General features: G+C 37.8%; 10 protein-coding genes, 2 long non-coding RNA genes and 1 pseudogene across 28 annotated transcripts; 6 read left to right on the top strand and 7 right to left on the bottom strand.

Moving 5' to 3' along the window:
• Positions 1-59,260: 59,260 nt before the first annotated feature.
• LOC147549405 (transcriptional adapter ADA2-like) lies at positions 59,261-66,146 on the top strand. 7 transcript variants are annotated; one of them, XM_086666311.1, is made up of 13 exons: positions 59,261-59,519; positions 60,108-60,163; positions 60,343-60,521; positions 60,655-60,720; positions 60,813-60,938; positions 61,018-61,093; positions 61,661-61,724; positions 61,811-61,845; positions 61,961-62,074; positions 62,703-62,925; positions 63,359-63,569; positions 64,869-65,180; positions 65,744-66,146. In XM_086666311.1, exons 1-13 carry the CDS (start codon positions 59,467-59,469, stop codon positions 65,936-65,938), a joined length of 1,710 nt encoding a protein of 569 aa, XP_086522437.1. In that variant the 5' UTR covers positions 59,261-59,466; the 3' UTR covers positions 65,939-66,146. The 7 variants fall into 7 exon arrangements, with proteins under 7 accessions (XP_086522437.1, XP_086522438.1, XP_086522441.1 ...); XM_086666312.1 differs by having other exon boundaries at positions 59,320-59,519; positions 60,349-60,521; XM_086666313.1 differs by having other exon boundaries at positions 59,331-59,519; positions 60,108-60,243.
• Positions 66,147-67,450: 1,304 nt separating this feature from the next.
• Positions 67,451-120,726, bottom strand: LOC147549401 (uncharacterized). Its single transcript, XM_086672177.1, has 5 exons — positions 119,791-120,726; positions 69,186-69,385; positions 68,976-69,103; positions 68,822-68,897; positions 67,451-68,735 (listed from the first exon to the last, which is right to left on the bottom strand). The coding sequence occupies exons 2-5, from the start codon at positions 69,343-69,345 to the stop codon at positions 67,660-67,662; spliced, it is 1,440 nt and encodes a 479-aa protein (XP_086528303.1). The 5' UTR covers positions 69,346-69,385; positions 119,791-120,726; the 3' UTR covers positions 67,451-67,659.
• Positions 83,032-88,491, bottom strand: LOC147549404 (uncharacterized). The gene is made up of 6 exons (XM_086666195.1): positions 87,543-88,491; positions 85,982-86,076; positions 85,750-85,872; positions 84,904-85,656; positions 83,902-84,121; positions 83,032-83,733 (listed from the first exon to the last, which is right to left on the bottom strand). The coding sequence occupies exons 1-6, from the start codon at positions 87,835-87,837 to the stop codon at positions 83,240-83,242; spliced, it is 1,980 nt and encodes a 659-aa protein (XP_086522321.1). The 5' UTR covers positions 87,838-88,491; the 3' UTR covers positions 83,032-83,239.
• On the bottom strand, positions 91,864-97,731 carry LOC147549403 (WEB family protein At5g55860-like). Of its 2 annotated transcripts, none has more exons than XM_086669118.1 (3): positions 97,122-97,731; positions 95,531-95,759; positions 91,864-93,889 (listed from the first exon to the last, which is right to left on the bottom strand). In XM_086669118.1, the coding sequence occupies exons 2-3, from the start codon at positions 95,732-95,734 to the stop codon at positions 92,066-92,068; spliced, it is 2,028 nt and encodes a 675-aa protein (XP_086525244.1). In that variant the 5' UTR covers positions 95,735-95,759; positions 97,122-97,731; the 3' UTR covers positions 91,864-92,065. The 2 variants fall into 2 exon arrangements, with proteins under 2 accessions (XP_086525244.1, XP_086525245.1); XM_086669119.1 differs by having other exon boundaries at positions 95,531-95,738; positions 97,122-97,658.
• Positions 111,220-113,323, top strand: LOC147549402 (uncharacterized). Its single transcript, XM_086668292.1, has 4 exons — positions 111,220-111,724; positions 111,788-111,937; positions 112,054-112,295; positions 112,418-113,323. Exons 1-4 carry the CDS (start codon positions 111,220-111,222, stop codon positions 113,321-113,323), a joined length of 1,803 nt encoding a protein of 600 aa, XP_086524418.1.
• LOC147549400 (uncharacterized) lies at positions 118,821-124,453 on the top strand. Its single transcript, XM_086672178.1, has 2 exons — positions 118,821-119,793; positions 121,724-124,453. The coding sequence occupies exons 1-2, from the start codon at positions 118,858-118,860 to the stop codon at positions 121,946-121,948; spliced, it is 1,161 nt and encodes a 386-aa protein (XP_086528304.1). The 5' UTR covers positions 118,821-118,857; the 3' UTR covers positions 121,949-124,453.
• Positions 124,454-125,776: 1,323 nt separating this feature from the next.
• Positions 125,777-131,856, bottom strand: LOC147549399 (long chain acyl-CoA synthetase 8-like). 2 transcript variants are annotated; one of them, XM_086671905.1, is made up of 12 exons: positions 131,598-131,856; positions 130,446-131,044; positions 130,271-130,351; positions 129,788-130,048; positions 129,346-129,477; positions 129,085-129,258; positions 128,748-128,977; positions 127,948-128,065; positions 127,600-127,731; positions 127,383-127,517; positions 126,474-126,680; positions 125,777-126,191 (listed from the first exon to the last, which is right to left on the bottom strand). In XM_086671905.1, exons 2-12 carry the CDS (start codon positions 130,983-130,985, stop codon positions 126,027-126,029), a joined length of 2,175 nt encoding a protein of 724 aa, XP_086528031.1. In that variant the 5' UTR covers positions 130,986-131,044; positions 131,598-131,856; the 3' UTR covers positions 125,777-126,026. The 2 variants fall into 2 exon arrangements, with proteins under 2 accessions (XP_086528031.1, XP_086528032.1); XM_086671906.1 differs by having other exon boundaries at positions 130,446-131,087; positions 131,598-131,726.
• A 15,463-nt stretch (positions 131,857-147,319) lies between these two features.
• On the bottom strand, positions 147,320-152,675 carry LOC147549398 (indigoidine synthase A family protein). Of its 4 annotated transcripts, XR_015237262.1 has the most exons (14): positions 152,438-152,666; positions 152,155-152,266; positions 150,816-150,926; positions 150,513-150,595; positions 150,106-150,165; positions 149,905-149,965; positions 149,548-149,654; positions 149,390-149,467; positions 149,043-149,088; positions 148,828-148,948; positions 148,652-148,737; positions 148,005-148,086; positions 147,590-147,692; positions 147,320-147,463 (listed from the first exon to the last, which is right to left on the bottom strand). XR_015237262.1 is itself a non-coding variant. In XM_086667726.1 (13 exons), the coding sequence occupies exons 1-12, from the start codon at positions 152,495-152,497 to the stop codon at positions 148,007-148,009; spliced, it is 1,005 nt and encodes a 334-aa protein (XP_086523852.1). In that variant the 5' UTR covers positions 152,498-152,675; the 3' UTR covers positions 147,320-147,692; positions 148,005-148,006. The 4 variants fall into 4 exon arrangements, 3 of the variants coding, with proteins under 3 accessions (XP_086523852.1, XP_086523853.1, XP_086523854.1); XM_086667726.1 differs by having other exon boundaries at positions 147,320-147,692; positions 152,438-152,675; XM_086667727.1 differs by having other exon boundaries at positions 147,320-147,677.
• A 3,520-nt stretch (positions 152,676-156,195) lies between these two features.
• On the bottom strand, positions 156,196-159,757 carry LOC147549397 (uncharacterized). Of its 3 annotated transcripts, none has more exons than XR_015237261.1 (2): positions 158,149-159,742; positions 156,196-156,375 (listed from the first exon to the last, which is right to left on the bottom strand). XR_015237261.1 is itself a non-coding variant. In XM_086667725.1 (1 exon), the coding sequence occupies exon 1, from the start codon at positions 159,643-159,645 to the stop codon at positions 158,287-158,289; it is 1,359 nt and encodes a 452-aa protein (XP_086523851.1). In that variant the 5' UTR covers positions 159,646-159,757; the 3' UTR covers positions 158,020-158,286. The 3 variants fall into 3 exon arrangements, 1 of the variants encoding a protein (XP_086523851.1); XR_015237260.1 differs by having other exon boundaries at positions 156,196-156,340; XM_086667725.1 differs by lacking the exon at positions 156,196-156,375 and having other exon boundaries at positions 158,020-159,757.
• A 3,014-nt stretch (positions 159,758-162,771) lies between these two features.
• On the top strand, positions 162,772-163,490 carry LOC147549396 (uncharacterized). The gene is made up of 3 exons (XR_015238988.1): positions 162,772-162,860; positions 162,949-162,998; positions 163,170-163,490. It is a non-coding gene; the product is annotated as an uncharacterized LOC147549396 (long non-coding RNA).
• Positions 163,491-165,444: 1,954 nt separating this feature from the next.
• Positions 165,445-168,081, top strand: LOC147549395 (uncharacterized). Of its 3 annotated transcripts, none has more exons than XR_015237826.1 (5): positions 165,445-165,728; positions 166,033-166,285; positions 167,366-167,456; positions 167,584-167,651; positions 167,757-168,081. It is a non-coding gene; the product is annotated as an uncharacterized LOC147549395 (long non-coding RNA). The 3 variants fall into 3 exon arrangements; XR_015237825.1 differs by having other exon boundaries at positions 166,033-166,807; XR_015237827.1 differs by lacking the exon at positions 167,584-167,651 and having other exon boundaries at positions 166,033-166,807.
• A 15,054-nt stretch (positions 168,082-183,135) lies between these two features.
• Positions 183,136-188,526, bottom strand: LOC147549394 (ethylene-responsive transcription factor-like protein At4g13040). Of its 2 annotated transcripts, none has more exons than XM_086671730.1 (7): positions 188,304-188,526; positions 186,690-186,748; positions 186,336-186,466; positions 185,543-185,624; positions 184,576-184,756; positions 183,743-183,864; positions 183,136-183,452 (listed from the first exon to the last, which is right to left on the bottom strand). In XM_086671730.1, exons 2-7 carry the CDS (start codon positions 186,730-186,732, stop codon positions 183,319-183,321), a joined length of 693 nt encoding a protein of 230 aa, XP_086527856.1. In that variant the 5' UTR covers positions 186,733-186,748; positions 188,304-188,526; the 3' UTR covers positions 183,136-183,318. The 2 variants fall into 2 exon arrangements, with proteins under 2 accessions (XP_086527856.1, XP_086527855.1); XM_086671729.1 differs by having other exon boundaries at positions 187,216-188,463.
• An 8,513-nt stretch (positions 188,527-197,039) lies between these two features.
• LOC147549393 (cysteine proteinase inhibitor 1 pseudogene) lies at positions 197,040-197,387 on the top strand (annotated as a pseudogene).
• Positions 197,388-287,574: the final 90,187 nt, after the last annotated feature.

Here is a 287,574-nt window from a genome sequence, read left to right as displayed (position 1 = left end):
TGTTAGAAATATTTATTTTTATCTACCTGTTTGGTTGGTTGACTCATATTTTGTTTAGTTATTTTGAATGATGGGTTTCGCTCATTTTTATTTAATTTGATTTCCTGAATATTGGGTTTATTTTTCAGTTCAAAGATTAACAGTTAATATTATGAATTTAGATGTGTTTCCTACATTTGTCATAGTTTTGGTTATATGATTAATTTGTTGTGTGTTTTTCTTACGTCAAACCTGAAAAATGGCTCACTGCGAGTTAAGTAGTATTGGTGCTTTTGTTTTTCCCAAGTCATATCTGAAATATGACACAATGATATTATCAATATGCTTTATTACTAAGGTCGTTTGGGTTATCCACTTAGTCAATAACTGAAGTGTGATATTCAGTGTCGTATCCAGAATTCACTTCTAGAGGGGTTTAAAATATTATCGTACCATTCCAAAAATTACAACCTTACAAACTTAAGCAAATAACAAATATTTTAATGGTACAATTAATAGCCACGAAGTGATACGTGAGTTTATAGACAATTATAGCAAAGTAACAAGGTAATATTTAAGAAAAGATGAGATGAGGGTCCAAATAATGGATGGTAAATGAGAGTCCAGTCCGATTTTGCCAAAAAATTCGTTTCAGATCCAAATGTCATGTCAAGGATAACTTTTTCTGATGTTTGCTTTTTTTCTCCCCCTCTTGCCCTTGGACGGGACTTTCTGACGTATTCTAACAATCTGACGCGGGAAAGTAATTTTTTTTGAAAATCCGAAATTGCCACTATATCTGGGATATTTTCCTTCTCCTTCACTCTCTAAAACTTTCAGATCTTATCTTCTTCATCTCTTTCTCTCTCCAATTTTGATCTGTCGCCATTTTTTTTGGAATTTTGGCCGAGATTTTAGGATCTCGCTCATTATTTTGTTTCAACTCCTTCTTCCTTCTTATTTATATATCCAAATGTCTTAATCGTCTAAAACTTTTATGTTCTTCTTTTTCCAGTTGAATGGTTTCCTTCAATGTTTATTTTTCAGGATCAATATTTTGGGTTTCTTTCTCTCTCTAAAATAAGATCAAAAGATCGACTTCATATGGTATAGAAGATCAAGGATAGTTGATGATTTATGATCGGTTTCATACAGTAAGGTTCTTATGAAATCTTTGGTTTTTCTGGATTCATGGATCTTAAAATCCTAAAATCAAGATCAAAGATTTTTTTTTAATTTTGTTTGAAATCAGATCTATTTCACTATGTTTTATGAAATTTTTTGAATTTGCTTTATCATATTTAGTTTCTCTGAATTTGTGAACGAATTTTCTTTTGAAGTGAAATGTACCGTACTGGACATTGGATTATGTATTGTACATACAAAAATTTCCTATACTTTATATAAAAAATTGTCCAATACATAACAAAATGTCAGCTACATACAAAAATATCTAGTACATAATAAAATGTCCTATGAATATTCAGTGAAATAGTTTACACTTTGAAAGAAATGTGTAGGAAATTTTATTATCTACTATACATAACAAAATTTCCTATATATTTTTTTTCCAAATCTATATATCACTTTCTCTCACTTAATTTTCAGATTTGGAATGAATATATTTTCTGAGACCAATTAGCGTGATTTGGGGGTTAATATTCAAAACATATATATCAACTTTCTCTCACTTAACTTTCGTTTTTTACTCATACATAAACACGCATCGAATACAAATCATGAAACAAGTTCGTAAATTGTGTGTTATTTATGACGAGGAAACCATCATTTGTCATGTATACAACGTTATTTATCATATGTGTGTGTGTCATCCATTATGTACCATTGAATACTTAGATTATTTTCTGACATAAATTACTTGTTTTTTACGCGTACATGTCCATTATGTACCATAAATTATAGTAACTTGTTAGGAAATGTAAATCTGAAATAATGTTTTTTGTTATAAAGTATGTGATTTATCATAAATTATGTATACTATATAGTAAATAACACAACCTTTGTACGACTGAAACGAAATTTTATTGAACAATAATCTGTGTTTTATTGTAAATGAAAAGAACATAGTAGACTAGGTAACTTAAAAACAAACTCCGTCAGAATGTTGCCCGAGCTCTCGATCCTTACTGTCTTTGGTCTTCCAGGTTTACGGCGAATCAAACATGGTAGTGTTTTTGACTCTTCATTAAACGTACATGGTTCATCGAAGTTAGGGGCAGGGTTTATATGTTCCTTGTAAGTCTTCACGTAAGACTCCGTTGTCCAAACAGGATCATAGAAACAATCTTCTTCATCGTAATTTATACTTCTATAGTTTATGTGATGATTCTGTAAGAAATTCCGTCAGTGCTGGTTTACTACAAGAAAAAAGAAAACATATATATTAGTTAAAAAAATTTATAGTCAAATTTACATACATTAATAATGAAACATTTAATAAATAACAAATGAGATGGATCATAAATAACAGGTACAGATCAATAAATTATGTATAATGTATGGAAAAGTACAATTGTTTATTAGGTTAAGAGAAGTTTTATATGCTTGTCATTAAAACTGTTCTGGTAAAAAAAGGACGTGTAATGTTGGATAAATTTTTCATACTTTACGCACCTTTGTTCATTAATACTATCATCTTATATGAAATGTATGCAAATTATATCAGAAAGTATGGTAATTTATCGTAAAGTAATTTTTATTCTGTTACAAGAATCAGAAAGGATAAACATCAATATATTATTAGCAAATTGTATCAGAAAACATGAAAAGTTATCGTAAAGTACCTGTACTTGATATTCTGTTAAAGGAATAAGTGTGGATAATCACAAAGATCAAGAACTGTACGGACAGATGATTCTGATCTGCAAAAAAAACAAAAAAAGAAGAGGATTTAACGTAGATCTGAAGAAATATACAATGAACATTGGAAGGAGAAATAACATACTAACATTGAACACATCATTAAATAAGAAATAAACATCAAAGATCTTAAAGAGTTATGAAAGTTTTAGAGAGAGAAAATATAAATCTTCCATTCGAAGGTAGTTAAGATGGAAACAGATCTTATGTAGTTGGATCACAAATGTAATATGTTCAATAATAGAGCATCGTAATCTGATAATGAAAAAAAAGAATCATCATTAGATCTTAACAATGGTGTTAATACAAAACTGAAAATTTTAAACCTTATAAAAGATGAATGGTTTTCGAGCAATCTAATGAAGATGAAAGAAAAGTTCTGAGTTTAATGGAGGTTTAACAACTAGCTTCGAGTTTAAAAGAGAGGAAATAAAAAATTTCCGTTACAGAATATAATAAAGGTAAGATTACTTTGAATAGAAATGTGATTGGAGAGAGAATGAGGGAGATAAAAAAGGAAAAGAGATATGCTAAGATTTTTATGGTTAATCGGTTACATTAGATAAGGAAGGTTATATTTGGTATTAAGAAAGATTAAGTATTATAGAGATTTGTGTTTTCTCTCTAGATGGACCCAAATGGACTAGATATCCATTTAGATTATTATTTTGGTTTTCAATCTCTTTATTGGATTAGAGAGGATTAAAAGTCCTATTAGGGGCCGTTTTTTGGGCTATAAGCTCAAAAATTCAAAACTAAATGAAAAGACCCTAAAGGTCATAAAATGAAAAGATCATCAAGATCGCGAATGAAAAGACCCTAAAGATCATAAAATTTATTGTACTAAAACATAATTAGAAATTATAAACCAAGTAGAGAAATGGAGATCGTGCGAGTCTGTCAGACTGAATTTTGTAAAAACAATCACGAGCGCTTCTTTCTTGCACTTGCAATTGGTTGGATTGTGGACTATGGATTGATAGTTACATGCCTAATCGTTATATTTTCCGTAGTTTTGAAACAAGGAATCGTCGATCTTTATCAATGGACGAATTGTGGTGCATATTAATCAAGAAGAACTACCAAATCGTCGATTTTCATCAATGGACGCAACATCAGTCTTCATCAATGAACGGATCACCTTAAGAAACCACCAACTTTACCCACTTCCTCCTCCCTCAATGAAAATTGAAAATGGTTAGTCGGATGATAATTTATCGATTTTGGTGAATCTAATCTTCTTCCCATACCAATATTTTCGTCTTATTTCTACAATTATACCACTCTCCTATACTCTAAAACTCTACTAGGATGGTAATAGATGTTAAATTAGGGCAAGAAACGAAAAAAACAACTCGTAAAAGGAAAGGAATAGAGATTCCGACGAAGGGACAACCCTTCGCCGAAGAAAACGATGAACTTTACGGTTTTCTCTCTCTAGAAAAACGGTTATTTAGAGAGAAGAAAGAACCCTGATTTTTTAGATGAAAACTTGGAATGTCCTATAATTTTCCATCATATAAGGAGAGAATGTTTGAGTGAAGGACATAATTATATTTACAGTACAAGATCTGTGGAAAAAATCTGCTATTATATAAGGAGAGAAAGTTCGAGAGAAGGAAAGTAGTTAAGATTGGAGAGAAAAAATATGTTTAAAAAGAAAAAATATGGAGAGAGAAATTCAAAATTGGTTAAACGTTGGAGAGAAAAATCGAAATTGATTCAAAATTGGAGAGAAAAATTCGAAATTGGTTAAAAATTGGAGAAAAAATAAGAATTGGAGAGAAAAAAAAAACAGAAAAGTAATTTGAAAGAGAAAAATATCTGTTGAGATTGGAGAGAGAAATATGTGTGGGAGAAATAATAAGGAAAAATAAACAAATCTGGAAAGAGTAGAGAGAGAAGGTTGTAAATGGCAAGTTGGTAAATTTTGTAATGGCAATTAAGTGAATTCGTGAAAAGTACAAGATTTGATGGGAGGGGCATCAGATTTGTTTTCAGAAATTTTCAAATTTCCTAGACCTTTTTCAATGGCACGAATCGTAATTTTTGAAATCCCGAAGGCTGTTTCCGAAATTTTCATTCCCTCTCTGACATCGTGGACATGCCGCTAATATTCTGACATCCGCGGATTGGGTTCTCGTTTCACGACCCATTTTGTCTTGTTAGGCCAATCCCCCAATATGTAAATGTATATTGAATCAAATTCAGAATCAAATAAAGTACATACAAAAGTTTTTTTGTTGAGTACAAGAAAAGAAAAAATTACATTCCACTCAGAAAATTCGGGTAGACCGACCAATCTTTATTAAGCTTATTCCATCGACCCTAGTTCGCAATCTTGTCTGCTTTGGAGTTGCCCTCTCGGGAAATGTGAGAGTAACAGACGTCTTTGAAGGTTGGTTCTAGAAGACGAATTTGTGTTGTGATCGCCAGCGATTGCCATTGAGTGTTTATTTGATGGTTTTGCAGGTAGTCGATGATGTTTTTGTTGTCGCTTTCGATGTAGGGGTAATCAATCTTGTTTTTTGCTGCCCATTTAATGTTGTGGAGTATTGCCTTTGCTGCACATTCCTCTGCGTGTCTTTCTCTAGTTGTGGTTGCCATAGCTAAAATGAATCTGTTTTGCGAGTCATGAACCATTATTCCTATGCCTGCAATTTCCTGTATGTTGGTGAAAGATGCATTCGTGTTGATTTTGATGTAAGGGCTTTGGGGGGGGGGGGGGTCAAGAAGTTTTGTTATCGATTTGTCTGCTGCTTTTGGCTTTCTTGGTGATAGCTGGCATATTTTGAATATTTCGAATCGTAGAACTAAGATTTCATGTCAAAGTAGGCTAACATTGAAATGTTGTGAATATTATTTTAGTATAAAACTGAAAACCATATAAATACTTCAGTACAAAAATTATAAAAATAGGAGAGAGATTCAAGCTCACGAAGTCTAATTTGTACTAGTTTATAAAACAAGGTTGAATTTTTTCCAAAATCATAAACTCCTAAAATATTTGAAAACTCGTTAAATACAATAAAAATTTAAAGAATACTTAAGGGGTGCCAACTATATAAGTAGGGGCGCCTATAGAACCACCCTAAGAAGATCGAAAAAAAGTGCAGTGCATGAGAGTTGAACCTGTGACTATTGTTGCACGAGACACTCATATTTACGGTGAGCTATATATGTTACAGGTAATAGTCTTACTGTTATTAATACTTTATAGAGTTATTTCCTTTTTGGCCCCTTAATTTTTGACCAACTTCCTTTTTGGCCCCTTGTTTCTTATAAATTAAAAATTGACCCTATTTTTTTTAATTTCGTCTAATTTTTGTTAGATTTAATATTTCTATTCCAAAACTATCCTTGCTTGAATCAACGTGCATTACACTTTTTTGAGGTTGTAAAAAATCCACCACTTTTTGAAACCCCCTTCAACAAAAAAGATAGAAATGCTACATTTACAACAAAAAATCTGGCAAAACCATCCAGATTTATGTGGCGATTTTGGAAATTAGATTACATTTATGGATTAATTTTTTTTTGTCAAAAGTGTCCTCTTATTTTTTTTTCTTTTACTTATGTCTAAACGTTTCTCTTTCTTCATTATACATGGGATTAGACAAAAAATTTCCATCGTGATTCTTCTTCTTCATCTTCTTTTGAAGCTCAAACATGGTGATTCTTCATTTTCTTCTACTTATGGATAACCTAGTTTTTCTTCTTCCTCTCATAGAAAAACTAATTTCTTTAAATCATTAATTTCCTGCCAGATATGTAAATTAGGGTTTCATGTTCTTTGAAACTAATACTGGTTTTTTATCTTATCTGAATTCATTGAAAGATTTTTCAATCTTCATCAATAGTTTTAAATGTTGGATTCAGAGGTTGATTGTCCTCATGGGTAATGAAATCGGTTTGTTTCTCCAATTATTATTTGTTTGTTGAGATTTGCTATGGATTATGTAAAACTTACAAATTCATTAAATCCAATATTGACCCATTGGTATGAACCAAATTAAGTGTTTTTGGCATTGCAAAAGTTCTTCTTTTATTAGGTCTAAAATTACCTCTTTATTTTCATTAATGGAACACAAAATATTCATAGTCAGGTCGAATCAATCCATAATCAAAGGCGAGTCCCAAAAAATGTAGATCAGAATCCCTAAATTGGTGAAGTTCATATTACAATATGATTTCAAAAAGAATTTAGATTTTCATTTTGAATTTTTAGAGAGAGAGAAAAAGCTTAGTGGATGAAGAAAGAACATAATGAAATCCTGGAAATGTATTATAGTTTTGTAAATATATTTTCTTAATAAAAAGATCAGAAGAAGAACTAAAAGAGAAAGAAGAATATGTTTAATGAAGAAAGAGATGCATATTCTTTTGGAATGAGAAAGAAGTATCTAAATGGAGAATGAAGTCACTAATTCCATGTATGATGAAGAAAGATAAAGGTTTACACAGAAATAAAAGAAAAAAAATAAGAGGGCACTAATTCCATGTATAATTTCCAATATTACCACATAGATCTGGATGCTTTTTCCAGATTTTTTTGGTTGTAAATGTAGCATTTCTTAAAAACAAAAAAAGAATTGAAACCCATTCCTTAAATGGGGCACCCATATTCAATCACTAGTTTTCTTCTTCTCCATCTCCTCTTTCTCTCTTCACATTTTTCATATCCTGGTAGCTTTCCTCTTTTAGCTGAAAAAGAACTTACTTTCCAAATGAGCACCCACCATCAACATCAAATACTTCGACACACTCATACATTCAACTCTCTCTAGATTTATGTATCTTCGTATGGCTGTTTAATTACTCTGTAGTGGAGCTATAAAGGATTTGCTTGATCCGAAGCTCAAATTTCATCCACACCATTCAAAGCAAATGACCTGAATGATCAAAACTACATCTGCTTCTATAAATAGTGAAGTAGACAAAGTACCGATGAAGTCGTTGCTATATTGAATGGAGAAAAGAAAATTATAGCTCATTCTGAACTTTCTACATGTGTTTCTAACTATTATTCTCGGACCAAGTATCCAGAAGTCATTTTTCTCTAGCCATGTTAGGTGTTTTAGACCTTGAAGTTGACGTCACTTGTATCAACGATGAACACGTATGACTCTTAAACATAGTTTAGTTTTCCATTTTCTTGTTATATTTCCTACCAATTTTTAACTATTTCTGTTGTGTTCTTGCTTGAAGAAAGAGAAAGAGAGTGAGTGAGTTTTAGATTGAGAGATAGGTAAATATTGTACATACTTTTCAGTTCTTAAAAAATGGTTGATTGTGTACAATAAACATCAATGAGTTCTTAAAAAATGGTTGATTATGTACAACACTAAACTGTTGAAAATGTGCTTTTAAACCAAATTTGAGTGTGGGCCTAATATGACATGTGGGCTTGAGTAAAAGTTCTATCAAACTAGAAGGGGTAAAGAAGGAAAAAGACTTTTTTAAATTAATTAAAGAGAGGTAGTAGAATCCCTTTATGTCAATTACTTGAGAAAAATTTAGAGAGAGAAAGAACTAGGGCTTTCTATGGAGAAGATCCTTTGTTAACAAATTTGAAGTAATTAATTGGTATGTACTATGACTATTATCTAATGTTTTTGAAAGTCTTTTCTTTTGTTAATGAAAGGAACAACAACAATGTTAGTGTTTATGTTGAATGAAGATTTGTGATTGAAGGATAGTTGGTTTGAGTATGGTGTTAGATCCTTTATGTTATAGTTGTTAATTTTTTTAAATCTCCAACAAATGGTATCAGAGCTATGTTATCCTATCATTTCAACATTTTGAGAATCTAGGGTTTGTGAAAAAAAATTGGGGATCTTGTAAGAAAAATGGCAAATATGGTGCAATATCAAATACCTATGTTAACAAAAGAAAACTATGGACACTGGTCTATTCAAATGAGTGTATTGTTGGGATCTCAAGATTTGTGGGATATTGTTCAAAATGGTTATGTAGAGCCAACTTTAGAAGAAGAAGATATTATGAATGACTTGCAAAAAGGTGTTCTTAAAGATTCAAGAAAGAATGACAAAAAAGCTTTTATTCTTATATACAAGGTATTGATAGTTCTACATTTGAAAAAGTGTCCGATGCAAAATCATCGCAAGAGGCTTGGAATATTCTCAAGAATTCTTTTAGAGGAGTTGATAAAGTGGTGAAGGCTCGTCTTCAAATTTTGCGTGGTGAATTTGAAAGGTTGAGTATGAATGAAGGAGAACTTGCCTCCGATTATGTTTTAAGAGTATTTGTCTAATGTTAACGAAATGAAAAGGTGTGGTCAAAATGTGATGATGTTCAGGTGATGGAGAAAATTCTTCGGTCTTTAACACCTATATTTGATAATGTGATTATTGTTGTCGAAGAATCAAAAGACTTGGAATCCATGACGGTAGATGAATTGATGGGAACTTTGCAAATCCATGAGCAAAGGGTGAATAGAAATGTTGCAACCTCTTCAAATTATTCGGTTGATCAAGTACTTCAAGCAAAAATTACTTTAAAAGAAAAATAATATACACCCCAAAAAGAAAGAGACTATGAGAGTTATGGTAGAGGTTATGATAATCGTAGAAGAGGTTTTGGAAGCCAAAGAGGAAGAAATTTTTTTAATAGAGGAAGAACAAATGAACCAAGAGGAAGAGGTAGAGGAAATTTTACTAGACCTTATAATAGCCAAGGTAGAGACAAAAGAGATATTGAATGCTATAATTGTCACAAGCTTGGGCATTATAGTTAATGAATGTTGGTATAAAAATGAAGTTAAGGAAGAATCAAACCTTGTTGAAGATGAAGTAGAAATTAATGTTGATCATACATTGTTATTTTCTTGTGATGGTCTTGACGAATCACAAACAAATACTTGGTATTTTGATACCCGTGCAAGTACTCATATTTGTGGGAAAAGAGAATTATTTGTTGAAGTAAATGAAAACGTAAAGGGGAATATGAAGTTTAGTGACTCCTCAAAGATCCCGGTGTTAGGAAAAGGTAATATTCTCATTCAATTAAAAAACGACAAACATAACTACATTTCCGATGTTTATTATGTTCCCGATATGAAGAATAATATTTTGAGTTTGGGGCAACTTTTAGAGAAGGTATATGATATAAGATTGAAGGATTTTCATTTCACTTTAAGAGATAGAAGTGGAACTCTTATTGCGAAGGTAACAATGGCAAAAAATATATTATTTCCTTTGAACATTCCACATGGTGATGTAAAACTCTTAAACTCTATTGTGAAAGATGAATCTTGGTGTGGCACTTGAGACTTGGGCATCTAAACTTCGACAGGATGAAGACCTTGACAAGCAAGAATATGGTAAGGGGTTTACCATGTATTGATCACCCAAACAAAGTGTGTGAAGGATGTATCTTTGGAAAACATCATCGAATAAGTTATTCTAAAGAAAGGAAGGTGGACATCATCTAATATATTGGAACTTGTGTACCGATGTTTGTGGTCCATTGAAGCCAATGACAAATGGAGGTAATAATTACTTTCTTACTTTTATTGATGATTTTAGTAGAAAAACATGGGTTTATTTCTTAGAAAATAAATCCGAAGTATTCGAAGTATTTAAGGAGATCAAGAACATGGTTGAGAAACAAAGTGGTTTTATGATAAAGAAACTAAGGTCTAATAGAGGTGGAGAATATACCTCAAGAGCATTTGATATGTTTTGTAGAGAACATGGGATTGTTCATGAACTTACTCTGGCATACACACCACAACTAAACGGAGTTACCGAAAGGAAAATTCGCACCATATTAAACATGACAAGAAGCATGTTAAAAGAAAAAAGTTTGCCTAGAGAATTTTGGGGCGAAGCCGTTGCATGTGCCGTGTACTTGTTAAATAGATGTCCCACTAAAAGTGTCTATATGAAGACACCGCAAGAGGCATGAGGTTATTACAAACCTAGTGTAGCTCATTTAAAGGTATTTGGATGTATTGCTTATGCAAAGATACTGGAAGCAAGAAGAACAAAACTTGATGACAAAGGTGAGAAATGTATTTTTCTTGGGTATAATGAGCAAACAAAATGTTACAAGTTGTTTAATCCAATTGTCAAAAAAGTTCTTTTTAGTAGATATGTGGTATTTGAAGAAGATTTGGCATGGGAATGAAAAGGAAAAGAAATTACTCAAGTTGAACTTAGACTTGAAGGAGAAGAAAAAGAAGAAGATGCACCACCAAGAGAATTTCAAAGAGACCCACAAACACCATCATCCTCGTCTTCATCATCTCATCTCCATCATCCTCATCATCGGGGGAAGTCCTAATGAAGGGCCAATGAAAACTAGAAGTTTGAGAGAGATATATGAAGTTGTGGATAATGAAGAAGAATTAAACTTGTGTTATTTTCTCATGGATTGTGATCCTATTAGTTATGAAGTGGCCATCCAAGAAGAAAAATGAAAAAATGCAATGAATGAAGAAATTAATGCAATTGAAAATAATGATCCTTGGGAATTGACAAGTAAAAAGATACAAACCTATTGGTGTAAAGTGGGTGTAAAGTGGGTGTATGAGACAAAAAAGAATGCAAATGGAGAAGTCCAAAGATATAAAACAAGACTTGTAGCTAAAGGTTACAAGCAAAGACCGACATTGATTATAGTGAGGTATTTGCTCCCGTTGCTCGTATGGAAACAATAAGATTGTTAATCACTATAGTGACTCAATATTCATGAAAGATTAATCAACTTGATGTCAAGTCGGCATTTTTGAATGGTATTCTAGAGGAAGAGATATATGTTGAACAACCTTTGGGGTATGTTAGAAAGGGGAAAGAGTATGAAGTTTATAAGTTGAAGAATACCCTTTATGGGTTAAAGCAAGTTCCACGTGCATGGTATGCAAAAATTGATAAGTATTTTCAAGAAAATGGGTTTAAAAAATGTCCTCATGAGCACACTTTAGATAAGAAAGTGAAAGAAGATGGAGGTATGTTATTTGTTTGTCTCTATGTTGATGATTTGATATTCATCGATAATGATTCAAGATTATTTGATGAGTTCAGGAAGAGCATGGTTAAGGAGTTTGATATGACCTATATTGGGTTGATGGGTCATTTCCTTGGTACTGAAGTGAATCAAATAGAAAATGACATATTTATTTCTCAAAGTGGATACGCAAAGGAAGTCCTTAAAAGGTTTAAAATGGAGTTCTGTAATCCGGTAAACACCCTTCTTGAAAGTGGAGTGGAATTGAGAAAATGCACAAGAAGAAGTGATGTCGATCTTACATATTTTAAAAGTTTGGTTGGAAGTTTATGTTATCTTACATGTACACGACCGGATATTGTCTATGGAGTTGGGCTAGTGAGTAGGTACATGGAGACTCCGGATGAATCTCATCTTAATGTTGCAAAGAGGCTCCTTCGATATGTTAAAGGTACGCTCAATGATGGTTTATTTTTCTCTTGTGAATAAAGTTTTAAGCTTATCGGTTATTCTGATAGTGATTAGGGTAGAGATCTAGACAAAGAAAGAGTACATCGGGGTTTGTATTTTTTATGGGTTACACGGCATTTACTTGGTCCTCCAAGAAACAACCCATTGTGACTTTATCTACCTGTGAAGCGGAATATGTAGCCGCTAGCTTTATGGTTTGTCATGCAATTTGGTTAAGAAATATGTTGAAGCATCTTCAATGGCCTCAAGTTGGTCCAACCGAAGTGTTCCTTGATAACAAATCGGCTATTACTTTAACCAAGAATCTCTTTTGTCATGAAAGAAGCAAGCTTATTGGTACACGCTAACATTTTATTCGTGAACATGTTAAAGAAGGTGATATTAAAGTGATGCATTGCAAGTCTCAAGATCAAATAGCTGATATATTTACAAAGCCCTCGAAGCATGATGTCTTTGAAAGATTGAAGTGGATGTTAGGTATGAGAAGCTATGGAAATTTGGTTTAAGGGGGAATGTTGAAAATGTGCTTTTAAACCAAATTTGAGTTTGGGCCTAATATGACATATGGGCTTGAGTAAAAGTTCTATCAAACTAGAAGGGGGAGTAAAGAAGGAAAAAGACTCCTTAAATTAATTAAAAGAGAGGTAGTAGAATCCCTTTATGTCAATCACTTGAGAAAAAATTAGAGAGAGAAAGAACTAGGGTTTTCTTTGGAGAAGATCCTTTGTTAAGAAATTTGAAGTAATCAATTGGTATTATCTATGACTATTATCTAATGTTTTTTAATGTCTTTTTCTTTGTTAATGAAAGGAACAACAACAATGTTAGTGTTTATGTTGAATGAACATTTGTGATTGAAGGATAGTTGGTTTTGAGTATATGGTGTTAGATCTTTTATGTTATAGTTGTTATTTTTCTTAAATCTCCAACATAAACATCAATTCTCAAGAAGTAATAATAAGATTAGCATTTTCAAGTCCTATCATGTTCATATTCTCTCTTCTCTATGTGTGTGTATGTGAAAGGAACCATCACCATCTTTCATAAACCCACCATTAGCACGATAAAATGCTGCGAATTCCAATAAGGAGATGAACCCATCACCATCTATATCAATCTCATCACACATTTGTTGAATTTCGTCAGGCGAAGTTGATCCAAGTTTATTAGAGCTTCACAAAGCTCTGACGGAGATATTTGACTGTCCCCGTTAATGTCAAAATGCTTGAAGATTCTCTCAATCTTAGCCCCATCTGCCATCTCTTTAATGTGACTTCAATTAAAGTTTGACTAATATTCTGATGAACCAGTTTCTTTTTTCTTGTTTTGGTTCTTGTGGTTGTTTAAATGTGAATGTGTTTTTTAATGTTGATGAAAGGGAAAAAGTTTAAGGTCAAATTAGGAAGTGGTTAAATGCGTATGTGTCTATGATTGTATCAATGTGGTTGATGTTGATGATGGGTGCTCATTTGGAAAATGTTTTTTTTTTCATATAGAAGGAAAGCTACCAGATTTGGAAATATGAAGAGTTTAGAGAGAGAAAGAGGAAATGAAGAAGAAGAAGAAGATTGGTGGTTGAAGATGGGTGCTCCAATTGGGAAATTGTTTTTATTCTTGAAAATGACAAAAGGAATATGATGGATTTGACAATCGCAAAAAGTGTAATGCACGTTAATTCAAGCAAGGTTAGTTTTAGAAGAGAAATATTGAATCTTACAGAAATTAGACGGATTTAGAAAGAAGGGGTTAATTTTGAATTTATAAGAAATAGGGGGTCAAAACAAAGTTGGTCACAAACAAGAGGGTCAAAAAAGAAATAATTTTCTTTTACAATTGGAATTAGGATTTCACTCCTGTTTGGTGGGGTCCTAGGGTGGACGCCCTGTCCGCCCCTTCAAACACGGGGCTGGTCTGATCTTCTAACTATCTTTTTCTTAAAATCTTTTTTCATGTCCGCCCCCCTCAAACACGGGGCTGCTTTGATCTTCTGACTCTTTTTTTTTTAAATCTTTCTTCATCGCGTCATCTTCCTTTTCCTTTCGTTTTAAAAAAATTATCATCGCAAGAAACTAATATATATTTTTCTTTAGTCCATGTTATATACTTGTATTCTTTCTCCACATTTTACAAAATTCAAAATTACTTTTCTCAGATATTTGATCTTCACTTATACCATGTTAGACCAATTTTTTTGTATTAAAAGATAAACCATGTCATTAGAGATGTATGCAGAGTCTTGCTTGCAATTATTCATGAAGAAAAAGCATTTTAGGAGATAAAATGTGAGTGGTTCTCGCAACAGTGCCATGCCACTGTAAGACTTTTTTGTTCTTTGATTTGATAGAGTAAACCACTTTAGATGTATACAAGACAAACAAGTAATAGTGATAAAGACTAAGGGGGGGTAGTGGTTCAGGACATTGGAGGACACTCAGAGACAAAATGTTCCAGAGACATTTCAAGACATTTCGGGACATTTGTCCGTAGACAAAATGTCTTTATGGACATTTCAGGACATTTGATTCATAGACAAAATGTCTCAGAGACATTTCAAGACATTTGGTTCATGGACAAAATGTCCTGGGGACATTTCAACATATTGAATCCATGGACAAAATGTGTAGTGGATATAATTATTATTATTATTATTATTATTTATTATTATTATTATTATTATTATTATTATTATTATTATTATTATTATTATCTCATCATTGAAGGATAATTGATAGACATTTATTATTTTAATATTATCATTATTGTCAAACCATATGAAATAATATATTTGTACTCATGTTTCAATAATATATTTTTCGACTTTTGTAGACATCTGTGGATATCTGAGGACATTGATGGCAGTTGGTGGACATTTATTATTTTAATGTAATCATTATTGTCTAATCATACGAAATAAATTTGCCCTACTACTTTGAAAATATATTTTTCGACTTTCGTAGACATCCGTGAATATCTGTGGACATTGATAGATATTTAGTTGATATTTATTATTTTTAATATTATTACTGTCTTACCATATGAAATAAAAAAAATTAATTAATATTTCCAAATATATATTTTTCGACTTTCGTAGACATCTGTAGATATCTGTGGACATTGATGGACAATTGGTAAATATTTATTATTTAATATAGTTAAATATTAATATAATAATAATAATATAATATAATATAATATAATATAATAATAATAATATAATATAATATAATATAATATAATATAATATAATATAATATAATATAATATAATATAATGTAATGTAATATAATATAACATAATATAATATAATATAATGTAATAATAATACAATAATATAGTAATATAATAATAAGATAATATTATAATAATATGATTTGATAATAATAATTATTTTTATTACCTTCCTTACTCAAATATATAATAATAATAATAATAATAATAATAATAATAATAATAATAATAATAGTAATAATAATAATAATACAATAATGTAGTAATATAATAATAAGATAATATTATTATAATATGATTTGGTAATAATAATTATTTTTATTATCTTCCTTACTCAAATGTCCCCAAGTGTCTTCCATATTTTGAGAGACATTTTCTCTCCAAAAGCTCTCCAAATTTACACTAAAATGTCTCCAAATGTCCCCAAAAACAATTTGTCTTGAAATGTCCCCAATTTCGTGTCCCGAACGAATAACACAGATATTTGGAGACATTTGAAATGTCTCCAACCAATAACACGGACATTTGGGGACATTTGGAGACATTTGAAATGTCCCCAACCAATAACACGGACATTTGGGGACATTTCAAATGTCCCCAACCAATAACACGGACATTGGGGGACATGAAAATGTCCCCCAATGTCCCCAACCACTACCCCCCCTAAAGACTAAAATGATCACATGCCACTTGACCCGATATTCCACCACCAGTGTACATATTGAATTTATTTATTCTTTTCCATAAAATTATTTTTTCAATCTTCTCTTTTTTTGACTCTTGATAGGTCATTCAAGGTTTATTCTATGCATCTCACATAGAAAAATAGATATTTAACATTATGATCCACCCACTTATAAAATAAGGGCAAATTCCTTCCATAACTTGGACCAAAGTTTTGTGTATTTAGTTTAGTAAAAAGCACTTGCAACACAAAAAAAAATAAAAATAAAAAGCTGATGCATAAAATAATACTATGATAAGTCGGAGTCTATTGCGGAAGAGTTTAGAGTTCAAAAACCTTACATCTTGTAAGAGGATCTTCTAATGCAACACTCAATCTTAAAAATTTTGAGTGTCACTTAAGATCTTTGGATTTTTTTTTTTGTTAAAAAACCGTCTCCAATGTAGAACTCTGAATGCAATACTATGATGTAAAAAATTTAATTAGTCATATATTTTAATTATCAATGTGATGTAGAACGCAGCGGAATTTAAGAATAAACTAAACTAATAAGAAGAACGATCAAAATAACTGTAAACAACTGTAAATAACTGAATAAACTGTAAACTTTGATTAACTTCAATGGGGTTTTTCTCTTCAATATGAATGATAAAGACAGACTGGACATCCTTTTATAGGATATTGGACTTTCCTAGATAGACTCAATACTAGACTTTCCTAAATAATAGAAATACTGAAATAATGCAACTTCCTTCATTATGAATCTTACTAAACTAGGACTCTTTCTAAACTAATCAATATGGCTGGTTGGTCTACGTGACTGTTAGGTCCACGGTAAAAATGTCCACGCCGGGTGCCCCTGCATCACAATGTGTGAGTTTAATTAGAGTTAAAAAAATTAAAACTAATCACATTTTTTTAAAATAAAACAATTTGTCCGTTGGAACAAATCCAACGGCTCCTAAATTTGATCAACACATAGACTGTTGCTTGAGTCAACTGAAGGGTCTTCTCAGGACTGAGCCTAAGCTCAACTCCAACTCCCCAAGAGGTCCCCACTGGACCAGTCATCTGAGCCCCAAAATTGATGTTCTACGATTGCATTTATATTTGGAGAGGTAACAAAAATAGATAAAAAGATATGACTTTGCTATAGGGGCGGCTTCTTCACTAGAAAAATAGGAGGGGACAAGCACCACGTGAATTATAGAGAGGAAAATTATAAGGCCCAAAATTCGGGTCAAAATAGCAAATGAAGCCCAACCCGGAATAATAATCCAAAAAAAACCCAAAATTTGAAATTACAAAACATTTATGAAAATTTCTGAACAAAACACAATTTGCTCTCAACAATTTTGTATTTGCTCTCAACAATTTTGTAAATGTATGAACAAATTTGTTTTTGTTCGCACATAATTATATATGTTGTCACAGTTTCAAAAGTGTTGTAATAGTTTCAAAAGTGTTGCCAACAGTTTAAAAATTGGGTTTTTTTTACATTATTATTCTCGAGTGGGTTTTTTTTCGTATTTGGGCCCAAATCTTGGGCTTTTCTTACATAGTTTCTGAATTATATGAGAGCATTCAAACTTAATGTATAAGAGTGATTCACTTTTTTTTTTTGATGAGAAACATTGCATTAAAAACGAACAAGAGAACTACAAGCACACAAACGGCTAAAGAAATGCCGACACAAACAAGAGTACTACAACTAGAGTAAAGCTGACACAAAAGAAGGTACGGCATTCCATTCTTTCCTTTCTCCATTTCTTCTTCCCCATTTCGCAATCGCATCAGCTGGAGCATTGCAATCCCTAGGCACATAGGTGAACATGATTCCTTCGAAATTGTTTATAAGGGATTGAATTTGTTGTATCATCTTTAACGATTGCCAGTGTAGACCAATATTATGACCGTTGATGAATTTGATCAGTGCTTGGTTATCACTTTCTATATGAGCATGAGTAATCTTTAATTGTAATGCCCATTGCATACTAGATAGGATAGCTAATCCTTCACATTCTTCCGCGTTTTGGCTTCGCACCGAATTCGCTGCTGCTATAATGAATTTCGACTCTTCATCTCTGATAATACATCCTATTCCGGCCGGTTCTGTAGCTTTTGTAAACGAGGCGTCAACATTCAACTTTAAATATGGTGTCGATGGAGGTCTCCATTTTTGTTCCTTAGTAGATTTCCTGCATTTGTTAGTGATAACCGTCTCAATCTTGAGAGGAGTGATAGACACATTATTAATTCGGTCTATGATTTGTCGAGAATTCTGTTTGTTCGTGTTAAAACTATTTTCACATCTAGCTTTCCAAATGAACCATAGTATTTTGGCATATTGGTTGGTAGTATCCTCATTTAGAGTTTTCCATTGTGATATCCATTGATTAGTCGAGCTAATCTGATCAGTTCTCACATCATAATTGAACCAAATTGCTTTAGCAAACGTACAATGCAGCATCACATGGTCTAATGTTTCGTTTTCATCGCAATTAATACAAGAGAATTGGTCTCCAATGAATTTGCCAATCTTCGCTTTGACAGGTAAGCTATTAGTACAGCATTTCCATAGGAAAATCTTCACACGTGGTATAGTATTCAAGTTCCAGATAAATCCCCATTCGAGATGGTCCTGCGTCACATTCATGCTTTCCGTTCTTAAATAATAATACATTGATTTTATCGAGAAATTACCTGATTTGGTTAATGTCCATATCGGTTTATCTTCCTGATTATTTTGGAGGTTGATGCTGAGAATAGCACTGCATATAGAATAAGAGTGATTCACTTTGAGAATATTCTATAAGTTGGACCAGAGTTTTGTGTATTTAGTTAAGTAAAAGCATACGTATAAAATAATACATAATAAATTGAGTCTATGGAGGAGGAGTATAGAGTTCAAAAATCATCTCTAATGCAAAACTCAATTAGAATTTCAATGAAAAATTCAATTAGAGTGTCCTCTTGAGATATCTCTAATTGTCCAACTCATTAATATTTGAAGTTCAACCAATAGAAATCAAGTCTTCTAAATTTTTAAAATAACTAGTTAGTTACTACTTTACAAAAATAGCTGCCACATAAGTAAATAAAGCAAGTTTAGAGTTACGTATTGGGGGCATAAAAGAATTGAGAATCTCAATTTTCGTCACATGGGAGTGAGAATCTCAATTAGAACTTGACACATATAACAAATAGAGATTTTCTTGAGTTTTGCATTGGAGATGGTCTAACTTTGTAGAGGAAAGTGGTAGTATGAAAAATAAGAATATGATTTTTTTTTCAAAAAAATGTAAGAGCAACTCCGATGACAGCTTGTCTTAGGCATAAAAAACTACTTTTTCAACCCAAAATTATAAGTCTCAGCTCAGCCTCAATAATCAACTCCAATGCATTCGGGGCTTAATTAGACCTAAAATTTGTGCATGTGAGAAACGCGTGTGTGAGTTTTTTTGTAGGTGTAAGAAAAACGTGTGTGATCTTGTTTATGGGCGAAACAGGTGTTTGAACTATTTTCAAATTATTAATATTATTACTTTCAGATTTTCATAATTTCGAATTTCTCACTTTTTCTACCGAACCAATTTTCAGATATTTACATCTACCATCTACCCAACTAGAGCATAAATACATGTACCATCAAATTTTTATTATATTTACCTAACTAAAACATAAATACATGTACCATCACATTTTAATTATATCTACCCATCCGACAACCATATTAATTGATAGATGGTAAGAGACAAGTCAGTCATGAAACCACTATGAGAGACTATTTTAAGGAAACTCGAACCTATGATAACAAACTATTTCGCTCACGCTATAGGATGAATCGTGGTTTATTTTTGCGTATTCTCAATTTAATTGGCAAATACAACCCCAAATTCAAGGAAAGAACTAATGCATTGGGCTAAAAAGAGATTGCCACCAGTGGTAGACCCAGAAATTTTCTTTTGTGGGGGTACTTTTAATTATACATAGAGTTATTAAATTGTTCAAAAATTTCGATATGAACGTTCAAGCGAGTGGTTTGTGTATCTTATTCCCACACTCTCAACCAACTCGATTATTGCTAATTGTGAGTTGCATTGATGATGAGACATGAAAATGTCCCATCTGAATCTCTTAACTCGGGTTAGTTAGTCCATTTCGAGTTGTTACTCTGATGATTTGCTTGTTTTTCTTTCTCAGGTGCCTTCTGAAGAATTGTGCACGATAAACAGATAAAAACGGGAAAAATGCATGCTAAGGGTATTCTGGTCATTTGGAGATCAAAGTTGGCTGGATATTTTGGTCAATTGTGGTACTTGTATGAAAGTAGAGTCCAAGACGAACCCAACGGCGAAAGTGAAAGTCAAATCGGAGTTCGGACGAGAAAGATAGAGTAAGTCGAAGTTGGGAGAAAAATTAGTTGACTAAATTAACTCCAGTGACACGTGGCGCACAACCGAGCGTTAGCAAGAAATTTCGGTACGCGGTTGCGCATAGTTGGCACGGGTATCGGACGGATCAGGTCACGCGTGGGACGGTATTGGGCCAATCTGGATGGCGCTGGTGATTCTCGCGGAGACGTGATCCAATACACGCGAACATCAAAACATCGGTGTTTCAGAATAGATCCAGTGGCTGGTATGCTTTCAACGACACGTCATCTGGAGTTGCATTGTAATAGACGTAACTCCATTGAGGTGCGCCGGATCATCTTCTCATTAACAACTCACCCACGAATAGCTCATAGTGATGGGTAATTTCCTTTTCATCTCCTCCTTCTTTTGAAATAAGAAGATAATATGTTTTTAAAACTAGGGAAAGAAAAGAAACGGTAAACCGAGAGAGAAGAAAGGAAAGAGAGACAGAAATGGAAAGAAGAAAGAAGAGAAGGAAAGAAAGAGAGTTGCGGGATTAGAACCGAGAAGGAAATAGAGGAATGAATGAAAGATTTTTAGAGAGAGAGAGAGATTTTGGATTTGAGGATCCTTCTCTCCTTCTCTATATAGTAAACACTCGGTTTTAGAAGAGAGATATCTCCTCCACGGCTAAAGAATAAGGAAAAAGGTTTAGAGAGAGAGAAGGAGACACACGGTTTTAGAGTTCATCATCATCATCTATAGCTTGGTTTGATCATTCGTTTTGTTTTCGATTTTTCTTGTATTCTTTTTATTTCTGTTTCTTAGTGAGAGAGAAAGAGATTACAAAAGAACAGAGAGAGATTGATGTTACAAAGTTAAAGAGTAAGAGATTACAAAGAGTTATAGAAGAAAGAGAGAGAGAATCAGGAAGTTAGACAGAAAAAAGATAGTGGAAACCACAGGGAATACATTTCGGGAAGACGAGAAAATCGTTTTCCCTGAGGGTGCGTTTGGCAGAATTCTGAGAAAAACAGAAGGAAATCATTTCCCTAAGGCCCTGTTTGGTTTGGAAATAGCGAAAAAGTTAGGTTTCTTACTCTTTTACTTATATAGATTTAAATGTTTATCTCTTCCAGCATGATTAGCTAAATCTTGTCTATCTAGGGTTTAGATGAAGTCCAAAATTAGTTTTACTAATATGATTTATATGTAAGTTAATCAATTTTTAGAATAAATTTCTTATATTTTAAATTCTTAATTGCTTTTAAACGATGATATATTCCGGATTTTATACCATTAATGTTATAAAACCCGAGTTAAATAGAAAATTGATTAACTAATGCAAATTCCTCATACTTAGAATTGATTATATGGATGGATTCGAAAACCCTATGTTCCCCTTTTCTGAATATCAACTTAAGTGTTATTTAAAGTTTAATTGTTATTTTTTTTATTATTTGAATCATATTACCAATCAAACCACTTTTTGAAGACATAATAGTTTTAAGGTTAGAATTTGAGTTTGACTTAGTCTCTGAGGAACGAACCGGTCTTACCGGAATTTACAACTTGACACCCGTGCACTTGCGGGTGTAGACCTATTTAGGAAACTTTCTAGGCCCATCAAGTTTTTGGCGCCGCTGCCGGGGACTAAGTTTGAATTTGTCTTATCTTATTTCTATATTTGGAAAGTTTTATTTTTGGTAAGTTTTTATTTTTGGACACTTTGACTTGCTTTTCCATTTTTGGTGTGTAGAACGCTAAGGAGCAAAGGAAAAAGCGCAACAAAGAGAGGAGCTCAAGAAGAAGAATTTACAGTTTTAGTTTTTAGTATTTTTTATTTTTGGTGAGAGAGAGACTTTTAGACTTTCTAGTTTTTATTTTGGTTTCAAAATTTTGACCCTAAATTGGAGGGCTTTATAAATTGTAACCGAAAACCAAAACGAAGCCTCGGGTTGGAACACTCACGAGAGAGTGGCCCGGGTCATCTGCAAGGGTCATCGCCCGTCTTGAACGGGAGGTAATTTCTCTAATCACCCACGAAGCCCTTGTCAGTGGGTAATTGTGTGTTTTGTGTGCCTATTTGCTTTGATCGAATTGTTTAGTATAAGCATTCTAATAAGGGCAATAACCTAATTAAAATATAGGAGACGGATTTCATCACCGTTCTCTTGCCCAAATAGGTAACAACATTCACGATCCTAAACCTCACCTAAAAAAAACTAAAATCTGATTTAGACATTAGCCCTAAGGTTTCGAGCTCATATGATCTTTGAAACAATTCAGGGACTTGATTTTTATTTGGGCATTCCTCAAAGGAAAGTGTCACTCAATTCTTTAAAAGGTCACCTTGAGAAGAGGAAATGTTACCGAAGGTTGGACGGCTATCACAATGTTCATCGTTGGTTGTCACAAAGAATTGTTTGACCGTATTACTTTGACGGAGTAACCCTCATAACAATAATAGTTCAAGCTTTGTAATGAAGTAGGAGCTGTCTAGATTTTTTTAGGGTGAATCTGACCAACTTGTCTATCGTCTAGATTTTGTTTAGGTTGGTTGGTGGAGTCAGATTGATTATGTTTGTTTTCCTCTAGGGTCTTCGTAATGATTCCTTGGTTTTTGATTTAAAAAAAAAAAAAGAGAGAAGTTTTGTTGAGAATATCCTTGCTCATTGGGCTCTAGTTAATGCCCGATAGATATCTTGATAAGAGAGGTCGTTTCATTAGTAGAGAAACTCATCTAAGTAATCTTCTAGCCAATCTCTCTTTGAGTGACACTATGGGTGAAAATCTAAACCATGCCAGGAATGGAAATCCACCTATGACACTCAGGGATTACATGAACCCTACTAGAACATGTCAACCATCATGCATACAGTTACCCCACTCCACGACTCACTTCGAGTTGAAGCCGAGCATTATTCAAATGCTCCCACTCTTTCGTGGGGTTGAGAACAAGAATCCCTACCACCATGTTAGGGATTTTGAAGAAATCTATGGGACTATAAGATTTCCCAATATGTCTGATGAAATAGTGAGGCTTAGGTTGTTCCCTTTCTCTTTGAGAGAGAAAGCAAAATCTTGGTTGTATGCCTTACAACCTCATTCCATTACCACATGGGAAGAATTAACCAGTTTATTCCTTCTGAAATTCTTTCCCAAGCACAAAACCACCTCTTTAAGGCAAAGTCTTAATAATTTTGTGCAACAAGAAGGAGAGTCTCTCTACAAATATCTTGAGAGATTTAAAGAACTGGAACTACAGTGTCCACACCATGGTTATGAAAAGAGTTGACTAGTCCAGATTCTCTATGACGGACTAGACTATCCCACTACATCCATGGTAGAGTCATTCTGTGGTGGCGGATTTACTTATAAATCCGTTGATGATTGCATGGCTTTTCTAGAAGATCTAGCTGAGAAATCCCACCAATGGGAAACTTCTAGAGGACCTCCTACTAGGACAAATCCTACTCCAAATAAAGGTGGCATGTATAGAGTTGACGAGTCGGAACTTAAACTCGCCGCCATGACGAGAAGGATAGAAGCCCTAGAGCTTGGTCAACCTAAATCAGTTAGGGAGGATCCCACTCAGGTCATGAGTGTTGGAAATGAACACTATTCAGTTAGGGAGGATCCCATTCATTAACCTAAATCCGTCTGTGGAGACCCATCTCATACAGGGAATAAGTGTACTCTATTCTTTGTTTCTGACGAAAAAGAGCAAGCTAATGCTCTTTATCTATACTCTAGGCAAGATAACCGTCAGAAATATGATCCTTATTCGAACACTTATAATCCGGGTTGGAGAAATCACCCCAATTTTTCGTGGTCCAAGGGTCAAAATTAGAGTCAGGTTAGTAGTTCCATGAACCCTCCTGGGTTTAACGCTCCTAGGAATCCTTATGCTCAAAACCAAGGTCAATCTAGTACCCAATATCCTTCTCAAAACAATGAGTCTTTAGAGGAAACCATGAAGCAACTAGCTAAAACCCATATAGAGGTTGCACAACAGACCAACCAGGCTATACAACAGACCAACCAGGCTGTACAACAGACCAACCAGGTTGTAACTAGTTTAAGAACCGAGGTAGGTCACCTTAGAGAAGCCCTTAGGCAGAGAGATAAGGGTATGTTTCCTAATCAACCAGAACCAAACCCGAAGGGTAAACAGTCGATGGACCAGGCAAATGCTGTAACCACCCTTAGAAGTGGTAGGGTAATTGACAATAAGGTAGGAGTTCCCGAAGATAGTGAACTAAACTCTGAACAACCCACCTTACCAACTAGTATCCCTAGTTTAGAGCCTGAGAAAGCTTCTGAGTCTGAAGACCCACCCATTGTGTCTGAGTCGTATGTTCCTAGAGCCCCATATCCTCATTGGTAGAACCAAAGAAGAAAACTCAGTTTGAGGAGATAATGGAAATGTTCAAACAGGTTAGTATTAACATTCCATTATTAGATGCTATTAAACAAATCCCAACTTACGCTAAGTTCCTTAAAGACTTATGTACTAGGAAGCGTAAGATGAATGTGCATAAGAAAGTCTTCTTGACTAATCAAGTCAGCTCTATTCTCCAGCAAACCCTTCCAGCTAAGTATAAAGACCCAGGAAGCCCTACCTTACCATGCACCATAGGGGAACATGAGATCGAACGAGCATTGTTAGATCTAGGGGCCAGTGTTAACCTACTTCCTTACTCGGTTTACTTACAGTTAGGTTTAGGAGAAATAAAACCCACTTCTATAGTTCTCCAGTTAGCATATCGGTCTGTTAGGCGACCACGTGGCATAGTGGAAGATGTTTTGATAAAAGTTGGTGAATTCATCTTTCCTGTAGATTTCATCATCTTAGATACTGAACCAGTTCGTGATACCCTAAACCAAATTCCCGTCATTTTAGGATGACCATTCTTAGCTACATCTGATGCTGTCATATACTGTAGGAGTGGACTTTTAAGATTGTCTTTTGGAAACATGACTGTAGAGATGAACATCTTTAAGGCTGGACTTTTCCCTGATGATGTTAATGATTTTAGCGAGATGAACCTAATAGATATGTTCGTTCAGGGTTCTTTACCTGAGACTTTATTCGAGGATCCTTTAGAAACACTGTTGGCTCATTTTGGCTTAGACTTTGATGAGGAGGGAAGTATCAATGAGGTGAATGCTTTGTTGGATTCTACCCCTTTACTGGATACTGATAAGTGGAAAGCAAAAGCTGAACCCCTCATTTTTGTCCGAGCCAATTGACTCGTCAACTGTAGAGACAAATCAACTATCATCCACCAGTTAGTTCAGTGGTCCTTCTATCCCAGAGTTGCTTCCATCCACAGAGAAACCACCTTCCTTAGAATTGAAACCCTTGCTTGACAACTTAAAGTATTCGTTTCTAGGCCCATCTGAAACTCTACCTGTCATCATTGCTTCTGAGTTAGAAAAAGAACAGGAAAGTAGATTGCTAGATGTCTTTAGAAACCACAAAGAGGCTTTAGGGTGGTCAATAGCTGATTTAAAGGGTATAAGTCCTTCTGTTTGCATGCACCATATCTACCTAGAGGAAGATGCTAAACCGTCAAAGGAAATGAAACGTAGACTTAACCCTCACATGAAGGAAGTTGTTAGAGCTGAAGTCCTGAAACTGTTAGGTACGGGTATCATATACCCTATTTCAGATAGTACTTGGGTCAGCCCTGTTCAAATTGTACCCAAGAAATCAGGCATTACTGTAGTCAAGAACGAGTCAAATGAGTTAACACCCACCAGGATGACCACTGGGTGGCGTGTTTGTGTTGACTACAGGAAATTGAACTCGGTCACGAGGAAAGACCATTTTCCTCTTCCTTTTATTGATCAGATGCTAGAAAGACTAGCTGGACATAGCTACTATTGTTTCTTAGATGACTATTCAGGTTATAATCAGATTCCGATAGCCCTTGAGGACCAAGAGAAAACCACTTTTACTTGTCCATTTGGAACTTATGCTTATCGTCGGATGCCTTTTGGGTTGTGTAATGCACCCGCTACATTTCAACGATGTGTGATGAGCATATTTTCAGATATGGTAGAGAGGTTTGATGAGACATGAAAATGTCCCATCTGAATCTCTTAACTTGGGTTAGGTAAGTCTATTTCGGGCAGTTACTCTGATAAATTGTGTGTTTCTCTTTCCAGGTGTCTTTTACGGAGTTCAATGTGAAAAACGGATAAAAACGGGAGAAAAACACGCCTAGGCGTATTTTGGAGATTATTGTAGCCTGGTGATTAGGCCAATTTTGATGCTCGGATGAAAGTAGAGTCCAATACGAATCTATCGGCGAAAGCCAAAGTGGAATCGGAGTCCGGATCAGGGAGATAGTCCAAGTCAAAGTTGGAGTCAAAATCATTTGACCAAGTCAGCTACTTGACACGTGGCGACCAACCAGACGGCGAAGGATATGTTTTCGGTACACAGGTGGGTCTGAGTGGGACATTTTTGGGATCTTCTATAAGCTTTAATCACGTGCACTTCATAGCACGTTACTACGATACATCCTTCGGAAGGTACGATATCTAACGGTTGGTTTTTCTGCGTGCACATGGCATGATATGTGAAGTGAGTCACACGAAATTAACCTGCTACCTACCACACCGTATCACTTCTAATGTGCCAGATTGCAACAGCCCGTTAGTCACTAGATTGTTGGGAATCCTTTTCCTTTTATCATCAACATTCCTTTTCCAAACAAAAGGTAAAACCTAATTTAATATACAGTAGAGTGAGATATATGGAAGGAGGTTTTAGGAGGGATTTTCAACTCTTTTAAAAAGGAAAGAAGACAAACAAAGATGAAAGAGAGATAACTGGATATTTAATTTCAGAGATAGTTTAATGGAAAGATAATTTTTCTCTTATCTTATTAGAGATGAGATTTGGTTGAATATGGGGAGATTTTGAAAGGGAAATAGAGTGACTTAGAAATTGGTACTTAGATGGTGACATATTTCCTCATTTAGAAATAAAAGCGGTCCCCACCGTAGTCAAACTTTGAAAAAACCTTGTCTTTTAGTGATTCCACATCAGCTGGGCATTAAAATGCCCAAAAAATTTGGGCTCTCTAGCATCTCCCATTTTGAAATAGTTTGAAAGAAAGCAATGGAGGGATTTAGAGACAACTGGAGATTTAAAATGGCTGAATATATTTTCTTAGAGAGAGAGCTTTCTCTGTTATGGGAGATGAAGATTATCAGATATAACAGAGAAGGAAAGAAGGTTGCTGGATTCTAAAGTTAGAGAGAAATTTCTTATCTCTATTACTGTTTTTACAGAGAGTGATTGAAGATAATTTAAATCTTCTCTTTCTTTCTTCTCAATCTTTAAAATGAGAAAGAAAGCTAAGTTGTGAGCTGGAGATTTTTAGAGAAGAGAAATATTGGAGGTGATCCTTTTAAGATTGAAGAAATCAGAGAGATAAGGGTTAACATGAAAGAGGGAGAAAGTTCATCATTTTTTATCATCTCCATTCGGCTGGGAAAGAAGAACTGAAACCACCATTGTTCTGATTTATTTTCTCTTCTTCCTTTGATTTATTTTATTTCTTTGTGAGAGATAAATTAATAGCTTAGAGAGAGAGAGAGAGAGAGAGAGAGAGAGAGAGAGATTTACAGAGAGAGTGAGAGTGGAAATCAGTAAAGAGATAGAGTGATTGTAGAGAAAAATCAAATTAAACATAGAGGATTATTGAGTTCACCATCATCATTTCTAATCAATCGTCTATTCAATCCTTCTTCTTCTGTTATTATCTTCATTGATCTGTTTTGGTATTGAAAGAGAAATAGAGAGAAGTCAGAGAGAGATGTTTTGTTTTTTTGGAATTTGTTTGATTCGATTAAAATTAAGTGAAGGTTATTGTTTGATTTGGTTCTTGTGAGAGGAATCACCGTCATTTCATCGTTCATCTTAATCATATAATTCTCCATCTATTATCATCACCAACATCATCTCAAAGTTTCTGAATTAGGTGATATCTCTCTAATTTTCTTGTTTTTAAATTTTTGCAATGCAACTCTCTAAAATATCTTTGATGAATATGAGTGGTTAAACCTCTTGACTAGGGCTTCGGAAGAAACCCATCTTGATCTTTTAGTACATGTTTCCTAACCAATTAAATCCTTGTATTTGCAAATCAACGACTATTTAATCATCATTCATCTATAGTTTTATACGATTAATTTTCATTGTTTAAGCTTTTAGTTTGATATATCATGCTTGGGTGAAATCTTTTTGATGATATATACTTATTCATTGATGAACAATCGTTAAGAAATCTTATTTTCTAAAGAGAAGGTGATTATGATTTTATGTTAGTATGCTTGATCGAACAATCTTCCGGAATTCAGGTAGTTTATTATCTTGAATTCTGAGTTAATGAAAGAGAGGTTTAGTTAGTTAAATACATGTGTTTAAAAAGTGATTTATGTGGTGGACTCTGAAACTCTAGACTTTTCCTCGTATTAGTTTTCTTTCGATTACTTGTATTATTCTATTTCACCATCATCACCAAATCAATTTGAAAGAAAACTGTGCTACTTTCAAGTTTTAGAATAGATTTCACTTAGTCTCTGAGGAAAGAACCGGACTTACCGGAATTATCACTTGACGCCCGTATACTTGCGGGTGGTGACCTATTTAGGAAACTTTCTAGGCCAATCAAGGTTTCTCGAGGTCTTTATGGATGATTTTTCAGTCTTTGGTTCATCATCCGATCAGTGTCTGCATCACCTCACACTCGTGTTGGTTCGATGCAAAGAGAAGAACTTAGTTCTTACTTGGGAGAAATGTCACTTTATGGTTCACTCAGGAATAGTCTTCGATGAGCCTTGTTTAGAAGCCTTTAAGAAACTCAAACTTCTGCTTACTTCCGCCCCTATTGTCCAACCTCCCAACTGGAGTACTCCATTTGAGATCATGTGCGATGCATCTGATTATGCCATTGGAGTCGTGTTAGGTCAACGTGAGAATAAACTTCTTCACGTAATATACTATGTCAGTGAGACTTTGAATGATGCACAGCTAAACTACTCTACCACCGAAAAAGAGTTGTTAGCTGTAGTGTATGCCCTGGAGAAGTTTAGATCATATCTTGTGGGTTCTAAGGTCATCATATTCTCTGATCATGCCGTATTAAAATATCTCCTTTCTAAAAAGGATGCAAAATCTAAACTGATGAGATGGATACTATTGCTACAAGAGTTTGACATAGAGATTCGGGACAAAAAGGGTTCTGAGAATTTAGTAGCAGACCACTTGTCTAGACTTTTAGTCGAGTCTGCAGAAGACAAGTTACCCATGAGAGAGAGCTTTCCTGATGAGCAACTTTTTAGTATCTCCCAATTACCTTGGTTTGCTGATATAGTGAACAATCTTGCTACTGGTCAAATACCCAAACACTGGACCAAGCAAGATCGTGATAATTTTTTATCCGAGGTAAAACGGTTCTTCTGGGACGACCCATACTTATTCAAGTATTGTCCCGACCAGATCATTAGGAGATGTGTTCCTGATGAGGAACAATCGAAAATCATCTCCTTTTGTACTTTTGAAGTCCCTACTTCCAAAAACAAGAACTTAGAGTAATATTAGTCTAGCTTATCGTATATTCTCTATGTTTTTTGAATTATCTCGACTCCCAACAATATAGAAGTTAGCTAATAATGTTAACAACAATAGATTGGATATGATTCTAATTATCTTTTCTGTGACCCGGAAAATAGAAAGACCTAATTTGAATATGATTCTAGTTAGGGTTTCTCTAGATAAGGGCATTAGAGAACAGAAAAGGTGTGGATTTTTCTCAGGAAGAAAAATTATACAACTCTCTCTCTCTCAATATACAACTAGTGGAGAGAGAGGATTGTAGAGAAAAAGTGAAGGAGTTGAAGGAGATGTCCTTCGACCAAGGTGACAATGCGAATAATTTGTCGGATAGGACAATTTATGTAGAAGATCATCAAGTCCGATTGATTTAGGGATCGTAGAGTTGTAGCTAGAGACCAACTACGATCGTCGAATTACGAAGTAATTCGCGGCTAACTTCGATCGGATCCTACAACGGGTTACACATAAGAGTGACAAATTGATCTAGGATATGACTAGTGGGAGTGAGATATAATCATGGGAGTGTCCCATAAACATATCTCATAGGCCTAAAAAGGAATTAGGCAAAGATAGTACAAAAAGGCCAACAAACAGGGTTTTTGGGCCTAGACCGGTTCGGGTACTTCTAGGACTCGGATTGGGCTGAATTTTGGAGGGTTAGTTGCTGATATAATAAAAATTATATCTGCCAATTTTCGTGGTGATTGGACACCTCCTCCTTAGGGAATTGAGAAAATATCAATAGTTGTTATTTTCGACTATTTCCTTAAATCTTATTCTAAAGGGTGTTTTGGGAAACCTAAAAGGAGGTGGATTCTTATTAGGGTTCTATATAAACACTCTTAGGGCAGAGAATAAGAGTGGAATTTCTCTCTAAGCTTTCTTACTCTACCACATCAAGTAGAGAGGAGAAAGTGAGCTAATTCCCATTATTATCTATCTAGTCAAAGATGAAGGTGTTCTTCTTTCCAACCACCATTGGTGTGCTAGCTATACAACAAGGTGGAGATCAAGTTGATTGCTCGTGTCCCAAGTAGAGGAGCTACACTTGAAGCTCTTGATCTTCTTTAATCAATTCAACTAGTTCGAGGGAAAAAACGATTAAGGTAATCTACTATCTCCATTAGTTTAATTACTAGTTTTGCATGATGATCTTGGGGATACTAGTGTTAGACATTAGATGTCGTTATCCTCCATAAACACTAGTATAAGGGTATAATTCCCTACAGTGGCGTCAGAGCCTCTTGCAATGAACTAGTTTTTGCTAAGAATCGAACTAGTTCATATTGGATATGATTGATAGTTTGATAAATTGAGTTTATAAAAGTATTTTAAAAGTGTTTTAGAATTATTTAAACTCACTATTTGATATTATTGAATGGGATTCAATGTATTTCAAATTGAGAATCAAATTGATGATTAAAAGTGTTTTAAAAGACTCAATTTGATTGAATTTCAAACTAATCCATGCTTGATTAAGTTGATAGTTATGTTTAAAAAGGTTTTAAACATAAAATTTGATTAATTTTGAATTGGATTCAAAGATTTTTCAAATTGATTTCAAAATTGTTCTTTGAAAAAGTTTCAGAAACCTAGATTTTGATCCAAAATTGGTTTGATTAAGAGTTGTTTTTAAGTTTTGGAAACTTTTGAAAAACAAAAATTTGGAATTTTAGAAGTGTTCTAAAAGGAGTTGTTTTGAGTTTAGGAAACTCCCAAAACAAATTTGGAAAATTTTAAAAGTTTCTAAAAGTTTTGAAAAATTTTAGAAGTGTTCTAAAAGGAATTTCAAAATTTTAGAAAAGTTTTAAAATTGGAAAAGAGCAACTTAGAGTTGCATAAGAAAAAAAAAAATTGGAAACTAGAATTTTTTGGAAAAACCCTAGTGTCCGGCCAGGAAGCTCCTGGATGCGTCCTCTGGACGCGTCCAGAGCAGCTGCTGAGACGCGACCAGCAGCTGCGACAGAAGCTTCTGGACGCGTCTTGGAGACGCGTCTAGAGCAGCTACTGGGGACGCGTCTTGGAGACGCGACCAGCACCTGCGGTGGGAGCTTCCTGGACGCGTCTAGGATGCGTCCAGAGCACTCGACCAGACGTGTCTGGGAGGTTCTGGGTGTCTCGGACTAGGTCCGAGACACCTAATGCTGGTCCGGTCCAGCACCAGACGTGTCTAGGACGCGTCCGGTGCATGGACTAGCGTCCTGGCTCCGGGCCAGGATGAGACCAGGCCTTGATAGGCCTCGGCCAGGACATGCCGGCCCTATGGGCCGTGCTATGTCCGGACCTTGTCCGAGCCCTTTTGTGGGCTTGGGCCAGGACTTGTCTTGGACTTGTCTAAGACTTGTCCCGGGCTTTTTCGAGGCTTTTTGGACCACGAATAGGGACCATCATTCGAGTAGGAGTTTTTGCCAAATTTTCTTCTGATTCCAACCAAATAATTCCAAAATAAATCCGGGTCATCCAGAAGGCCAAAACGGATTTATCTTTAAATTGATTTATGAAATCATTAAAAACCGAACCAATATTTTTTCCGAAATTGACCCGCGCTTTCAGAACCCGAAACGGAGTTTTTCTTAAAGATGATTTTAGAAATCATAAAAGATAAAACCGGAACGCACCATTAGTTGAATTCTTCGAATTTAGACTTAAGGTCCGTAATGTGACATGTGATGTCAACAAAAGTATCTCCCAAGATAATCATGCATATATAATTCTTAGCCTGGATATATTATATGATTGCATGTGATGTGAATGCGGGAAACTAGTATGGCCATAGATTTATTTCTTTATTCTTGTTTTAAGCACGGATGGGTGCATGCTTTGTAATTAATTTTAATTTTAAGTTTATACGATCTGCGAATTGTTAGAGTCTTGTAATTAGAGTTTAGGGTCTTTGAGTCCATTGAAGAAACTCGAGGATGAAATCCAAAGGCGAGTGGGAGAAATCAATGGAGGTTCAAAGATGGCGATCTAAGACGAACCAAAAGGCGAAACAAGAAGAAACCCAAAGGAGATTAGATCTTCTAGGTTAGGGGCCATACTAGGATCCATGTCTGCTTGATTTACTTTCTCCCGCGCATTTACTTACTTATTTACGCTTTATGTCGTGGATGTTAGTTAGGCTAAATAGTTCACTATAACAAACGCCAGACTAGCGTAAAAGTCCCCAAAACGTAATCTTGAGTAATCGCCTATCCAGTTTAAGACACTCGTTGCGCCCTTGTTCGAGGAAGGTGGGTCGGCCTTCGCAGAGTACCTCCTCTACCTCGGGACAATGCGGGTAGGTCTATAGAAGAGGCCTACACGTCTAAATGGTTCTACTCAACGAGATCAGCAAGAGAGTCTTGGATACTCGAGGCAAAAGGATAGATTAGTCATTCATTAATGAAATCTATCAACCAAGAGTCATAAGGTATGATCAGTGAAGTAGTTCACTCACCCGGAACGACGGAGTCAAAGGGTAGGGCCTTCGTCCGCTTTACTCCGAAGAACTGAGATCTTGGAATCACTTATTCAATCGGGGACGATTTTTATTGAATAATGTGGGAAAACTAAGTTTTTTCAAAACAATAACGAGTTTTAAAATTTTGTCATTTCTTTATGTAGTTTTAAGATGACACAAACGATTTCAACATTGAATCACACCTAAGGAAGGTGCTGATCAACTTCCTAGAATGGAAGAATAAATCGAGAAAGGTTCTCCGATTTAAAAGGAAAGCGTACTAGAATACCCAATTTCAATGTTGACTCATACCAAAGAAGGTCCAAAGTCATTTGCAAGCAATCGTATAACATTCTCTTTGGAAGAGTAATGAATGCTAGCACGACCATTGAGACAAACTGAGGAAATAGTTCCTACAGAAGTCATAAATGGAGAGGCACGAGACCTCCATGGCAATCTGAAAGTCATCCTAATGGAAGACAACAGAATTCATCTATCACCCAATTCAATATCGATTGAACAAAGATAGATAAGACCTTAGATGAGTCACTCAGGTTGTTATGAACAACTGAGAAAAACACACGGGAACATCGAATCTAAGAAACAGTTCTTAAGATTCAATGGAAGGAATCTAAGAAAGAATTCTTGAGATTCAAAAAGGCAAAGTATCAGTCAAGTGAGACAAATATTTGATCAAAGAAAAGCAGTTGCCGAGTACATGATCAAGAGTATTTCTCATTACTGTAAATGTTTCCAAATAATGATTACACCATTTAAAAAGGAAACTACCTTTAGCACCTGGAGGACAAAAGGAATGGAATTATGAATTCCGGTTCTGTATCCTTGTTAACAAAGTTAAAAACAAGTATCGTAAAATTTCTTCATCTGGTATTTTAAAACCGGATGTGCGGCTAGGTAAAGCTCAAGGGAATCACATACTTGACTCAAAGAAGTAAAGATCCAAGAGGGAGCAGAAGCAGTAATGCTAGGGATGCTGAAAGGGATTGAAGTCTTCTTTAGACACTGATCTAGCTTAGAACTTAATAATGATTATTTTGTTCTTCTAGGAACATCTGATGTTTTAAAACCAGTGGTAAATTAACTAAAGATTAACATTGATAAAGGCTCATATCAAGAGATTCAAACTCATTAACTTCAGCATTGTCAATTGGGTCTTAAGGACTAATTGACAAAGTCGCCCTTTTTCAAAAGGCATAGAGACTAGTAATCTATTAAGACTCATACGGTGTTATGCAGGCCTATAAGTTTACTTGCAGAAGCAAACGAGAGAAACTTCAATACGTACTCTGACAACTTCATGAAGTATGGAAACGTACAAATCATAAAGTGTAATTCGGAATTTTTGAAAGGTTCAAACAAAGTACAAACCGAAGTAAAGAATCACTTTGACAAGAGAGTTTAAGCCGTCCGATTAGATTGGAGTGGTGAAAACTTGAGTCAAACACTTGATAACCATCAAAGGAGTTGAGAAACCGTTTCCCAACTTGTAACGCCCCAAATCTAGATTTCCACGTCGGCCGCCATGAAAACCTAAACTCAAAGCATTTCTTCGCAGAATAGTAAACATAGTCGATATATCCATCAAAAGAGACAAATAATATCAAATGTGAAGCTCATAAGAATCAATAAATCATCTAAAAGAAATCCATTAAACTGTCTTAACTCAAACAATGGTTCTGAATCATCGACACGTAGGTCGGACAATAACGAATGAAACAAATAACTATCTAGAAAGTGAAACTCCAAATAACTACCTAATCTCGAAAGCGAAAACTAAGAAAGAAGCTCTGAGCTGACGAACTGGGATCAAGCTGGTGGCGCTCCTCGATCTCTATCACCTGAAAAATAGTAGGCTGGGTCAGAACCCAGCTAGTAGATTTCTAATTACCTAAGGTCTAAATAGACCAATTCAACACAAAACCAAGTATCGAACAACAGAACAATAATAACAGTCCATTATGTTACACCTTTCGTGCTAACACAATTGAAGTCAACCTGTTACACGGTTGAAGAGATTCATACAATACAACTTCCCTTTTGGAGGGGCATAACCAATTTTGAGGTCCACGAGATGGCGTCACTTACCATTCATGTTTGCATCGTCTTAAACCTCTCAATAGACAAAGGATACCACCCAAAAAGGGGATCCGTGCAACACGAGCACAGTGCAACACGAGCACTTCACATATGAGCAGGAGGCGAGCCAACCTCTAGTTGGTAATTACTTCTCAAACTAGAAGTATGTGGTCCACAAGAATGATCTTGTGTTTGCATCGACTTAGACCTCTTCATCAACTATGGATACCTACCCAAAAAGGGGATCCGTGCAACACGAGCACATATGAGCAGGAAGCGAGCCAACCACCGATTACTTATGGATTACAATCGTCAATCCATATTTGAACTCAAACCCCTGGTCCACTGGGTTGTCCAATATCACATTGACAAACCCGTGTTTGCAATCGATCCACATGTCGAGCCAACCAGTCTTAGTTCATTCCATTAACGGAACACAAGATCATGGTCCACCAAGTTATCTAATATCACATAAATAACTAGTGTTTGCAATCGACTCACATGTCGAGCCAACCAGTCTTGGTTCCGACTAGCCTATGCTTTCTAGGTTAACAACCTAAAGCAATATATCACACACAACTATTGGTAGCACTCATGCTCCAATACCACACAAATAATCTCATACAATCAATTATCAATAACAATAACATAATCACGAATAATTCTTAATATCTAGGCTGCTGTCCGGGTGTATATATACACCATATTTATATAACCTAAATAACCTAGGTTGCTGTCCGGGTATATGTATACTCCATTAATATAACTATAATGATCTAGGGTTACTATGTTGTTGTTGTAATTAGTTCCTAATCATAATATATATCTATGGTATCATTAATTAGTTCTAAGTTGATGATAACCTAGCAAACAACAATGGTTCAAAGCTATTATAGTACTACTATCCAAAACTAGGTTAAAAATTAAAGAGGGCTATATAAACCCTAGGGAAGAAGAAACCTACTTGATTTTTAGTACCAAGAAGAAGAAACAAATCCCCTAGCAAAGCCTTTTTGATCCACCTTCTCCTTCTTCTTCACTTTCTCTCTCTAAACCCTACTATCCCTCTTTTAAAATTCTCTCACAACTCACGGGTGTAAGGGAAGGAAAGAAACCAAATTGAATCTGGTGGGTGTTAGGGATTTAAGGGGTATTAATTTCGTTTTGCTAAAGGCACCCCCATAAATTAGTAGGGACACTACACAACTCACTCCATGGAACACATCTGAGGGATGGTGGAATCAGTGGGGAGTAATTGAACACTGCTATGCATGATTCGATCAATGATGTGTTTAAGCCAGTCTTCCGAATATTTTGGGATATATTCTAGAAACGATTGTTTTCACACTTACCAAAGTCCGTCTAATAGCTAAGCTTGTAAAAGCATTACAAAAATTAGCTAAAATCTGACGCAATTTCTTTAGAAGAAATTTGAGCTTTTTCCACAAGCAATCAAGAGAACAAAGTGTTTGTTGCTCTTGATAGTATTCTTATAGTAATTAGCACACCTAGTAGTCTGGGAGAAAAGTACTAATTGTTACAAGAATAAGTGGGAGAAAAGTACAAGTCGATTTAATTCGATCATGAGAAAAATCATGGGGGGTCATGAAGAACAATCACGAAACTTGTACAAAACGATTAAATTCGACCAAGAGCAACAAACTGCGGCTCCTCGAAAAAGGAAAGGTTAAAGATATGATCTTGTAAACCCACCGCACAAAAGCGAATGTCATTCACAGGAGAACTCTCAAAGCGAGTGAAAGTGTCTCTAAAGGAATATCTCAAAGTAGTTGAGAAAATTCCAAATTGTTGTTCAAAAAGCCCTGAAAGGTCAAAATAAAATCTTAAAGACTCAGAAAATAAAGGTTATTTCTGAAGAGATAAAAGACCTGCGCAGAAACGGAAACTGACTCTAGATTTTGGCTAGAAGCCAAAATCATCGTGGAATCCATATCTCGTCAAGACATGAAGCTTGATAATTTAAGTCAACAGAAGACCTAAATTGGTTTTCTAAAGTAGAAAACTGAGAAGGATGGAAACATTCATGTTTCCCGAAACTAGACAAGAAGAATAAGATTCTTCCAATCAAGTTATGTCCATAGGCATGCTTCAGAAATCTATCGACGGATTAAAAGCACGCAAGATTTAGAATCTTCGATTAAAAAAGGCAATCAAAGAAGTTTGATTCCTAAGGAATGAAGATAATCTTGAATCACGAGTTTCAAGAAGGTAAGTGGGAGAAACAAACCTTTCGGGTCCGTATGCTGAGTACATACAAAAGATTGAGTACGACATAAGATGTTGTGTAACAGTGAACTCACTGACTCAATAAAAGGACCACACACAAGGATGAAATGTCATTTTGGGCATCTGAAGATCTATCAACATAGATCAAAAGGATGATAGGATTGGAGAGACTCAATACGCTGAGATGCTTGAGATCCGAAACAGAAAATCTAAGACTCGGAAAGTCTTAAAGAATTTCGACCCAAAACTCATGACCAAGAGCGTTGCTAAATCGGAGTTTGAAAAGACACCGATGTAGCAAACAAGCATGACAAAGAGATTTATGTACAAATACTACTTCCAGACATGGAAGGAAAGTAGGCTAAAAGTATTTTAAGCCGGAAACTGTTGCAAATACTACATAAAGAATTAAAAGCCTTAACTCTAGTAAAAGTTACTAAAAATTATCAAGGCTGAAGATAACGGTCTTCAAGTTAATTGATAATTAGCAAAGTTTAAACGGATTACATCCGTAGTCAAACTAAACTGTCACCTAAGACAAAGTATGAGATTCATACACGAGTCTAAGGCATGAGGTATAATTTTAAACCTCGACAAGTAAAACTGAGTGGGTAAAAAGAGTTTTACGGAAGAGGCTCAGATTTACAACTCTCGTTATCAGAAATAATAGAGTCATTTCACAAGTCGTCTAAATTTGGTTTAGTGTTTAAACGACAGTCCATTGATGATAAAACATTCTGAATATGTTTGCAAGATACGTGATCTGATGAATGAAACCCTATTAAGTGAACTTGAAATATTTATTATCAAATCCCTGGTCCAGGTCATTGCATGGACAATAATGACTCACGAAGACTAGCACGAGAGTCGATGGGATAGCGCAGTTTCATGGGCTATAGGAATAGTATATTCTATTCGACTACGTGGGTGTGTAAAAGGTTTATACACTGGATAACCCTCAAATGAGAAGTACATCACTCGTGATGAACGTCAATACTTCTCATAAAGACAATTGGAGAGATTCCTCAAAACATGAGTGCTCCACTCATCTTATGAAAGGAATGTCCGACTTTGGTTCCGTCAAACGTCGCGCCGTAAAAGGAGGTTATAATGACGGATACTGGGAAGGACAGCATAGACATGAAGTTAAGTGGGAGCGCAAGAATGGATTGTGTCATCCTAAATCACATTAGGTACAAAGTGTCTCAAGGCCACTTGATGAGTAGCAACTGAAAATGCGTGGCCACGCTCAAACGGAATAGGAGTTAATCGTTTGTATTTTACAGTTGTACTCGGATATCAAGAAATTCAGAATGACGTGACGTATCAGATGGGATACTAAATTGACATGGGAATCGAGGCATTGCATTTGTTCTAAGTCCAAGTGGGAGTCTGAAGGAGTTGAAGGAGATGTCCTTCGACCAAGGTGACAATGCGAATAATTTTTCGGATAGGAAAATTGATGTAGAAGATCATCAAGTCCGATTGATTTAGGGATCGTAGAGTTGTAGCTAGAGACCAACTACGATCGTCGAATTACGAAGTAATTCGCGGCTAACTTCGATCGGATCCTACAACGGGTTACACATAAGAGTGACAAATTGATCTAGGATATGACTAGTGGGAGTGAGATATAATCATGGGAGTGTCCCATAAACATATCTCATAGGCCTAAAAAGGAATTAGGCAAAGATAGTACAAAAAGGCCAACAAACAGGGTTTTTGGGCCTAGACCGGTTCGGGTACTTCTAGGACTCGGATTGAGCTGAATTTTGGAGGGTTAGTTTCTGATATAATAAACATTATATCTGCCAATTTTCGTGGTGTTTGGACACATCCTCCTTAGGGAATTGAGAAAATATCAATAGTTGCTATTTTCGACTATTTCCCTAAATCTTATTCTAAAGGGTGTTTTGGGAAACCTAAAAGGAGGTGGATTCTTATTAGGGTTCTATATAAACGCTCTTAGGGCAGAGAATAAGAGTGGAATTTCTCTCTAAGCTTTCTTAGTCTACCACATCAAGTATAGAGGAGAAAGTGAGCTAATTCCCATTAGTATCTATCTAGTCAAAGAAGAAGGTGTTCTTCTTTCCAACCACCATTGGTGTGCTAGCTATACAACAAGGTGGAGATCAAGTTGATTGCTCGTGTCCTAAGTAGAGGAGCTAGACTTGAAGCTCTTGGTCTTCTTTAGTCAATTCAACTAGTTCGAGGGAAAAAACGATTAAGGTAATCTACTATCTCCATTAGTTTAATTACTAGTTTTGCATGATGATCTTGGGGATACTAGTGTTAGACATTAGATGTCGTTATCCGCTATAAACACTAGTATAAGGGTATAATTCCCTACAAAAAGCTCCTGTTCAATCAATCTAGTCAAGAAGAAGGGTTATTCTCAACCTTCGATTAAGTCTTAGCAGACTGAAAGGAAGGGAGATCAAGTCAACCTACTCGGTGTCTCAAGTAGGAGCGACACTTGGAGCTCTCAATCTATACACGCGATTGGAAAGGTTCGTGGGAAAAACGCGATAGAGGTATTTATATTCTTCTAGTTCATTGATTAGTTCGTGCTATATGATTCTGGGTAATCTAGTGTTAACATATGATGTTTGAAATTCCGCTTAGAACACTAGATAGTTGTATTAGATAAACACAAATTCTTAAAGTGGCATCATGAGCCGGTTGCATGAAACTATCTCTGACTAGACGAATTAGATTCGAACTTGATTGATTAGATAATTTTATGTTTAGATTTGGATTCAGACATGAAATTGATTAGTTTACATTAGATTTAGACATAATCGGATAGAAATTGAAAGGGTTTCAATGTATAAAACTTTAAAATTTCGATTTTTTGATAAGTGTTTTCAAAAAGAAGTTTTAAAAGTTGATGGTTTTTCAAAAGAGTTTTCAAAATCTGCTGCTTTTTTTTATGAGTTTTCATCAAAAACAGCAGCTAAAGTTGGTTAGAACATAAAAATTGGAAGGAGCAGCTGTTGTCCAAGAGCCGGACCGACCAGGACGCGTCTGCCCAGTCGCGGGCGTCTCGGACGCGTCCCAGTCCCTCTCGGACTGGGAATCCGAGATTGTCTCGGACAGAGACGCATCCGAGATTGTCTTGGACAAGGATCCCGGAAGATTCGCGTCCAGCATGTGAAGTCGCGACCAGCACAGTGTAGGGATTTACACCCTTCTACTAGTGTTTATAGCGGAAATATGACATCTAATGTCTACACTAGTATTCCCAGGATCACATGCAAAACTAGTAATTAATCTAATGGAGATAGTAGATTACCTTAATCGCTTTTCCCTCGAACTAGTTGAATTGATTGAAGAAGACCAAGAGCTTCAAGTGTAGCTCCTCTACTTGGGACATGAGCAATCAATTTGATCTCCCACCTTGTTGTATAGCTAGCACACCAATGGTGGTTGGAAAAGAAGAACACCTTCTTCTTTGACTAGATTGATAGTAATGGGAATTAGCTCACTTTCTCCTCTCTACTTGATGTGGTAGAGTAAGAAAGCTTAGAGAGAAATTCCACACCTTATTCTCTGCCCTAAGAGTGTTTATATAGAACCCTAATAAGAATCCACCTCCTTTTAGGTTTCCTAAAACACCCTTTAGAATAAGATTTAGGGAAATAGTCGAAAATAGCAACTATTGGTATTTTCTCAATTCCCTAAGGAGGAGGTGTCCAAAAACCACGAAAATTGGCAGATATAATGTTTATTATATCAGAAACTAACCCTCCAAAATTCAGCCCAATCCGAGTCCTAGAAGTACCCGAACCGGTCTAGGCCCAAAAACCATGTTTTTGGCCTTTTTGTACTATCTTTGCCTAATTCCTTTTTAGGCCTATGAGATATGTTTATGGGACACTCCCATGATTATATCTCACTCCCACTAGTCATATCCTAGATCAATTTGTCACTCTTATGTGTAACCCGTTGTAGGATCCGATCGAAGTTAGCCGCGAATTACTTCGTAATTCGACGATCGTAGTTGGTCTCTAGCTACAACTCTACGATCCCTAAATCAATCGGACTTGATGATCTTCCACATCAATTGTCCTATCCGACAAATTGTTCGCATTGTCACCTTGGTCGAAGGACATCTCCTTCAACTCCTTCAGACTCCCACTTGGACTTAGAACAAGTGCAATGCCTCGATTCCCGTGTCAATTTAGTATCCCATCTGATACGTCACATCATTCAGACTTTCTTGATATCCGAGTACAACTGTAAAAGACAAACGATTAACTTTTAATCCGTTTGAGCGCGGCCACGCATTTTCAGTTGCTACTCATCAAGTGGCCTTGAGACACTTTGTACCTAATGTGATTAGGGTGACACAATCCATTCTTGCGCTCCCACTTAACTTCATGTCTATCCTGTCCTTCCCAGTATCCGTCTTTATAACCTCCTTTTACGGCGCGGCGTTTAACGGAACCAAAGTCGGGCATTCCTTACATAAGATGAGTGGAGCACTCATGTTTTGAGGAATCTCTCCAATTGTCTTTATGAGAAGTATTGACGTTCATCACGAATGATGTACTTCTCATTTGAGGGTTATCCAGTGTATAAACCTTTTATACACCCACGTAGTCGAATAGAATATACTATTCCTATAGCCCATGAAACTGCGCTAACCCATCGACTCCCGTGCTAGTCTTCGTGAGTCATTGTTGTCCATGCAATGACCTGGACCAGGGATTTTTGATAATAAATATTCCAAGTTCACTTAATAGGGTTTCATTCATCAGATCACGTATCTGACAAACCTATTCGGAATGTTTTATTATCGATGGACTGTCGTTTAAACACTAAACCAAGTTTAGACGACTGGTGAAATAATTCTTATTATTTCTGATAACGAGAGTTGTAAATCTGAGCCTCTTCCGTAAAACTCCTTTTACCCACTCAGTTTTACTTGTCGAGGTTTAAAATTTATACCTCATGCCTTAGACTGTGTATGAATCTCATACTATGTCTTAGGTGACAGTTTAGTTTGACTACCGTGGTGGTCGGTTTTAAACTTTGCTTATTATCAATTAATTTGAAGATTACTATCTTCAACCTTGATAATATCTAGTAATCTTTACTAGAGTTAAGGCCTTTAATTCTTTATGTAGTATTTGCAACAGTCCCCGGCTTAAAACACTTTTAACCTACTTTCCTTCCATGTCTGGAAGTTTGCTACGATGACATGTTCAACTTTGTACTACTTCATCCTTTAGCCTTCTAGGATGTGTAGTGTTTCGATTTTCCAATCCGAATTCGGATGTTTAAATGCTAATCATGTCCAACATGATTGACTTTATGTTTTCGAACATAAATGTCTCTCTCATGCGTGCTAGCTCATCGGTGTCTTTTAGACTCCGAGTTTTGCAACGCCCTCTGTCATGAGTTTTTGGGTCGAAATTCTTTTAGACTTTCCGAGTCTTAGATTTTCTGTTTCGGATCTCAAGCATCTCAGCGTACTGAGTCTCTCTAATCCTATCATCCTTTTGATCTATGCTTATAGATCTTCAGATGCCCAAAATGGCATTTTATCCTTTTGTGTGTGGTCCTTTATTGAGTCAGTTCGTTACTGTTATACAACACCTTATGTCGTACTCAATCTTTTGTATGTACTCTGCATACGGACCCGGAAGGTTTGTTTACTCCCACTTACCTTCTTGAAACTCGTGATTCAAGATTTTCTTCATTCTCCAGGAATCAAATTTCTCTGATTGCCTTTTGAATCGAAGATTCTAACTCTTGCGTGCTTATAATCCGTCGATAGATTTCTGAAGCATGCTTGTGGACATAACTTGATTGGAAGAATCTTTATTCTTCTTGTCTCGTTTCGGGAAACACGAATGTTTCCATCCTTCTCAGTTTTCTATTTTGGAAAACCAATTTAGGTCTTTTGTTGACTTAAATTATCAAGCTTCATGTCTTGACGAGATATGGATTCCACGATGATTTTGGGTTCTAGCCAAAATCTAGAGTCAGTTTCCGTTTCTGCGCAGGTCTTTTATCTCTTCAGAAATAACCTTTATTTTCTGTGTCTTTGAGATTTGACCTTTTAGGGCTTTTGAACAACAATTTGGAATTTTCTCAATTACTTTAAGATATTCCTTTAGAGACACTTTCACTTGTTTTGAGAGTTCTCCGGCGAATGACATTCGCTTTTGTGCGGTGGGTCTATAAGATCATGTCTTTAACCTTTCCTTTTCCGAGGAGCCGCAGTTTGTTGCTCTTGGTCGACTTTAATCGTCTTGTACAAGTTTCATGATTGTTCTTCATGACCCTCCATGATTTTTCTCATGATCGAATTAAATCGACTTGTACTTTTCTCCCACTTATTCTTGTAATAATTAGTGTTTTTCTCCCAGACGACCAGGTGTGCTAATTATTAGAAGAATACTATCATGAGCAACAAACACTTTGTTCTCTTGATTGGTTGTGGAAGAAGCCCAAATTTCTTTCAAAAGAAATTGCGTCAGATATTAGCTAGTTTTTGTAATGCTTTTACAAGCTTAGCTGTTAGACGGAATTTTGGTAGTTTTGTGAGAAGCTATGTTTAGACTAAATGGATTTTTGGAGGATAGAGTTTGATTCGTGTTCTTCATCTTAATCCTTTTGGACACTCCAAATATGGATAGGTTAGAAGTACATTTGAAGATCAATCTCTGTTTTTTACTCAAGGCTTTCTTTCTTGTCAGTTTGATTCATGTTTTGGTTATAGTGGACTTGTTGTCCTCATCCCTTTCCGATTGGGATGAACCTATCTTATAGGTTTTTGACCAATTTTAGAATCTTTTGGTATAGTTTGTTAAATTTAGCACTTATTAACATCTCAATTTAGAACTAAAGTTCTTTATTGATTCTCCATAATACTTAGTACAGAGATGATGTTAAAAAACTAGAAAACGATTAATCTAGAATAGTGCCTAAAGTAGACTTCGATCCCTTTCAGCATCCTTAGCAGTCGAGGCTTCTGCTCCCTCTTGGATCTTGTCTTCCTTAGCCAAATACTAAGTTCCCAGCTGCGCCTGTACATTCACAATGAAAGGGCAATTTTAGGTATCATATACCAAGGTTTGGGAATTTTTCAGTATTTGATAAGTTAACTGTTTATACCTGAATTGGAAGCCACAGTTCCATTCTTTTTGTCCTCCAAGAACTTAGGGCAGTTTCTTTTCCAGTGGCCCTTGCCATCACAGTAGAAACATTTGGTGTCAGGAGGAGGACCTTTGTCTTTAGGTTTGGCAACTCGTTTGCTTTTACCTTTTGACGTGGTTTTCTTCTTCTGTTTTCCACCTTTCTTGAACCCTTTGTCCTTTTGTACCATAAGAACGTCCTTCTTAGTTTCCACTATAGCGACGTCCTTTTCGGCTGTTAGAAGCATAGAATGAAGTTCCTCCAACGTTTTATCCCATCCATTCATGTTGTAGTTCATCTTAAACTGATTAAAACCACTATGGAGGGAGTGAAGGATAGTGTCGGTAGCTGTCTGTTGGCTATAAGGGAAACCTAGTTTAGCCAGTTTGCCTATGAGCCTGATCATTTGACGAACATGAGGCCCAACTGGTTTTCCCTTTTCAAGGCGCATGTCCATAATCGCTTTAGAGGTTTCAAACCTCTCCAATCTCGACTGTTTCTGGAACATTTCCCGAAGTTGTCGCATCATGGAGTAAGCATCCATGTCTATGAACTGCTCTTGCAGAGTCGGTTCCATGGTTGCTAGCATTAAGCAAGTTACGGGCTCTGCCTTTTTCCGCACACTCCTTTCTTCATCTATCTCTTCTTTAGTCGAATTATCATCCAATACAGGAATTGGAGTTTCTAGTACATGTTGCTTTCCTTCCATCCTGAGAACTATTCCTAGGTTCCTTTCCCTGTCAAGGAAGTTGTGCTCATTCAGCTTCTCCTTGTCGAGAAGTGAGCGGAAGTTGAAAATATCTTTTGTCATCTTTGAACTACATAAAAGAAATGGCAAAGTTTTAAAACTCGTTATCGTTTTTGAAAAACATTAGTTTTCCCACATTATTCAATATAAAATCGTCCCCGATTGAATAAGTGATTCCAATACCCCAGTTCTTCGAAGTAAAGCGGACGAAGGCCCTACCCTTTGACTCCGTCGTTCCGGGTGAGCGAACTACTTCACTGATCATACCTTATGACTCTTGGTTGATAGATTTCATTAATGAATGACTAATCTATCCTTTTGCCTCGAGTATCCAAGACTCTCTTGCTGATCTCGTTGAGTAGAACCATTTAGACGTGTAGGCCTCTTCTATAGACCTACCCGCATTGTCCCAAGGTAGAGGAGGTACTCTGCGAAGGCCGACCCACCTTCCTCGAACAAGGGCGCAACGAGTGTCTTAATCTGGATAGGCGATTACTCAAGATTACTTTTGGGGACTTTTACGCTAGTCTGGCGTTTGTTATAGTGAACTATTTAGCCTAACTAACATCCACGACATAAAGCGTAAATAAGTAAGTAAATGCGCGCGAGAAAGTAAATCAAGCAGACATGGATCCTAGTATGGCCCCTAACCTAGAAGATCTAATCACCCTTGGTTTTCTTCTTGTTTCGCCTTTTGGTTCGTCTTAGATCGCCATCTTTGAACCTCCATTGATTTCTCCCACTCGCCTTTGGATTTCATCCTCGAGTTTCTTCAATGGACTCATAGACCCTAAACTCTAATTACAAGACTCTAACGATTCGCAGATCGTATAAACTTGAAATTAAAATTAATTACAAAGCATGCACCCATCCGTGCTTAAAACAAGAATAAAGAAATAAATCTATGGCCATACTAGTTTCCCGCATTCACATCGCATGCAATCATATAATATATCAAGGCTAAGAATTATATATGCATGATTATCTTGGGAGATACTTTTGTTGACATCACATGTCACATTACGGACCTTAAGTCTAAATTCGAAGAATTCTACTAGTGGTGCTTTCCGGTTTTATCTTTTATGATTTCTAAAATCATCTTTAAGAAAAACTCCGTTTTTGGGCTCGAGAAAGCCCGGGTCAATTTCGGAAAAAATATTGGTTCGATTCTTAATGATTTCATAAATCAATTTAAAGAGAAATCCGTTTTGGGCTATTGGATGGCCCGGATTGATTTTCGAATTATTTGGTTGGAATCGGAAATTTTTTTGGCAAAAACTCCCACTCGAATGATGGTCCCTTTTCGTGGTCCGAAAAGCCTCGAAAAAGCCCGGGACAAGTCCTAGACAAGTCCCGGCCCAAGCCCAAAAAGGGCTCGGACAAGGTCTGGACATAGCACGGCCCATAGGGCCGGCATGTCCTGGCCGAGGCCTATCAAGGCCTGGTCTCGTCCTGGCCGGAGCCAGGACGCTAGTCCATGTACCAGACGCGTCCTAGACGTGTCTGGTACTGGACCAGACCAGCACTAGGTGTCTCGGACTAGTCCGAGACACCCAGAACCTCACAGACGTGTCTCCAAGACGCGTCTGGTCGAGTGCTCTGGACGCGTCTTCAAGACGCGTCCTTAGTAGCTGCTCTGGACGCGTCTCAAAGACGCGTCCAGAAGCTTCTGTCGCAGCTGCTGGTCGCGTCTTCAAGACGCGTCTTAGCAGCTGCTCTGGACGCGTCCAGAGGACGCATCCAGGAGCTTCTGGTCCGGCCAGGAAGCTTCCTGGCCGGACACAAGGGTTTTTCAAAACCCTAGTTTCCAAAAAGAAATTTTTTTTTTTTTTTTCTTATGCAACTCTAAGTTGCTATTTTCCAATTTTTAAAACTTTTCTTAAATTTTTGAAATTCCTTTTAGAACACTTCTAAAAAATTTTTAAAACTTTTAGAAACTTTTAAATTTTTCCAAATTTGTTTTGAGAGCTTCCTAAAGTCAAAACTACTCTTTTTAGAACACTTCTAAAATTCCAAAATTTTGTTTTTCAAAAGTTTCCAAAACTTAAAAACAACTCTTAATCAAACCAATTTTGGATCAAAATCTAGGTTTTTGAAATTTTTCAAAGAACAATTTTGAAATCAATTTTGAAAAATCTTTGAATCCAATTCAAAATTAATCAAATTTTATGTTTTAAAATCTTTTAAACATAACTATCAATTTAATCAAGCATGGATTAGTTTGAAATTCAATCAAATTGAGACTTTTAAAACACTTTTAATCATCAATGTGATTCTCAATTTGAAAATTTATTGAATCCTATCAAATTATGAGTTAAAAATACCTTTTAATATACTTTTATAAACTCAATTTTCAAACTATCAAGCATATAAATTAGTTCGATTCTTAGCAAAAACTAGTTAATAGCAAGAGGCTCTGACGCCACTGTAGGGATTTACACCCTTCTACTAGTGTTTATAGCGGAAATATGACATCTAATGTCTACACTAGTATTCCCAGGATCACATGCAAAACTAGTAATTAATCTAATGGAGATAGTAGATTACCTTAATCGCTTTTCCCTCGAACTAGTTGAATTGATTGAAGAAGACCAAGAGCTTCAAGTGTAGCTCCTCTACTTGGGACACGAGCAATCAATTTGATCTCCCACCTTGTTGTATAGCTAGCACACCAATGGTGGTTGGAAAAGAAGAACACCTTCTTCTTTGACTAGATTGATAGTAATGGGAATTAGCTCACTTTCTCCTCTCTACTTGATGTGGTAGAGTAAGAAAGCTTAGAGAGAAATTCCACACCTTATTCTCTGCCCTAAGAGTGTTTATATAGAACCCTAATAAGAATCCACCTCCTTTTAGGTTTCCTAAAACACCCTTTAGAATAAGATTTAGGGAAATAATCGAAAATAGCAACTATTGGTATTTTCTCAATTCCCTAAGGAGGAGGTGTCCAAAAACCACGAAAATTGGCAGATATAATGTTTATTATATCAGAAACTAACCCTCCAAAATTCAGCCCAATCCGAGTCCTAGAAGTACCCGAACCGGTCTAGGCCCAAAAACCCTGTTTTTGGCCTTTTTGTACTATCTTTGCCTAATACCTTTTTAGGCCTATGAGATATGTTTATGGGACACTCCCATGATTATATCTCACTCCCACTAGTCATATCCTAGATCAATTTGTCACTCTTATGTGTAACCCGTTGTAGGATCCGATCGAAGTTAGCCGCGAATTACTTCGTAATTCGACGATCGTAGTTGGTCTCTAGCTACAACTCTACGATCCCTAAATCAATCGGACTTGATGATCTTCCACATCAATTGTCCTATCCGACAAATTGTTCGCATTGTCACCTTGGTCGAAGGACATCTCCTTCAACTCCTTCAACTCCTTCACACAGTCCGTGCGCATCTCGGATTGGGAATCCGAGACGCGACCGACTCTGCTCCCGCCAGGAAACCCAAGCCATCTCGGACTTGGAGTCCGAGATGACCTAGGATGCGTCCTAGGTCAGACGCGTCTGGCGCATCCTGACCATCTCGGACTTCCTATCCGAGATGTGCAAGCTTGGACAGACGCGTCAAGGACGCGTCTGTGGGCAAGGGACGCGTCTGGCCTAGGGCCAGGACGCATCCACCTGAGGGACTTGGCACGTTCTGGCATGTGCCGACTAGGGTCCGACCATGGCTCGAACCTTGACCGTGACCTGTCTTGGTATTCTTGAGACAAGTCAAAGGGTCCCTTGACCGAGTTTGACTTGAGTCTTTAGAGTTTGACTCGGGTCTATGGGCCTTGACTTGAGTGGGAGGTTTCGACTTTTCTTCTTCCGACTTTAACCATATTTTTTCCGAAAGTGGCCTGGGTAATCCGAAGGCCCAAAACGGAGTTTTTCCAAAACGATTTTAAAATCTTTTAGGACAAAACCAAAACGAGTCATCAGTCTGAATTTTACAAAAACTAGACTTCAGGCGCGTTTGACATAGAGATGTCGGTAGTATCTCCCGAATTGCTACTTAGAACTTAGCAAACCTAGATTCGACCTTAGGAAGTGAATCTCATACATACTTGGGTGTTTTATGAATGTCATATTATTATGTATGTATGAATGTGAATGTGGGTTCTAGTATGGCCATAGAAGTGTTTTATTCTTGTTTTTAAGCACAAATGTGTGCCCGATGTATTAATTAATTTAATTTCAAATTTATACGATATGCGAATCGTTAAGTCTTGTAATTAGTGTTAAGGGTCCAATAAAGTCCATTGAAGAGCCAAAGGATGAGATCGTGGTTCGAGTGGGAGAATTCAATAGAGGTTCGGGGATGGAGATCCGGGCGAACAAGGCGAAATAAGCAAGAACGTCCTAAGAAGATTAGATCTTTTAGGTTAGGGGCCATACTAGGATCATGTCTGCTTGATTTATTTTCTCGCTCGCATTTACTTATTTATTTACGTTTTTCTGTCGTGGATGATTATGTTAAAGTTCACAGTAATGCATGCATGATAAAAACGTAAAAGTCCTCAAAAGGAATTTTGAGTATTGCCCACCCAGATTAAGACACCTGTTGCGTCCTTGTTTCATCGATGGTGGGTCATGCCAAAGCAGGGTGCCATCTTTTACCTCGGGACAATACAGGTAGATCTATGAAGAGGTCTACGCGTCTAAATGGTTATTCTCAACGAGTTAGCAAAAGGGTTTTGGATTTCGAGGCAAAAGGATGATTTTAACACACAAGTGTTAATCATCAACCATGAGTGTAGGAGTATGATCAGTAAAGAGTTACTCACCCGGGAGGGTGGAGTTAAGGGTAGTGCCAAAGTACGCTTAACTCCATAAGAATGGGATCTTGGAATCATATTATTCAAACTGGGACGGTTTTTATTGAGTAATATGACAAAAACTGTTTTTGCTTAAAATTGGATGTAGTACTTAGCAATATCCTTTATTTTGTTTAGGTAGAGTAGAAATGGCATATATATTAGTTCACAATTAGATAGAGATCTATACGACTTTCTAGATTGGGAAGAAGATCAGAGAAGAGTTCTCGAGGCTTCGAATGAAGAAAGCGTATTAGAGATACCAGAAAGATAAGAGGAAATTGGTGCCTATGTTATAGATATAGAGGTCAATTTGGCAAATATGACTGATTTCCCTTCATGGGTATTTGATACCGGATGTGGAGCACATATAATCTCGGAATTAGATGGACTCAAGGGAATCAGGTATCTAACAAAGAACTAGATGGTTCTACGAGTCGCAAACAAAGCAAGAGTTGCTGCTGTGGTTGTAGGAACCTATAAGCTTAGTCTAGAAACTGGATTGATACTAGTGCTACATAATTGTTATTATGTACCGACTATTTCTAGGAACACCATCTCTGTGTCTGTTCTAGACAAAGAGGGATATCATGTAATAATAAAGAACAAATGATCTTCTTTATACAAAGATGAGATGTTCTACACCAGTGCTAGACTATCAATGGTCTTTATGTTATGAACATAGAAGACGAAATCCCGAACATTGACACGAAACGGCTTCGTACTCATGATTCTAACCAAGGCTATCTCTGGCATTGTCGTTTGGGCCACATTAACATGAAACGCATGCAGAAACTCCATGCAAATGGACTTCTGGGATCGTGTGATTTAGAATCATACAATACATGTGAACCATGCTTAGTGGGCAAAATGGCACGATCGCCCTTCAAGGGAAAAGGTGATCGAGTGAGTGAACCATTAGGACTGATACATACAGATGTATGCGGACCTATGAGTACACTCGCGAGAGGTAACTATGGCTACTTCATAACGTTCACCGATGACTTCACTAGATACGTATATCTTATGAAGCATAAATCGGAATCGTTTGAACTGTTCAAACAATTTCAGAACGAAGTAGAGAATCAACTTGGCAAGAAGATAAAAGTCATTCGATCGATCGAGGTGGCGAATATTTGAGTCAAGAGTTTGAGGATCATCTTAGGAGTTGCGTAATAGTATCCCAACTCACTCCACCAGGAACACCTCAGATGAACGGTGTGTCTGAAAGGAGAAATCGAACCTTGATGGACATGGTTCAATCGATGATGAACTTAGCCGATCTTCCTAACACTTTCTGGGGTTATGCTCTAGAAACGACTGCTTTCACACTAAACCGAGCTCCGTCAAAAGCTGTGAAAAAGACGCCATATGAGTTATGGACTAGAAAGGTTCCAAAGTTGTATTTTCTCAAAGCCTGGGGTTGCGACGTTTGTGTAAAACGTTTACAAGGAAATAAACTAGCACCAAGATCAGACAAGTGTCTCTTCGTTGGATATATATCCGAAAGAGACAAAGGGGTATTACGTCTACAACCCATCAGAGAACAAAGTGTTTGTTGCTCGTGATGGTGTCTTCCTTGAAAAGGAGTTTCTTTCCAAGAAGACAAGTGGGAGAAGTATAGAGATCGAAGAAATTCGATCTGAGCAACAAACTGACACCATTGTACCGATGTCAGAAGTCGCGATTCCTAACTACTCTGAGCCAATAAAAAAGGAAACAAAGGAAGAGATGGTAGATTTAGGAGATCCTCCCGCGCAAAGCGAATTGGATTCGCAAAAGAACCCTCAAGGAGTTGAGAGGATCTCACCTGTTGTTCAAGCCCTACGTAGGTCCGCAAGGCTGATTAAATTATCTCAACGACAAGATATCTTGTTGATTGAAGATAATGAACCCAGCACCTACGAAGAAGCTATGACGAGCCCATACTCCGAAAAATGGCTGGAAGCCATGAAATCCGGAATGGACTCCATGTCTGAAAATCAAGTTTGGAACTTGGTTGATTTGCCTGATGGGGTAGATACCATTAGATGGAAATGGATTTTCAAGATGAAAACAGACAAGGATGGAAACGTGAGCGTTTTTAAAGCTAGACTCGTGGCAAAAGGTTACAGACAAGTCTAAGGAATAGACTATGAAGAAACCTTTTCCCCGGTCGCAATACTTAGATCCATTAGGATTATTCTAGCAATTGCAACTCATTACGATTATGAGATATGGCAAATGGATGTCAAAACTGCCTTCTTGAACTACATGACACAACCTGGAGATTTTGAGGACTCCAAAAATGCTGGAAAAGTTTGCAAGCTTCAAAGGTCCATCTATGGTTTGAAGCAAGCAAGTAGGAGCTGGAATCTTCGGTTCGACGAGAAAATCAAAGAGTTTGACTTTCTGAAGAACGAAGAAGAATCTTGTGTATACAAGAAGGTTAGTGGGAGCAACCTAGTTTTCTTGATCATGTATGTAGATGACATACTGATCATTGGAAATAACATTCCTATGCTTAACTCTATGAAAGAGTGGCTTACGTAGTGTTTTCAATGAAGGACCTAGGAGATGCAGAATATATTTTGGGCATCAAGATCTATAGAGATAGATCAAGGAAGATGATTGGACTCAGTCAAGAAACTTATATTGATAAGATTCTTTGGAGATTCAAAATGGAAGACTCTAAGGGAGGATTTCTACCCATGACACATGGCACAACGCTAAGCAAGACTCAGTGTCCCCGAGATCCTGATGAGCTAGCACACATGAATAAGGTACCTTATGCTTCGGCAATTGGATCTATCATGTATGTCATGGTCTGCACTCGCCCAGACGTCTCATATGCTTTGAGCATGTGTAGTCGTTACCAATCAAATCCAGGTGATAAACACTAGACCGCAGCCAAGAATATCCTGAAGTACTTGAGAAGGATAAAGGATCACTTCTTGGTATATGGCGGGAACGATGAACTAATCGTGGAAGGGCATGTGGATGCAAGCTTCCAAACGGACAGAGATGATTTTCAATCGCAGTCGAGTTACGTCTTTTGTCTAAACGGAGGAGCAGTAAGCTGGAAAAGCTCAAAGCTGACTACTGTAGCAGACTCTACCACAGAAGCAGAATACCTAGCCGCTTCGGAATCAGCCAAGGAAGGAGTTTGGATCAAGAAGTTTATCTCCGAAGTTGGTGTCGTTCCCAGCATAGAATAGGGAGTAACTCTATATTGTGACAACAATGAAGTTATTTCCCAAACCAAGGAACCAAGAGCCAAAAGTTAAAACATATCAAAAGAAAGTACCACGTGATAAAGGAAATCACTGAGCGAAAAGATGTGGTCATTTACAAAGTCGATACGGACGACAACGTAGCCGATCCGTTAACTAAACCACTACCTCAGCCCAAGTACGAGAGTCATAGAAGGGGCATTGGCATAAAGCGCATCGAAGAATGGCTTTAGGTTGTAATTGGATTAATCAAAGGAGTTTTATGTAATCAATTAGCTACATTCAATAAAAGAAATAAATAAATGAATTATTTTCTGTCATTAAATAATGGTTTAGTGTTCAATTGACAGTCCAAAAATAATGAAGCATTCCAAGTAGGTTTATCAGATGCGTGATCTGGTAAATGAAACCCTACTAAGTGTACTTGGAATAGATTCATTATTAAGTCCCTAGTCCACGCCATTGCATGGACAACAATGACTCATGAAGACTAGCATGTGAGATTGACTGATAGAGTTGTTTCATGGGTTATAGGAATATAGTATTTAAGTCAATTACATAAGTGTATGATTAGGGAATATAAACTGGATAACCCAAACATGAGATTTCTTCAAATGTTGAAAAACTTCATGAACACTCATAGGCAAGATTTGAGAGATTCCTTAAACATGAGTACTCCACTCATCTTATGTAAGGAATGTCGAACTTTGGTACCGCTAAACATCGTGCCGTAAAAGGAGGTTATAAAGGCGGATTACTAGGGGAGACAGGATATACATGAAGTTAAGTGGGAGTACAAGACTGGATGATATCCTCCTATTAAGTTAGGATAAGTATCTCCAGGCCACTTGAGGAGAAGCAACTGGAAAATGTGTGGCCACACTCAAATGAATTAATGGTTAATCATTTGCTTTGACAGTTGTTCTCCAGATCAAGAAAGTCTAAAATGTATGACGTATCAGATGAGATACGAAGAAGCATGGAAGTCAAACATTGCACTTGTTCTAAGTACAAGTGGGAGACTTAAGGATATATCTGTTCGGTCTGAAGGAGATGTCCTTCCGAAGGAGTGTCCTTCGACCAAGATGACAATGCGATCGATCAATTTGTCCGCTAGGATAACAATGACCATATTGTGAAGATCATCCAGTCCGGTCCAATTAAGGGTCGTAGTGTTTTGCTAGAAGCCAACTACGATCGTCGGATCACTTCGGTTATTCGCGGGTAACATAGACCGGATCCTACGATGGGTTACACATAAGAGTGGTAACTTGATCGAAGAGATTTGACTAGACGGGAGCTAGGCTAAAGATGGATTAGATCCAAATAAATAGGCCGAAAGAGTTCGAATGGCGATTCAGAATAATATAGAAAATACCGGGCTTAAAAAGGGTGCCCAGAGCAAGGCTCTAAGGGGAAGCCATGAGATGGCCGACCAAGGTAAGTGGGTGGCCGGCTAAAGCCCATAGTGGGCTGCCCAGGCCGGCCACACTAAAGGGGAAAGCCAAAATACCCCTGAAAGGGTATTTTGGTAATTATCTTATCTGTGACCCGGAAAATAGAAAGACCTAATTTGAATATGATTCCAATTTGGGTTTCTGTATATAAGGGTCATTAGAGAACTGAAAAGGTGTGGATTTTTCTCAGGAAGAAAAATTATACAGCTCTCTCTCTCAATATACAGCTAGTGAAGAGAGAGGATTGTAGAGAAAAAGCTCTCATTCTATCATTCTAGTCAAGAAGAAGGGTTCTTCTAAACCTTCTATTAAGTCCTAGCAGACTGAAAGGAAAGGAGATCAAGTCAACCTACTCGGTGTCTCAAGTAGAGGAGCGACACTTGGAGCTCTCGATCTTCACACGCGATTGGAAAGGTTCGTGGAAAAAACGCGATAGAGGTATTTATTCCCTACTAGTTCATTGATTAGTTCATGCTATATGATTCTGGGTAATATAGTGTTAACATATGATGTTTGAGATTCCGCTTAGAACACTTGATAGTTGTATTAGATACACACAAATTCCTACATGATGCCCAAAACATTTTCATCCATTGTGGTTCATCCTTAATTTATTCCAACATCTCCATGTTCTTCTCAATTTTGTATGTACACTGCACGCCGGACCTGAAAACCATATCTCCCACTAACCTTCTTGAAATCCTTAGATTCAAGACACTCTCCGTTTCCTTTAGGAATCAAACGCCTTTGATATCCTCTTTTGAATCGAAGATTCCAACTCTAGCTTGCTTTCTCTCGGAAGTGTGGATCTTCCGAAACATGCTAATTTTCCAATCAATAAAGTCAGCTACCGTCACGGTGTTTGACTTTCTTGTGTTTAGTTTATGGACTTTAAACATAGACTGATATAAGATCTTGTTCATAGTTTCCTGGTATGAATCCATGATCTTAATCTTTTCGTCTAGTTTTGGGAAACTCTATAGTTTCCATCCTTCTCAGTGTTCTTCCTTGAAAACAAATTTACGTCCAATGGTTTCTCTCCATTGACTAATTATCAAGAATCCGATCTTGATGAGAAAGGATTCCACAGTGTATTGACTCCTAGCCAATTATCGAGTTGGTTTCCGTCTCTGCACTGGTCTATTTTGTTTATCTTTTATTAGTAAGAATTCGATCTTCTAATCTTGTAGATAAATTTCTAAAGACCTTTAGGGCCTAAGAACAACTATCCGGAATACTCTCAACTCCTTGAGATATTCCTGTTTTGAGCAACTTTCAACTACTTGAGAGTTCTCTCGCGAATCTCATTCGCTTAGTGGGGTAGTCCCATTGTTTCTTTAAGAGCTTTGGTTCCTCCCACTATTTTGTTGCTGTTGGTCGAAGAAGCGTTAAAGCGTTCGACTTTTTCTCCCACTTATCCTACTAATAATCTTCTCGGAGGTATTTATTAGGAGGATACCATTATGAGAAACAAATACTTTGTTCTCTTGATTGGTTGTGTGAAACCTAAATTTCTTCTAAAAAAAATGCGTCAGACTTGCTAATTTTGTGCTTTGTAATCCTATTACATGACTTTTAGCTTTAAACGGATTTCGGTTATGTGAGAAAACAACCATTTCTATAATATATCCCACAATTCGGAAGACTGGCTTAAATCCATTAATGATCGAATCACGCATAGCAGTGTTCGATTACTCCCACTGGATTCATCATCCCTTGGATGTGTTCCATGGAGCGAGTTGGGAAACCGTTTCTCAACTCCTTTGATGGTTATCAAGTGTTTGACTTGCTTGTCAAGGTGATTCTTTACTTCGGTTTGTACTTTATTTGAACCTTTCAAACATTCTGATTTTGTACTTTATGACCTGTACGTTTCCGTAATTCATGAAGTCGTCGGAGTACGTTTTGAAGTAGTTTTTGTTAGAATCTGCAGGTAAACTTATAAGTCTGCATAACCAAGTATGAGTCCTGAAGGATTACTAGTCTCTAAGCCTTTCTGAAAAGGGTGACTTTGTCAATTGGGCCTTAAGACTTAAGTAACAATGCTGGAGCTAACGTGTTTGAATCTTTTGACCTTAGCCATTATCAATGTTAACAATTTCGGTTCTCCGAAAACCTTTAGTTAATTTACCACTGGTTTAAAACATACGATGTTTCTAGAAGAACAAAATAATTACTATTAAGTTCTAAACTAGATCAGTGTCTAAAAGAAGACTTCGATCCCTTTCAGCATCCTTAGCATTTCCACTTCTACTCCCTCTTGGATCTTTCTCCTTTTAGTCAAGTATGTAACTCCCTCGAGCTCCCACTGAGCCTCTCGACTGGTCTTAATTACCTGGTGAAGGAATTTTGTCATACTTGCTTAACCTTGTTAACAAGGATACTGGAACCGGAATTCACAATTCCATTCTTTTTGTCCTCTAGGTGCTAAGGGTAGTTTCCTTTTAAATGGTCTAGCCATTGTTTAAGAAACTTTTTTACAGTAATGAGGAACAATCTTGATCATGGCCTCGACAACCGTTTTGTCTTCCTTGATCAATTGTTTGTCTCTCTTGACTGACCCTTTGCCCTTTTGAATCTCAAGAACTCTTTCTTAGATTTCTTTCACCAAATCTCAAGAACCTTTTCTTAGGGCATCTCCAATGCAAGACTCAATCTTATAATCTTAAGTGCCACCTAGGAGTTTAGAGTTTTTTTTTAGAAAAACCCTCTCCAATGCAAAACTCAATTGAGATCTTAAGATGATGTGGAAGCATTAAGTTTTAAGATGTCTTAACTAGAAACTCTATTTTTGAGATCTCTTTTGAGATTCTTAAATGTCCTAGTCATCAAATTTAATTTTTGGACCAATAGAAAGCCTTTCTTTCTCAACCACTTTTTCCAATTAAATGTATGTGTGACATGTGTATCTATTAGAGTTTTTTAGAGTGTTTCATTGGAGAAGGACTTGAATTAGAGACACTCAAGTTAGCCACATAGGAAAGAGAATCTCAATTGAGGCTCAACACATAAGCCAAATAGAGTTTTTTTTAAGTTTTGCATTGGAGATGCTCTTAGACTTGATATTCCCGTGTGTTCTGCTAAGTTATTCAATGATTTTGGGCCTTCGGAGGGTCCGGGTCAATTTCGGAAAAATTGGGTTGACTTTTAATAATTTCTAAAATCGATTTTAAGAAAAATTCGTTTTGGCCTTCGGGTAGCCCGAAACAAATTCGGTAAAATTTGGGTGGAACCAGAAGAAAAATCAGACTTTCGTCAGAAAAACTCCCACTCGGATCAAGGGCCGAAAAATCTCGATTCGCGGTCCTAGGCCGAACTCAGAATGGTCCGAGACAAGCCTTGGTGAAGGCCTAAGACCTTAAGGTCAGGCCCAATAGGTTTGCCCGGGACAATGGCCTCGATAGTACATAGGTCCGGTCCAAGCATGGTTCGGCTCAAGCCCAACATCTTGGGCCGCGCCTAGGCACGATCTGACCGAGACCAGACGACTCAACGAACAGACCTACCTCCACCGAAGGGAAACCCCTTCGCCGGACTGTTTAGAGAGAGAGAAATGAGAGAAATTTTAATTTTTTTTTTTTATGTTTGAAGGTCGGCGGGCGAAATTTTCTCCGGCAGGTGACCTTTATTGGAGAAAAAAGAGGTGAGGTGGAGAGAGAGAGAAAAATTATTATTATTTGTCTTTTAAGTATGAAGGTTGCCGGTCGTCGGAATTTTTGGTCGGCCAACGACCTATCGAAGAAGATGATGATGTGGCGTGATAGATGATGTGGCAGAGAGAGGTTATGAGATGGAGGAGAGAGTAGCGAACATTTAATGGTAACAAAAAAAGGGAGCCTTCTTGGTATTTTCGATAGTGTAGGGGGCTTCGCGGGAAGCTGGTCACAAAGTAGGGGTCTCTAGGAAAATAACTCATACATTTTTATGTAACAAATGGACCCTTAATCCAGAAATAAAAAAGCGTCACTGTAACGGACTATTTTGGTGTTGTTGAAGTCTCTATCCAACGAAACCAAGGTCCAAGGGGATAAGTAAACGAAAATTTAGGGTTTTCAATATTACGATTTCCCTCTCCTAATTTGACAGATTAATGGGTCGTTATCGTGCTGTTCCCAGTTCTGCAGACGAGGATCCAAGCTCCAGGTACTACAAGTCTTCCTTTTTCCTTCTCCATTTCAATTTAGTTCGATTCTTCTTTCAGGTGTTAATCATATAATTTCATACTCTTTTTAGTTGAATTGAAGCCAATTTCTCTTATAAGCTTTAAGGTTTTCCTTGTAATTGTTTCTTTATTTACTAAGCTAACCTAGCTAGAATTATTTTGTTCAGTTTGGTGGAGTTAGGAACTGGTCTTGTATAGGGTTCATCTTCTACTCTTTTTTTTTTTTCCCAAATTCCCTTTTCCTCCAATTTGTGATATCTACAAAATGCAAATTCCCATGGTTTTGCATGTATATTAGCATCTTTTTTAGGTATGAATTCAAATATATATCCCATTAGCTAAGTGCCCTTTAGTTTAAATTACAGTTTTTTTTAGCTAAAACTGACTTCGGATTTTTATAAGTTTTGTTAGTTTGAGTGGAATTGTGAGGTATCAATTCAAATACTTATACTAGGGTTTAATTGTATGGGCATGTAAACGTAATTTACATCTTTAGTGGAATTGTTTGTTTCACATCTTCACATTATCCCTTTTGAAACTGTGTTTTTTCCTTCCTACCTCTTGTCTAGATCAAAGAGAAAACGGACTACTATCAGTGGAGAGAATTCAGAATCTGCAGCTTCAGGTTTTTCTCATACTTCTGACGGTGGAGAGATCCCATGCAGTGTACAATTTCACTTTTGTATATAAGGGCATCGATATTATGTATACTAATTTTTTCATTTTGCAGTTTTTGTATTTAAAGGCATGTAGATGTATATACTTATTATTTCGGTATTTCTTTTGTTTTGTGTATGTGACAAGCTCCAGGATCAAATGAAGGGAAAAAAGCATTATACCACTGTAATTATTGCAATAAAGACATTTCTGGAAAGATCCGCATTAAGTGTGTAAGATGTCCTGATTTTGATCTATGCATAGAGTGTTTTTCCGTTGGAGCTGAAGTTACACCTCACAAAAGCAATCACCCTTACAGGGTTATGGTTAGTATCACTGCTCATAGCGTACCATTTTCATGGCAAATTGTTAGTTTCCAGGGGCTTCGGTTAACTAGCCAGGGGTTTTCACCATGTCGGTTTGTACTTTCTGAACTAGTTGTTGATTTTTTTTCACCAGGACAATTTGTCGTTCCCCCTTATTTGTCCCGATTGGAATGCAGATGAAGAGATCCTGCTCCTAGAGGTATTTTCATTACTAAGTATCTATCATCATATCTTCGTATATGAGGTGTTCTTATTTGTGTAGCTTATACCCTAAAAACTTTCGGCTTGTAGGGAATTGAAATGTATGGATTAGGTAACTGGACAGAGGTTGCAGAACATGTTGGTACAAAGAGCAAGGCTCTGTGCATTGATCACTATATGAATTCCTACATGAATTCCCCGTGTTTTCCTCTTCCTGTAAGATATTTATCTTCGTCCATTTGAGACTTCATGGCTATTGTTTTTAGTTTCGGCAATTAATTTCTATCTTTTTTAGGACATGTCTCATGTTGTTGGGAAGAACAGAAAGGAACTTCTTGCTATGGCTAAGGGTAATCTTGAGGTCAAGAAGGGTTAGTAATTGTATTGGTCACTCTTCTTTCAAAAGTTTATATTTTATCATGAAATTGATACGGTCAACTTGGCTCATATGGCTACATATTTCGTATACAACTTATGCCGAATTTTTGCGGTAACAGTAATCTGGAACAGTTTCAGGCAAATATTTCAACTGATATGTTGTAGTCGTTTAGATAACACTGGGGCTGTCTCATCTCTGAATTTAATATGTACCCTGTATTGTTGGACTAGGACAAAGTTAGTGATTGAACATGAAAATAGCTGTCTTTTTAGGCATCATATGAATCTTTGTTTCTAACTTCTGTCTCTTTCTCTAGCAATAAAAAGTGCTCGACTAGTTGGAATTTCCTGAAAATCATCACATTCCCAGCATCATATTGTCTTGAGCAGTTTTGAGCTTTTGTATCTCTTTGATAAATGATATCATCCTGCGAATCTTGTTTAGAAGATTTATATTTCTATTTAGTTTTATCCGTCTAATAAAAAAGAACATATATTTTTCAAACTTCCATAAGACTGGATCATCGTAGTCTTTACATATGTTGATGTGTCTGTCTTAGGGTTTCCAACATTTGGGGAATTTACACTCAAGGCAGATTCTCCATTCTCTCCTTCTAGGGTGAAGTAAGGCTAATCTCTTACTCTGTACAACTTTTCCATTGATTTGTCTATTAGGGTTCTCTTGCTGATTTAGAACTTTTCTGTATCAGGATTGAAGGTCAATCACCTTCTATATCAGCCGCAGGTACGTTTGTTCAGATTTTTGTCCCTGTCTATATGATTTAGAGAGTCATGTATCCAAAACAATTTCATGATGATGACAGATATTGTATGCAACAAATACTTGTTTTATTCATCAGATGTAGATTCAGTGGCTGGTTATAGCAGCACGAATAAAGCATCAGCAGGTGCAGTTAAGAAAGCATCAAACATGGCCCAAATCAAAGACAATCCTGATACAGTCAAAGTGGAAGGTTTACTTGCAAACTCATAGTTACAGATGAATAAGAAAAATTTGGACACAAGACTTATCGGTTTCAGTTCTTTGGATGCTAGTTATGTAGATTAACTGTTTCCAACTTTTGAGGATCTGATTTATCAGACCATATCATCTATCTCCTGATTCTTGGTGCACAGTTTGTATTTTTCTCTCTCGAATATCATTTTTGTTCAAAGAGAGGATATCAAGTTCTTTTATGTTATACTTCCAGTTAAGAGTTTCACGGTCGAACACATTTCTCCGGATCGGTTCTAATTTTGTTAACTGCTATCCAAGATTTATTCCAATTACCTTTTGTTTTTCTCTTTAGACGTTGTGACCTGCTGTATCTCATGAAACAGCACACATCTGAAGACAATATATAACTGTTCTGGCTTCAGTTCAGACGTTTTAGTATTTGACAGTGGCAATAATTTTTTATCCTTGTAGTTTTTATAGTTTATTCAACTATATGACAATTATGACGAGCAGTAAAATGCAGCCAAAAAAAAAAATGTTATGACAATAGATTTTGATGACTCTCAAGATCTATATCCATAGTTGTACGTATTTGTGTTGCTTTTTTTTGTAAAAGTGAAAGTTATCTTCTTTATATCTGGCAGATCCTCAGATGGACAGGTGTATTGGGGGGAAGAAACCTAAATTGTCAAGGGAAGAGGGTCCTTCTTTGGTTGAATTAAGTGGTTATAACTCCAAGAGACACGAGTTTGATCCAGAGTATGACAATGATGCTGAGCAGTCACTTGCAGAGATGGAGTTCAAGGATACAGATACTGAAGCTGAGCGCGACCTGAAGTTGAGAATTTTGCGTATCTATTTGAAAAGGTTTGTTCCTTCTACTTGTTTTTGCTAATGTTGCTTTGTACCCAATTCTTATTATATCCCTCTCCTTCAAAGAATCCCGTTGAAGAGTGAAATATGGTCTTTAACTACTTGAAGCAGTAGGGACAAAAGAGTAACACAAAAACTAAGGATTTTACTTAATATACTAACCAGAACCATGTGGGTTTTATCAAAAGAAAGTTAATGCTTCTTCACAACCATTAGTTCCATGTATTTGTTAGCCTTCTTGTATTTTATGCATATGATTTGTATAGTAACATTTCATAAGTTCATAATATGAAAATAATGTTAGTGCTTGTATTAGCTCGTTGGGGTTTAACTTGTGACGAACTTCTTAGAGCTGATACACTTTTTCCTGAGGTCTTTTCCCTGCTTTCGGCTTATTCCAACAAGTATACTGAGAGCTTCTTAACAGGCTGGATGAGAGGAAGCGCAGGAAGGACTTTATATTGGAGAGGAATCTGCTACATCCTAATCCATTGGAGAAAGACCTCTCTCCGGAAGAAAGGGAGATATATCAGTATTACAAGGTATTCATGCGATTCCAGTCCAAAGAAGAGCACGAGGAACTCGTGAAGACGGTTATTCAGGAGCACAGGATTCGGAAAAGAATACTTGAACTTCAGGTATGGTGCTTGTCTGATAGTAAAAGTAGTTCTCTGAGGTACGAACATTTATGATACTTCCAATTAAAGATTCAGGCATACATTGTATTTTTCTTTATATTGTTACATGCATTACATAGTAGGCGAAGTGGGAGTAGTCATGTCGCCCTGTAGACTAGCTTTCACTCTCAAGATGAGTAGTGACATTATTGTTTATATCCTCTTAGACAATATTGTGAGAACCCGGATGATCCAATGGTACTTATTAGACAGTAAAAGTTACATCACTCTTTCGAGTTTCGTCATTTGTACACATCATTGATTGAACCCAGCCCTCTATTTTGATTCATTGATTGGTAGTTTCATCATCAATCTAAGAGAACATCTGAAGCGTCAAAAATGCACTAAATTACCTCGTCGTAGATGCTAATTGTACTTTAAGGCCGTCACTTTGGTTAAACAAAAATAAATTCCAAGTACAAAATTTTAAAGGGAAACTGTGGGTTTTATTAAATTTTTCGGGGCAGCAATCAGATACAACTTCTTTTTCTTCCTCCTCTTATCCCACCTCCGACCACCACCACCATTTCTCTCCTCTCTCTCTCTCTCTCTCTCTCTCTCTCTTTTTCGCCAGAATCCCTGTCGTCTCAGACAAAGAGAGAAGGTTTTAGGCGAAACCTGCGAGGGTTTCGCCTGCACCCGTTGATACCATGGAGGAGGGGGGTTTCGTGGTCGGTTTTTGCAGAACCGGACACCAGGGTTTTGTGGCCTGTTTCGACGAAAACCGGGCCCGTGGAAACCGCCGATGAAACCCTGGAGGAGGGTTTCACCGGATACCCTCCTCGAGGGTTTAAGGGGTTCCTTCGCCAGAACAGTGAGTTTAGAGAGAGAGAGAGATGAAAAAAAAAGTTTAAGGGTAGCTGGCAATGGCAGTTCGCCGGCAATCCTTGCCGGCGTGGAGAAGAAATGGAAACAAGAAAATTTTTACCCAAAATTTTGAATCATGGAAAGTTTTCTTGTTTCTCCAAAGCGGCAACCTATTTATAACTCCATTTGTGACTCAAAGTTGATATGGTACAATCTATACTCTGATTTTAAATCATTCACATTTTCAAAACATAGTTGATCCAAGTCTGTGGTCACGATTGTACCACATCAACTTTAAGTCGCAGACTGAGTCCCTTGTCAAGTACAAGTAGCATTTCCTTCCTCATTAATATGAGATATCACTGTTCAACCAGGTCCAATAATCTATTTCCAAGTTGGTATAAATTTTTTCCTGTCCTTAACCCATAATTCATATTTGACATTATAATCCAGGAAGCAAGATCTGCAGGCTGTCGCACATCATCTGAGGCAGATAGGTATCTTGAACAGAAAAGGAAAAAGGAGGCAGAGGAAAATGCTCGTAAAGCAAAAGAAGGTGTTGTCGGTGCAGGTGGTAAACTTTTGCAAAAAATGAGTCGTCCCAAAAGTGAACCTGATGCCAGCAGCCCTCGGGGAGGTTTAAAGGGGTGTACAGGATTTGATTCTGGAAGCAAAAGTTCTACCACTACCGTTGTGGTTACTGCAAGTTCTTTGGATCCTTGGGATCTCACAGGACTTCCTGGTACTGATCTTCTATCGGAAACTGTAAGTGTGTACATGCTATGTCGAACCCTTCTCTGGCCCACTTTGGCTCTGCTGGATGGTGGATGGTCATATTTTCAGCTGATTTTGAAATAAATATCATCGTTCACTTCTGCTTTTGAATCTTTAGTTGGTGAATTTGCTTAGCCATTAGTTTTTAGCATCTTTGGCTACCTGATCTGATGGTGGAATTATTTTGCTGGTTGGTTTGAGGTCAAGTAATCCATTGTTGGGTCACCTCCCAGGGACTACTTATCCTGTAAGGGTGACCATGGGTTGGTTGCAGGTGGTTTCTCGTACTAACACTGAACTAGAACATATTAAAATTATGTGGTTCTGGTTCCCATATACGTTCAATTAAGGATATCTGTAATCTGTTCAGTTCTCAGTGATACTCCTATGTTTAAATGTTAGAAGATGTACTTCATTACCTAGAACTAGAACTGAATTATGTAGAATTTCATCGATTTGCAACTTGATTAAACACGAGTACATATGTATATTCATTTTCGGACTTTAAACCATTGCTCTCCTGGCTTCTAATGGTTTTTCAATATTTGTCGCAGGAACAACGATTGTGTCGTGAATCAAAGTTGCTCCCATCACAATATCTTCAAATGCTGGAAGTAATGTCAAAGGAGATTTTCAGTGGTAACATTACCAGAACATCTGATGCTCATCGATTCTTTAAAATGGATCCAAGCAAAGTCGATAGAGTATATGACATGCTTGTTAAAAAAGGGATTGCTCAACCAGTTTGATACAATACTCATCCTTACTTACAGTCTCCAAACTTCAAAACATTGTAGCTATAGTGTATTATTGCTGTATCCTTCAGGGGTAGTGTTTGTAATGTTTATTTATCTCCTTCCACGTTTTATTAGATGATTCTGTAAAATCTTGTTAATTGTTATACATGATGGTGGCTGCCCATAGACAAATTTATGGTTGCCTTGAGTGTTACACAAATCTCATCTAAAGAAGTCAAGTTTCCTTAGGTCTCTTCAATGGAGTCATTACTCCCATGCATCACCACTTGTCTCTTCATTAAGCTACTACTCCCATGCATCACCACTTGTCTCTTCATGAAGCCACTACTCCCGTCCATCACCACTTGTCTCTTCATGGAGTCATTGCTCGCACGCATTAATTACGATATATAGATAACCCACTTCTCATTCTACATATGGGATAATTTGACTTCTCATTCTACATATGGGATAATTTTGTAGAATTACTTTGATTCAATCTGTCTCTCCCTCTCCCTTCTTACTTTTATTTTGTAATTGTCATCTTTCTTATAATCCTTTAGTGAGTAATATACAGAGAGTATAATAACTATAAATGATATAATAGTTTCTATCTTTACTCTCCACCAATTTCTATTTTATTATAACACTAATCAAAAAGTTGTAAGAATTTCTTCGATTTGCTTCAGAGTTGAGTTGGAGTTGCAAATATTCTTATACACTAGGACAACAATTGTATCATGCTATCAGTGGAGTTTAGGTTTTCACTCAGATGGATAGCAATGATAAGTTTTACATAATACATACCCAACACTCTGGTTCGTAAATCATCACATCTCTTTAGTAATAAGAAAAGAGTATAAAGAGAAGAAGGGAACAGAGAGAACAAAAAAAAATTTTAGGGTACATGATATATAATTAGTAGGTGGATATGAAAATGGAAGTTAGAATTTCTCTTGCTGTAATAAATAGAAATGAGAGAGTGGTGATAAAGTTTCTTTTCTTTTTTTTTTTTTTTTTTTTGTTGACAAGTGATAAAGTTTTTTTTATTATTGAACTTTAAGTACTAAACATTTCTCCAAATTTCTTGAAGCGTATGCATCCAATGCTAGAGCGAGGAATAGCGAGGAGGGTGAAGCTATATCCATTTTACAAGGTCTGTGCTGAGCTGAAGAGAATAATTATAGATGCATAATTATCGAAAGTGCTAATATCAACCTTATCAACCATATCCAAGATAATCGACATACCATACATTAGTACTATCAAGTTCACATAAAAAAAGATCAGAGAAGTTAAAAGCAAGTTGGAAAGGGTTCATTTCAGCTACACCAATAAAAAGATGAATGACCAAGCAGACAAGCTAGCTAAATGGGCCCGGAAGAAGAATAGATCTAAGTCTTGGAAAAATGTTCCATCTTTTTTAATTCATAAGTATTGTAATAGTTTTCTTTCTTAATATATGAAAGTTTCAACAAAAAAAAAGTACTAAACATTTCTCAAGAGAGTTGTTATAATCAAGGAATGAAACTTCGGTTTCGGTGGGTCCAAAAGTGGAAACGTTTCGGTCTGTGTGGAAGTTTTACAATTTTGTCGAAATGTTAGAAATATGATGAAATTGTGGATAACAAGTCTATTTAACCATAATTAAGCATAAAAAGGTTTAATCTTCATTTGAACAATAGTTTAGTAAGATGGAATTGTAGATTACTTATATTTTGTTACATAAGACATTAAAACCAAAATGATCTCCTACCCCCTTCATCACCGTCATTGTTTGGACGCACATGAGATTCATTTCCAATGGCGTTGCAATATTCTTCCCATGACATTCGGCTGCGGAACCAATTTCGATATTGTTCAATGTATGTCATGTATTGCTCTTGACGAATACCGCGTAGTGGTCCAATTAAGGGATATTGATGGTATACAGCAAAACTTGGTTGTTGAGGTATAAATATTGATGGTCGTTCATCTTCACTAGTGTTCCAAGAAATATGACTTGGGTAGTTATATCCAAGTGATGTAGATGAACTATCATAACCATATGAGCTATTGTCGATACCCATACTACTGAAAGTGTCTGTTACATCGTCAACACTATTGGCCCAAGAAGAAGTATCTATGTCATTCATTTCAGTCAACTGGTTTTTCCTTCTACGAGAATATGATACAGGTTCAGTTGGTCTCGTCGGGACTCCGTGATCATGATCCTGCGTTGCATTATCAAAGTTGTGTTCCTCTGTGTAAGGGACATATCCTTCATTTCTCTCGTTATTATCTTCCTCAACATCGTTGCTCTCATTATTCTGTCTGCCATCTCCGTTGCCACTATCTCCTGACGAGCTAGCAGGTGAATTAGTACTTGACGATGGCGTGTCCATCAAACGATTAACATCTTCAGCATGTGAGGTGCTCATGTAGGAATCAGTATTTAACCCTAGTGTGGAAGCAACATGAGAGCTTGGCCTATTGTTTGGCTCATCCATTTCAGGTTCTCCCACTTCTCTAACCCATTCATATAATGGGTCTTCTTCACCTTCTTCGCAGAATATATCTGCTAAGTCTATAGGACCTGAATCTTGATAGTCTTCTTTTTGGTGCTTAAGTCGTAGTCGCATGTTGTAATGCACAAACACATGTTTGTGAAGTCGTTCATGGCCAAGACGATTTCTTCTTTGACTATGTATAAGCCCAAACGTGCTCCAATTTCTTTCGCATCCGGATGAAGATGCCGTCTGAGCTAAAACCTTTATAGCAACTGATCTTAAGTTTGGAGCATCATTTCCATACAAGAGCCACCACTCAGCTGCAAACACACGTACTCATTTAGGTTTGATTAATTGAATTATAATGAATTGTAAATGTTTGTTCCATTCACTACAAATATTTTACCTGGTTGAGTTATTTTCCTTCCATTTATTGCAGTTGTTTTACCGAAGGAACCCGATGCTTCTCTAAAAGTCTTTAGCTGTAATTTAATGACTCAAACAAAATGAATTCTTCTTTCCCCCATGTTAAAAACATTTCAAAATGTATAGAAACTAACTTCTAGTAGACAAGTTGCCTGTTCTTCTGGTACTACCAGTTTTTCTACCACTTCCTCAACGGCGGTTAACAAATCCCCTCGAATCGAAAGACCATGTTCGTATTGGTAGCTTGGGTTAAGGTAATAGGCTACATTTCAGTTAAAGGAAGATCATTAAACATTAAGTGAAGTAATTAAAGGAATTAAAAAATCAGAAGAATGCATAATTACCAGCTAGGTGGAGAGAGTGTGTGAGATGCTTTGTCCATCGCTCCTCAATGATCTTCAGGTACACCCTAGGAGAGCGAGCAGCTTTTTCAACTTGAGTTTTCATTAGTTCCATAGCATAGTAGATGTATCCCATTGTAGGCTTTTTGTCGCCATCTACCATTCGAAGGACCTTTGTGATTGGCTCGAGTATATTGACAACACTATGCACCGAATCCCAAAATGTGTGTTTGTTTATTAGTCCTTCTACTACTCTTGCTTCTGAACTATTAACACCCTCAAAAGCACGCCACTGTGGAGAAGCAACCATTTCTTTCAAAGAATGTTTTTTTTGTTGGAGAGACTCCAAAGCAATATAATTCGTGGCAAATCGTGTTAGCCCTGGACGAATTATATCGCCTCCACACTTTTCTCTCATCAATGCAAGGATTATCGAATGATTATATATAAATTTTGTTATTTGCCTTGCACGTTGCACAACTTTTTGTACCGTCTTCGTCTCTCCGATATCCTTTAGAATTAGATCGATGGAATGAGCTGCACATGGTGTCCAAAAAAGGTTGTAATGCTGCATTAACCTTTTGTCGGCCTTAACGTAGTTGCTTCCGTTATCAGTCACAATTTGCACGACATTCTGTTCTCCTACGGACTTTACAACTTCTTCCATAAGTTTTAAGATGTATTTCCAATCTTTTTTGTCTTTTGATGTATCGATGGATTTGTGGAACATCGATTTTCCCTCACAATAAACCATAAAATTAATGATAGACAATCGAGTTGTTCCTGTCCACCCATCACACATGATGGTAACACCGTACGTCTTCTAATTCTTCTTTAGACCATCCATATACTCATTTAATTCTTCAACCTCATCATCGAGAAAGGGTCCCCTCAACTCATATGCAGTAGGAGGCTTTACACCAGGTCCAACTCTAGCAATCGCATCAACCATATTATCGTAATAAACATTATTAGCAACATGTGGTGGAATTCCGTTAAAATGTATGAACTTCGAGATTGCTTTTCCCATCTTCTTTCTAATATTCCCGAATCCAAATGCCTCTTTTATCCTCTTTTGTCTTCCACCTTGAGGTTTCACTGAATGTGGATCAATTGGTAACTCATCTCTTGGATTGTAAGTAGATGGTTGTCTCACACTCTGTGTTCTTGCGAAAACCCGTTGTCGTGACGCTGAACCTGTGTTGGCATTAGAGCCGCCTCCTACATCGTAAGTGGATTGACTAACGAAAGAACGTCTTTGGTCACCGCTACGACTATCGTACAATGACCTTTTAACTGCTTCCCTGTACTGTTGATTCTCCATATCGTCATCGTCGCTATCAAGATCAACGGTTTCATTTTGTCTTTCTGGAAGGTCCATAACAGACTCTCGAGACTCCAAATTTATTCTGTCCCTCTTATTTTTCTCTTGAACACCGTGTTTTAGAATCCTGTTCATTTGCAGTCTAACTTCTTTTGGACACATCGGACATTGAGCGACATTACCGAAACCGCCAGCTAGATGTTGTTTCAAACGAGTGACCCCTCCAGATCTTATTATTTTACCGCAATAATTGCACTGAGACTTTTGTCGGTCGTTTTCTACTTACGACCCATGCTGCCAGCCTATGTCGTCCGATCTCCCTTTACGTGACATTCTTAAGAAAGAAATAACAAAAACATGTCAATAATAGGGCTAATTGGCAATAGATTATGTTAGTTAGATGGCTAATCTGTAATATAATCGGTTAGTTAGAGGGCTAATTTGCAATGATAGGGTTAATCTGCAATAATGTCAGTTATTTCAGGGATTAAAACCCAACAAAAGTAAAATTCAGGGGTCAAAAAGTAAACCAAACATCAACTTTTGATATACCTGTTAGTTAGAGGGCTAATCTGTAATATATTTGGTTATTTAGAGGGGTAATTTGCAATGGTAGGGTTAATCTGCAATAATTTCAGTTATTTCAGGGATTAAAACCAAACAAAAGTAAAAATTCAGGGGGTCAAAACGTAAAAAAAATATCAAATTTTGATATACCTGTTAGTTAGAGGGCTAATCTGTAATGCATTCGGTTAGTTAGAGGGCTAATGTCAGTTTTTTCGGAGATTAAAACCAAACAAAAGTAAAATCAGGAGGTCAAATAGTAAACCAATCATCAAATTTTGATGTACCTGTTCAACAACAAAAAATCAGACCCCTTAATAGTTAATATCCAAATCGATCTTCTTCTTCCCTATTTCTTCTCAAACAGCCGAATCTTCCTCTCTCTCTCTCTAGATTTTCTTCAATCCAAAACCACCTACCTCTCTCTCTCTCTCTAGATTTTAGTTAATATCACATAAAGATGAAGTATTTTGTTGAAGATTTGATGAAGAACAAATAAACAACAGAGAAGATTTGTTGAGGATTTGATGAAGTATTTCTGTTCAATAGCAATGTATGAGTTGATTTTAGATTCTAATATGTTAGGGTTTTATAATAAGATCTGAATTACAAAATCCAGACAATAATTTCGAAATCTTATCTATTTGCTGTTCCCAATCCCATCAATTTCTACTTTTTTTAAAGAGAACAGTCAGAACCCACTAGGGTTTCTGAGATTTCCATCAATTTCCATTGATTTCGAGATCTGACACGAAAAATATGCAAGCGTATTTTTACTTCGGTTAGGTCAAAAACCGAAATATTTCGGCCATGTCAGCCGAAATATTTCGATGTTTTATTCCTTGGTTATAATCTTATAAATAGTCCAAATGCATGTACGAATTAACACGTTGAATAGGAGGTGCCTCCGAAGTAATCCACCACTCCATGCAGAGCTGGTGAATGTCTTCAAGACTACCACATTAAGCAAATAATCTGGTTGGTTTTGATGTAGCCACATCATTGGATCGAAGCTTGGGACTTAATTAACATCACAATAGTTCGCTAGGCGCCCCCATGTGGACACGCCCATATATGGTCAGCCACTAATAATATAACAGTACAAAATTTTAATAGGACCGCGACAAAACATTTTTTTTCCTCATCTCCTCCCATCTCGGACAACCACCTTTGATAACCTTCGACCACTACCACCATTTCCCCCCTCTTTCTTTCTGTAGTTATGTGGTTTCAGTTGGAAATCATCACCGAAACTCCACGTTTTCAGTCCGAAAGCGAGAGGTGGTGGTGGTGACTGGTGGTGGCCGGAGTAGGAGGACAAGAGAGAAAATGATTCAAAAACAAAAATATTAAAGGTCGCAAAATGAAAGTTTGTTGGCGACCCTTTTCAGAGTAGAGAAGATATGGTGGTTAGCAATAATTATATTGTGGAATTCTAGAAATCTATTTCAATATTTCATGTAGCTTGGCAAGGAAATTATGATCAGTGGCGTGGCCGAAAATTTGGGGCTCGGTACTAAAACTTAATCGTGAGCCCTTCATACTATAATTGAGTAATGAAAAAATTTGAACAAAACAACAAGGGTCTGTTTGATACGTCTGAAAATAGGCTGAGAAAATCGATTTTCTTATGAAAATCGAATTTCTGCCGTTTGGTTGGTCTTCCTGAATAAGAAAACAACTTTCTCATAGTAAAAGAAAGTGTGAAAAGGTCAGATTTTTTTCCCCACGAAATACATGTGAAAACGGTTTTCACACGCCTATGTACGCGCTCTCTCTTCCCGTGTTTCTCTCTTCTCGTGTTTCTCTCTCAACTGAGTTCGAAATTCTCATATCTCTTTTCAGATAATATTATCTCTCTTCTCGTCTTTCTCTCTCCATCGTCTTGATAAGAAGTCTGTAAACCCCTAACTTGATGATGAAAGATTCTGAGAAATCCATCGATCTTCTTCTAACCGTATCTCGTTTTTGTTTTCTTCTCCTTCTTCAACAATTTTGCAGTAAGAGAGTGTGATATGGTCCAGAGTCTGTAAACCCCTAACTTCATTTCCATTATTAATGACACATCCTCCATTGTTGTAAACCCTAACTTCATCGCTATAAATCCCTAACTTCATCTCTAACTTCATCTCTACAACTCTGTAAAACCTGACTTCATCTACAAATACCTAATTTCATCTCTACAACTCTGTAAATCCTAACTTCAACTCAAGTATTTATGGTGGTTTGAAGAAATTGGGGTATTTTGATTTTACAGCAATGGAGGATTTTGGCAGGGTCGGCCCAAGAAATGGAGATAAAATGGATGAGAGTGACAGAAATGGAGAGAGATGGAAACGGAAGAGAGAAGAAATGAGAGAGAATTAAATTGGTTTTGAGTTCTCAGGAAACCCAAATTGGGTTGAATAGGTTTGAGTTTTAAAGGCACCTCCAAATTTTCTCATAGCCAATCAAACACTAAAATTTGACTTTTATGTAAGAAAGAAAGTCATTTTCTTTCCCATTAGAAAAAAATCGATTTTCTTACTCAGACATTCTAACGTATCAAACAGACCCCAAGAGATATTACATCTAATGAGATTAAAATCATATAAAATAACCATTTTAAGACAAAAATACTATATGCAAAAAGTAATTTTAACTACTAATAAGATAAGAAAACACACACATACATATATATAAATATATATATATATATATATATAATATTATAGTTATTCACAAAATTATATAGGTGAATTAGAGAGAGAAACAAACTACACCCACGACACATAGCACATTAACACATGACACATAACACACTACAGTCTACACATAACACATTACAATTGGGCCAATTAATGTCAAATATTAAAAATGCAAATAGGATTGACCCAGGTTAAAGAACGTTGGAGCGTAAGTGTCTTGGGAGACTAAGAGAGAAGAGGTACAACAATACCTATTGCATTAAAGAGAGAACAAAAGTAGAGAGAGAACAAAAGTTAAAGAGATAAAGCAATACTACAAAGGTACTATATATTCCCTTCTTGTTACTCAGTCAAATCTTTCAACTCTTTACCTTTCTAATAACCTTTCAACTCACTAACCTTTCAACTCTTTACCTTTTAACCCCTTACACGGGAAAATTTCGCCCGAGATTAGTAATTGTAGATCCTTGACAGATTTACGACTAAATTTTAACCAGCTTGAAGGGGAAATTCCGAACGAATAAGGCCTTTTGAGCAATTTGCAGACACTTCAACTTTTCACGATTCGCTTATCCGGGGAGATCCCATTAAGTATTTGGAAAATACAAACACTTGAGGTTCTCCTTTTTATAATGATAGCGTGTCCGGTGAATTGCCACTAGAGATGACTGAGCTTCTTCATTTGAAAAATATTTCTCTTTTCGATAACCAGTTTTCTGATGTTATACCACAAAATTTGGGGATAAAAAGTCCTTTACTGCGTGTAGACTTCACAAACAATAGTTTCTCTAGTGAAATCCCACCAAATCTTTGCTTAATTTAGAAAGCAATTAAGTGTTCTAACTTTGGGTCTGAATCAATTTAGTGGTACCATTCCTTCCGATATTGGTGAATGCATGACATTGAAAAGATTGATTCTTAAACAGAACAAACTCATTGGTTCCCTTCCTGATTTCCTAGAAAACCCGAACTTTTCGTTCATGGATTTCAGTGGAATAAATTTGAGTGGAAAGATTCATTCAAGCTTGGGGAACTATCTAAATATTTCTGCACTTCTCTTGTTTCAAAAAAAACTTTTAAGGTCTATACCCAAAGAGACAGAAAACCTTATTCAGTTGAAAACTTTAAACCTATTCAATAACCATTTGCAAGGTCCCTTGCCTCATGAAATGTCAAACTGTAACAAATTAGATTCGATCTAGGATTCAACTCATTAAATGGTTCAATCCCGTCAAGTCTAAGCAGTGGCGTGGCCGAAAATTTGGGGGTCTGGTGCGAAATTTTAATCATAGGTCTTCTATACTATAATTGAGAAATTAAAACAATATCAACAAAACAACAAGAAATATTAAATCTAATGAGATTAAACTCATATAAAATAAGTATTTTAACACAAAATTACCCATTGTTGAGGAAAGAAAGGGCATCATTCTTTTTGGAACCACCAGTCTCCACTTCTTCGAAACCACCAGTTTCCACTTCTTCCAAACCACCAGTCTCCGCTTATTTGTAACCACCAGTCTCCACTTTCTCAAATTTGAACAACAATAGTCACTAAGCCCATTTGAAAGCTCTCGAATCAATTATTGTCACAAACTCAGTATACAACAACTTTATCTCTATTGACCTAGCTTATACCATACTAGGTCAACACAACCTAGCCAACGACGCTAAATGGATATCGGGATAGAGACTGTCAGTACTTTGTTCTTTTATGAAGTCGTTTCCTTCACTCTGTTTTTATTTTCTATTCTGCTAGTGAAAAGTATAATATACATTGTTGAACTTCAAAACGACAAAAAAGTGAAGGAAGGAGTGGGAACTCGCATCAAAGACCAACATGTTAGATACCTGATGTATTTATCGGTTGCGGTATCGGCGATAAGATGCCTCTTTGTAATTCTATCATTAGTTTATCTCATAGAGCTTAAGCTAAGCACCTTAGGGTGTGAGAAGACCACTTTACCTAATAAAGCATTTTTTACGCTTATGATGTTAACCATCCCAGATCTTCTCATGTACTATGTTTCACTTATTTATGGTTTTAGCCAATGAGATAGTAATTTGATTAAATAAGATTTTTCGTGGTCCATTTGCAGGCATCATGTAAGTGTTCATTCGTGAAACTCTTGACACTATAGCTTTGTTAAAGTCTTAGTAACAATTTATTAATTTCTGTACTGAAAGCATTAGATTAATAAAGAATTTAAATTACTTTAAAAAAAGGGTTATTTCCAAATAGCCCCCGACTTTATGACCAGCTTCCTTCCTAGCCTCCTACTTTATCAAAAATACCCTGATAACCCCTTTTTCAGTTACCGTTATAACTCCGTTAACTAGTCATCACCTCTCTCTCTCCTCCATTTCATCACCTCTCTCTGCCACCTCATCTTCTCACCACCTTATCGTCTTCACCGACGAAGGTTCGTCTGCCGGCCAATTTTCCGGCCGGCAACCTTCGAATGTCTGTTCAAACCAGACCTTTAATGGTCTGTCGCAGACCTTTGAAGGTCTGCGGCCAGATCTGGTAAACCAGACCTCTGACGAATGGAAACCCTTTCGTCTGAGTCTTTAGAGAGAAGGACGAAATTTTATTTTTTTTAATGTTTCAAGATTGTCGGTCGAAAAATTGGCTGCCCGACGACCTTCGCCAGTGAAGACGATGAGGTGGTGAGAAGATGAGGTGGCAGAGAGAGATGATGAGATGGAGGAGAGAGAGGTGATGACTAGTTAACGAATTTATAAAGATAACTGAAAAAGGGGGTCAAATGAGTATTTTTGATAAAGTAAGGAGCTAGGCAGGAAGCTGCTGGTCCTAAAGTTGGGGGCTATTTGGAAAATAACCCTAAAAAGAACACAAAATTACCATATGAAAAAAGTAATTTTAACTGTCTAATAAGACAACAAAACATATATATATATATATATATATATATATATAATATTATAGGTAGTCATTGGTAGAATTATATAGGTGAGTTAGAGAAAGAAACAAACTACACACATGACATATAGCACATTACAATTAGGTCAATCAATGTCAAATATTAAAAATGCTTTTAGGATTGACCCATGTTAAAGAATGTTGGAGTGTAAAAGTCTTGGAGAAAATAAGACAGAGGAAGTACAACAATACCTATTGCATTAAAGAGAGAGAGAGAGAAAGAGAAGAAAAGTAGAGAGAGAACAAAAATTAGAGAGTAAAAGCAGGTGGGGAAACTCTTTTATTCTGGTTCATGGTTTCTCTTGGCTATATGGTTCATCCGGGGGAGAGATCGAGCTTCAAGAAATAGTGAATGGTCCTATCAATACACAAATGTATAACTCCCCATGAATTTCAATCAAGGGCTTCCTCCTCATCTATAAAGGAGAATCCCATCGTTCCACTCCCCTTAGCCCTTAAACAGAACTAAGCCTAAGCCCTTAGACAGAACTAAGCCAAAGCCTAAGTCGGATTAAAGGCGCACAAAGTCATCCTTATAACAAAGTTAGCACGGGTGTTTTCCTAACGTGACTCTAATTAGTCCATTTCTTTTCTTATTACGGAGCAAGAAGGGAGAGGTTTCTTTATCCACTACAAAAGGCCTGATTTTCTTCTCTTTAAGTACGGTTACCCATTTTCACATCTTGATTCTGTTAACAACATCTCTTATTCATATCCACGTGGATATGAAATTCCTTATTTTCAAGTGTACGACGGAGAAGGAAAGCCATACGATCTTCCTTCACTGATGTACTTTATATTCCTTTCTTGTTACTCAGTAAAACCTTTTTAGTTATAACTATTGATCAACATATAATATTTGGGGGCCTTGGTAAAGTGGGGGTCTGGTGCCACCGCACCAGATGCACCCCTTTACCCACGCCCCTGACTATGAGTCATCCGTATAAGACCCTTTACATGTAAGACCTATTGCTCATGCAATTTTGGATCCTCATTTTGGTCAACCGGCTGGGGGTTTGGGGGAAACAGAAAAGATTGGCCGAAAATTTTATTCTAAAATTTGGTACCTAAATTTTTTTTCTTTGTTTACTAAACCGTCGGCCTAGAACTACTGATAATCAAATTCTTTCATGGTATTAGAACTAGGCCCATCCACACATGATCAATAAATTAAGAAGCCACATGTGCTCTGGTCAGCACGTGAGGGGGCGTGTGAGAATAGTTCCACATGGAAGAATGGCGGTCTCTTAACAATAATATAATGTGTAGGTCTTCTCCACTCATTGACAATTTGTTTTGAGTTGGATGACAACAAACTTAACATTGCTTCAGAGCTTAAAAACTCTAACGAGTGTAACTCGATCTTATATTGCTTTCACTTTACTGACTATAGTAGCCGCTTTTCTGACTACCGTCCAGCGGAATCGTAGTGAGATTTTTTTCTTTCAATTTGCTTTCCTTTATTTTCTGGTTTCAATAAAATTTTAGTATTCTATAAAACATCTTCATCATATCTGGTTCATGAACATCATCGATCATCATCTCCATCAATCTCTAGTCCTAAAATTAGTTTATAAACCAACACGGTACCGGGCAACTTTGGTTTCCATCATGAAGTAGACACTCTTGGTATTTGAGAAGGGCAAAATGGTCCCCCCCCCCCCATCAAATCCTAATAATTCTACCCTCACCAAAGTTTCCCAGCTTATTCATAACAATCGGTGGACTGATCAGATCCTCAAAAATACTTTTGACAGACACATGTAACCTCATCAAATCCATGGATATCAAAGAAGATAGGCAAGACGAATTTTGGTGGAACCTCACTCGATCCGGAAAATTACTGTAGGATCCATGTATCATTAACCCCAGCTCAACATTAAACTGATATTAATTGGTTTTTCATATGGACTATTAAAACTATCCCGCGTATTTCTACCTTTCTTTTGAAATGTTGCTCCGGAGCATTCCCAGTTCGTCAAAACGTTGGAAAATATATAGGCAATCGTTTCGAATGCCCAAATTGTACCCTTATTAAATTCTCTGAACATGTTCTTCACTGTCAATTTGCTAAAAACATTTAGTTCTATTTCAATATTATATCGATTAACATTACGTCAGTTTCAGATTGTATTTCATCTTGGCAGGATTTGGACAATATCTCATGTACTTCGAATGACATTCATTTTCTACTATCTTATGGTACATTTGGAAAGCACGATGTGATTAATTTCTTGAGAATATCATTAGTAAACCTTCAGAAGTTATTAATCAGGTATTATCGTTCCCTAGCACTCCTAATATAGTTGAAACCACTAAGCGATTATGTTCTCACAGTTGGACTCCGCCGGTTTACCCATAATATAAAATTAACATTGATGCCTCGTTTACTGTCATTAAAAATTGTATTGGAATTAGATTTATTGTACATGATTCATAGGCCAAATTCATTGAAGCAAAAGTAGAAACTCTTCGAGCTCGTTCAAGCGAGGAAAGTGAAGCCAAAGCCATTTTCTCTGTAGTCCGATGGGCGATTACTCGTAACTACAAGCACATTATTATTGAAAACGACAACAAGTGTCTGATCCAGCATATGCACGATTAAAGAAATTGATCCATTAGCATTCAACATCTCACATTCAGCAAGTCAAAGCTCGCATCCCATAACAAGTTTTAAATCTCCTACATCGCCAGATATCACAATATCCCTGCTGATAAGTTAGTCAAATGGGCTAGGAAAACTCAACACCATAGATTCTGAAAATACATTCTAAAACTTATTTTTAATATGTACAATAATTGCACTCTTACTTTATAATTATATAAGTTATATTTCAACCAAAAAAAAAACAAGTGCATAAACATTGAAGTCCTAACCGTGCTTGAAACAAGTACCACTCTCAAAGGAAACGCATAATCTAAAACTTTCTTTAATCCTCTTTAGCATACAAGAGAATAAGATAAAACGTTTTATAATTGTGTTGGGTTTTCCTCCTAGTGGGGAAACCTAGTTGGGTTTGGTCTAGTAAATCAAATCCGGGCCCAAGTCGAGTTTTTATGGGTCGGTGGAATTAGGGTTAATGGGGAATCTATAAATACTACCTTAATCTAATTTAGAAGTGTGTGAGAAGCACCAAACACAATTAGAAACACAAAATAAAATAGAAGATAGAGAAAGAGGTTTGTCGAGAGGAAGTTGTCAGCGGGGCTGAGTATTTTCAGCACGTACAGTCTTCGGTGCTCGAGAAATTCGACGGTGAGACCTTCTTTGATAGAGCTGAAATTTTGCAGAGGTATTCGTGACTTGTTTGTCTAGTATTTGGACGGCTGGATTGGTAATTAGTGGCTGGAATTTTAGTGAATTTAGGGTCGTTTTAGATTGCATGTTTCTGGTTGTTTTATTCTTTCTTGTGTGGTTTTTTTCGTGTTTGAGATTGATTCTTTTGGAGTCTGAGTCTCGGCTTTTGTTTTATTGAGCAAGGAGGATGTAATTGTAACTCAATTGCTTATTATAGTGGATATGGAGTGGACTAGTTATCCCATGGTTTTTACTTCTCATATTGAGAAGATTTTCCATGTTAAAAATCGTTGTCTTGTTTACTTTCAATTATTCATTTATTGCTACCACTATTCTACATATTTTTCTCGTAACTAACACAAAGGGGGAAAACTTATATTCCGCTTCGCCAACGCGCCCATTTTTCCTAACAAATTGTTTGTATAAGTTCAAGTTAAGGACAAGATCAATTACAAAAAAAAATCCAAAAAGTGACAATTTAATTACGGGTAGTTGTTGCAGAGCATTTGAAACCCACGGTTATGTTTTTTTTATTGCAACGAACCTCTGAATCCTTTGGGAAAATGTTTACCAAGTGCAAGCTTTTATTGTCATGAGTCTCTGAACCCGTTGTGATTATGCTTACTAAGAGCATTTCCAATGTATTGGGGTTGGGGCTCCCAAATTTGCCCCAGCCAAGGGACTCCAACCAGGGAGCCTTGGGCCTGGGCTCCCTATGGGTCTGGGAGCCCCCCCAGCCCCCAATATTACCGTTGGGAGTTCCCAACTAGCAGTTGGGAACTCCCCGTAATTTGAGATGGGTCTCCTCTGGGGACTCACTCCATTTTATTTTGTTTTTGTTTTTTCTTAAACTCTATTGTAATCTTTTGGGTTATTTCTCAAATGGCCCCCAACTTTGTGACCAGCTTCCTGCCTATCCTCCTATTTTATCAATAATTAATGTATGGCCCCCTTTTCAGTTACCGTTAACTTTCCGTTACTGATCTTTCTCTCTTCCATCTCACCACCTCTCTCTGCCACATCATCATCTTCCCCCGCAAGGGTCGGCGGCCGACGACCTTCAAACATTAAAAAAAATAAAAAAATTCTTCTCTCTCTCTAAAATAAAATTTCTTTTTTTCTTTCCTCTCTCTCTAGAACAGATCTAGAGAGAGGATTCATCACGAACATAGATCTGTTCGTAAATTCAAATTTGGCCCCTTACTTTGTGTCCAGCTTCTTTTATGGTCCTCTATTTTTCGTAAATTCAAATTTGGCCTCCTTTTGTTAATACCGTTAGTTAATTTTCATGATAAATTTTTTTGTTCCATAATTGTCCTTCTTATAAATATGATTTTTTTTTCGATTCAAAATTGACCCCTTTTTAAATTTGGGTTAATTCCCCGAAAAAAATTCTATTATTTTTGAACAAACTAGGGGGCAAAATATAATTCATTTAAAAAAAGTAAAACACCTCATCTCTCCTCCATTTCATTACCTCTCTCCTCCACATCATCTCTCGACACCTCATCATCTTCTCCGGCGAAGGTCGCCGACCGATCAAATTTTTCGACGACCTTCAAACTTAATATTTTTTTTATCTCTCTTCTTTTTTCTTCATTTCTTCCTCTCTAATCTCCCTCTCTTTAATCTCTCTCTCTAACTAATCTTTCTCTCTCTCCAATCTCTCTCTCTCTAGTTTCTTTCTTTCTCATGTCTCTTTATAGCTCCTACGAAGGGTAGGAGCCCCTTCGCCGGAGAAACCAGATCGAAATCTGGTTATTGAAGCCAGATCTCGATCTGGTTTCAAACCAAACCTTGAAGGTTTGGTTTCTTCGACGAAGGGGCTCCTCCCCTTCGCCGGAATTATAGAGGGGAGTTAGAGAAAGAGAGAGAGAATAGAGAGGGAGATTAAAGAGAGAGATTAGAGAGAAATATAAAAAAAATTGGAGATCGCCGAAAATTTTGGCCAGCCTACGACATTCATTGGGAAAGATGATAAGGTCAAAGGCGGAGCCAGGATCCACACCTAGTCCTGACTAGCCTGTAAATGAAAATTCTGGAAAAGAAATGAAAAAGGTAAAAGAAAATAAAAATAGGGAACAAAATGATGGGGTGGAGGGATTCGAACTTGTGACCTTACACGCACGCATCCAAGGCCAATACCAACTGAGACGCACTACTTTCTTTGTCAAAGATTGCCTTCTAATATAGTTATTAATCGAGAACTAACCCTGGTTGTTTCATACACAACACTACTTTCTAATATAGATATTCGAAAACTAACCATGGCTGCAGCCAGGGTTAGTCTCCATGTAGGTCCGCCCTTGGATGAGGTGGCGAGATACATAACGTGGAGGAGAGAGGTGATGCAATGGAGGAGTGACGAGGTGTCTTTCATCCTTTTAAAACAAATTTCATTTTGGCCCCCCTGGTTTGTTCTAAATAAATTGAAATTTTTTGGCAATCAACCTATATTTAAAAGGGGGTCAATTTTGAATTTACAAAATCATTTTTATAACAAGGGTAATTATGGAAACAAAAAAGTTAATCATTAAAGTTAATTGGCGGTGTTAACAAAAGGGGACCAAATTTGAATTTACGAAAAATAGGGAGGCCATAAAGGAAGTTGGTCACAAAGTAGGGGGTCAAAAAGAAAATAACTCAATAAGTTTAAACCCACATCTAGTCCAAAGGTAGAATTGTAGATCCACCAGTGCACTAAATCCCAATTGTGTTTGAACTTCCTGTTGGCCCCCAATTATATGGGAACTTTTTGCTTGGCTACTAATTTTGTCAAGCCTCCCGATTCCACCCTAACGAAGTTGGATGCATAATGTCTTTGTATACATGGGAAAGTAGTGGAAGAGAAGTGAAAGGAGAGATAGATCATGAAAGATATTTTCCAGGATAACGATGACGGTAACCCATCACCAAGCTGAATCAGATTTGACATCTGACGTTCAAAGAGAAAAGAAAAGAAGATTATCTACCAAATTGAAGAAGAGAAAGAGAAAGCAAGAAACATGCAAATCAAGCATATGAATAGGACATGTGGAACTTCATCTACTATATTCATTACTCAAGTAAAGAGTTTTTCTAGATTTGCCTTCATACCCTGATCTTCCAAAAATACAGAATAAAGTATGGATAACATTATCAAGTCAGATCTATTTCTCAACCTTATTCACAATATCCTAAGATGAATAACCCTCTGCCACAATCAAAGATGGTACACCAACTATCTGATCTTCATTTAGTTTACAACACAGTCACCTCCACGAGCTCAACTGCTTCGGTTTCTTGGCCAAGAGTGTCGATATTCTCTATCATGTCTGTTCCATCTTCATCTTCTTCATCATCATTGTCAGAGGAATCTGAAGCTTTGTCTTCCTCGTGAACCATGTCATGATCAGGATGATCATCTTCCTCACCATCTTCAATCAATGGCCTCCTGTCGGAAGTCAACCATCTAAAGCTTTCAGTAAGGTTACCAGGTTCAACCCCATCTTCAGATTCTTGCATATCCTCTACAACCGTATCGAGTTTGTATGTAGGAGGATCTTCGCGCCTTAATAATGCAGAGCCATCAGAATGAGCTCCAATGGTGTTGGAAGGCTTTGGACCAGGGCTGACAGCTCTAGATATGACAGAAACTATATCTGGGTTCGGCTCAATATCAACCCACTGATTTCCTACCCAATCCCTGGACTTCCTAAGTTCACTTCTTTGAAATGTTGAAAACCGATTTTCACCTGAAAATATAGGAAAATGTAATGTTCATGTTTTAGTCAATATCCAAGGAAGCTTAGGTAGTAGAGAATCAAGTTATACAGTTGAGTAGTTATCGAGAGTCAACCAATAGACTAATTAGATGATGGCCGAATTGTATTGAATGATAACGTAGAACTAGAAGAGCATACCAGGGAAGTAAACTTGCACACCATGGTCTTTCCAGGAATCGATTTCAGTCACTACCCCTTCCCACCAGCCATCGTTCCACCATGCGTCGACTGGAAGTCCAATCTCAAGAACACAATCAGTTTGATCCTCAGTGGAACGGCATGGACGAACTGTGAGGCGGCTTGAGCTTCTCATACCCAATTTATCTGGAGTTGCTACTCTCAAGGCAGGGACACATTCCTACACACCACACAAAAAAAATGTTACTCAACCCTTTTCTTCTCCCAGAAATGTTAATCTTCCATAGGAGGACCCAGATATTTGCCCAAGTTTATATTAATCCACACGGTTCAAAACTGCGACACCTCCTTATCTAGTCATACTGTAGTACATTTGAAGAATATCTATACTATATATTAGCAGTCCATCTTACTTCTGACTTCCATGTTTTTTACTTAGCTCCTGATTGCATCTTTTTATTTGATACCCATGAAAGATGGAACAAGGATACCAATTGTTAGTGCTGTTTGAAATACTCAAACACTCAGGTATACTCTTGTCTGAAGTCACTTGATTGGGTATAGTGTGAGTTTTTGCACGTACATTTATGTGTACTTGTTTCAAGTCGTGTTAGGCGTTAGGACAGTACAATATCTCTAGATCGAAGTCTTTCTTGTAGGATGTATAAATGGTGAATCCAAAAGTTAATAAAAAATTGCAAGTAAGAATAGAAAAGCTGTAAGAGCCGAAAGTATCCATGTGAGGAACCCTGTCCTATTTGCTTACTAGTTCAAAGGAACAAAAACTTCATACGAATATTGGATGCCGAGACCTGCACCATGTTTACTAGCTTAAGACCAAATATAGACCTCTTTAGGCTATATTTCGCAGAAATATTTATCCTATCATCTGTACAATCATGACCAACGTCTTCTGCTCAGTTCTATACTTATGTACTTTTAGCGTTTTACACCTTGTTACCCAAATAGAAATATATTAGGCCACTGGATTAAATTACATACCTCGAGATTGCCACACCCATCTTCATTTTGCAAGTCATCATACTGGACCTTTAATCGTTTTTGTGAAACCTGCAAGATCGTACACCTGAACCAACAACCTCGGATGCCACTATCTTGACATAACAGTTCAATCTTTTCACCAACCTTATGAGTCTGCGGAAGCCAGGTCATAGGACCTACATACTTCAGGGTCATGGGCCTCCTATCCAATGACCCAAAACTCATGTTCTGATAAGCAGGCCCTTGACCCGAAAGCTTAACATCTGAATGACTAGTCACAAATCTCTGACGTCCTCTGCAACTTCTAGATCTCTTAACTCCCTGTTTTATGATGCCTCCTTGGCTAACTTCTTCTTGTTCTGCTAAACGGGAGAGTATTGTCTGTTTAAAATAGCCCTGAAGCTTCGTAAGATCAAAGGGTTTAATCATGTTGTTTCTGAACTGCCTAAAGCATATATGGACTCTATCAGAATACATATCAGGAAGAAGGGCCAAACATCTCTCGTGGTGATCAGGAGTTAAAACTGTGGCAGGACTATCAACAGATTCTGCACTAATGACCTGAACATAAGGCGTTATGAAAACTTCTCTCTGGTGTTGATTTGGCAGGGGGATTAAACCCTCAACTTCTCGGTTATCATGAAACCACCGCACTTTAACTTTCTTGTGTCCCTTCCTATCTTCATATAGGTCTTCCAAGTAGGCCAAATGCTGCTTTTCTTCTTTAGCCATGACGAAAACAAAAGAATGAATCTGAATTTCGAGAATAAAAATATAGGTATTAGATATTTAAACTTCTATTGGAATCAGAAATGGTAGAAGATATAACAAAGTACTGATACTTACAGCTATGGTGACTTTGTTCCTGCAAAATGCTGGGAAATGCCTGAGCTGCTTACCACAGACCCAGGCATCACCTGACCAAACAATATCTGAATTATGACCTTTAAGCCTTCTTGCAAAACGGCTCTGAAATGGGAAGATGTCAAATAACATATTAATAGTTGATGCTTGAGAATTCTGAAGAAGAATAAAAAGATATTTGGAATAAAAGGAACAACTTATTAGAAAGAGATACCATGGGATATCTTTGATGGGTCCCAGGAGAAATGAGTCCATGAATTGAGAATTCTGGAGATCTTGATGCTTGTATAGAATCAGCTTTGAGTGATTCTGTAAATGAATAGTAAAGATTGCTAAGTGACCATATATGTAAGTTTATACTAGACTGGGTTTGTATGACAATCACCATTTAAAGATCATATGTAAGACTGAAGAACTACGGGTGAAATTGGATAAATCATCCTTTCAAAAAAAAAATTGGATACATCATAAATGTAGTCGACTCCAACTGATAAAAGCATACGACATATATATCCATCTCCTTGAACAAAATTACATGCTAAGATATTAATCTTCTAATATTATCTTAAACCAAACTTTGTTAAAATGATAAGATAAATAAGTAACACCTTAATCTTCTATTATATTCTTAATCTCCTGTGAATTCTACCCTGGCTAGGAGTTTCAGACAAGTAGAGGGATATTGTAGGTGGATACAATATCATAGTGATAGACAATGTCTAATAACACGAATTTTAAGCCTTAAGGCAGGAGTATTTGTGCTCAAGACTAATTTCGAACAAAGTTGAAATACTTACAATAATAGATAGAGAAGTACACAAAAAGTTAAATAAAATCAATGACATACACTGTGATTTCGCTATAATTTTAAAAGTTAATAAAAAAAGAAGTATCCAGTTCTTATATGTATTGAAAGAGGCACCATGTAAGTTTTAATTGAGCAAACATAGATAATTATGCCTCAATAGAAAAAGTCTAACTTTTCCTTGGGTGGGTGTCTCAAGGTGTCAGCCTCTACATTTATTTAAACCTTGGTGATAACTTTAGAGATCGAATAAACATGTCATGAATAACTACTTGCGTGAAGGCTCCCCAAGTTCAACTATTATACCCTACAACGAAGTAGTTGATATCGGTTATCGAAGTCATCAAACCACATTTAAGCGACATGATTAATACACATCAAGATAATTTCAAAAGTATTGGCGAGATAGAAGAAAATCCAGCGTAGTACCTTTTCTACTCTAGTCAATATTGATCTATATATAATTGATATCATCTGCAAGGTCAATATTTCAGGAGTTCATAAATCATATCAGGTTCAATGGGCAAAAGATGGAACCCACCTATATTGCTCTAACTAGTTGATATCACTATATATTGCCTATTCATCCCTCATATACGTGTTAACGTGTATGGTCCCCAGACCAATAGTAAAAATATCTAACACATCACCCATATATCATAATATATAGTGTATCACGATTCACGCCCTCGCCGATATAAACAGTTATCGAGTATATCAATATATTATTATTGCCTATCCGGCCCAATACGCTATTGGATCAGACTATTAGTTACATAGATAACGCTAGTACAGTGATATCAAGTTATCAACTACTTAGCTATATTACTAGTACACGAAAGCTGATCATTAAAGTTATTCCTAGACCATCTTGGAACCCCAATATACCTAAATGAAGCACAATAAATAGATAACCACATGAAAAAGGAAAAAAAAATCAAACAGAAAAGGAATAGTAGTTACTACATACTAGAATAACTTTGTGGAAGATACTGCTTTGAAAGCAAAGAAGTGAGCCAATCCACAACTTCTCTTTTTGATCTCCATTTGAAGTTAGCAGAAATGGAATTCTCAGATCCATAAGCTTGTAAGAACTCATCTGATACAACATAAATCATGTGTCTAACACTTCTCTCAGTACCTACAACAGCAAGAATAGAATCTCCAGAAGTATCTTTCAAATAATAATGAACAACCCTATTACCCTTCTCCTGGGAAACAAATTGCTCTTGCCATTCCAAGAATCCATGAAAATTATCACCCATCTTCAACTCAGAGAACCCTAATTACTCTAGCTGAAACTTGGAGGTGAAAAGAGTCAAATTCTGATAAAAGAAATTAGATGCCTAATTTGAAACTAGAGATATCTATAGAAGAACACACAGAAAGGGTTGTGGAGAATTAACCCAGAAAAAATAACTAATGAAAGAGAAGAGAGACTACCCAAACTGAGGAAACCCTAAAAAAATGGCAACCCAATATAAAACAAAGTCTTTTGTATTCTCTCCTTAAATTGGAGAAAACCCAAGTGGGCATCTATCAACTATGAAGAAATGGTCAAAAGCCACTAAAAACAACTGAAGTTTGAAAACTATGGAGGTGGTTAAATTTGATTTTGGTGATTTGAGGCAACAGAAATGGAGAAGAAGAGGAACAATAGCAGAAAGAGACTCAATTCCTTTGTGGTATTTTACTATTTGGTAAGAGAAAGAACCTCGATTCTCATGGTTATTTGCCCCTTCAGAAGTTACAGACTTCAATTTAGGTTTTCAGCTGAAACTACAAAAGAACCGGACTCAAATCATTTCGTTTTCTTTTTTGGGTCTACTCTTTCTAGTATTGGAGCTGGGTAAGATTGGTTCTGGTTCTATCTTGAACCCACATTATTAGGGTTTGATGTTTCTAACCAACTATTTCTTGCGCTCGCTGAAAGTTAAAAATGCTTCTGCGTCGGATAAATACTTAGGGGCGCAGTTGTTCATTGGCGCAAATAAGACTAAAGCGTTCAATGACATTCTTATTCAGATCAAAACCAAATTAGAGAAGTGGAATCACTCATTCCTTTCTCAAGCTGGACGCACGATTGTTATCTCAACAATCGTGGCGGCCGTACCCCGATACCAAATGCAATGCTTTGCCATTCCTAAAGGCATATGCAAAAGCATTTCGACTTTGCAGAAGTCGTTCTGGTGGGGTAAGTCCAAAGGAATTTGTACGAAATCATGGTCCTCCATTTGTAAGCCAAAAGCTCTGGGAGGTTTGGGTATACATATTCCGGAACTCGACAATAAAGCTATGCTTAGCAAGCTCGCTTGGAGGATGAAAGCGGAGCCCGATGCTTTTTGGGTAAGATTCCTTAAAGCCAAATATTTCCCTAATAATGAGAACCCAGGTCCAGTTAAGCCACATCACTCTTGGATGTGGAAGAATATCAGGAAGCAATTACTTCAGATTGAAGATTATATTGCTTGGGAGGTTCACAATGGAGAGAAAATCAATATTTGGACTGATAGATGGATTCCAGACATCCATACTCCTCCTAATCAGAGTTTTGACCCTTCAGTGTCTAAGGTCGCCCAATTGATTAATAATAATGAGTGGAATGAAGAAGCTCTAAACAACTACTTTGATACTAACACTAAAAACCTTATTAAATCCATCCCCATTGATGTGTCGGGGATAGACCAAAGAATTTGGACGCTTACAAAATCAGGAAAATTTACAGTTAAATCCATGTATAAATACCTTTGCACTAGTATGAATTCCCCCCATCCACTAAACCCTAATTGGAAATTTATCTGGTCTCTCCCAACTATTCCCAGAATCAAAAACTTCATTTGGAAAATCTGTACGAAATCTCTGCCAGTGAGGGATAGAATCGGTAAATATATTAATAATATTTTGATCTGTCCAAACTGCATTGAAATTGAAACTATCGAGCATGCCCTTCTCCACTGTACTCTTGTTAGGAATATCTGGTTCTACTTCAATATTATATCTGAGAATATTATGAATGTTGCAGAATGGATTTTCTCATGGGAGAACACCCCCCCTTTCAAAGAACCGTCGTATCAAAATCTGCTTGCCACTATTCTGTGGATAATCTGGAAAATTAGATGTGATCACTGTTTTCAATATGAAATTAATTCTCTTCCTATTATTATCAATATGATTCTAGCTTTTCCAAAAAATACTTATACCACTCCTAGCATCAAAAACCAAGTGCAAGGAAAATGGAACCCGCCTGAACCAAATTGGCTGAAAATTAATGTTGATGCTTCATTTACCAATGTGAATGAAATTACAGGTATTAGTCTTATTATCCATGACTCTGATTCTAAATTTTTAGAAGCTCATACGAACGTTACGAGAAGTAGAAATAGTGAAGAAGGAGAGGCTTTGGCTATCCTAACCGGCCTGGAATGGGCGGTAGAACATGATTATAATTACATTATTATTGAAAGTGATAATATCAATATCATTCAGAATATTCAGAACCCGAAGCATGAAGTTCAATGGCAGTCCAGAATTCATTTGAGGAAAATTAAAGAGATTAAACGTCATATCCATAAGGTGAAATTCAGTTACACTTGTCGTAGATTCAACTCCCCAGCGGATAAACTTGCTAAATGGGCCAGAAAGAAGAAAAAATCAAAGACTTGGAGCAGAATTCCTTACTTTATGTTTTCCTTGTATTGTAATGACACTTTATTAGCTTAATAAAGTTGTATCTCTTAACAAAAAAAAAAAAAAGAATACAGGCTATGTAATGACAAAGTAGGCTATACATTTTTTTCTTTTTGTTGAAAAGGTAGGCTATACAGTTTTTTTTTTTTTTGTTGAAAGGAAATGAAAAGAAACCAACTAAGAACCAAGATCCGAAGTCAGAGCTTGTAGCGAGTCCCAGGCCTGTCGTTTCTGATTTCTCCTACCCCATTTCGCTAACATATCAGCTTCTTTGTTGTTGCTTCTCGAATTGTGAATGAATAAAATATTGTCGAACTCACTTTTGATATTCCTTATCGCTTCCAGGTGTTTCTCTGACTGCCAATGGATCGTCGAGACTCGAGACTTTGCTATTGAGGTTGCTATACAGTTAGAAATCCAAGATATTAGAGGGAAGGATACAAGTCCATTTTTGGTTAATAATACAGTAAAAAATTGTTGATGTGTTGCATTATACAACTTTTAGTATTTCGTCTACTTTCTACATTTAAGTATTGTTTGTTTTCTGGGCAGATCTAAATTCTTAATGTGTAATTTACTTATATAGTTTGAGTACTTGTATGTGTTTACTTCTTTAATCAATTCAGACTGTAAAACAAATATTATTTTCAAACTTAGATTTGTTTTGAAAGCTGAAAACATATATACGTTTTATATAAAGACAATTTTTCAAGATCTTCACATAAAAACATCCAAAACAACTAATGGTGTGTTTGGTTGCAGGATTCCTAAGTAGGATTCCTATCAAAAGTGGAATTTGGTAGGAATCATGAATCCTTGGTCTGTTTGGCTACCAAGAATCCCAGGACTCTTGAATTCTAAGGATTCCTAATTCCAAAATTTGTATTGGACCAAAATCCCACCTTACCCCCTAGGATTTGCTAGGATTTTGGATTAATGAACCTAAATTTCAAACTTAAAATCTACAAAAAAATATTTCCTTCTACAAAATCATTATTTTTTTTCAAAATCATTATTTTTTTCAAAAATCATATTTTTTCTAAAGACGTTTAAAAATACTCAAATAATAATAAATCGTAGGATTCTTAGTTGCCAAACAAACCAAAAAATATTACTTGGATTCATGAATCCGTGTAATCATGAATCCCAAGGACTCATGAATCCGCGGATTCATGATTCCACCATCCAAACACACTATAAGAGTACATGTACAAATCTTTAAGATAAAAACATCCAAAACAACTAAGCGTACATGTCCATTCATTTCAGTTTTAGATCTATGAAAAAAAAAAAACTAACGCCACATCAACACCGGTATTTGTTAGAATAATATATCAAAAAATGTTATTGTCAAAAGCATAGTTTGAAACTATATTTTTCTATTTTTTTGTTGAAAAAGTTTGAAACTCTATTTAGAAGGCATAGTTTGAAATTCTCAAAAGCACCCTCCATTTTAGGAGGCCCTTGCCTAGTGGTGTACTAAATTGTATTGTCCCATGTCTGAATAATGGGTAAAATATGTTATTCTTTATTCGGTTGTACGACCACTTCACGGCTAAATTCATTCATTAAAGCAAGCCATAACTCCTAAAATGAAAGAAGAATGATCAAAATATACAGTAACTTCAAAAATGATCTCTGAAACTTTACAAGAGTAAAGAAGAGTTTTTAACTTTGAAGCCTTTCTTCACACATTAGTTCTTAACTCATCAAAATATACAAACACAACCCCAACTATAGATAAATAAGGTATTCATTACTATGTGCAACCAACACTCTTCAGTCATACTGCAAACAATACCGGATTTATGACGGTAGATACGAAGGGGATCCACCTTCAACTTGGTTCTTCTTTTTATGGAAGATTCCACTGAGAGATGGCAAGAGCGCCTTCTTCGACCCAGATGATTTGTTCAGTTTCTGAGACCCAGTCATCTTCTCTGAATAAGGTTTCGGAACCTTAGAGTGAAGTGGGGAAGCTAGCAATTTCTCTTCTAAGGACTGCTTCTGAACCTTCACATGAAGTGGAGATGATCCAGGAGAAGACAATGCTTGTGTTTCTGCTAAAATTCGGCTTGCAGTTTCAGCTACCTTCTTTTGCTCTCTTTCATGCAACCTTCGAAGCTCTCCCTCCAGTCCCGTTTTCGCCGACTCTGCCATTTGTGCTCTCTTCAGTGCTTCTTCTGTTGCCATTTTAATCTCCTCAATTTCTTTCCCACTCTTCTCCAACTTCTTCTGAGCTTCGTGTTCACTCGCTTTTATGGCTTCCACTTGTGCCATTGCAGCAGCTATTTTCATTTCAGCTAATGAATCTGTCTCCTCGACTTTCCGTTTCAAGGATTCAAATTCCTCTGATGAGATTGTAATTTTGGAACCAGATTCTGATGTCGAAGCACGAGCTGCAGTAGTTCTTTCTGTTAAAACCTTGATCTGACTGAGGGCTTGAATCTCTGCTGCTTTTGCTTCCTCAGCTTCTCTCAGAGCTACATGTAGCTTCTGTTCCATCTCTTCTAGAGCACTTTTTGTTGCTATGGCTTCTTTCTTTAGTTCTTCTGCATTATTTTTCATCTCCTCTGCTTCTCTTCTTGCATTTTCAGTTTCTAAAGATAGTTGCTCGAGTGCTGATTTTAACTCATCAGTAGCATTTTTTGATTTTGATTCTTCTTTAAGTGCCACCTCTAGCTCAGCTTTGCTTATCCGGAGCTGGACATGAAGACTTCCAGCGAGAGATTCAGTTTCTGCTTCCTTTTCCTTCAGTTCAGAATGCTCCTTTTTCACATTCTCTAACTCAACTTTATGGGACTCCACAAGGCTCCGGAGAGTGTTTTCTTCTTCAGCTACCTTAAGCAATGTCACTTTAGCACCATCAAGCTCTGACGTGACTGTTTTTACAGAATCCAGATCAGTAGCCTTGGCATTTTCCATTTTCTTATGTAAACCCCCAATCTCAGCTTCTGTCTCAGCCAGCTTGACCTTGAGATCCTCAGAAAGCTCGGGACTGAATTCTCTCTTGAAAGATACCAATTTCTTCTCCGCTTCTTCCATGGAAGCTCCGTACGACTGACGCAGATCATCTTTTCCAGATAAAATCTTTGTTCGTTCCTGCTGGACTTGTATTAAAGCAAATTTTACGTTTCCTAGTGATTCTTCTGCAGCTGCAATCTCCTTCGAGATCTCAGTAGCCCTTTCTGTGTTAGCTTTGGCTGATTTTTCAGCTTCTGTGGCTAACTGGAAAGCAGCAGCCTTTTCTTCCATGGATGCCTCGTGATTCTGACGGATTTTAATGAGTTCCTGTTTGGCAGCATTGAGTTCAGAAATGGCAGATGTGTACTGTTCTCGCGCACTATCTAATTCCTCTTCCCAAGCGCCATTAGACTTTACAGAACTGCCAGCAGTTGTGTCTTCCAGTTGCTTAGCCTGATTTTTCGCAACTTCTGTTGCCTTGTGTGCTAGTTCTTTGGACTCATTTATTGTTCTCAGCTTGTCAGCCAGATCCTGCGCAGTTCTTTTAGCTTTTTCAAGCTCAACCAGTGCTTGAGCCTTGGTAGTTTCAGCATTTTTCAGTTGTTCCTTGAACTTATTCAGTTCTTTATGTGCCAAGTGGAGTTCTGTCTCTTTCACCAATACCCTCTACAAATCAAAACACAAAATCTCATTAAACAATGGACATTGGGAAAATAAGGCCTTTGGTATAGGAAGAGCAATTTTTAGTAAAGGCAGTGCATTAGATAGGGAGAACATTCTTTTTAGAATAGGGAGAGACAACCACTATTTTCTAAAATATCCCAATTTTAAACTTTGGTCCCTCCCCTCAAACTATTTTCGACCGAAAGATAGAGAAGAGAGAAAAATCATGTTCGACCAAAAACCTGTTCGTCGATCAAAGGGAGAGACCAAAGTTTAAAATTGCTCCACAGATTTTTAGGGTTTTAACACTGATTAAAGTAACTTTTTGAGATTCATAAAAGAAATTTTGCTTAGCATAAATAACATTAATGAATGAAAATAGTGAAATTTTTCATCCAGAACAACTGAAAATTTAAACAAATTTCGTCCAGAGCGGATGAAAAAAGAGAACAATTTCAGCCGGCTCGGCCGAAATTTATTGTTTTTTTCAGCGGATCCGACTGAAATTTGTTGTCTTTTTCAGCCATCCCGATTGAAATTTGTGGTCTTTTTCAGTCGACCCGAGTGCCCAACCGAAGATTTTTTACGAAACAAAATCGACCTAAAACCCTAAAACGTTTGTTCAACCAGAGAGAAAGACAAGAAAATGATTTTTCTTTACTTGAGACATATTATCTTCATTATATATGTCTTTGTTTAAGTCGATATCTTCGTTTAAGTCGATGCCCTCATTTAAGTCGATGGTTTCATTTAAGTCGATGTCTTCGTTTAAGTCAAAGGATTCTTCTTTCTTGATGTAGGTTGCCTCCTTCATTAATGGTGGTTCCTCATCCATGAGATCTTGAGGCATCATTAAAAGCTTGAAACCAAGACTATAGTGATGGTAAATTTTGCAAGTTTTTTAATACTAATGGTGATGTTGATAGTGATGACGATATTAAGGTTGGGTTGTTTATGTGAGAGAAAACTACAAGTGAATAAAATATTAGTTTTATTATTAATTTTTATCAAAGTCCTTATATTTAAGCACTATTTATTGATTGATCCTTATAACACCCTCCTATAACTAATTTGGTAAAGGAAGAGCAAATGCATAAATTGACCTTTCTAACGCACTGTCTTTCCCAAACATTGCTCTTCCTATACCAAAGGCCGAAAATAATGATCTCGCAGAGCGATTTAAGGTAGAAAGCTTTAGCTAAATTTGGTGCAAAGATAACAGGCTCATTGGCTGCTTGGGTTGCATTAACCTTTTACAGATACTGGTAGGGAAAATGTAAACATCAGATGCTATAATAAATATTTTTCTTCGTGAATATGATTTGTCAACAAATTTCATAACAAATAGCAGTTTCCTTCCATAAAAACCCTCGTTCATATGAACTTTACCAATGATATAGAAGTATGTCATAGTAAATAGGAATATCCATCATTAAAACCCAGCAGTTTTGCAGAAAAAGAGATAATCATCTAATGAGTAATAAACCTAACAAGGAGAACTAGTTTTGTTGGCAAAACAGAACGAGTTGCTATTAAAACTCAAGTGCTGACGTATCATAACAGGGTATTCATATAAATTACCATTTAGTAAAAGGAAATGGTGTGGTAAAGGTTTTCAAAGCGAACAATTATCATAAAGTATACCTCGGTGGAAGGAAGTTTTGATTTCTGAGTGACAGGTTTTTCCCCGGAGCCTGAGAAAGCTGCCTCACCAAACAAGCTAACAGCAGCTTTCACAGATGCGAATGGGGCCCTGGTGTCTATTTCTCCAACTTCAGCCCTTGGAGAATCTTTAGGACTATTGACAGAAGGAAGAACCTTCAATCCCATACTTCTCTCCTTTTTCATTCTGCTGGTGATGCCAATTTTATAACTGTTAAGTAGGGTAATGGCATCAAGCAGTCAGCAAACCGGAAAACATCAATAATCAGACAACAATTTAGAGGGTGCTCGGTTGGAAGGACATGTTGTCTAGAACGAGAGAAACCTTCTAATGTTTATGCATTTTTAATCTGACCATGAAAAGGAGACAGAGTAAAATAAAGTGTTCGCAAAGTTCGGATTCTAGAGGAACAGTATTGAATAACCCAAAAAGGATTGAAAAAAACAACTGCTCACTCCCTCGCGAAGCTTCAAAAGTCTTTGGTATCCCATTACTAGTCTTGAACAAAACCTTCTACACAATTTCATATATTACTAGAACGAAAGCATATTATTTTGATAGAAAGTGGCGTACGTATCTACGATGTCGACGACTCTAGTATAATAAAGATATTAGAAGATTCACAAAACTAGATAAAAACAACTTTTTTTACTCTTCATATTTGGAGGATCTTCACAATCAATGCCAAGGATAAATTTGGTAACAGGGTTCAAGGATCCCAAGATCAGGAAAGAGATTCCCTTCAAATGGGTCCACTATATTTTTTGATATGGCAAGAAGACATTTTGGGTTGAACTTCTTACCTATCTATTTGTACTCGATGTTGAACTACCATATTTGGCAAAGAACTATCAAAATATTTGGAAAGTTCCAATTTCAAGATATCGGAATTATATATACCAAGGGAATGGCAACTTCCTCTAACCAAAGTAAGACAGTGTTCAAGGACCACTTATAATGCCATAAAAACTATTTTATATACCAAGGGAAGATTACAAAATGATGCAAAGCTAAGAAACAAAAAAGGTAGAGCTGTAAATCTATAAATAGTTCCGAGACATATACAAATGTCGATCCAACATCTTGCAGAGGTAGCTAGCATAATCTTCATTATCAAAAGAAAATTTCCTCAAACATTTTCGGCTATTGTCATCATCAACACGAATTTATCCTAACGACCAGCATTTGAATGGAACCTAATATAATCATGCCATAAAAATACCTAGAATCGTCAAAAGATACAGCTGCTCAGAGTTAAGTTCTCCAATAGGGAAGTTGTTACCTCACTTTCTTTTGGAAAAAAATGTTAACTTTCACCCCAAATCTCATATACTATTTTGATTCAGCTTGTCATTCAACAAAAAAATTGTGATTTTCTTTAAAAATTTGACTTCATGTAGTTTAATTTGCTTTTCTATTTGGGAACTTTAAAAGGTCATAAATGAAGTAAACAACATAAACAAACAAGCATATACTTCATTTAAACGACATCATTAACTACACATACCAACAAAAGAACCAAAAATAGAAAGGACTTGACAATAAACAGAGAAAAGAAAAAGATGTATATACCTGATTTATCAAGAACCCTAATCAAATCAAAGACCATCAAGTTTCAACCCACCAACCGATCAAAGGTCAAATAAGAAGTTGAGACGCAAATATACAATCTCCAAAACCTCCCAAAGCAAAAGATTTGTACTACTTATATATTCCTCTGATTTCCAAAAAAGAAAACCCTAAATTCGCTCAGAAATAACACCTAAAACCTCGAATGGAAAAAACTCAAGCTTGCCTCTAAAAATCAACCCGCAAAGCGATCAAAGTAGAGAGAGAGAGGGTTTGAGGAGTCAGCGGAGGTTTTAGAAAGAGGTGTATATTTATTTAGTAGATTTAAAAGATGAGTTCTTAGGGTTAGGAATGGGAGAGTTGTTCGCAGGAAAGAGAGATAGAAAGGGTTGAAAGTTTGAAAGTGGGATTGGTAGAATTTTTATCTGTTTTTTTAGAGAGAGAGAGAGAGAAAGGGAGAGAGAGGAAGAAAGAGGAGAAGTTGAGGAGACAGGTCAAAGTTTGAGGTCAGCATTTTGGCACTATTTTCTAAGTGGTAATATGTGACCTCGTGACAAGGCAAGACATGTAAAGGTTTCGTCAGGTTTTTCGGATTTTTGTTGTTCCTTGGATATCCAATCTTCATATTCTCTTTTTGTTCATTTTGTTTTTTTTTCCTTTTCTTGTTCTTTTTTCTTTTGTTCATTTTCAAAAACATCACCACCTTAGATTTGGTTGCTCGGGTGGTTAATGGTGTTGACATAAATTCTAAAATAGTTGAGGTTTTTTGTTCGATTTTCATAAGAGGTGGAATTCATGTTTGTTAAATTTGAGTTATTAAAAGTATAAATAATAATAATAATAATAAGTTTGTCGGACTTTAGGCTATATGTTGTTGGCTCTAAGCCTCTTTTATTGCTGGTTTAACTTAGGTTGTTATTGTGCTTATTATATCTTGTTGATGTATCAATGCCTTGTAATGAATAACGTAAATCGAAGTCGATTTCACAAAAGAAATACTTTGTGGGAAATTTTTTTTGCCAAAAATCTTATTAAATTTGATTTTGTTTTACTAGGTTTACGTTATAAAATTCATTACACCAATGGACAAAAGATCTGGACTAGGAAAAAGATAGGTTGGAGATCCAGAATAACAAAAGGGACGGAAATACCCCTCCATATATTCCTACTGTTGATGTCAAAAATTGTCAATACAGTATCAGTCATAATAATGAGACCGTGATGTTAAATTTGCTACAATCAATGCTCCTCCCGTTCCTGCTCCTTTGAACTTGGGGGGAAACGTGGAAGGAGCTCGGAAACCTCTTTGACGATCAAGACAGTCAGATTGCCCTTGCAGTAAAAAGAATTGAGTATTGAGTGAACCGTGGAGTTCGTACCTTCTTCGAGGCGAGTTGATTACCTTTTATTGGCTGCTTTGACTGAGTATTGGTAGGCGGCATTGACAAACATGGCCACCCGATCCATGTCGATATGACGCAGAGGAGAAGAATCCTTGGGAGCATAGAAGCGACGAGCTGCCTCCCAGACCACTTGAAAACCCAACTTGCGCTGATTCCTCTTGATAGCCGAAAATTCGTCCCCGCATTTGAAAGAAGATATCGGCTTCGCCCGATTCGCCTCAGCAAGTTCGAAAATGTTTCGGCGTGCGGCTTTAAGGTCTCCTTCTCCTTGAGAGCCTCGAGTTGCTTCTCCATAACAGAAACGCGGGCATCGGATTGAGAGGTCTGGAATGCAGCACTGGCTCGAGATTGCTCTGCCTCCAGCTTCCACGAGTCCCGCTCGGCGGAGACTATTTTCAAATCATTGGTCAATATCTCGGCCTCGGCTTTGTAAGATAAGGCTTCTCGCTCGGCTTTCGGGAGCTGAGCCTCCAGACGTTCGATCATAGACAAATAAGACGCAACATCATGACTAACTTGGGAACACTGAAGAATACAAACACATCAACAAAAGAAATAAGTAGAAAACCTGAAAACAGAAGATGCAGGCCGAAATACCTCGTTTTGAAAATGACGGTAAAAATCATCGACCAAAGAAGTCATATAGCGAGGAAGGCCTTTAGGCCAGATAGGCATCTTTGCAGATAAGCCCACGATGGGCTGATCTTTTCCCTTGTCAGCCGAAGAATAAATACTAGCCCTGGTCCTGGAACCAACAGTACCGCTTCTAATCAAGAGGGGAGCATTAGGAGAGGAGCTGATAGGAACTCAGGGGGAAGCCGGACTATATGGTTCGCGAATGGCAACGCCAGCCGAGCTCCGGCCAACCGCGGACTTAGTACGAGATTTCTTTACATCGGAAGAAGACGGAAGGTCGTCGGCTCTGGCCCGTTTCCTTAGGAACCCTGGTGAAGGAAGAGAATGGATAGATCGAAAAAAAAGTGTGTGTCCAGAAAATAAAAGAAAAGAAAAGAAAAGAAAAGAAAGATAGTTCTAGCAAAACCCCACTTGGAAGAGAAGGAAGTACTTGAGCTTGATGGAGGGCTTGCAAATCAGCAATACTTTCAAGGATTAACCTCTCTTTCCCTTTATCGAAAGCGGTCAGAATTTCAAGATATTTGACGTCTCTGACATCAGGAACGATCTTGAGGCGATCTTGAGAAGAACAAGGGGCACGAGCAACAAACCCAAAATCCTCGGTTGCAAGAGAAGAACGGACAAAAAGGAACCTCTCCTTATAATCCTTGGGGATGTTAGGAGCAGAGAAGAATGGACCAATACGGGAAGAAAAATAGTGCCAACACTGATCACTGGACTTTGATGATGCATAAAATGTCCAGACGTTGACTAACTTCTGAAGAGTAGAGATCAGACCAGAAGTCTCTCGGAACAGCTTGGCTTAAGGCAGCAGGACAACTAAAACCCCTGATGGCCCACCACACATTTCCCTAACTGGGAGGTCGGCCAGAAGAAACCAGCTCTGCACAAAACGCCCTCGGCATGGACAGATCAGCCCTGGGATCTCTAAAGGAATAAGGGGGTCTCCACAGGTTCGTCCCATATAAGAACTGGGGAGATATCAGCGCTGCGCGACCTAATGACTTAATCCTGCACTTTCCAGAAAGATCTCAGTTGGCTACACATCTTGAAGTGTTTAAGCCCGATTGGACTCCACGTATCTAAAGGAGGAAACTTCTCCTTTAGAGTCTATCGCTCTGGCAAGATATCAACGAAGTATCCTTGAACTTAGGAACTTTCACTTATCAAAGATCCGGGATAGACTCGAATAGAAACCCTAGATACGCAAAAGAGGTAACTTCTATTACGGTTTGACGGCCACCGCCTCACCACCGCCACAAATCACAGTCGGTCTAACTTCGCCTATAAAAGGCCCCCCACATCGTCCTTCACAGAGGACAGTCTCTGGAGAACAGACACACCTTCTCCCCCAAAGATACGATTTCTTCATACTAGAAGGATCACCCCAAAAAAAAGAGTTCTCACAATTCGCCCCCAAAAGGAGCAATTAACATTCATTCTTTTACTGCGAAGAGCACCCTGACTGTCTTGAGCGTCGGAGGGGTTTCCGAACCCTTTGCAGGTTTTCCCCCCATGGGAACAGACGAACAGGAACAAGGAGCAAGGAGCCAGGAGCAGGGAGCGAGGAGTTGGGACAGAGAAGCAGAGCAGAGAAGCTGAGACAGAGAAGTAGAGCAGAGAAGCAGGACAGAGAAGCAGAGTAGAGAAGCAGAGCTGAACAGAGGAATCTCTCATCTCCTAACAGAATATACCATCATAACGGAGGTTGTCATGCATCAACTCCCTTTTCCATGCTGATTTGACCGGGAGCCAATTTTCGACATCAGCATTTGGCGCTAGAAGGAGGGGATCTTTCCAGCAAATCATCGCATTCGGTAACCCGAATCCTACTTAATACTTTTTTCAGAACTAACTACTTCCCTGAGCTCTCTAGACAAACATGTCTTCAGACGTGCACACTCCACGTGGGACACCCCACAGGCTTCAGAGCGCAGATGAGCTCGCGGTTGAACTTGAACAACTCAAAACTGATTACCTCCGAAGGGACGAGGAGGCAAAACGATTGGAGGAAAGCCTTCGCAAAGCTGAGACCGCCAAGAGGGCTGCAACACCCAATGAAAGGAAAGAAGTGCTCAGGACGTTCGCGAGGAGGCTCTTCTTGCTTGACGACACCTACGCACCTGAGACCCTAACTCTGCAACCAGGCGACCAGATGCGTTTGGAAAGTATCTTGAGGGAACAAGGTGGCCAAAACCCGGACGAACCTTATACCCCCCAAGAATGCTGGGATAGGCGAGGGGTGCGTGGACGACCCTACCCTCTGCGAGTTGCTCATACACCAGGTAGCAGAACTAACAAGAGAAAAAGAGAAGGACAAACTCCGGGGAAGGACGGTAATTCGGCAGCCACCTCTCTGCCGGGAAATACTGGAGTCTGAAAAACCAGCAAACTTCAAGTGTCCCACACTGGAACACTATCACGACGTGGAGGACCCAGGAGTGTTCATCAACAACTATGTTGCGAGGATGAACTTGTGTACGACCAACCGAAATATATGGTATGTGGTATTCGCCACCATCTTAAAAGGGCCAGCTTAGGCATGGTACCAAGCGCTATCCCCGGGGTCAATAAAGTCTTTTGACCAGCTCGTCCAAGCTTTCTGCGAAGCTTTCCGTGGAAGCACTAGCATCAAAAGAGGAACCGACGAGCTGTTCAATGTGGTACAAGGAAAGAGCGAAACTCTAGCAAGCTACTGGCAGAGATTTCGCAACCTTGATACAGGTTCCCGACCTGGAATCAAACGTCACTTTTGTCGACTTGCAGAGAGGCCTCAGACAGGACGACGTGATCAGAGATATCTCGGGGAGAAAACTAGGCAGCCTCGCAAAACTGATAGAAAGGTTGCAACAGTTTATTAGGACGGAGGAAAACTATCTGCGAATGAAGGACGTGGCCAACATTCCGTATGAAAGTGAACGCCCCCGAAAAAGAGAACGGGAGGAAGTCAGGCCACGCAGGGATCGAGAGCGAGGCAGGAAAGCCAGGGATGACTTCACGACCTACACCCCTAATGAAAGGAAGGGAGGAAATCTTGCAAGTATTAATAGCAAAATGAAAGGCTGAGCTGCCCCAACCCAATGACGACCGAGAAGAGTTCAGATTCAAAGATATGACTGCGTGGTGTGCCTTCCGCAGAGGCTACGGTCACAAGACCGACGACTATCAGCACCTCAAGAATCTGATTGAGGAGATGGTAAGAAAAGGAGAATTGGATAAGTACATCCATAAAGAACATCGACCTTACGAATACCGAAATAAGAGGCCAGTAAACAGGGCAGGAATCGGATCGGGATCTAAAACCAACGAGTAGGGCCCTACTTTTAGAAAGGCAAACAAAGGCTCGGAGGAGTCCACCAGAGTAGTGAGGAATATCAATACCATAGCAGGAGGACCTACCCTCGAAGGAACAACCAAAGGCGAGCATCGCAGGTACGCCAACGAAGCAAAGAACCGACCGATCTTTCTAATCAAGCCTGTTATGGAAACTCTACCCATTGTCTTTACAGACGATGATCTGGTCGAGGTAATAAATCCATACACGGACCCGCAGGTAATAACGGCCGTAGTTGCCAATTGGAAGATAGGACGCATTCTGGTCGATACGGGGAGCTCCACAGAGGTCATGAGTCGAGCGTGCTTCCAAAAATTCGGGGTAAGTGAACGCCATCTCAAATCTTATAAGTCTTGCTTGACAGGATTCAGAGACAATCAGGTCGAAACAGATGGAATAGTGACCCTGCCAGTACTGATCGGCGAAGGAGAATCAACAAAGGCGATAATGTTAAACTTCGCAATCGTCGATAAGATGTACGCCTATAACATCATATTGGACAGAAACTTCCTAAGGGAGTCAGGAGCAATAGTTTCCATGAACCACCTCATGATGAAATTCCCAATTCCGGGAACGAATCTCATCGGGACGGTCAGGGGAGACCAGAAAATAGTCCGGGAATGTTATCTCGTTTCTGCCCATGGCTGCGACCAAGAAGAGATTAATCCAGTCACCACTAGAGGAGACAAAGTGTTCTACGATCGACAGATATGCAGAGCTGAAAAACTAAGGTCATCACTACTTTTACTATCTTTCCCTTTTGAATAAAGCCATTAGGCAAAAAAAGTAGCGCTACTAGCTACATCTTTTATCTAACAAAATAAACATATTTTTAGCATAAAATGCTATAAAAAGAGGAGTCCTAGCCAAAACTGATCTCGCTCTGAATCGAGCAGGTAGCCCTAATAGCGAAAGCCACGACTAGGGGACCTAAAGGCAGCCTTAGTAGGTGAAAGCAACGACCAAGGGCCCTAATTTAAAAATAGCCCTGCTAGCGAAAGCCACGACCAGGGACACGATAGCCTCTATAGATGCGGAAACGACTGAGGGCCCTAAGGAGCAGTCCTAGTTAAACTGAACTTTGCTCGAGTAAAACTGACCCCTCACCAAGGTCCCAAGGAGAAGTCCTAATTACACTGATCGGCTCAAGCCGGCAAAGGAGGTAGCTCCGGTAGCTACGGGTGCGACCCGAGGCCTCACAAGGAGATGCCCTAGCTAAACTTAACTCTTTACTCGAGTGAAACGTGGTCCCTGGGGATCCTCAAGGAGAAGTCCTAGTTAAAACTACCACCCCGATGAAGGTGACCGGGGATATAAGGAGAAGTCCTTGCTGTTGATGTGGAAAATTGGCTCCCGGTTAAATGAACATGAAAAAAGGAGTTGATGCATGATAGCCTCCGTTATGATAGAATATTCTGTTTAGAGAGGTGAGATTCCTCTGTTCAGCTCTGCTTCTCTACTCTGTTCCGCTCCTTTGCCCTGCTTCTTTGCTCCTTGTTTCTTGCTCAAGCTCCTGACTCCTTGCTCCAGCTCCTGATTCCTTGCTCTTATTCGTCTGTTCCTTGCTCCTGTTCGTCTGTTCCCGAGGGGGGAAAACCTGCGAAGGGTTCGAAAACCGCTCCGATGCTCAAGACAGTTGGGGTGCTCTTTGCAGTAAAAGAATGAATATTGATTGATCCTTTTGGGCGGCGAGTTATGAGAACTCTGTTTTTGGAGGTGATCCTTCTGATATGAAGAGATCTTATGTTTAGCAGAGATGGTGTGTTTCTTCTCCTGAGATCGTGTCTTTTGAAGGACGATGTGGGGGGCCTTTTATAGGCGAAGGTAGGCCGACTGTCCTTAGTGGCGGTTGCTGAGGCGGTGGCCGTCAAACCGCAATAGAAGTTACCTCTTTTGCGTATCTAGGGTTTCTCTTTGAGTCTATCCCGGATCTTTGATAAGTGAAAGTTCCTAAGTTCAAGGATACTTCGTTGATATCTTGCCGGAGTGATAGACTCTAAAGAAGAAGTTTCCTCCTTTAGATACGTGGAGTCCGACCGGGCTTAAACACTTCAAGATGTGTAACCGACTGAGATCTTTCTAGAAAGTCCGGGATTAAGTCATTAGGTTACGCAGCGCTGATATCTTCCCAGTTCTGGGCGTAAGATATGGACCGAACCTGTGGAGACCCCCCTTATTCCTTTAGAGATCCTAGGGCCGATCTATCCATGCCAAGGAAGTTTTGTGCAAAGCTGGTTTCTTCTGGCCGACCTCCCGGATGTGGGAATGTGTGGTGGACCATCAGGGGTTTTAGCTATCCTGCTGCCTTAAGCCGAGCTGTTCCGAGAGACTTCTGGTCTGATCTTTGACTCTTCGGACGTTAGTCAATGTCTGGACATTTTATGCATCATCACTTGCGAAACTATTCATGCTTAAAATGAGGAAGACAACCCTGGTAGTTAAGACGACGGCCAGGGACATGGGAGGAGTTCCAGTAAAAACTAGTCGAGCTCAAGCCGGCGAAACCATCTCTGGTAGCGAAAGCACGACCAGAGGTCTAAGGAGAAGTCCTAGTTAAACTAGTCTAGCTCAAGCCGACGAAACCAGCTTTGGTAGCGAAACTTACGACCAGAGGTCTAAGGAGAAGTCCTAGTTAAACTAGTCGAGCTCAAGCCGACAAAACCAGCTCTGGTAGCGAAAGCCACGAGCAGAGGTCTAAGGAAAAGTCCTAGTTCAACTAGTCGAGCTCAAGCCGACGAAACCAGATTTGGTAGCGAAAGCCACGACCAGAGGTCTAAGGAGAAGTCCTAGTTAAACTAGTCGAGCTCAAACCGACGAAACCAGCTCTGGTAGCGAAAACCACGACCAAATGTTTAAGGAGAAGTCCTAGCGAAACTAGCCGAACTCAAGCTGGCGATATCAGCTCTGGCAGCGAAAGCCACGACCAGAGGTCTAAGGAGAAGTCCTTGTGAAACTAGCCGAGCTCAAGCTGGCAATATCAGCTCTGGTAGCGAAAGCCACGACCAGAGGTCTAAGGAGAAGTCCTAACGAAACTAGTCGGGCTTAAGCTGAGGATATCAGCTCTAATAGCAAAAGCCGTGGTCAAAGGTCCAAGGAGGAGTCCTGGTGAAACTAGTTATACAAAGACAGCTCTGGCATAGACTACCAGGGGCAGAGCTAAAAACTCATAACACCATTCAGAAACTTTTAAGCAGGGCTAACTCGGGTTCTATTTTGCAGAAGGAAATAGTAAGCTTAGGGCATGCTAGATTAGGACTTAAATTATTTCTTTTGCAGGAGCGATCATTCGGAGCATGCGTAGTAAGCCTAAGAAAAATTGCATTAGTAAGTATAGGGCTAATTACATTAACTTTTTGATTACATACTTAAGAAAACAGGAAAACACATTCTGGCGGCAAGCTCTTATTCGCAAGAAGAAGAAGGTGACGAAGGACCGCCAATGTCCACCGAAACCCTAATCATGACGGCCAGAAGGCGACCACCCCCACGGTGACGAACCAGAAAACCCACAGCAGAAAAGAGAGCAGGTTCGGAAGTGTTGGTAGTACCAGTCAAAGAATAAACCAAAGGATAAAGTGGCCTAGAGGAGCTGGGGGTAAAAAGGTGATCGTCGTCCAGAAGATTATGCGGACGAAGGACGTCAACAAAACCCTCCCCAGCCACTTCCATGTAGAAGTGCTCAATGGAAAAATCATCATAGTTCAGAACCATGTAGAAGGCAACTCTTACATCACCACCAGGGAGAGTTCCGTTAACCATTAAAAGAGGCATGGTGATATTTAGAAAAGTTATTCTTGCCTTAACATCTATTTATAGGGCAGAAAGGCCGTGATGATGGAGCGTGATCAACGAAGAGTCGCGGCGAGGAGTCATGGGGAACTAACTGACCTAAACGTGGGAAATAAAGAGAAGCACAAAAGTTAGGAGGAAAAAGGTAATTCTTTATTAATTCAAAAGAAGAAACTATTACAGAAGAAATTACAGAAAATGACGCCAAAACCACCACTGGCATTTGGGTCTATTACAGAAGAAATTACAAAAGCCCCAATTGTCGAGGAAAAGGAAAACAAATCAAAAAACATGAGCGACTGCAAAAGAGTCGTCATGGAGTTTGAGAGAAGAAAAGCGGAAAGGCTGACGGGAACCACCATTCAGAGATGCAGTTAAGGTTGGAGAAGACCTCAGGGCATCATCACCCTGCCCTGAGCACCTAGGCGAGAGGTAGTATTGACAAGCCTTACCCTCCTTCGGGCTCAAACATAAAGCGCGTGAAGTTATCACGACCATTATGAAGAAACCCATCCTTTATCACGGTCATTATGAAGAAACATTCCTCAAAGCAAACGCTTGGTATGAACGCGAATAGAGGCCTCATCTCGAACATTTGGGAAGTAAACAGGAAGAAATAACGAAGCAACAACAGAAGGGCAGAAATCTTAAAATGTTTTTCAAACTTTTTGGTAGTGAAGAATTGGGAGGCTAAAGCAGGCTAAATATAGTGACAGAGGATAACCAAGAGACCTCTCGGAAATAGATAAGAAGCATTAAAGGCAATAGACCAGGCGCGCCTCGAAAACACTCAACGGAATAATGACTAGGAAGTATGAACGGCTCAAGAACTGCGGTTACCTAGGAGGCTTCACCGGGTTTCAAGGAGACGTGCTTCATTCACCAATCACGACGTTCCACGCGTCTACGAATGGCAGAGCAGGTTGTCGTGTGAAGTGATCCAAAAGATCAGCGTCGGAATCACATATTCAGAGGATCAAATCTGTGACGTCACAAAATCATGTATGGAAAAGATCAATTACTCGCGCATAAGACGAAAGGTGTCTTGGAATAATAAACCACACGTTAAAGCAAGACACACGATTGTGTCAGCCCTGGCAAGGATAGTACTTAGTTGAAGAAGATCCCAATTCATCAACATCCATCAGCTCTGGAGTACAGACAGGAAGACAGAGCTCCACCAAACAACCATGGTGTAGGTAAGGCCCAGAGAGCTTCACGATATAGCTTTGGGACAGGTAATATTTTCGACTTCTGGCCTTCAAAGTAAAACACAAGAGTTACTTCTACCCCTTAGTCTCTCTACTTTCAACTAAGGAGTGGCGGGACTCGTGATGATGCATAAAATGTCCAGACGTTGACTAACGTCTCAAGAGTTAGAGATTAGACCAGAAGTCTCTCAGAACAACTCGGCTTAAGGCAGCAGGACAGCTAAAACCCCTAATGGCCCCCACACATTCCCCTAACTGGGAGCTCGACCAGAAGAAACCAGCTCTACACAAAACGCCCTCGGCATGGACAGATCAGCCCTGGGATCTCTAAAGGAATAAGGGGGTGTCCACAGGTTCGGCCCATATATTACGCCCAGAACTGGGGAGATATCAGTGTTGCGCGACCTAATAACTTAATCCCGGACTTTCCAGAAAGATCTCAGTCGGCTACACATCTTGAGCCCGATTGGACTCCACGTATCTAAAGGAGGAAACTTCTCCGTTAGAGTCTATCACTCCGACAAGATATCAACGAAGTATTCTTGAACCTAGGAACTTTCACTTATCAAAGATTCGGGATAGACTCGAAGAGAAACCCTAGATACGCAAAAGAGGTAACTTCTATTACGGTTTGACGGCCACCGCCACCGCCACTAATCACAGTCGGTCTAACTTCGCCCTATAAATGGCCCCCCACATCGTCCTTCACAGGGGGTGGTCTATGGAGAACAGACACACTTTCTCCCCCAAAAATACGATCTCTTCATACCAAAAGGATCACCCCCAAAAACAGAGTTCTCACAATTCGCCCCCAAAAGGATCAATCAACATTCATTCTTTTACTGCAAAGAGCACCCTGACTGTCTTGAGCGTCGGAGGGGTTTCCGAACCCTTTGAAGGTTTTCCCCCCTTGGGAACAGACGAACAGGAACAAGGAGCAAGGAGCCAGGAGCTGGGACAGAGAAGCAGAGCAAAGAAGTTGGGTCAGAGAAGCAGAGTAGAGAAGCAAGTCAGAGAAGCAGAGCAAATAAGCAGAGCAAAGAAGCAGAGCTGAACAGAGGAATCTCTCCTCTCCTAACAGAATATACCATCATAACGGAGGCTGTCATGCATCAACTCCCTTTTCCATGTTAATTTGTCCGGGGGCCAATTTTCGACATTAGCATACTTGACAGAGAAGATCTTATCAAAAGCATAAAGACTAACCTTCTCACCCTGTTGAAGACAGAGGAAGTAGAACGCCATAATGGTCATCACAGCATTGGGGCTTATCTGAAACAGTTGAAGCCCATAATGATTCAGTAGGTCAACAAGGAAAATTGGGAAGGGAAACACCAAACCCAAGTTAAAGAAAACTTCATAAACTCCAACACGACGATTGTCGGTGAAGTAGATCCTATCTTCAGGAGACGGAAGAATGAGTTCGACGGTGGTCGGAATCATAATGATCAGCCCGGAGAGTCTCAATGTCTTGTTGAGTCATCCGACTGTGGAAACGCATTTGACCATAAAAATCAGCAGCAGGGGGAGGAGTAGCCATGTTACTCGCCGAAAAAGAAGAAGAGGCACGCAAAGGAAGGAGGTCAAAGAAATGAAGGGTTGGCTAAGCAGAAAAGGCGAGAAGGGAATAGTCGCAACAAATCAAGGCACTTAATTATAGCAAATCTCGCAAGAAGAGAGACTCAGATCCGAGCCAATGCGAAGGAAACCAATAGAATTAGGACACGTGGCGGCAACCACTACGGTACTAGAAAAACCCTAGCATCCCTTTTACTGCTGGTTAAAATCATCGACGGTTCGAATTGATCAAAGTCGGCATAGGAGTTAATAGATTCCTAGGGAACGTGTCTATTCTCCCACTAACAAGGCACCACGTGTCCACGCATGCTGAAATAACTGTCGTGTACTACAACCCAAAAGATCAGCGCCGAAAACGCATGATCAGAAGATCAATTACGTGACGTCACATAATCACGCATGAAAAGGAAATTAATTGCTTGAGCAGAAGTCGAAACGTGTCTCGGGAGAACATACCACGCGTCCATCAGTCCAAGGCAAACACAATTTGAATCAGCCCAGGAATATGCACGCTCTGGAAAACCAAAAGGAAGACCGAGCTTTACGAAATAACTCTGGTCCAGGTAAGATTCTTGACTTCAGGGTCTTCAATGTTTAAAACACACGAGTTAGTTCTACTCCTCAGTCTCATTACTTTCGACTAAGGAGTGGCGGGAATCATGATGATGCACAAAATGTCAGACGTTGACTAACGTCTAGAGAGTCAAGATCAGACCTGAAGTCTATTGGGTCAACCCGGCTTAAGGCAGCAGGACAGCTGAGCCCCTGATGGTCCACTGAATATTAACTGGGAGGTCGGCCAGAAGAAACCAGCCCTGCAAAACGCCCTTGACATGATCAGATCAACCCTGGGGTCTTCAAAGGAGTAAGAGGGGTTCGCACAAGTTTGGCCAGTGTCTTACGCCCAGAACTGGGGAGGCAGCAGCGCTAAGCGACCTACCGACTTAATCCCTAAACTTCCAGAAAGATATCTCGAAGTGTTTAAGCCAGTTTGGACTCTACGTATCTAAAGGAGGAAACTTCTCCTTTAGAGTCTATCACATCGGCAAGATATCTACGGAGAATCCTTGAACTTAGGAATTTCCACTTATCAAAGATCCGAGATAGACTCTAGGAGAAACCCTAGATACTCAAGAGAGGAAACTTTCCCTTCGGTTTGACGGCAACCGCCTCACCACCGCCACTAATCGCAGTCGGCCTAACATTGCCTATAAAAGGCCCCCCACATCGTCCTTCACAGGACACGATCTCTTTACCCCAAAAAAGATCACAAGAAACTCAGAGTTCTCATAACTCGCCTCCCAAAAGGATCAATCAATATTCATTCTTTTACTGCAAAGAGCACCCTGACTGGTTTGAGCGTCGGAGCGATTTTCGAAGCCTTTACAGGTTTTCCGCCCTCGGGAACAGACGAACCAGAGCAAGAGCAAATCATCTGAACTGAAAGTCTGTGTCTTTCACCATGTTCTTTAGACCCTTGGGATTTCGGAGGTTCCCATAGGAAGGACGAGTGGCACGCGGAAGTAGAGGGTACATTCCCATATTTTTTAAACGAAGGCTCCTCTCGAACCACGGAGGAGAACAACCGCAAACCGAATGATTCAAGTGACAATGTACACTCAAATGATAACATAGATTCAAAAGAGGGGCAAAAAATTAGTATTGATGTTGGTGAACATTTTGTGACCGAAGATGTGTTTGAAACTCGAGACAAGCTAGTCGAATGGGCTAAGGAAATTGGAAGAAAGCTTAATTTCGTGATTTTGATAGGCAAATCACAATAGAATTGGTGGCAAGAAACCAAAGTTACATCTAAAATGTGAAAGAAGCGGTGAGTATCGATCACATATGAAGAAAGATTTGGTTCCAAAAACAAATCCCCCCTGAAAAAAAAAAAGAAAAATAGCACAAAAAAGTGCAACTGTCAATTCTATCTCAAAGGGATTCCGGGTGATGGTGATACATGGAAGGTGGAAGTTGTGTCTGGAATCCATAACCACGAATTAGCTGTAAGTCTTCTTGGTCATGCATATGCTAATAGGTCGAGTTGCAAAGAACAAGATTTAGTTGAAAAGTTATTGAAAATTGGTACAAAACCGCGTGATATACTTTCACAAGTGTGTTCCATATTTAATGATAATACTTCCACAATGAAAATCATATCCAATGCAAAGGCGAAGATACGCAGTTTGAATCAAGAAGGAAGAAGTCCAATGCAACAATTGATGAAGTTGTTAGTGGAAAGCAACTATGTTTATTATTTCTCGAAAAATGAAGAGAAGGATGAAGTCACTAACCTATTTTGGGCACACCCCGACTCAATTAACATATTGAAATGCTTCCGTACTGTATTGATGCTTGATTGTACCTATAAAACAAATTGTTTTAAGAAGCCATTGCTTCAGATTGTCTGGATTACGTCTACTATGAAAACTTTCACAGTGGCGTTTGTTTTTATGGATGGAGAGGTGACAAATCAATACGCGTGGGCTCTTAATCGTCTGAGAACATTGTTTCCTCCTGACTCAATGCCAAAAGTGTTTGTAACCGACCGTGAACTTGTTCTCAATAATGTTATTGGTGAAGTAATTTCACATGCAAACCGATTGTTGTGTACGTGGCATATTGGCAAGTGTGTGGTAGCAAAAGTAAAAGGTAACTTCAAACATAAAGAGTTCAAAAATTGCATGTCAATGTTTCGGATGATTGTGTATGCAGAGACAGTATCTGACTATAATCAAGCAGTGGAAGAATTTGTGAGGACATGGTCACTGTCAAATCTAAACGATGTAACCTATGTCCAGAAGACTTGGTTCATACTTAAAGATACATTTGTCACAGCATGGACGAATCAGGTGATGCATATGGGTAATAATACAACCAATCGTGTCGAGGGGGCTCATGCAAAGTTGAAAAAAATTTAGGCAACTCTGAAGGCAACTATGTTACATGTTGGGAATCTATACATGCTATGAACGAGATAGATATTCGAGAGATCAAAGCTTCATTTGAGTATAGTCGTACAAAGGTGAAGGGCCCTCACCAAAGCAAGTTTATGAGAGATCTTAGAGGGTATGTTTCACATGCTGCCTTAGACCTGATGGTAGATGAGTTACACCGTACAGATGGTATTACCATTAACGTCAATAATTGTGGATGTGTTCTCCGATCTGTTTATGGCCTTCCTTATGCATACGAGATGATTGATTTAATGAAACAAGAAAAGGTATTTCCATTAGATATCATTCACCATCAATGGACTCAATTATCAATTACTCCCACTCCGGAGGAGTACAATGATCTTGACTCATCACATGAAATGGAACTACTTCATATGTTGTGGGGTAGCTGTCGATCGGTCCTGAGAGGAAAGCAATACTTGAAAGGTTGAGGGACGTTGTCTCGCCGCTTATGATCAACTTGTCTGAGCCATTACAAAAGACCATAACTAAAGGTGCTCCAAAGAAGAACAAAATGAGCAAAAAAGAGAAGGAAGCCGCAAAATCAACGAAAAGAAACTTATCCTCTTTCGAATATGCCAAGTGCATTGATGAAGATCTTCCATCACCTCCCATCGTATGCAAACGTAATACTCGGGCTACTCGAGCGAGTGGAGACTGTTATTTACATCAAATGCCGGTTATTATTTATCCATTTATAAATGCTATAAATGACGTGTCGGGTGATGGTCATTGTGGGTACCATGCCATAGCTCAAGGACTTGGCTTTCCTCTAAGTACATGTTGGAAAGAGATTCGGAAGATCATCGTCCAAGATCTTCATAATCATAAAGATTTTTGGGAAGAGATGTTTAATGGTGACTATTATTCCACCTTAGCGGCAACTAACAACTTTAATCCAGGTGTTGACAGAGATTGGTACTACCATCACCCTTATACTAATTATGTCGTCTCCACTCATTACAATTGCGTATTGGTTCATCTCACTTTAGTAGGTTCAACAACTTTCTTACCCTTGCGTAATGGTCCACCAGTTTCACCGTCAGGTAACTTGTCTCAAAATTATGAAATGATATGCATTGGGTATGTGAACGACTGTCATTTTGTTTCTATTAAACTTGGGAAAAATGTTATACTTCCTCCACTTGCATTACAATGGCAGAGATTTGCAACTAATGAGGCACGAGGTTGGTTCAATCTTGTTGGAGACAGAATTGACAACGAAGGCGTGTTCTACCCTCCACGTAGCGAGTCAAATGAACCTTTAGAGATCGTAGTTAATCTTGATGATTGAAAAAGAAATATGAGATTGTTTTGAGGTTTAATTTTTAATTACAAACTTTTTGAGATTATATTAGAGTAATTTATAGTAATATGAAATTGTTTTGAGGTTTAATTTTAGCCCCGTGTTTAACATAAATTTAAAGTAGTTAATCTCAGTGAAAGGATCATCCTCGCCGAAAGAGGACGGACTGGATGTTCCGGGACTAAATTTTAGCCCCGGGTTTATTAGTTTTTTGGTTCTGAGAGAGGAAGCTCTGGGACGTTGTCTTCCTTAACGGACCGTACCCTCTGAAACATGATGGATGGGATGTTCCGGAGCTTAATTTTAGCCCCGGGTTTATCAGTTTTTTGGTTCGGAGAAAGAAAGCTCCGGGACGTTGTCTCCCTTAACGGAGCATCCACCCCGAAAGATGACGGATGGGATGTACCGGGGCTTATTTTTAGCCTCGGGTTTATCAGTTTTTTGGTTCGGAGAGAGAAAGCTCCGAGACCTTGTCTCCCCTAACGAAGTGTCCCCACCGAAACGTGACGGATTGGTCCAGCCGGGACTATATTTTAGCCTCGGTTTTTAACAAAATTTCTGTTCGGACGGGGGCCTGCTCCGGGACCTTGCCTCCGTGAACGGATCGTACCCTCCGAACAGAGTACCCTTTGTTGTTTTCTTTCAGATTTTTTCCTTATCAACCCAAATTCAAATAATTATAAAACATGAACATTTATACGAACCAAAAAAGTTTATCACATCCACATTAATAATATCCAAAGATTCATAACATTAAAAAAGATTCATAACATTCAAAAAAGATTCATAACATTCAAAAAGAATCATAACATCCAAAATGTTTTTTCCATATCCACCCGTTGTCATGCATTTTTTCTTGACCTTTTTTTACCACGGGTTTCCTTCTAGGTCCGTCCACTGGCTGGGAAGGATGAGAGGGTTTCGCTTGAGAGGATGTTGAAATATCGGGAAGCGGTTGTTGAGCGATGACCATCTCTAAAGTTTCACAAACTGATGTATAGTCAGTCCGATTTAGTGCCGAAAGGCACCTCTTCGCCCCATCTAACTGAAAACATACACACATGGAAAAAATCAAACTCATGATAGTCGAAGAAGATAATATAAGAACATTTGGTAAAAAACTTACAAAGTATGTCACTGATCCCAAGTATTGTTTTTTACCAGTTTTCCGAAAATGAGTATTTTGTACCCTGGGGTGCGAGACTTTGGTGAACCACTCTAAATAATTGGGGACGGATTCCCATTGAGCCAGGTGACAAATTTCTTATCTATCTTCGGGATGGAGTAGGTGATCCTCCCAACGCTTCCAATACCAAGTAGTATCACCGAAATGTTTTACTTCACCTTTCTTCAATACCTTCTTCGGTCTAATCGGCTCCTTAGGAATTGTCTGAACCAACCCCAATTGCCTTAAAGCCCTATCTGGTTATATGACTCGGCGATGTTGTTAACCACAAGACATCCTGTGTAGTGTGAGTACTCGGGTGTATCTATTACATCTACGGACTCCATGGGCCGATATGGATCTCAAATCACCTACATGATATATATATATATATATATATATATATATATATATATATATGAAAGATACAGACAAAAAAGGAAAAATAAAATAAAAGAAGATTTAAATATATACTTACATCTTTCTCTGTTAGATCGTCTCGCTGCTCCCGGAGCTTGTATAATGCACTCTCTTGGGTTCCTTTCATAATGTGCTCCTCCCATTTGTGCATACGGGGAATGTTAGAGCTAGCCACATATGAGCGGTTCGGAACGGATAAACCAAGACTAAAATGATCATCTATCCAAGCCTACCAATAAAAAGTAATGCCTTAGACATGAATATTTTAACTAAAACTAAACAAACCTATATATACTCAATATAGATCAAGTATTACCTACAAAAGTGTGAGGTAACTCGCCAACTGATGAGCACCATTTCTCGAGGCAGACCCAAGTTGCCTATAAAGAAAGGCAAGCATAGCGGTACCCCAAGAGAATTTAAGAGTCTCATCCAGGTGCCTCAAGTACTGTAGGAAAATAATTGGGACCTTCGAACCACTTTTATCAGCGAAAAATGGTGATCGTAACAGCTGCAGTAAGTTTCCCCGTGCACAACAAATCTTTCTTTCTTCAGTGTCATCGTCTTTCGAACCGCTGAGGTTTTTTCTCGACCATTTCAACTGGATACTTCTCGAACAACTCATTTCTTCTTCGACAACCTCGTACTGAATTCCTAGATACCAAGAAACCAAATTTATGTCTTCTGTTTCATCCACTTCTTCCACAACGACCACACGACCTTCAATCGGAAGTGAACAAATACGATTCACATCGTCTAGTGTGATCGTCATCTCTCCAAATGGCATATGGAAACTGTTTGTATCCTCGTACCACATCTCAACAAATGCAGAAATTAAAATCCGATTCAACTTCTGGTACGAGTACTTGGCAATGTGAGCCAGTCCGGTGCTCTTAACCAATTCTTGAACAAAAGAGCACTCTCGATTCAAGTCCCATACTTTTTTTTTCTTTAAATCATAAATTTTTTGGAACGAAAGAGACCCAGTAAGAACAACAGAAGCGTGATTGTGTAGTTTCAGCAACGCTCTATCCTGAAAATCAAAAATAAATTAAACATAACAAGAATATTTAATCACAAACTTAATTCAACACCACACTTACTGGTTTATTCCATATTTGGAATGTTATGTGTTTCTTGAATCCTTTCAACAAGGATCGATCAGACGGACCCCCTGAATAAGGGTCTGAAAGATCTGCATCAACTGGTTCTTGGGTTTCATCGACCGTCATTCGACTTTGAACTCTACGAGCCCTCTAGCTCCCGGTAGGATGCACACGTTCAACCATTACGAAATTAAGCCAAGCTATTACGAAATCAATACAAACAGAAGAAACCCATTTCTATTTAACAATTTTATCAATCAATTTCCAAACCCAAAAACAAATCAATCTCAGTAATCAAATAGTTTACTTGTTACCCATTTCACTAACAATTTTAACAATACGAAGAAAAGAAACCCAAAAAACCATATTCAATTAACACACCCAAAAACAAATCAATCCCATTAACCAATAGTTTACTGTCTAGGTCGAATTGATTGGTACTGTCTAGGTAGAATTGATTCAGACTGTCTAGGTCGAAATTATTCGGATTGTCTAGGTCGAACCAATTCGGACTGACATGAGTCCGACTGGTATCAGATGTTCATCGGACAGTTTCTCAGTGAAAACTAAGTAAAAAGAAAATAAAAGCGGTCAAATTTGTTGGAGTTTTGTTTGTTGTTGAACATACCGTCATACCCTAATCCAAGGGTTGAACCTAACCAATTAAATTAGATTTAGGTTTATATCATTTTGGGTATTTTGATCTTCATGGTTGTCCAATTTAGCTTGCGTATATTTGATCAAGTTTCCTAATTTTAATATATTAATTGCACTCAGCATATCAACAATCAATGTTACAAGTTAATCGGTCAACACCTTGCAGTAGCTCAATCTCTTGTGGTTAAATGCTTAATTGTCTTGTTGTTTTAGCTATGAAATTTATCTTTCTCTTTTAGCTATGAAAAAGCTACACGGTTAACATTGCAATATAGGGTTAATTTATGTACTCAAGTTATTGCTTTTTTTATTCCTCTATTTGGAGAAATTTTGCAGTTTGGGTTTGATTTTCAAACAACTCATCAATGTAAAAAGATGGTGCAACTGGATGGAAAAGCAATACAATCGGAGGAACGGTTTTTTGAGGAGAGAGACTGTCTGCAGTGACGTCATCCAAGGCTGATTTTTCCCTCTTTCCTTTCTACCATAACCCTAGTTTTTCATCTCCATCCAACCAAAATCTTTCACCATGATCATCAATCTTCACTAAAAAATCACATAAATCTTTGATTTTAGTTTCTGAATAACTAGTAGTAACATTAATTTGGGTAGAGAGACTCTTGTTAGGGGAATCTTTCCTTTCCTGTTCAACCAAAATCTTCAACCGAGCACTGGAGCCATCACCACCTATTGATTGGTTCCTTTCTAACTTTCAATCCAACCCTATTAACCTTACCCAAAGCTTAGTGTGTACTACTCTAGGGGAAGAACTCAGCTCAGATTAATCACCGTCGCCGACATCTAATGGATTCGAGAGAGCAGTAAAGTAGATCAATCGAATAGGCAAGCAAGGGTATCATCGGACGACTATTCCCAAGCTCACAATCTTTGGACGACATCAAGGAAGTAATTCCTTTCATTTATTTCGGACATTAGGGAAGTCAATCGGTTCATCTCTACTATCTCTATTTTCATTCGATTTGTTCCTTGTTCTCATAGTTAATTTCTGCTCTAATCTGAAATTATTGCTCATCTTCCATCTTGCATGGCTGTCTCTATGAGGGAAACCCTAACCCTAAAGACTATATCCCACTTTTGGTTGGTTAATTAGCTTATTGCATTTCTCTCCATGGATGCTGAATCTCTGATATAGATTCCTAGGTTGTTTGTATTTTGTTCATTAAAAATATATATATATATATATATATATAGGTTTATAGTTTTGGGTTGGTTTTTTTCTCTCTTGATCTCTGTTTTTTGTTTTTTCTATAATATAAAATATCAAGTAATATATATATTCATATCGTGTTATGTAAGTATTTTCGTATTGTGGTTAGTTTTGTATTATTCCTGTTTTTCTCTTTTCTTTACGAGTCTAGGGGTTTAGTCTAGTTTTAAATTCTATTAGTTTTTCGTAATTAGTTTTATCGTGTTTTATTTCTCTCATTCTAATATGTTATAATATTGGTGATACTCTTCTTTTATCTCTTGTTACAGTCAATATTAACTTTCATATCTCAGGTTTGGTTTCCTTGTATCTTAGTCTTAATACTGTCTATTTTAGTTTACTCCTCAGGCCCTCTCCTATCTGGGTGGCCCATCCCTCGGTCCCTGGACCGAGTGCTCGGGGCCCCATTAGGAGTGCCCCCAGACCCCCTATATTTGACTTGACTTTCTACCTTAACCGCACCAGCCCTGGGCCAATGGCCTAGACTCACGTGACAGCTCAAAACCTCTCTATTCTCAGTTGGAATATAAGAGGCACCTCGTCTTTCCTCTCTAAAAAGCATCTCCTCCATCTTATACATAATAAACATCCGGATATTATTTTCCTCTCGGAAACTAAAAATAAATCTTTCAACATCGAAAAGCATGTCCCCATTGCTAAAGGATACGCGAGCCACTTTGTCGAGCCTATTAATAGAGCTGGTGGTCTTGCCCTCTTCTGGAAACACCACCTCCAGCTCTCCATCATCAGCTCCAATACAAACCTGATACATGCGTCAGTCAATGACCCTAATAGCAACACCGGCTCTATCATTTGCCCCTACTTTGGGATATTGCCTTAGCTAGGTTGGCCGTTCATGAGACTGCAGCGGAGTGGAGCAGCCGCGACTTCTGCTTTCTATGGTTGTCCTTACCAGAAAAACAAACTTTCTCCGTGGAAATCACTCATGAATGTCAGTCCTCCGCCCAACCTCCCCTGGATAGTCATTGGAGATCTCAACAGTATTCTTGATCCAAAGGAGAAAAACGGGGGCAATGACACGGCTAATTCCACTCTACCTAAAATCCTTGAGATTATCAATCGTCTTGGCCTGAGTGACCTCGGTTTCAATGGAAATCCCTACACCTGGAGTAACCGTCAATTTGCTGGCAACCTTATCCAAAAGAGACTAGATCGGGCTTTAGCAAATGACAGTTGGCTTCAGAACTTTCCCAACTCCTACCTCACTCATCTGGATGCAGTAGGATCAGATCACAACCCTATCTTCCTGAACACTCAAAACCACACCCAACCTCACCCCAAACCCTTCAAATTTATTCGCACCTGGATGTCCCATCCTGATTGTCATGATTTCATCGCTTCTAAATGGACCTTAAACAACCATAACCCTGCTTCTTATAACATTCAACACAATCTTACTCAGTTAAGTAAACACTTAAACAAATGGAATAAAGAAGCCTTTGGCAACATAGAGAACCATATCAATAACATCATTTCTGATCTTCAGCAAAACAATAACAAGGACAATGTCAATCTCCTCAATGCTAGACTGGAAGAACTTTATAGACTTCAAGAAAGCATGTGGAAGGAAAAATTCCGAAATGACTTTATCTCCCTTGGTGACAAAAATACTAAATTTTTTCACTCCCAAGCCATTCATCGTAATAGATCCAATCAAATTCTAGCCATCAAAGACAACAATGGGGAATGGCAGGAAGACATGAATGAGATTTTCTCCACTTTTACTACTCACCTCCACAAAATCAACTCCACCTCTCAGGTGTCTACTGATCCCATCATCTCCAATCTTTTCCAACCTCTTATCTCTCACTCCCAAAATGTAGAGCTCATTGCAATTCCAGACAAATCTGAGATTGACTTAGTGATAGGCCTAAAAAAGGTCTATTCCCGCAAGTGCACGGGATCAAGTTATAGTAAAATTAGTAAATCGGGAAATCGTTCCAAGGGACAAGTAATTTTATCTAAATCTTAAATTAACCCTCCATTCATTAATTTTGGTTTGATTTTGTGAAAACTATTTTTTAAAAGAAAACAAGAAAAGACTAAAGAAGAGTGAAATCAAGGTTGGAAAGAAATCTAGGGTTCTTGATTCCACCACATAAATAGACTATCTAAAACATGCATTCAATTAACAAATTTCTTTTTTCATATATAACTCAAAATCTAACATAATAAACTATTTAGATTCCGGAAGATATTCTTTAATAACACATTTCAAAATCATTTATATTTTAATTGATTATCACATAAAAGTTATATTCCTTAATAATCATTCATCATCTAATAAGCATATCCCATCTAATAACTTAACAAAAGCATGAAATATCTCACTATGAAACATGAATAAAGACAAGATTATAAGATCTATATGAAATAACAATTAATAGACATTGAAGCTCAATACAAGGATTCATTAATCAATAACATATTTCAAAATAAGCCCAAGTATGGGTTTCCTCTAAAACTCTAGATACAAGATTAGCTACTCATGAAATCTAAAGTAATATTCATTGAAATTCTAAAGTAAATGGAATTACAAAAGATAATGAAAAGAAATCACCAAATGAGATTTAGATCCATAGCTCCTTGTGCCTCCATGTTGATGTCCAATATTAGCTCCAAATGTTCCAAGAATATTATCCAAAACTCCAAATAATAGCTTTTTAGAAGATGAAAGAAGAGAAATTTAGAAGAGAGATAGAAGAAGAAGATATTTATGAAGAAATTAGAAGTTTGGATGAAGAAATTAGAAGGTTAGATGTAGAGATTAGAAGTATAAAGAAATTAGAAAGAAGAGATGAAGGTGGTAGAGAAAGTAGTAGAAGAAATGGATTTAGGGTTAGAAGAGGGAAGGAGAAGTGGCTTAAAAATTAGATAAGGAAGCCTTTTGAGAGGGTTGTTGAAGTCTAGCTCTAATGGAGGAGAAAGAGATTTATTTATAAAGTTGGGTTAGGGTTTTGGTTGGGTCAAATGGTAAAAGGTGTGAAGATGAGGGTTAAAATTGGAATTCTAGGGGTTAAAAGTGAAAATAAAACCCTAAAGCACAATCTGGTCGGCGGCTAGGGTTTCGGATGCTAAGATAATCTCGGATCTATAGAGCTAAGTTGCGGGTCACACAGGAGCCGTCGGATTTCGATAAGACACGGATCTGGGCTGGTCGGGAGAAGGCCACGTGTTCGGGAGCACGGAGCTAAGCTACTTCGGGAAACACGGAATAACTAATAAAGGGTTGGAAGCTCAGCATCCGTTAGATCTTGAAAACGCGGAGGGGGTAACGGCTGAGATTATAACGTGAGAAGGGGGCTACCGAAGAAATCCGCGACGCGCTACACAGGATCATGCTCTTAGGTCTCATTTTGTTACTCAGCGGGAATACGGGAACTGGATGTAACGGCCTCCGAGTCTCAACACGTGTCCGAAGGTATACCGCTGGCCAGAATAGTGCCCGACATTGTACCGAAAGCTGACTAAATGTTGACCTGACTTTGACTTTGCATTTTTCACTCATCCGGACTCCGAATTAACTTCCGTTTTCTCCTACGGACTCATCTCGACCTCTACTTTTCAACCACGCACTGACCTTGGCCAAATTTCCAGAATGTCCTTGACTCCAAATGACCAAAATACCCTTCATACATCTTTTCCTCGTTTTTAACCGTTTTTCAAACCTAACTCTGCAAAAGACACCTAATCAAGAAAATCAACCATTTTATTACAATAAAGACTCGAAACAGACTAACTCGGCTAATTTAAACGACTCCGATGGGACATTTTCATGACCCATCACTTAGCTATTAATTGGCTCAAGAAAGATGCAGCGCCTGGTCCTGATGGTTACCCTCCTTATTTCTTCCAATCTAACTGGGACACAGTCAGTGGCGATATATACCATCTTGTTCAGAACTTTTTCCATACAACCTTTCTTCCCCCGGGTACCAATCATACTCACATCTGCCTTATCCCCAAAACCCCCACACCTCAATCCCCGGCGGATTATCGTCCCATCAGTCTTCTAAATACCACTTATAAAATTATTACTAAAATCTTAGCTGAAAGATTAAAATACAACCTTAATCACATCATTTCTCCCTTCCAAGCAGCCTACGTCCCCGGGAGACAAATATCTGATAATATCATAATAGGTCAAGAACTCATTCATTCCTTTAAAAAGATGAAAGGATCCACTGGATACTTTGGCCTAAAATTAGATATGTCGAAAGCTTTTGACCGTGTCGAATGGTCTTTTCTGGTGGATATTATAAGGCGACTGGGTTTTCCGGATCACTGGATTAATATGATCTCCAACTGCATCTCGACCTCCTCTATGTCTGTCCTCATCAACGGTCGTCCAGGTCCCACCTTCTTCCCTACCATGGGCATCCGACAGGGTGACCCGCTCTCTCCTTTCCTCTTCACTTTTGGTCATGGAAGGCCTCAGCAGACTCCTTGCTTCCAACTCGGACCAAACACCTTTTTTGGGATTTCCAACCAACAACCCTAACCTCAATATCTCTCATTTATTGTTCGCCGACGACTGTATCATCTTTGGCAAAAACTCGATAAATAACATCCACAACCTCAAAAACATTTTGAACCTCTTCTGTGAATCCTCGGGTCAAACTATTAACTATACCAAATCCAATATCTTCTATTCAAAAAATTCCCATCCTAAGTTTAAACGCATCATTATGAGAACTCTAAAAGTCAAATATGCTTCCACCTCTGATAAATACCTCGGGGCCCAACTCTTTATCGGAGCCCAGAAAACTAATGTCTTTCACACTATTTTGGACCAAATCAAATCCAAACTCTCCAAGTGGAGCCATTCTTTCCTTTCTCAGGCTGGCTGCACAGTTGTCATCTCAGCTGTTGCTTCGACCGTTCCCCGATATCAGATGCAATGCTTCGCAATCCCGAAAAGCGTTAGCAAAAGCATAGCGACTTTGCAAACGTCCTTCTGGTGGGGAAAGTCCAAAGGTATATGCACCAAAGCATGGTCATATATATGTCTTCCGAAGAAACAAGGAGGGCTACGTATCCATGATCCTCATCTCGACAACACCGCCCTCCTTAGCAAACTGGCTTGGCGCCTCAAATCCGACCATGAAGCTTTGTGGGTCCAATTCTTGAAAGCCAAATATTTTCATAACTCTAATACTCCTGGGCCAGCCAAATCCCACCATTCGTGGAATTAGAAAGTCATCAAAAGACATTATAACAACATCGATCATCTTATTACATGGGAAGTACACTCGGGCGAAAACATTAACATCTGGACTGACAAGTGGATCCCAGGTACTACCAGCATCATTCCTAACTCCAACAACTCTACTCTTACCAAAGTTTCTCAACTTATCACCAACAATCAGTGGAATGATGAGATTCTCCGCGCTACTTTCGATGTACATACCCATAATCTCATCCACACCATCCCCCTGCATAATGATGGTCCCGATAAAATGAAATGGGCTCTTACGGAATCAGGTAATTTCACTGTTAAATCTATGTACCATCATCTTAGCATAACTAATCAATCTCAATCTCAACCTCCTCATAACTGGAACTTCATCTGGTCTCTCCCAACTATCCCTCGAATAAAACTCTTCATTTGGAAGATTTGCTCGAAAGCGCTACCAGTCCGCGACAGAATAGGTAAGTATATCAAAAACAATTACACCTGCCCAAACTGCTCGGAAATTGAAACCATTGAACATGCACTATTACATTGTCCATTTGCGAAAAATATTTGGTTTTACTTTAATATCATATCGACTAACATTGACTCTCTAGTAGATTGGATCTTCTCTTGGCAGGATCAAAACCAAAGTAGTTGTACTTCAAATGATATCCATTTTGTTACTATATTATGTCACATTTGGAAAACCAGATGTGACCATTGCTTCCAGTACTCAATAAATAACACTAGATCGGTGATAAATATGATCATGGCATTCCCAAATACCCATATAGTGCATGCAAAACCTATCCTTGATAAAACTGAGAAATGGCAACCTCCTATCACTCCTTTCTTGAAAATAAATCTTGATGCATCTTTTACTAATATTAAAACCAATATAGGTACTAGTTTCATTGTACACAATGCTCAATCTAAATTTATGAAGGCTCAAGTAACTTCATCCCGCGCGAGAAACAGTGAAGAAAGTGAAGCTATAGCAATCCTCAACGGAATCAAATGGGCAGAGGAAAACTACCACAAATGTATTGTGATAGAAAGCGACAATATCAATCTGATAAAACACTTGAAGAACCCGAGACATAAAATTCACTGGCAATCGAAGATCCACTTAAAAAAAATCATAGACATCAAAAGGAGATTGGACAACGTCAAATTCAACTACACGAAGAGATTACAAAATGTTCTAGCTGATAAACTAGCGAAATGGGCTCGTAAGAAGAATAGATCGAAAAACTGGAACAATGTTCCCTACTTTTTAGTTCATATGTACTCTTTGGCTTAATGTAATTTTACCTTTCAACAAAAAAAAAAAAAAAAAAAAAAATGGTGCAACTCTAACAGTAGTTAATTGATGCCTACAATTTTTTGTTGAAAGAATGTGTAGCCTACTTAATTAGTCATCTTAATAGTTTTTTTTTTGTTGAGACTTTTAACAAAAAAATATATATTTTTTTTTTATGAGAATAAAAAAAAAAAAAAAATGTTGGTACATGTAGGATTCAAATGTAAGAGAAACTATGGGACGAAGAAAAAATGTCGAATTGTGGCTTTAGTCAGTAAATTGTTTTGAGTTATTTTCTTATTGGGTCTCTAGTTTGTGACCAACTTCTTTTTTGGTCTTCTTTTTTTTTCGTAAATTCAAATTTGACTTCCTTTTTGAAATTCCGTCAATTAACTTTAACGGTTAACCTTTTTGTTGTCATAATTACCCTTATAAAAATGATTTCGAAATAGAATTAATTCAAAAACATTAAGCCATCTCATCTCCTCCCCTTCACCTCCACCTCACACTTTCTTCGCTTGCAGAAGGGTTTTGACCGACGACCTTCAACCATAAAAAAAGTTCTAAATTTTTCGGCCGACCACCTTCAACCATACAAAAAAAAAAAAAACAATTCTTTTTCTTCTTCTGCTCCTCCTCCTCCTTCCTCCTTCCCCCTCCCTCCTTTTTTTTCTCTCTCTTCTTCTTCCTTTCTAGAGAGGGAAAGGTCACTTCGGCCAGTCTGTTTTTTTCTTCTTCTTCTTCCTGTCTTCCTTGATAACGGTTGCGCTTAAGCAAAAAATAAAAATCGACTTCGTTTTTTTTTGGTCGAAAGGTCAATGGCCGGAAAATTTCGGTCGCGCCTTTCTGCCGGAGAAGAAAGTGTGAGTTGGAGAGAGAGAGAGAGGTGAGGTGGTGAAATGTGGTGAAGTGGAGGAAATGAGGTGGCTTAATGTTTTTGAATTATTCTATTTCGAAATCATTTCTATAAGAAGGGTAATTATGTCAACAAAAAACATTAACCATTAAAATTAGGTGACAGACTTGAAAAAATAGACCAAATTTAAATTTACGAAAAATAGGAAGCCAAAAAGAAAGCGAAAGCTGGTCACAAGCTAGAGGGCCAACAAGAAAACAACTCACTTGTTTTTTCATTTTAACTTCTTACCATGTTATAAAAGCACATAGCCGTGCCATAAATTCCAAGCGGTAGGCTGCAAGTAGAATGCTCTTAAAGAGTCTCTATGTTTCTTTGTGTTGGCAAGGATAACCCGAATGCGACAAGCACGTCTGATGACATAAATTTAAGGAATTAAATTTCGAAATATTTCGGTCAAAATGACCACTTTCATGCCTACTGAAATTTCATGCCTTGCACAAGAGATCTAAGAACTAAGAATAAATGTGGTAGAACAAGTAAAAACAGTTACGTAGAATGACCTTAAGGGACTAGACCTTAATTGAATTCAAATTTCAAACTTAAAAGACAACTTCAACAAGAAATCCTATTCGAACAAAAACCTTATTACATAGTTGAGCAGGAGTTGTTAGAAACCTAACAATCTGCAACAGATAACATCATAAAGCATAGAGAGAGAACCAATTCAATAAAGTGGGATCGAAATAGACTAATGCTTCACTCATATAATTTATGGAGCTCATCTTTGAAATTTGCTTTCACTTGCTCTCTCTTTAACTTGAGTGCAGCTGTTACTAATCCCGATTCTGGAGTCCACGGTTCCGGTAACAACTTGATCTTTCCTGGCCACTCGAATTTCTCGAGTTTTGCATCTTTTGCTACCTGTAACATAGCAACCCAAAATTTCAACTCCACAATCATACGTATGTGTAATCTACATTGCACCCATGCATGGGATATTGTTTTTTTTTTTTTTTTTGTTGAAAAGGAACATGTATTATACTTTAAAAGCTGGAAAAGTTCAGAGTTAGTAACATCCCCCAATGGTTATTTTCTACCCTATTGCTTAACCAATATGGAAGATGGACGCAAATATGGGTATCTGTACTCGTCTGACACCATGAGGGGGAGATTTTGAGTTTTAACAAGAGAGAGCGTACTAACCTTGAGAAGAGATTGCTGGACTTCACGGACTGTTTCGGCTTTCTGGCACAAATCAGCAAAATCCCGGTATTCAATTCCAGCACCACGGGCCCAATTCTCTAGTGTTTGACGTGAGGGGACTACTAATGCTACACAATAGCTGTGGAAGGGATCTGCATGGATCATGATATTATCCACGTAATTCGATGATGCTAAGGCAGCTTCTACCTGCAACCATAAATCAAATGTTTCAGCTTACTTCTGTACGACTACAAATATAACTTATACAAGAACATGAGCAGTTTTATTCAATTCGTGTAGTAAATTTGGCACATGAGCAAGTAGTCTAGTGACCACCAAGTCATAGGTCGGACAACTCTATTTAAACCGAACTTATTTTCGCTTGAAGTTACTCCTAAATTTCAAAAAGTGAACTCCTATTAGAAGCTCTTGGAGATGCTCTGACATCTATATAAACTTACTATTTCGGAGAATGACTGTCGTGAATTTCCCAATTTTAGATTAGGGGAAGACCCACCACGCCCTACAGTTTCAATTATTGGAAATGGTATTTCATCACAAAACCTACCACAGACTTGTGGCAGCTAAGGAATAGCATAACTCTATTATAGGCAGGATATGCAAAACAAAATGCATCCCTTCATCCTATTTATGTTCGGTTTTATTTATATGCACAAATGAACACGTAAAATAGGGTGTGAAAATAATTTGTAATTATGTATAAATTACAAATTTCCACACCCTATTTTGTCAAAGTTCCACACCCTATTCGTAAATGATAATGGTCCACCAGGTACCATTAATCAAGGCATTCATGGATGTGAAACTTCTAAGATACCAAGCAGAGCCTTCACATTTTGTTTATTTTAATTGAAAGAAACACCTTTAGTCCAATAAGTTCTTACACACCTTTCCTAGAGAAACATATTCTCCATGTTGAAGTTTAACTATATCTTTCTTCCTGTCAATAATTTCCAGGCAACCATCAGGGTGAAATTGTCCTATATCTCCTGTATAAAACCACCGCATGCCGTTCTCATCAACCTGCATCAGTAACAAAATAATGAAGCTCAGCAACATAATTTTGAGTGAACGATGAAATAAACAGCAGTGATAGCATTCTTACTTTGTACACCTCATTAGTCTTTGCTTCATTTTTAAAATAACCCGAAGTTACGCTAAATCCTCCAACTACAACTTCTCCTCTTGGCATTGGTTTATCAGAAGACCTATACCCACCCTCTTCCCAAGAAACAAGCTGAAATTCAAATGAGACACATACAAGAAAAGTTATCCATTCAGTCACGAGTTAAGTTTTGTTGGAATATACTGTTCATTTGATTATTGGTGTGTTTTAACTACACTAGTTCAGCTTCATTGGATTTCTAAAATGAAGTTAAAGATAGACTAAAAGTTAAGTAGGACAGGTAGATAACAGGTCGTTAACAAAAACAAGAGAAAGAAACAAGTGTACCTTAATGTAGCAACAAGGAAGCGGTGGACCCACACGACCAACACTTGGGTCGTCCGCCTCAGAAAAAGCTGCTCCAGCGCATGTTTCAGTCAATCCATATCCTTGACCTATTGGAGTACTGCAGAAAGAAACTGATTAACAAAACTAATCTCTACAAACAGATCATCAAGAAGGTATTCGGTAAGATATCTCATACAACAGGTACTTAGGCATAGACAATTTTTTTGAAACCGGATTGGGGCAAAGCTCTCCCCGAGAGGTTTCCGTTAGGATGGATAAGCAAATATTAAGAGGTTTGACTTAGCATACTTTTAGCTTTTTGGCAGGTTACTCTCATAGTTTATCCAGCTTTTTATATCAAAAGATTTACTAGCAGAGCACCCTATAAACACTTCAAATTGGCTTAAATGTCGAGCAGCCAAAGCAAGTCTTTAGTTTGTTCACCCTTGCTTTCATCTTTATTGCATGAGTGTTTAACAAATCAGTTCATATTTAAAGATGCTAGAGTCAAAATATTTTGGACACAGTGAAGAAAGGTATTAGTTTTGTAAATAGTATTTTTATTTGCACTATGCACGAGTATTTGAATACGTCCACAGTATTCAACATGCAGTATAAGAGCTCCTAAGTACACAGAATTTATTATCAGGATATCAACATTTACAACAAGCCAGGTCCAAGAAAGTGCTACTATATCTAATTTCTTCCCAACTCTATTCTACAATCTAGGTTTCAAATGGGAAACTTTCTCCACTATGCACCATTTATTGGTATCTAGATATGAAAAGAAAGCAAAATACCCGAGGCAAATATTCATGAATCGTTGTGAGTCTCGAGACAAAGGAGCTCCGCCACAAAGTATGAACCGCGTACGTCCTCCAAGAATAGATCGTATCTTTTTGAAAACAATTACATCCAAAAGAGCCTTCTCTAGTCCCCATGCTCCAAACCAGCTTCCTTCTATGGAGGCTAATCTGCGCTTGTACCCAATGTTGAAAAGTTTTTTAGCTAATCCACCTTTCTCGTCCACCTACAGAAGACCATTGATGTTATCGTACACCACATTCCACAGAAACCAACTGAAGAGTAAAAGGGATCATTTTAAGACGCATTAAACCATTTGGAATAAATTCACACCTTTTTCAGCACTCCGTCTCGAATACGATCCAGGATAGCTGGAACAGCTGTCATAAGGGTGGGTTTTAATACCGAAACATCTCCTTGGGTTCCTTTCTTAATTTTATTTGACGTGTCGGTTAAAGTCAAAGCTGAACCATAACCAATGGAGCAACCAGCTGTCAACATCACAGTCTGCAAGCCCACAAGAAACTTGAAATTATTATAGAATCACCAATTGTTAATGCATAGAAAATACACGAATTGTTCAAACATCAGGACCTCAGCTGCTAGTTCAAAAACATGAGCTAGGGGTAAATATGCAAGGTAAACATCTTTGCTTCCTATATCTGGAATAACAGTCATAACTGCTGCCGCTGTCGCTACGATGTTGCCATGAGTCATCATGACCCCCTGCATTATCAAATAGTATACTTTGTTAGGGAACAGAAAGAAACATTCGCCTCAGTCCAAAGAAACACAAAAACAAGAAAGAAGAAAATCTTTACCAAGATTCAGTCTAGCAGCCTAACTTATCTAAATTTAGAATTTGAATTGCATGCATCAATTTGACTAAATGTTAGCATCTAGTTTCTTGTTCTCCAAGCAAGACATCGGCTATTTTTTAGCAAAGAATAGAGTAATGCAAGCTTATGAAATGTTTTTGCAGCGCTCGAGCAAATTACAGAATAATATAATCTAATAGATGAAAGCAGGAACTAACCTTTGGTAGACCCGTACTACCACTTGTGTACATGATTACTGCAGTGTCATTTTTTGATGGAAGTTTTGGATGAGCAGGAGTTTCTTTCCCGAGCTTCTCAACTTCAGAAAAAGATGCAAGCGTAAAATTGTCGAAACTGGAATCTACTGTGGTTCCCTCATCCTCAAAGTAAATAATGTGCTTAATTGTTTCCAAGCTTGAGCTTATAGCAGCAAGTTTTTTTAATAGCTTTGAATCACATATCAAGGTTGATACTTGTGTCTGCAAATAACAAAAAGTACCAAATGAGATTAAACATGAATTAAAATTAAACGCAAATTACATAATATATAATATATGTATATATATGTACAGTATTAAGAAAAGAATTACGATTTGCAATATGAATCTATGATACGATTTATCAAAACCAACTAATGATTTCACAATCTTGTTCATCTTAAAAAAAAAAACGGGTCCTTGAGGTGACCGGAGTTTTCTTACCTCGTTAAGTGAGTGGATGAGAGCATCCTCGCCAAGCGAAGCATAGATAGTAACAACAGTAATGTTCTGCCTGAAGCATCCCTGTTACAGTAAAAAAAATGTATCAAGATTGTAACTTTGACTGCAGAAACAAAAGATAGGGCAGATTCTAACTAAAAATGTCAAGCAAGATAACCTGAAAAGCGAGGAACCACTCAGCTCGGGATTCAGAAAATATTGCAACACGACTATCCAAACTATGTCCCAACTTCACCAGACCAGAAGCAAAGTTGCAGACTCGATCAAATCCACCTCCATATGTTTCCCATACATACTCTCCTAGGTGTAGCTTCTCAAACTTCCTTCCATCATTACCTGTGACTAGTTCTTTGCTAATCAGTCTCCTTGTTCCAAGAAATCGTTCTTGTGCATGCTTTTTACATGATTGCTCGAAAAGAGCTGCAATAGTTGTAGCTCCTTCCCAAGGAACTTCAACCAATTTCGAAAATCTCTTATTACGCATTGTGAACCCCGATTCACCACCAACATCTACTGGAACGGCCCTTTGTTTAGCCCTCGTCTTCCCCACGAATACAACAGAAACCAATATAGGTACGACGAGACCAAGAACAACCGCACCCACAATTCCATACAACCCATAGGTATTGACAATCGACATGTAATCCCCCTGAGCCAAACTTTGCAACAATGAATAGCTTCCTTCTGAATCACCCATTGTGAAGAACTATAGACTGATAAGTACCATGCCCTTCCTAAACGTGCCGGTATGATTTTCTGAAGTAAAATAATTAATGATTAAGTACCTCAGTAAGTAAACCTGTTGGATGAGCTATCAATTAAAGAAGCAACTTCATGGAAATGGAGCTTAAATTTGGTTTAAAATCATATTAGCATATGAATAGATATCATTACTTATACCCCCATAGACAATACTAAATTGTACAAACCGAGAGTAAGTAGTAGAAAATTTACCAAATTGAAAATGGGTAAGTTGGGAAATCAGTACACAGACAAGAAAGAGCTAACTGATAAATAACTTGTTTTTGCTTTTATAGATGAAAAAGTCAAAAACCCTGATCGATTACCTCATGAATTTCATATATAGAAATTAAGCTAATAAGTTTAACAATCAAGATTGAAAGAGAAAATCGAAGCATGAACTCATTCAAATATAACGAAGGATGAAATATAAGAGATTGTATCCGATTAAGAGATGAAAACCTATTATTTGCAGTTAAAATCATCTGACTAATGAATCAAACGAGATCAGAAAAAGAAAAAGAGAGAGAGAGAGAAAGAGGGAGAAAATCGGAAGTTTAGGTTTTACCTCCGTAGACGGAGAAAGAATCGAGATTGCTTCTTCTTCTTCTTCTCTCTCTCTCTCTCTCTCTCTGTTGTGTTTGTGTGTGTTTGGGAAAGCAGGGGAACAGGGGAGAAATAGATCAAGTGTTAAAACGAACAGGAAAGACCAAGTATTAAAACGGAAATACTTGGAAATAACCCAACTTTCATATGGATATTACAATTTGACCACTAGAAGTCTACAAGGTTATTTTCCGCGTATCTGAAAAAAATGTGACCCGCACAATAGATTAATCATACAATATCATCGAAAATAGTTTTTTTTTTTTTTTGTTGTTGTTGAATCAAAAAATAGATACAGTATTTGAATCAAAATATATGACAGGAGGAGAAAAAATATTTATGAAGTTAACGATTCCAAATATAGGATAAAATATCATTTTTGCTAATTACTTCGACTGGTGGATACCAAATAGAGACTAATAATATATAATGACAGTATATCAATGACACTTTTGAGCTTTTACGGTTTAAAATTCCTCATGAAAAATCATTGTGTTGATTATACATTATGCAATGGATGAAGATGAAGGGCATGCCATTTGTTTAAGATGCAATGTCATCAAATGATATAGATCAACAAGTTCAATCTCTTTAGGGATCATGTTAAGCTAGAAATCAACAACGATCTTTGAGACATATCGTATGATTTGATGCTAAAAAGGATCGATTCCTAAAATGGGTGGAACACTTGGAGCGGCAGACACGGTAAGGGTCTCATCTAATTAAACAGAAAAAGACAGAAAGATGAGAGAGAGGCAAACCCATTGACCGGGTTAGACCCAACCCCCAGGCCTTGGTTAAACCAAGCATTCAGGGTCACGCCTAGCCCCACCAAGAGCCTAAGCCAGCCGATCGAGGGCCTAGGCCAACCTGACCGAGGCATAGGGTTCGGGATCCCCTTGGTCTAGTCGAACCGACTCATGAAAAGGGGGTGTCAGTTCGAACCGACTCATGAAAAGGGGGTCGTCAGTCCTTTGTATAAATGGGGACCAAGGCTCCCTTCATTGTCCCTCGTAACTCTCTCCCTCTCTCTCTTACTTCTCTTGAGATGATCTTTCTGTTCTTATCTTAGTGTTTCATCTAAAACATTCATTTCTCTGTATTCTTAGAGTTTGTCTAAAATATTTAGTGCATTATAGGTGTTTTAAGAAATCTCTCTAGACCTCACATATAAATTGCGATTGTCGCTACCAAAAGAGGGATTTGACTCGCCTCAAGTTCTAACTAACTAATGACGTGATTATTTTCATTACGGTTGAAGAACAAGCTACAAAAACATCTCAAAAATTTCAATTTATATGGATGTTCGTCATAACATGAAATCTACGACTAAATTAATTGATTATGTGGAAGACCTCTTAATGTTTTTTTGTAGGACCAATTACAGTTTGGACAGGACAAATACTGAAAACGTCATTGAGTATATCATCCATGAAATTACCTCTTGAAGTTGTTTTTCACAAAGCAAAAACATATACTATTGTTTTTTATATCAAAAGTTATTTTTGAACACTACTCCTCATTTAACCTTTTGAAACCCTTGAAACATTCGGCAAGTTGAGAAAAGCATATTTGGGGAAAATCGTGATAGAATCAAGTGGGACATGGTGTTTCTATTTGCTTTGTAAAGAGTGATAATAATAAATACCATTAATAAATGTGTAATAACAACAAAAAATACAAATATCAACGGTTGAGATTCGTTGGATATGCTAGAGATGTGTATGTGTAGTCTATCAACGGTGAAGATCTAAGGAAGCATGGCGATACGGTGTTGGCAATTAATATTCTCAGTCTTTAAGGAAGTTGGTGGTTTCCAAGTTTCAAAGTGGCACACACAACAAATTCCACAGAATTTCATGATGAAGAAAGAAGTAAATAATTGATGGAGAAACCACTCAACCAAAATTTCAGGTGGACTCTGACATACTTCTTTTGTTATTTTATTGCTTCATCCAGAGAGGCCTTTAAGCAACTTATGTATAACTCTAAAATCTAAGAGGACTAAAAAGAATTATGGTTTGAAACCAATAATGTTTTTTTTTTGAGACAAAGTAAGGTCTATTGATTAAAACCAAAGTTGTAGACATTACATTGAGAGTATGAGCAAGAAGAAAGACAATTAAAATAACAAGAAGTTGTCTTCCTAGAGTTAACAACCATTGTATGAGCCAAGGTGTTAAACTTTCTATTCACAAACAAAAAACGGACATGATCAAAAGAGGAAGTCATGTTCTTAACTTCCTTTAATACTCGAGTAGCTGTCCAATGGATTGAGTTTTGTCGGCCATTCAAAAAGTTGATAACATTCAGAGAATCTCCCTCCATGATTACATGCTTGAGTTTGTGCTGAGTTGCCCATTTCATACCAAAAAGACAAGCTTTACTTTCTCCCTCATCTACTGTTCGTCCAAGGGTCTTTGAGGATCCTTTTGCGAGCTGGTTTCCTGCATGATCAGATATTACAATACCAACAAAGATTAGTGAAGATGAATTGTCCCATGAAGCATCGAAGTTGATTTTGTAGTATCCTTGTGGGGGGGGGGGGGGGGGGGTCCATTTTGTGATGGTAGGAGATTGGTTCGAGGCAAAAGTTTTAAGGTTCATGGTCTGTATGGTCAGATAGCTTGTAATGGCTGATTGAAGGGTAACCAGGTCAAGTTGATTATCTCTGAAAACAAGTTCGCATCTATGTTTCCGAATATGCCAAATGATGGTGGACAGTGTTTCTAATTGATTCAGAGTATTGTTGTAATCTGTCATTTGATCTGTAATATTATATGCATTGAACCATTCCTCAAAAGAATGAAAACTTCTGTAAATGCTCTGAGGGGGTAAGAACTGACTAAGAAGCTTCTTGGTAATCTTACAGTCCTGGATGAGGTGCATAATGGTCTCCTCAGCTTCATTACAGAGAGGACAGGTGGTAGAAATGCTCTGGATGAATCTATGAAGTATGGAGTTGACTGGAAGAATATTGTGGGATAGTTTCCAAAGGAATAAAAGGATTCTAGGATGGAGTCTTTAGTCCACTGCTTCTTCCATCTAGAGATGTATGTAGGATTAGAATCATTATGCTCATGGATGAGATGTTTATACATGGAAGAAACAGAGAAAGTGCCTGCATGAGATAGGTTCCATTTTTTAGTGTCTTTCTGTGTGGTGATAGGGATGGATAGAATTTTGTTTATGATGTTAGGCTGGAATAGGTTATGAAGAAGATCTAAATTCCAATTTGAAGAAGAGGTGATGAGCTGTGATACCTTAGTGCAACCTCTGTTGTCCTCAGGTTGTCCTAGTGGCAGTATACCAGGAATCCAGGAACTACATGTTTGAAACCAATAATGTAGAAAACCAAAATTACATCACGAAATTGTTCGGTACATTGTGGACTATGTCCTTACATGATGAATTTGGGGTAATATTTTTGGCTCAAGAGTTGCTTGGCTTGTCTAATGAGTGTTGATTTTTTTTATGTTTGAGATAATGTATGATTGTTTAGTTGTCGCTCTCAATGATTAACTGATTTATGTTCAAAGACCTTGCCCATTGTAATCCTTCTACGATTGCTTTAGCTTCACCTTTTCAATGTTTCTTACTTGGGTATGTGTCCATCTGGACTTGATAATGTGAGAATTGTGGTCATGCATCACTAAGGGTTTGTTAGATATATGTGAAAGTCATGGGAGAAAATCGATTATCGTAAGAAAGTCGATTTTTCCTGTTTGATAAAGTCATAAACATGAGAAAGTCGTTTTCTGTTGTAAAAAAAAGGTTGAAAAATAAGTCCAAACATTTTCTCACAAAATAGGTGAGAAAACGAATTTCGCACCCTCTCTAAGAAAGTCGCCCTCTCTCCTCCCGTAATTGCTCTTCTCTTCCCTGCAGAACACTCTCGTTCTCATCTCTCTCTAACTTCCTCACCATCAATTTGCTGAGCTCTCTTTAAATCTATACACCTCTGAACAAAAAGAGTAGAAAAAATCATCTCCCAAACCTAAATGATAGCAGTAGAAAGATTCCTACTTGGGTAACAGAAATTTCCCTTTCAAATTTTTGTTTGAACCAACCCTTTCAGATTTTGGATATATTTAGATGGAATCAATATCAAAATGTCAAAATCACGGCATCTGCCTGGATCGAAAAAATTGAAATCGAAACATAACTTTTTATTAGAGACGATTCCAATTTGGGATTCAGATTTTCTAGTTTGAACTGAGTTTTTGAGGAATTAGGATTTTTTTCATCATCTTGAATTATAAGATCTGAATTTGATGAATTTTTGTTAATGGGAATAAAGATTGCTTTGTTGGTTCATGGTTTATAGAGTTTCTTCATTGGTTCTTGATTTTTAGACGTGAAACCCCATGTGGTAATACGATGAACTAGAGAGAGAGAGAGAGAGAAACGTGTTAGATTGTTATAGATTTAGTCCTTTTTTTTAACATTTGTTTGATGGTGTGGACAAATTTGTAACATATATTGTTTTTAGTAAAGGCCTATCTTCAAAAAAAAAAAAAAAAAAAAAAAAAAAGAAACCAGGAAGATGAATGTGTGTTAATGGAGACTGTTAAGGGCGCTCATCCTTGTTTCAAAAGGCACCCCTTATGGGTAATTCCGTGGGTGCCTACAGTAATTTCTTGTGTGCCTTTAGATAGATCCTTAAAGGCACTCACGGTATTCCCACAACCAACCAAACACTTGAAAGCTTGATTTCACATGTGAATGACTTCACTTTCTTTCCATCAGAAAAAGGTTGATTTTCTTACTCAGACTTTCTAACGTATCAAACGAACCCTAAACCAATTCCAACTTTCTACGTAATGTTTTTGAATCCATCTTCTATGTGTGGGTCTGTTCCCAAGAGTCTGCTGCTGATTATTAGTATTCGTAGTGCTTTGGGACCTTGGGAAATGTTGAATCTGGAATACTATTTTTGTTGTGCAAATATCTGTTTTCTAAAAGTAAAATTTACATCTTGCTTTCCATATTGTCTACAATGTAACAGTAAATAATGACAATTGTTGTTTCATGTCTTCCTTCTGAAGTGATTTCCATGATATTATTGATTCCTTCAAAGATTCAATTTTTTTTTTAGGAATCAATGTTTTAATAAAACCATACATTTCTCTTGTAGTAATGCATGCTCCATCGTTTCAATTTCCCGGTTACATATTGGACATGTATTTGACTTACCTATAAATCTGGCTGTTCATTTTAGTACAGGGAGAGAAACGGTACAACATTTCAATAAGAATAATTTAAATTTCAGAATGATGTCAAGATACCAAAGGAAATTCTAATTTATTGTGTCGACATGCTCTATGATGTTATTGTGAATCTATACAGTGAGGATACTGAAAAATTACCATTGCTTGTAAGAACCCATTTCATTTTAACATTGTCGGTATCATTAATAGTAATTGATAGAATGATTTGAACAATGTTGTCGTCAAAAGTCTCTCTAAGAAGTTCACAATTCCATTTTCCATTAGATATAAGTTATGCAACTCTAGTGAGAGATGATTGTTTGTTACTGATAAGAGGGGGCTTGATATCCCGTACCCAATAATCTGATCATATATCCACCATTTGTCCATCATGAATTTCCCAAATATAATTATGGCTGATATAATGGTCGTTTTTGTAATGTTCTTCCAGATCCAAGAGTGAGGGTTTTTTGACAAAGCTATATTAGTCGGAATTACGAAAGTATGTGGCTTTAAGAAATTTAACCCACAGAGCGTTTGATTCCGTTTTAAGACGCCACACCAATTTACCTAGGAATGCTTGATTTACGATAAAAAGACTGCAAATCTCAGGCCTCCTTTGCCCTTAGAAGAACAGATGTGCTTGTAATTCTTAATATGAAGCTTTTTATGTTTTCCTATTCTTTTTTATTATGTTATGTCATGAGTCCTCATAGAGAGAAAGGAAAAGAGAAGAGAGGGGAAGAAAAAAGACACCGAATTTACTAAAATTTTAGAAATTTAATTAAAAAACCTCAAAGACTTGGAGAGGGAAAGAGAAGAAGACGTTGAAAGAGATGGAAATGAAAATTGAGAATACAAAAGTAATAGAGAGCAACACAAAAATTAAGAAAAAGGGACAAAAAGACAATATTGAAAAGTTAATAATTAGAGTTTTTTTTTGTAGTTGCATAAAAAAACACAGAAAACAACGTTTCTCCGAACTTAGAGCATCTCCATTGTGACACTCAAACTCTAAACCTCAGAGTGCTAGGATTTATAGAGATTTTATGAAAAACTTTCTCGAATGGGACATTCTACTAGACACTCTATGACGATGTGGAGCATTTATTAATAGAGACTCTCAAGAGAGACACTCTAAAATTAGAGTGTCTCTTTGAGACTCTCTAAGTGTCACTCTAAAATTTTAGCTAATAGAAACTCTTGATTTTAACTACTTTTTATCTATTGAATTTAAGAGTAACATGTGTATTGAGTGGAGGTATTTTAGAGATCTCTATTGGAGACTAAAAAAGTTTAGAGTGTCTTTATATTGACATTTAGGAAAAAGAATCTTTATTGACACCTCACAACTAAGATTTTTAGAGTGTTTATTTAAGTATCCCAGTAAAGATGCTCTTAAGAGGTCACACGAGAACCTGGACACACTTTGAGGGGCCATCAGAAAATAGTCTTGAAATTTTGTCTTATAGCAATCCCCGCCCACTAAAAGAACCATGCAATGTAGATTGCCAATATTATAGGTATCGATGTTAGCCCATAGATCAACATATCCATAGAAGAAAAGCACAAAAAAGATCATATCGATACTAAGTAATTTTGTATGTGGTGGCGGTAAATTTTCATCAGTCTCAAACCACAATAAAATATACAATATTCTTTCAACAAATATAATCATTGTTTTGAAATACATTTTTATATGTTACCAGTACATGGATAAACATATTTCTGATGCTGACAAATTTTTTGGGTGTAAAAGTAATCTATTGATTTTTGGGACAATTCTATGTTTCTTTCTCTCTCTAAAAGTCTTACCTTCACCGCCATCACCATGAAGATCCGAAGCTTTTCATCTTCTACACCAACACCAATTCCATTACCATCAGCCATGTAGACTAAAACTGTCAATTTCGTGTTCCATTAGATTTTGTTCATGCCATACATTACATGTTCGGTTACTTTTAAGGTTTGGACAGTTGAGTCTGGGTAACCCTTACCTACATCTCTATTATTACGTTTGGGTGAACCTTACCCACTAAAATCTTTGATTGTGTTTACTGATTAACAATAGATTTGATCTTCCTAGATATTGAACGAATTACAAATATATATTTTGATTATACAATGTACATCTCTTTATTCTTGACATTGCTGATTATATAATGTTCAAACTTCATTTCTCCAATTATATATCAATTGATTGTTCATTCTAATTTTGATTTTGATCAGTAGCTACTATTTAAATCTCATACACACCATAAATTCTAGAGAGAGAATCCATGCAACATTCCCTCTCTATGAATCTCGATCTGTTTTAGAGATGTGATGATAGTTGAAAGAAATCTAGGTTTGGAAATTTTGAAAAACTCGTTGGAGAGTTTGGAGGAAGAAGAAAGAGAACATCAGTTTTGCTGGATTTAATTATGAAAGTTTTGGGCAGAAGAAGAATGAAGCGTCTGGCCGACCAGGTTTTTGAGGAGAGAGAAGGAGCCGAGTGACGTCAGCCAAGCGACTCCCACTTCTCCTTTTTCCCCCAATTTTCGTAACCCTAATTTCATCTTTCTAGCTCAAAATCGAAGGAATTAGGTTACACAAAACAGAAATCTGACATACAATAGGACAAATCTATCTAGCGGAAGATCCTAGACTAATAGATTTGGAAGTTGATTCAGCTATTACCAGTAGCTATTACGGAGATCACGAGGTAAATCGAACAAGTGTGCTTCAAAGGAAGACGAAGCGACTAAACCATCTAGGGAAACAGCAAGTGACAGTTGAAGAACAATCAACGCATATACACAAACCAAGGTTAGTCTGGATTTACATTAATTGATATTTAATTTCATTTTTAACATGTGTCACACTTAGTCTGTGAGAATTTGGATCGTTCATCTCCCCCCCCTTTGCATGGCCCGAACCGTAGAAGAAATTACTCCTGGCTGCCTCTCCTTGGTTGGTTCGATCGACCCTCAATTCATTCCTCTCTCTCTCTTATTCCCGAGAAGCTTTAGTATAATGATCATCTTTTGGTTTAAAGATCTCCTTCTGGTGCAGTTCTCAAAGATATCTTTTGGAGGTTTCCTAGATTTTCTTCCTAATATTCTCCTCTCTCATGCCTTCTCATTTAATTTATCTCCTTTTCCCACCCAGCCTGAGACAGAGACTCTTATCCTTACCCTCATCCTTTTAATATCGTCTCGTTCTTCTGATATCGATATTGAAAAGCTCTCTAGTAACATGACTATCCAGCTTAACCTTTCGGATTATGGCAACTTAACCATTACTTACCCGAAACCAGCAGAGAACAAGGAGCTTCAAGAAATTTCATCTGGCTTTGTGGCGAGATTATGTTGTCACTACAATTATGGGATAGGATTTATCAGGAGAAATCTATCATATCAGTCTAAGTTTTTCAGAGAGTGCAAAATTGATCCGGTCAACATGGGTCACAACTATTTCTCTATTCAGCCGAGAAATAACATTGTGATGAATGAAATCAATCAAGGAAGACCTTGGATTATAAGAGGCCTTTTGGTTGTGATGCAGGAAGTGGATTTCCCGCTATCAGGAGAGCTCCCTGAACTGATGCAAGAGCCGATGTGGTGCAGCTTCACTGGTCTTCCCTCCTCAATCCAGAATCAACATGATCTTGAGATAATCTTTTCTTGTATGGGTCGAATTATGCAGGTACAGCCTAAAAACTTTAGTATGGTGACGAACTCATACATAAGGATTCAATTAATGTATGATGTTCGTACCCCACTCCTAGCTACCCTCAATTCGATCTTCACTGATGGAGGTAAGCCTGTCAACTTCAGCTATGCCCGCTTCCCCAAAGCTATTTGTCATGTTTGTAGGATTATAGAACATCCACTCACTCCTTGTATCCGTCCTAATCTTCATCAAGTGTTCTCTCCTATGGAAATAACCCCACTCAATCCCACTACCCCTCCTACGTACCTGGGCTATCTCAGTAGCCACCTCTCCTGTTATGCAAGATTCACCTATTCCCCCTCACGAGCTTTTCCAGTATAGAGGTAAGAGGAAGGAAGGACAGTCCCTGATAGAGGTCAAAGTGGAAGAAGGAGAATTCAGAGAATATCATAAGAAGAAGCAGAGATAGATGTTGAGAGGAGGTAGTTCTTCAGGGGCCACTAGGAAAGGCAACAGGTCCTCCAGCAACTCTTCTGAGCAGTTAGTTGCAGGTTTTTTTGTGTCGACTAGTATAAGATAGTCGAATACTTTTGCTCTTGGTTCCTGCTAGCAGACTTGCTTATTATTAGTTGTGGTATGTAATAGTCCTTTTGCTTTGTATGTTTTCAGCTTGGTAGTAATCTCATGTTCATAGTTTACTGGTAGTTAGTTGATTATGGTAAAGTCTCTTTCTAGTATTAATAGAAATGTAGTAGTGGTTTTAATTAACTAATCCTGTGTTTTAGTTACTAAGTTCTTTCTGTTTCTGCTAGGCTGTCCTTGTGTACTGTTATTTGTTATTCTTTCTTTCTGCTTCCTCTTCTGTTTCTTTTTTTAGTCTTGTTTAGTGATTTGGGTGAGTGGAGGTGGAGTTGGCTCGGTTCTGGAGACCTAGTCTATTGGTTTGGGTGTGCCCCTAGTACTTCGGCTTGGGCCCTATGGAGCACCCTACTATTTTGAGCTGGAATATTAGAGGCACCTCCGCCTTTAGGACCAAGAAGCACCTGCTTAACCTTATTCGTAAGCACCAACCTGACCTTATCTTCTTATCTGAGACGAAGAACAAGACTTCCACCATTAACAAGAATATTCCTATTGCCAAGGAGTATGCTAGTTATATGGTGTAACCAATGAACAAAGCTGGTGGCCTTGCTTTATATTGGAAGCATCACTTACATGTTCACGTAGAATACTCGGATAGTAATATTATTCAGGTAGTGCTTCGAGACCATAATAATCACAATAATATTAGTATCACGGGCTTTTACGGGTCCCCTTATAGTAAGAATAAGCTCAAACCTTGGAAGACCCTTCGAGACATTAACTCAGAAAGAGACTCCCCTTGGATTATGATTGGCGATTTAAATTGTATTCTTGACAATGCGGAGAAGAATGGGGGCAGCAAGGGTTCTAACTCTAACATTGACAGAGTTAAGGAGATCATTAGTGGGCTTGATCTGCTTGATATCGGCTTTCAGGGCAATCCCTTCACCTGGAGTAATAAGCAATATGGTGAAAATCTGATCCAGGAACGATTAGATAGGGCCCTAGCTAATCATTCTTGGCTCAACAACTTTAACACTTACAGTATTTCTCATCTCGACACGGTGGGGTCGGATCATTTACCTATTCTCCTCGAAAGTAAAGATAATAAATTTAGTAAACCCAAACCTTTCAAATTCATTAGAACGTGGATGTCTCATCCATACTGCTTTCATTATATAGAGAACAATTGGAAGAAGATCAAGAACAACAATACTCAGAATAATATCCAGATAGATCTTAAGAAGTTGAGTTCTAAGCTGACCATCTGGAATAAAAGAGTATTTGGTAATATTGATAATAATATTAACCGGATCATCAAAGAACTCCAAAACACCAGGAACAAAGAAGCTTACAACAATCTTAATTCTGAGCTAGAAGAGTTATATAATCATCAAGAAAGCCTCTGGAAGGAAAAATCTAGGGATAATTTCCTTAACTTAGGAGATAAAAACACGAAATTTTTTCATTCCCAGGCTATTCAACGGAACAGAAACAACAAAATCAGGGCGATTAAGAATAATAATGGTGAATGGATCGAGGAGATCTCGGATATTCAAGATATTTTTACTTCTCATCTTCTCAACATCAATACCTCTATCAATCCCAGAGAAGATAGTAATATTCATAATATGTTTCATCACACCATTACCTCGGAACAAAATCATAACATCATTACCATCCCGGATTCGGAGGAGATTGATTGGGCTATCAAGAGTCTGAAGAAGGAGGCTGCCCCGGGTCCGGATGGGTACCCCCCCTTCTTCTTCCAATCTAATTGGGATATAATTAGAGAGGATATTTATGAGTTGGTCAATAATTTCTTTTCCACGGGCTTTCTCCCTTCTGGTATTAACCACACCATCTGTCTAATCCCGAAAACTCCCACCCCTCAGACTCCAGCAGATTATCGTCCTATTAGTCTTCTCAATACCACCTACAAAGTCATTACTAAGTTATTAGCTGAGAGACTTAAAGCCACGTTGAACCCTATCATTTCTCCTTTTCAAGCGGCCTATGTTCCGGGTAGGCAGATAGCTGATAACATCATTATGGGCCAAGAGATTATCCACTCGTTTAAAAAGTTGAAAGGTGCACATGGCTACTTTGGACTTAAGCTAGACATGTCGAAAGCGTTCGATAGGGTGGAATGGAAATTCCTAACGGATGTTATGAGTAGTCTTGGATTTGATGATCAGTGGATCAAGCTCATTCACGCGTGTATCTCCACCCCTTCTATGTCTGTCCTTATTAACAGTAGGCCGGGGAAAACTTTCTACCCCACTAGGTGAAGGAGTTGAAGGAGATGTCCTTCGACCAAGGTGACAATGCGAACGATTTGTCGGATAGGACAATTGATGTGGAAGATCATCAAGTCCGATTGATTTAGGGATCGTAGAGTTGTAGCTAGAGACCAACTACGATCGTCGAATTACGAAGTAATTCGCGGCTAACTTCGATCGGATCCTACAACGGGTTACACATAAGAGTGACAAATTGATCTAGGATATGACTAGTGGGAGTGAGATATAATCATGGGAGTGTCCCATAAACATATCTCATAGGCCTAAAAAGGAATTAGGCAAAGATAGTACAAAAGGGCCAAAAACAGGGTTTTTGGGCCTAGACCGGTTCGGGTACTTCTAGGACTCGGATTGGGCTGAATTTTGGATTGGGCTGAATTTTGGAGGGTTAGTTGCTGATATAATAAACATTATATCTGCAAATTTTCGTGGTGTTTGGGCACCTCCTCCTTAGGGAATTGAGAAAATACCAATAGTTGCTATTTTCGACTATTTCCCTAAATCTTATTCTAAAGGGTGTTTTAGGAAACCTAAAAGGAGGTGGATTCTTATTAGGGTTCTATATAAACACTCTTAGGGCAGAGAATAAGGTGTGGAATTTCTCTCTAAGCTTTCTTACTCTACCACATCAAGTAGAGAGGAGAAAGTGAGCTAATTCCCATTACTATCAATCTAGTCAAAGAAGATGGTGTTCTTCTTTTCCAACCACCATTGGTGTGCTAGCTATACAACAAGGTGGGAGATCAAATTGAATGCTCGTGTCCCAAGTAGAGGAGCTACACTTGAAGCTCTTGGTCTTCTTCAATCAATTCAACTAGTTCGAGGGAAAAGCGATTAAGGTAATCTACTATCTCCATTAGATTAATTACTAGTTTTGCATGTGATCCTGGGAATACTAGTGTAGACATTAGATGTCATATTTCCGCTATAAACACTAGTAGAAGGGTTTAAATCCCTACACTAGGGGCATCAGACAAGGGGACCCGTTATCTCCGTTCCTGTTTACGATTGCCATGGAACGACTCAGTAGGAGATTAATGTCTCAGACGGGCCAGAATAGCTTTAAGGGGTTTCTTACGCCTCACTTGGATCAGGAGATAACTCACCTTCTCTTCGCTGACGACTGTATCATTTTTGGTCAGAACTCTATTGATAACATTCATAATCTTAAAGATATTTTACAGGATTTCAGTGAAACTTCAGGTCAAATGATTAATTACGCCAAATCTAATATCTTCTACTCGAAGAACTCCATCCCAAGTTTAAACGTATCATTATGAGGACTCTAAAAGTTAGACAGGCGGCTACTTCGGAGAAGTATCTGGGAGCGCAGTTATTTATAGGAGCACAGAAGACTAAAGTGTTCAAGGATATTCTTGATCAAATTAATAACAAGTTGTACAAGTGGAGTCATTCCTTCCTTTCCCAAGCGGGTAGCACGGTGGTCATATCGGCCATAGCTGCAGCCGTACCCCGATATCAGATGCAGTGCTTTGCAATTCCTATAGGAATTACGAAAAGCATCAAGTTCGTTCAACGGAATTTCTGGTGGGGTAAGTCTAAAGGTATATGCACCAAAGCATGGTCATATATATGCCTCCCTAAAAGTCAGGGAAGATTAGGTATTCATCTCCCGGAATTAGACAATAGTGCTCTTATCGCTAAGATGGCGTGGCATCTTAAAACTGAACCAGAAGCTATATGGGCCAGGCTTCTCAAAGCTAAATACTTCCCCAATACGAGTATTCCGGGTCCGGCCAAAAACCATCACTCGTGGAACTGGAAAACAATAAGAAAGCATTATAATATGATTAGTGATCTTTCCACGTGGGAAGTGAATTCAGGGCAAGAGGTGAATATTTGGACGGACAGTTGGATTCCAAATCTTAATGTACCTATCAATAACGCCAACAACTCCCCGCTTACCAAAGTTGCTCAGCTGATCACTAATAACAACTGGAACGAAGAGATTCTAAGGGTGAACTTTGATACACACACGCAAGAACTCATCAAAACTATACCAATCAATAATGAAGGAAAAGACCAACTGAAATGGAAGCTAACCAAGACGGGTAGATTTACTGTAGCATCGATGTACCAGTACCTCATCAGCAATAATATAGCGATCAACCCGAATACACGCAACTGGAAGTTCATTTGGAACCTACCGACTTTCCCGAGAATCAAGAATTTTATCTGGAAGGTCTGCATCGAAGCTCTCCCAGTGAGAGGAATTGGCAAATATATTGGTAACAATTATAACTGCCCCAATTGCAACATCACGGAATCTATAGAACATGCTCTCTTACACTGTGCCTTAGCAAAAAACATTTGGTTCTATTTTGACATCATCTCGGAGAATATCCTATCCATCTCGGACTGGATTTTCTCTTGGGAAGATAATGGGAATCTTTGCTACACAAAAGGAAATATTCATCTCACTACAGTTCTATGGGTGTTATGAAAAGTTAGGTGTGATCACTGCTTCCAACACGAGATCAATGATTTGCATCACGTTATTAAACTGATAGAAAACTACCCGAAATTAAGCAAAAAACCTAGCAATAATGATAGAAATAATAACACTTCAACTGATGAAAAATGGCAACCCCCGCCAAATACGGCTATAAAAATTAATGTTGACGCCTCATTTACTAATATTACTTCTAATATGGGTATTAGCATTATTGCACATAATGATAAATCTATATTCATCGGTGCACAAGTCAAATCTAGCAGAGCGAGAAACAGCGAAGAAAGCGAAGCTAAGGCAATCCTACTTGGTATTGAATGGGCTAAAGAGATGAACCACCCTTCCATCATCATAGAAAGTGATAACATCAATCTTATACATCATCTACATAATGCTAAGAATGCAGTTCAATGGCAATCTATCAATCATATAAAGAAAATCAAAACATATATCCCAGATTTTCAGATGATCAAATTCCAGTACACCAGGAGAGAGCTGAATCAGAATGCAGACAAATTAGCTAAATGGGCGAGGAAGAATCAGCATAACAAAGTGTGGTCGAATGTACCGAGTATTTTAGTGAATAAATATTGTAATAACGTTTTGATTTAATTTAATGCAAGATATTTCAAAAAAAAAAATGAAGCGTCTGTGGAAGAAGACGGTGTTGGTCTATTGAAGAAGGTGTTGGTAAAAAAGTTAACGAGATTCACAAAAATAAATTATCCCCTTTAAAATGATTTTCTTTTTTACTGCGATCAACAATAGTTATTACAATAACATTGATATATCAAAGATGTGATAAACACGATAACTACCTAATTCAAACTCTTACAAGAACGGAATTACTACCCAACTAACCTATGACCTAAAGCCCAACAACATTGTTTATACCTTAATAATCCGAGCTCAACAAACCATGAAATCCACCTCTTCAAGAAATAGAACCTGAGACTTCTACAGTTTTTGGAGTTTATGTCAACCATAGCTACCCCCTTAACAAAAAAAAAAAAAAAGACCATAGCTACCCCCATGGACTACCATTTGTTAGACCCTTTTAATTAACTATACCCAACAGTTTTGACTGCATAAAAAATTGGATTGTTCCTGTATTGTCCACTTTTTTTTATTTAAAGGCTTTGCTCTTACAAGGGGAAATGACGTAACGAGGAGGCGAACAATTGGATGTGTAAAAGATCTAAACTATTTTTTGAAAGAAAAATAATATCAATTCCGTAAAAACATAACAATGTTTTTATACTTTACCCTGATATATAAAGTCTCAACTCTCAAGTGTTTAAGAAACAAGATACAATACTTTTATATTGCCAAACAACTCAATAATAGTAAGCGACTTTAGATGTACAAACCTCAAAACATCAAGTAACCGCCTCACCTGTACGCCTTGAAAGTTTTTTAAGCAGTAGTCATCACTACTTTTTTTATCACATTGTTTTGAATCTTTGGATGAAAAGAAACGATTTATCATATTATCTGTTTGTGAGACACAATTCTACTAAATTTTTTTTTTTGTTGCAATCAATTGTACTAAACTTGCACTTTAACCTTAAGATAGTCCAACTCTCACCAAGAAAAAAGAAGAGACCTAGGAGGGAAGGCCAAATATTTCGACTCAGGGAGCGCACAAGAGATTGAAGCAAACTAATTCTACAAAAATAAACAAACACGGCTGGAATAGTCCATTACTTAAGAACCGATAAAATGGACAAACCTCTGGATGGTTTGCCAGTTTTGTACTTAACAGAACTTCTCACATAAGCTCGGCTATTGTTAGCATATTCAGACACCCATCCTATATCCTGATTCAGCATGAACTGAAAAATAAAAAAAAGAGATGTACAAGGGGGTCTCAGAATATGAAATCACAGTAAATGCATAAACAATCACTACAATAAGGAGGAGCTAATAAACGACTTAATTTCATTCATTTTTATCGATCTTCAACTAAAGAGTTTTTGAACTATCACAATGAACTATTTTTTAACAAAAAATTTTGTAAATAAAAAGCAAACCCAGCCTAAAATAGAATTGTTATCCCGATAACTTACCAAATCCTATGAATACAAAGAATAAAAAAGTGCCAAATACCCAAGTAAAAGTAATAGCTCATTCAAAACGATGCATACCTCTAACTGCTTTGTCTGATTCTGGAAAGACATACTGCAATATTTGCACCAACAAGTGCATTGTTCTTCACAAGTGCGATATCTAGGGCTTCGCTAAGGAGGACACTTAGATGAAACATCAAGTTATATGTACTTTCTAAAGACCTTACTTCTAATAACAACAGCACCACTATGGCTACAAATCATATTATACCAACTATCCTACAGAACATAACCAAGGCATCGGTTTAGGAGCAACAAGATGAACCAAATTGTATTGAACCCTAAATAGATCTCATAAAAGTGGTTTGATTCTGATCTAGAAGCAATATTAGTATTCAAATTGAGAACTCCACTGATGCTTCTGCCAACATGTGTACATTACTGAGTAATATCATTTGATGTTATTCATGGCTAGAGTTAAGTTATACCTTTTAATGCTGCTTTCAGTCATATTCTTTCAGCTAAAAGTAATCGGTTAAGTTTTGATTACACATTTTGTTTATTGAAATACTCGGGGACCCTGAGATTTTAATACCACACCGTACAGATTTAGAGCTCACAAAGGAAACTAAAATGGTTTGTTAGCCTTAAAAGTTTCTCGGTAATTAAGTACTTATGTGAATTGGCTTAGATTATAGCATGTGAAGATGTAAGGAAAAGGATACTTGAAGCCAGTGAGGCTCCACCTGTGAGTTCATTCACTTTTGCCAGTAGGAAAGGTGTTTCAGCATTGCCAGTAATCTTTTTGTCCCTGAGAACACAAATAGCTTCAGAAAAGTATATTACAAGAATATGAGGCGAAGAATAGTATTTACATTCTCGAGGACAAATAGGTTTTTACCTAGCTTCTTTAAGGGCACTTTGAATTGATGACTCTATCATACTTCCTGAAGCAGCATTTTCTTTTGGGATTGGCACCGCAATCAAAATTCCAGTTCCAAGTCTGAATTTCAGATTAGCATCTAATTTACAAACAAAAAGTGTAAATAGATAGCAAGAAAGAAAAGATAACAAGGAAAGTTAAAATAAAAGAACAAAAACTGAAGAATATCTTGCCTATGAGCCGAGCACATTCCTCTGGAGAGTCCACACGACATGGCGCCTAAGCTTCGGTTCATGGTTTAACACCAAGCATTTGCAGTTAGATCAGATTATGTAAAAAATGAAAATATGCCATGAAACATGCTTGTCTAAAACTAACAGATCAGGTCGTGAACTATAAATGTTTAACAAGCTTAGTGTATTTTTCAAGCCTTAGTTATTTTACATCATCAATTTCTTTTCTAATGTCAATTATATAAAAAAAATGAACACAAAAAAAGATTATACTGTATTAATTAGTTAACAAAAATAAAATAAGACAGTAGACAAGGAAAAAAAATGAGCAGTTCAGGAATTAGCACCTTGCAGCCACTTGTTTCGGTGAAAAATGCTGGAAACTCATGGGTCTTATAGGCAGCAACTGTAACTCCCTGAGTCTCCTGTTAAAGGTTGTATGATAAGATTAATGATTCACTTCCTGAGAACTTCTGATAGTAACAACATAATTAGAATCCCATACCAAATACTCTAGTGTTCTTGGAATATCTAAGATTGATTTTACACCCGCAGAGATAACTGCAACAGGAGTCCTTCCTAGCTCAGTGAGATCCGAAGATATGTCCATCGCTGCAAAACGCAACTGTTTAAAAAAATCTCAATGGAAAGACACCCCAACTCCTTCGGAGAACAATCTCAATGGAAAGGCTGACCCTTTCCAATACCGTTAAAAATCAAGAAAACCTCAAATGCAGTCCACAAATAGAAAAAGGCAATAATGATGGAGACGTCTAAAGCTATTACTCAGTATTCGCAGAGATGATACGTTGATGGTTTCACGATTAAAAAACAGAAAAGATTGACGATAAACTCTGCTTACTTTGTTCACCATGTCTGTGCACACCTCCTATTCCCCCAGTAACAAACACATGGATACCAACCTGAATGAAATTTTATGGAATAAAAACTAATCAAAAGAAAGATATTAAGCAGTTATAACAACAAATATTAGTTGATAACTTAAATGTACAAGTATTCTAGGACAGAAACAATACATAAGAAGCTAAAAGAGATTAGCTACCATCGAAGCAAAAAACATAGTCGCAGAAACAGTTGTCGCACCATTTCCTCTTGTTGCCACCTGCAAGCAGTAAATATTGGCATGCCATATTAGTAGGAAAACCAAACGACCCAGATGATACCGATGTTATGGTTATGGAAGATGAAATTAAGACCCCTATGCTCAAATATACAATTTTTCATCTCTTCCGGAATATCATTTCTCTAGAACTCTTCCAAGCCTGCTTTCTAAGTTATTCTGTGATCTATCTAATCAATGGCAGAAAAAAAAAAAATTGAAGTATGAGTCCTGCTGTGAAGAGATGAATTAATAATAAGATGTTAATATGTTATTGTTCCAGCTGAACCGTACTGTAAACCTATTTTCTAATGGAAACACCTCTAATGGAGATACGTTTATGCACTCACAATATGTGCAATGTCCCTGCGAGCTGTCTTTTGAGCTCTAGGGCCAAGACTTGCTAGCTTCTCCAGTTGCTCCACACTCAGACCTGTCAGAGTGAATGAGAAATCTTTTAACACAAAGGTACACAAATGAATATGGCAAAGCTTACCAACTTACCAAGTTCATAATAGCAATTAGTCCTCTCAATTCTCAGTAATTGAATAAAAAACCCTTCAATAATGCATCTTTTTAATTCTCGTGGAAGAAATCTTCTACTCAGAGCCATGAAAATAAAAAGCACAATAACAAGGAGTTGCACTAAAAACCTATGCATGGCACACCGTCCAAAATAGCAATTGTGGCCGGAGTTGCTCCACTCTCCCTTACAATTGCCTCTACCTCTTTTGCCGTTTGTAAGTTCTGAGGATAGGGCATTCCTGCACTTACAAGAAAAACAGGTATCACACTGCACTGTCGTAATAACCTACCAAATAAAATGTGATAAACAATTGAACGTGTATAGGTATTAAATCTTGTTCCAACTAGTTGAAAAACTGTTTAACTTAGCTCGAACATTCTGACACAAACTGAAATGGTTTCATCCTAGTAACAACCAAAGCTGAATGTTGAACTACAGTTAGTAATGTGCCTCCCAAGTGTCGAGAATAATCCCATAATGACCAATTTAGGTAGAGCACGCATACGAGACCCTAGGGTCAATCACTGAGAGCCTATATAACATGATACACCTCTTAGTATCTTTTGCCCTCCTGGATGGATACTTCGATACTTGTACAAGAAAATACTCTGGTGGATACTCCTATCACCTCGGTAGGTATAACGTGGAATTTTGTATGTAAATCCACAGGAATGTGCACACAATGGTATTAGAACTATATACCTCTCTAGGCAGATGTCTTTGTGTACAATATAACAGTGGATGGTCCATCAGTACAAAGATTGTATGTAGAAAACAAAGCATCTAATAACAACCATCATGTATACAGATGTATCCCGTAACTTTCCTTGTCCATTTTCTGTATTTGGAACCTCACAGTAGTGTCGGGAAGTCGGCCACCACTACCCCAACCAACGAATTAAATTTCAAAATATTTCAGTCGAAATGACCGAAATATTTCCATTTTCATGTCTACTGATATTTACTGAAACCGAAATTTCATTCCTTGACCTCAACTAATGAGCATTTTCAGTACCCAAAAAAGAAGGGCCGAAATCCGACAGGAATCTGATGAGGATGGTCAGATTTCAAAAGAGAAAGATAATGGGGCAAAATTCAACAGTCCACATCAGATTCCAGCCGGAACACGGCCAGATTTTTCCGGGTACATAAACATTATTCTTTTCAATAGATTATGAAAAGGTGGGGTTTCAGTAATGTGTATTATGAAAAGGTGGGGGTTTCAGTAATGTATATTATGAAAAGTGGGGGTTTCAGTAATGTATATTATGAAAAGGTGGGGGTTTCAGTAATGTGTATTATGAAAAGGTGGGGGTTTCAGTAATTCTCCCTTACAACAACTTGGCTTTAAATCGGAAGTCAAGACACTTCATATGGTACTAAAGCTAGGCCGGACATGATAAACCCTATTGCTAATGTGCTCCAAATCAACCCAAGTTTAATAAAAAAAACAAAAATTAACATACCATGGGAAATTATAGTGGATTCAAGAGCTACCACAGCACGTCCACAAGATAAAGCATCTGAAACTTCTGATGATATCCTGAAATCCCCTCTCACTAAACCTTCTTTTTCTCTCTACCCAAATCAAAGAAAGTAGTCTCTGTTAACTCATCAAAATTGACTATACAAAGTTCGTTCCTTGGAGAGAAAGTAATGAATGAATTTTAGTTCTACTTTTCAGAGACAAATACCTAATGCTAGGTTACAAAATTTCGAAGTAAAGATTTTTAGTACTTATTTTCCTACCTGTTTTGTTTGATCAAAATGTTTTGTGAGATTAACCAGTCTTGAAAGAGCCGAAGACATATCCTGTAAGAAAACGAGAGTGAGAAGATGCAATTAGCTTCGTTGTTCGGGAGATGACCCAAATGGACTTAAGAGGGTGTTTGGTTTAGGGATGATTCCATTTTGGCCTCTAAAAGATGACCACCCCACCAAAATAGCCCCCTAAACGTCTAAAATGACCAACTTCCATATTTTTGGCTTCTTTCATAAAAAAAAAAACTTTAAATATTGCCTTTCATTCGCGCTTTGGGGAAAGCAAAATAGTTTCCGGGGTGTGAAGACTTGGTAAAAAATTGGTCAATTTTGTTTGACAATTTTATTTTGTAAGTTGTTATAGGGAAAAATAAAAAACCCTCCACCTCACCTCTCTCTCTCCACCTCATCTTCTCTCTCCACCTCATCTTCTCTCTCCCTACCATCCTCTCTCTCTTCTCTGATTAAATTTTCCGTCCGGCGACCATGAAAAAAAAAATTCCCTCACTCTCTCTCTCTCTAGAAACTCTGGTGAAGGGAAACCCCTTCGTCGAAGTTTCTAGAGAGAGAGAGTGAATTTTTTTTTTCATGGCCGCCGGCCGGAAAATTTTTCGGCCGTCGACCTAGTCGAAGAAGAGAGAGAGAGGTGAGGTTGAGAGAGAGAGAGGTGAGGCAGAGAGAGAGAGATAGGTGAGGCGGAGGGAGGTGAGGTGGAGGATTTGTTATTTTGAACCATATTCCCCATAAAATATATTTCCCCGGAAACTTTTCAAAATTTTGCATATTCCCTTTAAAATTTCACGCCCCGGAAACTATTTAGCTTTCCCCAAAACGCTGGCCTTCTTTTTTACCCTCTCCTCAAAATTCTTTAATGTTAGGACTAATCTAGGTTACAACGGTTTTGTAATTACATTAGTTAATTCTTTAATAACATTATGTGTTGGTGGTGAAGTTGGTGAAGCAATATGGAAGTATATGACATCACAATAGGGTAAGGAGATATCTAACATTAGAGGAGTTCCCTAAAGGAAGACGGTTGGCCTGCTTGCTGTGCTGATGAAATACTCGGAGCACTTTGACGTCAACACTAGATCCAAGGACTGAATTACATCAGAGTTAGTTTCTTTGGTTTCGATGCTCTCGTAATACAAACGTCAAAACGGGAACTCAAGGTTATAGGTTAATAAACCAGCAACAATACCCAAGTTTCTCTATTGAAAAAGTCCAAGTTTCACTGTGATAGGTTGAATGATCTGTGGGGAGGCTCACTGGAATCCTAAAGGATTCCTTTTCCTTTCCATGGATAATATCCAACCGCAAAGGCATGCATTTCGATATGCTCCCTAGTTATTCTCCTACATTGTGAACTCGCTCTCTCTGTGGCTGGGTGTAGGCAGGATTAACTTTTTGTTGTAGATCATTTTGTAAAGGAGAAATATGTATTCGAAGAAAGTGAGATGATAAGGACTTTTTATTTCATGTTAGTTGAATTTAAACCTCTCAAGTTGGAAGGACTAGAAGTTAAAATAGATCTTAAAGAAAAGTTAGATTTCCAATTTCATTCTCCTATTAGATTTCCTTTTAACTTTACCTTTCACCAGTAAATTTTCTTGCTTACTTGTTTGACACCAAATTTCGATTAACTTGAAACCTGATAGTTTTTTTTTTCAAATTTATTTAGGCATGAGGATGTGTTATTATTAACTTAAGAAAAGAATTTGTCATTTTTTATGAAAATCTTATGGTTTACAAATTGTTTTCACGAAATGTCTCTCCTTAGTGAAAAATTTGTTGAGGTTTTGGGCGGGCAGAAATTTGTTCTTTTTTTTTGTTTTCCGGAGAAAATAGTAAATTGAAGTGAAAACAAAGAGGATTTGAAATTTGACCTAAAAATATGTTTTATAGGAAAATAACCAAAGAACTAGTTTCTTACTTTTTGAGGGAGATAGTAACCTGTATTAGCACACTTTGAGTGAAATGTTGATTGTTTTTTAGGTTGGAGGATACTTTCTCAAAAGTGAAATATTAATTGTTGCTTAGGTTGGAATATGTCCTCATCGTAAAAGAAAGTGACCAGTATATGGACAACCAATTTTCTTATACGGACAACTATTTTATGTGGAAAACTAAAAAATTTATATGGACAATAGTTTTTAAGGGGAAACTCTATTATTTTTCACTCAAGACCTCCAAGAATTAGAACTTTTATTTTAAGTCATTTTTTCCATAAACGACTAAGTTCTCTTGTTCTACTACTTCTTCATCGCCCACAAATTTGTAAAGAGACACATGAGTTGTTGGACAAACTTAATCTAACCTATGACAGATTTAGTCTTCTTCATGAACCCTAGAACTCTTTGGAATCAAAAAATAAAATCTAAAAATTTGATATTTCGTACCAAACAACAATTATCGGGTTAACACTTGTGAACAGTCGTGGACTCGTGAGTTACCCCACGAAACAATAACACTGATCTACTAGTGTCTCAGGGTTTTTTCCTGAACCAGTAGCAGTGAACTGCTACAGTTTCAAGTGTTTTCCCTAGAACACGTAAAAAGGACCGCTAAGTGCACACGATGAAGCCATTGGATAGGGGCAACTCTCCAATTTCGTTTTGATGGAGGCTAAGAGATTGTGTGGCGAATGGTAATTGGTGGGCTTTTGTTATGGCAGAGGCTTAGACGACAACTCGTTGATATTGTCTTTTATTCCGTCTCCGGGTTACATATTCGATCACTTTGAGTAATAATGTCTTTATCATAATATTTAGAAGTACACAAGGAGGGGAACAAATGTTCCATTACACTGTTTACTTCCTTTTTATCCATCTAGTTTTGGCCTCTCTCTCCCTACGTTATACACGATGTTATTATTCTACACATCTAGTCATTTTGTTAACGGTCTTCGGAATTATTACTGTTAATATTTAAGGCGTTTTGTCCCCATAATTACTCTCAAACATAATTGACTTGCAATGGACCCGAAAGTAGTTGTCTATATAAGAAAATTGGTTTTCCATGTATTGGCCACTTAAAAAAACCCCAGTAGATTTTAGATTAGATTTGTATCGAAGAGTGCCTCGAAAGGCACGCATCCAGCCAAAATGTTATTAGCCCAGAGGGCTATTAGCAGGCAGTCCAAATACTCAGCAACCGCATCAACTGGAAATGAAAGGACTTTTTTGTTCTTCTTTTTCCCATTCTACCACCAAACAACCACCACACCATCACCAAACCATCATATTTCTTTCTTCCTTTTTCTTTTCTTCCTCCTCTGTCCTATCTCTCTACTCTCTTTCTTTCTCATCCACTCTACTGTCTCAGCAGGTTTCCCCTTTGTCGGAATCCTCCCACCTCAGACATCAAGAAGAAGAAGGCGGTATTGGTGCGATCTCCATATACCACCTTGAATTGAGATGTTTTGTTGCACTGTGTATGCACACTTAGATCATATACCAAAAGCAGATCAATTGTCCTAATTCTTTGATTTCGATCAATAACAGTTTAAAGAAAGATGAGAGTTTCTCATTTACCACTTCAATTCACCCCTCAGTTTAAGGATGACAAAGAGCAACCTTATGACAAGCTTCTTGCACAAAGCTTCCCCAAAATAGCTGTAGACTTTGGCTTGCTCCCTATAATCAGCCACTTCATTGTGCATAAAACTGGAGCCTAGACTGGAAGAAAAATACTCCATAAACATGCCCTATATTTAATGTCTTCGCATTTATCATCAATTAACTAACCTGCAACATTCTCGGCCCTGAGTAAAAGTGTTCACACTTTAAGACAAATATTGGAGGATTTCATTGCATCACAAAAACATAGTATACTCATGTTGTACCACCAGCTGAACGAAAAAGAATCGAGATTCTCCAACTTTGAGTAAAACTGAAATAAATTGAATAAATCTGCAAGACTTGAATCTTCAATGAATTCAATTAGTACTCTTTAATAAACATAAAACTTGAACTAAACTTTGTATCAATTTGAAACATTGTTCAGAATAAATAAAGCACTAAGAATGTAACTCATCTTGGCCTCCCCTAACACTTGAACAGCCGATCGGAATGTTTTCCCTCCGTAATCACTTTCTAAATCCTAATCATCTAGACACTTATGTTTAAGTTCATCTGACACAAATCTCATGGCCATCACTACCACGGTTGATCCGATGATTTTTCTCTCAGTTTTATTCCCTAATGAAAGAGCTGGAGATCCCTACAGACACAAGTTATTGAAAAAAGTCTCTGCCGAAGTATTATTTATTGTCTACTATGATATTTGAATTATTTAAGTTCGCTAAGGTTTGCTGAAACAGTCCATTTTGGAAGTTCAAATTTGCATCCTCAACTCCATTTTGTCCGAAGTGCTGATACTACTTGACAATAAAAAGAGCTATATCTTCATCACGAACTTCAAGTTTTTTTAACATCTATGGTTATTCAACAAAACCCGTCTACTTATACTATTGCACATGTCACTCACTTCAATTGTGCTCTGTTATGCTCTCATGCATTCATTTTTTTTCTTCATTTGTTTTCTGTCAGAACTTCTAAGAAAACATTACATTACTAGAGGTATATGACGATCTTGTGGTTTCCAAGCTTAAGAAAAGTCTGTCGGAATTAGACCGTCTTGCGCGATACGGCTTTTTGGCCCTATCTTGCAGGCGAATGCTTCCAAAGGCGACCCCCATTCACTTATAGTAATATAGGGATGTTGACGTACCAGCTATCTCTCATATCCGGGACACTAGCCCAAGGGGCTAAGCATCTACTCATGATATTGACTAATGGTAATCAAAGCCCTACGGGTGCAGATCTCCCTCACTTTTCAGATCCTAATCGAGGTGAAGAGGTAATAAAAGACATCATGGCATATGCCCCTTTCCGGCCGTCGGTCTAATCAATCGGCCCAACCGGGAATCTTGAATCTGTTTGCTTCTTGCTTGTTCTGATCACGCCTGTTCTGATCTTATTTTTATGGTCAGGATGCTTAACACTGACTCAATGGGTACTACTGGTACTTCTTACTGTAAAAAAGCAACTTGAAGTTGCAGGCCGGGTCAACTGAACAGAAATTCTTGGAAAATCCTTACGTCACTCGGCTCGCACGCAACCCCGCCCCGTTATGTTATGGAAGAATTGAGCTTCTTGCTGGGCTGGTTATTCAGAGCCAGCAATTGGCTGCCGGATTTCGTCCCAGCAACTTGTAGGAAAATAGGGGCTTTCAAGTACTTGTATTCATAGGGCCAACAAACAACCAACAACCAACAACCAACTACAAAACGATTCACAGAACGATCTAATAAACAATTGATACAATTCGACAAAATGGGATATTAATCCCTAAACGCACTAAACACGTTCTCAATCTCCAAAGTAAGCTGATACAAAGAACGCCGGTAGAACATATCAAAAAAGGGAAATTACCTATGGTTTTTGGACAAGTATCAATGGCTAGTGTAATGGGATGTATGTAACTAGTTATGATATATAAGAACTTTATATCTTAAGCTATAGAGTCAGCACTTAATGATAGTCGGATTTGCTCATGTGCAAAACAGATTAACAAAGTGAATGATCTAACATATAACTTGAAATTGCATTCATCATCACATCAATACATCTTACAACAACAAGAAGGCAAGACTAGGATTCAACAGAAAACCCATGTAAATAAAATTTCAGACTAACCAGATTAGGTAGGGTACAGAATCGAAACTCGATCATTCCTTCACCTCTTGACATCTTTTTTCGTTTTGTCACGAGCTTCTAATGCAACAATCCCCTCCTTCAATGAAATCACATAAATATTAATGAGTAGTTGTCAAGCTACTCATCAACAATAAATTGATCATCTTGACTATCTGTCTCAACCCTATTTTCTCCATGAACAATTCCATTAACATGATGTAAATTATGTATCATTTGTGAAAGGTAGGCGTGACCAGCTCCAGTATGGTCTGTAAGTCCTGTCGAGTGACCACTCCACTGTGATAGAATTCCAAGCAGTTGATTAGTAACAGTCTGTTGATCATGAAGTATTCTCGACTGAATTTGATCCATTGTTGCTCGGTGTTGATTCAACATATCATCCATTCTTTTCTTCCAATCCAATCTTCTTTGTTCCATCCTTTGCTCCCATTCTCTCTCCATAATCAATTCTTCCTCTCTCCACCTTCTTTCTCTCTCAATACTATTATTCTCCATCGCTTCCCACTCGCGAATTCTCTCTCTTCTCATCTTCTCTCTACTCCTTTCTCTCTCTTCCCTTTCTTTATTCCTCTCCTCGAACTTACGTTCACGCTCTTGTTCAAGCTCCATTCGAATTCGATCCCTCCTCTGTCTCTCTCGCTCTCTCTCGGCCTCTTGTTCTTCAAAGTGAGCTTCCCTTTCTTTCAACTGTGCTAATTGATTATTCAAAAGTCCCCACATCTTCTTACCTGATCCTTTCAATTTTTTCCTCTTCTTTCTACTTCGATAATCAATATTATTCACTTCCTCAAACTCAAAACCATTATTACCATTCTCCTTTACATGATTATTAACATTATTATGAATTTCATCCCCTTCTTCGCCATTATACTCAAACCCTAACCCTAAAACTTCATTTTCCCCTGCATCAATCCCAAATCCATCATCACCCAAATTCCCAAACCCTGAAATATCCATGGATCGACCTTGATTACTGAAATTTCTATGAGTATCACGAATACCCAAATCATTATTATTACTATTACCACAACCAGTTAGGGCAACATCACCAAAAACATCTTTGTATCTAAGAAAATTAGACCAATGAGTAAGACCCTCAACCCAATCAAATTCCTCATCTTCTAAAATTGTATCTTCATCTTCAATCTCTTTGCTTTCAGGATTGTGACGATGATTATTATTATTATTAGTATGAGAAATTAAAGAGATGGGTTTTTTAATTTTCTGTTTAACAAGAAGATATTGATGTCTCATGTTTTGAACTTTAGTAGAAGCATCTTTCCATGACCATTGCCATGGAAAAGAAATTGGATCTTGTAAATGATGAAGAGAATTTACCTGAGCTGCAATTGGTCTGAATTTTTTCTCCCGTGTTTTCATCTTAGCTAGGGTTCCGTTTTCTTGCATTTCTCTGTATTTTTCGATTAGGGTTATTTCTTCTTCCTCTGTCCATTTTTTCCTTCTTGGAGGCATCATTTGAAATTGATGAAATCGAATCGGATTCAGTATTGGAACAACAAGTGAAAGAATGAGTAGAACTTGATTTATTAAGTACTACTAAATTTTAAAGTTTCAATACAAAAAAGAAGAAGAGGTTTCGAAAAAAAACACAAAAAAATACTAATTTTTAATTTTAGACGGTTGAGATCTCTTGTTAAGGATCTTGAAATAGAAACCCCCCGAGTTGATGGAAAAATATTCCATAAAAAGTCCCCATTTAGACATGAAATTTCCCCCAATTTTTGTTAAGGATCTCTTGTTAAAGGCCATTGGAGAAGTATTTTAAGGTTGTATCTCATGTCACATAAATAAGGCCAGCGCTTTGGGGAAAGCTAAATAGTTTCCGGAGTGTGAAGACTTGGTCAAAAATTGGTCAATTTTGTTTGACAATTTTATTTAGGGGGAAAGCAAAATAGCTTCTCCACCCAGCTCTCTCTCCACCTCACTTTTCTCCCTCCACCTCATCTTCTCTCTCTCTTCTCCGATAGGTCGCCGGCCGGAAAATTTTCCGGCCGGCGACCATAAAAAAAAAAAAAAAAATTCACTCACTCTCTCTCTCTAGAAACTCCGGCGAAGGGGTTTCCCTTCACCGGAGTTCCGGTCTGTTCTTCAACAGACCAGTTCCGGTCTGTTGAAGAACATACCGATCTGGTCTGTTCTTCAACAGGCCAGATCCGGTCTGTTCTTCAACAGACCGGAACTCCGGTGAAGGGAAACCCCTTCGCCGAAGTTTCTAGAGAGAGATGCCGGAAAATTTTCCGGCCGGCGACCTATCGGAGAAGAGAGAGAGAAGATGAGGTGGAGGGAGAAGATGAGGTAGAGGGAGGTGAGGGGGAGAGTTAATTATTTTGAACCATATTCCCCATAAAATATGTTTCCCCGGAAACTTTTCAAAATTTTGCATATTCCCTTTAAAATTTCACACCTCGGAAACTATTTAGCTTTCCCCAAAGCGCTGGCCATAAATAATTCTGTCGAAAAAGTTTCTATCGAATATATTCTATAGAAATAAAAGTTCTTTTAGTTATAGCCACGATTTTGGAGAATAAATAATTTCTACATAATTGGTCAACTAAGATTGACTTTTTTTATTTCTATTTGTTGCTACAGGACTTTCAATTTTAAGAGTTAAAAAAATTAATTCTAAAAAATTTTCTATATTAGAAGGAACTTTTATAAACTTAAACAAAATCTTTTAAGGATCTAAACTCTAAACTTCTTGTAAGTGTTTCTTATTTTCTTCATCTTTTTCTCTTCCAAGAACTTTGTTTTCTTCTAATCATTAAACCCAAAAAATATGGAAAACAAATCTAATATATTTGATCAAAAGTATGTTTTAGGGCTCAAATGTAACTGATTTCTAGAGTTTACAATGTTGATTTCTAGGGTTTAGAATGTGTTTACCTCTTTTGGAGATGATTAATGGATGAAGAAACTTGTTTTGAACGTCCCATGGAAGATGTCTTAAGAGCTTCAAGAGATTTTGTTTGATGATTCCTAGGCTTTAGAATGTTTTCCCTCTTTATCTCTCTAACTTTTGTTTTTGATTTTAGAGAAGTAAGGGTAGTAGGGGTTGCAGATTTGTGAAAGATGAGTAAGAAAAGACATTGAGAAGTAAGAACAAAAAGTTTGCCTTGAAGGAATAGAGGAGATGGGATGGATGAATTTTTCTCCAGAGAAGAAGAAAGAGAGAGGGGGGGGGGGGGGGGGGGCAGAAAGAGTGACTTAAAAGAAAAAGAAAAAAAATTACTTAAAGTTATTTTTGTAAATTGTAAATTTTTTCTGTATTTCCCACAGAAAAATATGTCCTGCAGATTTTAAAAATAAACATGGATCCCTAGAGAATTTATTCTCCGGAGATCTTTCTTTATTCCCAAAAGAAAAAGAAAAAAAATTACTTAAATTTATTTTTGTAAATTTTTTCTGTATTTCCCACAGAAAAATATGTCCTACAGATTTCAAAAATAAACATGGACCCCTAGAGAATTTATTTTCCGGAGATCTTTCTTTATTCCCAAACCACTGTCTTATTTAGTTGTCATTTTATATTGTTTGGATTTACTTAATTCAGTTATTTGGTTGACAACTAACTTCGACGAAATGATATTTTTACCTTTATGTTGTCAAAATAACATTTACTCTTGTTGTCATTTTACCATGAAATGGCATCATTTTGACAAGATGAGAGTAAGAATGTCATCCAGACCACACATGGGTAAAAAAATGGCATTTTAGTGTTGAAAGAAGGTAATAATGTTATATTAACATTTAACAACATAAAGTGAAATGTCATTTTTGTATTACAGTAAGGTAAAATCTATTATATAAAACAGAATGACGAGTGCTGACTAGGACAAAGTTTTGGACAAACCAAAGACAAACCCAGAGATAAATCTGGCCGTTCGTTTCAAATCAACGTTTAGATCATGAAAACACGTTAAATTAGTCTAATTTAATCTGGTCGTTTGTCTGTTTGCTCTAACATCTAAACCGTTTGATTCATCACCTACCTGAAAAAGAAGGTTCACCCCCCTCATTTAATATGAATTGAATTCCATTAAAGTACCCTTCACCCTTACCCTTTAGACTTCTACGTCTCTTTCCTTTCTGATCGGTCTAAAAAAGGTCGTCAGTTTGATTTCGTGTTCCCTCTCTTTACTCTGTTGTCCCGACTTCAAGATGCTTAGGGTAATGATTTTAACTCTCTATTTTTTTTTACTTTCAGATTTAAGTTTAGGGTTTTGGTAGGTCTGTTTGATGTTTGAATTGAAATCCTTTTCAGATTACAATAAATCTGTATTTTCAATTGATCTAGGTTCTGGAATTTGGAGAGACATCAAGTTTTGGAATCTATCATCATTATGCCATTGGAGAAGTTGGGTTCTTTTGAATAACAAAACTCAGCTTGATTTTTGTTTAGTTTATATAGGTGTGGTTGTATGAATATATAGGTGTGGAGTTGTGACCAATAATTCTTAGCATCTTCATACGGTACCAACTCGATTCACTTATATATGTTCCCTATTCTTTTATATCTTTATACTTACAAGATTTGGTTATATGGTATTGGTATTCCTTAATTGCTTTCTATGTGTAATTGGATGAACTTCAAAGTGTTAGTAAAATTTTGATCGATTTTGCAGAAGGAGGACAACAACGAGAATGTGGCTGAGATAAAACCCTTGTTAAGAGTATGTGGTTACTTCTATTATGTTAGTTTTTTAATCTAATAATATATATTTATTTGCTAAAAAACATTAGATCAACCTATAATGTCAGGCAATCAACTAAAAAGGGCATAAGCCGGCCTGGTTTCATTGACGAGGAAGGTATGCAATTCCCTGCTAATTCTGTAGGTTTATTCCATCTAATAATATATAATTATCTGTCAACTAAGATATGTAATATCATCTACGTTAATGAGAAATGTTTGAATTCTATCTTGGTGTGGCAAGTATATCGGATACTAAAGTCGAAGAAATGTTTGTAATATCATCTAGATGCTCTCAAAGAAGTGTAGCCAAACACCATGGTTCAATTAAGCGATATTTCTTTACATATCTAGGAAGGTAACACAAACGAGATAGAAGAGTAAGTTCAAGACACCGTCGTCCCGAAGTTGCAACCAGTGCAATGATCCGTCATTCATGTTAGAGGGAAGGATGGATTGGGTGAGACATATCTGAGTGTAGAGATTTAGGTTTCAAAAAATGACTTGAATTTTCTCCTTCCATTTTCTATAACCTATCCATTGTTGTATGTTGGTGTCCATGTATTTTGATTCGCATGACAAGATAATTTAGCTCCTTATTCATATTTTATTCTTCTTCGAGCTTAATTAATTTTCTCGATTGTTTGCTACATGATCGCTGTAGCTTATTCTTCATCTCAATTTCTTATAGTTTCATCTCCCTTTTTATATTTCTTTAGTAGATGTTTAACTATGTTAGGTTTTGGAGCAAATTTTATGTTTGGTTATGATTGTTGTGCTTGGATTCACTGGAAGGATTCTGCAAATAGAAGTAACAGGTACGCTATTCCTCTTTGTTTCTTGAGTTTATATTTGTGTTTGGGTGAACGTGCTTTGAAGGCACTGATTATATTTATAATATTATGTGGTGGTAAATCTTCAACGAACTTACTAGAAAATGAAATACAAAAGAAAAATACGAATTTCTCATACAAGGGATTCGGTTGGTTTTCTGTCAATTAATATTATTCTTTTGAATGGAGTTGATATCAATTTTGTAACAAGTGGAAGAAGAGTTTCGATTTTCGAATTGAGAGTAGATAAGTAGTGATATACTTTTAATGTCAAGATAATTAAAGAATTTCTAACTTAATTCGCTACCTACTACAGCATAGCTTACAATCAATATTGTTTAAGCGAGGCTTGAGATTGATTACGGAATGGGTGGAGTTTAATTGTTTGTTGTAGTATTAACGGTATCATCTTTGGAGGAACTCAAAGTGTTTGGCGTTGTTGGTAGTCAAATCAGTAGTAGCAGACTCCTGCCTAGACAATTAACCTACTTCATTTTACCACTAAATAATAATACCCATTGGAACGTAACAATAATGGGAGAATAATTTCCAGGTATAATGTTATTGGTCGTGGCCCAACACAATTCTAGAGTGAATTTTTTTTATCTCTCCTCTATCAACGAATTCAAGCTTCTAAAGTAAATAATTTATCAGTGTAAGAGCTAAACGTCTAGGAAGCCCATAGATCAACCCCTTGTCTCTTTAACAATTCTAGCTGGATAAATATCATGTCATCTTAATAAAGCCTAAATTATTTTTAACCCATCATCTTAATAGTGTTTTATTACCTGTTATGATCAGTTCTTAGTATTGACTTTAAGTTTATATATTTGGGTGGAAGTGAGGTGGACAACTAAGGGTGATGACCCATAGAAAGAAACATCAAGCTTCATATCTTATGGGTACAAAAATTGCATATATTTGTGTATAGCAGCATAAGAGAAAACTTAAACACATAAGATTTTTGTTCTTATTGAGTTTTATGGTGGAAGCGAGGTGAACAACTAAGGGTGATGATCCATAGAAAGATACATGAAGCTTCATTTCTCAAAATTGCATATATTTATGTATAGCATTATAACATAATGTTAAACACATAAGATGTTTGTTTCTTATTGAGTTTTTGTTGTGCACCATGGTGGAACTTAAACTGAAGTTAATTCATGTTTGTTGTATGGTATTTATATTTACACGGACATTTTAACAATGTTTACGCTCCCGTAGTTTATTGTACTTCAGAAATTTTCTTTTACCGTTTTGTTATATTTAGATATATTTTTATATGTAACTAAGTTGTAATGATCTAATTGGTTGGTACTTACTTTAATCTACCCATCACCATGTCCCTCCCTAAGTTCTTCAATATTGACAAATTTAATTAGATTGTACTGTTACTTTTTAAACTGAACTATTTATCCGTTTAAAACTAATTAAGGTTTATTTCTCAGTGAGAAATCATGAAAAAGTCCATCCAAATATATTACATGGCCACATAAATTCATCTAGATACATGTTCAATGGATTTTTTTGTATCGTGCCGGAGGCACGGGTCATACCTAGTCTATTATATAAAACACAAACTTTTTTGCTGACTGGGACAAGTCGAAAGACAAATCCGGTCCTTGGTTGTGATTTTGATAAAATCTACACCATTTAATCTATTACTCACCCTAAAATTAACAAATTTAATGACCCACTAAGTGAAAGAAAGTAACCAAAACGCTTAATCAGTGTAGTCCGAGATCATCATGTGTATCGTTCAACTCCCTTCGGTCGTCCGAGATCCCATCTTCATCACATTCAACTCCCCTTGGTGCGTTACAATATCATATGGCTCTTCATTCACCAAAACCGACCAGATAATGGTACCACAAATTTCCTTGCAACAAATTTCACAAATATTCACTTCTGGTACCAAATCGGTCCGACCTTTAAGAAGATAGGAGTTATAATATTTACCAAAATCATAGGAGTTACAATCTTCATTCCTCCCTATATCTTCACAAAATCAACTGGTAATCTATCATTTGCCCTCCCCCTCTCTTTATAATCAAAGTGTTTATGAGAGTCCAGGATTAGGGTTTATTATTGTTATCCATCTCTCTCTCAAAGTTATTGTAATTTGATTGTTTTATTCTATTTTTCTGGTATATAATTACTACAATCAAAGTGTAAATGATAGTCCAACATTGGGATTTATATTGTTATTTAGAATTGGGTTTATAACTCAGTTGGTTTCTAATTCACGTTTTCATCTTCAATTTGATTGATTAAGTTTGACCTAATAAGATGACTTTATGTTGTTCATTTCTCTTTCAGTAAACAAATTATTGCAGGAAGAGTCCACAAAAGAAGAAGAAGTGGAGGAAGAAGAAGAAGAAACAATATATGTTATGACCAAAGAATGGATGGAGTTCTTCGCCAAATCCAAAGCTAAAAGAATTCTTAAATGGTTATGATTGTTTGATTCTTTTCTTGAAACTAAAGGTTAATTTCAATGGAGCTTAAAAAACAATTCATAAATTTTTTGTTTTTGCCTTATATCAAATTGTGCCTGACAGATATTACATAGGTAATATTCATTTTCTCTCTATGTTAGATTTGAAATCGACTCAATGTATGTCTCGAATCAAATTCAGGCTATTTGTTTTGTAGGACTCATGATATGTGACTCATTGGAATGATTGGTTTGGGTTGATTTTGGGTCCATTTGATCCAAGTGAGTCAGGTTCAAATTATGCAAAAAATAACAAACACTGCTTTAGTATTTAGATACCTTAAATCATTAGGAAAGGGATGGATTTGATTTTCATGTAAGAATGGACGAGTTTAAGGGTTCATTTGCTTTGTGACAGTAAGATCCGTTGAAGGTCATGACCGGCCATATTTGACTGTCTATGTTCATTCTCGAATTAGGCTTTTACTTTTGTTCATGTTACAGGCTATGCATATTCTTCTTCCTATTGAAGATTTTTTAACATATTTTACTGTTACAGGCCGTGCACATTCTTTCAGCTATTGTGCATTTACAACTATTAAATGTTGTTCTTCATTTTTGTCATGACCGGAAAATAGACCTCTAAACTCTCAAAAGGTAATTGATGCTTTGCAAAAGTACAAAAAAAGATTGTTGTGCAAAAGCATTGGATTCTGATTTACTTTTATATTTTTCTTCCTAATAGTGAATAATAGTTGAAATCATTGCGGGTTGTTCTTACTCATCCGTTCTATGATAATTAGTCACTGATTTTAACCTATTTATTCCGACTCAGATTTGGAACGAACATTTCCTTAGAATGAACTCATCACCTTATCCAGTTTCTACAATTTGGTGGATTTAAGCGAATATGTAAATTTTATAAGGAAGCTTACGGAAATTGCGTACATAGGTTATATTGTCATTATTATTATTGTTTTGCATTCTCAAAATTCTCGGATTTTAATAGTTAGGAAAGCTTCTTATGGGATATCATATATAGTTTAATAGTTTATCATTATTATCTTATAAAGAAAACCAGAGAACTCGTTTATTAATTTCGGTTTTGCTTGAACTTTGCTCATCCGACCATATTAAAATCGTCCTTCTTTACTTCCAGCCTTTGAAATTGAGAGTTTTGCAGTGACAAGCTTATACTTACTATTTCTTATGAAGCTACTATTCGTACGGGTCTCCCTATTGTTGGCACCTTACGTGGATTACCAAAACCTGATGACAAGATTCTATGAATTGAAGGCATATGCAGGTTCACTACTTTCCACCCTCTCCAAAAAGTCTTATTATCTTATTACCCAAGTTCTTCTTATTACTCTTTCAAAAAAAGTTATTTTTATTTACTAATATGTCGTTCCCTCTGTTCTTTGCTATTTCAGTGGAACTATGAGTTATATCTTCAAAAACTTTATAGGAGCACGAGCTTTCAGTGAAGCACTTTGATTATGTTTGTGGCATTTCCTTTCCTATTTAGCACATTCTACTCTTTCAACAAAAAAAAAGTTCTTTTTATTTACTAATATGTCGTTTCCTCTGTTCTTTGCTATTTCAGTGGAACTATGAGTTATATCTTCAAAAACCTTATAGGAGCACGAGCTTTCAGTGAAGCACTTTGATTATGTTTGTGGCATTTTCTTTCCTATTTAGCACATTGCTGAATGTGATTTTAACACAGTGCTCCATAAGACTCGTATGCATAGGTTAACTTTTGGAGAATCATTATTGCAATTGGATCATTCTTGTCCTGGTATTTTGCCTTATTTCAAGGCCGTTATCTATCTTAAATTCTAATGGATTATCAAGTCTACTTTATGGTCGAGCAGGTTAGATCTCTATTGTATTTCTAAAAAATTTGTGATATCTGACCAACTTTGTAAGTGCAATCTACAAAAGAAAAAGGACTAAACTGTATGTGTCCTTTGTAACTGACTTTTGGTCTGTTTTTACTATGTAACATTACGCTTTGAATGTTAGGTTTTTCTCATAAAAATATGTGGAATCAATAATTTTTCTAATATGATGATGTCCTTCAAACGCAATAGAGGAACTATTTGATAAGGAGAGAAATAGTTGCACGGTGGCATTATACAGTTTTTTTTGTCGAAGAACGTTATACAGTTGGTTATACCTAGTGTAATTTTTAAAACTTAATGCTAACAATGTCATTTTGACTATATAAGGGTAAATTTCCAAAAAAGAAAAACTATACAAGGGTAAACATCTCATTTTAGTACTATAAAATGGCAAACATGCCATTTCCTAACATATAAGTAAAAGTGTTTTTCGTTAATATTGATAGGTAAAAGTGTCCCATTTTAAATATACATGGAGATGAATATTAGGTTTCAAATATTTAAATGTACTAAAATATTTTTTCCTTTAGTTTATGATTTTCTGTAAAAGCTAATTTTTAGGGAGGAACAAAGAATTAAAATTGGGATATTTCATGGAAATAGAGTCTTTAGAGAATTAAATACATAAAAATATACTACGTATCAAATGGTGGAAATACTTATTTCCACAAAAAATCTTTTATATATATATGGAAATAAGTGATATCAAACACAACCTTTGATGCGATAACATTTGTTGTAAATAATATTATAACACCTCTAACCTAATAGCCGCTTTAGGCCAATGGCCTTTAAGGACACAAAATTAGGCGGTTATAGTGCTTATTCAATTCATCATTCATTATGTATCTGTGTATTATCTCATCTGATGTATGGATGCCTTGTATTGACTATCATAGTTTTTTTTTTTGATGAGAAAAACATCGCATTAAAGCCAACAAAACATACAAACCGAAGTCTCTAATGTAACGCAAGAATAAAAGATGGAGCTACATTCCAAATATGTCTCTGACACCATTACGTCTACCCCATTTAGCTAGTGCATCCGCTTTAACATTACATTCCCTCGTGACATGGGTGAAGAGTATTTGAGAGAAGTGTTTTGTCAGGGTCATTGAGTGATTGAGAATCTTTTTGGATTGCCAGCATATCGTATCGTTAGTGCCTGTGATGTATTTTAGTACCGCCGCATTATCACTTTCTATATGTAAGTGATTTATCTGGAGTTGAATGACCCATAATATTCCAAGGTGAATCGCCATACTCTCACATTCTTCCGCGTTTTGGCATCGAACTGAATCTTCTGCTGCTATGATGAAATTTGCTTCGTTGTCATGAATAATACATCCGACTCTTGCAGGTTCGGTGAGTTGGGTAAATGACGCATCAACATTTAGTTTAAGGAACGACATCGAAAGAGGTCTCCATCGTTGGATTTCTTTTTTATCCCTGCATTTGTTAGTATTGGAAACATTTATTTTGAGTGGAGTGGTAGAGGAGTTGTTAATCCTTGCGATCATTTGTATTGGTGCCTGTTTTTTCATCGAAAAACAGTTCTCACATCTGGCTTTCCAAATAAACCATAATATTTTCGCATAAAGATTGATGATGTTGTCATCTAATGGTTTCCCTGTATTGATCCAATCATTAACAGAGTTAATAGTTTCCGTTCGTACCTGAAAATGAAACCAAATTGCCCTAGCAAAAGGGCAATGTAACATTACATGGTCCAAGGTTTCGTATTCGTTGCAATTAATACATTCATAGGAATTACCTATAAATTGCCCGATTTTGTCCTTCACTAGTAGACTATTAGTTTTGCATTTCCAAAGGAATAATTTTATCCGAGGAATGGTATTCATATTCCAAATAAAGTACCAGTCGTTCTGTGCGTTTATTGGTTCCACATTACCTGTTCTGAGAAAATTATACATAGATTTTATAGAGAAATTTCCTGATTTGGTAAGAGACCATCTCGGTATGTCATCTTGGTCGGCCTGTAAGTTGATGCTAATGATTGCGCTGCAAATATCACTATCAAAACAATTATTAATAATATTCATATTCCAGGTATTTTTCGTGATAAGTTGAGCAACCCATTTAAGGTTAGAATCATACGGGTTATTGAGAGGGGGACGATGATTTGGGACCCAGTAATCCTGCCAGATGTTGACATGACTACCTTTGTTAATGTCCCAAAAGACAAGGCCCGCGACCTGATTGTAGTGTTTGCTGATCGATTTCCAAGACCAGGAGTGATTAGATTTGGCGGTGGAAGGCTTAGAAGATTTAGGGAAGTACTTCCCTTTAAGAATTTGAACCCATATGGCTTGAGGGTTATTGGGCGGACGCCGGTTGATCTTGTTAAGGAAGGCTTGATTATCCAGAAGGGGGAGTCAAAACCCTAGTCCGCCAAGTTTGCGAGGCTTGCAAATGGCGGGCCAGTTAATCGTATGAAAGGTTTTGGATTTTCCCCACCAGAAAGTCCTTTGGAGGGACTCAATGCTAGTACATATGCCTTTAGGAATAGCAAAGCACTGCATTTGGTACCGGGGAACTGCCGCAGCAATAGTCGATAAAACTATCGAACGTCCAGCTCGGGAGAGAAGATTTGTTTGCCATTTGGCAAGTTTATTTTTAATCTGGGATAGAATAGGTTGGAAAGCCTGCTTCTTATTCTTGGTAATAAACAGATTTGTGCCAAGATATTTATCACCCGTCGAAGATTGGTGAACTTTGAGATCCCGAATGATCATACGTTTGAATTAAGGGTGGGAGTTTTTAGAGAAGAAAATAGTAGATTTGGAGTAATTAATCATCTGCCTGGATGCAGCTCCGAACTCCTTCAGGATAAGTTTCAGCTGATGAATGTTCTCCAGAGAGTTCTGACCGAAGATGATGCAGTCGTCAGCAAACAGGAGATGATTGATGACGATGTCAGAGTTGGGAACGGGAAAGCCAATAAACGACTGTTGGTTGTTTCTCTTCTCAAGAAGACGGCTAAGACCTTCCATGGCAATGGCGAACAGGAAGGGGGAAAGCGGGTCGCCCTGACGAATACCTCTGCTGACGTTGAACGTCAGACCTGGCCGACCATTAATAAGAACCGCCATCGAGCTGGTAGAGAGGCAAATGTTAATTAGGTTTATCCACATATTGGAAAACCCCATCAACTGCATGATCTCTACCAGGAAGCTCCATTCTACTCGGTCAAAAGCTTTGGACATGTCCAATTTAAGACCGAAATAACTTTTTGACCCCTTAACTTTCTTAAAAGAGTGAATCATTTCTTGGCTAATAATGACATTGTCAATAATTTGTCTACCCGGGACATAGGCAGCCTGAAACGGAGAGATAATATTTGATAGAATAATCTTAAGGCGGTTGGCTAAGATTTTGGTGATGATCTTATAGGTGGTATTGAGCAGGCTGATCGGTCTATAGTCAGCAGGAGATTGAGGAGTCTTGGTTTTGGGAAGAAGGCATATGTGAGTGTGATTCGAGAGGGGGGAAGAATGGCTGACATAAAGAATTGGGTAACCATGAGCTTAATATCATCCTGCACAGTGTCCCAATTGGCTTGGTAAAAGAAAGGGGGGGAGCCATCAGGACCGGGGGCAGCCCCCGGCTTGAGAGAGAAAACGACCTTACGGATCTCCTCCAGAGGAGGGATCATAGTAAGGGAGTCATTCTGGGCAGAGGAGATTTGAGGGGGGAAGCACTCTATGATGTTGTTAGAGAGGTTAGAGCCCGTAGTCGTCGAAATAGAACTTATATGATTAACAAAGATGGTAGAGATCTCCAACTCATCATCAGTCCAAGAGTTGTTCTCTCACTTAATAGAGTGGATTTGATTTTTACGATTTCGAGTGATGGCCTTGGCGTGAAAGAATTTTGTATTTCGATCCCCCAGATTGACGTTAGCTACACGCGATTTGATTTTTACTATCATAGTTAATATGCAAAAAATAAAAAAAAAAACGTAAAATGTAAAACTAAAGACAAGGCTAGTTTTCCGTGTATCTTGGGCCCTCTTTCTTTTAAAAATATATTCACATGATCGATTTTTTGATCTATTTATTGTTAAGTCAGTTTTTCTTCTCGGAATCGCTCATGCTAAGTTATTTTTGTCCTTCCTCTTATTCTTTTTCGTGTTTCTCTTTTCCTCCATCACCTTCATTTTTGTCATAACCTTATGTTAAATTCACGGTTATATTATAATAGATGATAAGTGAACATAAATAAAGAAATACTACATACTTTCCTTCTTTCCTCCATCACCATCTTTCATTCTCTCCCCATCATTTAATGAGGTTTAGTCGGATATTCATGATCTACATCCTTGGATAGACCACAACAACAACATACTTTATTCTTCACAGTTGTGGTTATTCGTTACAAATAGTCAAATAATAACTAAATGTGGGTGAATGATTTAATTCCTAAATTCCTCTCTTATTTACAAAGAAATTAGGGTTTAGGATTTTCTAGTTTCTCCTAACTAAACAAGAAACTAAATTTATGCTATTTAATATTAACATTAGATTACAAGAGACATTCTAATATAAGAAAATATATCTTTCACATCTTTTATGTCTTCCAATATATATCTTGGACTCATCTTCATCGCCAAATCTCTTTATCTCGATCGGTCTCATATATTTCAATATCCCGCCGTAAGTTGGAGCATGTTAATTATGGAGTATCCTACATAAGAGAAACTCACTCCCGGATAATCAATCCCTCCGAGTGTTTGGTTGTCTATTTTTTCCCATAACATTCATGCTTCAAAAAAAATGGCAAGCGGGCGAAACCCGACATCTTTGTTGCATACTCTTCCGGCAAACTCCTCGCCCGAATGCTCATTCTACGCCTTTTTCGGCTGATGATGTCATCCTTGCTTCCGACCTCTCAACGGCTCCGCTACCTTCTTCTATTGACCAGGTCTGTGGGATATCATTCCCTCTTTAAAGGATTTAGATAGTTCCATTGATGTTTCCACATCTTCTTCATCGGATTCCATTGACCAGGTATGTGGGATATCATTCCCCCTTTAAAGGAGTTAGATAGTTCCATTGACGTTTCCACATCTTCTTCATCGGATTCTGGCACACACCCACCTAGTGATTCGATTGCTTCCCTCCCGGTTTCCTCACGCCCTGTTCGTGAGCGGAATCTGCCTACCTATTTGGACGACCATATCCTTTTGAGTATTCTCCATCTTGAACTCAATATATGTTGGTCGATTACTCGCCTTCACTAATTTCAACCCCTACCATCGGGCTTTCCTCACCTCTATCATGACGACTGAGGAATCTAAGACGTACAAGGTTTCTTCCTCTTCTCATGTCTTCCGCGAAGCCATGGGAAAGAAAATTTATCATTTTATATCTTCTAATATCTTAGACTCATCTTGATCGTCAGATTTCTTCATCTCGATCCGCCTCATGCCTCAATACCTTCGAATAAGATAAATTGAAAAGCTTTTCCATCTATATCCTATCTAATTTTTATTTCGGTTTTTTATCTATCCTTTCTCTTGTATCTACATCATCACTTCATCATCTTATGTAACATGTCAAACAAATGATGAGGTCAGAAGGAAAGAAGGAGGAGGGAGGGAAAATATTTAGATAGAAAATAAAATGTGAAAATTTTATGGGTTCTTATGTTTGAATATGGTTTCCAAGATGACCAAGGTGGTGATGGAAACGATGAAAGTGATAATGAAAATGATAATGAGAGAGAAACATGAGAAAATAATAAGGGATAGAAAATAAAATAAAAAAAATTGGTGAAATAAAAAAAACATTAACTCAATCGTCAATTGTTAGACAAAAAGAAAAATATGTCATATCGGAATTTATTACTATAAAATAGGGAACATTTGGGAAGCTGGTCCGATTTTAAGAGGCCAAAGCCAACATGTTTTTCCTTTGCAAGGGATATTCACAAACCAGTTTTTAGTTGTAGGTCCGAAAAATGAAATTTCAATTGAGCTAAGATCTTCTCATAACCAGACACCTGTTCGGGGTCCAAATGATACAAACTGATTGGTTGTTCCCAACTTGAAAATAAAATGGTTGATTCGAAGCAGGTCATAAAGGTGTCCTTTTTCGGTCTTCCCCATGTTGTAGCTTTGGTTCTTGATCCGCATTCTACCCTTTAACCGTTAGTTTTCTTAAATTTGGGATATGAAAAATGAGTGAATTCATATTTAAAACCCACTTTGCTATGGTTGAGCTAAATATTGACTAATTTTGACCGGTCAAGAAGTCGAAGGACTCACTTGGGGTTGTACGTGTCAGTGCTCTCGCACATACGAATAGACCCTCACTAGAGCCATCAACAGAAGCAAACCTCTATCATCTTAGTCCGACTATAACCAGAGAGATTGTTAAGAGGTCAACATCGATCCCCTGGAGACCTCGAATCTTGCGTTGGTGTTATACACCAAAAAGTGAAAAAAATAAAAATACTTTAAATTAGTTCCAGCATTGCAGATATAAAAAAAAAGACAAATGAAAATGTTAAATCCACCAAAATGTATAAATGGAATGTACACAATTTAGTTGTTTTTGAGATGTACCACATTGAGAGAGTGTGTAGTACATGGTAATTTAGTTATTAAAAGAACTTTATGGGTTGATAAGTCTGGCTTAACCTGTATTGGCCAAAAACGGCATCTGGGCTTAATGGAGACGGAATTCGGGTTGGGCCTTCCTTATACGCCAGCCTCCATACAACATGAAGTGTGCGCCTCTAACAACCCAGCGAGCCTGGCATGAAAGCCCGTCGAGAGTTCCTCACTAGCAAGCCCAACACGCTTAGTAGGCCCAGTCAGTCTGGCGTGCTCGCCCTAGCCCACTCTTCTAGCGTGACAACCCTAGTCTGACGTGTCAACTCACTTAGACTCTGTATGGTCACGCCACCACGTGACAAGCAGTTAAAGAACAAGTCACCTCAATCCCTAACATTTCTGCTATACATTGAGGTCATGGTAGAAGACCGAGTCTTGCGCTACTTTGAGGGAGTAGTAAACCTCTTCTACCGGTAACAAGCGGACTAAGGCAGCATGCATCGTAGGGCTACGACGCCCCATCCAGAGATCAACGGCTACGAAGACACTCTAATGAGATCCTACTATTCCGGATCTAACTAACCCGCGCCCATGGGTGGTTATCCTTCTCTAAATTCTATAAATAGAGGAGGCCTTATTTTCAGAAGGGATCATCTGACTCTCACTCGAATTTATTTACTTACTCTCAACTTGGCTTTCCAGAAGTCCTTTTGCTCCGATCACATCAATCATTCACCACTAAAGCTCCGACTAGAATTCATCTACTCCGGTGACATCTTATCTAAGTTAGTCAAAGAAGGAGGTTCCGGCCAGAAGTGTCTACGATACTTCACCAGATCTTATTGGAGGCTCTCTGTTCCTCTTCTACCTTTCAAGTCTACCCTACCGTGACTAGAAGCCAACTCTGCCATCGCCAGAAGTCTGTTCTACCATCAGCAGAAGTCTACTCTGCCGTGACCAGAAGTCTACTCTGCCTAACCAGAAGTCTACTCTACCGTTCGAGTATACCAGAAGCTATCTGATTCATCTTTCCGTAGAACCGAGCTCCGGCCACTCTACGAGTCGCGCCACCTCCGACGCTACAACGACTCCACTATCAATAGTAACTCCACTTTCGGTTTATTCATTTACTTTATCGAACTAAGTTACTGACTTGACCGTCGGAGGGTCCTTGGCCGACACCATCTTTGGTGCCCCCTTGGACTTCACGGTTTTGTTTCTCTTGTGCAAGTCAACAGGTCTCCAGTACCCGCTTCCTACCTAGACGTTGGTCTACCAGTAGCCGCTCTTTACTCGGACGTTCGTCTACCCATCTACCCGACTACCAGACCCGACCTTCTGCCCGTCAACCTGTCTATTTGAAGGCCCGAAGCCTAGTTGCTGGTGCCCACCTAACGATCTCTCTAACCGTGTGACTTTCTACCCGTCCACATAACCCACTCTTAAGTCAAGGAGGATACTTGTTTTTTTTTTGTTTTTTTTAATGAAAGGTTTATTAGCTACTTGAGCTTGAATATTGTTGGCTATGTCTATCGCCAATCGACTTACAATACAACTAGAAGTTTTTAGGATCTCCAACGATTTAAATTTTAATTGAAAACATGTTGTACTAATGTTGTATTAATTGACGTGCTACATGATATGCCTTCCGAGGACTAAAAGAAAACGAACATTTTTTTAGTTTCAAGGCTTCACTTTTAATCTCTATAATGATAGGTCTGATTTTCCATGATGCCTCAATTGGATCCCTCGAGCATGCATTAATAACGGTTAACGCGTCACCTTCAATAATGCAATCATATTCAGGAATACTCAACGCCATAGAAACTTTGTTGTTTTTGTTTCCACTTCCAACGCCGAAATATGTCAATGCTTGTGTGGTGGTTGTCATTACGAATTCACCATAACCATTCCTACAAACCGCAGACAGAACTGCTCTTCCAGCCACGAAAGCAACTTAAAGTTGATTTTAAGTTTGTCTTGATCTGGCGGGATCCAATTTTGTGTTGGCCGATGAGATCTATCTTCATTGAGTGCCTCTAGATTTGAATTCGAGCATGAGATCCTTCAATAAAGTCAGAGACTCTTGCATAATTTTATGGTTGTTTGAAAATGTGCCTCCAAACACATATTTATTACGAACTTTTCATAAGCACCAGGCTCTATGGATGCGAAGTGCAATAATCTCTTCTTCTTTATTACTCACTATCCATCGGTATAGTAACTTCGGGAAGCTTTCGTCACTGTCAACTCGCAGATTATCGGATAAGCCAACCATTTTTGAATCTCATTCAAAAAGAGGATACTTCATTGTTAAAATTATTTGTTTTTCATTCTGAATCTCATTCCATACGGTACAATAGATCATGAATAAATATTTGAATTGAGTAATCCGATAAATACCGTTATTAAAGACATATTGGGTCCTAAATGCACTAAACAAAGACCTTAAGGTCATTCTAGAGGCATGAAGCCCATTCCTACCTTTATTTATATCCCTTAACAAATCAATAAATGATGGATTCCACTTTCAACCTTAATCGAATCCGTGACCTATAGGTTTTCGGAGTTGATCTTGAGAGATCTGACGACCACAAGTACTTTACCTTATGAGCTTGAGGATGACTTAAGTTCTTTTTGTTTGAGAGTTATAAAATATGTTTCTGGACGCTCATTCCTTAATGGGAAAACTAGGCCAAAGATAGTTTTGGTTAAGAAAACATGTTTAAATTTGTGTTGTTTGGACTCTCTATGCTAACCTGTGGGAACTATACAATTCGATCAAACGTATACAAACCATGTGCGTACTAAGTCTAAATTTGTGCAAACTTTACTCGTTCGAAGTGATAGGAAAAATAACCTAATTAACTTGTTCAGGAATATGAAGATAAACGATGTGAAAATAAAAGCAGAGACACCAAGATAGTTTAACGTGACAAAAAACCCCTCCAAGATAGAAGGTAAAAAACCACGGGACCTAGTCCAGAAATCTTCCAATATAATAAAATAATGGGTTACTCAATTCTTCCCTAAAGCAATAGGGGATTAACCAATTCTTCAACATGTGTAGAAACACTCTTGGATAACAACTCTTCACCAAACTATGGTGGATAAACTGAACAAAGAAACAAAGAAATAGAAATCTCATACTCCTTAGGATTTGAACAAATCCTAGATTACTAAAGGTTGAAGAAGATAACCACAAATTAAATTTCTTCACAAGATTAATAATCTTCCTTTCTTCAAACCAATATTCTTCTCTTTCAATCTTTCTTGAAAGAACCACTTCAGAAATCTCTCTTTCTCTGACTTCTCTTTGTTCTGAAAGTTGTGAATAATCTCTTCCCTTTCATTCCCTTTTATAATGATAAATAGAGAGGTTTACCAATAGAAATAGGAATTTCTTTTTAGGATTGAAGAAATAGAAGTTTCTATTTTTTCCCCAAACAAGGAATAAGAGAAATCCTATTTCAACTCGGAGTCCTTTTATTATAAGGAGGGACCCCAACAAACTCCCCCTCCCGACTTATGAAAAGGGACCTACCATCCCCAAACCTGCAACACTGCTACATAACTCATGCTTGTCTTTGGGTAATGGTTTTGTCATCATATTTGAACCATTGTCGTCAGTATGGATTTTCTCGATCTTCAATACCTTAATTTTCTTCAAGAACAACTTGGATCCACTGGTATCTAACATTTATATGCTTAGATTTGGAATGGAAACTGGAATTCTTACTGAGGTGGATGACACTCTGACTATCACAATGAATAACATAATTATCTTGTTTCATACCAAGTTCTTCTAACAGTCTCTTCATCAATAACATCTCCTTGCAACATTCTGTGATGGCAATATATTCTGCCTTTGTAGTAGAGAAAGCTACACTCTTCTGTAATTTAGATTGCCATGACACTGTTCCCCCTGAAAATGTAAATAGGTAGCCTAATGTGGACCTTTTGGAGTCTACATCCCCTGCCATGTTTGCATCTGTGTACCCGACTAATACTGGCTTATCATTACCATAACATATACGAGCTTTAGACGTACCTCTAAGATACTTCAGAATTCACTTCACTACTAACCAATGCTCTTTGCCTGGATTGGCAAGAAATTTGCTTACTACTCCAACTGCAAATGCAATATTCGGTCCCATACACACCATTGCATACATTAAGCTTCCTACAGCTGAAGCATAAGGAATTTTCTCCATTTCTTCTTTCTTACTTCTAATTGATGGACACTGATCACGAGTCAACTTGAAGTGACTGGCTAATGGACAAGTCACTGGTTTTATCTTGTCCATATTGAAAATTTCTAAAACCTTCTCAATGTATCTTTCTTGTCATAGCCAAAGTTTTCCAGTTTTCCTATCATGTGGATATCCATCAGGAAATTTATGAACGAAAGCACAATGATCTGAAGCCGTCCTGTGATACCCTTGATCCTTCATGAATGATTCAAACTTTTTGTACCACTGTCTTAGTGCTTGTTTCAACCCATATAAACTCTTCTCTAACTTACAAACCAAGTGTTCCTAACCTTTAACTTCAAACCCTGTTGGTTGTCCATATACACTTCTTCCTCCAAGTCACCATGAAGGAAAGCGGTCTTGACATCTAGTTGTTCAATTTCTAGGTTCATACTTGCGGCCAATCCCAATACTAAGTATAGAGGACATCTTCACCACCGGGGAGAAAATCTCATCAAAATCAATACCCTTCTTTTGCCCAAATCCTTTCACCACTAGGCGTGCCTTGTACCGTGGTTGTGAATTTCTTTCTTCGGTCTTGATTTTGAACACTTACTTATTTTTAAGAATATTCTTATTCTTAGGTTTTTCAACCAACTTAAAAGGGCTATTCTTATGCAAGGATTCAATCTCATATTGCATAGCTTTCAACCACTCCTTGTGTACATCATCTAGGGCTTCATCATAGCACTGCGGTTCTCCACCATCTGTAACCATCACATACTCGTATGGAGTATACTTGGTAGATGGTGCTCTCTCTAGTCGATCTTCTCAATTCAGTTGGTGATTCATGTTGAACTTCCATTCCTTGCTCAAGATCATCTCCCATATGAACATCTTCACGAGCTTCATCTTCATGAGTTTGTTCTTCACTTGCATTATCATGCATAACCTTAGAAGAGATATGTGGATCTAGATCAATGAGATCATTATTATGATTCTCATGTTTCTCATGTTTCTCAACTTTCCCGAAGTCCTGAATAGTTTGATCTTCTAGAAAGACTACATCTCTACTTCTAAAAATCTTCTTATCAACTGGATCCCATAACCTGTACCCAAATTTCTCATACGCATACGGTAAAAAGATGCATTGCTTGGCTTTATCATCAAGCTTTGTTCTTTGATCTTTAGGTATATGCACAAAAGCCCTGCAACAAACACCCTTAGGTGTCCATAACTGACTTCTTTCCCAACCCCCACCCTCTCAGCTACATCTCCATCTAATGGTGCTGAAGGTGATAAATGAATTAGATAACATGCAATACGCATTGCCTCACCCCAAAAGCTTTTAGGCAGCTTAGCTTCTGAGAGCATACATTTGATCCTCTCCATAATAGTGCGATTCATGCGTTCTGCTACACCATTTTGTTGTGGAGTTTTGGGAACTATCGGTTCACGTCGAATACCATGGGTTTTGCAATACTCTTTAAATGACCTGATGTATTCTCCTCCATTGTCAGTGCGAAGGCACTTCAATGATTTCCCTGTCTCCCGTTCTACCATGTTGTGGAAATTCTTGAAAACTGTAAGTACCTGATCTTTGGTCTTCATGGCATTTGCCGAAACTTTCCTGGAAGCATCATCTATAAAAGTAACAAAATACAAAGCACCACCAAGTGTTTTGACCTTTAAAGGTCCACAAACGTCAGAATAAACAAGCTCCAAAACACTGGATTTTCTTTTAGATGCATTCTTTTGAAAAGAAACTCTATGCTGATTACCTACTAAACAGTGAGAGCAAGTGTTTAAATTTATACCTTTCATGTTCGGTAAGTCTTGTCGTTTAGCGAGGATTTGAAGTCTCTTCTCGCTCATGTGCCCGAGTCTTCTATGTTAAAGATCAGTGGAAAAATCTTTTTCAACTACATTCAATTCTCTTTTTACACGGTTTTACTTGAGTCATGTATAAAGTACAACACTTATTACCTCTTGCTATCACCATTGATTCTTTTGTGAGTTTCCACTTTCCATCACCAAATTGACTGTGATACCCTTCATCATCTAGTACTCCTGTAGAGATTAGGTTATATCGAAGATCTGGCATATGCCTCACATTCTTAAGAATCAATGTACTCCCTGTGCTCGTCTCAATTTTCACTTCTCCGATTCCTACGATTTTTGAGAAACCCAAGTTTCCCATCCTGACTTTGCTAAGGTCACCAGTTCTGTAAGATCTAAAGAAATCCTTACATGGAGTTGCATGATACGAAGCACCTGAGTCAACCAACCATGTTGTTTCTAGTTCTGACTCAGTCATACTTAAGCAAGTGCCTCCATAACCTAAGAGTAAGATAATGTCATCACCTGATGCAACTGCTGCAACATTATCTTGTTTTTAATCATCCTTTTTATTTTCCTTCTTTGGTTTCTTGCATTCACTCTTGTAATGACCCATTTTTTCACAACCAAAACATTTAGTTTCTTTCTTTGGTTTTGATCTTCCTTTTGACTTATCATGGTTATGAGGTTTTCTAGTTTTACCTCTCCTCTGTCTTTCTGTCACAAGTGCTTCTGAATGAGACTCGTCTGACGATGATTTCCTTCTTGTTTCTTCATTCAACAAACTACCTGTTACGTTGTTCATACGCATTACGCCATCAGGAGCAGAATTGCTAAGAGACACCACCAATGTCTCCCAACTATCTGGTAAAGAATTTAGAAGAAGTAAGGCCTGCAACTCATCATCCAAAACTAACTTCATAGCAGAAAGCTGATTTACTAGACTTTTCATCTCATTCAGGTGTTGAGCAATTGAGGTTCCTTCTTTATATTGTAATTTTCCTAGCTTTCTGAACACGTAAGCCTTTTTGCAGTTGTCTTTTGATCATATAATTCTTCTAGTTTCCTCCATAGACTAAAAGCGGAAGTCTCCGTCGATACATGATGAAAAACACTGGGTTCTACCCATTGTCGAATAAATCCAACAACCTTTCGATCTAATACCTTCCAGTCTTCTTCATCCATCTTCATCGGTTTTGTACCGTGATTTTCAACGGGTGCAGCTAGGTCTTTGCAGTATAACAAATCTTTCATTTTTGCTTTCCACATCAAATAGTTTTCTCCATCTAAACTAATTATGCGATTAGTATTCATTTCCATATTTCTGAACAATAAATCCAACCTGAGCTCTGATACCACTTGATAGGAAAAATAACCCAATTAACTTGTTCAGGAATATGAAGATAAACGATGTGAAAGTAAAAGCAGAGACACCAAGATAATTTAACGTGGCAAAAACCCCCTCCAAGATAGAAGGTAAAAAACCACGGGACCTAGTCCAGAAATCTTCCACTATAATAAAATAATAGGTTGCACAATTCTTCCCTAAAGCAATATGGGATCAACCAATTCTTCAAGATGTGTAGAAACACTCTTGGATAACAACTCTTCAACAAAACTATGGTGGATAAACTGAACAAAGAAACAAAGAAATAGAAATCTCTTACTTCTTAGGATTTGAACAAATCCTGGATTACTAAAGGTTGAAGAAGATAACCACAAACTAAATTGCTTCACAAGATTAATAATCTTCTTTTCTTCAAACCAATATTCTTCTCTTTCAATCTCTCTTGAAAGAACCACTTCAGAAATCTCTCTTTCTCTGACTTCTCTTTGTGAAAGTTGTGAATAATCTCTTCCCTTTCATTCCCTTTTATAATGATAAATAGGGAGGTTTACCAATAGAAATAGGAATTCTTTTTTAGGCTTGAAAAAAATAGAAGTTTCTATTTTTCTCTAAACAAGGAATAAGGGAAATCCTATTTCAACTAGGAGTCCTTTTATTATAAGGAGGGCCCCAACACGAAGCTGTGCAAACTTTAATCGTGCAAAGCTGTCGGAGAAACCTTATATATAAAGCAGAAGCCCAAAAGAATATATTTATGGGTTATTTTTGATAAAAAAAATTGATAGGAGTTTTTGTAAATTTTCCCTCTTTAGTGGACTGTCTGGATAGAATTAACTTTTGAGGTTCTTTATTTTAGTTTTACTGTTTTGGCCAAACAAATTGCCACCTAAATTGGCATGAAAATGAGAAAACTACCTTTTTATGGGTGAAAGAATGAGAAAACTACCTGAAAACTGTTTGGATTATTCTATAGTGAAACTACCTTGCGAACCCCCACATTGTGTGGTCCAGAAGCTGTAGGCACTTTTGCACTCTGGCCATACATTTATTTGGTGGGTCATCTTCATGTAGTAGGGTCTAAAAAGCATAGTGTACAATTTGTGGATAGAAAGTTGATATGATTCTAAGAAATGGAAATTTTATTAGAATAAGAATAGCATCCAGAAAAAAGATTAACAACGCCGATACACGACAACAATTAGCCCTAATGGAAGGGCCTTATACCCAAAAAAATGAGAATGAAATAGAACTAGTACCCATATGATTCACTAATTCTATCATGTTCAAGAAAATGATAACAATCAAGAGAGCGATGTCGGTCTTTGTACACCTTCTGAAGTCGGAAAACCATTTTGGTGCTCCCCTAACCAGTTGTTACCATGAAGCGAAGCCCTAGGCTTCTTTCTCGACCCTTCCTCAACCCTTCTTTGGTTTCCTGAAAGACAAAAGAAGGCCATTGAAGGAAACATTATTTTGAGGAAAATGAATAATGACTTGGTTTTCACATGGATTAAGACTGACGATTGTTTAGGACATTCATCGATAATGAGTGAACTTATACTAACCACATTTAGAATCTTTCGTCGTTCATAAAACTAATATGGAAAAAGAGATGACTAGTTTCAAGGATATAATTAACTGCACCATGTGGGAAAATCGACCAACTTCCTTTGTTACAGCAAAATCAAGACTTCGATAGAATAGAATGAAGAGAGGAAATTTTACTTTTATTTGTTATTGAACTGCGAGTTATTGCTAAGAATTCATCCCACTTGAGACGCCTCAGTTCTTGCTTCTCCTCCTCTGGGAGTTCAAAGTTTGGTTCCCTCCCACACATAAATGCGGCCCTGCATAGGTAAAATGGTGTATAAAATACAAAATAAAGTTGCTCAATTGAATAATTAGACAAACTGATATTACGATTATGTGCAAGTACATACAAGATGGTATCAATTCTATTTATGATCCTAACACGATTATGTGCAAGTACAAACAAGATGAAATAGCAAATATTTGTCCCATTATGCGGTTTTTATTAGAAATTTGGTTCAGCCATGTCTTTCTTTCGAGCAAGTTGTAGTCGTCTATGGTTCCTTGATTTTACCACAAAAACCAGATTTTTTGGCCTAAAATCCATGGTTTCATTGCATACTTCCATAAGCTTCCACTACTTTGTGGAGCTTTACGGAATTTTGGACCTGAGGTCTCTTGACCGATCTATCAAGATAAAGTATCATATCGGTTATAAAGACCTGAGTTTTTTTAATTAGAATACAGTGTTAGTAGACGTGTAGCTTGACCCGGTTTTTCCGGTCAAGCTCGGTAAAGTTAAGTATTGCACTAGAAAGACGTTGCTCTTTGTGAATCTATGGGAACCTAACACAGGACTTGCTCTTGCAGTGAATTGCTTCCGAACTTTATTAAAGTTCTCCATGTATTTTTAATGGGTATACAATTAACTGGTCAACTCGAAAGACTAAAACCTCAGTAAGAAAAAATGTGATCATCGCTTATGTATTATACACTCTTATGAAGAAACAGCAGACAAGATTTAATACCTGTCATACAAGTGAGCAGCTTCTTCTTGAGAACCAACAGTACCCAAGTGGATTTGCTTTTTCTCGACTTTGATTGCTGCCTGCCATTTTGAATTCTTGAAATAAACACCTCTCAGTATACATGGTTCCTGGTCTTGGAACTGTTTTCTCCGATGTCGTTTTCTTCGTTTGATACGTTGCTCTAGAAATCAATTTTTTTTGTTAAGGTCCTACTAGTTTTTGAGTTTTTAAACTACTTAATCAACAATTTATGCTTCGTAAAGTGACTCCAAAATGAAAGAAATGCTTACTTCTAACAAATTGACATTTTCATACAAGTTTTGGGACAGGGGAGATACTAATATTTAAACCTGGTATATGAATACCAAATTTCAAATTGGCGTCTGCTTGCGAGCTGATCAGTAAATTTAAAGAGGTCAACCGCTTGTTTAAGTACTTGGGTGCGAGACTCAAGCTCGACTAACCGAGGCCCGATTCCCTGGACTTGGAGAGTAACACTTTGTTGAATCATTCAGCCTACAGATACAATACCACTACATTCATGTCTTAGAAAATGACAACTCGTAACATTCAAATTATCTATTTGAACATGAAAGTATCCTTGGGAACTCCTTAACTTTTCTCGTAAAACCCCAAAATGCATGTCTAATTTTGTATTGTGCTAACCCTACTGATGTAGATACCTTGAGGTTTTTCTATATTTTCTGAAACGACAGTTTTTCTCATTAAGATGATAAAACTTGTCCATAAATTTTATCACCAATAGGTTGTATAAACAGTTACATCGATTTGCTAATTGTGTGAAAACTAAATGCTCCATCATATTATGGCATTTCATGTTCTCATATGTACTTCAGAAAAGTTACAAAAAGAGCTGAAAATATAATACGAACCCACCAATTCAGTCTTAACATAATTGATAAAATATAAACAGAAATTGGATGATATATCACACACTAAGTCGAACCTGGAATTCCTTGTCTTGGCTCCTCCTTTGATGAACCTGAACATATATTGGAGGATATAGGACATGTTTTTGGGACATTGACCTGAAAAACAACAGTGCATCTTATCGGTATATTGAACCAAGAAAACGATAGACATACATTGGTTATTCAATAGTGTTCAATATATAATCATGAAAGGGGGTTTAGAAGCCGAAAATCTCGTTTTTGAACACATCATGTCAAACATCATCAAGCAAAATACTAATGTAATAAACAAACTGATAGAAGTTAGTTAATACAGCTACCCATTTCTACCTATTCCCTTTAGCACTTCTGGAGATGCAATTTGCAATCATGTCAGAAGAAAGAACTCTTAATTCAACAAAATCGTTACCTTAAAAACTCATGATACTAATAAAAAAGAGAAATCCAATTTTGCTCTCATCCTTTATACTAACAGTTGGTTTCACTAGTTGCAGTACAAGCTAAATTCACTACACACTACTGAAATCTTGGTTTGCTAGCTTGTAACTGATAAGTGGACTCCTTTCATAAGTAAAAGTCTCATCCAGATGAACTAAAATGAAATACATTTCACAATATAGTCAAATTCGGCGAAACAGGAAAATGACAGAGGCTACGAGGCAACAAAAGCATACATCATTGAATGAAATATACTACAAAGATATTAAGTTTATCTGACTATCACAGAATGCCGATGAATGCAAATCGACTATGTATTGAAGAAATAGTGTAGAGGAAAGGACCGTGGAATAGAATTATGCACGAAGTAGATCCATCGATACAGTGTACCTCCTGTGGCTGGATGACATTATTTGAAGCCAAAGGATGCACAGCGCCTGAGTTTGCGTTCTGATTATGACTTCCATTAACATTTCCATTCTCAATATCCTTAGGAATTTGAACCGGGAAACAATTTTTTCCTGCAATTTCCAAAAAAACTGGTAATGACTTCATATAAGCATAATTTAGAACCTAGCTCTTTCTAGTTCTTTATTACGATGAAGGAATATTTCATAGTTTGAGTAATAATACATAGAACTTGTCAAGGAGGCCGTACTAGTAAGCCTATACTAGACCTCCTATTAGGAAGAAAATTCATGAGTTTCCGTATTCAGCTAATGCCTTATATTGAGTTCAATATACCAGAACAAAGCCCCAAGAGTCTGCGCCTCCTTAAGCTCACCATGGTTGAAACACTTTTCCTAATAACAGTAAGTACACATGGTTCAGTCGATGATGTTAAGGCATAAAGAACCCATGTGTGAACAAATAATGAAAATAGACAAACATCAAATGAGACGAATGTGAACATAAATGTAAAAACTTAGCTCGGGAGGGTGATATTATAAAATAACAAGGCACATCTAACCAATGTAGTTCTAATAAAGTTTTATAATTTCTACTACAACCAACATATGGACAACTCTTGACCACCCCACTCCCCACTTAGACTAACTTGACTAAATATAGTTACCGTGAGTTCTTAACCTCTTGAATCCCTGACCATGCGCTAATAAACTTCAAAATCTTTAAATATTATCTTAGAAGTTGGTTAGGAGAACTCAAATATGAGTACTTTATAAAGAGATTTCTCTATAATTGTTCAACATTTACTTCAAAGTTTCAAAAAAATAAAAAGTTGTTCGACATTTCAATGATTCAACAGTACCATAGTTCTCTCATTTTTCTTCGTAGTTGAGAGATTTTATCAGTTCAAAAGCTTTAGTCGTCGTTGTAAGTTTTTCATCAAGTTCACCGCTGCGCCAAATTTAATACAGTAGTAAAACGTCCCGAGAGCCTGCTACCGGCCTTACCCACCCGAGCCCTTGAATAGTCAGTCCTACTTGGCACTTGGCCGACTAGCTCCGAACTATAAGATTAACACCATACAAAGAAAACCCTCTTCAGTCTGTCCTCATCAATTGTGAACCAGGAAGTGTGAAGGAAATTGATACCTTACCAATATGTGGGCTAGTCGAACTAGTACAAAATTACCTGGCAGACTCGTTCCGAACTATAAGATTATTTAGCACTGAGCTAGTCGAACTGGTTCAAAATTTGAATTGCCGAAAGCTCAGAAAGAAAATCCATATGTTGTTGAAGTCAATATCTATAATCTCAAAACTTCAAAAAAAAATGATAAGAAACCCTTTGCTGCATGCCTGTGTAAACTTAATCGGTTGCGTACAATAATGAGACCTTAAGCCCCATCGAAACTGAAACTTCAAGGAGCTCAAAGACCAGGAAGGAACTTCTTTAATTTGCCTAGGAATTCAACATGGTGATAACAATAATAGACTTCAAAACCCCATTTCAAATAAAACTTAAAAGACCTATAACCACATACACAATAATTAACAAGATATATACAAAACCCAATCAATGAGCATAGAATTCAAGTCAACCATCAACAAAGATAACAATACTAGAAAATTAAAACAATCCACCTCCGCAATTCAGTAATTCAAGTACATTTCATACTTCTACACGTCTAGAGGTCGTAAAATTGGAGAAAAATTCATACATGAACAAATGCAATAGCCAAAGAGATAATCAAAAGCTTACTAGAATCTACCTACCTACTGGTCCTACCCCAACAAGTACCCATAATCTCAAAAACAAACAATTGAGAAAGAGAAGAATACCCAAAGAAAAATATCAACAAATTAGAATCTTTGGATCATAAAAACAAGAAGAAGAATATACTACTACCTATTTTCACAGGGTGACTCTTATTTTTTTTGAGTAAGTTCATACCTTTGGTTTATGGTGAAAAGCAAGTGTGTAAGGGTAAAAGGGAAAAAAAATCAAGGGTATTTGAGGAAATCGGTGTGGAGGTGACGAGCTTGGAAGAAGGTGGTAATGGGGATGAGGGTTAAGAGAGGGAAGAAGGTGGTTGAATGTATATCTACCACCTTTTGTTTTTCTTCCCTTTTTGAGTTTTCATTGTAGAGAGAGAATGGAGTGAAGAGAGGGTGGTGGGAGGGGTGAAGAACGTATGGTTTTTATGGATTTTACTTGGGTTTATTACCATAATACCCTTGTATTTTTCAACAACTAAAGTTCCAACACACCCTAGCCTTAAGCCCCTAATAAATGAATTTTGTTTTCTTTTGCTTTATAACATACTCTTCTTTTTTTTTTTTTTTTTTTTTGAAGTGATATTATATTGAAACTAAAAAACAAGAGTTCTATTACAGTACATATGCGAAATAAAGTAAGGGATGTTCTTCCATGTCTGCCTCCTATTCCTGTTCCTTACTCACTTTGCCAGTCTGCCTGCCACCTGATTGAATTTTCTGTTCACATATGAAAACTTAACTGATTTCAACCTTTGCGTGATTTCCTTTATTTTTTGTATATTCATTTTGGTTTGCCACTGTATTTCATTTCTATTATTCTGTAAAGATTGAATCACATTGATATTATCACTTTCTATAATTATTTTCCTGTAATTATGGGCCACCGCCCATTCCATCCCTTTGAGGATAGCTATAGATTCGCATTCCTCTACATTTCTACTTCTAGTAGTTGTCGCGTGAGCTTCTAAGAATTTCGACTCATTGTTGTGTATAATTAAGCTTGTTCCTGCAACATTTTGTATGTCGATGAACGACGCATCCACATTTATTTCCACCCAATCTAACATTGGCGGGATCCATTTTTCTTGCAACACATTAGTTTTAATCTGAGTATTCTTCTTATACTGGGGAAAGTTTATTATCATTGATTGTGTTTGTTCTAGGGAATTGATTTCATGTTAAAAGCAGTGATCGCATCGAATTTTCCATATATTCCACATTATTGTCGCCAAATTTATATTATTGCTCGTTATACTAGATTGTGAGTTTTGTTCCCATGTGAAAATCCATTCTCTAACCGATGGTATATGTTCTGAAATGATATTGAAGTAAAACCATATGTTTTTTGCCAAAGGACAGTGGAGTAGCACATGCTCTATGGTTTTCACAACATTACATGTTAGGCAATTCGGATTATTGTCGATGTATTTTCCTATTCTTTCCCTAACCGGGAGAGCTTTAACACATATTTTCCAAATGAATAATTTTATTCTAGGTACGACTGGAATCGACCAGATAAAATTCCAATTTGGTGTAACTGATAGTGGAGAATTCATACTGATGCTAAGATTTTGATACATGGATTTGACCGAGAAATTTCCCGATTTTGTTAGAGACCACCTCATCTGGTCCTCATTGTTACAGGCAATAGGGATGGACAGAATTAAATTTCTTGTTTTTTCATCGAAAGTGCTATTAAGTAGATCTTCGTTCCATTTTTCCTAATCGATAAGTTGTGATACTTTCGTTATTTGTGAGTTGTAAAGATTATCCGGGGGATGGTTTAGAGTTGGGATCCAGTTATCTTTCCAAACCTCTATTTTCTCCCCGTTTTGAACCTCCCAAAAAGAGAACTTATCAATAACATGCTTGATTTATTGATTTTTTTTTCATACTTAGAGCATCTCCAATGCGACACGCAATCTCTAACACTTAGAGTGCCACATATGACTTTTTGGAGTTTTTGATAAAAAACCATCTTCAATGGAACACTTTGTTAGACACTCTAATATGAGGAAGACACATTTATTATAGAGTGTATAGAGAAAGAAACTTTAAATGAGAGTGACTACTTGAGACTCTCCAAGTGTTACTTTATAGTTCCAACCAATAGAAAACCTTACTTTTCAACTACTTTTTATCTATTGGATTGAAGAGGGGCATGTGTATTAAGAATAAAGACTTTAGAGATCTCCATTGGAGACTAAATTGACATTTAGGAAAGAGAATCTCTATTGACACTTGACAATTAAGATTTATAGAGTGTTTGTTAGAGTGTTCCATTGGAGATGCTCTTAGGGGAAATTTCAAACGGGAGTGCTAAAATAACAAAATCCTTGACATGATGAGTCATTTTTACTAAAAGAAAAAAGTTTATCAATGTTTGACTTTGTTCTGGACGGTTCTTTTACCCATGTGATTCATCGTGTCAAGATTCTTTGTACACTTAGCATTTCCCAATTTCAAATGATGCATACATTAACAAATTTGTATTTAAATGTGTTATAACTGAAAGTCGCGGAAGCTATCGAACCTATCCTAGAAATTGATCCGATTATGAAGATTAATCGAAAAGCTAAGTCAAAATCAAATATGCGAACAGAATTAACGAGGTTCGGCTTTAAAGCCTACGTCCTCGGGCGAACAAGAAATCTTTATTGAAGGATAGATGAAGACGACTCACACAACCCGCAAGTTCGTCCCAAGATGGTACCGTATAGTAATAACCTTCTATACTAAATCTTCGACGACCGAGAAATTTAACACCGCTCAAAACTATGAAAAATTTCTCTCACTCTTGCTCTCTCTCTCTAGATCTCTAAAGAAGAGTTGTTGTTGAGTAGTTGTGTTGATGTGTATAACAAAGCACTCAATCCCCCTTTTTAAATACATTATAAGCCGACTCTAAACTTAGAAATTAGAAACTTAAATTTGGAAACTGCCTCCAAATCCAAAACCGCCTCCAATTCCTTCAAACCGCCTTCAATTTGGAAACTTCCAATGCAAACCGTCTCTCACAAAATGAAATGAATTTGACCACATTTTTATAGATTTAATGGTAAACCATTTAGTATGTATTATCAAAGGTGATAGTTCTCTTCTTAGGTTGATGACCTTTGTGTTCTCATGGTTGTAAGAGTATTAAAGGTTCTGAAAACCGCGCCTACCAATTTTTTGTGACTTGGTCCCAACCAAATATTTTGTTAAACCTATGCACCGTAAGATGAACAATCACCAGAAATAGAGTATTTTCCAACAATTTCTCATCGAGGCCTCGTTAGAGAAAGATAGATTGTTAGGGGAAAACTAGTTAGAAAGAGAAAGCTGGAGAGAGATAGATTGTTAGGGGATGATTAGTTTGAGAGAAAGTGGAGAGAGATTGATTGTTAGGGTACTAGTAAGAGTGAGATGGACCTGATGGATACATTAAATCATACACGAATAGCTAATGAGGGCGGCAGAGTTAGCATAACTATTAAGAGTCCCTCGCCAGACAGCTATGCGGTTAACGACATAGCCGAGAAGCTCCGGACCCGGACTTTGACTTACCTTTCTTGGGCAAGAAGTATTCTCTTCTACATGATAAGTTCAAATCAAGAGAATACAAGAACAATCCTTATTACATAGGAAAGAATCTTCGAAGCCGTGGAGGATAAATCTGAGACGAAGAGAAGATCTTGTATACCTCAAGGTCCTAACTACGTTAGACTTCTTAGCTTTTGCCTGATGCATTGTTCTTCCTCTTGCAGAACTTCCTCATAAATTACTCGCGTTTGCATTTATGATTAGTTGTTTGTGTGTGCAACCATGTTTCCCAGAGCTTTCAAAATGAGGAAACATGTTGGTGGTCATAGGGGAGACCTCGGATTACGTGGACGAAAAAGCTAGCCTCCAAGCCTGCTAGCAGATTTATTAGTCTCCTACCAACAACTATGGTGCTCGATTGGTGACGATACCCTCTTCGAGGATTTTGCCTGAAACCCTTTTCTTCGTCTAAGACCAACCCTTCTCTTCATTGGAATAGTGAGATGGAGAGAAAGAGAATGTTGAAGTTTGAGAGACAGAGAGAGAAAGAAAGAGATAGACAAAAAGAAAAAGAGAAATATAGACAGAGGCAGAGAGAGAAAAACAAAAAGTAAACAAAAAAAGACTGACTTATTCGAAATATTTTACCCCCAAGGATGCTCTTGTGTTCCCCAAAGTGGGTGGCCTTAAGTTATTATCTCTTTATGTTCTCTACATTTTTGAACTTTTTACGTTAGAAATATCAATCTTCCATAGGCCGTTAAACCTTAACACCAAAATTATCGATCTCATATAAACGTCGAACCATTAAAACGTGTGCACCAAAAAAATTCGACTGTCCAATGAACAATATTTATTTCCAAGAAAACCCATATAATTATTGTCTTATAGTTAGAGAAAATTAAAAGAAAATAAATACACGAAGAGAATTACAAAGATAGAGATTAAAAAAGCCAAGAAGTTAGGATAGAGAAATTTCTCACATTTTCTCTTCCACAGGGTGAAAAGATGATATTTCTCTTGTCATTAAACCATGAACTCTTTTATGGACGGAGAGAAAAAACCTCTTCCACCCATCATTCAAGGTGTTCTCAATCTTCACATAAATAGGAGAGAGAAATAGAGATATTTTTTATTTTGTTGAGAGAGAGTGAATATCTATTTGACCACAAAAATTTTCATAAAATATTGGAGATACGGGGCAGGTCCATGCGTCAGGTTCTCAAAATAAAAAATGAGAACGACCTTGGTTCTTTAAGTATTTACAGAATTGCCATTCAAAGATGTCTGCGAAAATTTGTCCGCTCAGTTTTGAAAAGACCCAATAAGGCAACCATCACGTCTCCATTAATTACTACCCACGCCTTTCAGTTTTGGAAAAACCATTTTTCCTTTTCAACGAAGACATTCACTGTTCTAGCTTTCGTTCTCAAGAAATTTGCTTCTATCTCTTTAGAAATCACTTACAAATCAGATCTTCTAATTAACCTTCTTGATTTCGCCTCCAACAAAGCTCCATCGAAGAGGTACTCTTCTAAGAATCACTTGAAACTGTAAGTTTTTATACTCTCTCACCAATATTACATAAAAAAACGTAAATCTGAAAAGTTTTCTCTTACATCTTCCCCTTTGTGGGTGCAGATGGTGAAGAAGCTTTCCCTAAATCTGAAAAGCTTTCTCTTACGCAGAGAACTGTAAGTATCTACTTAGATCTTAGATATCTTCTTCATAACAAAAAAAAATCTGTTGTTGATTTGGGAAAAAAATTCAGATGGGGTTTTGAGTTTGTTAAAAATGGGTTTCTCCTTCTCCCTCATTAACATAACCTAAATGAAATTAACTTTCTCGTTTGATTCAAAAATCCTTCCCGGTTGAATTTTATTCCGAAACCCTTGATCGAAGAAATTTTGTGTTTGATTATTAGTTAAGAACTCTAAAAATTATTAACTTTCGATACCTAGTTTTCTGTCCTGTAAACTGTTTTCTTCCCGATAAATAGTTTCCTTTACAGTGCATATTTTCATCTAGGTCATTTCTGCCTAACTATTATGTTCTAGTTAGTTTCATTTACATATTTTTGTTCCCCGTACAGAGTTTGTTCAGGGAAAAAGATTTTACAAAGTTTAGTTCTATGTACACATGTTTGTTCCTGGAAAATATATTTGTATATACTATATTTGAAATGAGAATGAAAGTGTGTTAGTCTTTGTTGTATTCTTCTTTGTACATAATTCATTAGATGGTGTTATTTGAGATGTACTTACCACTTAATGTTTCCATTTTACAGGAAGCACATGTGGACTCTACTACCGCTATTGTGCCTAAGCAAAAGAACACGACAACAATATAACTAACATGATATGAATGAGTCTCAAGAGGGATGGAGAAAGAGAATGGAAGATGAAGTGTCTCAAATGTTTTGTTGTTTTAAGTTTATACATCCGTTTACTACCACTTTTGTAATATTTACGATACTTTTGCTCATGCACTAACACACCTGTAATTTACTGTACACGAATGCATGTTTTGGAACATTTATGTTTAAGTGAAACTTTAATAGTAGGTTCTTGTACAAAATTTTAAATAAGATACATCACCTTACGTAGTTTAGAAAGCGTCAAAATGTACATTCGCAAATGTTTAGTACATTCGCAAAATTTGATTCTCTCTGTATTTTTTCTTCTTTTTAAACATATTTTCTCTCTCTCCAATCTTATTTATTTTCTTCACTCTTTATATGATGGACAATTATAGGACATTCCTTCCAAAACGTATATTATTTTCAAGGAAAATTTATAGGACATTTTTCTTTTTACTGTACATTTTTTTTATTTACTGGGAATTATCTAGGGTACAGGGAATTATTTTATGTACTAGCCATTTGGTTATGTACTGGACGCTTTTGTATTGCAAAATTTCTTGTGTACAGGGAATTGTTTTATGTACTGACCATTTGGTAGTTTTTCATTGATTTGTTTCCATATATTTTTTGGTATTTTCCCGTTGATTCGATTCTCTCTGTATTTTTTCTTCTTTTTAAACATATTTTCTTTCTCCAATCTTAACTTCTTTCTTTTTCTCAAACATTCTCTCCTTATATGATGGACAATTATAGGACATTCCTTCCAAAACGTATATTTTGAAGAAAAATTTATAGGACATTTTTCTATGTACTGTTTTTTTATTTACTGGACACTTTTGTACTGGGAATTATCTTGTGTACCGGGAATTATTTTATGCACTAGACATTTGGTTATGTACTAGACATTTTTATACTGGAAATTTTCTTGTGTACCAGGAATTGTTTATGTACTGGCTATTTAGTTATGTACTAGACACTTACTGGGAATTTTATTGTGTACCGGGAATTGTTCCATGTACTAGCCATTTGGTAACAAAACATACTATATGAAACTTTCAAGATGCAAATGATAACAAAATTGTACAATGTGAAACTTCAACAGTAGGTTTTCATGCCAAATTCAAATAGATACCTCTCTTGACTTTGTTTAGAAAGCGTTCAGAGTGTACATTTTGAAATGTACAGTACATTCGGAAATGTGTAGTATATTTTGAAATATACAATACATTTTCTTATGTACTCCAAATAGAAGTATGCACCTCACATCTCGTAATGTACTGTACATAAAATGATCCACGCCACATTTGGACGAAAAGGTGTATCAATCACGCTGAATATAACAAAAAAGTGGTACAGTATCTGAAGGAAACTTTAAGATGTTAGGTGTCACATTCTATCCTACATTTCAATATTCTTAGGCAAAAGAAGTGAAGTGAAAAATGATGTCGGGAACTTATTAATGTCTAGTAAATATTTTGTACACGTAACATTCCAATATTCTCCAAAAAAAAGAATCTATTGTATACAATGCAGATGCACATGTAACAGGAACCGGGAGATGTTCAGTACAACATTCTTTGCACTCAACATTGGAATATTCCCAGAACAAATAATAAATCTAATAAATCTAACAAAAATTGGTTCAATCTCTTTATAAAAACCTAAAAATAACAAATCTAGCAAACCTCTTGCAAATAAACCCAAGGTTGACCGTAAATAGTAAAACCAAATTAACATAGAGATCTGATCTGGTTTGATAAAAACACAGATTTGTTGTTATCCAGTTTGGTTTTTAAGAAACCCTAAATCTGGAATCTCTTACCACGAATGGAGAGAAGAAAACAGATTTTACAACTTCCTTGATCTGTGTGGTATAGTGTCTTGAATCTCTAATATACAATAAAAAACTCTTTCCAAGACATGAATCTTTGTTGCAGAAGAAAATAATTTTGTTGATCAGCAAACAGAGCATGAAGAGAGATCTTTTCGTTATGGAGAGAGAAAGAAGAGCTATTAATCAGGGAGATTAATCAGAATAGGGCGACAACAGTTGGGAAGAAAGTCGATTTAGGAAGATTTCCTTCTCAAGATATGATCCTCATTTGATGTTGATTTTCAATCAGTCAGATAATTAAGGAAGGTGAGGCTCTCAAAGTACCGGGCATGAGCAAAAAAGGCAGAAAAAACAAAAGAAAAGAGGAAACAGTCAAGAAAAGAGGGAATAGTCAGATTTTCTGGCATTTTGGACTGGGTCCTCATTTTTGTTTTGGGCCGGGGATGAAGCTTATTTACCCTCCATTTATTGGGCCTCTCACCCATTTTCGGTTTTAGTAATTCTAAAACACAAAATTTGCTATTTTATCTGTTATTTTTAGTTAACTCGGTTAGAGGATGTGACTAAGTAAAAAAAATAGATTTGTATATGACGCCCAATACAAAAATGGGATGTGAGGTTGACTTTGAAGCCACCAATATTAGTTTTTTTTTGCAATACACAGCTTAGGTGTGAAATTCATTTGTAAAAAATAAAAATAACTTATGATTTAACATTTTTTTTTTTGACGAAATACTTATGATTTAACATATGATGTATATAAGAAAAAATTTCATATATATATATATATATATATATAGGAAATTTACGTCATAAATTATTTATAACTATTTTTGTCAAAGGGAATGGTATGAAAACCTTACATTTGCCAATGATTTCTTAACCAAAAGCACCTTGCTTTCTCGTTATGTGCGGTCTCTATTATTCTAGAAAATATATATTTTCGGAAAATAATATAATAAATTGATCGAGCATCCAAAAAATCAAGTCATTCAATTCGTTTCTAAGAAAAGAAAATATTTTTCGGCATTTGTTTCCTCGGTTATTTGTGAAAAATGAAAGCAAAATATATGTCTTGAATGCGGTGTTATGGAAACTGATACGACAATCCCGATTACCTTCTACCCAATTGTCTATATAAACGAGAAAACTTCATAGAAGTTGCATAACAAGTAAAAAAGAAAAAGAAAATGATGAATTCAAAATCTCTCATTCCTTTTGTTCTCTTGGTTTCTTTCTCCATCCTCTTCAACGAAATCGTAGCAGTAAGTGGTTGGGAACCAATTCGAGATGTGAATCACCCACGTATAGTAGAGATAGCAAAAGTTGCAGTGATTGCACACAACTATGAGGTCAAATCTGTATTAGTATTGGATCATGTAATCAGGGGTGAGATACAATTAGTTGATTCAGGGAAGGATTATAAACTTATTCTGGCAGCGAAAGATGGAAGTCAATCTCCTGAGAACTATGAAGCTGTGGTTCATGAAGAAAATGGGTTGGCTTATAAAACCTTAACTTCTTTCAGAAAAGTTTGATTTTCTTTATGACTAGTATATTATTTTTCTATTATAACGTGACAATAAAATAGACTTGTTTCTGCTTCGGGCCTAGAATCATAACGATGATTTTTATTCTAGAACATGATTGAAACTTTACCATTTGTGTAATTTCGGACTCCTCATTATCAATAAAAAAGTTTTGATGTTTTGTTAATTCGAATTATTTAGCGGATAAATGTCTCTCTTCCGAAATTAACTAGCTAGTTTGATGACTCTTGAACTTCAAAGACAAATGGCATACACTCTTTCGTTATTAAGCCCATTGAAAGCCTTTCCTGCTTATCTTTATTTTAAGGTTAAGTTTTTCTTATGCTCGTTTGAGTTCTATTAACAATTCTCTTATGAAAAATGATAGAAGAGGCAACAAAGTGGTAGCAAAGTAATAAACTCGATACAACAACTAGCAACAAAGCCCAGCAACAAAGCCCAAATGCCCTACCGCGCACCCGGGCTCACGGGCCCAAAGGTTGAATGTCCAAAAGCCCGCCCGGGGATCCGGACCCAAATGCCCGCCCGAAGTATGTGTGTGCGCGCGTGTGGGAACCTTCTTTACCCCACTAAGTTCTTTACATTGAGTTGTCAAACAACTCATTATAAAGACCATCTAGTTTCACTAGGTCACAGATATAGGATAATAGGTTATAGGAAGAAGTTGCTTTGAATGCCATCTCCTTATCTAAAGGTGGACCCCACCCATGTGCTAGCTAGAAGACAAGAGAGTCTTGACTAGTAGCAAGTGGATGAGGTTCACTATCAATTAATTTCAAGAACGAAATAAACCCAACACATAAAACCTTAGAGGACATATAACACACTTATAGGAGCACTCGAATCATAGCCAGGGCCGTGCGGTGGGCAGTGCGGGCAGGGCGCCCGCACGGGGCCCACCGCCACAAGGGGCCCACCACATTTTCTTAAGTTAATAAATAAAAAAACGGGGTTTTATGCACCATGTTGACTCCTAATTACTTTAATTATCAAATTTGTTACTTTCTTTTTTACTTTATAACGTGGGCCCAAATTTCTCTGGCCCACCTTTCTCTCCACCTTTCTCTCTTTAAACACAATTATTTTCTTCCTCAAAATCTCAACATTCCTCAAAGTGTTTAAATTTTTTCTTAATTTGTGCTTATCTATTGCACCTTTCTCTCTTTAAACACAATTATTTCTTAATCTGTGCTTATCTATTACTTATTCTCTTTCTATGTTCTAAATTATTTTTCTAATTAAATTTATAATTTATTTTCTCTATATAGTAAAAGAGTTAGACTTTATCGAATATAAATTATAGTTTCAATTTATAGATATATCTTTTTTTCAAGTTTTTGTAGTGGTGGCCAACGGGCCGTGCCGACACGGAAACAGACCGGCACGACCCGTTTATTTGAGGACACGGAACGGCACGGAACGGTCCGTTCCGTGCCGTGTCGACCCGTCACGGGTCTGGCGTGCCGTGTCGGGGCTAGGATTTTAGAGCCCCAGACCCGTTAAACACGGCCCATTAGACACGCAGGAACGACACGGAACGGATCGTACACGGCACGACCCGTGGGCACGGAACGACACGGAACGGAAACGGCAACAACGACATGCTAGCAACGGCCCAATTTAGTTATTTGAATTTTTAAGCATTACCTAGGGTGTACTAACATCCTCAAAACACTTTTAATTTTTTAATTTCAAAAAGTTACTTAGGGTGTACAACACTCTCTTTTGAGGATGTTGTACACTCCCACCCCATTTATTAGTGATTGGTGTAGTACAAAAGAGGTTTTATTTTTTTTTTCACTTAGATTTTTTTTTTGTTGAAACAAACTAAAACTTATTTTCAAAAAAATAAACAAATAAAGTGGTAAAGATAGTCCCACACCTAAACCACAAAATATAAAGTAAATGTGGAGAGTCTTTATACAACTCTTTTCCAATAATATAAACAAAGATATGACATAGACTCTAAAGTTTTTGTACATCACAATTTTTTACTTGAAAAAAATGTAATATTACTTTTATTACTTTTTTTTTACAAGTAAAAAATATTTATGAATGGGTCGGAGCCACGGGAGCGACTACGGGAACGCCACGGAACGGCCACGGGAACGCCACGGAACGGCACGTTTCTGTGCCCAGACCTTTGTGGTCTGGGCACGGCACGGAACGGCACGGCTCAAGCCGTGCCACGGCTGCCAAACGGGCCCGTTGGCCACCACTAAGTTTTTGACTCCTAGCTTGTCAAAAAAGAAAAAAAAAACATCAAGTTTTAAAATTTAAATCGATATATTCTTCTTCTCGTAATTTTTGTATGACATTAAATTTCTTTTTATTATTTGCTTACGTTTGTTATGTTTGATCCATTTAATAATTATTCTATTTAATCAATTAGCCTATTTAGTAACGCTTTTGACTATAATATATTAATCAATACTTTGGAAGTAACAATTTTACATTCTTTTTAATGGTTAGGTGTTAATTTTAATAGTAAGACTTATATTTAATTAAATTAAATTTAGCTTAATAGTTATTGTTAAATTTTTTTACATAAATTTTTTTTCTTTTTACTGACCAGAGGAAAATAAAAGTGAACACAAATTGAAGACAATCATCCTATACTGGTAAGAAAAAATTATTTTTCTTTCTGGTATATTTATTCATCGTAATTGTGTCTACACAAATTAATAAACAATATATTTTTCTTTTATAGTCAAATTATTTTGAGTTTTTTTTTGTTGAGAAAGAGTTTGTTTGTTATTTAACTTTCCGATATATATTTTTTCACAACTGACTACATAAGAGGCCCAGAAAAAAAAATTGACACTGGGCCCTCAAAATCTCAGGCACGGCCCTGATCATAGCCAGTCTCAAATAGTTGGTGTTGCACCTAATTCAACTACCTAAAGTAATATCAGTATCCTAAGTTCAATTCAGAAGATTTTGTGTTGTAAACTATCAAGTATTACCAGCAGAAGAAATAAACAACCTATGTGTAACAGCTTGGTTGAAATACCACAATAGTTGAATCTGAAAACAAAACAACGTGTCAATTGTCGAAACAGACACAAAAATCTTTATTTGAAGGTAATAATTGAGCTTGATCTAGAACCATGAATTTCGATGAAGGAGCGCTTCTCTATTCCCCGGCTCGTTTTCAATCAGCAAAACATTTTCATACTCCATATATAGAATAAACCTAAATTCTTAAGACTAGGTTCCAAGTACAATGCTCTTAACAAAAAAAAAAGGTTCCAAGTACAATGGTGTCTGCTTAAAATTTATATCAAGATAGGATCTGGATTGAGGAACATTGATTCTTCAAAATAGAAAACTTATATCCTCTAGTCAAACAAAAACATTTAGAGAAAAAAGAACAACAACATCATCATCCACGTGCCAGGTTGGCAGGTTGCTACTCCTCAAAGAAATCGCCCCCACCAATGTAATCGTGTATGATATCAAACTCCTCATAAGTTTGAATGGAAAAACTGCTAGCAAGAAAAAGGTGTTAACTAAGGTGTCACTAAAATAAGTAACTTCATTGCTTATTTAAGTAGAAAAATAAAGAAGTTAGTTTGGTAAAGTGAAAACTTCTGACTTCACTTAAGTTAAAATTTGACTTTCTTTTGAAATTAAAATGTTTAACTTTTAACTTTAAAGTAAAGTAACTTATGTACAACACATACATAAATTTTACTTGACGAAATTTTTTTCTTCGTCTATCTCCACTCCACCACCACAACTAAACTTCTACCAATTATACCTCCATCACCACCTCAACAACAATTGCACCTCCCCCGCCACGGCGCCACCATACCTCAACCACCACCACCTTCGCACCACCACCACCACCACCACCACCACCATACCTCCATCACTAATACCACTACCACAGACCTCCACCACACCACACCTCAACCACAACCACCTTCGTACCTCCACCACCACCGTACCTTCACCACCACCACCACCATACCTCCATCACTACCACCATACCTCCATCACTACCACCCACATATTTTATCCACCTTCATCGCCACCACTATACCACCACCACCACCAAATCTCCATCATTACCACCAACATATCTTATCCACCACCATACCTCCGTCACTAGTACTGATGTCGAAAATTGACTCCCGGTTAAATCAGCATGAAAAAGGGAGTTGATACATGACAGCCTCCGTTATGATGGTATATTCTGTTTGGAGAGGAGAGATTCCTTTGTTCAGCTCCGCTTCTCTGCTCTGCTTCTCTGCTCTTTTTCTCCTTGCTCCAGCTCATTGCTCCTGTTCGTCTGTTTCCGAGGGGGGAAAACCTGCAAAGGGTTCGAAAACCGCTCCGACGCTCAAGACAGTCAGGGTGCTCTTTGCAGTAAAAGAATGAATATTGATCGATCCTTTTGGGGGCGAGTTGTGAGAACTCTGAGTATGGGGTAATCTTTTCTGGAGTGAAGAGATCGTGTCCTGTGAAGGACGAAGTGGGGGGCCTTTTATAGGCGAAGTTAAACCGACTGTGTTAATGGCGGTGGTGAGGCGGTGGCCGTCAAACCGTAAGGGAAATTACCTCTTTTGCGTATCTAGGGTTTCTTTTCGAGTCTATCCCGGATCTTTGATAAGTGAAAGTTTCTAAGTTCAAGGATACTTCGTATATATCTTGCCAGAGTGATAGACTTTAAAGGAAAATTTTCTTCTTCTAGATACGTGGAGTCCAATCGGGCTTAAACACTTCAAGATGTGAGGCTGACTGAGATCTTTCTAAAAGTCCGGGATTAAGTCATTAGGTCGCGCTGCACTGATATCTCCTCAGTTCTGGGCGTAAGATATGGGCCGAAACCGTAGAGACCCCCTTTTTTCCTTTTAAGATCCCAGGGCTGATCTATCCATGCGAAGGGCGTTTGGTGCAGAGATGATTTCTTCCGGCCGACCTCCTAGTTAGGGGAACGTATGGTGGACCGTCAGGTGTTTAGCTGTCCTGCTGCCTTAAGCCGAATCGTTCCAAGAGACTTCAGGTCTGATCTTGACTCTTCAGACGTTAGTCAACGTCTGGACATTTTATGCATCATCATGAGTCCTGCCACTCCTTAGTTGAAAGTAAAGAGACTAAGGAGTAGAAGTAACTCGTGTGTTTTTTACTTTATTTGAAGGCCTGAAGTCGAAAGTATTACCTGTCCCAGAGCTGTATTAAGAAACTCTTTGGGTCTTACCTTGACCAGGGCTAGTTAGTGGAACTCAGTATTGTGTTGATTTTCCATAGCTGATTGGTATTTGCTAAGTGGAGATCCTTTCTCACGAAGCGCTGTTTTTGCCAAAGCCTTCCCGACTATGTTTTGTCTTGACATGTGGTTCGCTCTCCCGAGACACGTCTCGTTTTCTGCTGAAGTAACCAATCTTTTCCATGCGTGATTTCGTGAGGTAATAGATTTGATCATCTGATCATGCGCTTTCAGTGTTGATCTTCTGGGTTATTGTATACGGAAGTTCGTTCCCTTACGCAAAGACGGGCGGAGTCTTGCTATTGGGGGATATAATGCGTTACCTTGAAATCTGATGTCATTCTATCAGCCTTAATTGGTCTCGAGTCGTGTGTATCCCTTGGTCATTATTCCTTTGCGTGTTCCCGAGATATATTTGGCCTTTGTCTTCAATGACCCTTTTTTGATTTCAAGAAGTCCCTTGGTCATCTTCTTCCACTATAACTAACTTGCTTTGGTTCTTTAATTCCTTATCATCGAAAGTTCGAGAGAGAATTTAAGAGAGCCCCTCTTCTGAGGTTGTCTTCTGATTTTTCCATCTCTACCAAAGATCCGAGATGCGACCTCTGTTTTAGTTTATACAAGATCACCTGCTTGAGGAGTGTTTCTTCATAATGACCATGGTAGAAGATGGGTTTCTTCATAATGGCCGTGGTAATCCCATGAGCTATTTTGGAGGATCCCTCAAGGTTGTTGATATGCCAGTGCTTCCTCCAATTGGGATGCTCAGGACATGGTGATGATGACAAAGGGGGTTATTTTTCCCTTGGTTGTCTTCTTGTCTTGGCAATTCTCTGGAAGGTGGCTCTCGGTAATTTCTTCATTTTTGTCCAACAGAATCGCGGGACTGCTTTCCTAGTCTTCAGCGCTCTTTGGTTTTTTCCTTGCCCTATTTCTTCTTTTTGTGAATTTTTATCTCTTTTGCAATTTCTTCCGTAATAGACCTGAATGGTCGTATTCTTCTTGATATATTCGTGTTGCATTTTTTTCTGTAATAAGCTTAGTTGAGTAACTGAATAAAATCACCTGTTAGAGCTTTCCCCTTACTGTTTATTGTTTTCCTGATATTGGCCGATGATTTTAATTCTGACTGTTCGGTTCATGTCTCCTTGACCGATCCATCTGTTCGTTCCGCCTTCCCCTGACTTAGGCCTATAAATATGACTCGACTGGGTGGATAATTCCCTCCATTTCCTTCATGGCCAGTTTGTCCATCGAGGGGCTTCTTCCCCGAGGTAACCTTAGGATTAGTTTTCGCTTGACGCTTCTTGCTGAAAGTTTTCACGTTCGCCGTTATCACATAAATGTTGAGGCTGAAGGTCCGATCAGGGTTTTTCGGTTCATCGGCTTGTCTGTCTTTGAGAAATTAGAAGCGATTCTGTTTGGCGAACCACTCTGTCCCTTGAAACTCTTCCAGAGAGGGGTATTGGATGGCGACCGACGAGTGACTTTTGAAATAACGGGGTACTTAGTTCGTTTGTTAGATGGTAGTCTCGTGGCAGTGATTATACGGTCCTCTATAGAATTAATTCCTTCTGATGTAATCTCCCTGTCTACTTCTCCTGTTTCTTCTTCTTCGTCTAATATGTAAATAGTTGATGATGGGTGTTTCCCGACGTTCTCTCTTTTTGACTCTGTTTTTATCTGCAAATACTTAAATGTGGAATGATTATTTATCTAAATCCCTAATCTTACTAATGCATTCCTAAACTTACTACGCATGCTCTGAATGATCGCTTCTGTAAAATTTAAAGAAAGTTAGGCTTAATTTGCCATGCCCTAGTCTTACTATTTCCCTCTGCAAAATAGAATCCAAATTAGAGTGGCTCTGTATGTCGAGCCTACTTTTGCCCCTGATCATGGCTACTGCTCCCAGGGCTGTCTTTTATCAACTTGATTTTGAACCCTTTGGCTAAAATTTTTTCCTTGAACCCTTGGTCGTTGCTTTCGCTACCAGGGCTGGTTTCGTTGGCTTGAGCGCAATTAGTTAGCTAGGACTTCTCCTTAGATCTCCGATCGTGGCTTTCGCTATCAGAGCTGATTTCGTTGGCTTGAGCACAACTAGTTTAACTAAGACTTCTCCTTAGACCTCTGGTCGTGGCTTTCGCTACTAAAGCTGGTTTCGTCGGCTTGAGTTCGACTATTTTAGCTAGGACTTCTCCTTAGACCTCTGGTCGTGGCTTTCGCTACCAGAGTTGGTTTGGTCAGGTTGAGCTCGACTAGTTTTCGTCGGGACTCCTCCCGTGCCCCTGGTCGTTGCCTTAGCTACCAGGGCTGTCTTCCTCATTTTAAGTATGAGTAGTTTCGCAAAGACTTCTCCTTATACCCCCGGTCACCTTCGCCAGGGCTGTAGGTTAAGGTCCCATCTTTCTGGAAAATAGGATTTTCGTCCTTTTCCTTTTGGAAGAAATATTGTTGATACATAATGTGTTATGTATGACACATACAAAAATATGAAATAAAGTATGAAACTTTAATAATAAATAGCACGTTATTTGCGAAACAAAACAAGAATCAATAAACAAAAAAACACTGTAACTTTGACATCTAGACATACTTTAAGTATTCTAAATGTGTTTTGTTGTAGAAATATACGTAATTAATACAAAAAAATTGTATATTGCGAAACAGATAGTAAGTTTGAAATCAATCGAAAATATCTGAGGAAAAAAAGAAAGAGAATTTTAGGGATTGGTTTTCAAAAGTGAGTTTTTTTAAAATAAAAAGTTATAGAGTTAATTCCTATATGGCCCGCTACTTTGTGAGCAGCTTCTTTTATGGCCCCCAAATTTCTGTAAATTCAAATATGGCCCCCTATTTTCATACAAATGCCATAACTACCCCTCCTATTAATGTATTTTCAAAATAAAAAACCTAAATTCCACCTCACTTCCCTCTCCACCACTCATCTCTCTCCACGTCACCTCTCTCTCCAACTCACCCCTCTCTCTCTCTCTCTCCAAGTCACCACTCTCTTCCCCGATGAAGGACGCCGGCCGGAAAACCTTCAAACTTAAAAAAAAAATAAAATTTCACTCATCTCTCTCTCTCTCTAAAAATTCCGGCGAAGGGAAACCCCCTTCGCCGGAATTTTTAGAGAGCGAGAGAGATGAGTAAAATAAATTTTTTTTTTTTTTTAAGTTTGAAGGTCGCCGGTCGGAAAATTTTCCGACCGGCAACCTTCATCGGAGAAGAGAGTGCTTGACTTGGAGAGAGAGGTGAGTTGGAGAGAGAGGTGAGTTGGAGAGAGACGAGTGGTGGAGAGGGAAGTGAGGTGGAATTTAGGTTTTTGTTTTTAATTTTATTTTGAAAATATATTAATGGGAAGGGTAGTTATGACATTTCCATGAAAATAGGGGGCCATATTTGAATTTTCAGAAATTTGGGGGCCATAAAGGAAGCTGGTCACGAAGTAGGGGGCCATATAGGAATTAACTCAAAGTTATAATGGGTATTATGATAGAGATCTGTTTTCTCTATAGAGATGGGTCAATTTGGACTAAATATCCATTATAATTATTGGCCTTTGGTATAGGAAGAGCAATTTTTGGCAGAGGCATTAGATAGGGAGAGCATTCTTTTTAGAATAGGGAGGTATAAACACTATTTTCTAAAATATCTCAACTTTAAACTTTGATCCCTGATGTGACACGAAAATGTCACATTTGGAGAGCCTAACTTAGACTAATTAATCCTTTTCGAGTGTTATCAATAATATTTTATGTGTTTTTCATGTTAGGTACTTATTTTGTAGTTAAGCGTGTAAATTCGGAATAAAACGAAGCATTAATCGCTATCATTTCATGTGCTCAAAACGAGAGAAAAAGATATCAAGCAAATCAAATGACAAGTGGAGTCAATGACGAGTCCGACGGTGAAAACGAAAGTCAATTCCGAGTTCGGACTAGGAAGTTATGAAAGAAAGAAGTCCGAGGGTATTCTAGTCCTTTGTGAGAATTTGAAGATGTAGAGACAAGGATGGAGACACTCTTTTGGTTTCTAAATCAAAGCCCAAGAGCCCAAGGAAGAATGACAAGGAAGAATTATATGGGCACCCTCTCTTTATGGATCAAAGTCAGCAAAGTCTAAAGAAGTTGACTAAGTCAAGGGACCTTAGGGTTTGAGTAGTAAACACAAGTTAGGGTTTACTATTCATGATCTTCTACCTTGGAAAGGAGGCAAAAAGAAGGGAGATAAAAGAGAAGAGAGAGAGTAGGAACCTAGGATTAGGGTTTTTCAAGTTAGAGAGAGAGTTTGGTGAGGAGAAGAGAAAGAGGAAGGAGTAGCCGGCCTTAGCTTAGCCGACCAAGCTAGGCTGGCACAAGAAGCATCCCGGAACAAGCAACTCAGGCCAGCAGCTCGGGAGGAGTAGCATCACGTAACAGCAGCCGGAGCTGCACCAAGAAGGCACGGGATGCTGCTGGACGGATGCAACAGCAGCTCGGGCTATGCTGTTGTTGCTCGAGCTGCACATCTCCTGCTCAGGGCGGTCGCGGGTGGCTCGGGACAAGCTAGGGAAGGCCGGCAACACCTCATTTTGCCGGATCTCACCATTTGGTCGGATTTCTTCTTGTCTTTAGCCGGATTCTTCTATGGTTTCCGACCACTTTCTTGACAATATCTAAGCCTAAAATCAGTAAGATAACGGACTGGTGGACCTGAAAGATTGAGGGAAGCCTAAAGCATTTTAGGGAAAATGAAAGCCTAAATCAGAAAAGTTTGATTTTCTTTAATCTATGTTTCTTTCTATTATAACGTGACAATAAAATAGACTTCATATTATTTTATAACGTGATTGAAACTTTACTAATGTAATTTAGGACTCGTAATTATCAAAAAAAAAGTTTTGATGTTTCGTTAGTTTGATATATTTAGTGGATGAATGTCTCTCTTACGATCAGGGACGGATCCAGGATTTTCCGTTAGAGGGTGCGGGTTTATATATTTAAATAATTTTTTTTTCGCAAACACAGTAGTTAACAAAATATTTATATTCATTAATTATATTAATACATCAACAATTCCAAACGCAATTGACCTTTACGAGAGTTCATATTTTGAAATGTTCACATAATCGACTCATTGTCAGTTTCACTAAAAACCTCTTTTTCAATAAAGACTACTAAACTATCAGTCAGCCACAGATCACTCATTTTTTTCTTAAGTGTGATTTAACTAGCTTCATAGCTGAAAAAACTCTTTCAACGGAGGCAATTGCAACAGGCAAAGTTAATGCTAAAGTTTGTAATTTGTTGTGCATTCCTCCTGCTTCTTCCTTGAACTATGTATGAACCATTAAGATCAACAACTTCAATATTATGTTTTTCGCGAAAAGTAGAAGCACTCCAAATCAATGATGACCACTCATGGTCTCGTACATATTGGATTCTATCATTTGATGGTTCAACAAAATCCATGTCAGTCACAATATCTTGTCTTTTCTTTTGATGAATTTTATAGGGTTTATGGTAGATGAATTGATGTTTGTAGGGATTTATGGTAGATGAATTGAAATTTATAGAATTTATGGTTGATGAATTTAAATTTATAGGATTTATGGAAAATAACCAAACCTTTCCTCAAAATAATCCCTAAAACACAATAAACTGAAAACACCATTAAAAATGTTGCACAAAACTTACAAAAACCTTGAACAAAATTTTATTGTAACAAATCATAAACATACAATAACCTGTATAAATACCTCGCCTTTTCCGTAGGGTTTCACTTGCAAAACGCTTGATGATGGTTCGTTATGACGCTTCTGGTTGCTTTTTGGGTAGAAACCAATTGTTTCAGTTTCAGGTACAACGATTTGAAGAGGAAAAGAAAGGTTTTCACCTGAAGCTACGAAAGATTATAGGGTTTTAGAGAGAGGGATGATTCGACTTTAGAGAGAGATGGTTTGAGTCCCAGGTGAAGAACTTTTAGGGTTTCTTGAGAGGGAGATGTTCGGTTTTTGAACAGAGAGAAAGTGATATAAAAATTTATGATGTTTGAGAATGAATCAGTTTGGTGGATAAAAAATATATTTTGTTGGGTCATAAAGATTTTGGTCCACTTATGCAAATTGGCCGGGAATGAGGGAAGGACGGGGCTGGAACATATTTTATCTATGTGAGGGTAATAGGATCTAAAAGACAAAATGACTAAAATCTTATTTTATGGGAAGATATGACCCTATTCCCTTTTAGGATTTTATTTTGGGCCTAAAACCAATGGACCCTTGAATAATTTTCAACGTATAAAAGTTAAAATACTTAAAGTTGCTTGTAATGGGGCTCGATCTAAGAACCCTAAGCTCCCACTCACCCACAACTCAACTCCTAAACCATTAAGCCAAACTCTACTTGATATCAATTATCCACTCGATTAGATATATATAGGCATAGACACATATCTATAAAAAATACTAAAAAATGCTGGTAGAAGGGTTCCAACTCATTACCAAACGGTTGCAGCTGCCCTCCACTCCACGCTTTGACCATTGAGCCAGGGTCTTATGTATGTCAGCGTAATACATCAAAAGATATATATGTATATATACATATATAAACCTATATATAAGAAGAAATTATTACTACTACTAATATTTTTTTTGGGAGGATCCAGGGGGTGCGGCCGCACCCCCTTGCACCCCTATGGATCCGTTCCTGCTTACGATATTAACTAGCTAGTTTAATAACTCATGAATCCCAAAGATCAATGACATAAACTCTTTCTTTATTCAGTCCCACTGAAAGCGTTTTTCGCTTACCTTTATTTTAGGGTTACTTTTGGAAGGATCCATGAGTATAAGGCCCAAAATAATGTTAAAAAATAGTTTAGGGTCCAATCTTCTCAAAAAATGGGTTTTTAGTCCTTTTGCACTTTGGACCTAAAAACCCTTACTATATAATAAAAATTTCTGTCTGTGTCACGTACAGATTTCCCGCTAATTTAAAATTGGGGCCAGACCAAATTTGAAACAAAAACATTCTAGCGTGATTTCGGGGAATTAAATAGGAAAAGCGGATATTTTCCAAAACAAGTTTTCTCTCTCATCCTTTTAGATTTGGAAACCAAATTGAATTCTCCCTCTTTCCGAATGAGGTCAAGGACTAAATTTTTCTGGGATCAATTAGCGTGATTTGGGGGTTAATATACAAAACGTATATATCACTTTCTCTCACTTAACTTTCAGATTTGGAAAGAGTATATTTCTGAGATCAATTAGCGTGATTTGGGGGTTAATATACAAAACGTATATGTCACTTTCTCTCACTTAACTTTAAGATTTGGAAAGAGCATATTTTCTGGGATCAATTTAGCGTGATTTGGGGGTTAATATACAAAACGTATATATCACTTTCTCTCACTTAACTTTCAGATTTGGAAAGAGTATATTTTTCTGGGAACATTACAACAACATTTGTTTTCGTTTTTACTCATACATAACCACACATCGAAGACAAATTATGAAACAAGTTCGTAAATTATGTGTTACTTATGACGAGAAAACCATCATTTGTCATGTATACAACGTAATTTATCAAATGTAGTGTCATGTCCAATAAATTACACATAATTTCTTTCAAATTATACACCGTTTACATTCTGTTACAAAAAAAAAACGTACAGAATCTTCTTTGATTCAGAAATCGTGCCCATCCATGTACTCTCCATTTGCAGTCTTGAACAGAACAAACAACAATTACACGTTTTAAATCATTTTTGATGAATTTGAAATCATGTCATGTGTTTATACTATATTTTCGAAGAGCATATCGAAATGTTTTGTGGTCTTACTAAGATTGGATGATTCCGTAGGAAATTCCATAAGTAACAGCAAAACTACAAAAAGAAAAATATATACATTTGTCAACAAAACATATAATTTACTAGAAACGACATGTATAATGGAGTAAATTATGCATATTGTTTGTTAAACTTCATAATGTGTTGGGAGACAAACAAAACTTTAGTTTGAATCACAAGGCCACTGTTATGTGAAAAAATATGTATAATGTGCAATAAATTACACATAATTTTTGGAACATTACACAATGTTTACATTCTGTTACAGTATAATTGTACGAAATCTTCAGTGGTTCAAATGTGTAAAACGCAATAAAGTAAATAATTTTTTGCACAATACACATTGTTTACATTCTATTACAGTAACAATGTACGGAATCTTCTACGGTACGAATGTGTGATGTTCAATAATTGCACATACTTTCGTGTAAAGTACACATCGTTAACATTCTGTTACAAAAAACGTACGGAATCATTTCTGCTTTAGAAATGGTACGGTTACCGGATCTGATATCAAGAAATCTTCTAAAAATCAACATCTTTAACCTAAAACTACTGAAAAGTAACATAATACATGGAGGCAAACATAATATAATCTAAGAAAATGAATTTGTAAATACGTATTAAACATTAATCCGATAAATTAGTTATGAAGATCTTAGAGAGAGAAAATCATGAATAATGATGAACAACAACAAAAGATTATACAGAGATGAAACCAATTCATAAATAACTTTAAAGATGATGATGAAATACATTAAAAGAATGATTAAACTTGTTGATCTTAACAAAGGTACGAACCTGAATCTTTGATGATGCAAATCGAAATAAAAAATGGAGTTTTCGACTGGTCTAATGAAGATGAAGCGGATTTCGAGATTCAATAATGGAGGTTGAAAAGAGGATTCGGTTTTAGAGAGAGAACATTAATAGTTTTCGTTTTGGAGAAGAATGAAGATAAAGTTTATGTTAATATGATCGTGATTGGAGAGAGAAAGTGGGAGATAAAAATGTAAAACGGATATTTGGAGATTTTGAAGGAAAATAAGTTTTTTATATAGAAGGTTAGATTAGATATTATGATTTAATATGAATTCTAGGGATTTGTGTTTTCTCTAGAGATGGATACAAATGGACTAGATATCCATTTATGCTAATATTTTAGTTTATAAACCTATTTTAGGATTAGAGAGGATTAAATCTGTGTTTAACTGTAGATTTTTGGACCATAAGCCCAAAATTTCTTTTTCTTATGCTCGTTTGAGTTCTAATTAACAGTTCTCTTAAGAAAAATGATAAAAGATGCAACATAACTCGACCTACTCCAGACCTAAATAAGAATGAACCGTCCATCAAGAAAGTGAAAAAACAGAAATGATATATGGGGCGGAAGGATTGACATACGTGGTAGCGACTCAATAGCGTGTTGACACGTGGCGGGGTATTCAGACTTCAATCGTTCCAAAAGCTAAAAGGAAACTTTGCAAATTAGTCCTCCATTTTACCGTGTTTTGCATTAAGTCTTTCCATGTTTAGTCTTCAGTCCTTCCACTCCAAACTGATCTGGACCATTGAACCTTTCATTGGCCCAAATCGGAAATATCTGAAATCCCCCAAATGACTTCGCCCTCTCTATCGAGTCTTTACCCATCATGGAACTGAAAACCGCTCTCTCTATCAAAAAAACTCAAAACGAAGAAGGCAATAAACCAACCGAGTTGCTCTTCTGTCTCTTCAACGATTCAAGGTGAATTGTTCTTCCGTCTTTTCAACGAATTGGTATACCTCGATTCGAGTACTTGATCGTCTACTAATTCATTTTTGTTTCTGCAAAGAAGAAATCAAAGAACATCTTCCTTAACTACTGTAGTCTCCTTCAAGTAATTGTTCAATCTACCGGTTGGTTTTTGCTTCCCCAATATCAATCTCTGCAAATTTTAGTAATGTGGAGTTTGACTCTAGGAATGCTTGTTTAACTTGAAAGATATTTTCAGTCGGAAAAGAACTGAAACTCCAAGGACTTGTGATTTTTCAGCTGGGAGAGGTGATTATTGCTAGTAAGAGAAGAAGACTAAACAGGAAACGAAGTGATATTCTCATTAGAACAAATCAAATCCTTACTCTCCCAATTATTAAGGAAAATTTGTTAAATTAGGTAAAAGAATCGAATAGATCTCTTAACCAGATAAAACGGATATCGGGATATGAAATCTAATAATTTCATTAAATAGAACAACACCCACTCTCCCTGTCTTTCAATCTAGAATTTTTTTTTCTATCTATATTGTTCTTTCTTTGTTGAGCTATGGAACATAAACCCTAGGGTGCTTCTAAAGGCACCGGGCCGAAAGACTGTTAGCATCCATCTCTATTAGCACTAGGCCCAACTGTTCATTTCTCTGTTAGCACCGTTCAACTATGTGGGCACCAGTCAAATTGGAGTTAACTCTAACCCCTTCATCCATCACTCACAAATCTCAACCAAATTAGGATGCCCTAAAAAGTTAATATTATATATATCATTAATGAATTCAGTAATCACGATTGTTAAGATCATTCTTTACATTGCAGGTTGGAAAAAAGTGTCACAACTCCTGTACATTGATGGTGACGAACCAGACTGAATGAGGATGAGGGAGACAAAATTGAATAAGAAACCTGATTTCCCTTCATGGATCGGTTAGACCAGGATGAGGAAACATACCGATCTGGACTTGTCAATTATCGAAAGGAGGTTCAAGTCGAAACAAAACCGATTTTAAGAACACCAACCCCAGCAGGAAAATGAAGATGTTATAGGACCAGTTCTTCGTATGTACTCTTGTTGTTCAGTTTTCATACCTAGACTATTTTTCTTGGCTTCTGCTATTGCTCGCTTTTCTTCAGCTTTATGCCTTGTTGCTGGTAGCTTGTTTATTAGCTTCTCATGAGCTTCTTCTCTCTTTCTTTCTACTTCAACCTGGTCCATATGACCATTTATCAAAATTAATACAAACTGTGTTTTATGATTGATTAGAACCTTTTTGTGGTCCCAATCGATAATGTAATTAAGTTCTGTTTGAAATGCTAAGATTGCTTATAGATTACATTATGAAGAAGAGTGCCTTAGAAATGTAGCGTAACACCTCTTATAGATACAAATTGGAAACAAAGAAAAGGATGGGAAAGGATTTCATGAGCTCGAGATCCAAAATAGTAGATCTCCGTATGGTCGCCGGTAAGTGTCGGTGCTGTTGGCGTCGCCGGAGAATGTTGCACTCTTTTCTAGAGTTTTGTTTTCGAAGAAAAATTAATTGAGCTTCCTTTTATTTTGGAAGAAGAAGATGGAAGAAGCAAACGAAGGTGAACGTCACCCATATTAAAAGCTGGTGCTTATAGAGACTTCGGGTCAATGGCCATTGACCCGAGTCAATAAAATTTTGGATGCTAACAGCCTTTTGGCCCGGTGCCTTTAGAAGCACCCTAAACCCTAACCTCGCGAATATAAAAAACTGCAACAAAATCATATCAACAAAATGAATTCTTTCATGAGTCAACCAAAGAAAATGGAAGAAGTTGAAATTTCTTACTTTGTGGAAAAAACTTTGTGGAATGAAAGATTTGCTTAGCTAAGCTAACGAAGTTAAAGAAGATGACTTGTCTGTCGGGGCGAGGACAAGTCATTTGGGGGAATTTCAACTATTTCTGACCAACGGTCCAGATAAGTTTGGGGCAGAAGGACTTTATGCTAAATATAGTGAAGTTGAGGATTAATTTGCGAAGATCCTTTCAGCTTTTGGAATGCACGTGAATTTTGAATACCTCGCCACGTGTCAACACGCCATTGAGTCGCTACGGCGTATGTCAATAATTTCGGCCTATATATCATTTCTGGTGAAAAACCCCATCAAGTGAGAGAAAGACTTGAAGGGAATGAAGATCGTTGATTTTCTGTAGATATAGATTCGGCTTTAACTTGTAGATTTTGCTAGCATTGCTCTTCTCTTATTGCACTGATGAAGACAAACAAGAAGCCTTTTTTGTTTGACAATATCTAAGCATAAAATCAGTAAGACAACGGACTGGTAGACTTTAAAGATTGAGGGAAGCCTAAAGCATTTTAAGAAAAATGAAAGGCAAATAACAATGTCAATTTAGCCTCTTCCTAACTCTTTTTAATTACTCATTCTATAGGAACTTTGGAATTCGTCCGCTTGGTCAGAACTTCATTCATGTTTGTCTTTATTTTATGAGTTAATTCCTATATGGCCCCCTACTTTGTGACCAGCTTCCTTTATGGCCCCCAAATTTCTGTAAATTCAAATATGGCCCCCTATTTTCATGGAAATGTCATAACTACCCTTCCCATTAATATATTTTCAAAATAAAATTAAAAACAAAAACCTAAATTCCACCTCACTTCCCTCTCCACCACTCATCTCTCTCCACGTCACCTCTCTCTCCAACTCACCTCTCTCTCTCTCCAAGTCAGCGCTCTCATGAAGGTCGCCGGCCGAAAAATTTTCCGGCCGGCGACCTTCAAACTTAAATTTTTTATTTTTTATTTCACTCACCTCTCTCTCTCTCCCCAAGTCAGCACTCTCATGAAGGTCGCCGGCCGGAAAATTTTCTGACCGGCGACCTTCAAACTTAAAAAAAAAAAAATTCACTCATCTCTATCTCTCTCAAAATTCCGGCGAAGGGGGTTTCCCTTCGCCGGAATCTGGTCTGTTGAAGAACAGACCAGATCTGGTCTGTTCTTCAACAGATCTGGTCAAATAGGAATTAAGCCATATGAGTTCTCTACCAATAACAGCCTTGAAAAGTATATAGCTTTTCCTCCTATTTTGGACGTGGGAAAAGTATTTCCCATCTCTGCTATCTAATTCTTTTCTCACAGCAAATATCCATGGCTTCTTTGAATAGCTTCACAACCCAAAATTTTCTTCCCCTCAAAAACCCAATCCCAGAATCAAAATTACTCAAATTCAATCTCCCTATAAAGGGTCTTTCTGGTTCATCCCTTAATAGCTCCAGCAAATTTAATACTAAATCAACAAGAAATTCGAATTTCTTTAGAGGAAGTAAGAGAAGAAATTGGGGTTTTGTTGTTGGGTCAAAAACTACAGATGAGATAGATGTTATTTCAGTGAAGAGTAAAAATTTGGGGGATGAACAAGATGGAGTTGTAACTCAATTTGACAGAGAAGATCAAAGACTTTCATTTGAAGGAGCTAGAGGAGGAGATTTGAATTTCCCATCTTCTTCTAAATCTGAAATTGAATTTGAAGGTGTGAAAGAGAGTGAAGAAGAAGATGTTACGAAATTGATTGATAGAACTATAAATGCAACTATTGTTCTTGCTGCTGGAACTTTTGCTGTTACTAAATTGCTCACCATTGATCAAGATTATTGGCATGTAAGTCTCTCTCTCTCTCTCTCTGTAGGTGGCTTGCTGTAATCCGTACTTCTGATTTTGATCCACAGAGAGAGAGAGATGAGTGAATTTTTTTTTTTTTTTAAGTTTGAAGGTCGCCGGCCGGAAAATTTTCCGGCCGGCGACCTTCATGAGAGTGCTGACTTGGAGAGAGAGAGAGAGGTGAGTGAAAAAAAAAATTTTAAGTTTGAAGGTCGCCGGCCGGAAAATTTTCCGGCCGGCGACCTTCATGAGAGCGCTGACTTGGAGAGAGAGAGAGATGAGTTGGAGAGATAGGTGACGTGGAGAGAGATGAGTGGTGGAGAGGGAAGTGAGGTGGAATTTAGGTTTTTGTTTTTAATTTTATTTTGAAAATATATTAATGGGAAGGGTAGTTATGACATTTCCATGAAAATAGGGGGCCATATTTGAATTTACAGAAATTTGGGGGCCATAAAGGAAGCTGGTCACAAAGTAGGGGGCCATATAAGAATTAACTCTTATTTTATTCATTTTTTAGTTTTTTTTTTTTTTTTTTTTTTTTTTTTTTTGTTAAGGTGTTCGATTAAATTAATAAACCAACGTATTCTTACAGTACAAAGAGATTAAAAAATAAGGGATTCTGCACCAAGATTCTGATTTATTCGTCTTTCTAGCTCGCTTCGCGAGCCTGTCAGCTGGAATATTGCAATTTCTATTGACGTAGTTGAATTTAACTCGATCAAGATCATTTAAGGTTTCCTTTATTCTCTTGATGTGAACTCTCGATTGCCAATGAACTACATGCTCTGGATACTGTAAATGGCTGATGATATTGATGTTATCGCTCTCAATTATGATGTCTTTATACTGATGTTTAACTGCCCAGTGTAGTCCTTCAAGGATGGCAAGAGCCTCCCCTTCTTCGCTATTTCTGCTTCTGGTTATAGTGGTATGAGCTTCAACGAATTTTGCGCTAGCATCATGAATAATTAAACTTATACCTGTCATTTCATTCACATTAGTAAAAGATGCGTCTACATTCATTTTCAGCCAAGGATGTTCTGGTGGATTCCATTTGTTATTCAAGGGTTTGGTAATTTTATTATTCGATATCTTAATATTAGGAAATTTATTAATCATTCGTATGATGTGTGATAGATCAGTAATTTCATGTTGGAAGCAATGATCACATCTAGTTTTCCATATGATCCATAAAATTGTTGAAAGAAGATTCTGAAAAGATTTATCTTTAAATTGAGGGGTAAATTCCCAAGAAAAAATCCATTCTGTCAGGTTCTCTATTTTCTCCGAAATGATATTAAAATGGAACCAGATATTTTTAGCCAATGGACAGTGAAGGAGTGCATGTTCAATAGTTTCAATCGCCTCGCAGTTGGGGCAATAAAGATTGTTATTAATAAATTTCCCTATTCTCTCCCGCACTGGGAGCGCCTTTGTACAAATCTTCCAAATGAAAATTTGAATTCTAGGAACATTAGGAATATTCCAAATGAACTTCCAGTTAGGTTGTTGATTAATGGGTGAATTAATACTAGTGCAAAGATAATTATACATGGATTTAACCGTGTATTTACCCGATTTTGTCAGACTCCAAATCCTCTGATCAGCTCCATCCGGACAAATCGGGATGGCTTTAATGAGATTCTGGGTAAGTTGATCAAAAGTATTATTAAGCGCTATATCATCCCACCTATTATTATTGATAAGTTGTGCTACTTTGATGAAATTAGTATTATTAGTAGAAACGTGTGAAAGGTTAGTACCCGGAATCCAGTTATCTGTCCAAATATTAATTTGAGAGCCATTGTGGACTTCCCAGGTCGTCAACTCATCAATCTTATGTATATGCCTAGTTATAGTTTTCCAAAGCCAAGAGTGATGTGCCTTAAAAGCTCCGGGGGATTCCGTGTTAGGATAATATTTATCCTTCAAAAAGCGGACCCACAATGCATCAGGCTCGGCTTTGAGTCTCCAGGCAAGTTTACTAAGCAATGCTATGTTATCAAGCTCCGTACGATGAATTCCCAAACCTCCCAAAACTTTAGGGAGGCAGATGGAAGACCACGATTTGGTACAAATCCCTCTGGACTTACCCCACCAAAACGACTTCTGAATGGTCGTAATGCGTTTGCAAATGCCTTTAGGAATGGCAAAGCATTGCATTTGGTATCGGGGTACGGCAGCAGCTATTGTTGAGATAACAATAGTGCGGCCAGCTTGAGAAAGGAATGAGAAGTTCCATTTCTCCAGTTTATTCTTAATATTTTGAATGAGATCCTGGAAAGCACTCTGCTTGTTAGCTCCGATGAACAAGTGAGCCCCTAGGTATTTATCCGAGGGAGAAGCGTATTTGACCTTCAACGAGCGCATTATCATACGCTTGAACTTCGGATGGGAGTTTTTCGAGTAGAATATGTTAGATTTCTTATAGTTTATCATTTGTCCTGATGATTCGCAAAAAATCATAAGGATGTGCTTGAGAGTGTGTATGTTGTCTAAAGAGTTCCGACCGAAGATTATGCAATCATCGGCGAATAGAAGGTGAGAAATGGTCATTTTTTAGTTAATTACTTCCCAATTTCTGAGATGTTGCTATCTGTTTCTAAGTTGATCTAGTTATGTCCTTCGAATAAATAAATTCATAAAACAACCTAATTCGATTACTCAAAGTAAGATAAGTATCCCAAATTCAAAATTCAGAAGAGTTCATGTTGTAAATTATCCAGCTTTGCCGGTAGAAGGAATAAACAACCTTGTTTGGTAACTGTAACAATTTGGTTGGAATACCACAATAAATGAATACAAAACCAAAAAAATTGATTATAGATAATATTTAGGGGCAATAACTAAATAGGTCAAAATAATATTGAAAATGAGTAGAAAAACACAAAATATTTGATTATTATTATTCAGGTTAAAAAGTATACAAAGTCTAAAATACCCTTTTGTCGTTTTGTGTAAGTAATTCTTTTGTTTTCTTTAAATTTTAAATCTCTATGACTTTTTATTGAGATGTCGGATTTCTATGAAACTTGTATACTTAGAAAGGACTTTTTATTATCTTTCTAACAAGATCCACTTTCCATATTTTTCTAAAAAAAAAACTAAGAAAAAATGGCATTTTTCTCCTATTTTTTTCATGTGCGATAATGCAAACTGAGTTTGCATTTTGCGATATTGCCAGCCGAGTTTGCATTTCGCGATATTGCCAATCGAGTTTGTATTTCGTGATATTGCAAACTGAGTTTGTATTTGCGATTTTGCGAGCTCAGCTTGCGTTTACATTTTCACTAATTGCTCAAAACCAACTTTTGGTTTCCACCCAAGAATTTTTCTTGCTTTGCTAGTATTCATCTTTCCCTGTTTATACGAAAAATTGAATTTTTCGTCGTTAGATAAATAATCTACATTTGCAGTTAATAGATGTACTCAAGAACTGGCGGTATTCATCTCTTCTTTCATTAATACACCATCACATTTTTCTAGAGTTTTCACCATCAACATCAGATTTATCATCAAAAATAGGGTTAGGAAATGTCATCATCAGTCCCAGTCCTGTCTAAATTTGGAACGAATCAATGGAAAACTTATGAGAGAGCCCATAAATCAAAAGATAACTAATTGCCAAGTGCTCGTAGTTGAAATTTTGGAAAGGTATCCAGAGGGATTAGTATGGCGATATTTGAAGACGTTTTCATTGAGAAATATGGGTGTACTCTGAGCATTCAAATCCTTGGTTACCAATAACTTGCATCTCTGTTAGAAACAGTCTCTGGATTGATACATAGAGTCAAGTTTTATCATACCTACTGCAAAGTGCCCATGCGATTTCAGCTTTGGAAGTGTGTTTCCAACAAACAGTACTGAAAGTTAAATCTATCTTGTCCAATTGACAATAATGACGATCTTGATATGATGTATGGGAAGAACTCGGCCCTTTTTATTTCAAAAGTTTAAATGGAAAACTTTTGGAGTTTAAGGCCAGTAAGAAGCTTTTCAAAGAAGAAGAAGTGGATGATCAGAGGAGAAGAAGAATCGAGGCAGAAGATATACGAAGAAGGAACAACAAAAACCCTAGAAATTTCTTTGTTTCATAAATTTCTTTCATTTTGTGTTTACATATTAATCACCATCATCCATCATCAATTGCTTGAAGGCAGTGATCGAAGAAGAGATCATAAGAAGAACTAAAAACTCCATGGTGAAGATTTGAAGTAGAAGAAAAATCGAGATAAGGGCAGGGGCGGAGCCAGAAATCAGAATAGGAGCGGGCTGAATTTATAACAAAGGTTTTACAAGATTTTTTTTAATTTCTATACAATACCTATTAAATTTAATAGCTATAAAAATTCATGCATCTGAAAATATCATATAAAAAACATATATAAACGATCACAATCACAATGCTAGCTGACATTTATATTTGAAGTTACTGAAACAATATCTTAAACAAAGTATAAACTTTTTACCGAAACTACACCATTAGAGTATCATTAGATTTATATCTGTATCTTGTATAAATAGAAATCATTTGTGTTTAATACTAACTACTAATAAATATCTTACTGAAAAATTTCAAAATTCAAATATTTTGGTATGCAACTGTGAGAGGAAAAGTTGAAATACACAAGATTAATCCTTAAAATATTTTGGTGTTAAAGAATTAGTTAAAAAGAAAGATTATTTCTCAAATAGCCCCCAATTTTGTAACCAACTTCCTGCCTAGCCCCCTATTTTATCAAAAATACACAGATGGCCTCCTTTTCTAGTTACCGTTATAACTCCGTTAACTAGTCATCACATCTCTCTCCTCCATCTCATCACCTCTCTGCCACCTCATCTTCTTGCCACCTCATCGTCTTCACCGGTCGGCCAATTTTCCGGCCGGCGACCTTCAAACATAAAAAAAAAACTATTTTTTTGTTCTGTCTTCCTTTCTCTCTTCTGTTCTCTCTCTCTTCCCTTCTCTCTTCTGTTCTCTCTCTTCCTTTCTTCTCTTCTTCATCCTCTCTAAAATCTCTGTCTCTCTCTGTAAACTCTCATTCTCTCTCTCTCCCGAAAATATTTCTCTCTCTCGAAACAAAGCAGTTGAATACTTTAATCAAAGCTGCTGATCAAAAGTCGCCAGATCTGGCGATGCTAATCAACATGTTGAAATTATTCAAGGGATCAAAAGAGGAGATGCTTTACTTGGATTGAAAAATTAACAACATGTTGAATCTTCCAATTTTTCATGATTTTGAAAGATGGATTTAGTGGGGGAATTGGTCCCTGTTGATCACTGATTCTAGAGAGAGGGTTTCTAGAAATAAAAATAGACGATGAGAAAGAATATGGGGGTGTAAGATTTGATGTCCTGGTTTATATTTAATAGATCTAATATCACTTCTTCATGAATACGAGAATACTGATTTCAAGGGAGAAGAGAAGAAGAAAATAGACGGAATTCACTCGGAGACTTCTTTCGTCAAAATTCTAGATATACTAGAATACTTCCAAATCAGATTTATATTCAAGACACAACAAAATACTGAATTTTTGAAGAGAACGAATTAGATGATTAAATGAAGTGGGTTTGGGTTGTTTATATAGGAATCAAATGAGCAAATTTATTAGGGACATATCCTTTGGTTTTTGGGACACAAATCTTGAATAAGAGTTAGTTACTTAACTGGTTCTGTCGGAGGGCTTCTAGATCGTCGGATCAGGCTTAATCTCGCAGAAGGAACATCGGTACTTGGATGGATATCGAATTCTTCCCAACAGAGCAAGAAACTGACCATTCGATGAAGGATCGGATGAAATCCCACCAGATGCCCGACGCGGAAGTGACGCGCACTGTTGGATCTATCTGATCCAACGCAGCTAGCCATATCCCAACACAATCCCGACGCCTTCAATGCTAACCGTTTGATCTTGCACATTCCCGCGAGCCGTCCAGATCTAGGCTTGCTCGCTTCGCATAAATGCCCCCTAAAATAACTTGTCCTAATTGACGTTTGGATCCCTGTTTCAACCGATCTTGTCTAAGCTTTAAACTTGAATTTCTCATTCATCCGGAATCGGATTTGAGTGATTCTTGGCTATAAATTGAAGAGCTCGACGAGGCGAACACAACGTCGCATTCCGTTTATGAGTTTGACGAGTCGGGCCGAGCCAAAGTCAGTTCCGATTCTAATAATCCCCCACATGAATAAAATTCGAGGTTTACTATGATATATACTAACATATTATACTAACATACTGACACTAGAAGAACTCATATGTGGAACTTCGCTGCATTGAAAGAAGATAGTCTTTCGACTTTGAACCTTTCCCAGTGAGTAACTACAAGGTCTACAAGGACGGTAGTGAACTTTTATTCTTGAATTGAGTCCTGGGAACTGTAAACCAAAATAGCTATCACACAGCTAATCCCTCACTTACTTAGGTTCTCGGTTGTGTTCATTTCGGCCCTAAACAATCCCGATTTGTGTGCTTTAGAGAAGACGACCTAGACAACTTTCCCATAGAACCGACATCAATTCACACACATATAGGTTATCCGTAATAAGGTATCCTGCTATACCTCACGTTAGAAGCAAGTTCTAAGTTTTCGGATTCATTAAAAGCTTAATGCTTAGCCTCTCACTGTAGGCAACACTGTTTTCATCGTAGGAATGGGTAAGAGATAGAAATCTCTTATTGTGTTACTGTCCAGTCAGATATAACTTCAGTTTCCTTTCGAACCTAGATCGTGGGATCTCCAATAATCTAGGTAGGGTTTCACCGTGCCTTTACTCATTTACATTAGGCGTTTTTGCCACATTTTCCTTGATGATGCAATTTAAACTCTCTTCTTCACCCTTGTTCTATACGAATCTGCCAGGTAACTTAGGATTTAACATAATTCTAATTTATGCATTCCTTGAGAGAAATTGCTTTACGGTGCTTGTCTATTTGTTTTGAATTCTCTAGACTTACCGTATTAGTGCCTACGCAACAACTACTTAGGTTTATTGCGTGCACTGGCTTCAATCACAAACAAATATCCTCTAGGAAGTTCACCTACTATCTTTGCTTTCTCTAGAGCAATGAATCTATCAAGGCCTTTAGGATTACATTGTCGATCCATCTCTGCACGTTTACCCTTTGAGGAATTTTGTGATGTCTAGCCCTTACTGATTTTTCAAATCGACTATTAGACTTTGTATTGAGATTCAAGTGTTGTCAACATATCTCCATTTTTCTTCATTTATGATATGTACAACCAAATTATACGAGTCTACTCAGATGTCTAAGAACTATTTACTACTCAAATAACTCTTTCTTGAACTAGTTTAAATTCAAGTATTTATGCTTATAGTGAAGGATATTGTCCTTTGGTCTGAAAGAGATGCCCTTCCGAAGGAGTGTCCTTCGACCAAGATTGCAATGCGTTACAATTTTTTTAGTTAGGATAACGATGACTTTATCCGGAAGATCATCTAGTATGGTCCAATTAGGGATCGTAATGCTTAGCTAGAAGCCGCTTACGATCGTCGCATTACTTCGGTAATCCGCGGCTAACATAGACTGGATCCTACAATGGGTTACACCAAAGAGTGGTAGCTTAATCGGAGAGAGTTGACTCATGGGAGCGTGCCTATAGATGGATATGATCCAGTCTGATAGTGCCAAAAAGATAGAAATAATCGGGCTCGAAAGAGAAGCCTGAAAAGTAATAAAACCCACTTTTAGGGTGTCCTGACCAAGCCCGGTAAGGGAATGGTCAGGACCGGCCATATAAGATGGTGGGCCGGCCAGGGTAAGCCAACTAATGGCCTTAAGTGGCTGGCTACACCATGTTAAGGGGAAAATCCTAATTTCCCTAAAAGGGTATTAAAAGAAATTCGGGTGTTTATCTTTTCTGGGACTATTATTGAAACCTCATTTGAGTGAGACTCCTATTAGGGTTTCTCTATATAAGGGTCATTAGAGTTCAGAAAAAAGTTAGATTTTTCTCAAAAGAAAACAACTTCTCTCCAACAATATACAGCTAAGTGGAGAAAGGGTTTTAGAGAAAAAACTCCCAATCTATCTATGGAGTCAAAAGAAGAATGATTTTTCTTCTCAACTTTCAATGGAGTTCTAGCGACAATAAAGAAGGGAGATCAAGTTATTCACTCGAGTCTCTCAAGTTGATGAGCGACAATTGGAGCTCTCATCTTCTTCGGGATAAAGTTATTGGAATCTAGTTCGTGGGAAAGCGAATCCAAATATTCTACTTTCAGTTTCTAGTTCATTACTAGTTCATGCGTATGATCCTGATTAATTAGTGTTAAACATATGATGTTTGAGATTCTGCTTACAACACTAGTTAGAAGATTATGTGTATTAGATACATACAAAACCCTACAGTGGCATCACGAGCCGTTTGCATGTAACTAGTTCTGACTAGAACGAAGTAGATTCACACTTGATCTATTAGATAGATAAGTTTGAATAGAGATTCCAACAAGTTTTTGTTAGTTGGAATGAGATTTATTCGTAATCAAAACATGGTTTTGAAAGGGTTTCAAAGCATAAAACCTTAGATTTTGAGTTTTTTGAAAAAGGTTTAAAAAATTACGATTTAGGGTTTTGATTTTTAAAAAGGAAGCTTTAAAAATCAGTGTTTTTGATAGTTTATTTATCAAAAACAGAAGTCGAAACAACATCTACAAGAAAAGAGAAGAAGAGAATGGTTTTAGAAGTTTCTAAAACCATTGGCCTTGCTGGCCCAGTCGCGGCCAGGTGACTGGGACGGGCTCTGGACGCGTCCAAGACGCGACCAGGTCGCGTCTTTAGCCTATCCAGCTAGCAGTCCTAGTCCTTCTCGGACTAAGACTTCCTATCTTCCGGACCATCCTAGTCCGTCTAGGACTAGGATAGTTCCCGGTCTTCTCGGACTTAGAATTCGAAAAAATGCGACCTTGACTTAGGCCGCGTCTTAGAGACGCGACCACAAGCCAAGACGCGTCTCAAGCATGAGACGCGTCTAGGACACGTCTGGGTGTGTCTAAGGCATCTCGGACTTCACGTCCGAGACGGCCTAAGACACAACCTTGGTCAAGACGCGTCTTGGACGTGTCTAGGACATAAGGACGCGTCCTGCCTAGGGCTAGGACGAGTCTGGACTAAGGGGCTCGACACGTTTGGAACATGCCGTCCCTGGTCCGGGCCATGTCCGGCCCATGCCGAGACTGGTCTTAGGCTTACCCGAGACTCAGTCAATGTGCTTTGACCAAGAGGTTTACTTGGGTCTTTTGAGTTTGACTCAGGCCTTAATAGGCCATGACCCGAGTGAGAGTTTTTCGGTCTTTTTCCCGATTCTTCTCCCGATTCCAACTAAATTTTTTCGACATTGACCCGAGTCGTCCGAGGGCCCAAACGGAGTTTTTCCTTGAATCGATTTTAGAAATCATTAAAGAAGAAACATAACGTGCCATTAGTTCATATTTTACCAAAAAAACGTAAAAGCCCGTTAGACATAGAGATGTCACAATTTCCCACAAATAGCAAACCCAGAAACGAATCCAGGATACATACTTAATTTTATGAATGTTATATTTCGTATGTATGTATATGTGAATGCGTAGAATAATATTGCCTTTAGATAAGTAATTGACTCTTGTTTCTAAGCACAAGTGAGTATGTGCCCCAACTATACTAGATCTTTAAGAGTCAGACATTGGCCGGATCTGTTTGGACCCCCCTTACTCCTCTGAAGACTCCAGGGCTGATATGTCCATGCCAAGGGCGTTTGCAGGGCTGGTTTCTTCTGGCCGACCCCCAGTTAGGGGAATGTTTGGTGGACCATCAGGGGATCATCGACTCTGCTACCTTAAGCCGGGTTGACCCAGTAGACTTCAAGTCTGATCTTGACTCTTCAGACGTTAGTCAATGTCTGGATATTTTTATGCATCATTATGAGTCCCGCCACTCCTTAGTCGAAAGTAATGAGACTGAGGAGTAGAAGTAACTCGTGCATTGTAATCATTGAAGATCCTGAAGTCGAGGATTTTACCTGGACCAGAGCTGTTTCGTGAAGCTTGGTTTTTTTCTTTTGATTTTCCAGAGCTGCTCACTCCCGAACTGGCTTGTGCAGAGCTGGTGGGGGCTATTGGTTGTAAAACTTTCTTCATCTACATCTGCTTTTTGCCAGAACTGACTTAAGTTTTGTCTGCCTTAGACTGTTGGACGCGTGGTTCATCTTTTCGAGACATGTTTCCACTTTTGTCTGAGTAATTAATTTCCTTTTCATGCGTGATTCTGTGACGTCACGTATTCGATCTTTTGACTGCCTATTTTTGGCGCTGATCTTTTGGGTTGTTGTACACGGCAATCCTTTCGGCATGTGTGGACGTGTGGTGTCTTGCTAGTGGTGAGACTATAACGTCTCCTTGAAATCCTCTGGAATCCTATCTACCGATTGATCTTGAGCCGTGTGTATTCCTTGGTTATCATTCCCTCGTGTGTCCCCGAGATATGTTTTGGTCTTCGCTTTTAATGCCCCTCGTCCGTTTCGAGGAATACTCTAACTGTCGTTTTCCATTATAAATAGTCTGCATTTGTTCTTCAGTTTCCTGTTATCAAGAGCCAGAGAGAAGGAAGTCCTTTCCTCGCTCTTTTACCTTTTGTTTTTGTCAAGAATCATAGATGAGGCCCTTGTTTGAATTCACGCTCGCCGTTCTCTTTGTTTATGTTTTCCTGATGATGGAGATAGTTAAGGGTAACTTTTCCGACAATGGAGATAGTTACCCTGTTGGGTTTTACACCCTTATACTAATGTCAATGGCGGAAATAAGACATCTAATGTCTACATTAGTATTTCGAAGATCACATGCATAAGCCCATAATAATACTAAGCAAAACTAGAAGATGAATACCGTATTCGCTAGTTTTCCCTTGAACCTTTCCAATTGCTTTTGAGAAGACCAAGAGCTTCAAACGTAGCTGATGAGACATGAAAATGTCCCATCTGAATCTCTTAACTTGGGTTAGTTAGTCTATTTCGAGCGATTACTCTGATGAATTATTTGTTTCTTTTACTCAGGTGTCGTCCAAGGAATTGAGCACGAAAAACAGATAAAAACGAGAGAAAGACACACAAAAGGGTATTTTGGTCATTTGTGATTATGGAAATTTTGGTCAACATTGGTGCTCCATTGAAAATTAGATTCTAGACGAACTCGTTAGCGAAAACAGATGTCAAATCGAAATCCGGATGAGAAAGATAGAGCAAGTCAACTTATGGGTCAAATTGTTGACCAAAGGCATAACTTCGGGACTGCGTGGCACGTTCTTAGCCGAGAGCCATACTATATTCGAATAGCCGCATTGCACAGTAGCCTACCGATTACAGCTTTGATATTACGTAACGTGCAACACTTACTCCGTACACTCGAGTGGCTAAAACCGTTAGTTTGCAAATCCGAAGGACAGATGCCCGTCTCATCTTATTCTCCCTATTCCGCGGTGCACCACAAGTACTCATTCACGTGACATTCAATTTCCAGCAAGCAAGCTACAGCTAATTGATGCCCATATTTGGGAAGTTTTCTTTTCTCTATTCCTTTTATTCTCTCTCTCTCTCTACAATAACAGAATGAAAGCAGTAGAGAGAGAAATGGGAAGAGATATTCAAATTAACTTACCTAGCATTCTTGGATTTCTTTTCTTATTCTCTAACACTCAATATGAAAGGAAAGAAGCTGAGCTAATTATAAAGGTAAATGAGGAAGGAAAATCTTTTCTTTCCTATGAGTTATTGTTCCCTCTCTCTCTAGAAATTTAAATAGGAAACAGAGAGAGAAAGAGAGAGATTGGAGTGAGCTGGAGATTTATGGGGAGATTTTATTGAGAAGATACTATTTAAATCAGGAAGTTAGAGAGATTGAAGAGGGAAGATGAGGATTTTCGTGATTGAAAGGAGATTTTCGTGAAGGTTTTCAGAAAGATACAGAAAGTGATGAAGATGGAAACGTGAAGATCTCTCTCTCTCTCTTCATTCTCTCTTATCTTCTTAAACTATTTTGGGAATTGTATATTCTTATTCTCTCATCCAATTTAGAGAGAGAGAACCACTGGTAGAAAGAAACAGAGAGAGGGAAGCTGGAGATTAAGAGAAAAAAATCTTTGGAGAGAAAGATTTTCTCTTCCCTGTTTTCATGAAGAAACAACTAGGTGGATAGCTGGATATTTTGGATTGAATGGGAGATTTTCAAAGGAAGAACAAAGATCAGAAGAGATTTAAGGATATTTTTAGAGAGAGATGAATATCATAGAGATTATAAGAGATGGAAAGAACATAAATGTGATAGAGCTGGAATTCGATTCTCAGTGAGTTGAGATGGATTGAAGATATTAGAGAGATGATGGAGATATTCGATTCATGATGGAAAGAAGAAAGGAAACACAGCAAAGAGGGAAAGCAAGATTCGAAAATCAGTTTTAGAGAGAGAGAGAAAGAGAGGGCTTGAACAGAAGATTTAATCTCTCTTCTCTTTTCATCTATAAAAACAGAGAATTGTAGAGGAGGAAAATATCTCATCTTTTGGGGAGGTCATCTTTGGAAGGACAGGAACTAATTAACAGAGAACTTAATAGAGAAATCATCTCTCTGTTCTTTCTCTTTGTGCTTCAATGCTATAATTTTTAGAGAGAGATAGAATTCTGAGAGGAGTTATCTTCTTTTACTGTTATATTAGAGAGAAATAGAGTAGAGAGATAGAAACAAAGTACTCTTCATATGTTTTTCATTTTATTCTTTTCTTTGTGAGAGAGCTTCTCTTGGATTGATGTTGTTTTGTTCTTCTTTTCTGAACTATTGAAAAACTTTTAAAGAGAGAATATTTTAGAAGGAATCAGGAAAAGTTGTAGAGAGGGAGGAAGAACCAGAGCATATTGTATAATGGTGTTTCTTTAAATTTCCTTATATATGTCTTTGTGAGAGAGACTTGATCGAAAATTCAGAATCATACCATCAAAGTTCTCCATCAACTCATCACCAACAACAAAGCTATCATTTTGGTGATTTCTTTTCTTTTAATCTCAATTATTATTTCATGTAAATGTTTATGATTTCTTCAATAAACATGAGTAGCTAAGTTTTCTTTTTTAGAGTGAAGATGAAGCTTAGGATATGAGTATATATTTTTATCTTTTTCTTGTCATGATTCTCACCAACGTGCATCATTGTTTAACTATGTTTAGTTGATTTGATCGAATAAGTCTAGTAACTCCATCGCTTATACTTATAGAGCTTGATAAGTCATACTTAGAATTACGTTTCTTTGATGGTTTATACTTGTTAATTTGATAAACAATAGTTGGGATAGGATTATTTAGGACTTCAATCTAGTATAGTTCATTTCGGGTATATTTGTTTAAAAGGTTTGATTTTCCGATGTTTCAGAAAAGGTTATTTTTCTAGATATTGAGTTATAAGGTTATAGAATCATGTTAGAAAAGAGTTAAATCATTTATGATTGTTTTAGGTGGATTCTGATCTCTAGACCTCTCCCCCATCAATTCTCTCACTTTAGTGTTTTGTTTGTTATTTTAATTTTCCAAAACAAAATCAATTTCAAAAGAAAACGTCTAAGTTCTAAGTTTTAGAATAGATTTCAGTTAGTCCCTGAGGAACGAACCGGTCTTACCGGAATTATCACTTGACGCCCGTATACTTGCGGGTGGTGACCTATTTAGGGTAACCTTCTAGGCCCATTAGTAGCTCCTCTACTTGGGACACGAGCAATCAACTTGATCTCCCACATTGTTGTTATCTAGCACACCAATGGTGGTTGGAAGAAGAACACCTTTCTTCTTTAACTAGATAGATAGCAATGGGAATTAGCTCACTTTCTCCTCTCTACTTGATGTGGTAGAGTAAGAAAGCTTGGAGAGAAATTTCACACCTTATTCTCTTCCTAAGAGTGTTTATATAGAACCCTAATAAGAATCCACCTCCTATTAGGTTTCCTAAAACACCCTTTAGAATAAGATTTAGGGAAATTGTCGAAAATAACAACTATTTGATATTTTCCCAATTCCCTAAGGAGATCACGTCGAAACCCAGCCAGAATTGGCAGATTTAATGTTCATAACATAAGGTAACGTCCCTCCAAAAATCAGCCTAATCCGAACCCTAAAAGTGCCCGAATCGGTTTAGGGCCGAAACCCCGTTTTGGGCTTTTTGTACTATCTCTGCCTAATTTCTCTTTAGGCCTATGAGATATATTTATGGGACACTCCCATTATTATATCTCACTCCCACTAGTCATATCCTAGATCAAATTGACACTCTTATGTGTAACCCGTTGTAGGATCCGGTTGAAGTTAGCCGCGAATTACTTCGTAATTCCACGGTCGTGGTTGATTTCTAGCTTAAACTCCACGACCCCTAAATCAACGGGACTTGATGATCTTCTCCATCAATTGTCCTAGCCGACAAATTTGTCGCATTGCCACCTTGGTCGAAGGACATCTCCTTCAACTCCTTCAGACTCCCACTTGGACTTAGAATAAGTGCAATGCTCGATTCCAGTGTCAATTTAGTATCCCATCTGATACGTCACATCATTCAGACTTTCTTGATCTTCGAGTACAACTGTAAAAGACAAACGATTAACTCCTAATCCGTTTGAGCGTGGCCACGCATTTTCAGTTGTTACTCATTAAGTGGCCTTGAGACACTTTGACCTAATGTTATTAGGATGACACAATCCATTCTTGCGCTCCCACTTAACTTCATGTCTATCCTGTCCTTTTCCAGTATCCGCCTTTATAACCTCCTTTTACGGCGCGACGTTTAACGGAACCAAAGTCGGACATTCCTTACATAAGATGAGTGGAGCACTCATGTTTTTAGGAATCTCTCCAATTGTCTTTTATAAGAAGTATTTTGACGTTTCATCACGAGTGATGTACTTCTCATATCGAGGGTTATCTAGTGTATAACCTTTTACACACACACGTAGTCGAATTGAATACTCCTATTCTATAGCCCATGAAACTGTGCTATCTCATCGACATCCCGTGCTAGTCTTCCTTAATTGTTGTTGTCCATGCAACGACATGGACTAGGGAGATGATAATAAATATTCCAAGTTCACTTAATAGGGTTTCATTCATCAGATCACGTATCTGACAAACCTATTCTGAATACTTCATTATCTGTGGACTGTCGTTTAATTACTAAACCAAACTTAGACGACTGTGAAATAATTAACTTTATTTCTGATAACGAGAGTTTGTAAATTTGAGCCTCTTCCATAAAACTCATTTTTACCCGCTCAATTTACTTGTCAAGGTCTATTCTAAATGTACCCTATGCCTTTAGACTTGTGTATGAGTTTCATACTTTGTCTTAGGTGACAGCTTAGTTTGACTACCGATGTAGTCCGTTTTAAACTTTGCTAATTATCAATTAATTTGAAGATTGCTATCTTCAACCTTGATAATTTCTAGTAACCTTTAGATGCCCAAAATGACATTTTATCCTTGTGTGTGGTCCTTTTATTGAGTCAGTACGTTTACTGTTACACAACATCTTATGTCGTACTCAATCTTTTGTATGTACTATGCATACAGACTCGAAAGGTTTGTTGCTCCCACTTACCTTCTTGAAGTACGTGATTCAAGAATTTTTTCATTCCTCAGGGATCAAAACCATTTTGATTACCTTTATGAATCGAAGATTCTGACTCTTGCATGCTTTAATCCGTCGATTGATTCTTTAAGCATGCGTATGGACATAACTGGCCTGGGGAAATCCAATTCTTTTTGTCTAGTTTCGGGAAACTCGAATGTTTCCATCCTTCTCAGTTTTCTATTCTAGAAAACTAATTTAGGTCTTCCGTTGACTTAAATTATCAATCTACATGTCTTGATGAGATGTGGATTCCATGATGATTTTTGGTTTCTAGCCAAAATCTAGAGTCAGTTTCCGTCTCTGCGTAGGTTTTTTATATCTTCAGAAATAACCTTTATCTTCTGAATCTTTAAGATTTTACTTTTGACTTTTTAGGGCTTTTGAACAACAATTTGGAATATTCTCAACTACTTCGACATTTTTCCTTTAGAGACACTTTCAACTACTTTGACAGTTCTCCTGCGAATTACATTCGCTTTTGCGCGGTAGGTTTTAAGATCCAATCTCCACCTTTTCCTTTTTCCGAGGAACCGCGGTTTTACTGTCATTTAACAGTTTTGTTGCTTTTGGTAGAACTTAATCGGCCAGTACAATTTTCATGATTGTTGTTCATGACTCTTCATGATTTTTCTCATGATCGAATTAATTCGACTTGTACTTTTCTCCCACTTATTCTTGTAATAATTAGTACTTGGGAGATTTTATAGGGCCCCCTCATTTTTGTTTAAAGGCCTCCCCTCAGTGATAATTTAGCAAGTAAAATGGTTCATGGGGAGGCCTTTTAACAAAATTGGGGAGGCCTTATAAAAATTCCCTTAGTACTTTTCTCCCAGAATAATAGGTATGCTAATTATTATAAGAATACTATCATGAGCAACAAACACTTTTGTTCTCTTGATCGGTTGTGGAAAAAGCCCAAATTTCTTCTAAAGAAATTGCGTCAGACTTTAGCTAAATTTTGTAACACTTTTACAAGCTTACCTGTTAGATGGATTTTCGGTAAATTTGTGGGAAGCTTTGTCTAGACTTAGTGGATTTTGGAGGATAGGGTTTGATTCGTCTTATTTCATCTTTATCCCTTTTGGACATTCCAAATTTGGATAGAGTAGAAATACACCGACGATCAACCATCTTTTTCTGACTCAAGACCTTCTTTCTTGTCAGTCGATTCATTGCTTCTTTAAGCATTCTTGGTTATTTTGGACATACCGTCTATGAGAGTCATAAGTCTCTTTGAAGGTTTAACCAAGTTTATAATCTTTTGGTATGTATTGTTAAATTAGCACTTTATAACATCTCAATATAGAAATAAACTTCTTTATTTATTCTCCATAATACTTACTACAAAGATGATGTTAAAAACTAGAAAAACACTTAATCTAGATTAGTGCCTAAAGTAGACTCCGATCCCTTTCACCATCCTTAGCAGTCTAAGCTTCTGCTCCCTCTTGGATCTTGTCTCCTTTAGCCAAATACTCAGTTCCCAGCTGCACCTATACATTCATAATGATAGGGCATTTTAGGTATCCAATACCATATTGGAAATTTTACAGTATTTGATAAATTAACTGTTAATACCTGAGCCGGAAACTACCACTCCGTTCTTCTTGTCCTCCTGGAACTTAGGGCAGTTTCTCTTCCAGTGGCCCTTGCCATCACAGTAGAAACATTTGATGTCAGAAGGAGGACCTTTGTCTTTAGGTTTGGCAACTCGTTTGCCTTTTCCTTTTGACGTTGTTTTCTTCTTCTGTTTCCCACCTTTCTTGAAACCCTTGTCCTTTTGTACCATAAGAACATCTTTCTTATTCTCCACTATTGCTACATCCTTTTCGGCCATTAGAAGCATGATATGAAGTTCCTCCAATGTCTTATCCCATCCATTCATGTTGTAGTTCATCTTAAACTGGTTGAAACCACTATGGAGGGAATTGAGGATAGTATCAGTAGTCGTCTGTTTGCTATAAGGAAAACCCAGTTTGGCCAGCTTGTCAATGAGCCTGATCATGTGACAAACATGAGGTCCTACTGGTTTTCCTTTCTCGAGGCGCATGTCCGTAAGTACTTTAGAGGTTTCAAACCTCTCCAATCTCGACTGTTTCTGGAACATTTCCCGAAGTTGTCGAATAATGGAGCAAGCATCCATGTCTATGAACTGCTCTTGAAGACTTGGTTCCATGGTTGCTAGCATCAAGCACGTTACTTGTTCTGCCTTCTTCTGAATACTCTTTTCATTATCTTTCTCTTCTAGAGTCGAAGTAGCATCCAATATAGGAATTGGAGTTTCTCGTACATTTTGCTTGCCTTCCATCTTGAGAACTATTCCCAAGTTCCTCTCCCAGTGGAGGAAGTTGTGCTCATTCAGCTTCTCCTTCTCGAGAAGTGAGCGGAAGTTGAAATTCTCTTTTGTCATCTTAATTCTACATAAAGAAATGGCAAAGTTTTAAAACTCGTTATCATTTTTGAAAAACATTAGTTTTCACACGTAATTCAATATAAAATCGTCCCCGATTGAATAAGTGATTCCAAGACCCCAGTTCTTCGGAGTAAAGCGGACTAGGGCCCTGCCCTTTGACTCCGTCGTTCCAGGTGAGTGAACTTACTTCACTGATCATACCCTTATGACTCTTGGTTGATAAATTTCATTGATGAATGACTAATCTATCCTTTTGCCTCGAGTATCTAAAACTCTTTTACTGATCTCGTTAAGTAGAACCATTTAGACATGTAGGCCTCTTCTATAGACCTACCCGCATTGTCCCAAGGTAGAGGAGGTACTCTGCGAAGACCGACCCACCTTCCTCGAACAAGGGCGCAAAGGGTGTCTTAATCTGGATAGACACTTTACTCAAGATTACTTTTAGGGACTTTTACGCTAGTCTGGAGTTCGTTATAGTGATCTATTTAGCCTAACTAACATCGACGACATAAAGCGTAAATAAGTAAGTAAATGCGCGAGAGAAAGTAAATCAAGCAGACATGGATCCTAGTATGGCCCTTAACCTAGAAGATCTAATCTCCTTTGGTTGTCTTCTTGTTTCGCCTTTTGGTTCGTCTTAGATCGCCATCTTAGAACCTCCATTGATTTCTCCCACTCGCCTTTGGATTCCTTCCTCGAGCTTCTTCAATGGACTAGTTGACCCTAAACTCTAATTACAAGACTCTAACGATTCATAGATCGTATAATCTTGAAATTAAAATTAATTACAAAGCATGCACCCATCCGTGCTTAAAACAAGAATAAGAAATAAATCTATGGCCATACTAGTTTCCCGCATTCACATCAAATGCATTCATATAATATATCAAGGCTAAGAATTATATATGCATGATGATCTTGGGAGATACTTTTGTCGACATCATATGTCACATTACGGACCTTTAGTCTAAATTCGAAGAATTCGACTAATGGTGTGTTCCGGTTTTATCTTTTATGATTTCTAAAGTCAATTTTAAGAAAAACTCCGTCTGGGCTCGAGAAAGCCCGGTTCAATTTCGGAAAAAACTTGGTTCGATTCTTAATGATTTCATAAATCAATTTAAAGAGAAATCCGTTTTGGCCTTCCGGATGGCCCAGATTAATTTTGGAATTATTTGGTTGGAATCAGAAGAAAATTTGGCAAAAACTCCCACTCGAATGATGGTCCCTTTTCATGGTCCGAAAAGCCTCGAAAAAGCGCGGGACAAGTCCTAGACATGTCCCGGCCCAAGCCCACAAAAGGGCTCAGACAAGGTCCGGACATGGCACGACCCATAGGGCCGACATATCCTGGCCGAGGCCTTTAGGCCTGATCTCGTCCTGGCCGGAGCCAGGACACTAGTCTATGCACCAGACGCGTCCCAAACGCATCCCAGACGTGTCCCAGACGCATCTGGTGCTGGACCTAGTCCGAGACACCTAGGACCTCCAAGACGCGTCTCCACAAAGCGTCGGCCAATGTGTTTTCTTCGCGAGGTATCCTGGTGAAGGTGACCTTCTCGAAGTGCCCTGCCAATTCCTTGACTTTTTTCAAATATTTTATCATGTCGGTTCCTTTCGCTTCATAGTCTCCGTTGACGTGATTACGACTCACTGGGAGTCACTGTATACCCTGACATTCGCGGCTCTGGCTTTCAAAGCCAACTTTAAACCTGCCAATAGAGCTTCGTGTTCGACTTCATTATTGGTTACGACGAACCTAAATGTGGTGGTCTGGAAGGTCTTCTCCTCTTCTGGGCTAATCAGCATTGCTCACGCTCCTTTAATTGCTTCGCTAGGGGCTCCATATACGAAAAGAGTCCAGACCCGCTCTGGTCGACGCTGGCTGTTGTAATAGAGCATTCCGTTACAAAATCGGCTAATGCTTGCCCTTTTATTGCGGTCCGAGGCTCGTATCTAATATCGAATTCGCTTAATTCTACTGCCCACTCGGTTAACCTTCCTGAAAGATCCATTTTCTGGAGTATGTTCCTGAGTGGTTGAACCGTTTGTACAATTATTGCGTGAGCCTGAAAATATTTGAACAACCAGATGTGTTTTCAGTGCTTGGAATGCTTCTACTGCTTTGCCGTCCATGTGAAATCTGGTATCTTGCGGAGAGTTTTGAAGAAAGGTAGGGCCTTATCTCCCATTTTGCTGAGGAACCTAGAGAGAGACGCCAGCCTTCCCGTCAATCGTTGAACATCTTTTTCGGCTTTTCGGGTCGGGCATGTCTCTCAGCGCTGTGATTTTAGCCGGGTTAGCTTCTATCCCTCTGTGGCTTACCATGAATCCTAAGAACTTTCCTGAAGTTACTCCGAATGCACATTTCTCGGGGTTTAACTTCATGTTATACGCCTGAAGTCTGTCGAAGGCGATCTTCAGACTGGGTATCAGGTCTTTCCGAACTATGCTTTTCACGATCATGTCGTCCACGTAGCATTCGACCGTTTTTCCAAGCTAGTCTCCGAAAATCCCGTTGACAAGACGTTGATATGTAGCTCCGACGTTTTTGAGATCGAAGGACATCTGCTGAATAGCAATATAGCCCTTGGTCAGTTAGGAAGGAAGTGTGCTCCTGATATGTCCAGTGCATAGTAATCTGATGGTATCCTGCAAAAGCATCCATAAAGCTGAGTAGTTCGTGGCCGGCGGTGGAGTCCACCAGCTGGTCTATAGATGGTAACGGGAAACTGTCCTTCGGGCAGACTTTGTTGAGGTCGGTGAAATCTATGCACATTCGGTATGTGTCATTCTTCTTTTTTACCAGCACCACGTTGGCCAGCCATTCTGGATATCGTGCTTCTCTTATGACCCCTGATGCTAAGAGTTTCTCCACCTGCCTGGCTATCTCAGCCTGTTTGGCGGGTGCGAAGTGAAGGATATATTCCCTCGGTCCGAAGGAATGGTATCCTTCTAAGAAATGTCCTTCGATCAAGATGACAATGCGTACGATTTGGCGAATAGGATCATAATGACCTTATTTGGAAGATCATTAGTCCGGTCGAATTAGGGGTCGTAATGCTTAGCTAGAAGCCAACTACGATCGTGGGATAACTTCGGTAATCCGCGGCTAACATAGACCGGATCCTACAAGGGTTACACATAAGAGTGATGGTTTGAACTAGATATAAAGTAGCAAATAAGTGGATTGGATCCACTATTTGAGGCCTAAAAGAGTTCGGAAGAGTCCGGACAAGTGTACATAACCCCCGGCTAAAAAGGGAGCCCGTGGGTGCCCATAAAGGGACAGGCCATGTGATGGCCGACCTTAGGAAGGGGTCGGCAAGCACATGGCCGGTTAGACCCCTTGTTTGGGCCGGCCATAAAGCCCATAGAGGGTTATATATTGGCTGGCCACACATAAACCCTTTTAGGGTTTCATATGGGACACAAAATAATATGTCTTAAAGGAGATATTTTAGGAATCCTAGTTTGGGTCAAATACCTTCTCTATGGTCCCTATAAATAGACCTCCTTAAGACATAATTATAGACGAAAATCAAGAGACAATTCAAGAGAGCTTTTAGAGAGAAAATCCAAAAGAGAGAAAAGGAGTTTTCTCGATTATCTAGTCAAGAAGAAGGCGTTCTTTATCTTAACCTTCAAGAGAGTTCTAGCTAACTCGAAGGAGGGAGTTCAAGTCATACACTCGGTGTCTCGAGTAGAGGAACTACAATTGGAGTTCTTGATCTTCCGAATATTGTCGGAATTTTGTTCGTGGGAAAGCGATTAAAGGTAATCATCTTTCCATATATAGTTCATTGATTAGTTCATGTATAATTATATCCTGGGAGTCTAGTGTTAACATTAGATGTTTGAGATTCCGCAATAAACACTAGAAAAGGTGTGTTAGACACATCCGTAACCCTACAGTGGAATCAGAGCCGGTTACATAAAAATATCTTTGGCTAGACGAATAAGATTCGAGCTTGAATTACTAGAAAACACCATTGTTTAAATGAAGATTTGAACATGAAAATCAGGGTTTTTGATGTGGATTCAATAGCCTAATATACTAAAACTTTAGTTTTTTGAAAAAGGTTTTCGAAAACTAGTTTTAGGGTTTTGAAATTTAGCAAAAAAGGGGTCAAAACCCACTGTTTTGATGATGAAAATCATCAAAAACAGTGAAAAACAGCAGCTGAACCATGAAGGAACAACAGAAAAATCGAGGGACAGCAAGAAAATAGGAGGAAGATGAAGTTTGTCCCGGGTCGGACGCGTCTTCCAGACGCGACCTGCGATAACTTCGGACGCGTCTCGGATAGGCCGAGACGCGATCTTCTTGGCCGACTCCAGACGCGTCTGGATAAATCCTAGGCCGTCTCGGACTAGGAGTCCGAGACGGGTCATGAGGCGTCCTAGGCACGCGTCCGACGCATCCCTAGCATCTCGGATGCTACGAACTCGGACAGACACGTCTGACCTAGGGCCAGGACGCGTCCACTCGAGGGACACGGCACGGCTCGGAACGTGCCGAGCCGGGTCCAGACCTTGACTTTGACCGACCTTGGTTCATCCTTGACTGGTCAAAGGTCCCTTGACCGAGTTTGACTAGGGTTTTATTAAGGGTTTGACCAGGACTTTGACCAAGGGTCTGTCTAGGGTTTTACCAAAGTTGACTTGGGTCCATTTTTGAGTTTGACTCGAAGATTTTGGATCTTGACCCAAGTGGGAGTTTTTCAACCTTTTTCTCCGAATTTCAAACTTATTTTTCCGAAATTGACCCGGGCCATCGGATGACCCAAACGGAGTTTTTCCCAGAATCGATGTTGGAAATCATTAAGGAAGAAACATAACATGTTATAAGTCCGTATTTTACGAAAATAGACTTCGAACTCACGTTAGACATAGGAATGTCACAATTTCCCACAATTAGCTATACGAGACATAGAGAACCTAGAAACGAATCTAGGATACATACTTTATCTTATATGATTATCATATTTCTGGATGTATGTATATTTTATGTGATACCGTAGCTTAGTATACCTTTAGTTAGGTAAACGTTTCTTGTTCCTGAGCACAAGTGAAAGTGCCCGAATAATACTTAGAGTATAGGGTCTTAAGTAGCCATTGACAAATCGAATGATGAGATCATGATTCGAGTGGGAGTACTCAATGGTGGTTCAAGGATAAGAATCCGTACGAACCTTAGGCAAACAAGAAATAACCTAAAAGATGAGATCTTTTAGGGGTAATACTAAAAGATGTAAGAAATCTTTACGCAAACCCACATAAAATTTACGTAATAAATCATAATTGGTTATGCCAGAGTTCACAATAACGCAACTTCATAAATTACGTAAAAAGTCCCAAAAAGAATTTTCAGTAAATGCCTGCCCAGATTAAGACACCTATTGTCCCTTGTTCATCGATGGTGGGTCGGCCTTCGCAGAGTGCCATCTTTTACCTCGGGATAATACGGGTAGATCTATAGCAGAGATCTACATGTGTAAATGGTTATTCTCAATGAGTCAGCAAAAGGGTATTGGATTTCGAGGCAAAAGGACAATTTGACACACAAGTATGAAATTTGTCAACCAAGAATCATATGAGTATGATTAGTAAGGAGTTACTCATCCAGGACGATGGATTAAGGGCAGTGCCTTAGTACGCTTATTTCCGGAGGAATGGGATCTTGACATTATATTATTCTTGGGGGACAACAAATAAAGAATAATATAGGCATACAAGAATTATGCCAGGATAACAAGTTTAAATCACTTCGCGTTTCTTACATGTAGTTTAATTATGACAATCACATAATCCTTCAACATCCGTTGGCCACTAGAGAAAGAAAAAATGAACGGAGATAACTTCATTGTATGGGAAAGGAATCTGGAACTCGTTCTCAGATCCGAAAACAAGGCAAGAATTCTAAACACAACACTTCCGATATTCACTGAAGATTCGACTGATAAGAAGATAGATTCGAAAAGAAGTCTCCGAAAGAAGGTTGAACCCGTAACATGCCTTATGTTAGCAACCATTGAACCTAATCTTCAGGATGAATTCATTCACATGGATGCTTACACCATGATTCGACAACTTAGGAATTTGTTCCAAAAGAAGTCGAGGATGGAAAGGTATGAGACTTCAAAGGCAATATTGGATATGCGCCTTGAGAAGGGAAAGCCTGTAGGGCCACATGTTTTCAAAATGATTAGTCATTTTGAGAAACTAGCTCGACTTGGAGTCGACCATGGCCGAGATTTTGCCACAGATATTATCCTACATTCACTTCATGATGGGTTCAGTCAGTTTAGAATGCACTACAACATGAATGGATGGGATAAATCTATGGAAGAACTACACGCTATGCTCCAGACAGCCGAAGAAAATATCGCAGTGCTGGAACCTAAGAAAGAAATTCTGATGGTTCAATAGGAAAAGGGATTTAAAAAGGAAGGAAAGCAGAGATTCAAGAAGAAGAAGATGGGCAAATGGAAAGGCAAAAAGTTGCCAAAAACAGAAGTGCCCAATCTGATTCCAACTGTTTCCACTGCAATGGCGTAGGCCATTGGAAGAGAAACTGTCCTAAATTCCTGGAAGATAAAAAGAACGGAAAGGTGATTTCCGGTCAAGGTAAAATATATTAAAAATTGATTCAATTAAATACAATTCCACAAAAGGTATTGGATACTTGAAGTTGTTCTTTTCATTATGAATGACAGGAACAAGTGGAAGCTGAGTATTTAATAAGAAAGGAAATGAACCTGTCAAAAGCTAAAAAGAGCAATAGTTTCTGCATTAAGCTAGAGAAGGATCATGGACTCCATAGGGATAACTCTAAATTAGTTTTAGTTTTCCTTTTTCTTTTTCGAACATTGACTCTGTAATGAGATTATGGAGATAAATAAAATTATCAGTATTTTATGATGTTCTTAAAAGATGCCTACTCAACTTTTAAAGAATTATACCAAAGAATCCAATTTCGTTAATTTAATCTAGTCAAACAAATTTGAAAGAACATGGATGAAGCTAAAAGTTGAGTGATCTCGTATCCCTCAACGATAGTTAATCATGGTTCAAACAAATGTACTTGACAAGATCTCAAGAGTCAATTACTCACTAAAAGCTTATGTTTGACATAAGAAAGTGATTAATGTGACTGGAATATACTAAATATTAGATTTAGGGAAGTCTTAGAGACTAAACCTGAATCAAGTAAGGATCAAATCTGACTAAAAGATTATGATGAGATCATAAGTCCAAAAGTCATAAAGTCTTCCGAAAGCAAAAGTCTAAATGCACAAAAGCCATACCACTAAGACCTAGAAAGGTATAGTGAATAAAAGGATTCCATACGAATATGGATTTTAGAAGAGTTCTAAAATGATCATTTATTCCAAGTCTAAAGACCTTTAAGACATAGATTCTTCAAGCGAAGAATAACGGGGTTTTTCCACAAATCATCGAAACACAGTTAGATTGTTGCTCTCGATGGTGTCCTATTAAAAAAGAAAGCGTTCTTTGATAATCGGACTAGTGGGAGGAAATAAAACATTCGAAAGAAGTTCGAATAAAAAGAGCAACAAATAGGAGTAAAGAATTACTCGCTATAATGGAAGTAAGGAGTTACTTGCCATAACGAGAGTAAGAAATTACTCACGATGAAAACTCTTAAAGAAACTAAGAAGGTATTGGTCAAAACCCCGAGTGAGTCTTAGAGAAGATTCACAGAAACTATAGCAAAACTACTCTGAGATTAGACTCTAGTTTAGACTGAGAGTCTAAGGAGATGAGATCTAAAAGGAGTGGGGCTCTAACATTCGCAAAGAAATTTGATCGGATTCAATTTCTTAGAATGAATAGTCTTGTTTGACAAGAAGGTAAGTGGGAGTGAAACAAGATCGTTTCAAAGTCTTGTATATGGAGACATCCTAGGATTGAGAAAAACAGTTAGAGCACTGACTCAATAAGACAAAAGACGAGGGTAAATTTATTAGGGCATCACAATGTATGTGAATAGATTAAAGTGATGAAGAGACTCATTTCAAAAGAAGTTTGAAAGAGATCAAGAACTCTTGGAGAAGAGTTTCCACCCATCTCACATGAGACCGACCTAGCGAAACTCAGAATTTGGAAATCATAACAAGCGAAAGCAGAACATGAGAGAAATACTTATGTCAGGAAAACATAAGATCGATCATGGGGATGATTGATGTTTACCCGCACATCTAAAATGTACTTAGAGTACAAAAGATGTCGTCACCCATGAAAGTCAGAGAAAGGAGCGAGAGTGCTGAGAGCATTCAAAATTATGTCTCTGAAAACAGAAGTTGAAGAAAGTCATAAAAGAAATATTCCGAAAATAAAGATAAGAATATTTTAGGAAGAGCGAACAGATGAAAGGAGTTTTCATGCTTGGAGTCGTTGCTAACTCTACTAGATAAGAAACCAGAATTAGAACTTGGGAAGTGCTGATTTCAGTTCAAGAAACTGACATTATCATAATAGCTTAGAAAGGAGTTCTGAAGCATGATAATAACAAGCGAACTGAAAAACATAAACTAAACTGTCACCTTAGAACGGACATGGAAGAAGAACGGATCTAAGGAATTAGGATTAAGGAAGAAAATCCTCAAAAGACTTGTAAAATTGAGAAACGTAAAAGAGTTTACGCGGTGCTCAATATTTACAAACTCTTGTTATCCGAAATAAACTCAGTTTATTTCGTCGTCTAAATCATGCTTTAGAATTTAGATGATAGTCCAAAATAATGGAGTGTTCCAGGTAGGCTTATTAGATACGTGATCTAATGAAAGAAACCCTACTAAGTGAACATGGAAGCACACCGTTATAAGAATCCCTAGTCCAGGTCATTGGTTGGACAACAATGACTTAAGAAGACTAGCATGAGTGATTGACGAGATAGCGCTGTTTCTTCGGCTATGGGAATAGGATTATTCAAAGTCAACTTCATGGGTGTATAAGTTGATATACACTGGAAACCCACCAAGTGAGAGTACTTCGAGAAAAGAAGTCATGAGATGTCATAACTCTCATTTAGCAAATCGGAGAGATTCCTCAAAACATGAGTACTCACTCATGTTGTGTAAGGAATGTCGAACTTTGACACCGTTAAACGCCGCGCCGTAAAAGGAGGCTATAAAGGCGGATTGCTGGGGGAGACTAGATAGACATGAAATTGAGTGGGAGTACAAGAATGAAATATGTCTTCCTGAGTAAAATCAGGATAAAATATCTCCGGGCCATTTGATGAGAAACAAATGGAAAATGCATGGCCATGCTCAAATGGATTAAGAGTTAATCATTTGATTTGACAGTTTGTTCTCGGGATGAAGAAAGTCTGATAAGTATGACATATCAGATGAGATATAAAAAAAACATGGGAATCGAGCATTGCACTTGTTCTAAGTACAAGTGGGAGACTGAAGGATATATTCCCTCGGTCCGAAGGAATGGTATCCTTCTAAGGGATGTCCTTCGATCAAGATGACAATGCGTACGATTTGGCGAATAGGATCATAATGACCATATTTAGAAGATCATTAGTCCGGTCGAATTAAGGGTCGTAATGCTTAGCTAGAAGCCAACTACGATCGTCGGATAACTTCGATAATCCGCGGCTAACACAGACCGGATCCTACAAGGGTTACACATAAGAGTGATGGTTTGAACAGAGAGATATTGACTAGATATAAAGTGGCAAATAAGTGGATTGGATCCATTATTTGAGGCCAAAAAGAGTTCGGAAGAGTCCGGACAAGTGTACATAACCTCGGGCTAAAAAAGGAGCCCGGGGTGCCCATAAAGGGACCGGCCATGTGATGACCGGCCTTAGGAAGAGGCCGGCCAGCACATGGCCGGTTAGACCCCTTGTGTGGGCTGGCCATAAAGCCCATAAAGGCTTATATTGGCCGGCCACACATAAACCCTTTTAGGGATGGGCCGGTAATATAAGGCCCAAAATGGGGAAGTTAAAGAGAATCAGGCCCAATACTAAATAATAATGAGGAAAAATCCCAGTAGGTAAAAATACAATTTTACCCTCCAAAATGAAATTTTCCGCCCAAATCAACGTCAAAAACAATTTTGAACATTTCTGAACAATCTTTGGTTTGCTCTCGACAATTTTGTAAATTTCTGAACAAATCTTAGTTTGTCTCAACAATTTGTAAATTTTTGAACAGATTCGTTCTTGCTTAGACATTGATTTGCCAAAATATTTCGCATTTTTTTCTTTTGCATTTTACATAGACAAACTAACACAAACATTTTGGCTACAACATTTTTCGATTTGTCTTGTGAAAAAATAAATGTTTTCGGCATTTTTTTTTTTGCCTTCGACATAAATATAAAGACTAAAGCATTTATTTATTTGTCCTTTACAAAAATTAAAATGTTATGCATATTATCCTTTGTATTTAACAAATCCGTTAACGAACAAATAATATTTTGACTAATACATTATATATGTTGTTAAGAACATTATATATGACGCCAACATTTTATAATAAGTCGGGACATTATTATAGATATTGTCAACATTTTATAACAACACAATGATATATGTTGTCAACATATAAGGGTAAAAATGGAATTATGAAAAAAATATGTTGTCTTGTTAACAACATAATTACATATATTGTGAACATTTTGAAAAATGTTCAAAAAATGGGTTTTTTTTACATTATTATTTTTGAGTGGGTTTTTTTCTTATTAGGGTCTAGATTTTTGGGTTTTACACTCATTTTTTCTTTAGGGATTCATACGGGACACAAAAAGATATGTCTTGAAGGGGATATTTTAGGAATCCTAGTTTGGGTCAAATACCTTCTCTATGGTCCCTATAAATAGACCTCCTTAAGACATAATTATAGACGAAAATCAAGAGACAATTCAAGAGAGCTTTTAGAGAGAAAAGCCAAAATAGAGAAAAGGAGTTTTCTCGATTATCTAGTCAAGAAGAAGGTATTCTTCATCTCAACCTTCAAGAGAGTTCTAGCTAACTCGAAGGAGGGAGTTCAAGTCATACACTCGGTGTCTCGAGTAGAGGAACTACAATTGGAGTTATTGATCTTCCAAATCTTGTCGGGATTTTGTTCGTGGGAAAGGGATTAAAGGTAATCATCTTTCCATATCTAGTTCATTGATTAGTTCATGTATAATTTAGATCCTGGGAGTCTAGTGTTAACATTAGATGTTTGAGATTCCGCAATAAACACTTGAAAAGGTGTGTTAGACACATCCGTAACCCTACACGAAGTTCCTCTTTTTCTGTTTCATGGGTCGGGTCCCCTCCCTCACGTTGAGTTTGTGAGTAATGATCCCGGTATCTATTCTGGGTACTTCATCAGTACCGAAAGCGAAAATATGCCGATGTGCCTTTAGAAAGGACTCCAGTTCGTCCTTCTCGACTTCGTTCAAGGTGTTTCGAATGTAGGTTACCTCACTGGCCTTCTCCCCAATCTGTACTAGTACGGTGAGGTCAGCTGTCCTTTCCTCTCCCTCTTGAAATTCACCTCTTCTCGGTTATTCGGCCTCTAGTTCTTGATTTTCTGGGGGAAAGTAATTTTTCCTTGGGGTTGGTGACGGGGTCGTGTTCTGACGTCATAACTTCCTGATGGATTTAAGAAAAATAGTTAATCCGAAAAACGGTTAAATATGGTTCGAGTTACCGAATTGTTGATTTTGCTGGAGACCCCCTCCTTCTAGCGCCAAATGCTGATGTCAAAAAATGGCTTTCCGTTAGATCAGCATGAAATAGGGAGTTGATGCATGACAGCCTCCGTTATGTGTGATTGTTCTGTTAAGTTTAATGTTGTTCTGCTCAGTGCCTTCACTTCCTGCTCTGCTTATTGCTCCGCTTCATGCTCTGCTCCTTGCCCCCTGCTCCTACACCTTGTTCCTTGCTCATGTTCCTCGTTCCTAGCTCCTGTTCTTGTTCGTCTGCTCCCAAGGGGGGAAACCTGCAAAGGGTTCGAAAACCGCTCTGACGCTCAACCCGGTCAGGGTGCTCTTTGCAGTAAAGGAATGAATATTGTTTGATCCTTTTGGGGGGCGAGTTGTGGGAACTCTGAGTTTTGGGTGATCTTTTTTAGGGTAAAGAGATCGTGCCCTTTGAAGGAAGATGTGGGGGGGCTTTTATAGGCGATGTAAGGCCGACTTTGATTAGTGGCGGTGGTGAGGCGGTTGCCGTCAGACCAAAGAAAGTTTCCTCTCTTGAGTATCTAGGGTTTCTCTAAGAGTCTATCTTGGATCTTTGATAAGTGGAAGTTCCTAAATTCAAGGATTCTTCGTAGATATCTTGCCGATGTGATAGATCCTAGAGGAGAAGTTTCCTCCTTCAGTTACGTGGAGTCCAAGCAGGCTTAAATACTTCGAGATGTGTGGCCGACTGAGATCCTTCTGGAAGATTCGGGATTAAGTCAATAGATCGGCGAGCGCTGCTGCCTTCCCAGTTCTGGGCGTAAGACATTGGTCGGATCTGTTTGGACCCCCCTTACTCTTCTGAAGACCACAGGGCTGATCTGTCCATGCCAAGGGCGTTTGTAGGGCTGGTTTCTTCTGGCCGACCTCCCAATTAGGGGAATGTTTGGTGGACCATCAGGGGCTCCGCGATTCTGCTATCTGAAACCGGGTTGACCCAGTAGACTTCAGGTCTGATCTTAGACTCTTCAGACGTTAGTCAACGTCTGGACATTTTTATGCATCATCAAAAGCCTGAAATAAATAGTTGGCAAATCAAAATTGGAACTGGCTCAATTCGCAGAGTTAGAGGCCTTTGCACAATTTACTTCTAATTTGGACAAAGCTACTCAGAATCACTTGGCAAGAGGTCAACGATTACGTGAATTTCTCAAACAATCTCAATCAACCCCTCTCACGGTGGAAAAATAGATAGTGACTATTTATATCAGAACGAATGGATATCTTGATTCATTAGAAATTGGGCAGGTAAAGAAATTCCTCATTCTATTAAGGACATTGACCAAGGAAGCAGAAGTCCTTTTGAAGGAAGCCATTCAGGAACAGATGGAACATTTTATACTGGAACAAAGATAAAAAAATTTGATCACTCTTAATACAAGGGAAATCATTTATAAACGTCTTTGATTCAAATCATTCAAAATATCTTTCTTCATCCTGGCATAGAAATCTAAAAAAAATAGACAGAAATAAATTGCATCCAATAGGATTTGGACTTATACCAAAGGTTTAAAAGACCTTTGACCTATCCATTATACAATGAACGCTTTTCATTCCGTACTTTTCTTTTGGATTTTGCCTTTAATATTTCCTGTTTGGAAAACAAGAATCGTATTGTATGTGAGAGAATTTAGGAAATCAAGATGCGTATTCACATCAATGATGGTGAATCATAATTCATATGGAGCTGGTAATCGGAATCGAACCTGAATCATTAGCTTGGGAGGCTAGAGGTTATAGTCGACGCTGGTTCATAACTTTTAAGGTCTTCAATTCAGATCGAACATGAAACTTAAATGATATATACCTTCGGTCTGAAGGGAGATGTCCTTCTGAAGGAGTGTCCTTCGACCAAGATGGCAATGCATGCAATTTGGCGAATAGGATAGCGATGACCTGATATAGAAGATCATCTAGTCCGTTCCAATTCGGAATCGTTATGCTTAGCTAGAAGCCGCTTACGATCGTCGGATCACTTTGGTAATCCACGACTAACATAAACCGGATCCTAAAACAGGTTACACATAAGAGTGGTGGCTTGAACGGAGAGATTTGTCTAGTGGGAGCTTCCCAATAGATGGATATGATCTAGTTTGCTAGTGTCAAATAGAAAGAAAGAACCAGACTCAGAAGGGAAGCCCGAAAAGGCTTAAAATGAAGTTTTTGTAGAGTTTTGTATGCCTCTAAGACTAACTTAACCATCTAACTAGTGTTGTAAGTGAAATCTCAAACAACATATGTTTAACACTAGCTACCAGGATCGCATTAAAGAACTAGTAATGAACTATAAACTGAAAGAAGAATACCTCGATTCGCTTTCCCTCGAACTAGATTTCAATGCCTTTATCCCGAAGATGAGAGCTCCAACTGTCGTTCCTCTACTTAAGACACCCGAGCAAGTGACATTGATCTCCCTTTTATAATGTCCGCAAGGACCTTATTGAAGGTTGAGAAGAAGAACCATTCTTCTTTTGACTATTTAGATAGATTGGGAGTTTTTTTCTCTAAAATCCTCTCTCTCCAATTAGCTGTCTGAGAGAGAGTGAGGGGCAGTTTTCTCCTGAGAAAAATCCACACTTTTTATGTTCTATAATGGTCCTTATATATAGAAACCTTTATAAAATCCAAGTCCAATTAGGTTTCAATATAGGCCACAGAAAAGATAAACTTGTCAGAAACCTTTTCTGACTTGGAATCCCAGATGGGAATGGATTTCCATTAGGGTTTCCCCTGATAGGGTGGCCGACCACCATAGCCCATTAATGGTCTTGGCCTGGCCGGCCCACTCCTTTTATGTGTTCGTCCAGATCAACCCATTAATGGCTTGATCTGGCTGGCCAATAACTTCGTTTTTAGCCATCCAAGACTTCCCTTTCGAGCCCGGTTATTTCTATCTTTTTGCTCCTATCAAACTGGATCATATCCATTTATAGGCAAGCTCCCACTAGTCAAATCTCTCTGATCAAGTCACCACTCTTTGGTGTGACCCATTGTAGGATCCGGTCTATGTTAGTCGCGGATTATCGAAGTGACCCGACGATCATAAGCGGCTTCTAGCTAAGCATTACGATCCCTAATTGGACCGCACTAGATGATCTTCTGAATAACAAGTCATCGTTATCCTAACAGACAAATTGAACGCATTACCATCTTGGTCGAAGGACATCTCCTTCTGACCGAACAGATATATCCTTCAAAGACTCCACCCACTACTAAGGTTGGGGAAATGGCCTGAGAACCCGCGACATGAACATATAGTCCCGCCCAGAAAGTGTAAGCTCGATACTCAGTTCGGGGAATCCTCGCCCATTTGATCGGGCACTCATACGCGAGGAATTTACGTTCTCTTACCTGTCACCTGGCTTATTATACTCAAAAACTACCCACCCGGTAGAAACCCGTCCAACATAAAAGGTACTTAGGGCACCATCTAGCTTTCCATTTCTCTTAACTCAATCGTATCTTTCCATCTCTCTTTAAACTCAACAACTGAGCTCCCATCTATTTCTTCCTCTTTCTTCTTAAGCCGTGGATTCTGTAAAGATACTGGAGGTAGATATCCTTCACCGATGGATCTCTTCAATTGAAGGGGTTTTATTTCTTATGCATCATCTTCTTCCTCTATGAATCCAAGTGAAGATAGGCTCTTTATTATTTTCTTTCTCTTAATTTCTACATGTTTCAGAGAATCTTAGATTTAATGTGAGATATTTGATTTATTTAAAAAGTTTAATGTTGTTTATTCTAAAGTTTTGGTTTTGATTACAAAGATTTGGGTGGTGAACAGTTTTTATAATTTTTCTAGGGTATTCGCCTTAACCTTAGTTATAGAGACTTAGCTAGGTTTTCTTTTTCAGCCCTCGATTGTAAAATTTTGGTATGGGTTTTGTTGATTTATCTGATCATTGAGTGTTCATATGAGTATTGGTTTAGTAAAGAGTTGATTTTCAAGAACAGTGTTGGTGAAAATTGAGGATCATATCGAGTACCTGATGCACGAATCACCCGAACCCGAACAAACTCGTGTTTATATATCAATTACTTTTAATAAGCACGACCCAAGTATGTCTGCATGCCCTAACGTACACTCATGCTGATTGTCCAACCCGGCAAAGTTCGAGCTTGTTCCCGAACGTACACGTCCGTTTCCCAGCCCTACCCGCATGGTAATTTCTCAAAAAATACAACTTTGGTAAACTTGTGACCCACACAAAGTAATGGAAAGTATACAAATTGTCAAAAACATACAATTTTGGCAAATTTGTGACCCTTCTAACAATATAGTAATAATATAATATAGTGATATAATAATAGTATACTATATAGTATATTAATATATATTATTAATCTAATTGCATAATTATAATTATTTTTATTTTCTTCTTACAAAAACTTCTCAAAGTGTCATCCATATTTTAAGAAACATTCTCTCTCTAAAAGATCTCCAAATTCGCACTAAAATTTCTCTAAATGTCCATGAAACTAATTTGTCTGCAAATGTCTATAATTTTGTGTCTCAAACGAATAATAGAGACATTGCGAGACATTCGAAATATCTCAAACGAATAACACAGACATTAAGAGAAATTAGAAATCTCCCAAACAAATATCACAAACATTCCGGGACATTTGAAATGTCTGAAACGAATAACAGAGACATTTCCAGATATTTGAAATGTCCCATGAAAGAATATTAACACAACCATTTGGAGACATTTCAAATGTCTCCAACAAATAACACCACTCCCGTAATTAATGCTTCAGATTTGATTTAAGGAAAGACTTACACAATTTGAATTTATCTAGATCCAACTTATTGTTGAAATAAGCCCTCCTCAATTTACCTGCAACTGCTCATGTTAACAAAAGAATAAGCCGTTGAAGAAATGAGAGGAAAAATGTTGGTTAAACTAGGTCATTCATTTCTGCCTAAAAAAATGACCAATCCACCAAAATGACCCTTAAAATTATATTTTGTTTGTTGCCTCTCGCTTTTCTTTTTTCTTCTATGTTAGTTTCTCTACGATATAAATCTTTTCCTTTCTATTTTTTCTTTCTTAAAACCTCGTCTAAGATTGACCCACAGAAAAATTCGTCCCGGATACTAACTAGAGACGGTTTTTGCCTTAAGTTGACGGTTTGTAGCCATCCTAAAAGTGACATTTCTGTAATGACATACAGAAACAAACAAAGTGGGGGTATTGTTGCTAGCAAATATAACTATTTTTTGTTTTGGATCTTCCAAGTCATTCCCGCAGGAGATCCGGACCAATTTTTTTTTCTGATCCTTCTATAAAATGATTAATTCTCTTCATAAAAAATAGGAGGTAGAACCAATAAAGACATTTAGATTAAAATTTATTTTTGTCAGGCTATTAACCTCTTAATATTTCCTTCTTGGCCTTTAAAACTAATTTGGTTCTCTTAACAAAAAGAAACTAATTTGGTTGATAAGTTTTGATTCTTATGTGAAAGGGCATCGATAAGTACCAAGTTTTGAAAAAAGTGTATGCACTCCATTTTATAATTTTGTGAAAGTGCATAGACTAAGGAAAACTAATTAAGTAATTAGTGTCTCTGTATTTTTTTTCGTTCTATGGAGTTTGATAGTTGTATTAAGTCGGAATCTTTCTAAATCAACATTTGATAGGAAAAAATTGAAGTGAAATAGTTCAAGGGTTAAATAAGTGTTTCTCATATGGAATTCCTTGCTCATAGATGTTATTTTGTACGTATATCGTATATTTGTGATAAGAGAAGAGAGAAGCATTTCTTCTCCTGTCATCTCTTTGCCTAGTTGTTGTGAATGCGTAGTCGAGTCAAACCCAATTAACTTGTCTATTTTAAGTTGGACAAATGCCATATTTTTAGACAATTGGTATTTTCTTCTAAACTAAATAAATATGTTTTATTCACGCGGGCTCGGAATAGTCCCACATAGATAGTAAAGGGGCACAAAGAGGAAAACTCGATATTCTAAATAAGACCATCGAGATTGATTAGAGGAATGTATCTAAGGCTATAAAAATGTAGGTACCTACAAAATTCGTACGCAAGAGTGTTTGTGTACAATACTTTCTTTACGTAGAAGATATGCTTTCTATAGATCAGCTCAAAGAGGACGCAAGTCTTCCTTTAAATCTTTGTAAATCTTGTGTGTCATTGTGAGTATATCTTTTTATTTATTTATTTTATTTGTTTTCATGTTCGTCTTGTTTCAGTTTTTAAACTTCTATTTTGTTTTTCATTTGTTTAAGATTTTGAGTTCCTTGATGTAGGTTTTCAAAGATATATAAATATATCTTAGTTGCTAGCAAAGATGTCAACTAGCACTAGGTGATAGTTTGACAAACCCTTGACTTAACATTTTTTGTGTTTGTGGTTCTAGGAATCAATTGGGTGCTGTTGGAGTCAATGAGCCGAACATGTGTAAGTTTTCCTAACTTGTGCCAGTCAAATTACAAATTATTCTTCATATTTTTTTAGAGATCAATATCTTAAAACACATTCAAGTTTTGGAGATATGAGTATTTTCTTTAGAAACATTATAATCGAGTACATTAATGTAAGTTTTCCTAACTTGTGCCAGTGAAAATAGTGATTCATCATCAACTTCTGTTTAGAAGATATGAAGGATGAAGATGGTATAAGAGCTCTGAAATGTTCACATGCATTTCACTACAATTGCATAATTGAGTGGATCCAACCAAAGCAACTTGTTCTCTTTGTAGGGTTTGAGTTTATGTTTGTGTCTTCTGTGTTTAGGGGTTGTCTCTTCTGTTTGGGTTTGAGTTTATGTTTGTTTCTTTTGTTTAAGTTTGAGTTTATGTTTGTGTTTTTAGTTTTTATCTCAAATGTTATTATACGATGAAGGAAATGTAATCCTCTATAAATAATAATATAATAAATATAAATAGAATTATCTAAATATATATTCTATGATGATTTGGTTTCTTCTTTCGTATCTTCTCTGGATGTTTTTCTTCCTTTGGATATTTTTTTCCTATTAAAATTATATGAACAATATCCGTACAATAAAATAAAAGGGAAAAACGTTGACGGAGACAAACATCAATTTTTAATAAAGGATATTGTCCAGAATCCCTTCCCAAAATTTAAAATAAGGGATTGGACGAACAGACCAAAACGGGCCCAAAAATATGAGCTCAGACCGTTAATGCCAACAAATTAACGGCAAGTCCATAGAGTCAGAATAGGGGACGAAAAATTAGTAACGCCCTTCTTCATTTCAAAATTTACGGAAGTGTCATCGAAAAATATCCAGGAAACGCGAAATTTTCTGAAAAAGAATCTGACGCACCTCCCATCAAGTCTTGTACTTTCCACAAATTACAAAATTGCCGTTACAAAATTTACCAACTTGCCATTTTCGCTCCTTTTTTGAGATTTATTTCTTTTTTCTTTTTTTATATTCTCCCACACGTATTTCTCTCTCCAATCTCAACAAATTTCTCTCTCCAATCTCAACAAATTTCTCTCTCTTTAAGAATACTTTTCTGTTTTTCTTCTCTCTCCAATTCCTATTTTCTCTCTAATTCTCTTTCATGATTTTTCTTTACAAACTTGTCATTGTTTTCTCATTCAAATTTCAACAGATTTCTTTCTCTTTTTCTCATTCAAATTTTAACAAATTTCTTTTTAAATATATTTTCTCTCTCCAATCTTAACCTCTTTCCTTCTCTTAAACATTCTCTCCTTAAATGATGGACAACTATACGACATTCTTTCCAAAACGTAAATTATTTTCAATGAAAATTGATAGGACATTTTTCTTTTAGTGTACATTTTTTTTTATGTATTGGACACCTTTTTTATATTGGGAATTTTCTTATGTACCGGGATTTTTTTTATGTACTAGCCCGTTTGGTTATGCACTAGACACTTTTTGGAAAGAAAGCTAGGAAATTTTGTTATGTACAGTACATAATAAAATTTCATATACATTCCTTCCAAAATGTAAACTATTTCACTCACATCTTACAAACCTCTTACAAATAAACCGAAGTTTGTTCACAAAACAAATAGTTGACCAATCAACAACGATATTCAATCTGGGTTAAAGATATTTGATTTGTTATTATTCGATCTAATTTTGAAAAAAAACCTAGATCTTGATTTTAGGATTTTAAGATCCATGAATCCAGAAAAATCATAAATCATCTCTTAATAAGAACCTAACCGTACGAAACCTATCATAAATTATTAATGATCCTTTATCTTCTGAACAATAAGAAGTCGGTCTTTTGATCTTCTTTTAGAGAGAGAAAGAAACTCAAAATAGAGATCCTGAAAAAGAAACATTAAAAGAAACCATTACTTGAAAAAAAAAGAACACAAAACTTTTAGATGTTTAAGACATATGGGTATATAAATAAGAAGGAAGAAGGAACTGAAACAAAATAATGGGCGGGATCCCAAAATTTGGGCCAAATATTTTGGAACAAATGGCGCCACAGATGAAAATTTGAGAGAGAAAGATTAGCAAATGTCAGAATGTCCCGTCGAAGGGAAAAAGGGGAAGACAAAAATGAAAACAGGGAAAAAATGAGTTGTCCCTAACATTTGGATTGGAAACTCATTTTTTGGCAAAATTAGGCTGGACTCTGATTTACCCTCCATTACTTGGACCCCTAGCTCATTCTTTGAATTTCAAATATAGCCGTTCTTAGAAATAAAATAACCCATTAAAAAAATAACTGTGTTCTTCTTAGAAATAAAATAACTAATGTAGAAAAAATGAAACAAAAAAAAATTGCAAAGATTAAAAATAAATAAATTGAAATCTCTCTTTCTTCCTCAATGAAATAACTAATTTTAGGGAAAAAAAATAAACAATAAGTATAATACCAAAAAGATAAGGTATCCAGAATATGACAATAATAAATATGAAAGTCTGATGGTATGTTTTGGGGGAGCACCTAGAGTAATACTACGGGGCGCCTATAGAACCATTGGATTAAAATTTCGTCAAATTTGATTGATACAACTGTTCGTGCGCTACGACACAGGATATACCTTAGTAGATCTACTAATAGGGAAAGAATACTCAAGAGAAAAAAAGAATCTATAGGAAGAGAAAAGAGACAACCAAAACATCATATATGTAAATATATTCTTATTTATATTTATCCTTTATTTTTATCTCAATCTCGTGGATATGACTCTATTTTATGTAACCTCTTCAATATTATAAATAAAAGTGAGGAGGAGTCCAAGAACTCACTCAAGTTTCATAACCTATTATGATGTATGAGCTTTGAAAACTATAACGATTATAGTTTTATCCTATTTTATTTCTGGTAAAACGGCGACGGTAGCTGATTCGATTATTACCTTCCACCGTAATCGAAGTTAATTTTTTTTTATTACAGTATCAATTACATTATCCTAGCCAGCATATTTAGTAACGAAGTTCACTTTGGTTGACTAGTCTCATGCTCAACTGGAAAGACTATAGTTCAAATCTTAATACAGTCAAAAGTCCACTGCCCTTTAGTGCAGTAGTTTGACACTCCCTCTTAAACCCATGAGGTCGTGGGATCGACTCTCAGGTCCCCTAGGATGACTCTAAGGGTCTTTACATGGCTTTTAGGGCCCAAGATGTCTTAATTGGCGGTTATAGTGATTATCTAAATCCATGATGTATTGCACATTATATTCATGATGTATGAATGGCATTGAAATGTAATGACTCTTGGAGTACAATCTCAAATAAAAGAAAACAAAAATATATTGTCAAAAAATAGGAGTAACATTTGAAATTCGTATTTTCTTTAGGTTTAGTTTTTTATTTAGGATTAAATTAGTCATTGTTATATTTAACTAAAATTTACTTTGATCTTACAACACTTACAAAGAGCTCATAATTTCGCACTTCGCCATTATTTAAAAAAGACAAAGGAAGTCCTTTAGCACTTACTCTGTTCTTATAGTTATGATTTGTTTTTCACTTTATGAGTGAAAATCATGCAATAAGTGCAAAAATAAAGATGGTCAATATGTGGACAACCAACTTTCTTATATGGACAACTATTTTATATGGACAACTATTTTATATGGACAACTAGAAAGATTTAAAATTTTATATGGACAACAGTTTTTGAGGAGACATCACTCTATTATTTTTCTCTCTTGTCCTCTAAGAATTAAAGGTTTTATTTTAAGTCCTCCTCCCACTTTTCTTTCATATATTCCAACTTTATTCAACTTCGTCTTCTATTTCTTCATCATCCACAAATTTGTAGAGAGATAAAATTTTGAGAATTGTTGATCATTGCACCAAACAATCCAAGGAAGTTTTGAAAAAACTTCCCAAATAGAAAGTTAAGGTATATTCCAACATAACACTTACATTTGAGATGTTTTGTTCATGAAATTTGTTAGATTTTGGTTTGAATCTTCCTCAAGCCTTGAACCCATTGAAATAAATAAATAAGTAACCCTACAAAATTTATTTTTGGTATCAAACAACAAGCATGATCTGCTCGTGTTCGTCTTGTTTTCACCCACGAACTGTAGAGTAGTGATCTACTATTGTTTCGGGAATTTTTCTTGAAACCAGTAGCAGTGAAGTGCTACTGTTGCGGAGGCTTTACCTGAAACATCAGTAGTTATCCTTGAAATTGTGCAATAAAATTTCGGTATTCATGTTTATTTACCCAAAACAGTACCACAAACTTAAATTTCCTTTATGTGTTATTCATGTTTATGTACCCGAACCAGTAGCAGTTATCGCCGAAATAGTTTCCTTTACTTCATGTGTTCTTCATGTTTACGTTTTCTGTGTATTCTTTCGCCAATAGACATCATCTTAAGATGTTTTTTTATTTATTATTTTGCCAATAAACATCCCCGAAGCAAGAGATTTTGCTTCGCATTCTCTGTGCACCGCCCAACAACTAACTCTCTTGGCTAGAAAAATTGCAAAATTAGAAAAAGTTTTCTATTAGTTCGTACAGTGTATATATAATAAATGTAGGATGCACAAGTAAGAGAAGCATGCCCTCTCAGTCGTAAATAGTTCACTTAGGTTGAGAAATTCAACTCTTAAAGGTAGGACCTCCTCTCAAACTGATGATGTTTTTTAGTTAAATTTAGTGCTCTATAAGAACATTTTATGGAATGAACAAGTAAGATTGGAAAAAAAAATCAAATCCGGATTTTAAATGTGCTTTGATAATTTCGTGGCAAAGTATAAGAAATACTCTTATAATTTCATAAAAAACCCCAAAAAAGATTGAAATTGTCGTAGATTTTCCACGAAATTTTGGAAGTTGTCTCTTTCACTTAGAATTTTTCTGATCAAATAGTTTTTGATTCTTCCAAACTACCCAAACAAAAATACAAAATAAAATAGTAAAATCATGGTTTTACCTCATCAATATCATTAATTCTGTGAGAGTCGGTTTGTGAAATAGGCAGCTTTTAATTGGATTTGGAATTGGTTTCTAAATTTTGGTTTCTAAATTGACCATTTCCTAAGTCGGTTAGACTTCCTAATATGGGGGATAGTAGTCGGTGGATATACTAGTATATATATGAGGCTTGAGTGCTTGCGAAGAAACAACAACACACACATCAACAATTCAACACAGAGCTAGAGAGAGCGCGGGTAAGAGAGAAATTTTATTCATTGTTTTTTAGCGGTGTTTAATTTATTGGTCGTCAAAGATCTAGTATAGTTATTTTCTATACGGTATCATCTTGGGACGAACAATCGAGAAGATATTTAAGAGTCAGCAGCAAAGTTAACATTCATGGTCCCATGTGTTGAACCTTATTTCTGCCCACGGCTAGTAATAGCCTTTAGTGAAATCCTTCACAAGACCCAGCGAGATTAGATGGATTATCATTTTCAATCTCCATTGATCGAATTCCATCCCTTTTAACGTTATGTTCTTTCGCTCTGCTATACCAAAAGAGTTGCCATTTGATGAACTATGCCATTTTTGGCGCATATCTCGGCGAAAGGAGATTCATACACTCCCCTCAATCGTTTATTTAAACCTCAATCTTTTTATAAAGTTGAGTTTATACTTTGGTTTTATAATTGCTCCGTTCTTAATCCTTAGTAAGTAATATAACAGAACCAAGTGGAGTCATCGGTAAAGTTGATGAACTACCTTTTCCCACCTCATGTTTGAACCGTCTTTAGGTTACAAAGTTTATTGTGAATTAAGTGTAAAGACTTGACCGGCGTCTTGGTCATTTTTTACTCTATACATTTTGACATGTTCGTTTTGAGTCAATTTCGAGTTTTGGAATTAACTCCAAGTTCATTAATTTCTTTTGTGACTTATTATTCACATGTCCTAGTCTTTAGTGACAAACATTGGAGGAATCGACAAAATAAACATTATTATTAATTTCATTAATAATAGGTGACTTCGGCATTACAGGGGTAACATTGGCATATATGGAGCGACAATATTTGGCTAGGTGGCCACGCTTTCCACAGTTGTAGCATTCGCCGATTTTTTTTTGTTTTTCTTCGGCTTGCCTCCGTTTTGAGATGGATGCTTGCGCTTCAAGGTGAAGTCAGTTCCCTTGAACTTTTCTGGTTTTTCCACGTATGTGGTGATAGGCTGAAGAATCTGTAGGGTTGTTCTGGTTCTTACCATTTTTCTGAAATACACAGAAAATAATTCAGATTAAAATCTTATAACGAGAGAAATAATCATTTTAAAATGTCTTAATATTGTTGTTCCTCTGGTTATGATTTTAGTTTACCTTATCTCTGTCTTGTCTTGATTATGACAGAGTCTGGATTGAAGTAGGGAACTTCCTTCTCTAAGTTATAGAGAGATAAACGATAAGCGAATACCGACTTTATCAGTAATTCCGTTTTTCGGATTAACCAAGATAGTCAAAAGATAATGGAGTCGGGACGAGAATAAATTCTCTTTCCCTAAGACATTTTAAACCCCCATAACAGTACCAACCGTTAGGGTGTATGCCTTTGGGATACAACGACTATCCTCTCAGAATTTAAGATGGTACTTTTATAATCTGAAAGCGGGCGAACCTTCGTAAATAATATGAGCTCTTAAACTGAAGCGAATAACTGTTCTAGACACTCGGATACTTCTCTCTTCGGAATTCAAGACACACTAGAATATTTCTAAAATCATAAATATGTTCCAGACACGCCATAATACTAATTTTAGGAGAAAAGAGAAGAAGAAAATAGGCGGAATTCACTCGAAGACTTCTTTCTTCAAAGTTTTAGATATACTGGAATACTTCTAAATCAGATTTATATTCCAGACACACCAGAATACTGATTTTTAGAAGAGAAGAAAAGAAGAGAATGAATTGGATAATTAAATGAAGTGGGTTTGGGTTATTTATATAGGAATCGAATGGGGGCACATTTATTAGGGACATATCCTTTGGTTTTTGGGACACAACTCTTGAATAAAAGTTAGTTATTTAACAGGTTTTGTCGGAGGGCTTCTGGATCGTCGGACCAAGCTTAATCTCGCGGAATGAACGTTGGTCCTTGGATGGCTACCGAATTCTTCCCCACACAGCAAGAAACTGACCGTTAGATGAAGGATCAGACGAAATCCCACTAGCTACCCGATCCAGAAGTGACGCGCATTGTTGGGTCTATCCGATCCAACGCTGCTAGCCATATCCCAACACAATCCCGACACCTTCAATGCTTACCATTTGATCTTGCGCATTACCGCGTGTCGAACGCGAGCGGTCCAGATCTGGGCGTGCTTGCTTCGCATAAATGGCCCAAAAATAACTTGTCCAAATTGACGTTTTGGTCCCTGTTCAGCCGATCTTGTCCAAACTTTAAACTTGAATTTCTCATTCATCCGAAATCGGATTTGAGTGATTGTTGGTTCTAAATTGAAGAGCTCGACGAGCCGAACACAACAATGCATTCTGAGTTTGACGAGTCGGGTCGAGCCAAAGTCGTCTCCGCTTCCAACAGCTACTCCTCAAATAAAACACAACGACCAATGTAACCCTGTACGATATCCAACTCTTCACAAGGCACCTTGTTCACAGGTTTAAATGGAAAAACAGAGGTCAATTAATCACTAATACTTATGTTAGACATAAGATTATGGTTAATATGACTAGAATAAACTGAAGTACTCGAATTTAGGAAAAGGGTTTAGAAACTTGACCTAAATCAAGTAATGAGTCTAAATGACTAAAGATTTTGATAAAGATCAAGAGTCTTAGTCATGACAAGTCTTCCAAAATAATAGTGTCCAATACAAGCTGCATACCCACTAAACCTAAAACTGATATAGAAAATAAAAGAATTACATACGTGTATGGATTTTAGAAGAAATTCTAAAAAGGTCTTTTGTTTAAGTCTGAGAACTTCAGACTTAGTTTCTTCTTCAATAGAAGTTATATGGGGGTTTTCCCTCACAACATCGGAACAAAATTTGATTGTTTCTCCTGATGGTGTCTTCCTAGAAAGAAGTTATTCAAGAAGACAAGTGGAAGAAATATTCGAATCTGATTCGAACCGAGCAACAAAAGAAAAACAATTAGGAGTACGAAAAACTCGCCACGTAACTTCTTAGAATAGTTAAGAAGATTCTACAAGATTGTTAAAAAAAAACCTCAGTGAGTCTCCAGAAGACCCACAAAAACTGTAGCAGAACCAGACTTTGAAAATTGGCTGAGAGTCAAAAGGATCAAAAGTAAGAGTTGGTATCTAACATTCGTAAAAAAATTCAAGGGTTGATCTTCTGATAAGAATAGTTTGACTCTTGTTCGACAAAACGGTAAGTGGGAGTGAAACAAGTTAGTTTTTTGTCTTGTATGTGAGACATACTAGAATAGAGAAGCAGTTACGGAACTAACTCAGTAGGACACCAGACAAGGGTAAATAATATGGGCATCGAAATCTTTATACTGATAGATTAATAGATGATAAGGCTCGTTCAAAAGAAATTTTGAAGAGGTCTAACTGGAAATACTCTAAGAGAGAGACTCTACCCATCTCTCATGGATCACTGCTAAGCAAGAATTCAGAATTTGGAAGTTCTGATGAGCAAAAGCACACATGAGAGAAACATTGATGTCACGAGACATGAGATCGATTATGAAGATGATCGATGTTTACCCGCACATCGAGAAATACAAAAGTATTTGATGTCGTCGCCACCCATAAATAACAGAGAGATTCTTAAGATACTTGGAGCATCTAAGAGAAAGTCTCTGAATATAAAAATTGAAAAAGTCATAAAAGAAATCTTCCGAATATAAAGATATGAATCTTTTAGGAAGGACAACCACGTGGAAAAGGGTTTCAGAAAACTGAAATTATCATAAAAGCTGACGAAGGCGTTCTTCAGCATGATAATAATAGGCAAAGACTGCCCTAAAGAGACTTGTAAAATTCGGGACGTAAAGGAGTTTACGTGGGTAATCCACTCTTACAAATTCTTGTTATCCGAAATACATTAGTTTATTTCGTCATCTAAATTGTGGTTAGAATTTAGACGACAGTCCAAAATAATGGAAAGTTCCAGGCAGGTTTATTAGATACGTGATCTAATGAAAGAAACCCTGTTAAGTGAACATGGAAGCGTTCCATTATATAATCCCTAGTCCAGGTCATTGGTTGGACAACAATGACTTAAGAAGACTAGCATGAGTGATTGACAAGATAACACTATTTCTTGGGCTATAGGAATAAGGGTATTCAAGTCAACTTCATGGGTGTATAAGATACACTGAAAACCCACCAAGTGAGAGTGCGTCAAGAGTTGAAGACATGAACGCATAACTCCTATTTAGCAAATTGAAGAGATTCCTCAAAACACGAGTACTGACTCATCTTATGTAAGGAATGTCAAACTTTGGTCCCGTCAAACGTCGCGCCATAAAAGGAGATTATAAAAAAGGAGTTCGGGTGAAACAGGATAGACGTGAAGCTGAGTGGGAGTACAAGAATCGAATATGTCTTCCAAACGAGAGTTAGGATAAAGTATCTCTAGGCCACTTTAGGAGTGACAACTAGAAATGGATGGCCATGCTCAAACGGATTAAGTAGTTAATCATTTGATTTAACAATTTGTCCTCCCGATCAAGAAAGTCTGATAAGTGTGACGTATCAGATGAGATATGAAAAGACATGGTAATCGAGCATTGCACTTGTTCTAAGTACAAGTGGGGAACTGAAGGATATATATCCTTGAGGTCTGAAGGTATATCCTTCCGAAGGAATGTCCTTCGACCAAGGTGGCAATGCGTACGATACGGCTCATAGGATAATGATGACCTTATTGAGAATATCAATCAATCCGGTTCAATTAGGAGTCGTAATGCTTAGCTAGAAGCCGCTTACGACTGTCGGATCACTTCGGTTATCCGCGTCTAAAATAAACCGGATCCTACAACAGGTTACACATAAGAATGGTAACTTGAACAGCGAGAATAGACTTATGGGAACTAGCATATAGATGGATATGATCCAGTCTGATAATTCTTAAAAGATAGAAAAGAATCGGGCTCGAAAAGGAAGCCCGGAAAAGGAGCAAAACCAACTTCTTGGGCCAACAAGGGATTCCCTTAAGGGGAGATCCCTGACCGACCATAAAAGGGGTGTGGGTCGGGCAGAGTAAGCCCATTAAGGGTTAGTCTTGCTGGCCACATCATGGGGAAACCCTAATTAGGATTTTATCCCTAATTAGGAGTCCCAGTTAGATTAAACTCTAACTTGTGCTTATCTTTTCTGAGGGACTTTTAGGATTTCTTATTTGAGTAGGACTCTACTAAGGTAATGCCTATATAAGGACAAATTATGAGTTCCGAACAGGTGTGGAATTTTCTGAAGAAGGAAATCACTCTCTTCGCACAACTATTGGAGAGAGAGGATTTTAAAGAAAAGGTTCGCATTCTATCTATCACGTCTAGAAGAAGGAGTTTTTCATCTCAACCTTCAAGAAGGTCCTAGCTGACTGAATGGAGGGAGTTCAAGTTATACATTCAGTGTCTCAATTAGAGGAGCTACACTTGACGCTCTTTATCTTCCAAATATTGGTCAGAATTTAGTTCGTGGGAAAGCGAATAAAGCTATTCTTCTTCCTTCTAGTTCATTGTTAGTTCATGTATATGATCCTGGAGAACTTAGTGTCAAACATTAGATGTTTGAGATTCCGCTACCAACACTAGTTAGATGATTAGATATGTATTAGATACATGTAATTCCCAACACTGGGCACTGATGATACATAAAATGTCCAGACGTTGACCAACGTCTGAAGAGTCAAAGATCAGACCCTTTCTGGGAGCAGGACCGCTAAAACCCTGATGGTCCACCACACATCCCCCTATCTGGGAGGTTGGCCAGAAGAAACCAGCTCTGCACAAAACGCCCTCGGCATGGATAGATCAGCCCGAGGATCTCTAAGGGAACAAGGGAGTCTCCACAGGTTCGGCCCATATCTTACGCCCAGAACTGGGGAGATATTACCGCTGCGCAACCTAATGACTTAATCCCGGACTTTCTAGAAAGATCTCAATCGGCCACACATCTTGAAGTGTTTATGCTCGATTGGACTCCACGTATTTAAAGGAGGAAACTTCTCCTTTAGAATCTATCACTCCGGCAAGATATATACAAAGTATCCTTGAACTTAGGAACTTTCACTTATCAAAGATCCGGGATAGACTCGAAGAGAAACCCTAGATACGGAAAAGAGGTAACTTCTATTACGGTTTGACGGCCACCGCCTCACCACCGCCACTAATCACAATCAGCCTACATTCGCCTATAAAATGCCCCCACATCGTCCTTCAAATGACACGATCTCTGGAGGAGAAACATACACTCTCTCTCTAAGATACAATCTCTTCATATCAAGAAGGATCGCCCCCCAATAACAGAGTTCTCATAACTCGCCCGCAAAAGGATCAACCAATATTCATTCTTTTACTGCAAAGAGCACCCTGACTGTCTTGAGCGTCGGAGCGGTTTTTGAACCCTTTGCAGGTTTTCCCCCCTCTGGAACAGATGAACAAGAGCAAGGAGCCAGGAACTGAAGCGTGGAGTCAGAGTAGAGAAGCAGAGCTGAACAGAGGAATCTCTCCTCTCTAAACAGAATATACCATCATAACGGAGGCTGTCATGCATCAACTCCTTTTTTCATGTTGATTTAACCGGGAACCAATTTTCGACATCAGCATTTGGCGCTAGAAGGAGGGGGCATCTCTCCAGCAAATCATCACATTCGGTAACTGGAATCCTACTTAATACTTTTCTTTCGGAACTAATTACTCTCTATAAAGGTCTACCAGGAAAACATAATGTCGAGACTGGAAGAAGCCACCAATCCAACGGTGGAGCCACCTCCTCCAGAAAACAAATACTCGGATCCGAGACGTCTGCAGATGAAAAATCCAAGTAGAAAGGAACGAACAGCAGATCTAACCATATCCGTACAAGTCAGAGAAAAGGCCAGTGAAGTGACTTATGTCGGGAGTACGTTTGATGACGACGAGAAGGCGGAACTAACCAGTTTCTTGAGAGAACACCGCCATGTCTTTGTGTTCGGGACATATGAGGTGCCCGGGATAGACCCGGGGATCATCACTCATAAATTAAACATCAGAGAAGGAAGCAAGCCGGTGAAGTAAAAGAAAAGGAATTTTCAGCAGACAAGCAGGCTGAGATAGCCGAACAAGTCGAGAAGCTCCTGACGTCAGGAGTAATAAGGGAAGCCCGATACCCGGAATGGCTGGCCAACGTGGTCCTGGTCAAGCAGAAGAATGGAACGTGGAGAATGTGCATAGATTTCACCGACCTAAACAAGGCTTGTGCAAAGGATAGTTTCCCGTTGTGTGCATAGATCAGCTGGTAGACTCCATGGCTGGGCACGAACTACTAAGCTTCATGGATGCCTTCGCTGGATACCACCAGATCGTCATGCCTTGGCCTGACCAAAAGAACACCACATTCCTAACAGATCGAGGGCTATACTGTTATCAACAAATGCCTTTCGGTCTCAAGAATGCCGAAGCAACATATCAACGTCTGGTTAACGGGATATTTGGGGATCAGTTCGGAAAAACAGTCGAATGTTACGTGGATGACATGATCGTGAAAAGCAAAGCTCGCCGTCTGATCCCCAATCTTAAGATCCCGTTCGACAGACTCCAAGCTTACAATATGAAACTGAATCCTGAAAACTGCGCGTTTGGCGTAACTTCGGGAAAGTTCCTGGGGTTCATGGTTAGCCACAGATGGATAGAAGCCAACCCAGCACAGATCACAGCCCTACAAGATATGCCCAGCCCGCAGAGCCGGAAAGATGTTCAGCGACTGACTGGGAGGTTAACAACGCTCTCCAGATTCTTCAACAAGATGGGGGACAAGGCCCAACCTTTCTTCAAAACTCTCCGAAAAGTACTCGACTTTGCCTGGATCGACGAAGCGGAAAAGGCGTTTCAGGAGTTGAAACCACATATCATGAAACTGTCACTGCTGGTCAGCCCGAGCCCCGAGGACGAGCTCATTGTTTATCTTGCGACTTTCGGAGAGGCCGTCTCAGCAGCAGTAATCAAAACAATAAAAGGAGTCATGCACCCTGTATACTTTGTGAGCAAACTACTAAATGAGGCAGAACTGAATTACCCGACTATAGAGAAATTGGCTTACGCACTCATTCTGACTGCTAGGAAGCTGCGCCCATACTTCCAAGCTCACACAATAGTGGTTCAGACAGACCAACCGCTCAGGAATATACTCCAAAAAATGGATCTCTCAGGGCGATTGACGAAATGGGCGGTGGAGCTGAGTGAATTCGACATCAGGTACGAGCGCCGAACCGGTATAAAAGGGCAAGCATTGGCGGATTTCGTAACGAAATGCTCAATCGCAGCAGCAAGACTTGGCCCGGAGCAGATTTGAACTCTCTTCGTGGACGGAGCATCCAGCGAATCCCTGAAAAGAGCAGGGGCGGTGCTAATCAGTCCTGAAGAGGAAAAGACCTTCCAGACTACCTCGTTCAAATTCGCGGTAACAAACAACGAGGCCGAATACGAAGCTTTACTGGCGGGACTCAAATTAGCTCTGAAGGCCAGAGCTACAAGTGTCAGGGTTTTCAGCGATTCTCAACCGATAGTTAACCACGTCAACGGTGACTATGAGGCGAAAGGAACAGATATGATTAAATATCTAAAGAAGGTAAAAGAACTGGTCATCTTCTTCTAGAAGTTCACCATCACCAGAATACCCATGGAGGAGAATACTCTGGCTGACGCGCTCTCGAAGATGATCAGCGGACAAACCGCAATCCTCGTAGTAATCTTTCACACCCTGGAAAAAAGAAGCATCGACAAAGCACAGGAAATTATGGCGATCAGAATAAACCAGGGGGATACCTGGATGAGACCATACGTTCAGTATCTGTTAACACAGAAATTACCTGAAGACGCTAGTGAAGCTTGAAAGGTACGTAGAAACGCCGCGAGGTATACCATGCTAGGAGGACTGCTATACCGGAAATCATTGGCTCACCCTTTACGATGTTGCTTGGCGAAGGACGAACAAGAATACGTGATGAAGGAGATGCACGGAGGAGCAGCTGGAAATCACGCCGAACCAAGAACTCTAAACAGACAACTTACTCTGGCTGGGTATTATTGGCAAGGAATGTTAGAAGATTGCATAAGACACACCAAGCATTGCACGCAGTGTCAGGTATACGCTAACGATTATCGCTTACATCCCACAGAGCTGACACCCATCGTCAGTCCATGCGCTTCGCACAATGGGGAATCGACTTGGTAGGGTCGTTCCTGGCTAGCACAAGAGGAAAGAAGATGTTGCTGGTTATGGTAGATTATTTCACCAAGTGGGCAGAAGCAGTAGCACTGACCCGAACTCGCACGAAGGAGATCGCCAGTATATTATGGACGAACATAATATCCTGATTCGGAGTCCCGAGGATCTTGGTCATGGACAACGGGCCGCAGTTCAACAATGATGCTATGAAGGAGTTCCTTGCGGAGTATGGGATCAAGCCGGCTTACGTAAGCCCAGCACACCCCGCCAGAAACGGACAAGTAGAGGTAACCAACAAAACTCTAGTTAAGTACATTAAAACTAAGTGCTATAGAAACAAAAACTGAGTGGACGAATTCCCCAACGTGCTGTGGACCTATCGCGTCACACCACGAAGAGCTACGGGCGAGACGCCTTTTCGAATGGTGTACGGCATGGACTCCGTGTTACCCGTCGAAATAGGTAAACCGAGTCTAAGAGTAAGACACTTCGATCTCGAAACCAATGAACAACTAATGTTACAGCACTTAGACCTAGTCGACGAAATTCGAGACCAAGCGGAGCTGCGAAATCTCGCCTTCAAAGACACTATGACAACATAGGTCCTACATGAAGATAAGAAAGTTTGACGTCGGAGACATGGTGTGGAGAAACTCTAAATTCACCCAGAAGCCGTCAGCGGCCAAACTCTTTCCCACATGGGAAGGGCCTTATAAGATAGTAGAATTTGTCAGACCTGGCACCTATAGGTTAGAAAATACGTCAGGTCACGTCCTCACACACCCCTGGAACGCGGAACATCTCAGACTCGCATTTCAAAAGAAAGACACCCATACATCCTAGAACACCGAAGGGTAAATCAGACTCAAGAAGATGAAGCATAGATCTACTTGTGCGATAACAAATTAAGTAAGAGAGTTATAGAGGAATTTAGCCATATTTAAGCAAACTTAGAAGCTTTTGCTAGCATAACACTCTCCATTTTAGAACCCAAAGGAGGAGTCCTAATTAAACTCATCTCGCTCTGAATCGAGCAGGTAGCCCTGACAGCGAAAGCCACGACCAGGGGACCTAAAAGCAGCCTTGGTAGGTGAGAGCAGCGACTAAGGGCCCTAATTTAAACAGGCCTACTAAGCGAAAGCCACGACCAGGGACAGGATAGCGTCTGTAGCTACGGCGAAAACTGAGGGCCCTAAGGAGAAGTCCTAGTAAAACTAGTCAAGCTCAAGCTAACGAAATCAGCTCTGGTAGCGAAAGCCACGACTAGAGGTCTAAGGAGAAGTCATAGTTAAACTAGTCAAGCTCAAGCTGACGAAATCAGCTCTGGTAGCGAAAGCCACGACCAGAGGTCTAAGGAGAAGTCCTAGTTAAACTAGCCAAGCTCAAGCTAACGAACTCAGCTCGGGTAGCGAAAGTCACGACCAGAGGTCTAAGGAGAAGTCCTAGCGAAACTAGTCAAGCTCAAGCTGACGAAACCAGCTCTGGTAGCGAAAGCCTCGACCAGAGGTCTAAGGAGAAGTCCTAGCGAAGCTAGTCAAGCGCAAGTTGGCGAAACCAGCTCTGGTAGCGAAAGCCACGACCAGAGGACTAAGGAGAAGTCCCAGTTAAACTAGTCGAGCTCAAGCTGGCGATACCAGCTCTGGTAGCGAAAGCCACGACTAGAGGTCTAAGGAGGAGTCTTGGTGAAACTAATTATGCAAAGGCAGCTCTAGTATAGACGATCAGAGGCAAAGCTAAAAACTCTAACACTATTCAAAAATTTTTTACGCAGGGCTAATTCGGGTTCTATTTTGCGGAGGGAAATAGTAAGCTTAGAGCATGCTAGACTAGGCCAGAAATTATTTCTCTTGCAGTTGCGATCATTCCGAGCATGCGTAGTAAGCTTAGGACAATGCATTAGTAAGTTAGGATTTATGCTAACATTGATTTTGCATAATCGATACACTGAACCGGTGTCAGACTTCAATAAAGTAATCTAAAACAGGAAAAGAGGGTTTTATTCAAGACTATTAAAAAAGAAATTACAATTAAGACAACATGAGGAAATCTGCAGAGCTTCGATAATAATCGAGGCAGGGAAACCACTCGCCAAAGCTTGGACGGCGGACGGAGCTCAACACCTCGTTTCTCCTCCCGACTGATCCACATAGTGGCCACCCGAGAAAGAAAATCGCAGGCAAGAGCTATCCTCCAAAGAGTCAGAGCTTACAACTCCAAGAGAACTTCATCCAAAGAGGAGAAGTGTGCCAAATCAGAAGTGTACCGCTCCGAAAACACCCTCTCTCGGGAAAGACCCAAACTGACAACTGGGTAACTATCCCCATTGCCGGAAAAGATGTCCCTACTATCCCTGCTGATGTCGAAAATTGGCTCTTGGTTAAATCAGCATGAAAAAGGGAGTTGATGCATGACAGCCTCCGTTATGATGGTATATTCTGTTTGGAGAGGAGAGGTTCCTCTGTTCAGCTCCGCTTCTCTGCTCTGACTCCACGCTCCAGCTCCTGGCTCCTTGCTCCTGTTCGTCTGTTCCCGAGGGGGGGAAACCTGCTAAGGGTTCGAAAACCGCTCTGACGCTCAAGACAGTCAGGGTGTTCTTTGCAGTAAAAGAATGAATATTGATTGATCCTTTTGGAGGCGAGTTATGAGAACTCTGTTATTTGGGGGGTGATCCTTCTTGATATGAAGAGATCGTATCTTAGAGAGAGAGTGTCCTTTGAAGGACGATGTGGGGGGGCTTTTATAGGCGAATGTAGGCCGACTGTGATTAGTGGCGGTGGTAGGCGGTGGTCGTCAAACCGTAATAGAAGTTACCTCTTTTCCGTATCTAGGGTATCTCTTCGAGTCTATCCCGGATCTTTGTTAAGTGAAAGTTCCTAAGTTCAAGGATACTTTGTATATATCTTGCCGGAGTGATAGATTCTAAAGGAGAAGTTTCCTCCTTTAGATATGTGGAGTTTAACCGGTCTTAAACTCTTCAAGATGTGTGGCCGACCGGGGCGTAAGATATGGGCCGAACCTGTGGAGACCCCCTTGTTCCTTTAGAGATCCCAGCGGTGATCTATCCATGCTGAGGGCGTTTAGTGCAGAGCTAGTTTCTTCTGGCCGGCCTCCCAGTTAGGGGAATGTGTGGTGGACCATCGGGGATTTTAGCTGTCCTGCTGCCTTAAGTCGAGTCGTTCCAAGAGACTTCTGGTCTGATCTTTGACTCTTCAGACGTTAGTCAACGTCTGGACATTTTATGCATCATCATAAGTCCCGCCACTCCTTAGTTGAAAGTAAAGAGACTATGGAGTAGAAGTAACTCTTGTGTTTTACTTTGAAGGCCAGAAGTCGAAAGTACTACCTGTCCCAGAGCCGTATCGTGAAGCTCTTTGGCCTTACCTAGACCATGGCTGTTTGGTGGAGTTCTGTCTTTTGTCAGTACTCCAGAGCTGATCGATGGTTATCTTTGCTATTTTCGGCGCAAGTAATTTCTTCTCCGTGCTTGATTTTATGACGTCATAGATTTGATTTTCTGATTGCTTATTTTCGGTGTTGATCCTTCTGAATTACTATTCAAGGCAACGTTTTTGGCATGGGTGGACACGTGGTATCTTGCCAGTGGGAGAGCGGGTGCGTTCCCTAGGGTTCCATTAATTCTTAACGTCATCTTTGGGCTAATCTGGACCGTCGATTGTCTCTAGCTATTGATTGAAGAGATGTTAGGGTTTTTCCAGCTGTGACTGCTACCGCGTGTCTCTTTCTTATTGGCTCGGTGCATGTTAGCCTAAACCCTCAAGCTGAGTCTTTTTAAGCCTCCGATTTTGCTCATATTTCCTTCTTTTGTTTTCTTCGTATAGTCAGTTCTTCATTTTTCGACTTGTGCTCTTCTTCCTTCTCTATTTTGCAAAAGAATGGCAACTCCTTCTTCCGCCGCTGATTTCTCCGGTCAAAATCGTTTTACAAGTCGGATGACTCAAGAGAAGATTGACGTTCTTCGGGATACTCATGCGATTCCTGCCACTGTTGAACTTCTTCCTCCATTGCCCGACGACAGGATTTACCTTACCGACGATCGCCGTGTTGGTGTATTCGAGGTTTTCTTTAATCTGGGGTTGGTGGTTCCTTTCCCTCTCTTTCTTGTTGACTTACTGAACCATTATTGGAAACAATTGTTTTAACTGAGTCCCAACGCCGTAATGACCATCATGGCCTTTTACTTCCTCTGTCTTCATCATGGCGAGAAAGCGAGCCTTTATGCTTTCGACAGGATTTTCTCAGTTAAGTCTAGTGATCGGTGCTGGCATTACTTTTCTTCTCGCGTAGGTCCATTCTTTTTTGCTCCGAATATCCCTAAGGTTTACAACGATTGATTTCTTTTTGTTCGTCCTTCTCTTGCAACTGAGGACTATGGTTTTCGTGCATCCGATTTTGTCCATGTTCGTCCAAAAATCATCCATGATGAAGGAGATATCAGATGTTTTGAAGCTTTAATCGCTTTGGATAGGGGGAAAGAGGGTTTCCTCCCTGAAAGCGTCACTGATCTGCTGGCCTTTTATCAAAAAAGACGCTGCCTTCTCTTCCTAGTGAGTGTTGGTCGGATGTGCTTCTTCTTTTCTTTTCAGGATTTCCTTATGTGTCTGATCTTGTTGTTGTCCTTCTTGTTCTTCAGCTTTCTTGGCAAAACGGAATAGGGCTGAAGATGTTCCATCTTCTTCTGGTGTCAAAAGATCTCGTACCAAGTCTCTTGTCAGCCGGAGTTCAGTCGGCGTTGTTATTCGGGAACCTATCAGTCCAGCTTCTCCTTAAATTCCTACCAGTTCTTCTCCTCATGTTCTTTTTTCGATTAATCGTGGTGCGGTTGCCTCTCGGACTAGGGCGAGCGTCCATTCTTTGGCTAGTAAAGGGAAATCTTCGTCCACCCTGAGTTTCGGCCAAGATGTCTACTCTGCCCAAGGATCTTCCCCGCTGTTTTACCTCTTTGATCGACGGTCTCTATCTCCATTTCCAGGATGAGGTACTTCTGGCTCTTGTCTCTTTGCTTTCTTTTCTTCTTTATTCTCCCTTTTTCCGATTTTTTCGCGTTTTCCTCCTTTTCAGAGTTATCAAGTTAGTCATGATGTCACATCCCACTTATCCTCGATCGAGCGCTTGGAGTCCCAGCTTACGAAAGCCGAGAAAGGTGCTTTGTCTTACAAAGCTGAGGCTGAGATTTTGTCTAATGATGTGAAGATAGTCTCCGCCGGACAGGATTCGTGGAAGTTGGAGGCAGAGCAATCTAGGGACAGCGCTGAACTTCAATCTGCTCAATCTGATGCTCGTGTTTCTATTCTAGAGAAGAGACTCTAGGCCTTCTAGGAGAAAGAGGCTACTCTGATTCACGAGGGAGACAGTGATAAGGTCGTTCTTCAAGCTTCTTATAAGAATGTCTTCGAACTGGCTGAGTCGAACCGTCAGAGGATAATAGCGACTTTCAAAGATGGGGACGAGTTCTTAGCGATCCTGAGACGACAAAGTAAGTACGGATTTCAAGTTGCCTGGGATGCGGCTCGTCGGTTTTATGCTCTTGAGGAAACTACTCCCCTGCATCATCTTGATAAGGATCGAGTCAACTTGTCTGTTAATGTTGTTGTTGCCGATCGAGGGTTACAGGAGGATTTCCCCTTTAGCGATGACGAGTTGGACCAGGAGGTCACCAACTCCGTGGTCCATGTGGGTGATGATTCCGACGAAGGCTCTGCTTCCTCCTTTCCTGGTCCTGATGGTCGTTCTGGTCCTATCCTTTCTGGTGATGAACCGTAGTTGTCTTTGTTTTCCTTTTGTTTTTGGGATGTTCTTTCCTGTTTTAACTGTGATCCTACTACGATAGTTTTGATTTGATCTTGATGGTTCGATATGCTTTTATATCCTGCTGCTGCACATACGAGAATCTCCCAAGGTAGGGCATAGTTAGTCTATCCTAACTTACTAATGCAATTTTTCTTAGGCTTACTACGCATGCTTCGAATGATCGTTCCTGCAAACGAAATAATTTCAGACCTAGTCTAGCATGCCCTAAGCCTACTATTTCCCTCTACAAAATAGAACCCGAATTAGCCCTACGTAAAAAGTTTTGAATAATGTTAGAGTTTTTAGCTCTACCTCTGATCGTCTATACCAGAGCTGTCTTTGCATAACTAGTTTCACCAGGACTCCTCCTTAGACCTCAGGTCGTGGCTTTCTTACCAGAGTTGATATCGCCAGCTTGAGTTCGGCTAGTTTAACTAAGACTTCTCCTTAGTCCTCTGGTCGTGGCTTTCGCTACCAGAGCTGGTTTCGTCAGCTTGAGCTTGACTAGCTTCGCTAGGAATTCTCCTTAAACCTCTGGTCGTGGTTTTCGCTACCAGAGCTGGTTTCGTCAGCTTGAGCTTGACTAGTTTAACTAGGACTTCTCCTTAGACCTCTAGTCGTGGCTTTCGCTACCAGAGCTGATTTCGTCAGCTTGAGCTTGACTAGTTTAACTAGGACGTCTCCTTAGGGCCCTCGGTTGTCGCCATAGCTACCGAGGCTGTCCTGTCCCTGTTCGTGGCTTTTGCTAGCAGGGCTGTGTTCGTCGGCTTGAGCTCGACTAGTTGTCGCCGGGACTCCTCCCGTGCCCCTGGTTGTGGCCTTAGCTACCAGGGTTGTCTTCCTCATTTAAGCATGAATAGTTTCGCAAGGACTTCTCCTTATACCCCCGGTCACCTTCATCGGGGCGCTAGATTTATCTAGGACTTCTCCTTGGGGATCCCCAAGGACCACGTTTCACTCGAGTAAAGAGTTGAGTTTAACTAAGACTCCCCCTTGTGAGGCCTCGGGTCGCAGCCGTAGCTACCGGAGCTACCGCCTTTGCCGGCTTGAGCCGATCAGTGTAACTAGGACTTCTCCTTGGGACCTTGGTGAGGGGTCGGTTTTTACTCGAGCAAATTCAGTTTAACTAGGACTGCTCCTTAGGGCCCTCAGTTTTCGCCGTAGCTACAGAGGCTATCATGTCCCTGGTCGTGGCTTTCGCTTAGCAGGGCTGTTTAAATTAGGGCCCTTGGTCGCTGCTCTCACCTACCAAGGCTGCCTTTAGGTCCCCTGGTCGTGGATTTCGCTGTTAGGGCTACCTGCTCGATTCAGAGCGAGATGAGTTTAATTAGGACTCCTCCTTTTATAGTGTTTTTGTTTAAAAATATTTCATTTTGCTACATAAAATATGTAGCTAGTTGCTGAAAATATTTTATTTAATTAGCTAAAATAGGTAGCGAGCAGCGGTACTTTTCTTGCCTAACGGCTAAAATAATATATATATATAGGTAAAATATGTAGCTAGTAGCGCTACTTTTCTTGCCTAACGGCTAAAATAGTACTTATATCTATATAGGTATTCTGTGTGAGGTTGAGGAGCAATACTGACCTTAGTGGCGCTACTCTTGCATGTTCACGGTGTGATCGAAGTTGGTGACTTTCCTGGTACTTGAAAGGGTGGGAACCACTGCTGGTCGTCGACAATGCCGAGCTGAAACAGCGTAGCATTCCCTGGCGGCCGCTTGATCTCCTGGCGAGACCACAGCTCGTGATTCTTTCAAGAAGTTCCTTCCTAGGATAATGTTGTACGCGTGCAGCTCGTCAATGACCACGAATTCCATCATTAGTGCTCGGTTGGTCGCTCCTTCTCCGATGAGTATAGGTAAAGTGACCTTTCCCCTTGCTCGTATTAGATCTTCGCCGAAACCTGTCAAGTAATGATCATAAGTTTCGGTGTGATGTGCTCTCACCTGGAGTTTCTAGAGGCATGTTCGGCTTAGTCTCATCTCGTATCATCATGATCTCCGGATTCTTCCGTCGTCGATTGTTGCTTCTGTCCTCTACACAAGTTGGTCCCTCGGCTATGACGTTGACACTTTCAAATATTTCGTTTCTGAAAGCGATCCTATTCCCAATAATGTTGGACCCCTCAGACTGTCTGCTACTTTGGGATTTTTCCGAGCAAGTATTTCAGCTTAGCCTCTGCTATGTCTAGAGCTATAAAGATCCTTCTCGGTCTTCACCGGGTGCTGCTGAGATCATTATGAGGTATAAAGATCCTTCTCGGCTTCCTTCTTTCGACCTTAAGCCGCTCGAGAGCTGATGAGATCATTATGAGGTATAAAGATCCTTCTTGCTCTTCACCGGGTGTTCGTTTTTCTGCTGGCATGTCTGCCTGAAGATCTTTAGGAAAAGTAATTAGTTCTGAAGAATTATTGAGAGAGGATCGGGTTATCGAATCTGGTGATTTGGTGGAGAGATCCCCTCTTTCTAGCGCCAAATGTTGATCTCGAAAATTGGCTCCCGGTTAAATCAGAATGAACAAGGGAGTTGATGCATGACAGCCTCCGTTATGATGGTATATTCTGTTTGGAGAGGAGAGATTCCTCTGTTCAACTCTGCTTCTCTACTCTGCCTCCACGCTCCAGCTCCTGGCTCCTTGTTCCTTGCTCATGTTCGTCTGTTCCCGAGAGGGGAAAACCTGCAAAGGGTTCGAAAACCGCTTCGACGCTCAAGAAAGTCAGGGTGCTCTTTGCAGTAAAAGAATGAATATTGATTGATCCTTTTGGGGGCGAGTTATAAGAACTCTGTTATTTGGTGGGTGATCCTTCTTGATATGAAGAGATTGTATCTTAGAGAGAGAGTGTCTATTTTTCCTCCAGAGATAGTGTCCTTTGAAGGACGATGTGGGGGGCCTTTTATAGGCGAATGTAGGCCGACTGTGATAAGTGGCGGTGGTGAGGCGGTGGCCGTCAAACCGTAATAGAAATTACCTCTTTTCCGTATCTAGGGTTTCTCTTCGAGTCTATCCCGGATCTTTGATAAGTGAAAGTTCCTAAGTTCAAGGATACTTTTTATATATCATTCCGAAGTGATAGATTCTAAAGGAGAAGTTTCCTCCTTTAGATACGTGGAGTCCAATCGGGCTTAAACACTTCAAGATGTGTGGTCGAGTGAGATCTTTCTGGAAGGTCCGGGATTAAGTCATTAGGTTGCGCAGCGCTGATATCTCCCAGTTCTGGGCGTAAGATATGGGTCGAACCTGTGGAGACACCCCTTGTTCCTTAAGATATCCCAGGGCTGATCTATCCATGCCGAGGGCGTTTTGTGCAGAGCTGGTTTCTTCTGGCCGACCTCCCAGTTAGTGGAATGTGTGGTGGACCATCAGGGATTTTAGCTGTACTGCTGCCTTAAGTCGAGTCGTTCCAAGAGACTTCTGGTCTGATTTTTGACTCTTCAGACGTTAGTCAACGTCTGGACATTTTATGCATCATCAATCCCCATTGGCGGAAAAAGACCCTTTCAGACAAGCAATAGATACGAACTCAAACAGAGGCCTCATCTAGAATCCTTAGCAAGAAAAAGAAGAAACCACTTGGACCGTTCTTTCCAAACTCTGATAAAAAAGCAGGTTGAGGAATCAAAGCGGGCATTTATAGCAGAAAAGATGGTAGAGGAAATAGGTGAAAAACATTAAAGACAAAGACTGAGCGCATTAGACCGAACGCATCTCGGAAACATGCGAGAAACTTAAAGTGCTAGGAAACACACCTTACTCCCAATAATAGAGCCCCGCGTGTCCTTGCGTGACCAAGTGAGTTACCGTGTGCAATAACCCAAAAGATCAATACTGAAAACTCGTGATCAGACAATCGAATCTATGACGTCAAAAAATCACGCATGGGAAAGAATTGATTACTTGCGCAGAAGACGAAAAGTGTCTTGAAATAATGAACCTCGTGCCAGAACACAGCCCGATCAGCTTTAGCAAAGATAACACTTAGTCAAAGAAAATCTCCAATTCATGAACATCAATCAGCTCTGGAGTACTGACAAAAAGACAGAACTCCACCAAACAGTCATGGTCTAGGTAAGGCCTAAAGAGTTTCACGATACAGCTCTGGGACAGGTAATACTTTCGACTTCTGGCCTTCAAAAGTAAAGCACACGAATTACTTCTACTCCTTAGTCTCTCTACTTTCAACTAAGGAGTGGCGGGACTCATGATGATGCATAAAATGTCCAGACGTTGACTAACGTCTGAAGAGTTAAAGATCAGACCAGAAGTCTCTTGGAACGACTCGGCTTAAGGCAGCAGGACCGCTAAAACCCCTGATGGTCCACCACACATCCCCTAAGTGGGAGGTCGGCCAGAAGAAACCAGCTCTGCACAAAACGCCCTCGGCATGGATAGATCAGCCCTGGGATCTCTAAAGTAACAAGGGGGGTCTCCACAGGTTCGGCCCATATCTTACGCTCAGAACTGGGAAAATATCAGCGCTGCGCAACCTAATGACTTAATCTAGGACTTTCCAGAAAGATCTCAGTCGGCCAAACATCTTGAAGTGTTTAAGCCCGATTGGACTCCACGTATCTAAAGGAGGAAATTTTTCCTTTAGAATCTATCACTCTGGCAAGATATATACAAAGTATCCTTGAACTTAGGAACTTTCACTTATCAAAGATCCGGGATAGACTCGAAGAGAAACCCTAGATACGGAAAAGTGGTAACTTCTATTACGGTTTGACGGCCACCGCCTCACCACCGCCACTAATCACAATCGTCCTACATTCCCCTATAAAAGGTTCCCACATCGTCCTTCAAAGGACACGATCTCTGGAGGAGAAACAGACACTCTCTCTCTAAGATACGATCTCTTCATATCAAGAAGGATCACCCCCAATAACAGAGTCCTCATAACTCTCCCCCAAAAGGATCAACCAATATTAATTCTTTTACTGCAAAGAGCACTCTAACTGTCTTGAGCGTCAGAGCGGTTTTCGAACCCTTTCCAGGTTTTCCCCCCTCGGGAACAGACGAATAGGAGCAAGGAGCCAGAAGCTGGAGCGTGGAGTCAGAGTAGAGAAGCAGAGCTGAACAGAGGAATCTCTCCTCTCCAAACAGAATATACCATCATAACGAAGGTTGTCATGCATCATCTCCCTTTTTCATGCTGATTTAACTGGGAGCCAATTTTCGACATCAGCAGGCACGACCCAAAGCTCTCGGCCTTGAGCCGAACCGCGCATGGGTCGGACCTATGCACCACCAGAGTCTCTTTTGGGCTGGACCACCATGTTTTGGGCCTTTTCTTTAGGGTCTTGGACCTTGACCCATGGTTGTCCCGGGCTATTCCGAGTGGGAGTTTTTTTTTTCTGACGAAAGTCTAAACTTTTCTCCTGGTCCCACCCAAATATTACCGAAATTGCTTTGGGCCACCCGAAGGCCCGAAATGGATTTTTCTTAAAATTGATTTGGGAAATCATTAAGAGTCAAACCATATTTTTCCGAAATTGACCCGGACTCTTCAAAATCCCAAATGGAGTTTTTCTTGAACTTGATTTTGAAAATCATAAAAGATAAAACCGGAACGCACCATCGAATTCTTCGAATTTAGACTTAAGGGTGTAATGTGACATAGAGATGTCGCAAAAAGTATCTTCCGGATGATCATGCATATATAATTGTTAGCCCTGAATATTATATGAACACATCTGATGTGAATGCGAAAAATAGTTTGGCCATAGAAACTTATTTCTTTCATTATTGATTTAAGCACGGATGGGTGCAATTTGTAATAATTTTAATTTCAAGTTTATAGGATCTGCATATTGTATGAGTCTTGTAATTAGAGTTTAGGGTCTATGTGTCCATTCAAGAAGCTCAAGGATGGAGATTCTAATTCGAGTGGGAGAAATCAATGGAGGTTCAAAGACGGAGATCTTGGCGAGCCAAAAGGCGAAATAAGAATAAATCCTAAGAAGATTAGATCTCTTAGGACTAGGGGCCTTACAAGGATCCATATGTGCTTGATTTACTTTCTCGCGCGCATTTACTTATTTATTTTCGGTTTATATCGTTGATGTTAGTTAGGCTAAATCGTTCACTATAACGCATACCAGACTAAACGTAAAAGTCCTTAAAAGTAACTTTCAGTAAAATGCCTACCCAGACTAAGACACCCTTTGAGCTCTCGATCATGGTAGGTGGGTCGGCCTTCGCAGAGTGCCTCCTCTATTTTGGGACAATGCGGGTAGACTCATGGCAGGGGTCTATGCGTCTAAATGGTTTTTCTCAACGAGATCTGCAAAAGAGTTTTGGATACTCGAGGCAAAAGGATAGATTAGGCATTCATTAATGCAATCTATCAACCAAGAGTCATAACAGTATAATCAGTGAAGTAATTTGCCCACCTAGGATGGCGGAGATGAGGGCAGGGACCTAGCCCGCTTAACTTCGGAGAACTAGGATCTTGGAATCACGTTACTAATTAGGGACTATTTTATTGAATAATGAGGGAAAACTAAATTTTTCCGAAAATGATAACGAGTTTAAGACTTTGCAATTCTTTCATGTAGTTTTAAGATGACAAAAGAGAACTTCAACTTTCGCTCACTTCTCGACAAGGAGAAACTGAATGAGCACAACTTTCTCGAACGGGAGAGGAAAATGGAAATAGTTATCAGGATGGAAGGCAAGCTGAATGTGCTAGATACTCCAATTCCAATGTTGGATGCTAGTTCGACCCTGAAAAACAGGAACATGAAAAGAATATTCGAACATCCTTCAGACGGCCGAACAAATGAACTACAACATGAATGGATGGGATAAGACACTGGAGAAACTCCATGCGATGCTTCAGACGGCGGAACTGGATGTAGCAATAGTGGATCATAAGAAGGACGTTCTCATGTTTCAAAAAGACAAAGGGGTTAAGAAGAGTGCAAAATAGAAAAAGAAAATTGTGTCCAAAGGAAAAGGCAAATGGACTGTCAAATCCAAGGACAAAAGTTCACCTTCTGATACAAAATGTTTCTACTGTAACGGCAAGGGTCATTGGAAGAGAAACTGCCCTAATTTCTTAGAGGACAAGAAGAATAAAATAGTTGTTTCCACTTCAGGTATTGGCAACTAATTTATCAAATACTGAAAATTTCCCACTTGGTATGATACACGTAATGCCCTATCATTGTGAATGTATAGGAGCAGTTGGGCACTAAGTATTTAGTTAAAGGAGAAGAGATCCAAGAGGGACCAGAAGACAGGACTACTAAGGATGCTGAAAGGGGTCATAATCTTCTTTAGGAACTAGTCTAGATTAATATATTTTTCTAGTTAGACATCATCTCTATACTAAGTATTACGGAGAATCAATAAAAGAGTTTAATTCTTAATTGAGATGTCTTAAAAGTGTTAAATTAACAACATATACCGAAAGATTCTAAACTTGGATATACCTGTAAAACAGACACATCAAGATGTGACTGATACAACGGGATCATCCCCCAATGACAAAGGGTTGAGGAAAAGTTTCCAACATAACCAAGAAAGCTTGAAGAAGCGAAGAACCGAATTGACAAGAAATAAAGTCTTGAGTCAAAAACAGAAGTTGATCGTCACTTCTAACCTATCCAAGTTAAAGTGTCCAAAAGGATAAAATTGAAGAGAACGAATCAAGCTTTGTCCTCCGATAAACATTATGTCTAGACACAGTTTCCCACAAATAACTGAAATCCGTCTAAAAGCTAAAAGGCCATGTATAAGGATTACAAGGCATACATTAGCAAATCCGACACAATTTCTTTTAGAAGAAATTTGGGCTTCACACAACCAATCAAGAAAACAAAGTGTCTTTTGCTCATGATGGTATCCTCCCAATAATTATTTCCGAAAGGAATAATTATTTACGTAGAATAAGTGGGAGGAAAAGTCGAATGCTTCGACGAATGGAGATTCGTCAGATAACTATCAAGTAGTTGAGAGTTACTCAAAAGAAGATGTCTCAAGTGTTGAGATTATCACATTGGTCATAAGCCCTAAAGGTCATTATTATTTATCTAACTAGCTCAGGAGATTGAAATCTTACTCATAAAAGACAAGACCATAAACCTGCGCAGAGGCGGGAACCAACTCTACTATGGCTAGGAGTAATAGACTGTGAAATCCTTTCTCATCAAGATCAAGAACTTGATAATTCGGTCAATGGAGCGAAACCATTGAATTGAGATTAGTTTTCAAGGAAGAAAACTGAGAAGGATGGAAACATTGGAGTTTCCCAAAACTAGACGAAGAAGATTAAGATCGTGGATTCATACCAAGAGACTATGAACGAGATCTTACATCAGTCTATGACGAACACAAGGAATCGAAAATCATAACGGTCACCGACTTTAGAATTTAGTAAACAAGCATGCTTCAGAGGAGTGAAGCAAGCAAGAGTTGGAATCTTCGATTCATGAAAGGAAATCAAAGACGTTTGACTCCTAAAGAATGAAGAAAATCTTGAATCACATGATTTCAAGAAGGTTAGTGGGGGTAACGCTTTTCAGGTCCAGTGTGCTGTGTACACACCAGAATTGAGAACAACATAGGGATGTTGGAATCAATTAATGATGGACCATAAAGGATGAAATGCTTTGGGCATCAAAGGTCTATGAGTATAGATCAAAAGTTGGTAGGACTAAGATAAGAAATCTTGGGATTCTTAAAAGTCCAAATACGAAAGGCTCTAAAAAGATATTCGACAGAAACCTCATGGCGCATAGCTCGGCAAGACTCAGAATCGGGGGACCCTGATGAGCAAACACGCATGAGGAAGATGGTTATGCTATACGCATAAGATCAGTCATGTGAGACATGATTTAGCATTTGCCCAAGTCATCTCGAATACTAGAATATTGAGAGATGTTAACATCCGAACTATTAGTGATTCGAATATGGATTTGTATCGAACCCGGTTTATGTCGCCAACCCGCTTACAAGGCAATGGTATTGGACCCGTTAGTGGAGCTGATTACTGAGACAGGGATGGTATGCAAAGCAGGGCTCCGAGGCAAAGCTGGACTCTGAGAGCGGGAATGCGAAGCTAGGCCTATCTCGGTTATTAGTGTTAGCGTATCCATGTGTAATTCGAATTTAGAAAGAGAGTCGGTGAGGCGGTGGGAATAAGGTTTAGTGGCTATGTAAACTAAACCTTAAAGAGATATCAGTAGCACAATCTCACGAAATCTCTTGTGTAACTTGTTTGCTTATCATAGTGAAAATCATCGTGCCGTTGTCGCCGTAGAGTAGGTATCACCAATCGAACCACGTAAATCTCTGTGTTCTGTTGTTGATTGTTATTTATTTCCTATTGCTTCTGTTTGATTACTCGTATTGATCACATTAAACCCCGATTGGCATAACACGAACTCAGATAAAACAACCTGAAACCATGTTAACACCCTGAAAGGCTTGTAAAATTGCTAGGATGAGTTAGAGTGGAGAAAGTTGCATGTGTTAATGCAAACTTCCAGACATGAAAGGAAAGTAGGCAAAACGTGTGCCTAGCCAGGAACTGTTGCAGACTCTACAAAATGAAAGAATGGAAGCCTTAAATCTAGTAAAGGGTTACTAGAAACTATCAATGGAAAATCAAAGGAATCGACCTTCTATTAGTTGATAATAAGCAAGGTTTAATCGGAGTACATCTGTAGTTAAACTAAACTGTCACTTAAGACAAAAGTATGAGAATCATACAATGTGTCCAAGGCATAAGGTAATTTTAAAAATAACGTTAACTAGTAAATTCAGTATGTAAAAGGGGTTTTACGGAAGAGACTCAAATTTACAAACTTTCGTTATCGGAGATAAATTAGTTATTTCACAGTCGTCTAAATTTGGTTTAGTATTTAAACGACAATCCACGGATAATAAAACATTCCAAATAGGTTTGTCAGATATGTGATCTGATAAATGAAACCCTATTAAGTGAACTTGGAATATTTGATTATCATCTTCCTAGTCTAGGTCATTGCATGGACAATAATGACTTAGGAAGATTAACACGTGAGTCAACGAGATAGCGCTGTTTCATAGGCTATAGGAATATGAGTATTTGAATCGACTACGTGGGTGTACTATTAGGAATATACACCGGATAACCCTCAAATGAGAAGTACATCAATCGTGATAACGCTTCTCATTGACAAGATTGGAGATATTCCTCAAAACATGAGTACTTCACTCATCTTATGTATGGAATGTTCGACTTTGGTTCCGCCAAACGTTGCGCCGTGAAAGGGAGTTATAAAAGCAGATACTGGGAAAGACATGATAGACATGAATAGCTGAGTGGGAACACAAGAATGGATTGTGTCATCCTAATTTCATTAGGAAAAAGTGTCTCAAGGCCGCTTAATCAGTAGCAACTGAAAATGCGTGGCCGCGCTCAAATGGATTAAAAGATAATCATTTGTCTTTGACAGTTGTACTCGGTATCAAGAAAGTCCGAAAGATGTGACGTACCAAATGGGATACAATTGACACGGGAATCGAGCATTGCACTTGTTCTTAGTACAAGTGAGAGTCTGAAGGATATGTCCTTCGACCAAAGATGCAAGAAGATAATCAAGTCCGGGTGATTTAGGGGTCGTAATGTTTAGCTAGAAACCAACTACGATTGTCGAATTACTAAGTAATTCGAGGCTAACTTTGACCGGATCCTACATCGGGTTACACATAAGAATGTCTATTTGATCAGATGATATGATTAGCGGGATGAGACATATAATCATGGGACAGTCCCTTAAACATGTCTCATAGGCCTAAAAGAAGTTTGCGCAAAGATAACACAAAAGGGCCCAAAAAAAGGATATTTGAGCCGGGCATCAAAAGGAGTGTTTTGGGGCCTAAAATGGCATGGAAAACCTTGACCGTGTGGCCCTATAGGGGTCGGTCAAATCTTCCCAAGATGGCCTTGATATGGCCGATCAATAATAAGGAAACCAAGAAATAGAAACTAATTTCTATTTTTGAGTATTTCCTTAATCTTATTCAAAAGAGACTTTTAGGAAACTCCTAATTAGGGTAGGATACTAACTTAGGGTTCTATATAATGTCTCTTAGAAACTTGAATAAGGTGTAGAATTCCTCAAGAAGCTTTCAACCTCTACATCATCAAGTAGAGAAAGAAAGAGAGATAATTCTCAAGCTAGCTAACTAGTCAAAAAGAAGAAGAAGTTCTTCTTAATCAAACCACAATTGGAGTACTAGCTAGCTACAAGGTGGGAGAGTTGATCATTCGGGTGTCTTGAGTAGAGGAGCAACACGTAGGGCTCTTGGTCTTCGCATTCGATTGGAAAGGTTCGAGGGAAAACTAGCGATTAAGGTAATTCTATACCCTTGGTTAATTATTAGCTTATGCATGATGAACTTGGGACGATACTAGTTTAAACATGAGATGTCTGAGATTCTGCTTAGAACACTAGGTGACACCACAACCTAACAATTAGGTCGTTTGGGCAATAGAGTTGGTAAAAAAGTTGGTTAGAGGACCAAAGGTCTAAGGTTTTTACTTTTATGAGTTGCATCAGTTTTTAAATAATTTCTCTTTAAAAAAAGGCCCTAGAACAGAAATCAAATCAAATACATATTATTATAATTTCTTTTCTTTTTTAATTTGTCATCAAACTTCTACGATTTCTTTAAGTGTTGGGTCCTCTAATGCACCCGAAAGGTTGCAAACCCAAGCGTAGGGGTGTCAAGTAATATCCGACAAGACTGGGGTCGATGCACAGGGATATGACGGTAACTCGGATATCGAAAGGTCCTATCCACTGGTCTAGATGTCACTAGCCAATATAGACTAAAACAGAAAGGAACAAAGATAAACAGGGGATTTTTAATTGAATAATCAACAAGAGAGGAAAACTAGGAAAGCTAAACTAAATAATCTATGTAAAAGGGCGAGAAGGATTCGAAAGAAGAGTCAGGATAACAAGAGTCAAGAGACGAAGAAGTGAGAGATGTGTTGAAATCCAAGAACCCGTAATGATAAACCTACGACTATGTGTGGTCCGATCTAATGTGTCAAAATATAATTGAAGTTCGACTCAGAAGATAGATGTCTCTAAGCACTACGTAATCCGGAGATCATACGTAGTCAAACAAACGTCCTAATCTTTTAAACCCTAGTCATCGAGGGTGTTGTCTAGTTGCCTAACTATGTGAAGTGCGTGACAAGATACATGAAATTTGATTTTGACTATGATCGATATCGAATACTTCGCCTCATCTATTAACAATGTGAGGTTCATGACAGAACACATGAAAATATGATTGAAACGATAATCGAAATAAATGAACATCGACTCATAATCAAAACATTAAATCATAACATAGATAATTCATAAAACTAACCACATTTCATCCCATAAAAGGCATGTTAGAGTTAGCTAAATATGGCGAATAAGTAATAAATGACAAGAAGATAATGAGAGAATCTTCCTTTTTTGATGTTGTGCGAGGCTAAGATCGTAAAAAAATGTGAGTCTTTAACGTGCAACTGCTATCTCCATAGAAATCGACATCATCTTCTCCATTATTTGCTCAAACTCCATGCATGAAAGCATAACTCAAGCTTTTTCTCTCTAGAAATTTCAACAACCAAGGCAAAGAAAATCACCCCAAGGACAACCAAAGAAACCTAACAAGAAAACAAGAAAAAATTGGCTAAAGAGATGCATGAAATCCGACCAAAGAGTGAAGATCCGGCCAAGAAATGAAGGTCCAACCAAGAAAATGCTTCAAGGTCGGCTGCACCTCTTAGCCTGAGCTTGACGCGGTTGTGTCTAGTTGGTTGCTAAGTGTCCCGAGCTGGCGATGCTTCCTCTCGGCTGCTACCTTAAAACCCCAAGCAGACTTGTTAGTTCCAAGCTTTAGCTTCTCAACCGGAGTTGTTGTCCCGTGAAGATCGGGTCGAGAAAAGCTGCTACTTGGTCGCGTCCCAAGCTGTTGTGCCGACCTAGTGTGATGGTCGGCCAAGCTTTGGCCGACATCACCTCCCTCTTCCCTTTCTTTTTCACCCATACCCTAGATTCTCTCTTTCTAAAACTTGATAAAACCCTAGCCCAATCTTATAACTACCAAATGAAACCCTTGACTTGGTCCACTTTCATTGAATTGGTCTTCTCGGGTGTGCTCATAAAATCCCTCTTTGTTCTTATTTTTATTTGGATTTTTGGGTTTGGCCTTCGGCTTTCAGTTAAAATCCAAGGAGTGACTTCATTATTTGTCTCTACATTTCAGATCTCTTGAAAGGGCCAAAATGTCCTTCGACTTCTTTCCTCGATAACTTAGTCGTCCGAACTCGGATTCGACATCTGTTTTCGCCATCAGGTTCACCGTGGACTCTAATTGTTATTGTAACACTGATTTTGATCAAAGTACTCCTAGTACATAATGACCAAAATACCCTTGAGCTACCGGCTTCGGTCGCATGAGATGAAAAGTGATCATTTGTTCTTTTTTATTCTGACTTACGTGTCTAACTCCATCTAAGCCACCTAATGAGAGAAACACATAAATTATTAATATTAATACCCGAAACAAACTAATTAGTCTAAGTTAGGAGCTTCAAATGTGACATTTTCATGTCACATTAGCTTCCGTTGATTCGTTCGTCTAGGCCCCCCAAAAGTATAGGTCGGTAATGGTGCCCTCAGCTTGGGACAACGTTCTAGTGTTGGTCTATGCCCTGGGCGAGAAGGGTCGGTCAGAAAATTCCTATGTCCGACCAAGCTGCTGTCCTGCCATCTTGGTCTTATCATTTTCTCTCTCCTCTAATTCTTAGTTCTTGATCAGGGAGAAGAGGTTTCTCCCGTTTTCTCTTTTCTTTCTTTCTGTTCTCATTTTCTTTTCTTTACTTCTTTATTTTCTTCTTTCCTAAGATACCCATGGCTTTCATTATTTTCACGTGAACAAGAGAGAACGAGAGAATCTATATAATAAAACAGAAGGGATTTGTGCTGACTGGGATAAACATCCTTTCTTAATTATGGACTAGGGTATACCCCGTGCCCAAGGGCACGGACAAATCACATTCAATAAAATTATTGAAGAAATCAAGCTGAACATGAAATTGCCATGAACATATATGACCCATAAATGTAAGATTCGAAACAAAAAATTAATGTCAAGATAAACCATCAATCTTCTAACAAATTCTTTGAACTTTAAGAAGGGAACATATAAGTTGATATCTAGAAAAATCAAACACAATACATCATTCACGGTGCAGGCATAGGTAAAATAAAAAAAATAAGAAAAATAAGAAAATAAGAAATATACAGTTTCATTTATCTTGCATAACTTTCTCAATATACAAGAAACGGTGGGTGTTTTCTCTTCATAACACTCCTAAACTTGATCTATAACTCTCAAAAAGAAAAACTTGATCTATAAGAGAAATCCAATTGCATTTCGCGTAGAAGCATTAAACAACATTTCAACAACCATCAAACAATTTCGACAAAAAACAACCATCAAACAAAGACATGTATTAGATAAACGTAGAGATCATAATACCGAAATGAACAACTTCCCCTTTTTGTTTTCCTGAATCTCTTCCGAACTTAATCAACATTGAAGAATCAAAATAATGACTTCTTCGTGTGTCTCCCCCTTGATTAAAGACTAATAAAACTTAAGAGATCAATATATACAACATTGAAACCTATTTATCTTCCTATTGAAATAAAATGTAATTTGGTGAAGGAAAGAAAATTGCATACATAAAAACCTAACACAAAAATACAAAAGTTTGTGTATTCTCAACCTCCCTCCTACAGTCCTACTACTAATGGAAATAGATTATAAAACTAAATATACTTGGCAAACAAATTAAGCAGTAGAGTTCTCATAATTCATTGTTAATTTTATCTTATTTCAAGCAAGTAGTATAAATTTCAATTAAACTTGGCACAAAGTATTTTTATAATATAAAGTTTAACTTAAGAAATAAAAAAAAAAACATAACAAAAAAGTGGAAAGAGAGATACCTTATTATATTTATTGTTGTTCTTTTTTTTTGATGGAAGATATTTTTTGTTGTTCACATTGGACTTATGATTTAAAGTAGACACCGAAACTTTATCTGGTGCACCCAACTATTTATTCTGTTTGCTAATTGAAAGTAGACACCGAAACTTTATCTGGTGGGTCGGAACCTTCATCACCACTGCATCTCTTACGAAATAAAAATCACATTTTTACAGAACAATCCAAATTATGAACAAAACAATCTACCATGAAAGCTACTTACCCTCTCCGAAGTTATTAACTTAAAATTGTTGTTATACTGGTTATTTCTTTGTTC

The sequence above is a fragment of the Eschscholzia californica genome, unplaced genomic scaffold, assembly GCF_041429995.1.
Source record: "Eschscholzia californica isolate CP2 unplaced genomic scaffold, dmEscCali1.0.p SCAF_3, whole genome shotgun sequence".
Taxonomy (NCBI): domain Eukaryota; kingdom Viridiplantae; phylum Streptophyta; class Magnoliopsida; order Ranunculales; family Papaveraceae; genus Eschscholzia; species Eschscholzia californica.
This window is presented reverse-complemented; position numbering and strand designations above follow the sequence as displayed.

What these genes read in the sequence shown, in the direction of transcription:
- LOC147549400 (XM_086672178.1), top strand. Translation starts at nt 118,858, where the DNA reads ATGAATGTCAGTCCTCCGCCCAACCTCCCCTGGATAGTCATTGGAGAT. An exon ending in ACAAATCTGAGATTGACTTA is followed by an intron (nt 119,794 to 121,723) that starts GTGATAGGCCTA and finishes CCCATCACTTAG; the next exon opens with CTATTAATTGGCTCAAGAAA.
- LOC147549399 (XM_086671905.1), bottom strand. Translation starts at nt 130,985, where the DNA reads ATGGGTGATTCAGAAGGAAGCTATTCATTGTTGCAAAGTTTGGCTCAG. An exon ending in AGTGGTTCCTCGCTTTTCAG is followed by an intron (nt 130,352 to 130,445) that starts GTTATCTTGCTT and finishes TTACTGTAACAG; the next exon opens with GGATGCTTCAGGCAGAACAT. An exon ending in TTTTTGAACTAGCAGCTGAG is followed by an intron (nt 129,259 to 129,345) that starts GTCCTGATGTTT and finishes GTGGGCTTGCAG; the next exon opens with ACTGTGATGTTGACAGCTGG.
- LOC147549403 (XM_086669118.1), bottom strand. Translation starts at nt 95,734, where the DNA reads ATGAAAAAGGAGAGAAGTATGGGATTGAAGGTTCTTCCTTCTGTCAAT. An exon ending in CAAAACTTCCTTCCACCGAG is followed by an intron (nt 93,890 to 95,530) that starts GTATACTTTATG and finishes TTTGATTTGTAG; the next exon opens with AGGGTATTGGTGAAAGAGAC.
- LOC147549405 (XM_086666311.1), top strand. Translation starts at nt 59,467, where the DNA reads ATGGGTCGTTATCGTGCTGTTCCCAGTTCTGCAGACGAGGATCCAAGC. An exon ending in ATCACCCTTACAGGGTTATG is followed by an intron (nt 60,522 to 60,654) that starts GTTAGTATCACT and finishes TTTTTTCACCAG; the next exon opens with GACAATTTGTCGTTCCCCCT. An exon ending in TTGCGTATCTATTTGAAAAG is followed by an intron (nt 62,926 to 63,358) that starts GTTTGTTCCTTC and finishes GCTTCTTAACAG; the next exon opens with GCTGGATGAGAGGAAGCGCA.
- LOC147549404 (XM_086666195.1), bottom strand. Translation starts at nt 87,837, where the DNA reads ATGGGTGATAATTTTCATGGATTCTTGGAATGGCAAGAGCAATTTGTT. An exon ending in TCTTCCACAAAGTTATTCTA is followed by an intron (nt 86,077 to 87,542) that starts GTATGTAGTAAC and finishes ATTCATTTACAG; the next exon opens with AATCACTCAAAGCTGATTCT. An exon ending in GGAACAAAGTCACCATAGCT is followed by an intron (nt 85,657 to 85,749) that starts GTAAGTATCAGT and finishes CTCGAAATTCAG; the next exon opens with ATTCATTCTTTTGTTTTCGT.
- LOC147549398 (XM_086667726.1), bottom strand. Translation starts at nt 152,497, where the DNA reads ATGTCTTCGGCTCTTTCAAGACTGGTTAATCTCACAAAACATTTTGAT. An exon ending in GGACGGTGTGCCATGCATAG is followed by an intron (nt 150,596 to 150,815) that starts GTTTTTAGTGCA and finishes TCACTCTGACAG; the next exon opens with GTCTGAGTGTGGAGCAACTG. An exon ending in AGTGCCCTTAAAGAAGCTAG is followed by an intron (nt 148,738 to 148,827) that starts GTAAAAACCTAT and finishes TTGTGTTCTCAG; the next exon opens with GGACAAAAAGATTACTGGCA.
- LOC147549402 (XM_086668292.1), top strand. Translation starts at nt 111,220, where the DNA reads ATGAAAATCATATCCAATGCAAAGGCGAAGATACGCAGTTTGAATCAA. An exon ending in TGTGGTAGCAAAAGTAAAAG is followed by an intron (nt 111,725 to 111,787) that starts GTAACTTCAAAC and finishes TTGTGTATGCAG; the next exon opens with AGACAGTATCTGACTATAAT. An exon ending in GAATCAGGTGATGCATATGG is followed by an intron (nt 111,938 to 112,053) that starts GTAATAATACAA and finishes TGAACGAGATAG; the next exon opens with ATATTCGAGAGATCAAAGCT.
- LOC147549394 (XM_086671729.1), bottom strand. An exon ending in GCCAAGACAAGGAATTCCAG is followed by an intron (nt 184,757 to 185,542) that starts GTTCGACTTAGT and finishes ATTGATTTCTAG; the next exon opens with AGCAACGTATCAAACGAAGA. An exon ending in CAGTTCAATAACAAATAAAA is followed by an intron (nt 183,453 to 183,742) that starts GTAAAATTTCCT and finishes TTTGTCTTTCAG; the next exon opens with GAAACCAAAGAAGGGTTGAG.
- LOC147549401 (XM_086672177.1), bottom strand. Translation starts at nt 69,345, where the DNA reads ATGGTAGATGGCGACAAAAAGCCTACAATGGGATACATCTACTATGCT. An exon ending in ACACTCTCTCCACCTAGCTG is followed by an intron (nt 69,104 to 69,185) that starts GTAATTATGCAT and finishes ACTGAAATGTAG; the next exon opens with CCTATTACCTTAACCCAAGC. An exon ending in AGGCAACTTGTCTACTAGAA is followed by an intron (nt 68,898 to 68,975) that starts GTTAGTTTCTAT and finishes ATTAAATTACAG; the next exon opens with CTAAAGACTTTTAGAGAAGC.
- LOC147549397 (XM_086667725.1), bottom strand. Translation starts at nt 159,645, where the DNA reads ATGATGCCTCCAAGAAGGAAAAAATGGACAGAGGAAGAAGAAATAACC.